Source organism: Pogona vitticeps, chromosome 6 (genome assembly GCF_051106095.1).
Source record: "Pogona vitticeps strain Pit_001003342236 chromosome 6, PviZW2.1, whole genome shotgun sequence".
In the NCBI taxonomy this organism is placed as follows: Eukaryota; Metazoa; Chordata; class Lepidosauria; order Squamata; family Agamidae; genus Pogona; species Pogona vitticeps.
Window position 1 is genome coordinate 87599195 of NC_135788.1, and position 288358 is coordinate 87887552.

Below are 288358 nucleotides of genomic sequence, written 5' to 3' on the forward strand. Positions count from 1 at the left end.
GCATGTGCCCAGCAGATCTGGAGACTCACAGTCAGCTGGTCACACTTTGACCTCCTACAATGATTTGCATTGTATTTCTATTTAAATTAGAACCATTGTTTCTAAATCAGCATCTAAACATATACATAAACATATTCACATTTAATGTAAAATCTCTCTCTCTCTCTTTTTGAGACAATATATTTCCTTTTCTTAGAGATTCATAACTGACCACCCTCAGCAAAACTTCAGAAATTTCTATTTGGGGGCTATAACTCCTGTGTAGTCCTGTTTGGACTATGGACCCCCATCATGACCATGCCACCTGGAGGACTTTACACTGTAAGCCGAAAAAAATAACTTTTCCAGACTCTGCCCTACAATCTTGTCCATAGAAGGTTCAGCCCTTCTAGAAAGATAAAAGCTCTTTCCAATGCTCTGTACAGCACTCAATACCCAATTCACACACATGCAATCGCAGCTTCCACCCACCCCATCCATGCTGGAATACATCAAAACCAGAACGGCATGAGTGATTTTACTGCTTGTCCCATTCGGTTATATGGGATTTGGCAATACAAACTTTTCCCGCCTCCTGTTTATAACGTTTCTAGGAAACAGCCAGAGTAGCTTTGCTTTCTTCCAAACCCTCCCGAAAGACTTCAGAAAACAGCCGGAGGCCCAATCAGCTTGCAGACAGTGGTTTGGTGAGTGCGAGGCCCAGGTTCTGCTTTCCCAAAATGCCCTTTTTTTCTCCCTTGGGCTCTCACCTTAAGCAAAACAATGCCCTAATGGAAAGCGAAGCTCTCCAGGCTTTCAGACTTGGTGGAGGAAAGTTCCGGAGCAACTGTCAGTGAATTTGGGGGAGGGAGGAATTTGCCTTGGTTTGAGACCTGCGGAGGGAGGCGGCTGCCGGAGAGAGGGCCGGCTGTGCATTCTGGGAATGTTTATGCAGCTGCAGTCTATTAAGGAGGAGGGAACTTTTCCTTTTATTAATCCCAGCCTCACTGCTCAAAAGGAGCCGGAGTCTTCCATAGCAAGTGTGTGCGTACATATATGGACGTATGTACTTGCTCAACCATGTATGTAAATAAGGGTATCACAGCTTTAAGGGTATCTCTGGGGCACACATTTTATTTATATATATATAGTCATCTTGATCTGCAGCCTGGCCAATGCAAAATGAGAGAGATAACAGAGCTAGAGGCTTTAGTGTCTTAATATGTATGCTGAATGAGGCAATTGCAATGATTTGGTTGGAAAAGAAGGCACCTTGCACGTGCTCAGAGGCATTATGGTTATGAATCCGCATATCAAAATTAATATCTTGCGCACTGAGAAAGAATAACAGATCCTGGAGTAAAAATCAAAGCCGGTCCAAAGTGGCTTTCCCACAGCACTGGGCAGTTACAGCATCCTCTTCTGGGCCTGTCGTGAAGAGCAAAATGCCAGATAAATTTCATAGGCTGAAAAAGAGACATCTGTCATTCCCGATATGCTCACAAATGTATTTTCAGCTCCAAGTACAACACGCTCGGATTTTACACAGCCCAGGCTACTCACAAGCAGCGTGCAGCATTAGCTGAGAAGTGCTCCAATCGTGACTAAGTCAAAGTCCAAACAGCAGGTTTCTGGGACCTTCCCAGCCTCGCCTGCTGCTGAAGCATGCCCTTCCCAGACGCCTCAGCGGGGACTAAATCTCACACATTGCTGTCCTGACATTTCTCTTAACTTTCCATGTGGAGCTCAGCTGCTACACAAACACAACTCCTTCCCTGATCTTAACCCTTGTTGAGTACAGAAAAAGATCTCTTAATGGCCGGGCTACTCCACATCTAGAGCTGTTGGTGCCGTATACTTTACTTATAAAATGTTGGTGCAGAACGCAAAATTCTTCAGCCCCAAAATCACGGGGCTAGTGTAGTAGAGGCGGTCTGGAATTAGGATCTCCCATATTTTCTAAAAGTAAAAAACTGAGAAGAGAACCAATTTGGCATGGTGAATAGAAAACTGGTTCCCAACCTTGGGTCCCCAGATGTTCTTGGACTAAAAACCCTAGAAACCTTCACCGCTAGCTGTGCTGGCCAGGACTTCTGGGATTTATAATCCAAAAACATCTGGGGACCACTGGAATAGAGTAGTAGGCCAAGATTCAGAAAAGCTGGGTTGAAATCCATCTGGCCATGGAGACTCATTGGGGAATGATGGTGGCAAAGCTACTACTAAAACATTTCAGAAAATCCAGTTAAGGTTGCCATAAACTGGATGTGTTGACAGCACATAACAATAGCACAAAATGAGCATCATCCATGTATGGACACACACCTGTGTTATTAAGACAGGACTGAAGCCCTGGATTTTACCCTTTCCCTGCATGCCATTTCTCAGATGAAAACTGCATAGCACCAGCATGCTCTACCATCTTATGAGGCTAACAGCAGATGATGGTTTTCCTTGAGAGAGTGGTGCAGGAGAAAATAGTTGCCACAATGCTGGAGTTTTGACCCCAACTTTCCTCCTCTTTGGCCGCTGTTCTGTTAAAAATAGTGAGAGATCTTTAAGATAATGTAGCTTATAGATGCAGTGCAGAAAAGTTGAGCTTTTGCTCTCCATGTTACTGGCAGCTTCTGCTGGAGCTTAATCTGAGCCAGGTTAGTTTTGGTGGACTGTACCCACCCCTGAAAGAGTTGAGGGCACTGACAAAAATGTCTTGAGAATGGCAGATTGCCTTTCATTGCCACTGGATTACTTACTGCTGGCATTAGGGAACGCATAGCTGGACCTGATGTATCTTCCCAACAGTTCACTCTTAGTACAAAGCCTCTTTTTTTTTTAACCCAACCCATTAACTTGTAGAAGAGATTGCCTCCTGCATTCAGCTGCCTGCAGCTGTTCTACATACACACCCAATGTACCTGGTTTATTTGTGGAGCGGAAGGCAACTTTATCAAAGCCTAAAGGCAGAGTTAGCTGACTGGATATCTCAGTGGTATCTGGTATCTGGCTGGGGAGCCAGAGGTTGGGAGTTCAATTCCCCGCTGGACCTCCTGTGAGTAGGGCCAGCCTGTGTGACTTTGGTCAAGCTGCACAGTCCCAGGGCATACCCGGAAGAATGGAATGATATTCCACTTCTGAGTATTCTCCATCTGGAAAGGGTCATTATAAGTTAGATTTGACTTGAAAGCACATGATTATTATTATTAAGGGCAGAGTTGAGAACAACTGGACCTGACATGTCTAGGCAGCTGAATGCCACATATCACAATTGAAAGAATCGGACACCATAGACAAGAGGATTAATGTGAGGGCGCATCAGGAAATGAAGGCTTAGAAGAATGCCTTGAAGGAGACCTCAGGCTTGTCCAGGTGACTGAAGTGAAGGTGTCTGCAGGCATGTGTTTTGTGGGCTGGAAATTCCCAAATTCTGCCTTGGGAGTTCTTGGAGAATTCTGGGATTTGGAGTCTAAAGAAACCAAATGGCACACTCAAAGGCGCCATTGCTGTCAATCTTCCATGCTCCGTTAGATGGGACCATTATCAAGCCTCTTCAGACATCGGAACTCATTAAAATATATAAAAAGGGGGGCTGGATGTTTTGCCCAGATTGCGGGTGCTGCAGTCAGTCACCAAGTAAACATAAGTGATTTCAAAGAGCTTGTATATGGCACATGTCTACTATTGTTTTCTCAGAGTTAGGTAGCTAGCAATAGGGATGTTGAGATTAGAAAACAGTGTGTAACATGTCTCACACAGGAGTAGTTCACTGTTTTATGAATGGAACCTAACAAAAGATGAAAGATTTGAAGAGAGGAACTGATAATGGATAATGGCCTAATTTAAGTTGGCCCTAAAGGTAAAAGTGGAGATCATAGGTAGTTCTGTGGAGACTGGGCATATATGTGTGTCTTACTAGGAATGTTATTTTGTTGTTTTACAAAAAGTTGCTTGGGCTTTACTATGAAAGAAGAGAGGGGCACTAGCCCATTTCCTAACAGAAATTCTCCTCTCTAAAGCTTCTTTTATCTCCACATGGGAGATATCTGATTTCATGTACCAGTTTTATTCTGAACATTTAATACTATGGATCATTATAGTAGAAGTGATGAAATAAATGCTATTTTTTTCTGTCTCTTATTCCCAAGGCCTTTTCCATGAAAACTGACCATTCAGAAATGGGATCTGGAATATCTTCAAGAAAAATGACCCAGTGGGAGCCCCCTGCAGCTACAGCAATAGAACCAACTCCGCTGTACAGCCTTCTGATGAAAGTTGTTTGAAAGAGTGTCTCAGAGTGGTGCTGTAAATAGGATGGCCCGTTTACACATATCAGTTCCATGTCAATTATCACTTTATATTGCTGTCATCCAGCAGTAGTCACATACTCAGATTTCTTTCAGTCCTAATCCCTGTTTGAAAGAAGCCTAAATGGGCACAATCATATTGGCTCACATTTGTCCCTCATTACTATTGCTTTTCCATTTCTTTCTTCCCCTCCTTTTCCTGTCTCCTTCACAGCCAACACTGAGATTACAGTTTCTTTTGAAGTAGGAGTCTTTCCTGGTTCCTTATATCGGTTTGGAGCATCTAGTGCAATAATCCTAAGCAACTTTCTCCACATGTTACCTTCCACATGTGCCAGTCTGTCACTTGCAGAACCCCTCGATCAAGGCACAGTGTTGGGGAAAAGTTTCTCTACAGACTTAATGTGGATGTTTGAAATACCTAATGGTTTGGTTATGAAGTCGCAAAGGCGTCTAAAGTGGCCATGCTAGGTGAAGGATTTCGGAAATTGTAATCAGTATTGTGGACCAGTGGCAATGCAGGCTGTAGTTCAAAAAGGTAAACTTTATAAACTCTGAGTGTGTTGTTCTTTTCATAATTAATTTTACTTCATACCAGTCTGCAACTGTTTTTCATGTCTCTTATGTCTTCCTAAAGATGCTATCCCAGTGGTTTCCAACCTTGGGTTACCCAGATGTTCTTAGATTACAATTCCCAAAAGCCTTTGCCATGAACTGTGCTGGCCTGGGTTTCTGGGAGCTGCAGCCCAAGAACACCTGGTTTACTAAGGTTAGGAATCATGGTGCTATCTTGTTCACACCTATCAATAAGCCTCACGAAATATTGTGAGCTTCAGACCATTTTTTGCACTCTCCCCTTTCACCCTCATTAAGAGGTTCTTTAATTCCTCCTCACTTTCTGCCATCAGAGTGGTATCACCTGCATATCGGAGGTTGTTGATATTTCTTCCAGCAATCTTAATTCTGGTTTGGGATTCCTCCGCTCCAGTCTTTTGCATGGTGTATTCTGCATATAAGTTAAATAGGTCGGGGGACAATATATAGCCTTGTCGTACTCCTTTCCCAATTTTGAACCAGTCAGTTGTTCCATATCCAGTTCTGACTGTCCCACGTATAGATTTCTCAGGAGATAGATAAGGTGGTCAGGCACTCCCATTTCTTTAAGGACTTGTCATAGTTTGCTGTGGTCCACACAGTCAAAGGCTTTTGCATAATCAATGAAACAGAAGTAGTTGTTTATCTGGAACTCTCTGGCTTTCTTCATAATTCAGCTCATGTTAGCAATTTGGTCTCTAGTTCCTCTGCCCCTTAGAAATCCAGCTTGTACTTCTGGGAGTTCTCAGTCCACATATTGCTGAAGCCTACCTTGTAGGATTTTGAGCATAACTTTGCTAGCGTGTGAAATGAGTGCAATTGTACGGTAGTTGGACCATTCTTTGGCACTGCCCTTCTTTGGGATTGGGATGTAGACTGATCTTTTCCAATCCTTTGGCCACTGCTGAGTTTTCCAAACTTGCTGGCATATTGAGTGTAACACCTTAACAGTGTCATATTTTAAGATTTTAAATTGTTCAACTAGTACGCCATCACCTCCACTGGTCTTGTTCTTAGCCATGCTTTCTAAGGTGCACTTGACTTTACCCTTCAGGATGTCTGCCTCAAGGTGAGCAACCACACTATCTGGGTTGTCCAGGACATCCAGATCTTTCCGGTATAATTCCTCTCTGTATTCTTGCCACCTCTACTTGATGTCTTCTGCTTCTGTTAGGTCGCTACCATTTTTGTCCTTTATCTTTGCACTGTTCATTTAAGAAGGCCCTCTTGTCTCTCCTTGCTATTCTTTGGAAGTCAGCATTCAATTTTCTGTACCTTTCCCTATCTCCCTTGCATTTTGTTTCCCTTCTCTTCTCTAGTATTTGTAAGGCTTCATTGGAAAGCCACTTTGCTTTCTTGCATTTCCTTTTCTTTGGGATGTTTTTGTTGCTGCCTCCTGTACAATATTTTGAGCCTCCATCCATAGCTCTTCAGGTACTCTGTCCACCAAATCTAGTTCTGACTAGCAGAGTGGATTTTCCTATTTTCTTCACTTTAAGCTTGAATTTTGCTATACGAAGCTGATGATCAGAGCCACAATCATCTCCAAATCTTTTTTTTTTCTGACTGCATAGAGCTTCTCCATCTTTGACTGCAGAGAATATAATCAATCTTTCGGCATCGCCCATCTGGTGTAGAGTTGCCTCTTGTGTTGTTGGAAAAGAGTGTTTGTGATGACCAGCTTGTTCTCTTGGAGTTCAAAAAAAAGCCTTTGCCCTGCTTTGTTTTGACCTCCAAGGCCAAACTTACCTGTTGTTCCTTTTATCTCTTGACTCCATACTTTAGCATTCCAATCCCCTAAAATGAGAAGAACATCTTTTTTTGGTGTCAATTCTAGAAAGTGTTGCAAGTCTTCATAGAATTGGTCAATTGCAGCCTCTTCAGCATCAGTGGTTGGTGCATAAACCTTGATTACTGTGATGTTGAAAGGTCTGCCTTGGATTCGTATTGAAATCATTCTATCATTTTTGAGATTGTATCCCAGTACAGCTTTTCCCACTCTTTTGTTGACTATGAGAGCTACTCCATTTCTTCTACAGGATTCTTGCCCACAATAGTAGATATGGTAATCGTCTGAATTGAATTCACCCATTCTCATCCATTTTAGTTCACTGACGCCCAGGATGTCAATGTTGATTCTTGCCATCTCCTGTTTGACAACATCCAGCTTACTAAGGTTCATAGATCTTACATTCCAGGTTCCTATGCAGTATTTTTCTTTGCAGCATTGGACTTTCCTTTTACTTCCAGCCGCGTCCACAGCTGAGTGTCCTTTCGTCTTTGGCCCAACCACTTCTTTAGCTCTGGAGCTACTTGTCCTTGTCCTCCACTCTTCCTCGGTAGCATGTTGGACGCCTTCCAACCTGAGGGGCTCATCTTCCAGCATCATATCTTTTAGCCTTTTGTTTCTGTCCATGGGGTATTCTTGGCAAAGATACTGGAGTGGCTTGCCAGTTCCTGCTCTAGGTGAATCGCGTTTAGTCAGAACTCTCCACTATGACCTGTCCGTCTTGGGTGTCCCTGCATGGCATAGCCCATAGCTTCTCTGGATTACTCAAGCCCCTTTGCCACGACAAGGCAGAAATCAGTGAAGGGGAGGAATAGAAGTAGTGTTTTACAAATCTTGACTTTTCCCATACAATCAAACTTATAACTGTGCAATCAAAATGGTAAAATTGGTAAAAATTGGTATCTGAACTCAAAATGGGCAGTAAAGTTGGCTGGAGACATTTAACTGCCTGAGGAAAAAGACAAGAGGGCATCTCCCTCTGTTCTATGTACAGAAATTGTCTGGACTTGGCAAATGAATATTTTTTCAACAGTGGCAATGGGTTTAGTGTTTTCTGTAATATCAGATAGTATCAGATTAGCTTTAGCATATACTGGAATATTTATTTATTTATTTATTTATTTATTTATTTATTTATTTATTTATTTATTTATTTATTTATTTATTTATTTATTTATTTAACTTATATGCCACCCACACTACCCAAAGGTCTCTGGGTGGCTTACAACATTTAAATACAATAAAAAGACAAAACAATTACAATGCAGTTAAAATATATACTCTAAAAATTGCCATCAGGACCCACAGCTGTTATTATTTCAATTAAAAGCCTTCTGGAACAGGAAGGTTTTGACCTGGCACCGAAATGTCCTCAGTAGTCTGGGGGCAGCTGGCGAAAAGGCCATTTGTCTACAAGCCATCCCTTTTACCTCCTTGAGGGAGGGCTCTTTCAAAAGGGCCCCTTGGCTAAATCTTAACTGCCAGGTATGTTCATATGGAAAGAGGCGGTCCTTCAGGTATCCAGGGCCCAAGCCGTTTAGGGCTTTATATGTCAAAACAAGCACTTTGAATTGGGCCCAGGCAGCAACTGGCAACCAATGTAATTTAATCAGAATCGGCTTGTTATGTCCCCTAGTGGCAGCTCGATTCTGGACCCACTATCCCAGTCACAAGCTGCCTTTGAACAAGAGCCAAACAAATGACTCCCATGGACATATTTAAAAGTGTTCTGCCCATTTATTACTTAGTTTGTACATAAGTGGAACAATTATATACAACTGGAGCTTGAAAATGTTACTATTATAAACTACAACTCTCATAAAACATCTGAGCCAGCATAGTTAGTGGCTGGAATATTCCCAAAGTTAAGACTCCATAAAAGGAACTTTTCCAAGCTGTGCTACTGAGACAAACTCAATGGAAACTGTATGTATCCAGTTTTAATAATTCAACTATAGCACCAAAGTCCGGGTGCCTGCAGCTAAGAGTTGAGGAAATCTCCCAGTGCTGATGGTTACTTTGACTACATAGCCCTTTTGCAGCCGTCCCCAACCGTTTTTGGGACCGTGGACCAGCTGAACCTCTGAGGAAGGTGAAGCACCCCTTCCACGCATGGGTGCATGTGCAAAGTGGTGGGGGAACATGCGCGCAGCCGCCACTGCCAGCATGAGCGCCCCCCATCCCTTCGCGCAGGCACTCCGGCACATGCATGAAGGGGTGGGGGAGCGCTCTCTCCAGCGCTGGCACACACTTGTGCAAAGCAGCTGTGGGGAGGGGAGTGTGTGAGAGGGGGAGGTCTGTCTCCGCAGCCCGATCTGGCTGAGGCCACAGATTGGCACCAGGCTGCGGACCGGGGGTTGATGCCCTCTGCCTTAGTGCATTTTGAACTGGTGTGGTGGCAGCTATTTACCAACTAATGAGCTTCACTTGAGCTGTGGTTTTATCTCAGAACTCTATCAACATTGCTTTGCTATCTTTAGGTTAATAAAGGGCTACTGCAAATGCAACGTGCAATTATTCTATCAGTGTAATGGCCTAGAATGGGGAGACCATTTCATCATTAAACACCAGCTTAATACACCTTGTTAGAATTCTGACTTTCCCACTTTAATAAGTGCCCTGTGGGTAGAGGCCGTCCTATAAAATGCGAAGAAGCATACCCCACCATGCTCTGCTTGGTTGTATAAATTCCTTCTTCACCGTAAACATTATCAAATAAAGTGCATTGAAAAAGTGTGCTTGGCTAGAAAAGTCTCCTGGTGCTTTACACATCAGACAACAAGGAGGGAAAAGGGAAGGCAACTGAGGAAAACAGTGGAAGAGCAGAAACTTCAGTAGTCCAGCATAGTCAAGGAATTAATATTGCAGCCAAGAAGAGAAATCATGGTATGTATCACTTTTCAGCAAGAAGATTTGCTAAGAAATAGTTAAAGCAGAAACTGAATGGAGGACAGGTTTGGCCCTGCCATTAAACCAGAGTGAGGCAGGCACCTTTGGCAGCAGATTTTGAAGACTTTGAAAGAGCAAGACATTGTCAGTTATTTAATTTGTTATGATTCTAGGGTGTTTTTATTTCTTTTATTTCTTTTTTCTTTTGCAAGGTTGAATAGAAGTACTTGTAGATCTTCTATTCATGTGCTAAAAATAAGATGGCTGTCTTTTGGTACCTGTGCATTGAACTGGGTGGGGGATACACTCACCTGCTCTGCCTCAGGCAGCAAAATGCCTTGTACTAGTCTTGATGTACAGGATTGGAGATACTGTATTATAAAATACATCTCTGTTCTAAATCAAAAGTTCTTTGAAAAGTACACGAAGCAATTTTTGTCATGACCCATCCATTCGCTGCTTGATTCCTCTCTCACACCAAAAAACTTTCGACAAAGGGCTTTCTGTGTTCTGTTTACAATGTTTCTAATTATTCCTGATTATAGGCATCAGAATGTTTGTATATCACAATAAACTATGGTTTGTATTAACTGTGGTTTACTGCTTAAGATACAAATTGTGTAGTGGATGACTGAACGAATGACAACATCTCCTCATTTCTATCTTGTTAATCTCTTTTCTTTCCATCAATCCTTGTTTCAGGGTGGGCAAAAGAAAACCAAGGAGAATTAATGAGTGAGTTGGGATACCACAGAAAGCTGCAGTTGAAACAAGCCAGAGTTAGTAAATCAGCTCCAAACAGTGGGTTCAGACCACAGTTCAAGCCTGGTTAGCAAATCATAGCTTGTTAGCAGAGGTACATGTTGTACCTCACAACAAACTTTGTGTCAACAAACCTCACTATAACATGTTATGATGTAATGCAGACTCTTCATCATATTCTTCTAAGGTTGTAATCCTGCATACTCACATATGGGAATAAACCCCTCTGAATTTAGTGAGATTGACTCCAGAGTAAATTTGTATTGCACTGGCCACAAAATAGATCAATCATTTATTTAGCAAAATATATTTACTTAGTTGAAATGGAAAGTTTATAATTCTAATAACGACCTAAATTGTTTTACAGAGACCTGTTACTCTTCCAAAATGCCTGTTTATATTCTTTTAAAGTTTAAACTTTTACTCTGACTTGCAAGACCCATCAGATAAAGGTGAAGAAATAATACTCGGTAAATATATGAAAACGTGCCCTGAACGACCCCCTACGCCCATTTCTCCTTTCTCTTTAGTAAAGTGCACTTCCAGTTCTAAGGTGCCAGTTGCTAGCCAGAACCATGATAAAATGATGCACATGCCACATTGAAAATAAAAGCTCACATGTCCATCTAGAGCTGGTAAGTAATAGATAGAAGCAACACAGTAATACACACAGTTAACTACATCTGTTTTTTTTTTTAAACACCAAGTTGTGTTTCAAAAATACTGCAGTCAGCGGGACCAGCATTGCTTTACCGGTGACATCTTTTAGTGACTTTCAAAAGTCACTTTTAAATGATACTTCTGGAAGCATTTTGACAGGATTTTTCATGTTTTCAGCCATGATGGTACTGATCCTAAATCCAAAGCAATAAGTAGCAGAACAAGTAATGCAATGACCTGTCAGCTTTGTAGTAACCACAGTGGCACATTTTTCAAATACTGTACTGGCCAGAATCCTATTGGTGCTTGCTTAACCTATGTGTAACTTGCCGTGGTTAATCAACAAGATACCACAGTGGTTCCTGGTTCTGCAATCAGGTGCACAACCAGGCATTTTGTAAACGAGCTGCAGCAAGTGATACAAACAGCAATAGGATTCTGGCCACTTTAACAAGTAACATAAATGAACTATTTTTAAACAGTAACTTTCCACACACTGCACAAACCAAATTCAGCTCAATAAGCCCCCACTTACCTTTATTTTCAACCTGGAAGGAAAAGGATACATGCTAGAATTAGCTGGGGACAATTGCCACAATATCCATGGCAAATGTATACACTGTACTTGGATTTTTCTGTTGCCCAGCTGTAAGTAGCAAGTGGCTGTAATTTTTTCCAAAAGAGAAACAGCACACTAATTTACTTTGAGGAGCCAGTATGATTGGTGAAGATGTATAATCCTTTTCTGTTTGTGCCATTTTCCTGATCCAAATAGTTTCACACTGTTCATGTTTTGCTTTGGGGGATAAAACATGCAGGTAACTATTCTATGTCTGCGTTGCCAACTCCATTACTCTGCCACAGAGCAAACAGCAGCTTTCGGAATTAATTTAGGCTTTAGATATGATACAGTGGAAAGTTTAAACATTGCACATTGCCATTCTGCGATCAAACAGGCACATCGAGGAGCAAGTTTTAAATTTAGGTACAGTACCTGTGTATTATGGCAACCAATGTTCTCTCTAAGCCACGTGGGCACACAGCGCTGCATTTGGACTACACAATTGAGTTAGTGTTGCTGCCAATTTGCTTCACGTGGAGGGTGGAGCTCCTGGCCAGAGCTCCGAAAAATTAGAAGGAACACTGGCAACTGTTGTAATTATGGAATATCCAGTGTGTTGTGGTGGATAGAGTAGTGGATTAAGACTCAGGAGGCTTGGGTTCAAATCTCTACTTAGCCTTGGAAACTCACTGGAGGAGTGGAACTAGTAAAACAACTCATTAAATGTATCTCTTACCTTGAAACCTCTATTAGCTTTGCTGCAAGTTGGTTCCAACTTGACGGCACATAACAATAACAATAGCCATTAAGGAATCTGCCTCTAACCAAGGACAACCATAAATAAGAAGTGACTTCAAATGAAAAACGAGGAAGGAAGGAAGACTGAGAGTACCAATCAGCATGCAGATTTAGAAAATACAAGGGAGAGGAATACATTTGGGCTTATCAGACTATCTGTCCATTGCCCGCCTCTCCAATTGTTCAGATTCCTTGCTATTCCTTGCTGTTACAACACTCCTAGGATGGCCATTACATGAGTAGTTGAATGGTGAGAAGCTATGCTATAACACAAAATCATTTCACAGCCACTGTAGGTAGGTGCATGACATCCATTCCAGAGATACTTGATTTTTCTATTGTTAGATTCCTTTGGTGAATTGTATGGACATGCCACACTAGAAGTTTTGCTAAGTAAGTTGTTTGCAATTGAATTGATTTCTTTTTTAAAAAATTGTTTAAATTTGGCTATCACCCATTGATTCTTCTCATTCCACTAGGTTTCCATTATGCCCACTCATATGCCTCTAAATTTCAGCCACCTCTAGGCTGTCTCTATGCAGAAGTTTATATGCCAGTATGGTACATAAAAGTGTGCTATAAGGTTGGACAGTCCACTGAAACTCCAAGAGCGATTTAGGAGAAACAATTATAATTATTTGCCTGGCATTGGTCCAAGATATCTTCAAAGGTAACAAAAATGCCAGGGGTTATTTAATGAATGCAAGTGATTAGGACCTTGGCTCTGTGCCTTACCCTAATGATGTTCAGCCTAACAATAATTAGACACAGTGTTTGGTGCCATCAATAATAAATCTAGAGGTTGTTTTTTTCATTCCACTCTCTATTCTCCATATCTAGTTTTGAGCATCTTTCCATCTCTCTTAGTCTCTCCACAGGGTCATTCACTCCACAGAATCATAAAGTAAGGTAAGGGGAAATTCCACAAGTTTTTTTCCTTTACTGTACACATGATAGATTGTTAATAAATTCATGATAGAAATTAGTAGCTTGTTGAGCAATTAATGTTGTATAATTCTAAAATAATTTCTATGGAAGAATTATAGGAACAAAACAACTCATTGTGTACACAACAGTTTTAAAAATAAAGGAAGGCATATCCTATTATTTTTGTTCTTTATGAGGCCCCAGCAGCAGGTATAATGTACAATAAAACAGATGTAATTCAATGTTAAATGTTTCCTATCTGTTAACGTTTTTGGGTTACAGGACTAGTTTTGCAGGAATCGTTTGGATGCTATGGAATCTTTTCCTGGAGGCTTTATTAGAACAAACCAGCATTGATCAAAATGACTCCAAAATTGTATTCGCGAAGGCTTTCACGGCCGGGATCTAATGGTTGTGGGTTTTTCGGGTTCTTTGGCCATGTTCTGAAGGTTGTTCTTCCTAACGTTTCGCCAGTCTCTGTGGCTGGCATCTTCAGAGGACAGCATTCTGTGCTCTCGTGCAGTTTGTTAGGGAGTTGAGTATTTATGGCTGTGAGATCAGCTTTTGTCCTTTTCAGGAGATGGGTGATTATGGTGATTATGGACAATACACCCACAACAAAAACACAATGGAGGGGGTAAAGCAAATTCACTATGAGGAAAGACCTATTTGAGGCTGTTCAGCTTTTAAAAGGGGGCAGGAAAAGAAGAAATATTGTAAAGGTGTGTAAATAATGCATGGCATAAAAAAGTGAAGAGCAAGAATACTACTAGAGTCATTCAAGGAAAATGAATTGAGGAGCATTTAAGACAATTAATACAGAGTTACACAATGCATAGTTAAACTACAGAATCTGTTTCTATATTTACTTTTGTTTGTCACCTCAGTACCATTGTAGGAGAACACCTAATGCAAAGGGTTATTGCTCCCATATCCTGCTTGTGGGTCAATGCTAATGAAAGCTCTCTCATCACCCAAGGTGAGAAGAGAATCACTCACTCTGCTGCCCACCCCTCCATCATGTATGGAGGTTGCATGGGGTCGGAGGAGGAAAACAGTTGGAAGGCTACAGGATCAGCTCCACCTTTCCTTAAAGGAGGATGAAATGATCACCCCAGGCAAAGTGAGCAAAGAAGGTGCAGGTAGGATGACGATTGGTCATGCAGAAGTTTGTGGGAGGCAGCAGCAGCTCCACTGTCACTCTCAGCACTCCTCTGACTCAAGTAACTGTCTTATTCTTGTTAATGATGCCTGCTAAATTCCTTTTAAAAGCTGGCTAAACAGCTTAATGAGTGAGGTATCTGGCTGCAGAGCCAGAGATTTGGAGTTTGATTCTCCACTGTGTGTCTCAGGAGAACCAGCCTGTGTAGCCTTGGACAAGCAGGTGCTCTCAGAAGAAGGTAGTGGTTAACCACTTTTGACTATGCTCTACTTGGAAAACCCTGGAAAGGGTTGCCGTCAGTCAGAATTGATCTGATGGCACATAATTAATGAGTATGTGCCATCAAGTAAATTCTGCTTAACAGTGGCTTACTATTCCCTTCTTCTGGGGGTATCCTGGGGGAGTCAGCCACACAGGATGGCTCTTCTAGGGTGCACAGAGGGGAATTTAACTCCCAACCTCTGGCTCTGCAGTCAGAGACCTAACTCTCCGGGCTCCTATTAAAGCAAGTTGGGTAGCTCAATGGAATAAGCATCTGGTTGGGAGTTTGATTCTCCACTGTGCCTCCTGCAAGAAAAGCCAGCCTGTGTGGCCTTGGGCAAGCTGCAAAGTCACAGTGCCCCTGGAAGAAGGGAATGGCAAACCACTTCTATGTATTCTCTACCTTAAAAACTCTGGACAGGGTTGTCATAAGTCAGAATTGACTCGCTGGCATGCATGCATGCATGCATGCATGCATGCATACATACATACATACATACATACATACATACATACATACATACATACATACATACATACATACATACATACATACATACATACATACATATGTAAACCGCCCAGAGTAGCCTTGGCTGCCAGATGGGTGGTATAGAAATCAAATGGACGGACGTACGGACGGACAGACGGACGTACAGACGGATGGACGTACATACATACATACATACAAATTATTAAAGGCTTTCTAGTAGACTTTCCGTGGGCATTTGTTTGGCTTCTGTGGAAGAAGAAGCCGTCGGTTTGATAACATGACTTGTCTGATGTTCTTCAGTTGTATCCACATTCCTCCCCAACCCTTTTGTATTTTATATCATGTCTTTTTAGATTGTAAAACTGAGAGGAAGTTGTTGAACGGTTAGCTTCTCTAGAGACTTTTCTTTTCTGATGAAGAGCAGGGTAAATAAATAAACTGTTTTGAAAGAGTTTTCACCAGATTTGCCAGTTGTCATTCCCAACCGGGCTTGCTGTACACATTAATCAAGCCAGCTCTGTTTTCTTTCTTGATAAAGGACTTCAGAAGAACCCCTTTCAAAGGAACACCAGAAGGTTTCTCTTTCATCTGCCTGTCTCTTGGGCCCTGCCCTTATTCTCCAACCCACACCATGAACCAAAAGCCATTCTATGTTCCCCAGACAGCACTTCATAGCTTCCTCTTCCCCCCCTCTCTTTTTCTGTTCATTGTACTTTTCTCCGAACACACACTGGGGGGATGTTAAAGTTACAGCAGTTTTGCTCCACACAAGGCTAAGCTGTCCAGGTGTTGCAAAGGTTTGGCGGGCTCATCCAGAGATAAATAACTATGCAGGATTGAAAATAAGCCCCAAAGAATTCATAGCTCATTAAAAAATTGCTTGGCCCATGGCTCCTACATGCTATTTCTGACCTCAAAGATCTTTTGTAAAAAGTTAGCTCTTACAGGAGACCAAGTAAGCAGCTGTTTGCTAGGCTCAGCATCAGTGACTCTGTTCATATTTTATCTAAGGTTTGATGTTTGTAAAATGCTATATAGTAACTGTGTGGAGAAAATTAGAACAAGCAAGGGCATAAAAGTAACTTATGCAGTACTAGGGATCTCCAGAGCATAGCATCAGAACCAATCTAGAAGTTGGAAAAATTATTTCTTATTCCAAAATATGCAGCCAATCAATGCAGATTACTTTCCTAAGCTCATGGAAATAATAAAATTTGAGAGCGCCCTTAAACGCCCTTAAAGGCCATTGCCTTGTAACAGTCTGTGCATTCACACACACATACACTCACAAAACCACAAAAATTCCTGCATCTATTGAACAAAACTGGCAGAGAAGCTAAGCTTTTATTCTTTAAAAAGTGGGAAACCTTTGTCTGCAGCAAAGTTTTCTGACCAAATTTGCACTTCCAGTATGCAGAGTGGAAATTAATTATCTTTTGGACTGTGTATTTCTCAAAATTTTATAATTAATCAATTATCAGCTTGGCAAGTAGGCATTCTTCAGTCTCCAGAGACTATGGTAACATGCTCTGAATAGAGGTCTTGGAACAGCGTCTAGTGTGGCTGAGAAGGCCAATTCAAGAGTGACAATCCCTTCTACACTGAAGGCAAATACAATCTGTCCCTTGTCCAGCTCCCTAATTTTGCTGGTTTGGGGACTGCCTCTTTGCCTCGGCCTGCTGAACAAGTGTCTCTTTAGATTGGGAGAGGCCATGATACACTGCCTGCCTCCAGACTGAACACTCAGATGTCAAGGTTTCCCATCTGTTGAGGTCCATTCCCAAGGCCTTCAGATCCCGCTTGCAGATATCCTTGTATCGCAGCTGTGGTCTCCCTCTGGGGTGCTTTTCCTGCACTAATTCTCCATACAGGAGATATATTGGAATCCGACCTTCAGCCATTCTCACGACATGCCCAAGCCAATGTAGACGTCGCTGTTTCAGTTATCAGCTTAAAATAGTTACAAAAATGAACTTGTTGGGGGAAATGTGTAAATTCATAATTGTAATGTAAGAATTGCATGCAAACATACATTTATGAGGAAAATTGATATAATTAACATTGATTTCTCTTTCTCTTTGTTTTCAAAAAAATGTGAAAATAAAACAGAAGAGGCTCATGATTTATATGAATTACAAAGAGATTGGCTCTCCTCAGCCCTGTTCTGTTCCAGCATGTGGGGTGGAGGCTTCAAATAGTGATTTCCTCTCTATTCTACTTTCATTACACAGTGGTTGTCACACCTATACCCACCATGTGAGGCAAGCCACCTCCTAGTTGCTGATATTCATCATAGCCAGGGACCTGAGCTTGCTGCTTTAATGTTTTATTTCAAATTCAGGGTACAGTGGTGAAATTCCTGCTCTCCTGTTTGGGAAGAGAGGGGATCAACATGTCCCTACAGCTGGCACCCCAAGCACAGGTTAGAAACAAGTAATGTAATGACACTTCCTTTTTTTAAGCGAGAAGGAGGCAAGAAATTATAGATCAGTTAAATAAACGTTTGCTCCAGGCTAATCTGTGGAAAATATTATCAAAGGTAATCAAGTATTTGGATGAACAAGCTGTGCTCAGGAAAAATAGGAATGGCTTCTGCAGAGACAAACTTTGCCACATGGAAGTTTTTGAAAATGGTAAAAAAATATGGGTGGTTATGATGTGGGGAATTTAAAAAGGTTTTGACTAGATTGCTCAGTAATGACTCCTGAGCAGACCTTAAAAACACAGAATAAGAGGTCATTTAAAGTCCTGGTTGTAGTGGTCTGGGGGGGGTTGTATGTCATCTCACAGGAAGAAAAATCTGTGTACTGCCTGGCTTTTCTTTAGGATCTAATGAGATTCAAGGAAAAGATTCAGCCTTTCTGTGCTTATCCCAACCCCTACACCTTCCTGGCAATGAGATCCAGGCCAGTGTGCTGTGCTCAGGCCTTGCAAGCACAGCCTGGCCTTAAAAACCTCATCACCTCTCAGCACACTGAGTGTGTTGTGTGAGTTCCTAGAGTCAGAGAATTATAGAGTGAGAAGGATTCCCACTGGTGATTGTGTCCTAACCCCACTGAGGTAGGAAAACTGCGGCTAATGTATCACTGACACATAGCCAGCTAACCTGTTTAAAACCTCCAGCGATGGGGAGTCCACCTCCTTCATTTCTACACTGTTATGAAAGCTTGATCCAAAGCGTTACACTGTATGCATCGCTCTCTCTTTCTTTCTCTCTCTCTCTTTCTCTCCATCATAAAGATTTACGTACTTCATGCTTAACATATTATTTATTGTGTCTGTTAGTTATTAGGTAACTGATTCTTTACCACACAATAAAACCTGCTAATTTCCAATTCAATTTCTGTGCATAATTTGATTTTTGTGTAATCAATACCAAATAATAAAATAAAACAAAGTAAAATGGAACAAAACAGAAAAACCACTCTATGTGACTATAGGGCACTGGGCCAGTGTTCAAAGATCCCTTTTATGTGTATATTTTCATTATAGGTGTGGATATTCCGGAAAGCACATTCATAAATATGTATGATGGGATTAAATGTACAACTTTCCTCCCATTTCTTCTTGCTCCTCTTGCTCCTTTTCAGGTCTTCCTGCTTACGTTTTTTTATCTGTCTACAGTTTTTCCAGCCTCTTCCTTCTGTCATTTATAAAACTATTGGAGGAATTTCGATTATTCCTTTTAGTTAGCAGAATGTGAGGCAAGCAACAACAACAACAACACAGAAATATGGAGAGAGCAGCTCAGCCTCATGAGTCCCTCCCCCCACTCCCCAGTTTCACTTGCACAGAGACTAGTACTTTGTATGATAAAATTTCTCTAGAAACATTTAAGGTAGAAAAAGGTATATTTGCTTATAGTTACCATCTGTATTTATAGTCAGAAGTGGGAAGGGAAAAAAAGGACAAAATGGAGTCTCCAGCATCTGGAAGGCCCTGCATGCTTGTTGGTTGGAGGATGTTCAGAGGAAGAAGAGAGCTATCAAGAAAAATGTAGAAGCAAGTAAATAAACAAGAAGAGAGGGCATGGACTTGCCTCAAATGCCAGAGCCAAGAAAAGAACTTTACCAATCAAGTTAGTGGCGAAGGTCAATCACATTAGGCTGTAAAGACCACTTCTGCAGAGACCCAGAATTAGTGCATGCAAGATTGCTGTTATTCCAACAAAAACAAGCAAGTTCACTTCTCCAAGCATTGTCCCACAATAATGCCACCTGTTCTGAGTTGTATTAAATGTTTTCATGAAGAAGCCTCTTTGTTAATCCAGTATCTTTTGTTCCCAATCCAAACTCTGGGCACAGTAACACTAATGAAATGAATTGGATTTTTAAACTGTGTTGTATATTGATTGAGGGGGCTTCATGGGCTTTTACAACTGTTGCTTTTGAGACTTTGTCCTGCTCCTACCCACCCTTGCACTGGCTCCCTCTCACAGCCACCAACTGCTGCCACGGCCACTGTGATATTATTTTTACTAAATTTTTAAAAATTATATCTTGCAATCTGGTATAGCAGAATGACAGACAGAATGAGAGACAGAAACAAAAATTAAAACAGAGGTTTCCCATGTGCATGGAGACAGATAAACAGGCAAACAAACACACACACACACAGGGGGTGGAAATTATTGACTGGGCTTGGGAAGGGATAGGACTGAAACTGACCAGAGATATTTTGACTAGATTGGTCCTTCTAGGCTTGCAAAGGAAGGAACCAGACAACCAGGTCTGAAACTGACCAGAGATATGACTAACATTACAAAGGAGGAAGATGCACACATGCACACACAGGGGTTGGAGAAGGACAGGAATCAGGGAAAGGCATACTAGTGAAGGGCAAACCCTATAGACATAATTTACACTGACAGTTTGCCAAAATTATTCAAAATAAATCATTTCGACATCTGAGTTTAAATAAATGACCCTCTGGCGGAACAGTAAAATACCTCACATCCAATCAAAATAACATGACTCCCTGTCAAAACAATCCAGGTTTCTATGTGCGTAGTATGATCACATTTGTAAAAATTGATTTAAAACATGCTTAAAGATAAAGGTAAATGTTCCCCTTGACATTTTTAGTCCAGTCGTGTTCAACTCTAGGGGGCGGTGCTCATCCCGTTTTTCAAGCCATAGAGCCAGCGCTTGTCTGAAGACAGTTTCCGTTGCCATGTGGCCAGCGCGACTAGGGAACACCTTTTTTACCTTCCCACCGAGGTGGTGCCTATTTATCTACTTGTATTTACATGCTTTTGAACTGCTAGGTTGGCGAGGAGCTGGGACAAAGCAACAGGAGCTCACTCTGTCGCGTGGATCCGATCTTACAACTGCTGGTCTTCTGACCCTGCAGCACAGGCTTCTGCGGTTTAGCCCGCAGCGCCACCACAGCTTAACCTGATCTAAACATGGGCCTTTTTCCTGGTGTGACAGCACACTTTGTCTGATTTAGGCAGTCCAAAAGCAAAAAACCCTCCAAGGTAGCAGGCATTGTAAGCCGCCTAGAGTGGTCGCAATAACCAGATAGGCGGGGTATAAATGGAATAAAATAAATAAATAAATAAATAGATAGATAGATAGAGAGATAGAGAGATAGAGAGATAGATAGAGAGATAAACAAACAAACAAACAAACAAACAAATAAATAAATAAATGAGAGCTCACATTACAACAAGAAGACACTACTGTACAACCACTACAGCAGATAGTCTTTAAGGTGCCACAGTGTTTTCATTTCTTGGGTTTATTGTTTTTTGTTTGTTTGTTTTATTGCCTGATATGTGAAGATGCAGTGATGGGAGGAGTACCAAAGTGAAAACAGGCGTGAAGTGCTGGGTGTAGTGTGCTGCCAATCCTTTATTTAATTATTTTATTAGATTTATACCCCGCCCATGTAGACAAATAGTCTACTCTGGGCGGCATTATCCTGATGCTGCATGCACCATCCTCCAGATGCCATGTTCACTCCTTTGGCTGTATGTGCTGTCCTGTCATCAGACTGGAGCCACCAGCCTTCCTGCTGCTACCTATCGTCTCTTTCTATTGCTGTGGGTTTAAAATGCAAGATGGACATACAGTACGTTTCCAGCTATAGTTGCTGTCGTTCTTATGGCAGGTGTGTGGCATCCTCTGTCAATTACTATCATTCCTCTTGTGTGTGGTAGTGTCTTGTTGTTGCTTCACCTGGTGTCCTGCAGCACCTGCTTTGCTACTATTGCTGTGTGAGATGTGTTACAATTTCTGTCAGTACGTGCAGCATCTTGCTGCATCCCCTTACTGTTGCTGGCGCAGTGTTTGATGTCCTGTGGTTTCCACTACCCTGGGAGCAATCCTGCTGCCCCATCTGTCATTCTACAATTCGTTGCTATGTGCAGCATCTCATCGTTTTTTCTGTTCTTACGTTGGGCATCCTGTTGGCCACCTGTTGCATTTCTGTCTGTGGCTGGTTCGAGAGATTTTGCTACCTGAGATGTTGGATAAAGAAGTGCCCTGTCCATTCCTTATATCAACCCTGACTGGATTGGGAGGGAAATCTCACTTTCAGCATTGGCAATGAGACAGCATCCCCCATGGCATCAGAAGCAGAAAGCCAGTTTACGAGGTGTAGGGCAGACCCCACAGCATGTACTAGCACCTTGTCACCATCTGACATTCTGAATCATCTGCTTCCTGGGAGCAGCTCTCTCACTTTCCCTAATAACAGAGCTTGCCCTGCTCCTGTTATTTCGTGTGGCATCCTGCCAGACTTCTTGTCATTCCTGTCGCTCTGCCACTGCTCTTTTAGTTTTTGTATAGACTAAAATGCTTGCAACAAAATAAGGGGTACAACCAGAAATAGATGGACAAATTCAGTAAGAATTAAGTCATAGTATGTAGATTTGGCAAGACTGACTCTCTTCTCGCTGCATCCTTCTCAAACCTTTGCTGAAGGAATGCTCTACCACTTGGCCTGGTATTGCAGACAGAGATAGTTGCCTGAAATGGAAATGAGAAGGAATTTTCCCTTTCTAATCTGAGTTGGCTAAAGGCAAAAGAGCTAGTTGCCTTTTCTTCACTGCACCGCTTTGGCTTATAATTCAAGTTGAATCCAGCTGCAATGTATTAAATGCTACCCTTCAGAAGGGTCTAGCCCAGGGATGGCGAACCTATGGCACGCGTGCCACAGCTGGCACACAGAGCCCTCTCTGTGGGCACACGAGCCATAAGTCGCCATACAGAAATATCCATCCTCTGATCCCGGATTTCGGCATTCCCGTCTGCTGGTGCAGTGGTCCAGCGGAAGAGTGCAATGGCGACCATTACCGGTCTAGCCCAATGGGGGATTGGAGGACCAGTAAGTATTTATTTGTTAATACCGCCCATGGGGGGGGGGGACAAGCATTTAACCCTTGCAGTGCAGGAGTTGTTTTTTCTAAACTAAAACCCCAGCATTTGGGTTTTAATTGCAGTATTGGCACTTTGAAATAAATAAGTTGATTTTGTGTTGCAGTTTGGAAACTTGGGCTCAAAAAGGTTCACCATCACTGCACTTGGCGCTCAGAAGAAGCCATTGCCCTCAAGCAGCAGATTTTGCAGTACCAGTGTATTTTTGCTATCTATCCATGGGATGGATCCACATGAATTTTAATGTACGCTCATCTCCAAATCATTGCCCATCTCCATTTCCTCGGTTGTGGCACTGGCGTGAGAGGTTGGACTGGAAGCTTCTTTGAAGTGGCATACTGTATTTTCTCCCCACTTGTACTCTGCAAGGAGCTGTCCATGGAGTGCTCATGGTGTTGATGATGAAGTTGAGGCTTGCCAGGTCTCAGAGAATGAGCTGTACCAGGAAATGGCTGGGCTCCCCTGAATCTCCAGGCCAGGCAAATAAATGTGAGGAGCAGTGGTGGAAGGGAAAGAGCAAGTCATGTTTATTGTTATGGGGTGGCCATAGTGTTTGGATACCCAACTCCAACCCTCTCCGAATGGCACCAGGGCTCACTGGCTTCCTGTGTCTGTCCAATACGATGCATAATATACTTGCTTAGGAGCTCAGACAGGGAACCCACAATGTCTAGCTCCCTCCCTCACACATGCATGGAGAAATATTATGTTCCTAATTCCTGTGACATCACAAGGCCCCACACCATGACTTGACAAAGATACACCCCAGGCATTGGGCTCCAGGTATAATGAGGGGATGGGGAAGATAATCCTGTGACAGCCCCGACAAACAAGACAACACTTCAAAACCATTCCAGAAAAATTATTTTATTGGTTTTGGAAAAGAGGCTAAATGGGTATCCTCAGCGGAGAAACAGACTGGTTCAGCTCCAGCAGGACACCTGCCTTCTGGTCCCTCACTTCCCCCTGGGGAAGAGGAAGCTTTGGGCCCTGCAAGGGAAAGAGAGAGGGAAAAAAACAAGTAAGGGGGTAAGCTCGTCCACTGCCGTCAAACGGCTTCAACCCAGGTGTATCCACTGACCAATGTTATGGCAACTTCATCCCGAAGTTCCACCTGCCAACATCCACTGGCTTGCACCAGGAATACCCACCCTGTTCATCTCTTCCACTCTGCTTCTGAAGCGAGCCTCCATCAGCCCCCAAATGCTTGGGTCACACTCATGCCCCGGCAACATATACGGAACGCCAGCCAGCCCATTTACACACACATTCTCTCTCTCTCTCTCTCTCTCTCACACACACACACACACACACACACACACCAGCCACCCCCTCAACACACACACACACACACACACACCCCTACCTTAACTCCACCAGCCATTCACAGACATGCCCGGGCTTCCATCCACCGATATCCACCAAGCTTCTGCCAGTTGGTTTCAGGAGGCTCCCAGCTTCATCCGTCAACCTCTGCCGGCCTCCGCTTTGCGGCCTCAGCTTTCACAGGCAGATTCCACCAGCTTCTGTCTGCCAACGTCCACCAACTCCCCCCGCCCGGTCCATCACTGACATCAGCCAGCTTCAAGCCATGGATCTCCGCCAGCCTCGAGCTGTTAACTCACCAGCCCACTTAGCAAGTTCATCTGCTTTCGCTAGAGAACTTGCCTTGGGCAGAAGGGTTGGGTCCCTTCCAGCCACTGCCACTTCCTCTACCGGACTGGCCACTGGCCTCCCTTCTGGTCTCCTGCCCTGCCCAGCAAGCCCCTTTTATCTGCCAGCAGAGAGGTGGGGCCCTGTGAGGTCACAAAGACCCAGGTGAGTGGGGTTGGATTCCCAGCAGTAGCACCCTTGCGATTGGCTGAGTCCTGAAGATGATGTCAACAGTCCCTCTGATCATGTGATTCACCCACAAAAGCTTGCATTTTGCATGAGTTTTTTAATTTTTTTTTTAAATTAGTGGCCTAGAAATGCATCCCCTGTCACCAATCCTTCTGATTGTTAAATCTCCTGGCCTTCAGATAGGATTCTAGGTTGGTGCTCCAAAAAGTTATCTTCCAGCATGCAAATCTTAGCACAGGTCAGGTTTTTGCCCATCAAAGCAAGATTACAGGAACTTCTCTGCTTGTCCTGTAGGTCGCCAGCACATTCAGTGCCTTAGGCCCCAATGAAAACGAAAGAACACAACTATGGCTCTCTCTTAAACTGAGAGAAATCAAGGCTTGCATTCATAGACACCTGAACCACTAGACTAGTGATGGCGAACCTATGGCACGCGTGCCACAGCTGGCACACAGCCCTCTCTGTGGGCACATGAGCCATAAGTCACCATAGAGAAATACTTACCCGTCCTCTGATCCCGGATTTCAGCACTCCCGTCTGCTGGTGCAGTGGTCCAGTGGAGGGGTGCAATGGTGACCATTACCAGTCTAGCCCACTGGGGGATTGGAGGACCAGTAAGTATTTATTTGTCAATAAAGCCCATGGGGGGGGGGAAACATGCATTTAACCCTTGCAGTGCAGGAGCAGTTGTTTTTTCTAAACTAAAATATCAGCATTTGGGTTTTAATTACAGTGTTGGCACTTTGATTTTGTGTTGCAATTTGGGCACTTGGGCTCAAAAAGGTTCACCATCACTGGTCTAGCCGAAGATGAATCAGGAGCTTGACCTTTAATAACATTTTTTAAAAACTAGTTAAATAAACATCTTAGTTTAATAAAGTTTATTGAAACTGTCAGAATTTCAATTTGCATATTGTTTTGTCTTTCTTTTATGCCTGTCTGTATGTAGGAAAATGTGTTTTCCTAGTCTGTGCTTATGATTTCATAACTAGTTGGCAAAAAAAAATATCCCCACACTGAAGTGAATGGAAATCATCTGATTCCCAAGCATATGTATTTGGAAGTTAGAAAAGATAGAAAGTTAAGTTGGCTAGAACAGGACATTAATTGGAAAAAAGTATGGAATAGATGCACAAGTTCTATATAGTCAGACCTTGTGCTGGGTGACCTTGGAATAAATTCCACTGAATGTATGCTAATTATACAAGAAGTTTATATAGAAGTTTATATTTTATATAAAGGGTTTATGTAGAATTCGATGATGACTATCCCCAGGTAAGCTTTTGAAATATTGCAGTCTAAGTTACAGCTCTCAATGGGATAAAATATTTACCGTTTACAAATTAGATTTATGATCAGATGGGCATTTAGCCTCCTATTTGAATTGCCATGGGAGCAAGATGATTCACTTTTTTCAGTGATCACATTATGTAATCACTAGAATGAACCAAATCATCTCCAGAGCATTTCTACCTGCACCTTTCTGAGCTCCTATTAGGGGTTCTGCTTTTTGGTGCAGTTACAATTAGTTTGATCCATTTCCAGCATGTGTGATCACTGGAAATGGACTAAAAACATGCCTTCTGGCTGTCAAGGCTTCTTTTAGTTGGAATTTCCAACACTGTGGATTAATAAGCAAGCCACTTCAGGATATTGAGCACTTCCTCTGCTCTTTAGTGCAGGGGCAGGGGAAGTTAAAAAAATTAGACTGTAGTAGACCATCGCTGATGCACTGCATAACTTAAATTCTTTGTCTTTGCTGAAGGGCCAGTCAAGAAACTATCTGGTCCTTTACGACAAGGCAAAGAATTTTTTTAAATTATACGCAATGCATCTAGGTCAGGAGGCAACAAGTGGGTAATAACAAAAGCAAAATCAGAGTTTTAAAAAGTATTATTTGCTGAATAGGAATGTTGTATTTCTGAAGAAGTAACTTTCCAGGCTCTAGTTGAAACACTACAGAAATGTGAATTAACAAAGGCTGTGATCAGATGGTGAGAGAGGTGTGCCTGATTCCACTGGAAAAGGTTTCTTTGGCAAGAAGGAACTCCCTTAAAGTGAACTCTTTTGTCTGCCAGGGAATCACTCCAGCCCGGCCCCCAAAAGTACCAACCCTATTGTTGGATGAAAAAGGTCCAGCTTGGGTGCAGTTCAGGGTCAGGCAGGGGCACCATTCCCTGTATGTTGTGTTTTTGCCAGGAAATAGCTTGCAGCAGACCAAGCCACAAGCAGTCCAAAATGTGAGTTGCATGCTGTGTGAGTGTACCCGAAGAAAGCAAAGACAGATGCAAAGAGAAAAAGAGTTTTTAAATTAAATTATTCTGTGATTGCTCAATAACATGACCAGTTTATATTTGCTGTCCGCTATGATCAGCATGACTCTTCAATCTTTGGCTACCAGGTTTTAATTTGAATTTCAGAAGAGCCAGAACTCATGCCCAAGAGGTCGCAGTTCTGACTGAGCTTCATTGGTACTCGAAGTGTCTCACCACCACCACCAAACTGGATTTGTCTATACAAATGTGGGGATGAAGTAATTCTCCTAATTCATGTAAAGGTCATGCTACCCACATGGTATTCCTCTGAAAAGAAGAAAATTCTGCCTTTTCTCAGAGGCAAATTAGATATTGAGGGTAATGTGTATTCCTCTCACCAGCCTATTTTCCAACAACACAATTTCCTCAGACTTACATGACTGCGGAACCGTGCAAATTATAGCTTGGAAGTACGTCTATCATTTGCTGGTATAAAGGTAAACATTTTCCCAATGACTAATCTCAAAACAAAAAGTTCAAAATGCAAGACAGAAATGAAAGTAAAAGTATGTACTGTGACAAAAGATTCTTTACCATTTCTAATTATTTGCCAAATGCATTGTCTAGTTCTAGCTTTATGCCTAAACTGAGGATGAATCTTCTGGCTAGGATGCTGAGAAGTGGTACAATACTTGTTCACATGGGACAGCAGCGTAATTTATTTAACTACACAAATAGTATTATTCGTGGGGTTGGGACACGGGGATCCACTGGCAGCCATAGAAAAAGATGACAAAGGGTATTTGTGATGGATGGAAGGGACAGAAGCCATAGGTTGCAGACAGCCTCCTGAGCAAGAAAGACAGATTTGTAAGAGTCCACTTCAGATCACTGGAATTGTTACAGAGATTAGTGAGATTCATTTCTAATACCGATCAGAGAGCAATATTATGATGGAAGGGTAATGGAGAACCTCACAAGTAGTGCTTACATTTAACCACAAGCCAGCCTGGGCTCTCTTGTCAGTATGATTGGTCCTGAAACATGACGTAGAAAAGAGATTCTAGGTAGGTTTGACTTTAATTTCTTGACTGGACAAGCAGGTTTCATCAGGTAGCAAGTGCTGGAAGGTAGCAAAAATGTGTTGGAAAAGTTCTGTGCTATACAATCTCCTCTGCCTTACCTTAAACTAATGCTTCCAGATATAGTAGAGGACACGGCAACTATATTTATTTATTTAAAATATTTTTATTTTGCCTTTCTCCCTACAGAGAACCCAAGGCAACTTACATCATTAAAGTATCAAGAGTCTTGAAGAAAGATCTCATTGCCAAACCAATCAGCTTTTGTGTATATGGCACAGAACAGTTAGCTCCATTTATTGCTCTGTCTCAGGCAGCAGAAATGTCTAGGATTGTTGTTGTTGTTTAGTTAAGAGTGTCCAACTCTGCATGACCCCATGGACCAGAGCACGCCAGGTCCTCCTGTCTTCCACTGCCTCCCAGAGTTGGGTCAAATTCATGTTGGTAGTTTCAATGACACTGTCCAACCATCTCATCCTCCGTCATCCCCTTCTCCTCTTGCCTTCACACTTTCCCAACATCAGGGTCTTTTCCAGGGAGTCTTCTCTTCTCATGAGATAGCCAAAGTACTGGAGCCTCGACTTCAGGATCTGTCTTTACAGTGAGCACCCATGGTTGATGTCTTTCAAAATGGATTGGTTTGTTCTCCTTGCAGTCCAGGGGACTGTCAAGAGTCTCCTCCAGCACCACAATTTAAAAGCATCAATTCTTTGGTGGTCTACTTTATTTATGGTCCAGCTCTCACTTCCATACATCACTACTGGAAAAACCATAGCTTTGACTATGCAATCCTATGTCGGCAAGGTGATGTCTCTGCTTTTTAAAATGCTGTCTAGGTTTCTCATTGCTTTCCACCCAAGAAGCAGGCGTCTTTTAATTTCCTGGCTGCTGTCACCATCTGCAGTGATCATGGAGCCCAAGAAAGTAAAATCTGTCATTGCCTCCATATCTTCCCCTTCTATTTGCCAGGAGGCGATGGGACCAGTGGCCATGATCTTAGTTGTTTTTTTATGTTGAGCTTCAGACCATTTTTGGCGCTCTCCTCTTTCACCCTCATTAAGGGGTTCGTTAATTCCTCCTCACTTTCTGCCATCAGAGTAGTATCATCTGCATATCTGAGGTTGTTGATATTTCTTCCAGCAATCTTAATTCCGGTTTGGGATTCATCCAGTCTGGCCTTTTGCATAGTGTATTCTGCATATAAGTTAAATAAGCAGGGACACAATATACAGCCTTGTCATACTCCTTTCCCAATTTTGAACCAATCATTTGTTCCATATCCAGTTCTGACTGTTGCTTCCTGTCCCACGTATAGGTTTCTCAGGAGATAGATAAGGTGGTCAGGCACTCCCATTTCTTTAAGGACTTGCCATAGTTTGCTGTGGTCCACACAGTCAAAGGCTTTTGCATAGTCAATGAAGCAGAAGTAGATGTTTTTCTGGAACTCTCTGGCTTTCTCCATAATCCAACGCATGTTAGCAATTTGGTCTCTAGTTCCTCTGCCTCTTTGAAATCCAGCTTGTACTTCTGGGAGTTCTCGGTCCACATACTGCTGAAGCCTACCTTGTAGGATTTTGAGCATAAGCTTGCTAGCATGTGAAATGAGTGCAATTGTACGGTAGTTGGAGCATTCTTTGGCACTGCCTTTCTTTGGGATTGGGATGTAGACTGATCTTTTCCAATCCTCTGGCCACTGCTGAGTTTTTGAAACTTGCTGGCATATTGAGTGTTGCCCCTTAACAGCATCATCTTTTAAGATTTTAAATAGTTCCACTGGAATGCCGTCACCTCCACTGGCCTTGTTGTTAACCATGCTTTCTAAGGATGTCCAGGATTACTCCTGCTTATTGACATCTAAATAAACACAATTTATTTGCATGCATGTATGAGGAGGAGTAAAGGTTTCCAGAGTAGGAAGTGCAACTCCGAGGAAGGCTTCAGTCCAGGACATTACAGCTAGATTTAGAAGTGGAGTAGTGGGCACTTAGAAACATGTGTTCACTGTGGTGGGTCTCCATGGCTGATCAACAAGTTCTATCCAGGAAGTCAAGAATTCCAGTCTTGGAGTAGACTTCTTGGAACAAGCGCCCAACCCTTAAGCAATGAGGCCCTGTGTGTTTGAGGAGCTGTGGGATCAGCGGTCTAAGAAAATCTAAGTTTGAACTTTTGTCCGAGTCTTGCTCCTTATTATTCCTGGGCGTTCTTCCCATTCCCCTTTCATATTGTGAGTCAGAGAGGATGGAATAGCTTGCCTTCCCTTGGGACACAGGAAGCTTGCCAAAGACAGAGAGAATAAGGCATTTTTACAAGCTGTTTGCTCCAAGAGAACAAAGAAGACACATTCCTGCATATGCATCACTTGAGACATAAGTATTAAGGAGAAGGACTATGCAAAGCCAAAGGAAACTGCTCAGAGAAATATATGGACCCAAGAGTGTAGATAGCCAACATATCAAATTAAAGGCTAGTTTACATTATTAGAGACCCTGGGATAATTATTTCTGAATTCTTAACATATTTACATGACCAAATGGTGAATAAGGGTACAAACAGAAGGTGGAAGTTGGAGCGATCTACAGTAGTTTGCACTTAAAAGGTTCTTATCTTTGGTGCAATCGATTTTATCTCACACTTGAGTGATCCTTCATTCACATGGGAGACTTTCTTCTCCTATTAGAAGGATTTAGACAGCTCTTTGGATTGCTCCACTTTCCCCTCCCCTTTCAATTATTGATACCCTCAGCCCTATCCCTGCTCCAGCCTTTTGCTGGGAGCATCATTCTACAGGCCACAAAAACTCCCCTCATTTTTGTTAAGTAAAGTGACATAGCACTACAGCAATGCATCAACCTAGCATAGTACATCCTTATAATAAATATGCAGTAGTATTAAAAGACACCTCCAATGTACTGTATTAGAATTGTGCTGTGTCAATTAGGGATTTTTTTTTAAAAAAGACAAAACTAGAGGAGGTTTCTCTGCCCCCCCTTTAATGTCACAATCCACTGAATATGTCACAGGATTGTCACCTCAGATAAACTGCCCTTGGCTCTATTTTAATGCAAATTACTAACCACGCAGACTGCAGAATGGGATAATCAGGAACACTCAGTTTCACACCAAATAAACAGCAGCCCTAGCACTGTGCCAGAAAGGAGTGGGACAGCTTGTAAAAGTGACAGGATGGATCTCTCTTATTGAAAACACATGTGGTTGGTGGAAAGCCGGGTGAACCAAATTGCAGCAAAGGCAGCCCAAATAGCAAGCTATATATCCATCTGATTGCCCTCTAAGAGATTGAAATAACAGCAAGAGAGAACAACGCCTGGCAGGAGTAAGGGCTTCTCCACCATTGTATACTCTTTAAAAAAAAAATTAAATATTGTCTTTCACTGTTGTAAGCCCCCTTGAGTCCTTTTCAAGGAGAAAAGCAGGGTAACATAAATAAATAAGTAAATGAATAAGTACATAAGTAAATAAGCAAATAGACAGACACAGACAGACAGACAGACAGACAGACAGACAGACAGACAGACAGACAGATAGATAGATAGATAGATAGATAGATAGATAGATAGATAGATAGATAGATAGATAGATAGATAGATAGATAGATAGATAGATAATCTTTTAATCCTAAACAACCATGAGAATGGGATTGGGGGGAAGCTATCCCTACTGATCACACCCTTCCCCTCTCCTTCAAGAAAGGGGTGACTGGAGCTTTCAATTCCTGAAAAACAGCGGCATAAATTGGATTTCATCCATTAAATGGTGGAGGAGGACTATAACATGGCTGAAGTGTCCCCTCATCCTCCTGTCTCCTTCCTCATGTTCTGTTGTGAGTGTTGAGCCAGTGACTAAGTAGACATGAAATAGTATATTTTGTAGTATAAGTCAACATGTGGAACACCCATAAAAATCAATCAATGAGACAGTGCCTCAAAAGACTGGTCTGGAAATACCCTTATGGGGAAGGAGGGCATCAACTATGGCAGCTATGACCTATATCCAGTATAGGTCATAGACACTTCTGAATACTAGTTGTGCTTAGGAAGCAAGATGCAGAAATAAATGGGCCTTTAGTCTGACTCAGCCAGTTTCTAGTCATGTGCATCTCCTGCGGATAGCTACTTCTAACTTTCTAGCCCACTAAACCCATACATAAGAAGGACTGACAGGGCCAGGGTTGCCATGTTGCAAAATGGGCACATAATGTATTTTTGAGCCCTCAAAGGCTAACTATGAATTATGACAATATATTGTAAGAAGTCTAAGTCTGTGATCCTGTGATGTAAACTTCCCAGATATAAAGTCTACTGAAGTCCACCAAACCTCTAAGGCAGTGGTCCCGAACCTTGGGCCTCCAGATGTTACTGAACTACAACTCCCAGAAGCCTTCATCATCACGTCTGCTGGCCAGGATTTCTGGGAGTTGAAGTCCAAGAACATCTGGAGGCCCAAGGTTGGGGACCGCCGCTCTAAGGCCTGGACTACACATTTGCTATATATCACAACAAACATTTTTTACTGCAGATTACGAGCAAACAGGCGCGAACCTGCTTAAAACGTGTTTTAATGTGATTCCTTGCATTTCAACAGAGGACACGTAACTGTGATGCACCCCCTCCCCACTGCCACTTGGGTAAAAGACTGGATCAAGAGAGCTTGGGTCCTCTAATTTTGGGTGGGAATAATAGGACTTCCTCTGCAGTTGGCTTGGCCCAGAGAGCCCTTCCTTCCTCACAGGGCTTGCTTTGCCATTGGTCAACTGGATAGCAGCAGCGCATTGGCGGCTGGTAGGTGTCTGCAGGGGTTGAAGACATTGTTGCCACCACTATGACTGCTGCTACCACAGCAATCCTTGGCCACTGCCATCCAACTGCCTGCCGGACACGCAAACCTTGCAGAGGAGGAAGGGTTCTTTTACCCCAGCTGACCATGGAGAAAGCCCTACTTTGGTTTAAAATCAGGGTGCATACAGGGCACCTTTTAAAATTGCGGTAGGCCTTGCATCATCTAACACAGCAAAGATGCTTCGCACTCCATCCAGTTTTATTGGGTGTCTAGTTGTGACCCTAAGTAAACATGTGCAAGTCTGCACTGTTAGTCTAATTGTGTAACCCTTAATTAACTTGCAAAGGCTATTCTATTCTGTTCCTGTTCTTCTTTTGTACAGAATATATTGCTCTCCAATATAAGTCCAAGAATCTCTTTTGACCATGCCAGGAGGGGATTCTGGAAATTACAGCCCAAAGGACTAACTTTTTGAAGATTTTTCACAATAGATCCTTTAGGAATGAAGACTTCTCATTTGTATTTGGTAAGGAAAGTGATATCTCTTTATACCTGGGCAGCTTTCTTCATGAAGTTGATGGATTCCAAGGTTTGCAGGAGATTGTATGTGCACACATGCATGTACTGTATATGAAAGTTATGTGCCATCAAGTTGCCTCTGACTTCTAGCAGCCCTATGAATAAGTGACCTTCAAAATATTCTGTCCTCATCAGCTCTGATCAGCTCTTATGAACTCAAGATTTCCTTTATGGATTTCATCCATTTAATATTTGGTCTTCTTCTTTTCCTGATGCCTTCAACATTTCCTTGCATTATCCTTGTTTCTAGCAAGTCTTGCATTTTCATGCTATGCTAAAAGCCTCAGTTTTGTCATTTTGTGGTTCCAGATACATTTCAGCCTTGATTTGATCTATGAATGACTTTTTGTCGTTTTGGTAGTCTAGGATATCCACAAAGCTCTCCTCCAGCACCATATTTCAAACAATTTCCCCCCTCTTTTAGCCTTTCTCACTGTCTAGCTTTCACACCTTTACATAGTGATTAGGAGTACAATAGTGTGGGTGATCTTGACCTTGCTCTTCATTGATACATTCTTACACTTGATTATCTTTTCTAATTCTTTAACTGTTCCCTTTCTGAGTTTCAGCAGCTTTCTTTTTTTCTTGGCCGCAGTCTCCATTTGCATTGATGATTGAACTAAGGTGTGAAAAATCATGAACAATTTCTATTTTTTCATTGTCGACATTAAAGTCGTGTAGTTGTTTTATAATCATGTTTTTGTTTTAATGCTCAGCTGCAATTCTGCTTTTGCCCTTTCTTCTTTCACTTTAATCAGGAGTCAAGTCACTGCTGCTTTCTACCAGTTAACATGGTGTCATCTGCATATCTTAAATTATTGTTTCTTTCTTTAAGATATGCAGATGGGGCTTAGCATGAAGGAAGAAAGCAAGGATCAGAGTGATCCTGCAGCGCTTTGATCCCTTTCCCCCTACACTTGCTAAGCCCCACTTAATTTTGGGTTAGAAAAGTGGAGTTGTCTTATACATGGGGGCGTCTTATACAGAGAAAAAATATGGTAATTGGATGTGGTAGATTTATTGCTAATGTGTCTATCTTTCAACTCCCCTTCATTCCTTAGTCTTTAGTACACCTACTCCAAACACATTTACAAACACCACACTGTGCTAATGAGTCCTGCTACCAATTGGGGATGAGCAGAGATGGGTGACCAGGCTTTAAAATTACATACAAAAATCAAACTTTCTCCTTTTCCAGCAGCATTCAGCCTGAGATTTGTCTACTGCTCACCTGAAGACTGGGAAAAGCTGCAAAGGTATCTGTATGTGAATAAAATACTTTTTTAAAAAAGAAAAGGGAAAATAGTGTGTGATCTGTTAGAAACAGCTTTGCAGTCCCCAACTCTCCCCCCGCCCCCCAAAACCCTTACATTTTCCCCTGAAAAATAGATTTAGTCAGAAAATCCCCTTGTGACCACTATGGGGCATGTGGTATGTTGCATGAGTTGAGGTATCCCCAGCATATAGGTGCCCCCCATCTTCAATTTTACATTAAAAACTTCTGGCTACAAGAAGGTGGAAAGGGGCTTCTTTAGTTAAATAGAACCACTTCGAAACAACAAACATCCACTGTAGCAACGTTTTCAAAAATGTTGAACAATATACAGTCATGTTTCTTTGGCTGCATCTTCCCCATAGCCCCTACATCTTATTAGTGAATCCCTTGGGCTGCTAGCAAATCTGAAAAATGGGCTTCAGCTCTAGTGAGATTAGCCACCCTGGTTTTATAAGGCAATGCAAGAAAATCCAGTTTGGCCATGATCAGGTGGGCATTTAGGCTGCTGTTTATTCCACTGCAGACTGGAGGATCAATCTAGACATTAAAATTAATATGTATTTCCTGCAATTAACACATTTTTCTTCAGTAACAGGATTGTCTTATAACTGTATGCCTCAGCAATCAGCCTTGCAAAATAAGATGTTTCCCTTCTAATGATCAGTCAGAAAATACACTTAAATACAAGACACAGCTGAGGACCAGTATGTGTTGTGACAGAAGTGTTTCACTATTTGAATAAGCACCATTTATAAATACATGTTAAGTGTATCTGTTGTTTGTTGTTGTTTAGCCATTTAGTCGTATCCAACTCTTCGTGACTATGTGGACCTTTGTCGGCAAGGTGATAGCTCTGCTTTTAAAGATGCCATCTAGGTTTGTCATCACTTTCCTCCCTGGCATCTTTTAATTTCGTGGCTGCTGTCACCATCTGCAGTGATCATGGACCCCAAGAAAGTAAAATCTGTCACCACCTCCTTATCTTCCCCTTCTATTTGCCAGGATCTTCTACATGATTCTTGCCCACAATAGTAGATAGTAGAATTGAATCAGCCCATTCCTCTCCATTTTAGTTCACTGACTCCCAGGATGTCAATGTTTATTCTTTCCATCTCCTGTTTGACCACATCCAGCTTACCAAGGTTCATACATCTTACATTCCAGGTTCCTATGTAGTATTTTTCTTTGCAGCATCGGACTTTCCTTTCACTTCCAGGCGCATCCGCAGCTGAGCGTCCTTTTGGCTTTGGCCCAACCACTTCATTAGCTCTGGAGATACTTGTCCTCCGCTCTTCCTCAGTAGCATATTGGATGCTTTCTGACCTGATGGGCTCATCTTCCAGCATCATATCTTTTAGCCTTTTGTTTCTGTCCATGGAGTTTTCTTGGCAAAGATACTGGAGTGGTTTGTCAGTTCCTGCTCCAGATGGATTGCATTTAGTCAGAACTCTCCACTATGACCTTGGGTGTCCCTGCACGGCATAGCCCATAGCTTCTTTGAATTACTCAAGCCCCTTTGCCAGGACAAGGCAGCAATCCATGAAGGGTTAGCAATCCGTGAAGTGTATCTAGTTTGACCTATTTAGCATATTCACTTAAAAAAATGTTGAAGTCTCGGTGAGACTTTTGAACTGAATATGCAAAGTTCTGAACAAGAGTGCATACACACATAGACTTGGAGACAGGAAGTGTGCGCACGCACCTTCTCCTCATCATTTTAAAGACCTCCTGTGTACAGGAAAATGCCTGAATGGGGCTCTTGGCAGTGAAAACAAGCCACCTAGCTAAACTCTAGCCTGACGTAAGCAAGGAATCTTCACATCTTTAGAGATATTTGCATAAATATTGTGACCATTATTAGTAATGTGGATCACTAATACTGTTGCTACTGTGAGCACATCCAGTCGTGATGAGTATGGGTCATGCTAACACTGGGCCACAGTTTTTTTTAAAAAAAATTGTGACAAGAGAGAACTACATCTTCCAGTGGCCATGCGGGCAGATGTGGTTCAAAAAGTAACATTTCCAAGCTCCACACTTGGTTTGGATCATCAGATCTCCTAGAGTCTACAGAAAACTGGTTTCTCGAGCAATTTCATCCATCACATGATCTAAGTGGTGGCCGATCTGTAAGTGGCCGTATATGTTCCTATCCCCAGTCATACATTTGGAGAGCCCCTCTCTGCAGCTGGATATCTTTTCTTTTTCTTCCTCTCCTTGTCCCTCCCACACTAGGCAGGCTTCTGAGGTTCAGCCAAAAGAGAAAAAAAAAGAAAAAAGAAAAATGAGAAGCAGGGAAAGAGCAAGCCAATGTAAAGCTCAGAGGGGTGTGAGTCAAAAGGGGGGAGGAGGAGGCGAGAGGAGGCATAACATGGCTTGGACACAGAACTCTTTGTGGGGATTTCCAAGCATTCCGTTCAAAAACACTTCATATATCAAGTGCAAGTCTCTTCTCCTCGTATGGGCACAACGGATCAGAGAAGCCATGGGCTAACTGAATGGGGGGTGCTGGGGGAGGAGCAAGAATTATTGCCCCTTCCCTGTCCACCTCCAACTGCCCACCTCCTCCTGCATGCCCACAGAACACCCTTTGTTGTGACTTGCTACACTTTTGCCATCAAAAAAGTAGTTAAGGCAAATCGCAATGCAATTCGACTGAAGTTTACAGGCTTAAGCCTGGGAGGATTATTATGGCTTCATTGTAAAGAAGCAAGTTAGAGGGGTTCCTTTACCACAAAGCCTTCAAAGGGGTCATAGATCTCAAACACATAATCTAGCGCATGAGGTTAGCACTTGTTAGGAGAGTGTTACCGGAATTTCATCAGCTGTTTGCTGAGCTTTGGTGCTAGGCACTGAGAGGGAGTTAAAGATGTACTATAGACTGGGCCCAAGACATTTTGTTGCCTGAGGCAAGGCAGCAAAAGCCCTACCTCTGCCCTGTAAAGGTGCAGAATATGCAAAGTAAGCCAAGTTATCTTGGCACATAAGGTGGAAAATCCCACAGCCAATGCTTTCCATCCCTGGAAGTCAAAATAACAGGTATTAACAATCTGTTCACCTTTCAGAACTTTATTGTGTAATCATGACCATAACGAAAAAGGCTATCTCCTGTACTGTACCTAGATTTAGGAATGCACTGCTTTCAGAGCTGTGATCAGTTCACATTCCTATTTGCTTTTAAGAAAGGTACAGACATACATCTCTTCAATGTGGCCTTTTAATTGGCTTTGTTTATTGATTACTGTGATTATTTTAATGTTTTCATTGTTCAGTTTGCTTTAAGTGAAGTCTGCCTTGAGCACTCTTTTAAAGGGGATGCAAAGGGTAAAAACTAACTAACTAACTAACTAAAATGGATTAATTGAGTCAGCAGCCACCTTACTCCGTCCAAAGTTAGAGTTAGCTCTTATTCTTTTATAAAGGACCAATAGCTTCTTTACTGTTCATAGGCACAGAATTACAATGACAGACGTGAACACAGTGAAATGATGAGGAGATGGCTTTCTGTCTTGTCTTGCACAACTGGCACCTCACCAGATCACCATGGCAGCTTTCACCGTTAGGGTTCCATCCGTGCATAAATATTGAATCAGATACATATTGGCCACAGAACTGTATATACAAAAAGTTCGGATTCCCAATTGAACTGGTAAAGTCATACATGACTACTAAATTTTTGTGTGTACGTAGAGAGAGGGAAGCAGGAAGGAAAAAGAGAAATGGGGTTATTTGTTGTTTTGTGGAAAACTATTAAGACATTTATCAGCTACTCATCCATACTATAAGACAGTTGAGCCAGGTTGTTTTTTGTAAAAGCACCTTGCAAAAGCATATGCAAAATGCAAGAAAATGTTACATACATAACCATTGTCCAGATGGAGCTGCCTTTTTTTTAGCAACTTGACAAATTGTCCAATTTTTTCCATCTCTAGGGCGCGGTGCTCATGCCCGTTTCCAAGCCATAGGGCCAGCATTTGTCCATAGACAGTTTCTGTGGTCACTTGGCCAGCGGGACTAGACACGGAACACCGTTACCTTTGCACTGTGGTGGTACCTATTTATCTACTCGCATTTTTACATGGTTTTGAACTGCTAGATTGGCAAGAGCTGGGACAAGTGACGGAAGCTCACTCCGCTGCGTGGATTTGAACTGCTGATCTTCCAACCTTGCAGCCCAGAGGCTTTGTGGTTTAACCCAGAGTGCCACCATGTCCCTGGAGCTACCTTTTAGAGTCAGGCAGTTTGGAAAGCTCAACAGTGGCCAAAGGACTACAAAAAGATCAGTCTTCATCCCAGTCCCAACGAAGGGCAGTGCCAAAGAACGTTCCAACTACCATACAATTGCACTCATTTCACATGCTAGCAAGGTTATGCCCCAAATCCTACAAGGTAGGCTTCAGCAGTATGTGGACTGAGAACTCCCAGAAGTACAAGATGGATTTCAAAGGGGCAGAGGAACTAGAGACCAAATTGATAACATGCGCTGGATTATGGAGAAAGCCAGAGAGTTCCAGAAAAACATCTACTTCTGGTTCATTGACTATGCAAAAGCCTTTGACTGTGTGGACCACAGCAAACTATGGCAAGTCTATCTCCTGAGAAACCTATACATGGGACAGAAAGCAACAGTTAGAATTGAATATGGAACAACTGATTGGTTCAAAATTGGGAAAGGAGTATGACAAGGCTGTATATTGTCCCCCGGCTTATTTAACTTATATGCAGAATACATCGTGCGAAAGGCCAGACTGGAGGAATCCCAAACAGGAATTAAGATTGCCAGAAGAAATATCAACAGCCTTAGATATGCAGATGATACCACTCTGATGGCAGAAGGTGAGGAGGAATTAAAGAACCTCTTAATGAGGGTGAAAGAGGAGAGTGCAAAAAATGGTCTGAAGCTCAACATCAAAAAAACTAAGATCATGGCCACTGGTCACCTCCTGGCAAATAGAAGGGGAAGATATGGAAACAGTGACAGATTTTACTTTCTTGGGCTCCATGATCACTGCAGATGGTGACAGCAGCCAGGAAATTAAAAGACGCCTGCTTCTTGGGAGGAAAGTTATGACAAACCTAGATAGCATCTTAAAAAGCAGAGACTTCACCTTGCCAACCAAAGTCTGCATAATCAAAGCTTTGGTTTTTCCTGTAGTGATGTATGGAAGTGAGAGCTGGACCATAAAGAAAGCTGACCGCCGAAGAATTGATGCTTTTAAATTGTGGTGCTGGAGGAAATTCTTGATAATCCCCTGGACTGCAAGGAGATCAAACCTATCCATCCTGAAGGAAATCAACCCTGAGTGCTCACTGGAAGGACAGATCTTGAAGCTGAGGCTCCAATACTTTGGCCATCTCATGAGAAGAGAAGACTCCCTCGAAAAGACCCTGATGTTGGGAAAGTGTGAAGGCAAGAGGAGAAGGGGATGAGAGAGGATGAGATGGCTGGACAGTGTCATCGAAGCTACCAACATGAATTTGACCCAACTCCGGGAGACAGTGGAAGACAGGGGTGCTCTGGTCCATGGGGTCACGAAGAGTCGGACATGACTAAATGACTAAACAACAACAACAACAATTGGTTCAACTCAGATACTATTGTCTACTTAAAGATGCAGTTAGGACACATGACTTCATACCGAGCTCTTGGGGGTACCAAACCACGTGGCCAAAAAGAAAATGTTACAAAATAATATTTACTAGAATTGGAGCAGCGTGGGTAAAACTTTGATAGAACTGACATCAGTTGTTGGTATTAGACCAGATTTTCTTCAGGATGCTGGTCAAGAGAGTCTCTTCTAGAACCTGAACTACCTCATATACAGCAAACTAAGATCTTACAGCAATTCATGAGATTTCCCACTAGGAGAGTCGGGAGAGACAAAAGTGCTTGGATTTGTTAAAATTATCCAGCATGCCTTTGAGATAGGTTAGCACCTGACTCTCTTCTTAAAGTTGTTTCCTGTGCAAAAAAAAAAAAAAAAGGATACCCTTCTTCAGCAATACAAAACAGGCAATCATAGAATCACAAAAGCAAAGGTTGCAAATTGGGGATGCTTTCAGAGGGAGGGATGCTAGTGCTACCTACCATTTGCTGCTGTTTTGTTGTAAACTAAGAGCAAAACTGACTATCCACATTTAATGGGTTCAGAGGTGTTTTTCCCCCCTCCTGTATGCATTGCTGTGTATTTTGCCTATAGATTGGGTACAACATTGTCATATGGTCAATGCTGGTCCATCTTTTATTGGTTGCCACACACACTCTTTTCTTAACATTGTGAAGTGTTTTGTTTTGTTTCTTTCGATTTTGCCTGATACGCTTGTACAGACTAACACGGCTACCTCTTCGAAAACTATGATCTAGTCAGGTTTCAGACTCAGCTAGAAAACATGTTCCCTTGATTCTTTAATTGATTCAGACATCAGAAATGCACAGGAAGTAGAACAGCGGAATCCTCTACGTGATTATTCATCTCTTTCAGAGACAGCAATTTTCACTGTGCCTCAATCACACATTTTCCTGTCTCTATCCACCAAAAGAATTGGTCTGTTGTTTTGCTCTTTTCTTTCTTAACAGGCTTTTTTTTTAGTAAGAAAAATCACATGAGTAGGACTGGAAAAACATGGAAGGATTACAACTGGACGATGAATATGATGTCTAGAACATCCATTAAGCTGCACAAATTAAGCATGGCAATGGGACATGAAAAACACCGCCTCGAAACATCATGACAGTGGAATCTTCTTTTGTGCATCAATGTTGTCTTATGCCTGGAATTAAAGGGGTGCAAACCTCGTCAGGTTCCATTTGTTTTGCCACTGCTTCTTTCATCTTTTTTCTAACCAAAAAAAGTCAATTCAAAAGAGACCCACAGAATAGCTGCACAATACTTTTTGATCTGTAATGCCGAGAGTTATCCATCTGGAAGCATTCTGTGGGACAATAGAGGTGTCTTCTAAACAGCTGAAATAAAAGCTGCTCGGAGGGGACAGGTTGTCATGAGAATCCATTCTCACTGTGAAAGAGAGGGAAAGTTTAGATAATGAAAGAAGAAGAGCAAGACAAATAGTCTTGGGCAGTTTGGTGATGTTCTTTTTGTAGATACTGTTTCTAGAATCCCCTGGCCAGTATAGCCCCTGACCCATGTTCTCTGGGGGATTCTGGGAAATGTGGTCCAAGAAAGTAAAGTTTCTAAGCTCTGGTCTGGGAAAGGGACAATGAGAGAGTGAAATGGTGCAGTTTGTAGATTTTAACAAGACATGCAATTTTAACTTCAGAAACGTTCAAACTGAGCAATAGGTTTGAAAGATCAAGGGATAAAGGAGGCATATACTGTCTTCTTTTACTATCCTCCCTAAAAGGGAGATTAAGACATGTGTTAAGTTTTGTCAGATTTAAAGTGCTCCATAGTGTCTGCAACAGAATGTACATGATTCGAAAAGGGTCCAGTTTTGCTGTTTGGTGTTATTGTTCTGTACAGTATTTAGAAGCCCCTTGTCATCTGCAGTACGTCAACTGCAGGATATATGGCATGTACATAAATCCAGCACTGCCCCTGCAGCAGCAAAAAGCACTAACACCTCTGTCATCATCAGTAGGGGATCAGATGGTAATACTGGAAAAAGTCAGCTCAAGTTCCTGCAGCCAGTCCCCAAATTCTGCAAAGCATTTAGGAAAAGGATATAAAAATAACACTATAGTACACAGCCCCCTTGTAAAACAATTATGAAGCTACGTATCTTCCCTTTTGTCCCCAGCAAAGTGTGTGGGGGGAAGGTGGGAATCTTGTAAACACAAGTGTCCACTGCACATACACATAGTGTGTGTGCACACACTCACAAATGTGCATGCATACACATGCACACATGCACACACACAGAGAGAGACAGACAGAGAGAGAGAGAGAGCACAGCAAATGGTATTCTTCCCACAGACACACTTCCTCCCTCCTAGTCCCTGCTCAGCTTAGGTAATTGGAGACAGAGCACTGGCCTCTGGGCTGAGTTGAAGATCCTTTGTTCCCCTTTCTGGGGCCTTCTTGTTTTTCTGCTTCTCTTGAAGCTAATCCAGTGTGAGACAGATGCTCAGAGACATAGGAACTTGCTCCAGAGTTCACTGACTAAACAGATCATCAGCACTGAGAAATTACCTACAGAAATGAGCCGGAGGATGGGCAGAACATTAACGCCTTGCCTTAAAGGATGCTTTGTTTATGCTCTGGCTACTGGGAGCCTTGTAGATTTCGTCTGAAATTTGTAGTTTGGAGTCAAATGGACTCTGCAGGGTGAAAGCAGGTGTGCAGAATGCATTTTGCCATGCCTCTTTTATGGTTTCCTACTTTTTTCCTCCACATAGTGAGACCTGATGCAGGTTTTTCAAGGCTAGAAAGCAGAACAACGCCTTCTCAAATGACACATGACCTGTAAGTTTCATTGTCCATAGGCACGGATCGGGAACTTTACTTTGTTAGGCAACAGCTCCCAGAATCCCCTAGCTACCATAACCACTAGTCACGCTGGCCGGGGTGTACTAGAAATTATCATCTAAAACAACATTTCCAATTTGTGTAGAAACAGATTCTGTAGAAACTTGGTTCACTCAGAGAGATTACACGTGTCTTTCCTCATGTGTAGCTTTCATTAAAAGTGGAGTTTTAAAAAGCATAAAGCCCCAGCACGTTTACTTGGAAGAAGTAAGCAGAAATGTCCAGACAGTATTCTACCTAAATGTTCAGTCAGAAATAAAGCTGAACCTATCTTCCAATTTTATGCAAAATTAGTGCAAATGTAAATATTTTAAGAGCTGGCTGGATCACTAAGTTAAGTATCTGGCTGCGGAGCCAGACGTTGGGAGTTCAATTCCCCTCTGTACATCCTGGAAGTGTCAACCTGTAGAAGTCTTGAGCAAGCTACACAGACCTAGGATGCTCCCAGAAGAAGGGTACTCTCTACATTTCTGAGTACTCTCTACCTAGAAAACCTCCAAAAAGTTTGCCATTAATCAGAATTGACTTCGCAGTGCATGCATATTATTGTTGTAAGAGACAACCACCAAACACTTATTTTTTTTAATTTTATAAAATACAATTTAAGACACTCATATACAGTTTAATATACATTTAAATATATTACATTAGTATTTCACACATATAGGTAAAGGATCCCCTTGACATTTAATCCAGTCGTGTCCGACTCTAGGGTGTAGTGCTTATCCCCATCTCCAAGCCATAGAGCCAGAGTTTGTCTGAAGACAGTTTCCGTGATCATGTGGCCAGTGTGACTAGACACAGAACGCCGTTACCTTCCCACCAAGGTGGTACCTATTTATCTACTTGCATTTTACATGCTTTCGAACTGCTAGGTTGGCAGGAGCTGGGACAAGCGACAGGAGCTCACTCCGTCGCGTGGATTCGATCTTACAACTGCTGGTCTTCTGACCTTGCAGCCCAGAGGCTTCTGTGATTGATTGATTGATTGATTGATTGATTCAATTTCTACTCGCAGTGCCACCACTTCCCCATTCCTCACATATAATAACTTTAAAAATATTTGCCAATGATATATTTTAGGTTCTTCTGCATTGATTTCTTACCCTACCATTCTAGTATAGTACTTTTCTTCATAAGGTTTCTAGCTTTGGGCCTGCAGCTACTCTGTGCACATAGGACCTCTACGGCATGCAAGAGAGCACTGCTGGATTTCATACACCTTGGACCAAGAACTGGACTTCTTATATGCTGGAAATTGTTGCCATACTGAAGAGAAACATGCAAATACTTCCAAATGTCGGGGTGGGGGTTATAGTTACATGTATCACATACCAGGTCTGTATTCTGAATGATGCTTTCCAAGTTTCAAGAACACTTTGTAATAAGGAACAATGAGGTCTGATATTCTAAATAAAAAAGTGATTATAAAGATGGAAAATGTTCCACTCAGTATTCAAAAGCATATAAAGACTGTAGCCAACACAAGCGGATGTACATCCCATTCCGGCAGATATTGTTACATCAATGTACATTCCCACAAAAGGGATTCTCAGTATGTTGCAAAAGTAGGAAACAGCAACAGTTTACAAAACGTGAAGGATCAGCTAAAGAATCGTTTGGAATGCTAAAAGCCAAAGCAGCTGGCTGGAAATTGTGCAGATGGGGGAGTGGGGATTTCTGTGCAGTTTTCCGTCCTCCATCTCTCAATACGAATCAAAGTGAAGGGTGAGAAGAGATTCAACACATGACCAATGCTTTCTCCAGCTAGAGAAAACTTTGCTTGAAAGTCACAGTAGAGTGACGAGGGAGGCTGAGGATTAGAGATCTGGCCCCATCTAATCTCACTATAGTTTCTACCAGAATGGCCAAAAATGCAAACAGAATTGCCTGTTGTCATTGTTATCGTCGTCATCGCAGGCGACAAAGCGAAAGGAAGCACTTGGAATGCATTAAGGGGAGCTTGTACTGATCATTCCAAGTACAAGGAGATGGAATAGGAGGGGCAAGCAGACTACAGGCACAGGCCAAGCCCAGTTGGTGTGTTGTGGTTAAAAACATAAAAAACAGAAACTCGAAGAAATGTAGCTGTTGTGTTCTTCAAGCTTTATTATAAAAACAATACCATATATCACTGCTGTATCATCCAAACAAGCTGTTTTGTTTCAGCTTCACAATAAGACTCATCCACACTCAGCATTGGTTTAACATTATTTGTACTACCCATAATACCAATACTTTCCTCAGTGCCCACTCAATGCAAGGCTAAGACTAGTATAAGCAGTTGTAAAGTTGGACAAATTGCTTAACTCTCTGTTTTTTAAAAAACCATTCTACTACTCAGGTGGTGGTGTGTTGCAAAAGTACATTACATGATTGCCTGCACCCTAGTAGTACATTCTTCCATGCTGATCTGTGCCGTTCGTGGGTATGTGTCATGATACAACATTTCCTTGTTTAAGTGTTTCCACAGTTCACTTCTTAGTCCCTCCCCAGCTCATTACCATTTTCACCTGTTCCTCATATTAATTTTGAATAAAGAAGAAGCAAACCTCCCCATTTGTAATAGCACCAATATATCAGCTATTGTTTCATCTTGCCTTTTTTTTCTTAAAATAATTTAGCACTGAAGTGCGTATGTGCCTTATAATGCCAGGGATAATTTTTTAGAATATTGAAATCTTGCATGATCCTTTCTCACTTTCAGACAATGAATAAATGATGTATTATAGTCTCTCTCCCCACTCCCTTTTTTAGTGAGAAGATAGGGTTGGTAGATCAAGAAAAGATCATCCATCCTTGTGGCAGGAGAGATCATACAAATTATTCCATGGAAGTAACAGGAATGAATATGGATTAACAAATATACATTTGATACAGATCAAAGTACTTCATGTATCATAGCAACAGAGTAGCAATAGAGAATTATTGGGAGGAAATATGTGGCAATAGCAATTTCACACACTGATCGACCACTATATTGTAAAAGTGCAAAATTAAAAAGAAAGAAATAAAAGGGAAATATTGTGATGCAATGAAATTGGGAGGCTATTGGATAGTGTGATAGAACTATGTTATAAATGAGTGATGAATGAGGGGGAAAGGGAGGAAGGTCAGCTGAGTAGAGAAGATGGGCAATAGGGGAGGGCAGTAAGTGCTGGGAGGAAATATTGGAGTACAGTTAGCAGTGTGTGTGAACAGGATGTATTGACACATCCCAGTATATCCTGCCACAACTGCCTGAAGCTAATATGATCAATTCAAAACCATTAAAATCAGTGACAAAATAACCCTGGAACAGCGGGGAACACCACCATAGTATAGATAAGCTCATGAAGATTTGGGGAGGAAGGGTAAAATACATTCAGAGGGCAAACGCAATGCAGTGAAGTCAACCTAAATACAGGTAGTCCTAATCTGCATAAATTGATATAATGATATTAAACAACAACATTCATTTTTATTAAATATGTGCTTAATATTTGTTGGTTATTGCAGTATCATTGCACTCAATACACAGAACAACGACTCATAGTAGAAGGTTACTTTTAGGAAGAATTAATATAATGACATACTGAAACTGCACATAAGTAAGCAGTGGTAGGATGACATTCTGGAAGACCTTGCTGGGTAGGGGAAGTCTCAGAGTTGCAGTCCAAAAAGGAATTTTATCATGTTCTGCTTTTAATAGTGAACTTAGATACATAATGTATTCTGACAGAAATGGAAATGTAATGGCAATACTGAGAGTGGTCGTATAGACCAGATGGGCGGGAAATAAATAAATAAATAAATAAATAAATAAATAAATAAATAAATAAATAAATAAATAAATAAAGAGAGAGAGAGAGAGAGAGAGAGAGAGAGAGAGAGAGAGGTATTAGCATGCACGGGGGGATTTTTATTAACAGAAACACCATTAAAAAGCAAACTGACAAACCTAAGTGGAGGGAGAGTCCAGTGATGACTAAACACACTCAGTAGCTATGCAATGTTGAGTGTAATTTGTGAAAGTAAAACTCAATGAGATGGTGGTATGCCTTGGTTAAGCCACTTTATACTGTATTGACCTAGAGCAGGCAGTCAGGAATCCTGTACAGGAGCCTTGCTTGTTGGAGACTATAATACAAAATGACATTTTGTTGCCAATCCCATTTGTTTCACCTCATGAACCCATACATTCTGTGAGAAATTCCATGGTCCAGCACCCTAATAATGGAGATTATACAAAGAAGGGAATATCATGACATGACCTCTCCTAGATAGAACTGCAACACACAAGTTTTCCCTCCCTCCATTCATACCAGCATGTACCCTCTTGTAATGCTGAACATTTTGCTAAAGGAATAATAGTAGATAATCTAAAGTTTCCTTTTACCCCATGACAACTTATTGACATAAATCATATGATTATATCCAGCTGATAGTAATTATTCCTAATTTATTTTTGTATGACTTGGATATCAGTAAATCTATCATCCTTTGTCCTCATATTTAAGGCCATTGCCTATTCCATCCTTAGCAGACAGAGTGAGAGCCTATTCTGACTAAACATGTTTATAAAATATAATATACTCAGTTATTTAAATTGGGAAATAATTAGTATCTGTGATTAATAAATAAATACTTGTGTTTCTGGCTCTTACTATTTCAGTAAGCAGACTACAATTTGCAGAATCACTCTGATAACTTATCTTAACTACAGCCTACAGAATCTCCCCAGCTAGCACAGTTTGGCCCATGGAGGTATAATCTCTCCAGTTATTTAAGTTGATGTAGCAGTAGCTTTTGTAAAAATGTCATGTTTCTCACTCCGGCAGTTTTGGATAGAGAACCACAACTCTCAGAATCCTTCAGCTTTCATGGTCAGTTGAGTTCTTCTTTAAATTGGGGCCTCAGCACTAGTCATGCAACACTGTATGTTTCCAGGTTTTATCATTTCAAGGCCTGAACAGAATTATGTTTGGAAACTTCTAAAGTTTAGGTAGAAAGCCTGCTGCCACCCTCCACCAGGCATGTCAAAGAGTACCTCAGCAATCATCTCTCAGTTTTGTTCCACTGAAATATGAAGAACCAAGACATGATTGGACATCAAAATGGCAGGAGGGTAGCTTCTGTGAGTTCACAGATGACCACTTGAAGAACCACCATTACGAAAGCAACCCATTGTTCTTTGGGGTTTCTGTGACTCACACTAACAGAAGATTGACAAGCTTTAAAGAACCAATTTCATATGCCAAGGAAATGTAGCACACCACCCGTGGGGCAAAATGCTGCAATGAAACTGGAAGGTCTTACACATTCCACCATAGCAGAGAAATAAACAATTGGAAAATCTCAAAGGAGCAGTTATATGAACGTAGAAATTCAAAGCCCTCCTTATCCTCTCTAGACATTTTTCCTTGGAGTGTGCCATGAGCTAGTCATTTATTTATGGAAAGCTACTAATTTCCCTCAGTCCCAAAAAGGCCACTAGGGGCTCCATGCACTTCATAAATACACTTAGGGATGGCAAGTCCAAATGACAGGATCTTGAAGTGGAAGATATGGAGACCCAAAGCAAAACAATGGTATTGTCTATCACAAGTTTCAATATTTATGTGAGAATAGGCATTTCAAATTGATGCTTTTGAATTGTGGTGTTGGAGGAGACTCTTGAGAGTCCCCTGGACTTCAAGGAGAGCAAACCTATCCATTTTGAAGGAAATCAACCCTGAGTGCTCACTGGAAGGACAGATCCTGAAGCTGAGGCTCCATTACTTTGGCCATCTCATGAGAAGAGAAGACTCCCAAGAAAAGACCCTGATGTTCGGAAAGTGTGGAGGCAAGAGGAGAAGGTGACAACAGAGGACGAGATGGCTGGACAGTGTCATCGAAGCTACCAACATGAATTTGACCAAACTCCAGGAGGCATTGAAAGACAGGAGGGCCTGGTGTGCTCTGGTCCATGGGCTCATGAAGAGTTGGACATGACTTAATGACTAAACAACAACAACAAATAGAGATGAGCCAATCTCCCTTTCTTAATAAAAGAATAAAATAAGGATCACAATTAGAGTAATCAATCAGAATTTTCTGGGATGACACCATGGAGAACTAAAATCAGGCAAAGCCCTTGGTCTCATTTCTGGAAAATACCTCGAAACACCTCTGCGAGGTGTTGCTGGAGAGTGATTCTATGGCACCTTTGCAAGCAATAGTGGCAATTTCCTCCTTGTGGACAAGAGATGGCTTGTAGATTGAAAAACTCTTGGGAAAGAAAGTGAAACTGTATCTCTCTCTCTCTCTCTCTCTCTCTCTCTCTCTCTCTCTCTCTCTCACACACACACACACACACACACACACACACACACACACCCCCGCAATGGTCAAAACATCTAGCTCTGCTGCATGGGTTATGCCTATGTACTATCTAATTAGAGAGCCATTCAATGCCTTATATAATTAATTGCGTATGTCAAATCAATTCCAACTTGCATTGACCCACCTAAGATTTTTCCTCCTGGTACAAACTATTCAGATGTGTTCTACCATTCTCTTTTTCTGGGGAAACTATGGGGGACCATATTGCTTGCCCAAGGCCACATAAGGAGTAAAATAAAAGAATGCAGCAAAAAACCAATGAAAGCTACATCCTCTTTTGAGAAAATAGCGTAGTCACACATCTAGACTATGGTCTAGAATTTGCTTTTGCTTCCAGCACCATCTGCTGTCCATTTGGATTCACAACTTGCCTAATTTTGTTTCCCCTAGGACTTGATAGTAAATAAACAGAATACTTATACATAAAAATTGCCCTTGAAATTGATTTAACACAGATGAAATAGACAAGCCATCACCCCAATCTGCTCCAATACTTGTTTAATTTCTACTACTTTCAATGTCTGTGCACAGTAAGAAGGATGCTATTATCAATCAGTTAGCACTTTGTGAGACCCGAGGCGAGGCTATAAAAGCACTTGCCGGAGTGTCATCCTCCTTTAAGAGAGAGAAGGAGATTCAAACGGAATCTACAGCTACTCACATCGCGGTCAGACACCAGGGTATAGACACCTGTGATTTGGAACAGGGTGTGAGGAGACTGTCAGTGGCTACCCAGAGAGGGATAGAAAAAGCGGGAACACGGATGGGGGAGAGACCATTGGTAGAGGCGGGACATGGAGATATAAAAGTGGGGCGAGACAACATACCAGGAGGTTGGGAATTGATATGGGTGGAGGATCCCTGGACAGGGAGATGTGAGAAAGTGAGGGTGCCTCGAGAGGAGGCAGATTACAGACGACGAAGAGGTTTACCCCCCAAACCGTCCTATTGGGGTGAATCAGAAGCTAGAGAGTGGCAGAGAAGGTTGAGAGAGGAAAAGGAGGCGGTAGAGAAGGAAGAGAGGGAAAGGAAAGCATGGTGTCTGGAGGAGGCTTGCCGGAGAAGGTATTTACCAGACCCTGGGACCCCTATGCAGAGGGAGCCGATCCCTATGACCTGGAGAGGGGAGATGAGACCTTACCCCTGATAGATGTGGACAGTGAAGCTAAGGAACCGGGTTAGACTAACCCATTTTCCAAAGGACCCTGGTATGATCCAAGTTACAATCCCTTTTTACAAGATGTATGGCCACCCTTGTTTGACCCGTTGGCGACGAGAGAAAAGAACAATGACAAGTTTAATGTTGACATGTCTTTATTTGATGTTCCAATAAATCCTAGGTCTGTTTTTCAAAAACCCGAGCATCCCGTGTTTCTGTCCGAAGAGCCTGAGGTAACTATTGAACCCTCACACACTTGCAGAAGGCATAAAAAATGAATGGAGACGTCAGGATAGGGAAGTGACTAGTGGTGACTGGAAGGAATTGATGGTATGAATGTCTGAAAGTATAAGACTTATATCTGCCAGTGGGTCCTGGGTCATTTCAAGTCTCCTTGAAACAGCAAATACAAACAATGATTATAGAACAGATTACCACAGTGAGGCTGCCTTTCAGATATTTTTTTGAAACCTGAGATCTGTACAAAGCAGAATGTCCTAGATTCAAACATGCTGGATGTAACTTGTCTATTCTTTAAAAGTTACACAAACACATACAATGAGTAAATAAATAAAGTATTACAAGTGCAGAATTTTAATATTAACTAATTATATTCCTTCAGATCAACAATAGGGTGGCTTAAATGCTTTTCCTTAGCGTAGTAAGTTGAACTAGGGTACGGCCATTTAATCAATGAGGATTTGGTTGATAAATACCTCTGTAAATGCCATTGATTCAAATCTCTACTCTAAATATGACACTACAATAAAGTAAGTCACAATGAGAATTCTGTTAGTAGGCATCCTTCAGTCTCAAGAGACTATGGTAACGTGCTCTGAACAGAGGTCTTGGAACAGCGTCTAGTGTGGCTGAGAAGGCCAATTTAAGAGTGACAATCCCTTCCACACTGAAGACAAATACAGTCTGTCCCCTGTCCACCTCCCTAATTTTGCTCATTTTGGGGCTGCCTCTTTGCCTCGGCCTGCTGAACAAGTGTCTCTTCAAATTCGGAGAGGTCATGCTGCACTGCCTGCCTCCAGACTGAACGCTCAGATGTCAAGGTTTCCCATCTTTCGAGGTCCATTCCTAAGGCCTTCAGATCCCGCTTACAGATATCCTTTTATCGCAGCTATCGTCTCCCTCTGGGGCGCTTTCCCTGCACTAATGGGAGCATTTGAATCAATGGAACCTATGAAGGAGCTGACTTGCCAAATCCCTTCTGATTCAATTGGCATGCTCTGCTATAACCTGACAGTTGACACACTAAGCAACAGACTTTGGTTGTTCTAAGCTCAGTCCTATACATAGATATACTTACCTATTGAACCCTGCAGGATACATCCACATTCCGCAGGAACTGACATGATCATTAGTGAGAGTTTTGTTGATTTGCACTTCAATCTACCTAAATAAAAACAGAGTAAGTTTAAAATACAATAGGAAAATTCATTAAGAAATAGAAAACTTTGGCACAAGCAAGATAGATCTAAGATAGGGTTAACACAGTAAAAATGAAGCTGGTGGCTTTTAATAATTAAAAAAACATGTAGAGCAGTGTTATACACTACATCAACATATTCTGATATATTCTGTACAGGAAAATTGCTTGTATATAAATGGAAGCAGATGCAAAATAAATGTTCTGTTATTGCCATTAAGAGATACAAAAATTAACTGTATGGGGCCAACAATGAATGAAAAGCTTTTACGCTGTACCAAGCTTTACACTCTTAACAAAGATCAGATATACTTTTCAAAGGCTTAAATTTACGTCATCTATTATAAGAATACAGTTTGTAATTTGGAAATTGTCAAACTGTAAAAAGAACAAGAACAGGCCTCTGGACATGATAGATTAATTGCAGAACTTGGCAGAACCTTTGATGGAAAATTTTTAAGAAATATACAAAACAGAAGGAAATCATCTATTTCTTGAGCAGCGAACAGGATGGCCAAAATCCAACAGTCATTGTATTTCTGCTAGATCAATCTGATTCTACCACAGTTGGCAATCCTCTCCCTTCCCTTCTGCACCCATTTGGCACCATAAAAACCCATTCTAGCTAGGAAATTCTCTAAGGGAATTGATAATTTAAACCCTGTTGCAACAGTTCCATTGGCTGCTGACCCATTTTCGGGCACCATTCAAATCCAGGTTTCAACCTACATAAAGCCCTAAACAGCTTGGATCCAAGCTATCTCCAGGACCTTGTCTACCTTTATGAGCATGCCCAGGTATTGAAATAATCAGGGAGACCTTTCTCTCAGTCTCACCACCTCCACAGGTACATTTGTTTGGGGACATGGGAGAGGGCCTTCTCTGTTGCCACACTCCAGACTCTGGAAAACTCTCTCACAGGAGGCCAGGTCTTTGCTGTCCTTCCATAAGCAGACAAAGACCCTTCTCTTCAGACAGGTTTTCCTTTAGGGACTGGCAGTCCGAGAGGGGTTTTTTTAAATGGAGTGTTGTGCCTTGTTGCTTTGAATGTGTTTCTGGTGTCGATTTTGTTTATCATTTTTACGTATGGTGTTAGATTCTTTTAAAATATTTGTATCTTTACTGTTTTTAGCTTTAAAACATTGACTTTTACTTATGTAAGCCACCTTGGGTCCTTTTTAAGGAGAAAGGGGGTTGTAAAAATATTTTAAACAAACAAACAATCCTGGTGATTACACACAGCAAAGCTCAATGTGGGGAAGCCCATTGGGGAACTGAGCAGAAAATTGTCTTTTGTTGTTCTGCTGGCAGGGGCAGTTTAAATGTTTTCCAAAAGGGTTGACATTGCTTTTGCCTGTTTTCTGCCCAGTGTGATTGCTCAATCTGATATAAAGGGGCACTTGTGGGGGTCTGTGAATTCCCTCAACTGTGCACCTCCTGTTTCCAAACAGCTTTTTTTAAAAAAGGTTTCAACTCAGGATGGAACACAGTACTGTATCACTAGGGCACTTTGGAAAACTAAATAAACAGATAAAGAGAAATTGCCAATTAGCATCTTGTTAACACCTCAAGGCAACTTCTGCTGTTGTAGCTCTCTGCAAACTGAGCTCTCTGCCTTTGCTCCTGCTGACCTGTGCAAACTGTCATCTGGTTGGATACAACAATTTTACCCATTAAAATTCAATGTGATCAAGGAACAGGGACTCCTGGTGTGGTGTCCCCTACCTTATGGAATTCTACCTTGTAGTTGTCTTCTTTCCAATGGTTGTGAAAACCTAACATGGATTTTTATTTATGACTTATATTGCCATTCTGAAAATAGTTTTATACATTACTGCATTATATCATTACACTTTTCTGGGATTTTGCATTAAACTTTCAATATACATTCCAATCCTCAAGAAAGGAGATGCCAAGGAATGCAGCAAGTATAGGATCATTGCTCTGATTTCTCAAGCAAGCAAAGTGATGCTTGAGGTGCTGCAACAAAAGATTTTACCTTATGAGAAACAAGAAATGCCTGATGTTCAAGCTGGATTCTGAAAAGGAAGAGGTTCTTGAGATCATATTGCAAATATCCACTGACTACTGGAGCATACCAAAGAATTTCAGAATATCAGTCTGTGCTTTGTTGACTACAGCAAAGTCTTTGTGTGGATCATAAGAAAGCATGGGTTGTTCTGAAATAAGTTGATTTGTCTTAGCACTTTATTATCCTGATACATAATCTGTATTGTGGACAAGAAGCTACTATTAAGACAGAAAGTGGAGAGAGAATAGTTTCCTATAGGCAAAGGTGTCACACAAGGATGCATTTTATCCCATTGTTTATTATATCTGTATGCAGAACATATCATATGGAAAACCAGACTAGATTCAGATGAAGGAGGAGTGAAAATTGGTGGAATGAAAATTGGTGGAAAAAACATCAGTAATTTAAGATATGCATATGATAGCATACTGCTGGCAGAAAGCAGCAATAAGTTGAAACTACTGTTAGGGAAAGTGAAAGAAGAAAGTGCCAAAGCAGGACTGCAGTTGAACCTTAAGAAGACAAGTATGAGGATGTGTCATTGGAGACAAAGGCCAAGATCACCTATACTTTTGTATCTGTGGTCACCATGTACAGTTGTGAAAACTGGATAGTAAAGAAGATTGATAGGAGGAAAAAATGATTTATTTTAAATATGGCGCTGGAGGAGAAAGTGTGGACTGCCAGAAAGACAAACAATTGGGCACATCATGAGAAGGCAAGTTTCTCTGGGAAATACAATAATGCTGGGAAAGATTGGAAGGCAGCAGGAAAAGAGGAAGACCAAATATGAGATGGATCCATTCCCTAAAGGAAGTCACAGGCTTGAGTTTACAAGAGCTGAGCAGGGCTGTTGGAAGATGAGACATTTTGGAGATTGCTAATTCCTAGAGTTGCCATAAATTGGAGGCAATTTGACAGCATTTAACAACATAGTGCCTTGTATTTTTATATTTGTTTTGTTTACTGCCTTAAGGGGAAATAGTTCAGAAATATTTAAATACATTAATGAACCGCTTCTTAAGTTACACTGGACCAAAGCTTAAACAAACATCTTGAACAGCTCTTACTGACCAACAGTAAGAATTCACTTGTCACTCTCCTGTCGATGACCATTAACGACTAAATTGATATCACCATACCAGCCGTTTTGCATTTCCATTACACTTCGTATTCATACCCTCCCTATCAATGTATAAAAATCGGTCTACTGATCCTAAATTCTGAAAATCTAAAGAGGTAAGACTCAAGTCTTATCAAATCTTATCTCAAATAATTTGTTGCTTTTAAGATCCCACAAGACTCCTTGATGCTGTACTAATGTCAGTGCAACCTACAAGTTCAATAGCTTCTCTCTTTGTTACCGCAACGCACTGTGGTCTCATGTTAAGCATTGCTTTTACTTCATCTATTTGTTATTCTAAATTAAGTAAAACCATACATGTTGTGGAAATGTGTTCCAAATAAGACATCTACTTCTAGGCAACATTGGAAGATAGCAACCCGTGCCTGGTGTTGGTGCAACAGCAGCCCAGTCAACTGCTCTGTGGGAGGAAATCAAAAGCGGAGTGAGGGGAACTAGAGATATAAGAATACTGTACAACCCTTTTCGGTTTACCTCAGAGCAACTCTAAGTACTTCTCCCCTCCTCCGCGGTTTTAAAAGCTAGTAATTACCCGTGTGAGGAAGGTACTCCTTTATTATTGGGTTTGCTTGGTTTTTTTAAAAAAAGTCCTGTGTTTTAACTGCCTTTCAACACGCCCCTTTTCTATCTATCTTTCTCTCCACTTGTTGGTTTATTTTATTTATTTTTATTTTTGAGCGGGAAATGGGTTGACACCATCCAACCGTCTTTTGCCTATCACCGGGTGAACAACCTCATTTCCCCATTTCTCATTGGGTACGAGACCGCGCGTCCAATCACGTGCCGGGAGCCTGTCTGTGAATTAGGAAGCCGGCAAGGCGAAAGAGTGGAGAAGATACGATTGGACGTCGGAGCCAACTCGCGTATTAGGTGGAGAATCGGGCGAAGGAGATGCGACAGATTGAGTTTGCGATTGGCTCTTGTGTATCAGGAGTGACCATCATAATCACCAATTAACGTGCACAGTTTAGGGGGTGGGAAGAAGTAAGTTTCTGGCGCGGTGGCTATTGGTTGTCCTAAATTCCAATACCCTCGTGGTTACCCTCCTGGACACTTGGGAAAGATAAGGCTAGGTGGGAGGAATTGCTTATTCTCATTGGTTGCGTTGCGATTAATGTTGTCCAATTGCGTGAAGGCATGGGCTGGGGGGCGGGAAGGAGAACCCCTACGAGGCCCTTCCTTACCTATCCCCCCTCCCCCTCGCTGTCAGGCTTGGTAACGGCCGCTGTGGGTTTATTCCCTCCCCCTCCCCTCAGATTAAGCGTCGACTCCCCCGGTCATGGCGGGGGACCTACGACGCCCCTCCATGGCCCTTGGTTTCTCTTGAAGAGAGGGAGTGAGAGGCACATTTAGACCTGTGTAGGGAAGGGGATGGAGGTGAGAGGGTGAAGATGAGGGGAATCTAGCGGCGGAGTAAAAGGAAGAACGGCCGGGGTAGTAAACTTGATAGGAAAAACGTTGGGTGGAAAGGCGTCAGCACAACCTTTAGAAGTACCTGAGGGGGAAACCCACTGGGCAGAGACACAAAAGTCGAGTAGGAAGAGGGGTATGAATTAGAAAGGTGCTGGAAATAAGGAGAGGTCGAAAGGAAAAGGAACAAGGCTGTTTTTGAGGGTGGTTACTTAAGAGTAGCAAGTGGAGTAAAACAGCTGTTCCGAAGTGTGTGGGAGCTTTAAAGACCATAAGAGAAGGAAAAGAAACAGTACATGAGAGATAGGGAAGAGGGGTGGGCCAAGAGCTGTGAAGTCTAAACGGGTATGCAGGGTGAGGTGAAGATGTGAAATTAGGAAAAGTAATAACTAAGCAAATTATTATGTAGTTCAAATTGTCCTTAGTTGTGTCGAACCAGCTATTCATCTTGCCATGCTTTTCCATACCCATCTAGCACTTCTGAGTGGATCTTACCCTTTGAGAGAAACATTTGGTTTACAAGGCATTGGATTATAATACAGAATTGGTATATTTAGAGATATAAATTTTTGAAAAAAGGCTGAATTTTTAAACAAATCTGCTAACTGTTGCTTCAGCAGCTGCAAGTCCATACTCTCAGAATCCATACAAAACTGAGCTCCATTTGTCCACAGTTTAAAAAAATACAAAGGTCATCTGTACAATTTCTTATCCTTTATCTATATTAGTGTGGAATAGATTGAAATGGGTTTTCTTTAAGAGACTGGCTCCTAAACTTTGAATACTGTATTAACATGTTAACACTTGGCATACTGAAATGTATAGACTTTGCCTGCTGGGCAACTCTTAAAAGGATACCATTGTTGAAGCAAATAATGTCCACATAAGTTAATTGTTTGTCTTTCTACTTTCACTGTTTTGTCTCAGCCTAAAGTAACTTTCAGAGGCACCAACCGCCTTCTGAATAGTGCAGAGCCCAATGGAAGATTGACGGACGTGTTCAATAACGTTATGACAGGTTGCAGCTCCTTCTATGATTGCTACAAATTGCAGGTTCAGTGTTTTTTTTTTAATTAGAAATAATTTTCCATCAAAATGCACTAGAGAGTAAGAGCAAGTAAAGAGTGTATGACAGCAACATGGTATACTGACTTTGTAATAAACACTGTACTTGAAATGCATTAGCAGTTGTCCTCATATGATTCCTATATTTGATAATGGGTTATCTTCAGGTTTAATAATATGTGAAGTGCACATATTGAAACCAAAGAAGTTTAAGTTAATTACTGATTTTGGTATGTGTGCGCTATATAGTAGTACCTCGGTTTATGTGCGCCTTGGTTTACAAGCCAAAATCCATAAGAAATAATACCTCGGTTTACGTTTTTTACGGATTTTTTTTCGCTGTACAAAAAGGATGCATTGTACCTGGAGGTTTTTAGTGCCGCCCCCCGTTACTACGGCAATCCACATTCCAGTTTATGTAATTTCCGCATGCATTACATAATGTCCCAGATGACAGATTAATTTCATAAACCGAGGTACTACTGTACATGGTTAAGTATTCTGCAACCCAAGATAGTATCTAGAGCAACCTTTCCTTAGTTTGTGCTCTCTAGAATCATTATGGCATGCCAGGTTCGGAAAACCAGGTCTAAAGTAAGTATTGCACTTCAGGTGTGTTAATGCAATTATTGCACTGAGTCTATTTTTGCTGTCCTTTCCTGCCATTTCTTATTTGATAATATCATAGAAATCAATAGTCTGTATACAGTCTATTGACACATCCAGAAGACCTAGGAAGGAACAAATCCAGATGAAATACCTTTCCTCTGTGTTGCAACTTTTCTTTTGTTCTGATGTGCATTCCTCAGAGCTTTCATACTTGATAGGTACGAACCAAATTAGATGTAAAGGTTCAGTAGGTTTTTAACAGCAAAGGTGAATAAGCATGTTTGCATGCTTCTTTTTGTGTCAGGGTGGTGTAGATGGCTTTTCAGGATGATCTCCTGTTCGGATAATGCTGAGGCCCATGCCTTCTTTTCAGACATCAAAAATAGTTTGGTTAATAGCCCTTTTATTCCTTGATTTTTATATTTGTAAAATGTATTTTTACTATATGTAGCCTATTGCTGATGTACTACATCAGTTATTTAATTTTTTTTCCTTTGCCTTGCCTTAAAGGGCTAATCAAGAAACCACCCACAATTGATTCCGTGATGGTGGCTTCAGCTGCAGACAGTTTCTGGACTGTCTCTTTTGGAGAAGGCAAATAATTTTTTTGACCAATTTAAAAAAAATATCTTGGTTAGATAATTCTAATCAAGCCTGACTGTTCCCAAGTGGCTCACCCTAGCTTGTTCTTTGCTGCTAGTTTAGCTTTACCCTCAAATTGCAAAGGCACCTAAAAATTGGTATTGTACTTACATATCAACTTGGAAAAAGTGTCATGTCCATGTTTTAAATAACAGTTTAAATGGCTTAAAACACCTTGTTCATTAGAAACATTGCATAAGTGCTTAGATATATAGCTGCCTTGGGTTCTTTTTAATGAGAAGAATGGGATAAAAATATTTTAGATAAATATATGAATGGAAACCCAAGAAAATGGAAAAGTTACTTCAACAATTTCAAATATTATTTGAAGCATTTCGGTCTTCACCTTTAGCACATACATTGCAATACACTGGGGTCTTGACTTAAGAATGGCTTGAGTTAAGAACATTTTGACTTAAGAACCGCTCTCATAGGAAAATATTGACTTGACTTAAGTACTTAGATTTGAGTTAAGAACTGAAAAAAACCCACGTGGGAGGCAGGGAAAGTGCAAAAAGTGAACTTTCAGTTAACTGTTGGCCAGTGAAAAGGGTACCTGTCTGCTTCCTCACTCCTCCCAGCGTTTAGAGAGTGGATTGGGAGACAGTCTTCAGACTGCCTGGTACTGTAATGCCTGGACTGTATTTTCCCTGCCTTCCCTGAATCTTTCTTGACCTAAGAAAAAAAGAAACAAAATATCTCCCTCTAGTGGTCGAAGGCGGAATAGCAGCTTCCCATTAGTTTCTATGGACGGAAAAGAGCAGATATGGATTAAATGGTTTTCAATGCATTCCTATGGGAAATGCAGATTTGACTTGAGAACTTTTTGACTTGAGAACCACCTTCCAATACGGATTAAGTTCTCAAGTCAAGACCCCACTGTACTTGAATGCAACTCTCATCAACTTTGCCTGGTATAGTCTCTGATGAGGTGTTGTGGAAGTGCAACAGCTCCATGGAGACCCACATATTCCCCATCCTTCTTTGAGCCAAAAAGCTTCTGAAACAGTTTACAAAGCTGAGTGATAAGACAGTGCCTGTCCATGGGCTTACGATCTAGAAAACATGACAGATGAAGAAAAGAGAATTGACTACCAGTTGGGAAAAGCTCGCAGGTACTAGTTCGTAGTTACAGTTCTGAGCATTTCCAAATGGGATGAAATTATAGTGATGAAATGGTTGTTGCTACATCACACTTTTGGAGGACAAGTATCTTGGTTCTAATGGTTGTGGGGTTTTTGTGTTCTTTGGCCGTGTTCAGAACACGGCTAAAGAACCTGAAAAACCCACAACAACCATTAGATCCCGGCCGTGAAAGCCATCTCGAATACATATCTTGGTTCTAATTTTTCAGCAATCTTTCTCCAGTATCAAAGTGTACTTATATGCTTATTTTTGGAAAAATGCGACACTTCATATATGATAAGCACAAGAGCAGTAGAAGTCTGTGCAAAGTTTATTGTACTCATGGAGAAAGAAAGAATTGTGTATAAACATACATTCAAGGTTATATTTGTAATACGGCATGCAGTGTTGGACACATTCCATTGTTAAATGTGTTTTGTTGTACCATGGACTGCAGATGTGTGGTAAACAACATGCTCACAGAATTAAAATCATATAATGTGCATATAACTTTTAGTTTTAGAAAATTAATATGATGCCTGAATAATGTATGAAATCCAAATAGAACCATCTGTAGACCAAAGTACTTTAGCTCCACAAATTCAAATCTTCATTAATATGCTAAATTCTGCTGTGTTGTAATCAGGATCACCAATAGACAGTCTTTAACTTTCAGAATTAATTCCCTACAGTTAATTTGAAAACAAATTAGATTTTTACCACTATGTCCTTATTTTAATAGCAACTGGAAATTAGAAGATGCTGGATTATTACACTTGGAATTGGTGAGGGAATAAATACTCTCGTTTTAAAGCAAGAGTTCAGTATACAGTACTTGAAACGGATACCAGATGTCTTTTGTGTAACATGTTAGCTTAATTCTCAAAAGTAATACGGCATGCAGTGTTGGACACATTCCATTGTTGAATGTGTTTTGTTGTACCATGGACTGCAGATATGTGGTAAACAACATGCTCACAGAATTAAAATCATATAATGTACATTTAACTTTTAGTTTTAAAGAGTTAATATGATGCCTGAATAATGTATGAAATCCAGATAGAACCATCTGTAGACCAAAGTACTGTATAGTAGGCTTTAGCTCCACAAATTCAAATCTTCATTAATATGCTAAATTCTGCTATGTTGTAATCAGGATAACCAATAGACAGTCTTTAACTTTCAGAATTAATTCCCTACAGTTAATTTGAAAACAAATTAGATTTTACCACTATATCATTATTTTAATAGCAACTGGAAATTAGAAGATGCTGGATTATTACACTTGGAATTGGTGAGGGAATAAATAATCTCAAGGTTTTAAAGCAAGAGTTCAGTGTACTTGAAACGGATACCAGATGTCTTTCTTGTAACACGTTAGCTTAATTCTCAAAAGTAAAAAACGATCTGATTATCTGAGTCAAATTGTTTGCCTTCCCATAGTGTGTGCAATGACTTATTTTTAGCAGACATGGAGAACTATCCAGTTATATGTCACATCAGACAGCTGAACTTGGTGACCTATTTACCCTTTACAGCCCATGTACTGTATTTCAGTTTAACAAACTTGATATGGCATTTCTGCAAGGAAATAGCATACTTTTTAAAATGTTTCTTTTTGCATTTAAAATACAGAATGAAGAGAATGTAGACTTACGGAAAACATACAATACTTCACTGTCTCCAGCTTCTGAATGTTCAAATAGTGTTGACTCTTCTCTTTTCTATGTCCCATGGTCTACATATGCAGATGATGTTAAACAACCCCCTACTTCTCAGATTAGCATAAAGAACAGGTACATGATTTAACTATTAAATGAACAGAAAGAAAAAACTATATGGTAAATTGTTTGATTTCACCTTGTAGTTAATAATCTCTATACCGCTCTGTCTGCAGAATCGAAAGCTACAGTTTTCTTTAACGAAAACTGTCCAAAGATAAGGGTTCAAGAAATTTGGAGGTTTAGATTGTTTTTCTGTATCTGGAAAAAAAACTGAGCTTAACTGATGCTCAGAAAACTCGTGTGTGGCTCTCCTTCATAAGGATCCTCTCCCATTTTTTCCCTTTTCGTTGACAACAGAGAAATAAGACAAGAAATTTTTTTTCCATAACATTTCCCAGTCCTTCCTACTTCCATCACTTGCTCTGATGTATAGCATCTGCAGTACTTTCAAGAACTCTTGCAATTACAAGAAGTATTGAGAACTATAATTGCTGTCCAGAATCCTATAGGTGTTTATGTAAGGATTGCATAATGTGGTATGGTTAACTGATGAGGTTCTAGGGGGCAACTGAGTTGCACAATTGGTTGCATGAATAGGTGCATGACCAAGATGCAACCTGACACCTTGCCAGTTAGTGACAATTAGCTCTGGCAACTTACACAAACAATAATAGGATTCTGGTCACTGACTGCTATAGTCTATTATGCATCCTTGTTCCATTAATCTAAGGGTGCAACTACACAGATGGGAATATACGTGTTGATCTGCTACAATGTGCACATGTTGAAATAGGGTTTTCCTGAGTGAAATTGCTATAACTGTCCAGATGATACAGTGTGAAGTCAGCAGGAGCAGAGGCAGGCAGTTTGATTTGCATTGACTTTCAACAGCAGAAGCTGCCTTAAAGTGGGAACTAGTGGTACTGTACTTGGCAATTTCCACTTCTTTCTTATTGTTCTCCTGAGTACCCTAATGAAAACCCTTTTTTTTTTAATTTTAAAAAATGGTTTGGAGATGTGGGTCATTTGGTTGAGGGAAACTGTCATCCTCCCAAGCATCTCTTTTCATTGGATCAGGTGATCACACTAGCAGAAAGGGAACAAAAGCCATGCCAAATGAATTGCAACAATGAAACTACTCCAGCCAGCTTAATTAAAAACAAAAAAAATATGTTTCCCTGATCAAAACAGACAATTCCACAGCAGGTTTGCCTGCATTGAACTTTACTCCATGTAGTCACCAGGCTTTTATTTGAATTCATCTATGCCAATCTGACATAAATTGCATGGTAAATAACTGATGTAGTTACACCCTAAGACCAGAGGAGTTGGGGTAGAATGAAATGAAAAAACATTTCTCATTGCTTTATATTTCTGGTTCCATACTGATAAAGGAAGTGGGCAAGATTGTTTTAAGGATTATAGAGGAAAGACTTTATGGGGGTTAGGTGGCAGATGTTTATGCAGCTAGTTGAGGTGGAGCTTTGTGAAGCTCATACATCTCTTTAGGGTGCAATTTCCACAATCCTGCATTTCATTTTCAGGGAAATTTAAGTGGCATTGCTGCTTATAACTAGAAGGAGGTTAATGTGTATAGATCATGTGGCTTAATGCCAAATGTTTAATTTAGATTTTTTTCAAGCTTCTGAATCTAAATTTTTTTGTGTACTTGTTACTGATTTTTGAAGTCCTAATGTCTGGAGGACATCATATTGAGGAAGGCTGGTTTAAATTTTATTTAACTATTTGCAGTCAAATGTGAGATGCAGTAGGCCATGATTGCCTTCAGAAGAAGCTTGTGGGAAATAATGTTTTAGTCTATGGGATTTATTCATAATGTTTGCACGTAATAGATGGGCTTATGTTCCAGAGGTCCATATCCACTGTTTTTAACTTTCAGGATCTCATGTTTTCAAACACCCAGTAAACAAGTGAAATATTTGTGGAACAAATTGTGGTTCCAGGATCTGTTGTTATATCTTGTGTGAAAATGATATAGTCAGAAAGACTAGAAAGTAAACTTCAGTATATTCTTAGTAAGAATTTACTCCATTTTGTTTGTCCTTAGAATTCAAACAGAAAGAAATGACTATGGCAGTGAAACAGACTTATATGGACTTGTGTCTAACATTTTGGAAGAACAAGAAAAATCACAGACATATTTTGCTGAAGGGTTAGTATGTTACTGAACATAGGATAGTGATTTCCTGCAAACATGCACATGGACAGCGCATATACTATATATAACCTTTTTTCTATTGCTCTTGTTCTATTAAGGTAGAGGTGAGGAATCTTTGGACTTTTGGATGTTTATCAGTTCTGTCAAACGCAGCCCACTGATACTACATTCTGGGAGTGGTAATACAAAACATCTAGAGCAGTGGTTCACAAACTTTTTGAACTTGCAGCTCCCTTGACTCACTGGCCAGTGGCCATGGCTCCCCAGTATGGTAGAACTGCCATATGTACGGGATCAGTGCCTGTGATTTCACTTATCCACTGCTTGAAAAAAATAAAAGAAAAATAATAATTAAAAAACCCCAAGGTGTATTACTAGAACTGGCCACTAGCTGGAACCAGAGACAGCTATATTCATTACGGCAGAGGTCCCCAACTCCCGGTCCACAGTCGCAGGACCGGGCCGCATGCACTCCTCCCACGCACACCCACATGTACACATGGCCTGCACACACGGGTGCCCCGCCCCATCCACAAGTGTGCACGGGCATGCCTCGCTCACCTGTGCATACACGCGAGCGCATGTGTGCCACAGACCCCATCCCTCCAACTGGTCTGTGGTTCGGAAAAGATTGGGGACCACTGCATTATGGGAAACATCCTCATGGCCAGCTTTGGGAAAAAAGAAGGTGCATTTTTTTTGTGGGGAGCAGGAGCACGGAAAGTTCCCTTTCGAACAGGAGGGCAGGAAACCCAATCCTTCAGCAAGATTGGGCCAGGGTTCCTTCTCTGCACCACACTGGAACATCAGAAAAAGTGATGTAGTATACTGCAGATGAGTGGGGAAGGAGGAAAGGATTCCCTGACGTCCCCAGGTTGGTTTCACAGTGCCCCATGGAGCCACAGCACACAGTTTGGGAACCACTGATCTAGAAGATCAAACATTCCCCACTACACAATGCCCCACTACACATCTGCAGTGGTTGACCTATTCACTTTTTGCTTCTCTTACCACAAAGAAAGTGTTTTACAGCATATTAATCTGCAAATTAATTTTTCATACTTTTGGCATGGACTTTAAACATTGTATTACACATCATTCAGAAGTTTATATACATTATCACCATCTATATTATTATCAGAAATGTGCCAACTATATATGGCCCTTCCCTTGTGTGGTTGGAACTACAGTAGTTTAAGAAATTTCTAATCTAAATGACAGCAATAGCTCTGATAGCTTATTAGCAGTAGAAGATAAAAAATGTAAAATAAGATCAAAGCCAATTAAGGAAATGTACAAATGTTTGTGTTTTATTGTAGGTCATGCTCCTCCAATTTAAAATCTGTGTGGCCTGTCAATACAGCCAGATTTATAGAACAGCCTGATTTGATGTCAGAAGCTAAGAGGCCAATAGATGGAGCCATCCCTCAGCAAGCTTTTTATGGCGGAGAAACAATGCCAGTGCCTGAAAAGCAATATTTGCCCACAAGTGCTGTAACTTTGCAACATAAAGTGGATGACCTTTACAGTGGGCTCACTAACATAGACCTTGATGAACAATGGTTCTACCCCTGCAGGAATGATCATGTCAGCTGTTACAATATTCAGACTAATGAGAATGCCAAAACACCACAATTTCAAGACTATTCGTATGTGAAAACATGCTTTTCCCCACAAACAAGTTTTCTGGAAGCAGTAAAAGAATCGGGAGGAGATATTTATGCTACTTATGGAAAAGATAAAGTGAGTCCTAAGGGACATGATGCACAAATCCACCAAAAGAAAGCTGAGATGTTTCTTTCACAATTTAATAGATATGGTGAAAATACTGATTATTGTAGATACCTTGATTATTGTTATCCCAATAAAGTGAAGCATAATAAAAATACAAATTACATTGCCCAGGAGAGTAAAAAATTACCAACTGGAACACCTGAATTACCAGCCTTAGATACAGATAATTATAGCAAACTTTATCAAAATAAACCACCTATCCAAAAGAAAATGGAAGATATCACTTCAGAACAGCAGAATTTTATATTTCAAAAAACTACAGGACTCATGCCAGAAAAACCATTTGTGAGTGAAAATTCATTTACCCCTGACTTGACTTCAAAATCCGATTTTGTCCTCAAATCTCACAGTGCAGTAGCAGGGAGCGGTGATTTTGCAGGTGCGACAGAAAATTCAGAGTATTTCAAATCACTGAATATTTTATCAACAAACCTAGTAACTACTTCATCGTGCACAAATATAAGGCCAACATGGATCAACATACAAACTAAAAACAGTTCATCCACTCCTATTCGCAATCAAGGCACCTTGGTAAAGTTGAATAATAATTTATCTACTGGATCAAAAAGTTCCACTCAGTCTTATGACTTTCCTCAGTTGTCATCCACAAATGTAACTTTGAACAATAATTTGTTACTCCAGAAATACTGCCAAGACCCCCCAACAGTGTTTTCCAGTTTTGATTTCAATGACAGCAGTGCTGCAGACAGAGTTCAGTCTACCAGTCATACAGAAGGACTGAACAAGATAGGGGAGGAAGGCCTCTTTGAATCCATGATTGACAAAAAAATTAAGCCATCAAATGGTTTTTGTGATAACTATCCACAGCAATATGGGATCACTGAAAATGTGAGCAAGCACGGTTTTCAGGTTAAGCCACAGAATGGGCATTATGAAGCAGAGGAAGGGCAAAAACCAGATGGATTGTCACAGAATACCTATCAAGATTTACTAGAGTCTCAAGGTCATTTCAGTAGCCACAGGCAGGGGAGTGGAGACAATAATATTGTCAGTAATCGTGTGAATCGCACTCAGGCTTCTTGTTTTTCAAACAATTTCATGATGGGTGATTTGAGGCATAGTCCAAGTGTCCCCCAGTTTAGTTCAAACAGACTGCCTTTGAAATCTACCCATGCTTTTGGACATTCTGTAATTCCCCTGATGGAATCCTATGATTTGTTCTCCTTTGATGATTTAAGCCACTTGTATCCTTATTTTAATGATATGATGTATGGAGACAATTGTTTCACAGGCTTCATGCCAACATTTGGATTTCAAAGACCAGTGAAAACTCGGAGTGGATCAGCTAGTGAGCTTCATATTAGATTAGAGGAATGTTATGAACAATGGAGAGCTTTGGAAAAAGAACGGAAAAAGGTAAGAAAGAATTCTGTACTGTATATTGAAAGCAAGTACTGTACATTAGAAAGATTATTGTTAACATTATGTTATACTGTCAGCTCTAAAATTTCTGCCATACTCAATTGGGGCCACAAAACAGAAACCAGGATGAGACTTGTTAAATATGAGCAAGGTAGGGTCACCATAATCTTGTATGCATTTTACTGGAAGTAAGCACCATTGAACTCAGTAAGGCTTAGCTCTGGAAAGGCATGTGTAAGATTATACTGTTTATCTCCAACATAAATTACAAATAATAATTCTTCTTTGCTGTCAAATAGTTTTCTTCTTTGCTTTTCGTTATGCAAGTGAGTGACAGCTATTCCTTTCTATGGGAAGGAATAAAGCATTGCTCCTGGGAACAGTTGCCATGTCATTTGCTTTTCTCTCAGTTGTTGGGTTGTCTTAGCACCACTAAAATGAACACCACAGGAGGTTACAAACATACAGTGGTCTTCCAGTACAATCATGGTGGAAAATATTGGCATCCTTGCAGTTCTGTTAGAAAATGCAACTCTCCTCTCAGAAAATTGTTGCAGTTGCAAATGTCTTGGTACCCACATTTATTTATTTATTTATTTGATTTATATCTCACTCATCTGGTCGGATTGACCACTCTGAGCGGCTTCCATAACAATATACAATAAAGCATTAAAAATTATTACAAATAAACAACACCACATATAATAAAACAAAAAATAAATAGAAAGAAAAAGAAAATTAAGTATTGACAGGAGGGAAGGCCTGAACATATAACCATGTTTTTAGCTGATTCTTGAATGTGCCCAGCGTAGGGGCCACACGAATCGCTGGAGGAAGGTTGTTCCAGAGGCGAGGAGCCACCGCCGAGAAGGCCCGATTTCGTGTTCTTTCCTTCCGGGCCTCCCTCGGTGTTAGGCTCCTCAGCCTCACCTCCTGGCTCGTGCGGGTGATCCGGGTAGATCTAGGTGTTCATTTCTTTGGTTCGCATTGGAACAACACAAAAAAACTAGAGAAGAAAAGTAAAATCTGATACAATCCCACACAGAAACCCAAAAACGCACTGGCCAAAAATATTTACACCCTTAATACAGTGGTGCCTCACATAGCGACGATAATCCATTCCAAAACAATCGTCACTATACGAACAAAAAAGCCCATAGGAACACATTAAAACACATGTGAAAATCCTCCATATAGCCACCATTTTCACTGCCCGGTAAGCAAGGAAAGGGCGCGAAAACACAGCAGGCGGCCATTTTCTTTACCCGGAAGCCATTTTGGAGCCGCTGATCAGCTGTTGGAAAAACATCGTTATGCGATAATCGGTAAGCGAAACACTTACCGATCATTGCAGAGCGATGTTTTACCATTTAAAACATCGTTATGTGATCACAAAAACGATCGCAAAAACTCAATCGCTATGCGGATTTGTCGTTAAACGGGGCGCTCGTTAAGCGAGGCACCACTGTATTTGGTAGTACTCCCTTTGGAAAAAATAACTGAAATCAGTCGCTTTCTGTAACCATGAATGAGTTTCTTACATCTCTCTACTGGAATTTTGGATCACTCTTCTTTTGCAAACTGCTCCAGGGCCTTCAGATTTGAAGGATGCCTTCTCCCAACTGCTGTTTGGAGATCTCTCCATAGGTGTTCTATGGGATTCAGATCTGGACTCATTGCTGGTCATTTCAGAACTCTCCAGGGCTTTGTATGTAACTATTTCTTAGTGCTTTTTGAAGTGTGTTTCGGGTCATTGTCCTGCTGGAAGACTCATAACCTTTGGTGGAGACAAAGCTTTCTGACATTGGCCATTACGTTGTGTCCCAAAATTCTCTGGTAATCATCAGATTTCATGATACTGTTCACATAAGGCATCCAGTGCCACAAGCAGCAGAGCAACCCCAAAACATCTTTGAACCATGTTTGACTGTAGGGACTATGTTCTTTTCTTTGAATGCCTCATTTCTTTTTCTGTAAACAGTGCCATGTTATCCTTGACTAAAAAGCTCTACTTTTGTCTCATCTGTCCACAGTACGTTCTCCCAGAAGGAATGTGGTTTTCTCGCATAAGTTTTGGCATACTCTAGTCTTGCTTTTTCATTCCTTTGTGTCAGTAGTGGTGTCCTCCTGAGTCTCCTACAATAATGTCCCTTTTCATTCAGATGGTGACGAATAGTGCGAGCTGACACTGTTGTACCCCCTGTGTTCCCAGCTTGAGGTTGGGAAGTTAATCTGGGTTCTGTATCCACTATTCAAACAACCCTTTGTTGTAATTTTTCAGTAATTTTACTCTTCTGTCCATGTCCAGGGAGGTTAGCTACAGTGCCACGGGCTGTAAATCTCTTGATGATATTGTGCACAGTGGACACAGGAACATTAAGATCACTGAAGATGGACTTGTAGCCTTGAGATTGTCAATGTTTTTCCACAATTTTTTCCTCAGATCCACAGACAACTCTTTACACTTCATTCTTTTCTCCATGCTTAGTATCACACACAACACAAAGGTTGAGTCAACTTTTCTCCATCCTAACTGGTTACAAGTGTGATTACTATATTGCCCACACCTCTTACTTGCGACAGGTGTATCTACAAATTAAAGGAACATCACATTCTTGAAAAGCAGTTATTTCTTACAATTTAGACAGGGTGCCAGTAATTTTGGCCAGTGTATTTTTAGGTTTCTGTGTGAGATTGTATCAGATTTGACTGTTCTCTTTTGTGTGTGTGTGTGTTCCAACGCAAACCAAAGAAATGAACAGGTGAGTACTAAAACATGTGCAACTGCAACAATTTTCTGAGAGAAGGGTTGCATTTTCTGACAGAATTGCAAGGGTGCCAATATTTTTGGCCATGACTGTAGTCCTCCTTCTGCACTATGCCCTTCATGACAGGCATTTTGATACCATTATTTAGATCCAATTTGTGTCTCACGGATATAGAAGAACACTAGGAAACAGTATGTGAAAAATTAGGAACATGGGAATATGCCTTCTACAGAATTAGACTATCCATATGGCTCAGTATTCTTTGCTTTGAGTGGTTGTGTATTGGGGGATTGAGACAGGAGTCTTTCCTGAGTCGAACCCTGAGTGGAGGTACCAAAATACTAGACATTTGCATACAATTCATTTGCTATGCCTCTTTTTATGGCCTTGCTGAAATAACGTATCTCAGAGAAAATAATGGCAATGTCTCATATGAAGTGAATACACAGGATCATTTAGATGTTTCTATCTTTTACTATATGTAGTGTATCATAGCTCAATCACACAGTTATGCTTAAGAAGTGTTTTTTGTTGTTGCCTGTCTGATAATTCTTACATTTGGATAGCACTTCTGTCAGTTCAGCTAGACAGTTTACAGACAATACAATAAAAACATGTGCACAGCAATATACACACTATTACAAAATAAAATATAATAGTTCTCTTTGTCTCTGAATGAGAGTCACTGAAAAGTTGCATTTAAGATACTGACCCTATTTATTTTACCTTTTACTTTTGCTTCTTGCCTCTCATTAGCAGTTTTAAGTGTTTCTTCCCAAATCCATCTTTTAACTTCAGTAATTGTCTTTTTGCATTCTCCCTGATATCTAATAGAAATGGACAAGAATAGCCAGTTTGGTGGTTTATGACAGTTTATTGGACGAACAGGTGAGTAGCACTTCCCAGTCTTGCCTCCTCTGGCAGGTGCCCACTCAAGAAGCAGTACCCAGAGGAGGCAGGGCAAAGAAGCCAGACCGTTGCCTTTGAGTGGGTGCCTGCTGGAGGAGGCGGGGCTTTGAACACCTGTTTGGCTGATAAACTGCTGAATCGATGTTTTGTGCCCATCTCTAATATCTGCAGTTTCAACCTACAGTTCCTCTGGTTCAGTTGAGTTTAGTAATGCAAATCTGTTTAAATTCATCAGAAATGTTGTCTAAATTATATTTTGGCACTAGGATTCTTTTAGTTCTCTTCTTGAGCTTTACTCTAATGTTTGATATTAACAGTTCATGATCAGTACCACAGTCTACTTCTAGTCGTGTTACAGCAGAGAGGATATACCTTCTCTATCTCCTGTAGTGTATTAGATTTCTGTATTGGCCATCTGGTGAATTCCATGTTTACTGTTAGGTTGCTTGAAGCATGTATTTGTGATAAACAGATGGTTGGCTTCACAGACCTCTATGAGTCATTCTTCTGCTTTGCTTCTGACCTCTAGGTCAAATTTTGCAACAGTGTTTGGTTCTGCTTTGTTTCCTACTTTTGTGTTCCTGTCACCTATAATTATAAGCATATTTTATTTTCAAGTGTTATCAAATTTTTCCTGGATGCTTGCACAAAAGCTTTCAGTTTCATCTTCTTCAGTATCTGTATTTGGAGTATAGACATGAATGACGGTTATATTCATATGTTTTTCTGGAATTCTGATGGATATTATTCAGCCAGACATTATATTATTGCCCCTAATTGCCTGTGCTACGTCTTGCTTCAGTATTAGAGTCACTCCATTGCCTTTGAGTTTGTCATTTCCATTTGTGGTTTTCTATGGGAAAATGTCAGGTTCTAGATCTATGGGAAGGAGACATTGGAGAATGGTTTAATTCCTTTCTCAGTCCAGTCCAGGCAGGAGTGAATCTAGAAGAGCATAACAGTCATGCTCCACAAGCTCCTCCCAGTTTTCCTCTGCCTTTGCCCAGAATAGGCCTTACTTCTTGCTTTTTTCTTTTTTCTCACTTCTCTGAGTAAAAAGATCTCCCCTTCCATTTTTGCCAAGTAGATGGATCTTAGTCTGATGTTTCAACAGTGAACATTCTGCCTGTAGTGGAGTCTAGCCTTCTGACTCTCTGACATACACAAGTCCACTCACCATATTAAGGTGTGTGTCCAAGAAAAGGAGGGAAAGTATTCTTATAGTAATAATGTTTATGTTTACCATGCTGTGAGGTATAAACATATTTTATAAAATTAAGTAATAATATCTGATAATCAAACTTCAAAGCTACTTAGATTTACAACCCTTCATATTGTTTAAGTTATTGGAAGACAGTTGTATACAGTGGTGCCTCGCTTAACGAGTGAATTCGCATAACGATGTGTTATTTTAGAAAATAATATGCACCGTATAACGATGTTTCCTATGGGCGATTTTCACTTAGCGAAGTTTGGGACCATGCTTCGCATAACGAATGCGATTTAGGTCCCCTGCTTCACTTAACGATGTTTATTTTTTCAATTTAAAAAGTGTCTTAGAAAGGTCAAAAACGGTTCTAATTGCTTGGATTCGTTAGAGGACCCCCTAAGTCATGTGCAAACCTGATTTGGCTTTGATCTGACTTTTCGTTAATTTATGGTGAATTTTTTTTTCGGCCCATAGGAACCAATGGACCTGTCAAAATCTGACAGCTCCATGCTTTCCTGTGGGGGAGAAAACAATTCACCATAAATTAACGAAAGGTCAGATCAAAGGTCAGATCAGACTTAGCGGGTCCTCTAACGAACCCAAGCATTTAGAACAGTTGCTGAGTCTTCGTTAATTTTTTGTGAATTTTTTCTTCCCCCATAGAAAACAATGGAGCTGTCAGATTTTGACAGCTGTCAAAAGTTGGGGGAAAAAATTCACCATAAATTAACGAAAAGTCAGATCAAAGCCAAATTAACTTTTGCATCCGTTTTAGAGGGTGCAGAAGCTAATCCAAGCATTTAAAACCATTTTTGATCCTTTTAGGTAAAGGTAAAGGTTCCCCTTGACAATTTTTGTCCAGTCGTGTTCAACTCTAGGGGGGGTGCTCATCCCCGTTTCCAAGCCATAGAGCCAGCGTTTTGTCCAAAGACAATCTTCCGTGGTCACATGGCCAGTGCGACTTAGACACGGAACGCTGTTACCTTCCCACCGAGGTGGCCCCTATTTATCTACTTTGCATTTGCATGCTTTTGAACCGCTAGGTTGGCGGGAGCTGGGACAAGCGACGGGAGCTCACTCCATCGCATGGATTCGATCTTACGACTGCTTGGTCTTCTGACCCTGCAGCACAGGCTTCTGCGGTTTAGTCCGCAGCGCCACCACGTCCCTTTTGACCCTTTTATGACACACTTAAATTTGCAAAAATTGACTTCGCAAAGCCATTGAAATGCATTGAGTCAGCTTCAATACATTCCAATGGAGGAAACATTGTATCATTTAACGATGTTTCCTATGGGTTTTTTTCACTTAAGGACGGCAATCCGTGCCTATTGGAACGGATTAACCGGTTTCCAATGCATTCCTATGGGAAATGGTGTTTCACATAACGATGTTTCACATAACGTTTTTTTTTTTGAACCAATTAAAATCGTTATGCGAGGCACCACTGTAGTTGGATAGAACGTACTACTTCTGCTGAAACAAATAAAACAGCCAGTTTTCTAGCTCTGTGGGTTGAAGTGCCTGGCTGCAGAACTAGAGGCCAGAAATCCAAATCTACACTGTGCTTCCCAGGAGAAGAGCCAATATCAGGTAGAACTTGTGTGGCTTATGGGGTTAAATGCTTTTCTACCTGTGTGGCCTTGGTCAAGGTGCATGGTCCCAGTGCACCATCAGGACAGATTTATAAATTACTACTAAATCCTGAGTGCTTTATAACTAGAACACCCTGATACAATTGCTATAGATTGAAATTTAACAGGATGGCATAATAATTATTCGTCCAAATTGTATAATTTTGTTTCATTTCTTTCAACTTAAAGACAAAAATGATGGATACCTTCAGTCCAATATAATGGCTGAAATTACAGTTACACAAAAGCTGAAACTTAGTGATGAATTGCATAAAATAAGAAATCATTGTAGACATTACCTGTTGCTTGCTGATTTACACGACTTAGTATGTAACAGATAAAATCTATAGAAATTTATTAATTTATAACAATTCAGTGCTAAAAATTACACCTTCTGTGTAACTGCACAGCAGGATTTTGGCTAATTATCTTGGTTTTTTTCACTATATCAAAATCCCATGCCCTATATAGCCATCTGTTTATGATAGGTACTGGTGTAGTCTCAGATTTTTAGTTTAAATTGTTCTAGTTATAGAACTCCATAAGCATATACTTTTGTTTTGCTAGTAAACAAGTTCATAAATACAATGAAACAGGAAAATCGGGAAGTCATGTTGAATTTCATAATCTAACGTTGTTAGCTGTTATTAGTTTCACCAAAAAGCATTCCCAATTAAATGTGACCATCTCTGCATTATTTTTGATGCTTTCAAAAATTTAATGAATTATTCTTATATCTTAATTATTCTGACTGGGGTTATCAACCTTAAGGAGTTATCCCTGTTTGATATATTTAAGGGAAATGTGTGCTCCATATTGGTTGAATCAACAGTATTTGTCATCACAGCCCTTTATAGACTTCATCGTTTAAACGTTAATACTACTCTGCATACATAGCTACAGGACTGGAGACTCCTGGCTGTCAATTGGTACTTTTTCCATTAAACCCAAGGTTCTAGCCCCTAGCTGTTGCTCTCCCAGTCTCTCTAGTTTTAGCAAGAAGTTGGTGCTCGCTCTTCTATAAGAAGCCATAAATTTAGTTCCAGAATCTCAGTATAATTTAAGCTTCTGCTCATACTATTTTACAATATTGAAGAAAGTTGTCTTCTTAGCTAATTTGCCTTAAAATGTCAATGACCTTGAGAAACCTGGGGGAAAATCACTGAGCAACAGAATGTTTCAGACATTTTGCAGGATAACATCACCTTTGAGACCACTGACCTCCTGGAAAGTATTTGGTCCTAGAATTGCAAGCTGCACTGCAGGAGCTTTGGGTTACTGCAGCTATGTCCATATTCACTGGTTATAGCAATATCATTTGCATCCTAGAAGAGAGAACACAGCTTTGTATCATGATAAAAATAATTTATCATCTTAACATGTCAGATTTCTGTGTTTTTTCAGACTGAATCAGCTCTTGCAAAGAATTACCCTGGGAAGAAGGTGTCCAGTACTAACAATACTCCAATTCCAAGGCTGACATCAAATCCATCCCGAGTTGATCGTTTAATTGTGGATCAGTTGCGAGAACAAGCCAGAGTAAGTTATTTAAATGTCACCTTGTTTTGACTGTTTTTTTTTTTAATTCTTTCCCAGTCCAAATATTTATTAAATGTTCCTCAGATTAGCACAAGCTTGTTTCTGTAATCTGTCTCTCCTGGTTATCTGGACTCTGACTGTAGAATAAGCTTTTCTCATTTCCCACATTTAGCAAGTTAGTTTGCTTTACTATGTGATTGGTCATTCAGAAATGAATTTTTTAATCTGATTGCTTAGGCACACAGCTCTTGGAATTATATTGGTAGAGAATCAGCATGCTTTTTGCTTTAAATGCAAAGTTGGCCTCTCAGGTAGTTTGACGCATAGACTAGTTTTTTTAATTCCCTAATATATAATCTTAGTATTTCGATGTTATTTTAATAATATTATAACATTACCCTATTGTTAGAACAAGGATGGTCTTCTTGACCATCTCAGCTAACGTGCCATGATCAATCGGATTTTCCATCCTGGGGACCCCAACGGTACCTTCCATAACGATAGCAGAAGTGTTGAGTAGCATGTCCAAAGCTGGCCATTTCACATCTGTTCTTGACTAGTTCCACACATTTCTTCTTGTCTCAAATATGAAATTTTTTTTAAGATAGAACAGTTAAATGAGATAAAAGAAGAACATGGGGAAAATACACACAAGAAAAAGGAAATGAGAGCAAAGAGCCAAAACTGTACATTATACGTACATGGACTGCTTGGCATACTGGGTATTGGGGAGCACTGTATTGCAGTGGTTTCCTTTCTCTGTTACATTCTGCCCAGAAAGGGATGCTCAGAGATCACTCTTTGTCCCAAAGGTATCTGGTGTTTTGTTTTCCACAGAAATCTATCCTGTTTCCCATGTTGCTCAATATCTATGAAGCTGCTGGCAAAGATCATTTGAAGTTTTGGAGTGATATGTCACCAATATGTAAATTATACCTAACTCTTTCTCCTTGTCACCTGATAGCAAGGAAACAGTGAGAGGGTTCAGAAGTTGTTTGGGGGATGTGATAAGGATTGGCAACAGAGTGGACAAGCAGAAATTAAACCCTGACAGGCTGGAGGGATACTAGTCAAGAGAAAGTCTAGCTTGGGAATTGAAATTCAATTTGTTCTGGAAGGGATTGCACTCTTAAAATAGGAGTCTGGAAATACTCATTGCCTGTCTACGCTTCCTGTACTTTCATGTGGTAGTAATGGTGAAGAGTGCTTTTGCACTAGCCCAGTTGTGATCTTTTCTCTATACTGTATACCTAAAATGGCAACAGTTGCCTGTCCCTTAGGATCAAGCTAGATAAGCTGATCAACTCCACATTTAGGAGTGGTGCACCTGGAGTGATAAAATATATCTGATTGTCCTAGCATCAACTTTTCTCATTCTGAATTTAACAAATTACCGTATTTTCCAGCATATAAGATGACTTTTTTGCCCTGAAAAATATGCCTCCAAGTGGGAGGGGTAGTCTTATACGTCGAGTGCACTTCAGTTGGGATAGACATAGCTGCCCATAGTGGCCTTCCGATGCTTGCCCAGTACCCATAGTAGCCTCCTGATGCCCGCCCACCTAATTCTACATACCGTCCAGTATCATGCGGTGTCCAGCGCGGCCGCGGCGAGCATCAGCAGCGAGACAGGGGTACCAGCCTTTTTGGCGTGACTGGCCCGTTCTGCTTGGTGGGAAGCAGAGGCGCTCCGGCCCACCCCTTGTCTATGCAGAGCTCACACATGCGCACTTGCGCACTAGTGCTGGTCACAGGGAGATGCAGGGGCAGGCCGGAGGCGCTGCGGTCGTGCTGCGGCCGTACAATGGTGACAATGAATAGCACCTTTTATTTGGTGTGTGGAAGGTGTGCGGAAGAGGGGGTAGTCTTATACGGTGAGTATATAACAAACTCTATATTTTGAGTGGAAATGTTGGGGGGGGTCGTCTTATATGCTCAGTCGTTTTATACACCGGCAAATACTGTAGTTTATTTTTTGTTAGTGATTGTTAAGTTTGATTGCTGAAGCACAAAGTTCTGAAAAAACTGAATTGTCAAAGGGAAAACATGCTATCACTTCTTAATTGTTAGTTCATCATTTTTATAATTTAGCCTTAGTTTCATTGCACGTTGATTACTTACACTCTACGTGAGGAAAGGACGACAGACCTTTTGGTACACATGATATCAAGATCGTGTTAATCTAATACTAAGAAATATCAGTGCTTGCCAGTTGTGTTCCATGCCAGGCTCAAGGTGTTGGTTTTAACTTCTGAAGTGCCAAATGACAGAAACCTGCCCATATAAGGGATTGCTTGTCCTGTTACAAATCTTAAGATCTCAAGAATACCATTGCCTATGGAGTGCTGTGTGGCACACAAATGAGAAAAAGCTTTCTTGGACTTCCAGATTATGGAATGCATTCCCTAGCTGCAAACAGTTCACACACTCACTGCTTTTAGGAAGAGTGAAGAAGACTCATCTTTTAAAACTGGCTTTTTAAAATTATGCAACAATTACCGTTTTTGTGATAATTTTAATAGCTTAATTAATGTGGTATTTTAATGGCTTTATAGTATAATCTGTTTTTGATTGCTTTCATTTTGATTAGTGACCTTGAGTGCTATTCTAGTGGAAAGGTGGAAAGGAAATTTCACAAACAACATGATTCATCTACTATAATAAAGTCTTTTTGTTGTACTCCAGCCACATTCATATGTTGTTCCAGTGTAAACTAGAGATGCTTCCTTGGTTTAGAAATGTATAGCTTTGCTGGGATTATCATGCAGTGATTTTCTCATATGAGAGGGAGAAACTAATTAATGAGTACATTGGAAGTTATTGCGTTGGCAATTACAGGCCCAAATCCTCTTACCTAATTACACTAGTTTAGGAAGAACAGCATAACTTTTGGAGGTAAATTACCCCATGTTAAGAAATCTACCATATACATCAGTTGCATACTGAGTTGCATGTCTCAGTGTGCAACTAATAACGTCTACTGTGATTTCTTAAGTTGGGTCAAGTTATTTCCAGCAAAGTCTATCTGCAAAGTCATGCAAAAGGATTTCAGCCATAGCTTGCCTACCCTTCTTACATTGCCACTAATTATATGATTTAAAAAATACTGTTTTGAGTTTCTGTGTGTTGTAAAGAAGTAACTGATAATATGAATAGTGAAATTAACTAAAGTTAATGGTGGCTGCTGTTAAAAAATATACATTAGGCCTGTTCAGTATAGCTTTTCTCCTTGGTTACTGAGAAACTAATCCCATCTATGCCATTTTTATGAACTGTTTTGAATCTGGCCTTAAAGGGATAGCATAGGCTGTTTGAAAAACATAAATCTAGTATCTGTGTTAGGCCCACAGAAAATTTTATATGTTACTGTACATACCATCTTTATGGTAACAGATTGATACTGGACCTTCTCAGGGATGACAGTATTTCACAGAAGCCTTTGGTAGAACCAACTATTTTTGGCAGAAAGAGAGTAACTGAAAGAGTTTGAAAACTGCTGCTGCCCTTTAATATTCCTAGGTTGTGACTCTGCTGGGGAAGATGGAAAGACTTCGGAGTTCTCCTCTTCATGCTAATATTTCTACAGCCCTTGATAAGCACTTGGAAGCAATTCACATTGTGCAGTCCCGTAGGAAGGATGAAATTGTCAATGCTTCACATCGGCAAAGACAAGGAGCTCCTCGGTGTCAAGATGATAGAGGTGCATTTTCCTTTTTATATTTGCTCTTCTAAAAGTTGCCCATTAGCAGTAACAAATCAATTTCCTTTTATTTATTTTGAGTTACTTTGTTCAAAGAAAACCATTATGTATTGAATTAGTTTGCAGTAGAGATGGGCATGAACCAAACTACAGACCAGAAAAACTGATGAATCAGGCTAGTTCATGGTTCGGTTCATGAACTGGTTCACGGATCTTGTTTTACCAACACAAAAGAAAGCACCAAACATTTTCCCCTTCAACGCCTGCCTGCCCACCCCTTTTGCCTCCCTACCTAGTCATGCTGCTGCCACCATCCTCAGAGACAACAGGCCATTATTCTTCCCAGAGCAGGGACTGCTGCCTCTGCACATCTGCCTGGTAGCCAGCTGATAGGTGGGTGCATGCTTAGAAGCATCTGCTCAGCTCCTGTAAGCTGGGTCTGCTGCCTCTTATGAGCTGGACAGCGGGCGCATGCACCAGAGGACTGGCTTCCCTTACCTGTCTGTTGCCATTGATGTTGCATTTAACATTAGAGATAAAACAATTGCAGCAGGACAAGGCAGGGAGGCGACAAGGGCAGTGGGAAAGGGGTGGGCAGGTGGGTGGCAGAAGAGGAGGAGACAGAAGAAGGTAGGCGGGCCCCAGGCACAAACTGGAAAAATGAGCCACAAACTGGTTAATTTTTCTTGGGGCTCGTGGTTTGTTGGCCACAAACTGCAAGCCATCATGAACCATTGGTTTTCCAGTTTGTGCCCATCTCTAATAAATTTCTAAATTAGTGTAGGATTCAGGACTTTTCTAAGACCTCTCTTGGCACAGATGATTTGAAAACTGTAACTCAAACAAAAGCCTTGCTGTACCAATAAATAAAATATTGTAGGTAGTATGTACCACCTCTGACTGTGAAATGACTATATCGTCACAAACCTTTGCTGGCATTTCAGGGGTTTTATGACAGTGCTAATGCTGGTGCAAGATTTAGAATTGGGAATGCTAAATCACTTACCATAATAATTTCAGTCAGAATGATTTTCATCTGGAATTAAAGACCTAACACATAGTGGATATTACATAATGTAGTCACAAATATAATTCCTCTTTCTAATCTATATTTTGAAACTGTTGTTGCTGACAGACTGGTTAGTTAAACACATTCATATTATGTGAAATGACAGCTCAAACTCCTTTAAAGGACAAGAAAACCCATTCTAAAACCACAAATCTCTTCAGCACTCATAGTAATAAAGAAGCCCTTGGGAATACTTGCGTCTTGGATCCAGTAGAATTTTTTTGAATTTCATCATCCATAATAGATGCTTATCCTGTATTAAATAAGTATCATTGATTGCTTAGTCTGTTAATTTGATGGGTTACAGAAACATTTGACTGACATGTTTAATACAGTTGACTAGCTCAAAGAATATTAGAAGATAATTATAAAATTCCTCTTTGAAGAAGTTTAGTGTGGATTCTGCTTTTTTGAGGTCATTCTTACCAGCGTAATTTAGAGCTCTGCAGGACTTGGAAAGTAGCACTTGTTTGTGAGGATGTAGTGGGTTGAGGTGGGGTATTAGTAATGTCATGCGTTGATGATGATATAGATGAGAGTTCAGAAAGATTATAGAGAGGCTAGAAGATGGAGAATAGATTCCAATATTTTTCAGTATATAGATGTAATGGATAGGGCTAAAAAAGAATTTATAGAAATATGGTCAATAAATGAAGCAGGTGGAAGTAAAATAGGAGTGTTATGGGATACTATGAAAGTAGTTATGAGAGGAATTACCATAAGGGAATCATGCAGAATAAAAAAATTGAGAGAAGAAAATATATAAAAAAGAGAAGAAGCATTAAAATATTTAGAAAGCAAATCTTTTATAGATAGAGACAATAAGAAACGACTAGAGATTTAAGCTAAAAGGAAAGAGTTAGAAAGCATAGAGTTAGAAAAGGTTCAGAGGGATTTGATATACTCGAAGTGAATTTTTTTTAGTATAGTAATAAAAATTCAAAGCTTTTAGACAGAGTATCTCAAACTAAAAGATAAAAAATACAGTTGGAGTGATTAGAGATACAACAATTGCAGCCTGATGAAAGAAAAATTAGTAATATTACAAGAATTTTATCAAAATTTATATAAAGGAAATATATCGAAAGAAGATATAAGTTAGATTAAAGAAAATGTAAAGAGTAAACTATTAATAGTGTTATTTTTAATTGTTACTCACAGCTCAGATATTTTGCTGTTCGACACTGCATCCATTCTGGTAGGGATTGCTCTTGCATAAGTGTCAGTGACATTAGGATAAAACATAAATGTAATGTGTCAAATAGTAGTGATTGAGCACATAAAAGTTGGGAATCTTTTTCTCCATTTCAGATGTTTTTGCTCTTGCATTGGCGATTAAAGAAATGTGCATAGCAACACGGAAAGCTCGTACTATACTGTGGTGTGCTCTGCAGATGACGTTGCCAAAAACAACCACAACATCTGGATCAGCTGAGGTGGAGAAAGCTTTACAAGAGCTAGTCCAATCTGAAGATAAGACTTATGATCACATAAACAGCAGTAACCCTGTGCTCCAGAGAGGAGAAATAAAAAAACACTGAGAAAAATAAATGAAAACAAGATATCAGTATACTATCACATTATAGAAAATATTGTGAATGAACTTTTAAAATTTATTTTGGAAATGAAATATACAGAAACACAGTTCAACAACTGATGAATAACTGTTAGCACAAGTTGCGAAGTCTTGTCTGTTAACAGCTGCCAGAATCAATACATTGATGAGGCTGATCAAATGTGTTAGGTAAAATAAATCAGAATATTTTAAAATGCTAAAGTAGAACATAAATCCATTCTGCAATGCAGGCATATGCAATGAGAATTTTGCCTGTATGGTAAATTCTTTTAGATTACATTGGGAAATGTTTTCAAATAATGAATTTGAATTACAGTCATGCACTATTGTGTGCAGTCTATTAAGACAAGTTTTGATGGGGGGGAGTTATTGACAATGAATACATAGAAACAGGAAGAAGACAGCTGAATATACCCAGTATGAAAGTTTAGAAAATGAAAATATTTAAAAATACTTATTTATGGATTTGAAATCTTAATTTAAATGCAAGTAAAGAAATTGACCAGATTTTCTCAAATTAGTGATATTATTTTAAAGCCATTATCCAACCATGCATATTTGGGAATATTTTAAAAAAAGCTTCCAAAATCATTTGTACTTAGTATTTTAAATAATATCAATAAAATATTGCCTGTTTCAAAGAATTTAAATGTAAGTAAATTTACATTTATCTGAGTCTTTAGCAGTTGCATTGCAACTGAAATAATGAATATTATTTTAATACCCTTGGCTTATTACTTTTAAAGGAGGGTATCAAAAAGTTATGAAGTGCACTTCCTTTCAGGTTACTCTTTAGCCAGTTTGGTTTGAGATTGTTTGGTGTATATTTTGTTTTTTTCACTTTGCTTCGGCATACTTTAGCACTGTTGGATGCTTGGTTTTTTTCTTAATATCTATTAATATATTTTTATTGGACATGGGTAATTTATTAAATTAGCATGTTATTATGTGGCTTAGGAGATCTGGGGTTTTAACAATCTAGCATAAAGATAAACTATAATGTCTGGATAAAATTTACTGAACTGCCTTTGGCTAGGTGCACAGATATTTTAAGTATCTGTATTCGTCCAGCTTTTAGAAATGCTGGTATGCTAAGAAGTGTAATCAAACCACATAAATTGCCTTTAGATGATGTAAGAAACTGATTGAGATTGCAGGAAATGTAGGGGACCATTTTGATCATTGAAATGACTTTCTTTGCTGCCAAAATAAACTACATATGACAGCACAGTCATACCACCACCATAGTAGCCACTGCACAAAGATGGGTTGAGTTTTGACATTGATATGTTACATGTTGTAAAAATAAACATTGTACTAACTTTACTCTCTTAATAAACTGACTTTTGTTGCAAAAAAGAGGGTCTGGTATCATTTCTAGATGTATATATTGCTTTTTGGAGATAAAGCTCTTGGCATCTACAGCATTGTTGAGCATGCTAGAAAGCAGAGAAAAGTTGTTTCTTCTGGTAATCTCTCCTAGTTGTGATTCCAAGTGAGAAACAGATATCCCAATAATCATTTTATCCCTATACCATGTTAAAGTGAGGATGTAGTGGACAAAATCTCAATGTGAACAGTCCTAGTGAGGTGAACTAATAATAATAAAGGCATGTTGATCCTTTTACATAGTCCAAAAACAAGTGCTGGTGATACCTTTTCCTGATCACTAAAATCTCTCACACAGATAGATGCCAGCTTTCAAGTCTTGCAGTACTAAATAGTCCCAAAAATCACAGCTAGCTGTAGCCACTCTTTTTTTTGGAACCAGTTCTAAAATGGAAGCTGAAGCACTGTAGTTCAGTGTGTCAGGTTTCACCCCAAACAATATGAATTAAGTCCTAAGTAGAGAAGCAGCTGCTTGTCACGCAGCACCTCTGCCTTATAGTAAAGCACAGAGGTACACAAAAACATGGTAAACAAGCTTGGGCTAAAATTTAGGATGTGATCTGACAGGCATTTGTTCCATTGCTGCTGGGACAATCTGGTTGACTCTTTTTTTCTGTCAATTAGATGACATAATTGCTGGAGTGAACCAGCTCACCCTTGGAGCATTCCTACCTGCAACTTTCTGGATTCCTGTCAGGGACTACTTGTTCTTCTTCGTGGCCTCTGAAATCACACTAATGGGTTAATCTGCGCGTGCGCAGATGGTCTCGGAATATTCTAGAGCTTAAAGTAACACTTTTGGCTCCGCCCCCCCAGGACCTCATGGTCCGCCCGCCCTAACAGTTACCTCAGTTCCATTTTTTCCGCTGCTGCAGTTAGGTCTCCTAGCTAGAGCTCCGTGAATTTGTGGAATTTATTTGAAGATTTTTCTTCGTTTGGCTCCGTCTTCACACCAGTACTTCAGGGAAGTACAATACTTGTTTTTGGAGGGGAGGTGTTTTTCTTTGGACTCTGTTTGCCTTTTTTCCCTTCCCTCCATTCCCCCCAGATCCTTTTCCCGCCTTTTTTTTGTATGGCCTCCAAGGCCCCTCGATCCCCCAAGGTCACTTTTAAAAGCTGTGCGGCCTGTGGGAAGAAAATCCCTTCCACGGACGGTCACCGTTTGTGTTTATTTTGCCTTGGAGAGTCGCACGTTCCTCAATCCTGTCGACATTGCGAAAGTTTTACCAAGCAGGGGTTGAGACTTAGAGAATAGCGCCTACGCGCAGCTCTTTGGGAGAAATCGTTGCGACCTCCAGATATGGCGGCAACTGCTTTAGCCATGGACCCCGACCCTTTACCGGACTTAAAATCCAAGGGGAAGGCTAAAGCTTCTAAAGGCAAAGCCAAGGCTAAACCGCCGCCCAAACCATCGAAAGCCGAGGTTCTGGCCTCGCCACCCCCTCCGCCTCCGCCCTCGCCTCCACGGGCCACTCCTATTCTACTGCCACCAACGTCTCCATCGTTGCCGGTGCTGACCCCACAGTCTCCTATTGAAATCCCTTCCCAGGGTTCCTCGCCGCCATCTTCTCCTTCTCCGCAGGTTCCATTTCCACCTACACCGATGCTACCTTCGTCTCCTAGAAAGAAGAAAGCGAAGACCAAGCATTTGGTACCATCTGCTGGCGATTCCCGGTCTCCGAGACAATCGGGACCAAAGGTCTCCCCCCATGGGGCTCGACATTCTCGCCCCAAAACCACTAAGAGGCATGCGTTACCAGAGGAAACACCGCCTCTAAAGCTCTCCAAGAGCTACCTTAAAAAATGGAGAAAGCAGATGCAAAAGCTATACGATCCGCGCCTCCTGTATAGCCTCGCTACTTGCGACTTGTCTTCCGACTCCTCTCCGTCCTCGTCGGACTCTTCAGACGAATTCTCCTCGCCCCCGGTATCGCCCTCTCCAAATACTGGCAAGAAGAGACACCGCTCGGTACCGGGCGATCCTCCGGTACCGAAGAAAACAAAACACGGCGATCCACCCAGCTTTCCGATGCCGCCTCGCACGTCGATACCGATGAATGGCGACTCATCTCACCCGATCCCCCGGGACAGTATCGTACCTTCTGGTACCGAACCCACCGGTACTGCGCCGCCTCGCAAACAGAAGCTGTCTAGCCCGTCTATACCGCAACCGAAGAAGAAACATCGTCACCTTTCGTCTGATTCTGACTCATTTCATTTGGATCTAATTGGTACCGACCGAGACTCCGATACCGATGAGGCTCCCGATACCGGGAACATCAATCCTCAGGATATCAATGCTCCGCAGGGTCATGGTACCGACCCCCTCGGGAATGTGACCATAAGAAGCGCCCTCCCGGCCCTCCGATACCGAGACATCCGGTACCGCAGATGGCACAACCTGTCTATCCCGAAGGCTCAGATGATTCCGATACCGATTTCAGCTTCTCCGACGCTTCAGCACAATGATAATACCCCTGACTCGGGGATCATTGACAAACATCCCGTCTCACCGGCGGCGGATTTTCCTTCCTATTCCCAGATGGTCCATCGGATCGCCACCACTCTCGAACTCCCTGTAGAAAGGCCTCCTGAGATGTCTTCGGACAAGGTTTACGGGGATATCGATGAGGACCAGAACTTGCCAATGCGGCTGTCCTTTATTCCATCCCTACTGAGAACTCTCAAGCAGCATTGGGACAAACCATGTTCCGACCCCCAAATGTCTCAGAGGGTGGAAAACCTGTACCGCATTCAAGGCTCTGAGCTGGACTTCCTGATCAAACACCCCCCTCCCAATTCCCTTATAGTGGATGTGGCTCAGTCTAACTTGTGGCCTTCCTCGGCTGCTACGCCTAATAATAAGGACGGCAGAAAGATGGACATCTTCGGACGTCGGTCCTACGCCTTTGCTTCTTTGGTAATCAGGGCCGCCAACTACGTGGCAGCCATGGCGGCATGCCACCAACACTTGTGGAACAGGGCATTGCCTTCTTTGCAAGCTGCACCTGATGAACTTCAGCCTAGGGGTCTCTCTTTACATCAGGAAGCCATGCAGCTTATACGTCAGGAGCGGATTTCCTTAAGACATATCCTGGATGCGGTGTCACGTAACTTGCTGACCAGTATCGCCATGCGGCGTCAAGCCTGGCTGAAGTCTGCGGCCATTTCTGACGATGCTAAGGCTCGCATCTTAGATCTTCCCTTTGATGGATCGGGACTATTTGACCCTAAGACTGACGAGATTCTCAAGGGTCTCCATGAAGCGAAGAAAGCAGCCAGGGCTTACGTCCCACAACCGTACTATAGACCGCGTTACCCCTGGAAACGCCAGGTCCCTGTAACCTCTTCCCAGTCCAGGAAGGTCTGTCCTGCCAAGCAGAAGTACTACGCTGCTCAGACTAGCTACACCACTAGACATGACCAACGACAAAGGACACGCTCCGCCTATAAAAAGCCTGACCGTAAATCCAATCAGGGACTTTGACTCCTTTTGCACCACTTTCGTCTCTTCTTGCACCACCCGCTTGTCACCCTTCCTAGCAAATTGGTTGCTCATTACTTCCGACAAATGGGTACTTTCCATCATAGCCAATGGCTATGCCACAGAGTTTTTAGAGAAGCCTCCTCCTCGGCTCGTCTTCACCCAACCCTTCCCTCCTTTAAGGGAGGAAATCAACACTCTCCTCAAAAAGTCAGCCATAACCCAGGTATTTCCAAATCCTTCAGATCCCAGTTTCTTCTCCAGGTATTTCTTAGTTCCAAAAAAGGACGACTCTTTTCGTCCTATTCTGGACCTCAGACGCCTCAACAAGTTCATAGCCTATCGTCGTTTCAAGATGGTGACTTTGGAGAGAATTCTTCCGCTTCTTCAACAAGGCGACTGGTTCGTGGTGATAGACCTCAGCGATGCCTATTTTCATATAAACATCAGGCAGGACCATCGCCGTTTCTTGCGTTTTTCGCTGGGACCAAAATGCTACGAATTCTCCGCTCTGCCTTTTGGACTTTCCACCGCGTCACGAGTCTTTACGAAATGTATGGTGCCAGTGGCAGCGTTCCTTCGGGCAAAGGGAATCGCCGTTTTTCCATACATAGACGACTGGCTTTTGGTGGCGCACTCCAAACATCAAGCCGAGCAGCACACCATCACCATTCTCCGTCTCCTCAGAACTCTAGGTCTCAATGTAAATTACAGGAAGTCGGTCCTCATTCCCTCGCCAGCTGCATTGTACATCGGCGCTATACTGGATGCTCGGGTCGCAAGAGCCTTCATGCCCCTAGAAAGGGCCGAGAAAATTGCTGCTCTTGTCAAGCGGTTTCGACCACAGGGTCGGGTAACGGCGCATCTCGCTCAGAAACTACTGGGCCTTATGGCTTCTACAACATCGGTTATACCTCACGCGAGGCTGAAGCTTCGATCTCTACAAGTGTGGCTTCACTTGCTTTTCAGCCCACTGACAGACTCTCCCAAGAAACATTTGCTGGTAACACAGGAACTTTACTGGCAGCTGAAGTGGTGGACCAATCCACCCAATCTCTTTATGGGTCGCCTGTTCGCTCCCTTGACTTTGACGACCAGAATCACAACGGATGCGAGCAACACTGGCTGGGGTGCGTACTGCAACCGTCTGCAGATCCACGATCTGTGGTCCCGTGAGGAGCAGGACCTTCACATCAACAATCTGGAGCTACTGGCCGTATTCAAGGCCTGTCGAGCATTTCTACCTCTCATCCAGGGCACAGCCCTTCAGATTGTCACGAACAACACAACAGCTGCTGCATATATCAACAAGCAGGGTGGCACCCATTCACGCTCACTTCTATATCTCACTGTCCAGTTTTGGGAGTGGTGCCTCGACCATCATATTTTTCCGTCTGCGGTGTACATTTCCACTCACGAGAACACACTTGCAGATCGACTCAGCAGGACTGCTGCATTAATGCACGAGTGGACGCTCGACCAGCAGGTCTTTCTAGCTCTCTGCGCGAGATGGGGTGTCCCGGTAATAGATGCCTTCGCCACTCACCTCAACGCGAAGTGCCCAGCCTACTTGTTGAGAGGCGGTCGAGGTCTACACTCTCGAGGCGATGCGCTAATGAGCTCCTGGAGGGACCATCTGATCTACGTTCCCACCGTTCCCACTGTTGATGAGGGTGATAGTGAAGATCTGCATAGACAACGCCAACGCCATACTGATAGCGCCCTTCTGGCCACGCCAGCCGTGGTTTGCGAGGCTCATGATCAGAGCAAAGGAATTCATGAGACTGCCTTACCTGCCGCATCTTCTGACACAGAACAAAGGGACAACCTTTCATCCGGACGTACAGTCCCTCCATCTCACAGCCTGGAGGATACTCCCGAGGTAACCTACATTCTTTCACATTGTCGCAAGGCATCTACAGATACCCTTTATAGTAACAAATGGGTGTCTTTCCAAAAGTTTGCCTTACCTCGTGGACTCCCAGTATCACCAACCTCTCTTCAAGCTGTTCTACAATTCTTGGCGTATTTATTTGAGATGAACCTGTTGCATTCTACTCTCAAGGTTTATCTCTCTGCTATTGTGGCGCATTAGCCTCCTGACTCTGACAGTGCTCTTTAGGCACACAAAGGTGAAGCGTTTTCTGAAGGGGGCCCTCAACCTTCATCCCCCTCAGACTAATCCTGTTCCTCAATGGTCCCTGCATACGGTGCTGAACTGCCTCACCCACTCACCGTTTGAACCATTGGTGACCGTCTCCGACCGCTTACTCACATTAAAGGTCGTCTTTTTGGTGGCCATAACTTCGGCTCGGAGAGCCTCGGAACTGGCCGCTCTAAGAGTTGATCCCCCTTTCCTGCAATTTTTCCAAGACAAGGTGGTGTTATACCCAGACGTGTCCTTTCTACCAAAGGTCACCACTGACTTTCATGTTCGGCAACCTATTGTGCTACCTACCTTTTTTCCTCACCCTTCTTCTCCTGTTGAGAAGTCTCTGCATTCGCTCGATGTTCGCCGAGCGTTGGCCTTCTATGTACAAAGGACTTCAACTTTTCGTCTATCCAAGCGTCTGTTTGTTTCCCATCAACAGCCGCATAAAGGACAGCAAGTGTCCCCACAGACTATCTCACGAAGGTTGGTTCAAACTATCCGCCTTGCCTATGACCTGGCGAAGAAGCCACTGCCGTCGTCAATCAAGGCCCATTCTGCTAGGGCTGTTGCAGCCTCCACTGCCTTTCTACGTGGTGTTCCACTACAGGACGTTTGTAAAGCCGCTACGTGGTCCACATTTCCACGTTTGCATCCCACTACAGGCTCGATCTGCGAGCAAAGGAGGATGCGCGGTTTGGTCGAGCTGTCCTGTCTTCTGTGCTGCCGTGACGGAGCGTCCCTCCACCTGTCACAGGTAAGCTTGCTAATCACCCATTAGTGTGATTTCACAGAGGCCACGAAGAAGAAAGAGAGGTTACTTACCTGTAACTTTGGTTCTTCGAGTGGTCCTCTGTGAATTCACACGGCCCGCCCATCCTCCCCACTTTCCGTCACGGCTGTCTCGCCTTCAGAGCAGCAGCAGAATTTGGGGAACTGAGGTAACTGTTAGGGCGGGCGGACCATGAGGTCCTGGGGGGCGGAGCCAAAAGTGTTACTTTAAGCTCTAGAATATTCCGAGACCATGTGCGCACGCGCAGATTGGGAAATTAAAAATTTCCTTCATCTGCTCCTTTAAGGATCAGAGTGGGGAAAGCCAACATTTTTTTAACCAATTAGGCATCACTTAGGAATTCTTTTTTAAAAAATTGAAATCTTTCTACCAAAAGTGGGAGGACAACGAGGCAAGGACAGAGATGATGATGATGATGGTGATGATGGTGATGATGATGATGATTGGTTTGCTTTCTTATATGAGCTGGACTGAAAAGGATTGCTTCAGGTGCATTTGCCATTTAGATGCAAGAATTATACCAAATGGCATATTGGATCTCTACCCAACTTTAAGCAACCCTATTTACCGATCCAATTGAGGCTGTGTAGACAAACCCTTAGTTAACATACTAGATAAAATGCAGTCAATTGCAGCCAAATTAAGAGTAATAAGCAGTGGGTAGTGGAACATGTAGTATTCAGTTCAATGTAGTCAATTTCTGTGATGACAGATGTCCTTATTTGGTTGTAAATACCTCCCTAGGTAGCTGGTCAGAGTATATTCCATACTCCAACAAAACAAAGAAGAGCATGTTCCTCTATTCAATCCAAGAATAAGGGTGGACAATGCCTTTACTAGCCCACTACATCCTCACAAACAAGTGCTACTTTCTTTGTCCTGCAGGGCTCTAAATTAGGCTGGTAAGAATGACACCTGCAATCTCTCCTTTGAGAGGAAAACATGGCAAGGGCAAGTGGGAACCTGAAGCAATGCTGCAGGCAGGTAATGCAAGTATAACCTTTGGAACTGTTCTCCAATTCCACTGTTGACTTCAACAGTCACAAAAGCCATTCAGTTGAAAATAAGATTCCACAATGGAGGTCAGGGATGACATCATGATTGACAGCTCACACAGGCCTCCCCCTCCAACATAAAATTCTTCTGCATCTGCTGTATTGCGTCTGTTCAGTGAATTTTGAGTCCAGTCTGAAAGGACAGTGCTCCTGATAATGGGGAGGGAAGCATTTATTCTCACAGAAACAGCAATTTTCCCTCCTCTCCAAAGGCACACTGAAAACACAGGAAACTCCCTTGTATATCAGAGTGTTGGTCTGTGTAGCTCAGTATTGTCTGCATTTTTATGGCTCTCTAGATTACAAAAAAAATCAGTCATGCCAATTACCCACCAAAAGCACAAAGTATAAAGAACAGTATACACCAAAGATTCAAACACGACACATATTAAATTAGAAGCCACAGAACTTTACTTAAACAGCAAAAATACACCCTTGATAAAATCACGTAGCGATTGACTAGCCCAGCCCCAACATGTAGTAGTAATCCTGTTATTTTTGGCTGCAGAAGATTTAATTGTCGCTCACCAGGCTCTTAAATCAGCTTCATAAATTTGTAAACCTTTCCTTGGGTTACATATATAGGAAACTATTTTGTTCATAGTTGCATCAATCTAAGCAACCTCTGGCTAGAGTGATTTTCGCCAAGGCAGTTCAAACTCTTCCCCGGAGGTTGGAAACATTACTTTCTGGGAAGATAATTCCCAGAATCCCTCAGCCATCTGATTCTGGGAACTGTAGCTCCAAACATGACACATTTTTAATCTTTGCTCTTCCCCATAACTTTTGTTTCTCCTGAAGTGGTTAATAAAAGTACAAAATGACAAGGGGGGGGGGGGGGAAGAGTAGCTACCACACAATTCTTTGGTTACAGATGTTGGCCATCATCACTTAGCTCAACCCTTGGACAGTAAAATGTGTACAATTATCATTTTCTTTCAGTGCATCAAAGAAGAGGACAAGAACTCCTGCCAGTCCATCCTCACCAAAATACAGAAGACATGCTGCTGTTCAGAAAGCACACGCTGCAGTATTTAAAGTGTGTGTGTTTGTGTGTGTGTGTGTACGTACACGCATACATGCATGCATGCTGAGTAATATATTAGATAATGGGGGCCAGAGGGAAGAGAGGAGAATAGTCCAATTACTGTCCTGGCTACCGCTTCCTCTCACCCTTCTGTGTCCTCTTCTTCTCTTTCTCCTTGCGTTCTTGTTTACTCAACTTGTCCTTCTCCCGCTGGAGTCTGTCTTGCTCTTTCTTCCGCTGTGACTCATCACGCATATGCTCCCTCTCCAGCTTCCGGGCATTCACCACATCTTCCAGGTTGGTATTTTTGAACAAAGCTGAAAGGAAGATATTGAGGAAAACAAGGAACGCACAAATGCACCTGCATTCTGAGGTCACCTCAGCAGCACAATGCCCTTACAAGAGAAGGCCTCAAACAATCTGAGCAGCTGGAGAGCGGTAAGGACTCAGGCCCAGCTGGGTTTACTTGCTACAGGAAAGGGGAAACTCCGGCCTACAAGCCTAATCTGGACAGTCAAGAGTCAAAAACCAACCTGTAAGAAGTTTCTCAAGACAAGGAATGTCCCTGTTATCTCCAAGAATCCCCCTGAACACAGTGGAATCCCCACTTTAAGCTGCAATCTGATCCTAGAAAAGAGCTACTTAAATCTACAGCTTTCAGATGGTGCTTGCAGAAGCGAGCTAAGAATTATTCACTCCCTCTCCTCTCTCTCCATGTGGGAAGGAGGAGAAAATCATCTCCCTCATCAAACCTCTGGCTGTAGCTGCATTTAGGTTGCAGGGATGTAGTTTCACAGTCCTTCACCCATCCTGATTTGTCCCCAGTCAGGAAAGCACACAGTGAATGAAGTCTCTGGAACACCAATCATAGGTGTACATGGTCATTAGGAGCCACTGCTGTATGACCTGCAACTCTCCATCCAATTTCTCATGGCTGAGAAACATGTTTCCTACAACAGACATACACAGACCTCTACAATTCGAACCCCAATTAAATGCTCTGCTGGCACTTTTTCTCAGCCCTCTAAGATTATCTTCAAGATACACCATAGCCTACTGAAGCTTTTATCCCATGGACACATTTGTCCTCCCCATTCTTATACCATTATGGTTCTCAGAGAAGCTCCTGTTCCACACTTGACTGACCAAATGTACTCTCAAAATACTTCAAAGGATACATTTTTCAGGGTTGATAGTTACTGCTGCTGCTCCTGGATCATCCTGAACATCTGTTTCAGTGTGCTGAGTTAAGGGTAACACTTAGATATTTGGGACAGGGGGTAATAGAACACAAGAGGAAGTATAGTACTTTTAGTATGATACGTTACACTCAGATGTCATTTCCTCAGCTGATAATGCAATCATATGCCTCAAGATACCAGAATCTGTTATTTAGTGATACAGAATCATGACTGTAAACTTTTCTAACTCAAGAGTCAGTTACCTCTCATAGTCTCATTATACTCATATTTACTCTGACTCTACAGTGACAGCTCTTGTGTTCAGAAACGAAAAATTGTTCAAGAATGGCAGTCTGTCTATAAATCCATGTGGCCACGGTCACTTACCCCAAGGCCATGGGGCAGAGTGACCCACATTGCTTAACTCTAGCACTTGCACCACCCAATTTGGCATGCATCCAGCTAAATTTCAGAAGTTGCAATATTGAAAGGATATTCTTCTTCATCTGTTACCTCAGCATACTGGGCCAGGAGGGCAGCTTTCTGTAGTGTCTCCTCCTTAGAAATCTCTTTTGGCTTCACCACAATCTGTGCCTGCTTTTCAATGATGCTGGCAATGGCTTCGATCTCATCTGGAGATGGATAGGGACAAAGGACAAATAAGGGGATGTCAATGAGCAAGACAACAGGAGAAGTCCAGGATTGTCCTTTCAGGAGAGATGATCTATGGTCAGATATCATCTACTGGGAGTTTTATGTTCTCCAGCATCCTGGCTTTAATGAAGCAACAGAGGAGTGGTTTAGGCTGGTTTGCACATGCTTATGAATTAGACTTGGTACTATTTTGAGCTCAAGATGAGTCACACCTTATCTATTACCTCTTTCTCCTCTGTCAGATTTGAGATTATAAAGCATTTACAGAAAAGAAAAAGTGCCATACCTATTGATGACACCAAACAATTATAAGTAATAAAAATGATTGTTTTTAAAAAATATTATGTTATTTCAAGGAAGCAGAATGCTGAGATATCAGAGATAAAAGTTTAAGTAGAACAAAAATAAAGATGGGCAAGATAATATTGTAAGAGGAGAAAAGCTCTTAAAACTTCAAATTACCCAAGGTTAGAAGTCATACAGAAAGTACCCTGTAGCCATTCCAGTGATTCCAAAAAGAGGGGTGTGAAATACCTTCTTTTTTCTCATTAGTTCCAGCATTTTGTGCCTCTGACCACTTTTCAACTATTTCCCTGCAAACATCTTGGAGTACATCTTCATCCTGATTAAAAGGAAAAAGATTTTTAATTGAAAAAAGCAGGCTCATCACAAAATGACACCATTCTAAGTTATTATGTGGGGATACTCTACAATCCAGGAAGCTAGAAGGCCAAATCTAGCCCCCACCTCATACCAACATCTCTATTTGATCTGGTCTCTTCTGTACCCCTAACCAGTGCTTGCCAGTAACATGTTAAAATATGCATGTTGTGGCAATGACTACCAAAATCATGCTCCTTTTCTAAATAACAGAACAAGGTCCCAGACTTTTGTCTTCTCTGATAAAGAGTGAAGGGAACAAACATTACAGTATTTACTGCAAGAATATATCTGCCATCACCTGCTGAAAACTGACCTCTGCTTTCTGGTTGAGTCTTTCTTTCAACTTTCTTTCTCCCCAATGCTATTTAACATCTATATGAGGCCGCTGGGTGGGGTCATCAGGGGATGTGGAGCTCGGTGTCATCAGTATGCTGATGATACTCAGCTGTACATCTCCTTTCCACCTACCACAGGAGATGCCGTTCTGTCCCTTCAGCGCTGCCTGGGGACCGTACTGCAATGGATGCAGGAGAACGGGTTGAGGCTGAACCCGGACAAGACGGAGGTACTGAGGGTGGGCGCTCCCACAGTCGGGTGTTTGGGAAACTTCCTCACTTTTGGGGGGGTGACCCTCCCCGCCAAGGATGGGGTCCGCAGCTTGGGGATCCATCTGGACCCGGCACTCACCATGGAATCCCAGGTGGCGTCGGTTGTCCGAACCGCCTTTTACCACCTTAGGCGGATAGCCCAGCTGCGGCCCTATCTCGAGGTGGGGGCGCTCACTACGTTGGTGCATGCGCTCGTAATCTCAAGATTAGACCACTGTAATGCGCTCTACGTGGGGCTGCCTTTGAGGCTGCTGCGGAAATTACAGGTGGTGCAGAATGCGGCGGCCAGACTACTCAGTGGTGTGAAAAGGTACCAACACATTTCGCCCACTCTGGCCGCATTGCATTGGCTGCCCATCCGTTTCCGCATCGACTTCAAAGTGTTGACGCTTACTTATAAAGCCCTAAACGGCTTGGGGCCTCGATACTTGGCGGAACGCCTATTTCCACCAAGTTCTACCCATGTCACTCGCGCGAGTCAGGAGGTGAGGCTGAGGAGCCTAACGCCGAGGGAAGCCCGGAAAGAAAATACAAGAAATCGGGCCTTCTCGGCAGTGGCTCCTCGCCTCTGGAATAACCTTCCCCCTGACATTCGCGCGGCTCCCTCACTGGGTACTTTTAAAAAACAACTAAAAACTTTGATGTACCGGCAGGCTTTCCCGTTTATTAACTCCTGATCACCCTTCCCTTCCCTTCCTTTTTCTTCCTTAGTTTTGTCCCATCTTGTCGTAACTTTTCCTTTGTATAATTTATTTTAACCGTATTGTTGTTGTTTATTGTTGTAAGCCGCCTAGAGTAATCTTAATTGATTAGATAGGCGGGATATAAATAAAATAAATAATAATAATAATAATAATAATAATAACTAAAATAACTGCTATGCACAGCATTTTCTTTAAAGTCCTAATAGTGCTATGGGGAGCCTTGCAAAAGCATCAACAGCAAGATTTCAGCAACCATTCTATAAAATGATAGCCAGTACACTAGAACTACCCTGTGCTCAGCTGGGAATATGAAACACAGGAAAGTAAACATATAATGAGATTTAGAAATCATACAAGCTTAGTAGCACAGAAATCACACCATTAGTGTAATGGAGGGTCTCCTGGAGCACTGGTTCTTAACCTTGGGTTACTCAGGAGTTTTGGACTGCAACTCCCAGAAGCCTTCACCACCAACTGTGCTGGCTGGGGTTTCTGGGAGTTGCAGTTCAAAAACATCCAAGTAACAAAGGTTAAGAACTACTGTCCTGGAGCACTATTGGCTTTTCAGAGAAGCTATCTGTATCCCACAGAACTTCAATTTTTGTTGGAACAATCAATCAAAAACAAGAGATGAGTTTTGAGGTGAGTTCAGATCTGACCTTCCTGTTAAGTTTCCAAGAGGAATCTTTGTATGGGATTTCCTATGAAAAACATTTGACATTAACGTGCAGTGTACGTAGATCTGTGTAGGCATTCTTCAGTCTCGAGAGACGATGGTAACGTGCTCTGAACAGAGGTCTTGGAACAGCGTCTAATGTGGCTGAGAAGGCCAATATGAGTGACAATCCTTTCCACACTGAAGACAAATACAATCTGTTCCCTGTCTAGCTCCCTGATTTTGGGACTGCCTCTTTGCCCCGGTCTGCTGGACAAGTGCCTCTTCAAATTGGGATGCACCGCCTGCCTCCAGGCCGATCACTCAGATGTCAAGGTTTCCCATCTGTTGAAGTCCATTCCTAAGGCCTTCAGATCCCACTTGCAGATATCCTTGTATTGCAACTGTGGTCTCCCTCTGGGGCAATTTCCCTGCACTAATTCTCCATACAGGAGATCCTTTGGAATCCGACCATCAGCCATTCTCATGACATGCCCAAGCAAACATAGACATCACTGTTTCAGTAATGTGCACATAAAAATTCCAGCTCATTCTAGGACTACTCTATTTGGAACTTTGTCCTGCCAGGTGATACCAAAAATGCGTCGGAGACAACGCATATGGAACGTGTTCAGCTTCCTCTCCTGCCATCCACAAAGGGTCCAGGACTCACTGCAGTACAGGGTGTGCTCAGGACACAGACTCTATAGACCTGTATCTTGGTGTACGCCATCAGCTTCTTATTAAGCCATATTCTCTTTGTGAGTGTAGAGAACATGGTAGCTGCTTTGCCAATGGATTTATCCAGCTCAACATCTAGGGAGAAAGTGTGAGAGATCGTTGAGCCAAGGTACGCGATATCATGAACAACCTCAAATTCTTGTGTAGAGATGGTAATAGAGGGAGGTGACTCCACGCCCTGGCCCACGACTCGTGTTTTCTTCAGGCTGATTGTTAATACAAATTCTTGGCGGGCCTTACTAAAACAATTCATAAGTTGTTGGAGCTCTTCAGTAGAATGGGCAACAACCGCTGCATCATCAGCAAAGAGGAAGTCCTGCATGCCTTTCAGCTGGACTTTGGTCTTCTCTCAATCTAGACAGATTAGAGAGCTTTCCATCTGATCTAGTCCAAAGATAGACACCTTCTGCTGTGGTTCCAAAAGCATGCTTCAGCATGACAGAAAAAAAATCCCAAACAGAGTTGGTGCGAGGACACAGCCCTGTTTCACTCCGCTTCGGATGTCAAAGAGATCTGATGTTGAGCCATCAAAAACTAGAGTGCCCTTCATTTCCTCATGAAAGGACCTGATGATGTTAAGGAGTCGAGGTGGACATCCAGTCTTGGGAAGGATTTTAAAAAGGCTGTCCCTGCTAACCAAGTCAAAGACCTTTGTAAGATCTATGAAGGCCACAAAGAGTGGCTGTTGTTGTTCCCTACATTTCTCCTGCAACTGTCTGAGGGAAAATACCATGTCAATGGTGGATCTATTAGCTCATAATCCACACTGTGATTCTCAATGTCTGCAAACATCTGGAGCCTCTTCAGCACAACACAGGCAAGCAGCTTCCCTACAACGTTGCTGTTCTACTTTACAAGGCTCTCACAACAGTATTGTACGGTAGAATAACATGATCATTCACCTGCTGCGGATGCACAAAGGTGGGTGGACTGGCAAACAAAGTATTTACGAGTTTCTGGCATAAACAAGATTTGAACCAAATATATCTCATTCCTAACGCAGTACCGGGGTCCTTTAGCGATCAGACTCGTTGGCTATAACCCCTATATGAATCGGAGACGAACGGTTATCCAGGCAGTGCCTGAAAAAAACACTAATTACGCACAGACAAAATCACTCCAAAAATCAGGAGAGGCAGGACGTTCCAGCCTTAGCCCCCCCCCACCCCTTTTGAGCCCCAATGCCGGCGAAGGGGAGCTTCAAGAAGAGATAGAAATACGGACGGCTTCTGATCAGGGCCAATGCCGACAAGACTGCCAAGCTCACCGGTTCCCCCGCAGCCAACGCCCCCGCCAGCCCTTCCAGACGCTCTGCGTCGCACTCCGCCTCTCGTAATACCCCTCGTATATAACCCCCGTAGACATCGCCGTCGAGCCCCAGCGCCTCCAGCCGCCCTTCCAACCACGGCTCAAAAGCGCAGGGCGCCGCCATCTTAGACCAACCGTGCCCCTGCCTAGCAGGCGTCGTTGCGTGCGCATGCGCGGTGGCGGCGGCAAGCCCGCCCGTATGCCTTACAGGTAGAAGAAGCCTGTAGGAAAATCGAGAGCCTTACGTGATAATAAAATCGCCCCTTCTTAGTCGTTATCTCGTTTCCTCGTACACCTTGAGACGCTATTTTAAAGTCCCACGAGGAGCTGGCGGAGAGTTGTAGGTGCGATTTTAGCGCCTTCAGCTCTGTTTTTTTATTACACGCCAGAAGCAAGAGAAGTCTGTTGAGAAATCCAAAATTGTAGTGTTTTTCTAAATCGATATCAGCACTGCTGAAAAGGCAGTTTACCCGCAGTTTTTTTTCCTGCTGTATGCAGGGCTTTTGGAAAGTTACTTTGAGTACAATTAATAGTTAGATAATCGAGGTCCCTGGTGGAATTGTGGGTATTATAATGCAAAAGGTAGTTTTCCCGAGCTCTGGCTGTAAGATATTTGTATTGACAGCAAGGGTGGTGAACTCTTTGGCTGGTAATCCAAACCATTGAAGAGGAGTCTGGCCTGCAGAATTATCAAGCATCCTTCAGGCCATTGAACCCTTGATGCCAGATTTGATGGAGATGCCCAATACACCATCTATCTACTCAGGATGAATTGGATCAGTTTCAGCTATCCTTAGGATAGGATAAGGCACTTGGACACTGCAAAGCCACTGCTTCCTCTCAAGATCCTTGTTCATAGTGACTCTTAAAATTAGGAAAGGAATGGTCATTGGAGGCTCCAATTTTTGATGGTCCCAGCCCTTCCTCAAGGGCTTATCCTAGGGCGGGCAAACCTATGACATGTGTGTTGCAGCTGGCACACAGAGCCCTCTCTGTGGACAGGTGAGCCATAAATCACAGGTTCACTACTCCCCCCCCCACCAAACCTCAGGAGGCAGCTGTAGCCACGGTGCTGACGCCATGACAGGTGGTGCATCAGGATCTGGAGCAGCTGGCGCTGCTGGCAGATCTGGAGTGGGGTCTCAAGGCAACTCCATGCCTGGGATTCCCCTTTCCACTGCACATTCTGGAAATGTGTGACAAGGACTTTTTAAGTGCACTTTGGGAAACCCTTTCCTAGCTGTGAAACCCCACATTTTTTTCACCAATTGTAGTGACTGCACCCAGAAACTTCCATGGACATTGCCTATAGTGTATTCTACATTTCCCTTTTGTCACATAAGTCTCTGATCTTTTACTTCTGGGTAACTGTCAATCCACCACTGATACATTAAGTGCCCCCAGCATATAGAGGATTTTCTTTCAGATATCCCAGTTTCTGAGTAGAAGGAACACGTGAAGTTATCATAAAGGGCAGGAAATGAAAGAGGCATGGAGACGAAAAGCCTTCACCTACTGAATTTCTGCCTGCCTTTTCAGTTGCTATGAAAAAATACAGGAAATCTGCCCCCACCCCAATGACTATGCTGCATCGGAGATTCTAAATATTAATTTAGTGTACGGCCAGCCAAGTTTGAGGGTTTTAATTTGGCGACTGGACACTGGCCTATTCATCCAGCAAACCACAACTACAGAAAGCCTTCATACACAGAACAGTTTCCTCTGTATGTTTTCACACCGCTCGGAATTTCCCTTCCGCCACGTCCCCTAGTTTGGTCCTTTCTGCTTACCGTACCTCCCAAACTCTTACGTTGCAATCATAGGCAGAAAATTTAAACTTGATTCAGTGACAGCTTTAGGAAAACAAGATTACGGCCAGCTTCTTCTGAGGAAACAGATTTTATAAGTACGGTAAGTAAGGCTTTTGAATCTTTGCTTTTAGTACGGGGGGGGTGAGTTGTTTACAGACTCAGACTGGATTTGATTAATGCCAGTTATTTAATTCAATATAGTTCTTTTCCCATCGTGAAGTTTGCCTGGCTTCTTGAAAGCCTCATGTTTCTGAACGGTTTCTTCACATTTCCCTGTATCCTTGGACTGTATTGATTTTGTTGTTGTTATTAATGGACCTAATTATGGTTTTACTTGAAGTGCTTCCTGGGGTGAGGAATTGAGTAAAACGTTTAATCTTTCCCCAAGTTCTTCAAGGAGGAATTGTTCTGCAGTGTTGGGGATTTAAGATTGGTGCTGTGTTCAGTTTTTAATCATCTGCTTTTAAAATACTGTAATGGGACTATAGGTTAACTAAAGGAAGTGGACGTGCAGCTGGATGAGTTTACCCCAGATTTGCTCTCTTTGTGGAACCTTATTTATTTATTTATTTATTTATTTATTTATTTATTTATTTGTTTGTTTGTTTGTTTATTTATTTATTTATTTATTTATTTACAATATTTTTTAGCCGCACCATTGCCAGTGGCTTCTTCTGTTTAATCACTTGTTTGTATATATAAAGTAAATATTACATGAATAGTGTATATGCCCAGTGCATCCAACAAAAATAAAGCCTTTTGTTACCTCTGAAAGTTTTGCCAGTTGGGTAAGTGGGGAGTGTTGAACAACCAATATTCATAATTTTAAAAATTGATTGTACGTATCTGTCAAAATACTGGTGGAAGGATCCTTAAAAGTCAGCGTCAAGACATGCTTCAAGGTGCCATAAGAGTCCTTGAGTAGTGTTAAATTTCTGTATATAATTGGATGGTGGCAGTGTGTGCTCTCCTTATCCAAAATAAGAGTCTGGCTGGATCAGACCAAAGTCCTATTTAATTCAGCAAATGTGCCACTGGGCAGCCCACAAGTGGGACATAAGGGCAATAACCATATTGGCTCAGGAACTTTAGATACATTTGTTGACTGATGTACCTTTTAAATGTATTCAGTATATATGTTTATCCTGCGGTCTCTTTGGCTAATTTTGCTGACCATCATGTTATGCTGTACGTTCACTGCCTATATGAATGTATGATCATTATTTGGGCAACAATAAACATTTACATCCCCCCTAGGGATGATTAGTACAGAATCAGATGGCTTCCAGCTCCTGTTAGTTTTCCCTAATACTGTAGGTCAGGTTAAAAGCTTCTTTGCCACCTTCCTTATACAGCACTAGCAAATGCATTCCACAAAGGTTCAGTGGAGCCTGTCTCTTTTCTACTGAAGTGCTGAATAAATTCAGACAGTTTATTCTGACACCACAAACTCCATACACTGAAATCTCTGTTCCACCCTAGCCAGCTTTGCATGCATTGTATTGTTTCAGAGAAAGCCTTGGAATTCCTGGATTTCAACTTCCTACCTTTTGTTAAAGTAGCACTATCTGTGTACATTGCATATAACAAAGTGCAGTTATGACAAGTAGTATTCTAAAGGGTTTACAATATGAATTGTAAGTTAGCAACTAAACTTTGCTTCTTGATCCAAATAACTACATCTCCTCACATTACTGCCTCTTAGGTGCAATACAAGGGCCCCTGACTTCTTCCTAGCACTGTCTGTGAACCTTTCCCAGTAAATAATGATATCTACAACTTTCACAGTGGGCAGGTAAGTCACTTGGTGGTCTGCAGACTCATACCTGTACTTTTAAATCATATTGGTTGCTATTGTTCTCCGTTTCTTAAATGTATATTCTTTGAACAATAGGATATCAAGCTTTTGTACAAGGTATGGATCCCTTCTGAGGAATTATTTCCTTCAACCTTAGAGTGACATGCTGCAGAGGAAATGTCACCTTAAAAGTAGGGCACCAACAACATGAGTGCATCTCTCCAAGTCGGCTACCTGAACCTCCTCAGAACAAACCTTTTTTTCAAGAAAAAAGAGCACATTATATTGAGCATACCTGTCAAGCCTATGCAGCAGACATGCTAACTATTCATGTAATGCTCTATGCAATACACTAAATAGACCCCACATTCTTGCTAACTTTCTTACTTCAAAACATTTTCAGTTCATCTGAATTTCCAGCTAGAAAATTTGGGGTTTAAAGATTAAAATGGGAGGGTTTGACTGTCCTAGTCTCCTCTAGTTTAATGCTGAGCATACACAATGCTTACCTATTAGGCTCATAGCTTGCTTCCTGTAGCACATTCTGTATTTATTGGTGAGGGTTTGAGGCCCTTTTTTATCTTGTGCCATTTCTACCATAGAGCACCATCTGCTGAAGATGATGCTCTGGGCTGATTTAGAATGATTCATTTGTGTTATTTGTAACTGCAGATTTTAAATATTCCTGGGATTTCGGCATCTGCAAATATTCTGAATATCAGAGCTTGGATCTGGAATCAATAATTAAAACAGGACAATATTATCCTCTATAATAAGAAAGTAAAAGGTAGAGAGCTATGTCCAATTGCTGACACTTAAGTTACTTACAATATATTTTCTGCTTGTATTTTATCTTTCTGAAATGATTATCCTAGCCAAGCAGGAATTGATGGTCTGTTCCACAAATGGAAGCTTGTTCATTGGGCTTTTCTGTTGCTCTATTAGTTCTTAAAAATAATTCCCACAATGTGTTCCAGGGCATAACTACTGTGCTGTGACAGAACTGATCATATGATACTAGAAATAAGTGGAATTCAAGCTCTTGTGAGGTCAACTTCTTTTTAATTATCTTTATCTCATGCTCTTACTCTGCTGTGAAATATTCATTATAAAATATATTATAATCTATAACATATAGGCTGAAGTCCTATCGCTTAGCATAGTAATTTGCAACTGGAATAGATTCATGGGGATTTACAGCTCTTCTTTAAATTCCATTGATTCAGCAGACCTACTCTAGTTGTGTCTTACTATATCAAGCAACAGAATTTTGGCCATTGTCTGATTCCCTATGTAATTAATTATATATTTAATAGTGCATTTATAATGTGATATAGAAATAGTCCTCATTTAAAAAATGCCCATGTTTTAGTTTAACACATGGTATTATGTATCTTTGGAAAAACTGTATGACAAGGAGAAAAGACTCCTGTAGGTTAAATCTTATTTAAGGATTGTTTAAAAGATGACTGTAGCTTGAGAACTTTATTGATTTCTTTATCTTCAATCATTCTCGAATAACATGTATATTTAGGCATTAGGGCTGCTTCTGAGATCACTTTTACCACTCGTCAACTCTTGGAATATTTTCTTATATCAATTTTTTGTGCATGTTATCTATACCACTAAAGTCTATGAACAGAAAGTTTATTGGCTGACAGAGAAGGCTAACTGATGCATGATTGACTGATTTGACCTTGTTTCTTTTAACCCATCTCTACTGAGGTAGCCAAGTCTCCTTTTATCTCTGTTGGATGTGTTTGCATCATTTACTTCAGATGCCGAGAGAAAACAGAATTAGATGTCACCTGAGGGGGACTGACTTCCTGTTGCAGCTGTACTTGAATTGCTTCTGTTGGCTGGGCTTCCTTCTTCATGAGCTATACCAGACAAGCATGAAAGAGAGAGGGCCTTCTCAAATCTTGTGCTCAAATCAGTAATTATTTGTAACGTGCGTGTTTGAGCTGTAACCTGGGCAGTTCATATAGAAAGTGAAAAATAAACAGTTGCACCCCCACCAAAAAAGATGCCAAGCATTTGTACCAATTATGAGCTATTACGCTCCCACATCAACTGTGAAACAGATAAAATGATAATGGGGGGCTGGTGCAAGGCAAAACCCAAACACGGTTATCTTCCTTGCCCACCAAATACCCAACACAAATATTTGTAATTTGGCATTGGGCTAATTCAGTCTAGTCTTTGTGTTTTTCTTTTCTGATACCCACTTTCATATGGTAGGTAGCATGGAGATTGGGGTGTGTAAACACCATGTAATTAGCATGGCTGTTTGGCATTGATAAGGGTGGGATATGGTACTGGAGAGGTTTGTAGTTAATGCAGATAGATTAATGGTTCATGCTGATTTTGAGGTGGAAAGGTTAAGAAATGGCTTCTTTTGACAGGCATGACCCTTTCATGAGTGACTCCAATAGATGGAAAACAAGTGTTTCCAGCTTATTCTTTCTTTCCCCATAGGTTTTGTAGGTGTGGACTCTTATGAGTCAATTTCTCTTTAATATGTGTTTAGGAAACTGGTTTTATATTATGTCAAGGAAGAATTTAGCAGTAACTAGTTACAAACATTACAGTACTTGCAATTAACTCCTGCAAAGATATAATGAATTAGTTATAAAATTTGTAGTACAGTAGTATTATAATCTAGTATTAGTAGTAATATTATAATTAGTATTATAATTAGTTTTATAATCTAGTGAAGGCTAACTTTACTCTTCCTGTGGTATAATAATAACTTTTACTTACTTTTATAGTTATGCATATGTAGCCTCCCTAAGTGGTGGAAGAGGGATATGAAGGCTTGTACTCTGTTCCGCCTGATAAGTTGGGCAATATTTGGTACTGTACTTCAGTGCAGCAGTTTGTTGCATTCAGGTGGTTCTCCTTTTTGAAAAGTAATTTAAAATTAATGGTTTCACTTACTTTTTAGAAATGGGAAAGTAATGAATAGGGGCTTTTTAAAAGAAGCAGCTATAACTGTAAGGAACAACATGGTTTAGCAGGCTTTGAAGCCATGGCCAGTGACTTATTGACTGGTACAAATGCCATGGCATAAACTGAAGGAAGGAATAGCTACTGATTATTAAGTCTCTGTTGAATTGCTAGTAGCATGCCTAATTATGCAATTGGTGTATGACTAGGATTGTCTACTTCATATTTTTGTCTTAGTATTTTGTCTTAGTATAAGTCGGACGTGATTGCAGTGTTTTATTTCAAATGTCATTTTTTTTGGCCAATTGTAGCCTGTCATTGCGTGTAAAAGTTTGTCACAGCACACGCAAGTAAGCCCACTCAACACTGCCCTGTTTATCACTGTTTCTTTATAACAAGCTTTCCGCTGCCCTCTCAAGAGTTAGTTGGTTATACTGTACTCTGGTTGCAGCAAACGGCCCTCTTCTTTTTATCCGTTTCTCGGCCCTCTTCTTTTTATCCGTTTCTTTTCCCTCTTTCTCTCTGCTTCTCCTCTCCTCCCTCAGCCCTCTTCCACACACATTGTCCCAGAGAGAAACACATATGCTATCCACACATACGTCCATGTATGTGCAAGCAACCAAGCAGGCGAGTCATCAAAGGATTGGTAGGGAGCTCTCCTGCAGCCTCTCCCCATTTGCTGGCCCCTCCCCATGCGGTAAAGGCAGAGGAGGCACCACGTGCGTGGGGGCAGCTGAGGTGGCTCCTCCTCTCTCCTTTCATTTTATGCCCCTTCTTCCCCTCCAATACAACACACGCTCCCTGTTTTGCACTTCTCTTTCTGCTATTTTTCGTCTCCTTGTCCTCCTCCTCCTCTAGTGCCACACACTCGGAATTGGCTCAAACTTTCATTTGTATTTTCACCTGTTCAGTAACATATAATGTTACAGTGACCCATTTAACCTTGTTCCAGTTAGCACTCCATGTTCTAGGAACATATCCTGAATGGTAACCAGAATATTACTGTATTCACTTTGTTGCCTAGCAGCAACTTCGGTTAGAGAATCTGCCTGTTTTTAGGGATTTACTAGGGGCCCCTAGGAGGGAAATGAGATGTCAATTACAATAGGGGTGGGCAGCTTCCAGGGTGATTTATTTTCCTCCTAAACTTTGTTGAGAGTCTCCCACCTTTTTCAACACCCCGTCTTCCCAACAGCTAGCTCCTCAAATATTTTCCCCTCTAAAATAAAAATACAAAATGAAAACTATGTTCTCCCGGGGGTGGGGGGAGCAAAATTTGCCACTTAAACATAGTCTCGCATCCCTGTCAGTTTTACACATTTTTAAAGAAGCAGGTAGTGATCACCCAGAATTTAATACCTGTACAGATCATTAATTTCTACCAGAGATGGAATATCCATATTCATATATGAATATCCTGGACTCAGGTGGCTGGGGATCCCCAGTTCTGCCTCCCCGAGCCAACCCATCCACTTACGACTCACCACACAATGCATACAGCCGGTGTCGTGTTTGTCACACTAATCTCGAACAAAACCCAGCTGGTGCTTCTCCGCCTTCCAGCTCTTCTGGCCACTCAGCAGCTGAGCGGGGAGACCTTTTATCCCACCCCCTGGCTGAAGTGACCAGAAGAGCAGGAAGGTGGAGAAGCACCAGCTGGGTTTTCTCCGAGATAAGTGTGACAAACACGACAGTGGCTGTACGCACTGTGCAGCAGCCCGTTAAATGGACCGGGTTGGTTCCGGGAGGTGGGATTGGGGATCCCGGCCACCTGAGTCTGGGATATTTGTATTCATATACAAATATCCCATTTCTAATTTCTACCTTTCATTTCCACCCTACTTAAAAGAGAAGCATCAGGACAGAAAATGGAAATTAAATATTTTGCTCTATCAGCTTTTTCATTTCAGCTGTGGAAAGGATTCTGTGTGCTAGCAGAGTCGTTTTCCTCCTGTTGCCAAATGGCAGCTGGGCGATTAATACAAGGTTTCCTGCTGTTTAATCCTTTTGTGCCTCCCCACAAAGAGACCAAGTTAGAAATACAAAGAGACCAAGTTAGAAATACAAATACTAGAAATAGAAGTTGCAGTGTTGGTCCATAAGAACAAAACAAAATCCATAGGTGGGCGATATTTTTTTTTATTAAGACGAACCACAATTCTCTGATAGTAGAAGAACTTTCCAGTTCACCAGAAGTCTCCCTCAGGCTTAATGGTTAAAAATAAAGGTGAGCATGGAAGAAGAAGCAGCAGTCAGTCAATCTTTATTATTTATTTTATTTATTTATTTATTTAATTTATATGCCGCCCACACTACCCGAAGGTCTCTGGGCGGCTTACAGCATTTAAAATACAATAAAATTATGTAGCAATTAAAATACAATTAAAATATATATAAAATTGCCATCGGACCCACAGCTAATATTATTTCAGTTAAAAGCCTTCTGGAACAGGAAGGTTTTGACCTGGCGCCGAAATGTCATCAGTGTCGGCGCCAGACGAATCTCAGTCGGGAGGGCATTCCATAGTCTGGGGGCAGCTGCCGAAAAGGCCCTTTGTCTACAAGCCGTCCCTCTTACCTCCTTGAGGGACCGCTCTTTCAAAAGGGCCCCCTGGCTAGATCTTAACTGCCGGGTAGGCTCATATGGAAGGAGGCGGTCCTTCAGGTATCCAGGGCCCAAGCCGTTTAGGGCTTTATATGTCAAAACAAGCACTTTGAATTGGGCCCGGGCAGCAACTGGTAGCCAATGTAACTTATACAGAATCGGCTTGATATGTTCCCTGGCGGCCACACCACTCACCAGCCGCGCCGCTCGATTCTGGACCAGCTGCAGTCGCCGGACCGTCTTCAAAGGCAGCCCCACGTAAAGCGCATTGCAGTAATCTATACGGGATGTTACCAGTGCATGTGTAACTGTCATGAGACTCCGCTCGTCCAGGTAGGGCCGTAGCTGGTATAGTTTCCGCAGCTGGAGGAAGGCGCCCCTGGCCACCGAGTCCACCTGGGCTTCCAGTGTTAGACTGGGGTCCAGGAGCACCCCCAAGCTGCGGACCCTGTCCCTTAGGGGGAGTGTAACCCCATTCAGGGCAGGGAGATGGCCCTCCAGCCTGTCTGGCGAAGCACCCACTAACAGCACTTCCGTCTTGTCTGGATTGAGTTTCAATTTATTGACCCTCATCCAGTCCATTATCAGGTCCAGACACGAGTTCAGCACAGAAACCGCCTCACCTGGATTGGTGGAAAACGAGAGGTAGAGCTGAGTGTCGTCAGCATATTGCTGACTCCTCAGCCCAAACCTCCTGATGACCTCTCCCAGCGGTTTCATGTAGATGTTAAACAGCATGGGGGACAGTATCGAGCCCTGAGGAACCCCATGACATGAATGCCATGGGGCAGAGCAACTGTCCCCCAGCACCACCCTCTGGACACGGTCAGCCAGGAAGGAGCGGAACCACCGTAAAACAGTGCCCCCAACTCCCAACCCAGCCAGCCTATCCAGAAGGACACCATGGTCGATGGTGTCGAAAGCCGCTGAGAGGTCCAGGAGTATCAGCAGGGTCACACTCCCCCTGTCTCTCTCCCGGCAAAGGTCATCATACAGGGCGACCAAGGCAGTCTCTGTACCAAAACCCGGCCTGAAACCCGATTGAAATGGATCTAGAAAATCAGTTTCATCCAGCAGCGCCTGGAGTTGCCCAGCCACAACCCGCTCCAACACTTTGCCCAAATAAGGGAGGTTCGCTACTGGTCGGTAGTTAGCCACCAGCCTTGGGTCCAGGTTTGGCTTTTTAAGGAGTGGTCGAATTACCGCCTCTTTCAAGGTGGTAGGGACCACTCCCTCTCTCAAAGAGGCGTTCACAGCCTCCTGGACCCAGGTGCGAACCCCCCTGGCTGATCTTCTAATTAGCCAGGATGGGCAAGGGTCGAGCGGAGTTGTGGTAGAACGGACAGATCCAAGCACCCTGTCCACATCCTCAGGTCTCAACAATTGAAACTCATCCATTAATACCTGACCAAAGCACGGTGCGCTGGATACATCCTCTGACTCTGCAGTAACTGTGGAGTCCAACCCACTGCGAATCTGAGCGATTTTTTCCTCAAAATGGATGGCAAACTCATCACAACGAGCTGATGAGCAGTCCAGGACCTCCACCGGATTTCCCGGTTGAAGAAGATCCTGGACCACCCGAAACAGCTCGGCTGGACGACATTCTGAGGAAGCAATACGGCTGGAGAAATATTGCCGTTTCGCCAGCCGTATTGCCACGAAATAGGCCCGATAATGGGCTCTAAGTCGTGTTCGGTCGGACTCCCAGCGGGATTTCCTCCACCTGCGCTCCAGCCGTCTCCCCTCTCGCTTCATCGCCCGCAGTTCAGAAGTATACCAAGGGGCTGTCTGGGCTCGGCGAGCAGGGAGAGGGCGCTTAGGCGCAATCGTGTCAACAGCCCGGGTCATCTCCTTATTCCATAGGGTGACCTGAGCTTCGACAGGAGCGCCGACCATATCAGACGGATAATCCCCCAGAGCATTCAGGAATCCATCTGGATCCATTAGTCTCCGAGGGCGGATCATCTTAATAGATCCCCCACCCTTGCAGAGGGAAGAAGAAGCTAATAGACTAAACTTGACCAGGAAGTGGTCTGACCATGACAATGGGGTCACGACCAGCCCCTCCACATCCAAACCACCATCTTCCAGTCCCGTTGAGAAAACCAGGTCCAAGGTATGGCCCTTCTCATGCGTTGGGCCGATGACACATTGAGACAGCCCCATGGTTGTCATGGCGGCCATGAAGTCCTGAGCTGCCCCAGTCAAGGGAGCCTCGGCATGAATGTTGAGGTCCCCCAGCACCAACAGCCTGGGAGTCCTCAACACCAGGTCCGAGACTACCTCCGTCAGCTCAGGCAGGGAGACTGTTGGTACGCAGCAGGGTGGGCGGTACACCAACAGAATCCCTAACCTGTCTCGCGAGCCCAACACACAATACAGGCCCTCGAGACCTCCTCTCAAAGAGATAGGAAGCCTGGTCAAGGAGATAGAACTCCTATAGACTATAGCAACTCCCCCTCCCCGACCCTCCGAGCGACCTTGGTGCTGGACTGAGTACCCAGGCGGACACAGCTGGGAGAGGGGAACACCACCCTCCTCTCCCACCCAGGTCTCAGTAATGCACGCCAGGTCAGCCCCCTCATCCAGAATTACATCATGGATGAGGGCAGTTTTATTTTGTACTGACCTGGCGTTCATCAACAGCACCGTGTGGCCCAAGGGTTTGCTGATATGGTCGCCTGATACCTATCAGCTACATCCAATGATTAAAACATTAAGAATGCTAGCAAAGAAAAAAAAATTCTGTACGTACTATCACAGCTTCGTAAAACACTGTCCACTGTCTCAGCCATTAAGTTCCAAGATGGAGGAAGCAGGTATAGTGATTCACTGATTGGTGTGGTGCTATCCTGTTATACCTGATAGTGCCTACTGAGATGGGGTGAAAATGACAGATCTCCATCTCTGAAAACCAAACCTGGTGGCAGACCAGCCATCTGTTTTGTGCCTCAGGTGACTCACATGGGTTTCTTAGGTGACATCTGGCAGACATACAAAGACACAACACAGTCCTGCGAGAGCAAAGACAGAGGTTACATCTGAGGTGAGATGACAGAATGTGATCACTGTAGAATAGTGCTAAAAGGAGAATAAGAGTTCCTTACTCTTTTATTTGATTATTTTTAATATATACTGCCTCTCTACATTTTTTTTGTCAATGCAGTTTACAACCCACAATATAAAATACAGCAAACTTTACATTCTTTAACAAGTAAGTAGAAAATATGTCAGATTGGTTACAGACAGTATCAGAAAAAGTCCAATAAATCAATATAAAGTTTACTAAACTTTTTGTATATAATATAATGAGATATCAATTAATGTTAGCAGAAACGGATTGTATGCAGAAGCTGGAATCAGTGGGATAAGTAAGTTAAATATTGATCAAGTCTCAATGACTTTAATATAGCTAAGGCTTTATAAAATCATGAAGTCGGAAGGGGGCCTATAAGGCCATCTGCTCAATGCAAGAATACAAATCAAAGAGTATCTGCTAGGTAGTTGTTTAAATTTCTCTTGAATGCCTGCACTGTTGGAGCACTCACCACCCCCCAAGGTAGTTGGTTCCATTGCCAGCTACCAATCTATGCACATTTACACAAGAGTAAGTCCTGTTTAATTCATTGGGACTGTTACATAACAGCACTGATGTTACCTGTCTATCATGGGTTTGGAGGGAAAGTTCCATCCTATGGGGAGTGGAAGGCGGGACATCAGGAGGAGGGGCTGTACTGTATAAATATGTGATGCCTGTGTGGAGAGTTTAGGAGATGCTGAGACAGACTGTGAGACACTGGGAGGGACGAAGCAGCAGCTGGGGACGAAGAAGCTGTTGTGGGAGTCTGTGTGTCTGACAGGGTACTACTGTGTGTCAGAGTACCAACCTGAAAGGTTCAGGGGTCTGTTGGTTAGCCAGAACTGATGGGTTCAGGGTCTGTGCTTTAAGTTAAAGGTTCTAGGTGAACCAAACTGTATGCTTGTGTGTGTGAGAATAAGCCACGTTACTTTATTTTATTCACCTGATTGCTTATTTTTCCCTGTGTGTATTTAAAATAAACCTTATTCTTTTTGTTGTTTAAAAATCCATCCCTGGTCTGTGTGACTTATTATAGGGAATGGTTGGTGGCAGCTTAATAACTGTGTGATAGATCCCAGTAGGTCTGGGTTTGTCACATTGATTGGTGGCCAGCGTGTGGGATACGACTGGTCCAGTTGTCCAGTGGTCTAGCAAAGCCTTGGCAGGTGTGCCCAGAGCAAGGGGGGTCCAGTCAGGGACAGTCTGAGGCGCGTAGGTAATCTTCTAGGTGTACCTCACGGGGAGGTGCACTAGTAGAAGAACGTGCCAACTGGGGAGACTTAGATTAAGGTGCTCTGAGGCAGCCTGATTTTGGCGGGAAAACGCTGAGGCAAAACTGCGTAGCAACAGCGAGCTAGCTTGCCAGCTGAGAGGCCCAGCAGAGGGGGGTAGGCTCTGACTCGATACTGTTGCAAGTAGTGCTGAAGAACAGCAGCAATCTCTAGGGAGAGCTGGTTCTGAGGCAAGAAGGAAAAAAGTGGTCGTTTTATTTTGAGGCTTGACTTTTTAAAGCCGCCTGTTCTGAGGGGGGATTATGCCCTTGACTCGAAGCAAGATAGCAGACATGAGTGAAGTGAAAGACCCCCAGATTGACCAAGGTTCTGAGGATGAATTTGGCTCAGTGCAAGGTGACAGCACAGGAGAGCAAGACCCAGAACTCAGAAAAATACTCATAGCCCAACAGCATGAACTGAGGGTGAGGGAAATGGAGGAAAGGGAAAGAGAGAAACAGCGGCAATTTGAATTAGAGAAAGAGAGAATGGCGTTTGAATTAAAGAGATTGGAACTGATGAACCAGAACAATAATAATAATAGGGATTCTGAGGGGGGCCAACTGTCTAAGGCTGACCTGAAGAAATTCCCTGTGTACCACAAGGGAGATTGTCCCGAGGTGTTCTTTTCCTTAGTGGAAAGAGCGTTTGTGGACTTCTCAGTGAGGGAAACTGAGAAGATGACCATCATGCGGTCTTTAATCAGTGGTAGCCTGGCTGAGGTTTATGCCGAGATGCCTGAGGAACGGATGAAAGATTTCGCAGAGTTTAAAAAACTGGTGTTTGCAAGACATGGGATAAATGCAGAGCAGCTGAGACAAAGGTTCAGGTCCCTCACCAAGAAGCCAGAACAGACTTTTACCCAAGTGGGGGCCCAATTGGTGAGGCTGCTTGAGAAATGGCTGTCGCAGGAGGGAACAGAGACCTATGAACAGCTTAAAGACTTGATAGCCCTGGAACAGTTCTATTCAGTTCTGCATGGGGAATTGAAATTCCAGGTGAGGGAAAGGAAACCGAAATCTGTGGCAGCAGCCGCAGAAATCGCGGATTTTATCTCCCAAATAAGAAAGCCCTTGGGTGAGGGGAAATCTGTAGGTAAACCCAAAGAAACCTACAGCAAGTACTCTCAGGGACCAGGGAAAAGCCAGCAAGGGGGAGGGGCCCATGGTGAAGGGAAGCCCTCAGGCATGAAACCAAGCCCTCAGAATTTGGAGGGAAAACCCAAACAAGAGGAGAGAGAATCAAAATACACCAGAAAATGCTATTTCTGTCAGGGAAAGGGTCATCTGATCTCAGAGTGTGAGAAATTGAAGCAGCTAAAAGGGATGGTGCCTCAGAATTCTAGTGGGACCAAGCCAAAAGCTGTGTTCTGTGTCCAGAAAGAGCAAGGCTCAGTGTCACAGAGGGAGCCTGTTGCCATGGCTACTCAGTCTGGAACAGCTACCTATGCTGATCAGGCTGAGGAAAATGGTCCTCTTGTGGAGGTAAAGCGCTGCTTGCTGATAAAAACAGATTCTCAGTTGTTTGAGACAGCAGGGGTGGACGTAGGAATACTTGACCGGCAGTATAGGGGGCTGCGGGACACTTGTTCCCAGGTAACCCTGTGCCATCCAGATATTATTCCTCGGGAGTTTATAATCCCAAATGAGAGCATAAAGGTGGCAGGGATTGAGGGGCAGGTAATCTCTCTGCCAGTAGCAGAGGTACCTGTCAACTTTCAAGGCTGGAGGGGAGATTGGCGGCTAGCGATTTCATCGACTCTGCCAGCAGCCGTGCTCGTGGGAAATGACCTGGCTGAACATGTGAAAAGGGTGCTAGTGATTACACGCTCACAAGCCACCACGGGGACAGTTCAGGGGGGTAATGATGAGCCAGAGGCGGAAGCAGAGGGGAGTTCAGAAGCTGTGGTGGAAACCTTAACCACAGACAGCAGATTTGGACAGGAGCAAAAGGCAGACGCCACTCTCCAAAAGTGTTTTGAACAGGTGACTGACGCCCAGCTAACACCTGAAACCCCAGTGAGATTTCTGGAGAAAAAGGGGATTTTATATAGAGAGACCTTGAGGAACATCTCAAAAGGGGGAGATGGGATCAGAAGTCAACTGGTGGTACCTGAAAGGTATCGCCCCATGATTTTAAAAAGGGGTCACTCTGACATGTTTGCTGCACACTTAGGGGTGAAAGGGCCCCTTGATTTGATCAAACAAATTTGGGAGCAGGTCACCCAGGATGACCCACAAGATGTTGTGACATACATAGACACCTTGATGAATGACCTAAAGCGAAATCTAGAGCTGGCAGCAGAAAACCTGCAAGCGCAGAAGGTCAAACAGAAAACATGGTATGACCGCAAAGCTAGAGAGAGGCACTTTGACCCAGGGGAGGAAGTGCTCTGGCTTAGGCCCTGCAGAGAGAATAAACTGCAGCTCAAATGGGCAGGACCATATAGGGTCATTTCCAAGATGTCAGACCTGAACTACCTAATAGAGCAGGAGGAGAACCAAGCAAGGAGGGTGGTTCATGTGAATGCCCTAAAACCCTACTACAGAGGGGAACAGAGGGTTTTATTCGCGATAAAAGCAGCTGAGAGTGAGGAAGCTGAATTACCCTTCTGGGAGGGTAGAGGGGAAGTAAAATACAACCCAGAGGAGGTAAAGATCAGTCCTGCACTCACCCAAGACCAGCAGCAAGAACTAAAAATGCTGCTTAGTAAATATCAGCAGGTGTTTTCCAACAAGCCGGGGATAGTGAAGGGAGTGATGCATCGGATCCACACAGGGGATGCACCCCCGCAGGCAGTATCCCCATACCGAGTAACGGGACCCTATAGGGACAAGGTGCGGAAGGAGCTGGACGAGATGCTGAGGGAGAACATAATCGTCCCCTCTTCTAGTCCTTGGTCCTCTCCGATAGTCCTTGTAGACAAGCCTGATGGGAGCATTAGGTTTTGTGTCGATTACAGGAAATTAAACCGTGTAACCACTCCTGATGCCTACCCAATGCCCAGGCTAGACAACCTGATTGAAACCATAGGGGGTTGTCGGTTCATCTCATCATTGGACCTGGTAAAGGGATATTGGCAATTAAGAATTGATCCCAGGGATCAAGAAAAGACTGCCTTTTGCAGCCCTTTTGGTCTCTATGAGTTTCGAGTCCTGAGCTTTGGTCTCAGAAATGCACCAGCCACATTCCAAAGGCTGATGGACCAGACCTTGGCAGGGCTCAGTGACTTTACAGTGGCCTACATTGACGACATAGGGATCTTCAGTAATACCTGGGAAGATCACCTGATACACCTGGAGTTAGTGCTGCAGAGGTTAAGTGCAGCAGGGCTAACAGTAAAGGCCAGCAAGTGTCAGCTGGGTAGCCCAGAAATAAAATACTTGGGTCACATGGTAGGGGGAGGAATGATAAAACCCCTGGAGGCCAAAATAGAAGCTGTTCGTGATTGGCCTAGACCCAACACCAAGAAAAAAGTCAAATCATTTCTTGGGTTGGTGGGCTACTACAGAAAGTTCATCCCGAGGTTTAGCGAGATTGCGGCTCCGCTGACCGATCTGACGAGGAAGAAGGCTGATGACCGCATCCCGTGGACCAGCGACTGTGAGGCGGCGTTCCAGAGGTTGAAGGAGGCGTTAATCAACTATCCTGTCCTGCGTGCTCCAGACTTCAACCGGGAGTTCGTCATCTACACCGATGCGTCTAACAGCGGGGTAGGAGCAGTTCTGTGCCAAGAGGATGAGAATGGTGACCAGCATCCAGTGTCCTACCTGAGTAGGAAACTTCAAAAAGGTGAGAGACATTTGGCAACCGTGGAGAAGGAGTGTTTGGCCATAGTCTACGCGATCCAGAAGGCCAAGCCTTACATCTGGGGAAGACATTTTGTTCTGTGTACTGACCATTCACCATTGCAATGGTTAAAGACAATGAAAACCCACAATAGCAAACTTATGAGGTGGGCTTTAAACCTACAGGACTATGACTTTGAAGTGAAGGTGGTCAGAGGGTCAGTGAACTGGGTTGCTGACGCCTTATCAAGAAGACCTGAAGATTGAAGACGGCGAAAGAAACATGGACTATGTGTATATGATGATGACAAAAAGTAAAATGTACCTGGTTTTGAATTGGTTTGTATGAATAAAGGTAAATGGATGTATTGTATATGGTAAATGTTTAAATGCATAATTGCTATGGTTTAACTTAGAGTGTAAGGATAAGTAAGTATTATATGGTATGTATAACTGTTTTTGTGTATTTTATACAGGTTGTTTTTTGGTGAAAAGCACCTTAGCTTTCCCCCTACAAAACAACTTATAAAGAGGGGAGGTGTTACATAACAGCACTGATGTTACCTGTCTATCATGGGTTTGGAGGGAAAGTTCCATCCTATGGGGAGTGGAAGGCGGGACATCAGGAGGAGGGGCTGTACTGTATAAATATGTGATGCCTGTGTGGAGAGTTTAGGAGATGCTGAGACAGACTGTGAGACACTGGGAGGGACGAAGCAGCAGCTGGGGACGAAGAAGCTGTTGTGGGAGTCTGTGTGTCTGACAGGGTACTACTGTGTGTCAGAGTACCAACCTGAAAGGTTCAGGGGTCTGTTGGTTAGCCAGAACTGATGGGTTCAGGGTCTGTGCTTTAAGTTAAAGGTTCTAGGTGAACCAAACTGTATGCTTGTGTGTGTGAGAATAAGCCACGTTACTTTATTTTATTCACCTGATTGCTTATTTTTCCCTGTGTGTATTTAAAATAAACCTTATTCTTTTTGTTGTTTAAAAATCCATCCCTGGTCTGTGTGACTTATTATAGGGAATGGTTGGTGGCAGCTTAATAACTGTGTGATAGATCCCAGTAGGTCTGGGTTTGTCACAGGGACTTATCTCTAAGTAGCCACAGATAGGGTTGCAATGTAATTTGATGTGGATCCAACACACTAATAAAACATATTCAATCCAAATAATTATACAGTAGTGAGTTATTAAATACGTTTCCAAGGGACAGCCATATTTGTTTGTTGCAGCAAAAGCAACAAAGACTCTCATGGAACCTTGAAAACTGTTGAATTTGGCAACCTCACATGCTTCCTTTAGTAGGTTTGGCTGGGAGGGACCTTACTGGGCTGAGGTTACTATTAATTACTAAGAGCAGTAACAAATGGTTCTGTCTCCATTTCTGAGTTCAAAGAGAGCCACCCATCTCTGCTCTGTATTTCCTCCCCCCCCTCTTTTTTTGTCTGTTGAAGTCAGTGAGTCTATTGAGGCCTGTTGTTGAAATCAGGGAGAAATGTTTTGTTAGTTTGCTGTTTGATCTGTAAGTAAAGAAACTGTACGTAAAGAAAAGGGGTTTTATTCTTTTCCCTGATAATGTCTCAGAGTGAGTTATTGAGAGTACCGTAAATACTGTACCAGTAGTTAAGGAAAAACGGGGGTGGTCAACTCTCGGGGACTTGAAGCTAATTCTGCTCTGTAAATCCCTGCACTTCTGCTGCGCGGCTAGAGGAATTTTATCCAGACATTCAACACTCTGCAACAAAGACTAGCAAGTTTATTGAGTGTAAGGTTTTATGAACTGTAGTCCACCACACCTCCCTCTGTGAGCCTGCCCGGGCTTTAAGATAATCAGGGGAGGCATTTCTCTCAGCCCTGCTACCCTCACAAGGTGTGCTTGGTGGGGACACGAGAGAGGGACTTCTCTGTTGATGCTCCCAGATTTTGGAACTCCCTCACATGGGAAGCCAGCCTGACCCCATCATTGCTATCCTTCCACAAGCAGGCCAAGACCTTTCTGTTCAGGCAGGCTTTCCCTGAATACCAGGTGGGCTGAGAAGGGTTTTTAAATGAATGGTTGTGCTCTGTTGTTTTAAATGTGTTTTAGTATTGATTTTATTACTGTTTTAATGTAATACTTTTAAAAAAATCTTTTTGTATATGTACTGCTTTCAGCTTCTACTTATTATTATTTTAATTAGGTAAGCCACCTTGAGTTCCTTTTTGAGGATAAATAAATAAATAAATACTTTAGATGCAGTTACCAACAGTAAACAACACAATACATAAAATGACACAGACTGCATCCCATTAGCAGCAGATTCAGACAATTTTAATTTAAAATATATTACTATTATTACTGAATATTACAAAATAAAGGCAACACGATTAATAAAGCAACTAAAATGTTTTAAGATATAAAATAAAGTGTAAACGTTTGGCAATATCCCTGTTAACTTGCAGCTAGAGTGAATGCTGGAGCCCAGAAGATTCGGATCAAACCTGTGAGGTGATGAGTTCAGCCAGGGACTGTCCCTTGGCTGGGAAATCTTTTTACTTGGACATCCCCAGGGGCAAGAATTTGGAATTTCTGACAGAGAATGTGAAACAACTTGGTGGAGTAAGTACAGTGGAGTTATTTCTCTTGAGGCTTTACCAGGAGGGAAAGGAAGACCCACTTCCATCCATATTAAAGCATTTTCAATATCAAATTGTTTTCAAGAATTTGAGAAGAAATTTGCAAATCTTAGTAAGTTCTTAGAAAGAGAGAAAAGCCAAACCAAATTATTTCCTCACTGTCCCAAATTGAAATGAGGTGTAATGCTTCTGTGGCCGAAGATGTAGCCTTCATGCAGACTTGAATCCAATTGTATTGTCTTTATAAATTAAATTGTTATGATGTGACATCAACCACATTTAGCTAGTGTAAGGTCAGTCCCTGTTTGAAATATGCTCGCATGCTGTCAGTTCAGACAAGGGATACCTCAAAGGTAGACAGAACTATTGTTTGGACAACATTTTCCAGGATCCACCAGTTAAAATGGCCAGTATCCTAGCTGTGATGCATGGTGGAATTCTGGGACTTGCAGACTTGGGTCTGGAATACACATTGTCATTTGACTGTTCAATAATACTGCTCACCTTACTGCCATTTAAATAGAAGAAAAGTTGGACTATGCAGAGTTTTCTCTAAGGTTTGTACTTAAACCATGTAGTTTTGGAATTCCATCAACTGTCCGAGGTAACCCACATATTTATTTAAAATATTACTTGTATTAACTACTGCTTGTAGACCTACAAATGAGAGAATTCTCTTGATCTTATGAACTTCATAGAGCAGTGGTCCCCAACCTTGGACCTCCAGATGTTCTTGGACTACAACTCCCAAAAGTCTTCACTACCACCTCTGCTGGCCAGGATTTCTGGGAGCTGAAGTTTCAGAACATCTGGAGGCCCAAGGTTGGGAACCACTGGTATAGATTATGACTATATCTCTACACTTGGGCATGCTCAAACAATTTAATCATCCTTGTATTTCCATATCCCTCTCCCACTCAGATGATTTGCTAGAAGAATTGTGCCTCTTTTATAGGATCATAACTACTATAAATCATAACTCTGTCTACCACTTGAGAGCCCACACATAGAGGTCAGCGAGAAATATGTTCAGTGCATATTTAAGAAAACCTACCTATATATTCGCGAAGGCTTTCACGGCCGGGATCTAATGGTTCTGGGTTTTTTGGGCTCTTTGGCCGTGTTCTGAAGGTTGTTCTTCCTGACGTTTCGCCAGTCTCTGTGGCCGGCATCTTCAGAGGACAGCAACCAGAGTACAGGTCGCTGTTCTCTGAAGATGCCGGCCACAGAGACTGGCGAAATGTCAGGAAGAACAACCTTCAGAACACGGCCAAAGAGCCCGAAAAACCCAGAACAACCAAAACCTACCTACTTTGTATTTCCAACGTTACTAAACCAAAATGTAACTTATGACATATTAATACTTGCTACTTTGATGTGCCTCCTAAATTTCTAGTGGGCTTTTCTTGTTATATTTGAATTTACTTTATTGTCATTGTACTTCCGTACAACGAAATTAAATGCCATCTCCAGTACACATAATAATAAAACACACAAGAACATAGAATCCATAACATGAAAACATAGCACATTACACATATCTGTGTATCTAGGGAGATAACATATGAAATACATTATATTAAGGGAAATTGCTTGCAAAAATGTGCATAGTAAGAAAAAAGTCTGCAAAATATTTATTTTTGTATATTAAGAGAAGCATCTAAGTGTCAAGTCTTGGGTTTCATAAATCACTTAGTGGTTTACTCATTTTTATGTGAGTCTTTTTAAAAGGCTAACGAAACCAGAAGTGGAACAAAAATGACTGAAAGAAATTAAAAACTGAGAGAAAGTGACTTACTCACTCGTTTCTACACTCTTCTCCACTTTATCACTGAAATGAATTCTGTTATTTCTTCCTCCCCAGGTTGTAGAGAGTTTTCTAAGTAAAGAAGTGACCTGTGTTGTCTCCAGCAGCCAAGAGGCCAAACAGGAGAAGCGGGCAGAAAAGCCAACTCGTGCTGCGCGGAGGGAAACCCAAACTGAAACTCAGCCTTCAGCAGATCTTCAAAAAGATTGTGGAGATCCTTTGCGCAAGACTTTAGACCCAGTAAGCCAGGAGTCCTGGGCATGGCAAAGCATGTGCCTCACTTCAGCGCAGGTTGAATAAAATAAAAGTTGTTGGGGAGTGTGGAAAATATGCAACTTTGGTACTGTTTATCTTGGTACTCCTTTAATGTGTTTTTAAAATTCACCTACTGATCTGGGTTCTACAGTATGGTTATTGTCTGCTAATTTGAGAGGGACTGTGCTCTGCCCTTAATAATTACTTTTTAATTTTATTTCTTGTGACACACCTGTACTCTTCATACTTGGTATGAAAAGTAACTGGGTATGCAACTCCTTGTTTGCTGGTTTGTTTTGAGTGTTTGAAAAGACTCCTGGATAACTGGTAGATTAGATTCCAAGACCTGAAATGATGAATTGGTCTATCCATATTCTCTTTCCCAATACCTAAGTTACAGGAACAATTGGGAGGGAAGGGATCTCTGATTCTGTTGGAGGTGGAATGCTGGTGGATGTCTTTGAACATGAAGCCAATTGTCTGCGTGTAACTAACATGTATGTTTGTTTGTGCATTATGTAAATGGTACCTGTAGGGAAACCAGAGCAGTGTCAGACGTGCAAGGGATTAGAGAGAAAGAGTTTAAAGGCTCCCCATTTTCGTGAGGTTATTGAAGAAATCTGAGCATTGTTTGCACTAGACAGAAAGCCCTTATTGTTCATGGAAAGAGGGGACTGTGACAGCAGGAAGAACTCTCTCTTAACACCAGCAGGCATGATACTATTCAGGCTGCCCCTTCTTTTTTCACTGTGCCTAGTTTGGCCCACTATTCCACTCCAGCCATCCACTTGTAGTATATCGGTCGAAGCTAATCTTTCCTGAGCTCTAGATTTGTTGACAGTCCTCCATCACCCCTAGCCAGCCTGGCAACTGTGCATAGAATGCATAGACAATTCAGCCATATTGGTGCAGACCACCTGTGGAGATTTAATTGCTAGGTGAGCACTTTTTCCAGTGTTCGATTGGCTGAGAGAAGTCGCTGCAACTGCTGAACAAGGTAGCAAGCGGTTTTATATTCTGTTGCCTTGGAGTGCCGAAGTGCTCACTGCAAAGCAGCTTTTTGATGGGTTCAGGGTTTCAGATTATAATGCTGAATCCCCCCCCTCCATTTGACTAACCTGCATTCACATTGTGATAAGTACCAAATCTTTCTTTTAAACCCCAAAATGTTACCGTGCTTACTAAGAGAAAGATAACTGGGTGAGGATTTCGGCTGCTAGAGTGCCAGCTTGTCTTCTGCACCTCCCCATGCCTGTGTTCTCTGTCTCACACCTCTAAGCTTCTAACCTAAAAGGCCAAAACTGAATCCAAAGAAATCCCACATGCCAGACTAAGCACACATGCATTTGACTTAATTATCACCATTCTTTTTTTGCCAGATTATAGTCCCATGGATGTTGTATATCAGGAATTGGGGTATCTTTCAGTTGGCTGTTCAGAGAGATGTCCCCATTTCTATGTTCAGCTTCCATAAAACCCTTTAACTTTGCCTTCCTTTCCACTGTCAGTCTTGAGGCAGGTCTAGGGAACCTTTGGTCTTCAAGATATTTTCGCCTGCAACTCCCACCAACCCCCACCAACCTCATGGGATTGTGAGAGTTAGTCTAAAACAGGCATTGTCAACCCTTTTTTTAAACCATTACCATAAACACAATTTGCAAGAAATATAGGCCGAATTAGGATTGTATAAGTCACATAACAAATCTTATACGGTGGTGTGTGAAAAATTGTTTCCAGCTGACAGCCCTCTTCAAATGTGCCAGGCCCCCGTTGAGAATGGCTGGTCTAAAATATCTGCAGAGCTCTGCTTTAGCATGATATACTTTATATGTTGAGTTTCTAAGCCGTATGGAAAGTGACCAGCTCAAGAGGAATTCCTAGAAAAAGGTACCTGCTGGGCTGTTGTGCTATTGTCTGTTCTCTCTTATTTTCTGAAGTGGGGTCTACTGCCAAGATGGGGGAAAACCCTGATTCTCCATCTCTATCTGTTTTGACATCACTCTGCTTGTCCTGATCTCACCCTATTGACCTTATTTTTCAGGCCCTGATTAGTCGTGGAAAGAAGCTCTTGCATAAAGCCATTGGCAATCAGGTGAGCAAGGAGACAACTCTTCACTTGCCTATACTTGCAAGGTGGCGCTTTTGTGTGTGAGCACTTGCTGCCGCTCACATATGACAAAAGTGGAAATATGGTTCTCCAAGAGACATGTAAAAGGCAGTGTCCCACATTCAGAGTGGATACCCACTGAGCATAAAAGCTCAATGGACATAGCCAAGCTGTATTCTGCAAAGGGAGGTAAGAAACTGTCCTGTGTCCACAAATAATATGGCTGAGACAGATATATAAAGCTGCTGAATATTGACCACCTGATACTTCAGAGAAATCTGGGGTGGGGCTGAAAGCTCTGAGTTAGCAGAACTAAACTCAGATGATAAGTCATATACAATATGTTGGTAGTTCTGTCTCAAAGCTGGTGGGTTACCATGGTCCCATAATTGTTTTAGGAAAAGCATTCTGTCTGCATATGAGCTGTTCATGAGCTGCAATGGGTAGCCATTCTGAACGCTTGCTCTTTTCTTTTCAGGACAATATCGGTGGCAATAGCATTCTTGTCAGTGCACGATCCTGGGGAGTACAGATTATACACATAGATGGTAAATTTTTATCTTGTTGCAGCTGCTTTGAACAAATGATTGCCTTGAAAAGCTACATACATATGCTTCAATAAAATACATACATTTAAATTGGTCTTTTTTCAAGGTGATTTAACTTGTCTTGATTTCAACTGGTGTATAGCATAGCATTATACAAAATCTTTTTTGTGTCAGAGCTGTGCAGTGCATCTATCTTGCCACAAGATGACAGTCAAGCAAGGAATCAAGAGGTTTTATAATACAGTATACGGGTGTTACTAGGGATTTATACAGATGTAAGAGTGAGTGATGCCTTTTCTTGGGCTACTAAAAATTAAACAGATTGCAAGCTTTCATGGAGAAAATTCAACTTCTTCAGGCTTAGCACAACCCTTCATAGATAGTGCAAAAAATGGTAGAGTCCAAAAATTGGTGGCAAGTGTCTGTGAGCGTTGATATAAGTCCTCTGAGGCTGCGATCTCAAGCCGCTCTGCAGTACGGTTTGGAATTTTTACACCCCTCTCTTAGGACCAATTACTCTCTGATTGCCCCCACACCCACCCACATTGCCAGCTTTGAAACTACAACATTTTTTTGGCTGTGGGGGTGGGGAGCACAGCATAAAGACAGAGAAGCCTCTAGTGAACGTTAGGGATTATAATTTGGTTTATTCACCAGGTAGAAAGAGCCAATGGTGCCGAATCAAAGTCAAAACAATCTTTTTTACCTGGTGAGCATAAAGAGATATTTCTTCACATTGTAGTAACCTCTGGCTGATGTGAAGAATTCATGTGGTTGGTCTTAAGAGTCCACATTGTCTTGTAGGTGGTGCTGTGTGCAGCCATTAATGGTATTCTATAGGCTCCAAAGATTTATATAATCCAAGGGATTGAAAGAAGCTGACCTTTTAGACTTTGATTAGTGTTGCCAACTTACTTAGTGGTTCCGGCTCTTGTGCCTTTAGCAAGAGGTTGAAATGCTGACATTACTTGTAATAGTGCTAGTATGAATGGAATGGATAGATTCACTTTATTTTTTACCTTCCCTTGAGCCACACTGTTCTTAAAGACACAGCCATGTGGCCTCTCAGTTGCCAACCTGAGCTTTAATTGGATGGCAAGGTAAGCATATTCAGATATTAGTGTCACCAGATCAAACTGCTTCTGAAGGCACAAACTGCAGTGTCTACTTGAAAACCCGGCAATAATAGAACACCCAGTTACTTGAACTGAGGTAACGGCGAACCTGGCTTCTCTTCTCCCACAATGTAGGTGTGCTTCTTTGGCCCTCTCATTTACCTTTTTCTAAAGACTGGAATATAATACTGGCTCCTTAACTTTCCTCCTTCCTCAGAAATGGTGGCCTACATACAGCGGTTATCTAAGAAGCGTCCTTCCAAGGTTGGTACCAATAGAAGTAGCTTCCTAGTGAGGCTGTTATGATTTTGCAGAGCTTGTTTGTTGATGGTAATGCTGGGAAAAGGTGAAGGCAACAGGAAAAGAGGAAAACCAAACAAGAGGTGGGTTGTCTTAATAAAAAAAACCCACTAATACATAGGGTCGCCATAAACCAGAGGGAACGTGACAGCACATAAGGGCTCAACCCAGGGCTTAAATGGCAGATTGGGGAATATCTTGCTTAAGATAGATCTTGTTTGGAAGGCTTGTGTGATTGAAATGTTCTGTTTACCCCCCCACAAAGAGATTTAATGATGCTCATCCCAGATATCTGGAGGCAGTTTGTCCTGCTTCAGAGCAGGGAGCCTAGTTAAGACTCTTTGGAGGATCCCTTTCTGCTGTTTACACCATATTAAAGTATCTTGCCCACAGTTGGCAAGCCGTTTCTTAGAAGTGTGGTGTAACTAGGAGACAGCTAGCAGGAAGATTCGATGTGGATTTGGGGAAAGTGTGGAAGCCTCTTTCTTCCTCGGCCCCTAAGTGAAAAGGGCCAGTGCTAATGCATGGCCAGGGACATTCTGGGATGTCGCTCCAAAATGTAATGTTTCCAATCTCTGTCTCTTGGACACACTGACATAAAACACTTCTTTTCCACCAGCGAAGAGGTTCGCAAGCCCATCTCTTGACTGGTGGCACTGGCGAGGGGGCCGGGTTGCCATTGGCTGCTTCTGTTAACTGCCTCCCACCATGCTTTTGCCAAGTTCTTTAAGAATAAAAGGGTCTGTCTCCACATGTCAGTGTTGACATTATATTGATTCCAATCCCAGCCATATCGAGTGCTGTTTCAAAACCTATACTGTATTATAGCACCAGTTTTATTTTTAGGGGTCCTGAGGATATCCAGAGGGGATTTTCTTTTCTACACTTGGCCACGTTCTCTATCCCAAACCTTCCTCTTTTTTTCGCTGATTAAAGCTACGTATAGGAGATGGACCAAGCAAGCCCTGGTTGGGGAGAATGCATCCTTGGAAAGGGGCTGTCGGGATCCATCTTGAAAGGGGTGACGGTGCAGCTGCTCTTTGAGAAGCCCCTCTGTGGAGCTTGACTTCTCTACCCCAGGCACAGAGACTCGGATTCCTAAGGAGGCTTCTCAAGAGAATCGTGGCAGAGCAGCTCCGAAACGTTGTTGGAGGATACAGGTTATCCACCTGCATCCTAATCTGGGGTGTTTATTTTGCCAAACTAGGAAAATGGACAAATTCAATAGGCGCTCAAGTCCTCTTCACTTTCCGGTAGCTGTTGAAAGAACGTCCTGGTGGCTAGAGCTGTTGATAGTGGAACTGGCGGCCTTAGATGGTTGTGGTCTCCCTTTTGTCAGAAGTTTTTAGATATAGGGTGAATTGCTCTCTGCTAGGGATGCTCTATCCTTGAGGGTTTTTCAACTCTGCAATTTTATACCGGTAAGTTTACCAGGAAAGATAACTTTGTTTTTCTCCCTGGTTGTGCTAATGTCACTTTTAAATACTTGTCTTGTATTTTGTTGTGATTTTATCATACTTTGTTAAAAACGTTGAAATTGTAATCAATACTTAAGTGTCAATAAGTAAATGATAAATCCTTTACTCCTTTAACGTTTGCAGAAGGTTCACTGTCTTACTCTTTCTTACCGAGTGTTTTCCTTCATCTAGGTGAAGTTAGGTGTTTTTGGGTTCCAACCTCCAAAAGGTGAGTATGGAAGCTTTCTTGGAGGAGTTCTTAGACCTGGGTCATCTGTTGCCACCTCCCATTTCCTTCCACATCTTCCAGCCTTGTGTTGTGACTTGGATGCATACTCAGGTGTGCGTTATACACCCTAGTCTTAAAATGTGAAGCCAGAGAGGAATGCCTCGACATACATTCTCATATAACTTTATTTATTTATTTATTTATTTATTTATTTATTTATTTATTTATTTATTTATTTATTTATTTATTTATTTATTTATACCCCGCCTATCTGGTCCAAACGGACCACTCTAGGCGGCTAACAACCATAAAAATAATATAAAACAACAAAAACAGACAATTCTAAAAGAAGAAGGCACTACATTAAATCATATAATACACAAAACAAAAAACAAAAACAAAAAAGAGGGGGGTCAAGAGGAGTATGATGGAAAGGCCTGCCGGAACAACCATGTCTTCAATTGCTTCTTGAAGACACCCAGCGAGGGAGACCTGCGGATCACAGGAGGTAAGTTGTTCCAGAGGCGAGGAGCCACCGCCGAGAAGGCCCGATTCAACACCAGGAGTAAACTTTTTTTCTAAAAAAAAAGTGGAATGTTGTGGGAGAAAGTTTGAGTGCAGACAGCAAACCAGAAGAGAAGTGTAGGGTCCTGTGTGTAGATAAATATTGAACAGATGAACCAGACCCTGGAGAAGTTAATGTTTTGGACCACAGCTTGCCCAGTCCCCATGGCAGCCAAGGTGGGGACATTGTGAACCAGAAAAAGGAACTGTTTCAGGCACTGATAGTAAAATAGCCGCCTAGAGTGGTCCTGAGTTGACTAGATAGGCGGGATATAAATTAAATAAATAAATAAATAAAATTTCCTTCTTGTCCCTTTATCTTACTGTACTACAAAGGCACTGTAAATTTTCAAAGCCTTTTGTTATTCTAGTAATGAAGATAATTTTACCATTTATTGTCTTAACTCTGTTTTATCTGTCAGACATTTTTCGGCTTCATACGTCTACGCAACATTTTGCCTTCTGCCCTTTTCCCCTGTGCCCTTCAAGGGAAATCTTAACCGTTCCCTGGCATTTGCAACAGCTGATGGGCTTCCTTTGTGTGGGCAACAAGGTCCGACACCATTTCCTCTTCCCTGGAGATGTGCTATTGTGGCTGTCAGCCCTGGACGGCGTCCCATTCGCTAACAATGGAGCGTTGGCACAGCACTGGCACCGTGCCTGCCCACAAGGCGGACTGTTGTTTTAATATAATAATCGCCTTGTTGCACAGTGTTTAAGTAACAGTCACCTGCAACAGCTTGCTCAGCTATTTTTTTTCCCAGAGCTTGCAGCTTAACAGCAATTTTACCCTCATCAGTCGTATCCCAGTGTTTAATTTTTAAAATGAGGTGCTGAGGTCCAGGCGTACTTGGCTTCCTTTGACCTTTCTGCTAATCCACAATTAGCCTAGTAGTTGCTGTATCGTTACTTCCTCTGATGTTTTAATAAGAAGAGATGCTGAAAGTTGCTCGTTTTTTTTCCCTGTTTCCTTCCTAGTGTTGAGGCTGAAAGCACACTTCCTAAAAATCGAAGATGTGAGCAGGTAAAGGCTATACTGTTTTTTCCTCTCTCTCTCTCTTGACTTGAGAACAAAGGTGCCAGGAGCTTAGATCAGCCCAAGGCCCTGGCCTCCAATGGAGAGGCAGCTCTGTAGCAGAAAGCAGAATATTCCACCTCCAAGCAGAACTTGGAGAAATTACTCTTTGGAATTCAGCTCCCACAGTCCTCCACCCACCCCAATTATATTCCTCCCATGGATATAATTTTAAAAAGAACTTATAGGAACTCTGCTACAGTCAGACAATGGTAGCAGGACTTCTAATCAATGTATGACTCTGGATCCTTGTATTTGTTTTTTGTTTTTTTAAATCACCAAGCTGAGATACAGTGCTTGCGAGCTGGCAGTGCAAGCAGCTGTTCTTTTTCTCTCGTTGTTTTCATTCTTGAAAACACTCCTTTTCTTTGTGTAGCAACTAAAGAGTTTTGGACACTGGCCATGACAGCTGTGGGATTCTGGGAGTTGTGGACCAAACAGGAATTTTTTTTTTCTGTGCACTGGGTTTGAGGCTGTTGAGTTGTTTTCAACATCTTTCCCCTGTTTTCCCCTGGGGTCTTATATTTTGTCCTTCCAATAAATTCTTAGGGGAGCTTATACATGCTAGTCAGAAATATTAACAGTAAGAAATTTATTAGCATAAAGATACTAAAGATTAAATGCTTGGGCATCCAAAAACTGAAAAGAGCAGCATAAGAATTTAATGGCTATAAAACATGGTAAATTAATTAACTGACTAGATTTTGAGGAATTCTGATACAGTGTTTTGTGTGAATATGGCCAGTGCCTTCTTAAGGGCTGCTCCCTTTAATCTCAGGACTGATCCAGACTTTTCACTCCTCAATCTAGGCAACTTTGTCCATTCTTTAAACAATTCAGGAATTTTCCTCAGCTGTATTTCCTGGCTCGGAAAAGACATAGCCCATTTGTACCTCCACAATCATCTTCTGTCTCAAAGTAAGTTTGTGTGTGTGTGTGTGTGTGTGTGAGAGAGAGAGAGAGAGAGAGTCAAGGTAGTAAATAACTCAATAGGATGGTGAATAATACGCAGGACTGAAAAACTGTCAATGTAGTAAGGGAACAAGATGGACAGCTAGAAGCCTGTCCGTCACTACAGTTGTTCTTACCCTAAGCTTATAGAAAAAGTCACAGGTCTGGACTGATGATGTGTTCTGAAACTCAGGCCAAAATAGGTGAGGCTCTCAAATGTTGGGAGAAGATAAGGTGAACAGATAAAAAAAGTACAGAGCTCCTGTACCTTTAATAAGTATGTGCAGGAGTAAAATTCAGGGGGAGTAGCTTGCATTAAAAGCTTCACCTGATGAAATTTCCTTTTCTAAGCAACTGCTGAAGATGCAAAACCCCTGTACCCTATTTCACTTGGTCATGCGAAGAGGGGAGAATTAAAAAATTCAAAACATCTTGAGTAAATTTCAAGGTGGAGAAAACAAAGTCTAGGACCTGGTTAGGAGAAATGAAAGATTCTGACTGGATTGGTGCTTCTCCTCTTCTGCAGAGAACCCAACAGCCGCGGCTCGCTGAGTGGGTCAAGCCCTCCTGCTGCCGGCTGCCTCGTGCCCAAAACACGGAAAGGCTATTGTGAGTGTTGTAAAGGAACCTTCGCAGAGTTGCATGCGGTAAGCAAGTCTTCCACTCCAGCTCTGGCTGGTGGACTTCCCCAGAGAAAACATTTTTTTGCCTTTTTCTGGACCAGGTGCCTTAAGCTTGTATGTGCTGAAGCAAAACCGGTTCCTTGATCTTCAGAGATGTAGTATTTGCTCTATGATGCGACTAGGGCCAGGCTGGCAGGATGCTTGCCCATACCTTACCACTTAAAATGTTGTCCAACCGTATGCCTGACTTCTGAGATATCAGCACTAAAATACAATAAAATGGATATTTGCACTTTAATGGATTTAATATTTTTGAACCTGAGATTCTCAGAAGGATGACATCTGCCTCCCATACCATCTCTTGTGTTTCTCCCCCTGTGCTTCCAGAGAATCTCAGCATATATGCAGCTTTAGGTACAAATGTGTCATGAGACCTACAGTGCACGTACCACTGAGCTATAATGGTATTCAGTGCTGCGTTACTGGAGATGGCTCACATGCCTACGTTGTCCCTTCCATTTGTAAAACTGAGAAGCTTCATTTAGAATTCTGTCATTTTCTGTTAAGGCTGAGCAAGTTGCTGAACCACGTGATAAGGAAACCTAGAAAAACACCCGTTTCTGTACTGCCACTGCAAACGCTTGTTGGATGGCTGTCTTAGGATTTCCTCCTAAGCAGAGCTTGCAGATACCCTTATTTTGGGCTACAATTATCAGAAGCTCTTCCCCAGCATGGTCACTAGCCATGTTGGTCAGGGGACGTTGAGAGCTATAGTCCAATAATTTAACATTTCAAAACTCTGCTTTAAGATGGCCTTGGTCTCCTTTTCCACCCTCTCTCTAAATCAGTTTAATAATAATAATAATAATAATAATAATAATAATAATAATAATAATAATAATAATAATAATAATAATAATAATAATAATAATAATAATAATAATAATAATAATAACAACAACAACAACAACAATCACAACAACAACAACAACAACAACAACAACAACAACAACAACAACAACAACAACAACAACAACAACAACAACAACAACAACAACAACAGTGTGCTGTTGAGGTGATTCCAACTGATGGCAACCCTTTCCAAGTTTTATAGAGTATTCAAAAGTGATTTTCCATTCTCTTCTGGAACTTTATGGCTTGCCAAAAACAACACAAGCCACCTCTTCTCCTGTGAAACACAGAGGGGGAACTGAGCTCTCAGTCTGTGGCTCCATAGCCAGCTACTCCAATGGACTGAGCTATCTAGCCAGATCTAAACCAGAGTCCAGCTCATATACAACAGGGCTTACTATCCTTTGGATGCTTGATCAAGTAGGAGGAGGACAAGAGACACTTACTGGCTCATCGTCCTTTCTTTTTTCGCATCTTCACACATCTTTCTCATTGCTTAGTACTCTCTAACACTGCTGTCTTGCCTTCCAGCACCTTCAAAGCCCACACCATATGGCACATGTGATGGAGCCTTCCCACTATGCTCCCATTGATAGACTCATCTCTCAACTGACTAATGACTTTGTTGCTTTCTCCTCTACTCCACCATCAAGGTAACACCCCAACGCCCAAATGTCACTCAGGGACTTTGGAGGGGCCAGAAGGAATTTAAAAAGTATCCAAGGAGTGAGGTTCAAGGAGTTCTAAACCCATGGGATGGAGATCTGATCCATACTGTTTTACAGATTCAGGGAGGATGATTTGTTGCATGGCTATGGCTGTAGAGCCTTATTTGGACAGAGTAGGGGGTGGTGGAAGCACTTCTTCACAAAGCATGCTAACCATTTTATTTTTGCAGTATATGTTGGGATGGCTGTAAGTTGAGAGAAGGCTCCACCAGTCAGAATTTGGAAAAGTTACTTTTTGGATTACGACTCCCATAATTTCCCAGGCAACATGGCTACAGCCAATCTCCTGGGGGCAGGGGGTTTATTTAGGTTAAAAAAAACCTATTCCAAGCTCTCCTACATGTAAAGGTTTGAACAATTTAAACTAGATTACCAAAGGTCTTCAACACTAGCCGCAATAAAAATTCGTATTTGTTTTTGAGGGAGAGAGAAACAGAAGCATATTTGTATATGAAAACATGGACAAAAGCTTCAAATTCCTGAGCAAAGGTTGTGTTTAGGGCCACCTTGTTCTGCCATTCTGTCTGTCTTCCTAAGCCATTCTCTTGTACCTGGTGCTGGCATTTGATTTCCAGAGTTTTATACTGTGTAGCCTGACCTGGCTTCTGCTTACCTAGCTTGGTGGAGGAGGGGGAAGGAGTAATGCGTGTCTATGCCTACACATTGAGAGACAGCATACGTGTCTGTTGGAGCCAAAACTGGAAATTGGTATTTTCCCCCATCTGCCCTGACCATCCTGCATCTTGCTACATGTTATTTGTGACAGACCCCAGTACCAGGCAAAGTGAAGCAACTCAGTCAATAGATGCTGGGGGTCAGGGGAGGCAGCACAGCATTCTCCCTCTCCTGGATGACAAAGCTGTTTGTTGGCCTGCTCTTTTCATTTGTTGGAGGATGCTCTTACAGTGCCAGTCTTCAAGTGCCAATCTGGTCAGCTTCTCTGTGTGAATAGATGCAGAGGTGCCATCTTGGTTTTGATTTCAGGCAACAAAACCTCTTGGTCTAGGCCTGAGATGACCAGAGCCATTAATATTGGGTGCCAGGTGTTAACACAATGAAATTGCAATCATGAGCATTTTGACTTACCCAGTACAGTGAAAAATACTTCTGAGTAAACATGTCTAGAGTGGGTGCCTCGACTTACAACCATAATCCGTTCCAAAAGATGGACATAACTTGAAATGGTCGTAAGTCGAAGCACCATTTCTCAGAGAATGCATTGAAATACAATTAATCCGTCTGGCCAAAGAAAAAAATCACCAGAAAATATCACTGCAAGACTCATTGGAAACATGATTAATCCCTTCCAGCCAAAGACGAGGGAAAAAAGAAAAGCAGTCAAGCATGCAAGACCCATTGGAAATGCACAGAAAACAAATGGAGCAGATTGGAAATGCACAGAGAATAAACGGGGCAGGTCAGAAATGCAAAAACAAAAAAAACAAAAGGAAAAAGCAAGGGAAGCATGCCGGACCTATCGGAAATGGGGAAAACCTCCAAAAAAAGCTTCCAACCCTCCAAGACCCATCGGAAATGGGGGAGGAAAAAGCCAAAAAACAAACAACCCACCAAGACCCATCGGAAATGGGGAACCCCCCCGAAAGCAACTAACCCCCCAAGACCCATCACAAATGGGGGGAAAACAAAAAACAAACCCCCAAGACCCATCAGAAATGGGGGGAAACACTCCAAAAAGCAATAAAACCCCCCAAGACCCATCAGAAATGGGGGGAACAAGCAAACAACCCCCCAAGACCCGTCACAGCGCAGAAACATAACCCCCCGGCTCAAAACCACGCTGCAAAACCACCCAGAACAGTTTTTAAAAAGCAGAAAGCAGCACCTTACCTTACAAGGCAGCCTGAAGCCTCGCTGCAAACAGACACACATTCTCAGAAGCAGAAGGAGGCAGTCCCAAGCCTCCTCTGAGGCACACTCTCTAACTGCTGGGGTGAAAGCGCTACAAAGAAACAGCCCTGTTGCCACCTACCGTTAGAAATTTGAATTTCCCACCTTTTTCCCCTGCCTTTTTCTGTTCGCAAGTACAGTGGTGCCTTGCTTGCCGAGGATCATTCGTTCCGTTCAAATCGCTGTTAAGCAAAATCCTCGTCAAGCGAAATGAAAAAGCCCATTGAAATGCATTGAAAACCGGTTCAATGCGTTCCAATGGGCAAAATACCTCAGCGTCCAGGTAAGATCCTCCATAGGGCAGCCATTTTCCGGTGCCTGTAATATGAGGAATCCGTCCTAAAGCACAGCGGGGAGCCATTTTGCACAGCGGGCAGCCATTTTGAAACCCGATCAGCTGTTTTTGATCATCGTAAAGCGAAAAATCGGTTCCCAAAGCAGGGAACCGATCATCATCAAATGGAAAAACCCCATTGAAACATCGTTTTGCAATCGCAGTCCCAAAAAAACCATCATAAAGCGGATTCGTCATTAAACAGGCTAATCGTCAAGCGAGGCACCACTGTAGAAGCAAAATTTTATTGCCAGAGCTGGTTGCAACTCAAAATGGTTATAAGTAGGGACATTCATAAGTCGAGTCACCACTGTATAGTAAGAGCTGTAAATAGAGTAATATAGTAAGAGCTGTAAATAGAGTAATATAGTAAGAGCTGTATTTGTAGCAAAGAGCTGTATATGTAGCAAACAGTACTACCAGCTTTTACTAGTGATAACGTATGGCCAAATCCTGAGAAGGCACCTTTGCTGGTGTGGTATAGTGTGCTGGCTGAATGACTACGTTATTAAATTCACCACTGGCATAAACTAATCACATACAAGGCATGAAGATGGCTGTCTGCAGTATGGGGTTAATAGTGGCCCAGATTCCAAAGGTATGCTACAAGAAAACAGTGTTTGTGAAATAAATAATGTTTGGGACTTTTGAAAATGCCATATTTTAATATGTCCTTCTCTTCCTGTCAGGATGTCTCCAGGTATTTCTAATGGTGTCCCTTCTGGATTTCAAACCGAGGCTGTTGAGAGCATGTCAGCCCGACCTCCAACTTTAAATGAAGGACTGCAGTGTTGTAGATCTGCTGAGGGCCCAGTGGGACATCATGACAGCCGAGGGGGTTCACCTCACTTGCTTGAGGACCAAGGCATTGCCCAGCTAGCAGAGCAACAGTTAGAGATGCTTAGCATCCCTGTGTCTCCTGTCTTACTGCCTCCTGGGCTAGCTTGTGAAGCCCATGAAAGGGACCGAATGTTTGCAGAAACTGCCCCAGAGGCCACAGCTCTAGCTGAGGTCAAACACGATGCCCTCCCTCAGGAGACAGGGCTCCAGACAGAGCCAGCTGTGCTCTCTCGCAAGCGCAGGCTCTCCTGCAGCCCGTACAGACAGGCAAAAAAGAGGCAAGCACCTGCGTCCGATGAGAGGCAGAGAGGTGCAGTTTTGCTTCCCGAGGAACAGCAGGTTGATGCAACAGAATATGTTTTTGGTGAGCCAAGTCAAAGCCAGACAGCTCCTAGACACCTCGACCCGTCTGCAGGTCTGCCATACACCTCCAGCCTTTTTGCGGTTCCCTCACAATTATCTCAGGAAGGCCTTCCCAGTCTCTTGTGCAAGCCTGTTGCTATAGACACTGAATATCTCAAAAGCCCAGTGCAGCAGCTAGACCAGGAGGAGGTGTCTGCTCTCCATCCAAATAAGGAATGGGACGTGTGCCAACACTGCAACTTTTCCAGGCCTCATGTTGGATTGGGAAGCTCGTCTGGCTTTCCGATGGACAAGCGCATGGCTCCCAAGCTCCTGGGCTCTGTAGTCCATAGTTCTTCACTTCGCGTGCCTGAGGTAACTCCAGCGGTGTTGTCAGAGCCACAGAACCGAGGGCCTGGCTCTTGTCTACTTCTGCCTTCCAACTCACAGACTCATCTCTGTACTGAAGAGAAGAGTTCTTCCTCCATTTTGGAATGGGATGGCCCACTCCTTTGCGTGCTGGCAGGTGCTTCCCATCTCCCTTCTGAGGGAGTGGTCGATGCAGCACTGCTGGGGACCTGCATCAGCCTGCAAGACAGCAACTACGAATCCCATCTCTGCTCTGTGCTTCAGCAGACACCAGATCAAAGCTGGGCTTGCAAGGATGACCTTTCACGTGACCAGAAGAGCCACATGGAGATGGAAAGAGCTCCCTTTACTCCTGTGCAGGCATGCCTGGAAAACTGAACAAGGGAAGCTAATTTTGAAATGTTGAGCTGCCTGCCTTCTTGCCACTACCTTTCCCACGCATGTGACATTATAAGACTCCTTAATTTTTATTGTGTTGAGTATGGAAATAGGTTATTTTCTCCCAGTTTTCCTCCCATCCCTCTTCAGGTCTCTTCCTGAGCACTTATTGGTTGCAGAATATGACTCTGCAGGTTTTTATTTTTAATGCCACATTTTCTCCCTCTTCCTTTCAAATAAATAAATACATCTAGTGTCTCTAAGCATTTACTTTTCTCATAGGCTTTTTTCTTTCCTTTTTGTGACTAGAGCTTGGGCTGGGGCGGGGGGGGGGGAGATCCTGGCATTTTTCTTTCCTATGATGCGTACTGTACATATCTGCTATACGTGCTTAGCTGCAACCAGCCAAAAGTCACATGGAGAGCAAGATCTCCCTGTGTGCAGGGCAATGATGACAATGAGCCGAAACTTTTGCAGCTGCTCTGCAAAGATTAAAAAACAATACAGACACTCTCTGTAAGTCAACCATTTAATCCAGGCTTGAGTCTTCCCCAACTCACTGCCCCCCCCATGTTTTGGCCATGCTGTTTGGAGATGATGGGTGCAACGGTCCAGCTCCATAGGTGGGAGAAAACCGTAGGTGGGATAGTCTGGTTAGGTAGACAAAGAAAAAAAGGGGGGTGAGGAAGCAGTGAAACAAACAGGCATGCACAATTTAAGATCTGTGAGCTGCTTGGTACCATCTCCTTGTCTATCTGTATCCTACTGGGGAAATACTCAGTATCTGTTATGTGACCATTAGCTGCTCCCGCAGCAACAATAAAAAGTGGGTGTCGGGATATGTGCACACCTACATTCCTATTTCTTACGGCTATTTTTAACAGCCTGTTGCAGCTAACCCGGCTGTTCCTCAAAACCCACCACTGCTGGGAGAGGGTGTTTTTTTTTTTTTCCTCCTGATCCCTGTTCTTCAGAAGAAGCAGGTACAGGAGGGAAGAGAACCAGTAGATATGGAAACTGAGGTAAGTCAAAGAGGAAGCTTGGAAGTGGAGTAAGCTGTAATGCTAGAAACGGGAACTAGTAAAAAGGTGTAGGAAGATATTAGGTAATATGGAAGTTTAGGGAAACTGAAGAATGGAGGGAAAGGATAGTTGAGAGAGGGAGGTGCCAAGTAGCCTATAGGTGGGAAGACAAGAGTGGGGAACAGATAAGGTGATAAAAAGCAGGAGGGTTTTACAGGATACAGAGACAAAAAAGAGACAGAGAAGTGGGTCAGCAGAGAAGGCTGTGGGGAAGGAAATAAGAGAACTGATTCACACCTGTGGTAGAATACATGTGGAGCATACATGTGGGGGAGGGTTGACAGCATTATACGGGGAAGAGAGAACAGTCATGGAGGCTTAAAGAGAGGAAAGCCACAGGAAGGTTGAGAAGCCTTACAACATTTTCCTAGCCCAGTCTGGGTAGGCCGATACTGTAACAGTGTCTGAAGTGACAAATAATCCCAACATGGGTCTGAGAAAAGGTGAGATGATAGAACTGTTGGATAGCTCAGCGGTTTAGGTATCTGACTGCATAGCCAGAGGACAGATTTTTGATTCTCCACAATGCCTCCTTGACATAGGCTGGCCTTGATGATCCATAGGATCCCTTCCAGCAATGCAGTTCCAAATTATTATCACATTATACCACAGGAAATGATGAGATGCAACAGATTTGCAATCTTGTCTTAATTCTCTGCAAACAATGAATTTATGGAACCTAGCACTTCAGAAGCTGGATGGATAGCTCAGTGACTTGGGTATCTGGCTGCAGACCCAGAGGGTGGGAGTTCAATTCACCCCAGTATGTAATGGGAGAAAGGCCAGTCTGTGTAGCCTTCAGCAAAGCTGCCTAGTCCCAGGATGCCCCCAGAAGAGAATGGTGAACCACTTCTCAGTACAGTATGTGCTTCTAGGTAAGTCAGCAAATGGCAATCCAGCAGTCACACTTTATGGCCTGCCAGGTAACTGAGGCCAGAAACGGAGAAAGCCCATAATTAGAGCTGAAAGCTTGTGGATATTGCAGAGAAGAAACTGAGATAGTCTATTATTATTATTATTATTATTATTATTATTATTATTATTATTATTATTATTATTATTATTATTATTATTATTATTATTATTATTATTATTATTATTATTATTATTATTATTATTATTATTATTATTATTATTATTATTAAATTTCTATGTCACATTTCTCCCAACAAGGGACCCAAAGCAGCTCACAATATTAAAATTCACACAATTTAAAAACACAATACTCTAAGTTAAATATTAAAAGACAAATTAAACAATATATGATTTAAAATACAATTAAAAGATTAAAACATGAAAACATTTAAAAAGATTAAAATTTTCTACTAAAATGGGGTTCAGGGATTCAGTTGTAATTGTTAAAAGCCTGCCTGAAGAAATGGGTCTTTAGCTTTTTTCGGAAGGATAGCAGGGCAGGGGCCATCCTGATCTCCCGAGGGAGAGCATTCCATAGCCTGGGAGCTGCCACAGAGAAGGTTCTCTCCCGTGTCCCATCAGCTGTGCTTGTGCTGGCAATAGGACGGAGAGGAGGGCCTCCTCTGCTGATCTTAAATACTGTATAGAGAGATACGGTGCTTCAGGTAGCCTGGACCCAAGCTGTATCCTGAAAATCAATTACCAAGCAAAGCAAATTAATTTGCATCATCCCTGACAAAAGAGAAGGTCCTACTACAAAACCCAGATGCTTGTACTGTATTAGGGTGCAGTTACATTATGAAAATGAATTGGGAGATGGATCAGGGGTTTTGAAATTGGTTTAAAGTCACATGGTAGACATGTGGCTTTTGGTCAGTGTATGCATCCTCCTGGGGCAATTTTTAATTTTAATCTGTGTTATAAAGCAGTTAAGGGGGCAACACTTTTTTTAAAAAAATGGTTGCATCTGAGGCTTTGTCCTGTGCCCACCTGCTCTCATACCGGCTGCTTCTCACAGCCACTAGCCACTGCTGTTGTAGTGTTATTTTTTAATTTTTTTAAAAAAATCTCACAATCCGGCATAGTGCTAGTTCAGTATGACAGATAGAAAAAGGTCAAAACAGATCAGACTGCAAGGTTTCCCTGCAGCCTGACACATGTACACAAAGATACACACAGAGAGTGGGGTGGAGAAGGAGAGACTGAGGGACCAGGCAGAGGGAAGACACATCTGTGCCTGGCTAAAAGAAAAGGGCCAGTGAAATTTACAAGATCAGCAGTTTCTAGGCTTGTGAATGAGGGAGCCCTTTCCTCTACCCTTTCTCTGATTGGACTGCAAGGTTTCTCTGCAGCCCAGTCCTGGCATCCATTACTTGACAAACCCCACAGATACAATTTACTCTGACAGAAGCATTCACATATGTCAAATTGATTCAAAATAATCAATTTCACCAGTGATCTAAACAAATGACCTTGCAGCTGTGTAAAATATCTCAATTTCCAACCAGAAAATAAGACTTCTTGGGCAAAAAAAAAAAAAATAAAAAATAAAAAAAAATCAATTCTTGCCTGTGCATCATGTAGTCCTAATTTTTAAATTTGATTTCAAACAAATTAAACACAATTCAAAAGTAGTTTTTTCCCCCATGTGTAACCATGCCCTTAGTTAAGAATTTCCCACTTCCAGTCATGGGCTATCACCCACATTTATTTCTTGTCTTACATACGCTGTTTTCCCAACCTGAAGATGTCAGTATATGTCCGGTGGGCCGTGTTTGGCATGGTGAGTCCCAAGTTATTGGAGGGCAGGTCTAAATGGTAGTTTTGAGGGAAAATACCAGCTCACTCACAAGAAACATGGTACAGTAGTTGCTAATAAAATCCCTGTTTTTCTTAGGAGATAAATAATCCAGAGTTTCCAAGATATTTGGGCAATCAGTCAGAAACTCTGTTTTCTACTGGCACAATCCAGTGAGACTGTCGGTTGGGAGTCAAAGGTGGAACACCCAACCAATGAAGGAACATAAGCTCCTTCAAGTCTAGAATACAATTACTTAAAATTATTCCAACCTGCAGTTATAAATTAGTGAGGGTCTCCACAAGGTATGTTTTCCTTCTACTGATGAGTGCTCGCAGATAGAGCCTGCTTGTCTTGCACTGTGGCAACACTGTGGGTATCTAGCCAGGTGTCCCTAGTGACGGGCACCCATTTTGGCTGATTCGGCAGAAGGCACAGCAGTCAATGGCACATGTGCAAATTTTCAATATATTCAAAATATAAAGCAAAACAAAAACCTCTTTATTGGGCTTTTTTTTAAAAAAAAAAAATCTCAGATTTGCAGAAAATTGTATGCTTTTAAATGATCTAACAACAGTAGCACCGTACCACGGGTTTCATAAGAAAGTTTGGTTCCACGACACTGATCATTTTAGAAATTATTCACTACTTCCAACTTCTACTACTTTGCTACCTTTTATCAGTTTAAGTGGTATTTGCATGTTTTGATTCACTGGCAGACTTCCTGAAAGGATTTAAGTAGAGGTTAGATTTAATCATGCAACCATATCAGAAGGTATCTAATTCCATTTAATCCATCTCCATGTGGCAAGGCAGGGTGATCTACCTGCCAACGTATACATGTCAACACACACGTTCCTTACTATGGTAAATCATGACCAGGTGCCCTTCAGAAATATATCCTGCAGGGCAACGAGATTCTGATGGCAGTAGTATGGGAACAGAGCAATTTGCTATAAATGATCACAGAGTCAGAGAAAAAGAGGCGTTACTGGACTTGCTAACTTATTTCGCTGTGTACAAAAATCATGGGCACAAGATCACATCTAATGGATTGGCCCCCAGTACATTAACATTGCTGGATAGTTCAGTCATTTGGGCATCTGGATGTAGAGCCAGAGGCTGAGAGTTCAGTTCCCCCACTAACGGGCTGGACTTGATGATCCATAGGGTCCCTTTCAGATCTGCAGTTGTAAGATGACGATGATAATGATGACATTTCGTCTAAATGAACTAGACTGACTCCTTAAAGTTGAGCGAAGGGTGGGGGGATTGAAGCACAAGTTGCAGCTTTCTCAGTAATGATGGCGGTGCACTCTCTACATCCTCAGAGGCATCCTTATTCTCTCCCATCTTCTATGCCTGAACTCAAGGCCTGGATGACATCCAGGATCGGGCCCAATTCTCCCCTTGTAGCCGTGAACTTAGAGCACCGATGAGATCTTTCTCCCGTGTTATAAAGGCACGTTTTATTCTGCCTTGCTTCGCTCGGAGTCCAAGAGGCTGGTCTGTCGGCGTGCATCCATGCAGAGAGAGCTGCTCGCTCGCTTCCCTCTCGAGCGCCTGCCGCTACAGAAAGCCTCCGTGTGTGCGTGCGCGTGTGGACGGGCGAAGAAGAGCCGGGCGGATGGCGAGGACGAGAGAGCCAGCTCCCCCCTTGCTCAAAAGGCAGCAGGGGGAGGGCTCTCGGCGGCTCACGTGTCCTCCTTCCTCCTAGGCCTCCCCCCCCTCCCCAACTCGCCCCATCTCCCCCGTGCGCTCGCATTCTGCCAGGCTCTCCCATCCATCACTGCAGAACCAGGGTGGAGGAGAAATGACCCGCTCCCTCTTCCTCCTGCCCATGCCCGGCTCTACCCGGGTGCGGAACTGATTGGCTTTGGGAATCCAAACCGCCCTTCGCATCGCTGCCTCGTCTTCCCTCGCCTCTTGCCGCTCAGCAGCAATTCGAGAGGGAAACAAGGGAGAGAAGGGAGAAAGAGGACCGGATCCGAGAGAATCCCAGATTTTCAATGCAAAGCAAAAGAAAACGGAGAAAGGGGATCGCCGCCGCCGCCGCCGCCGCCAGCGCCACGATCTCTCTTGTTGCTCGCGTGCTGTACCAACTGGTGCCAGCCCTGGTTCCGATTATGAAGGCATTATGAGCTGCCCGCTACAGAACTGGGTGTTGACTGCTTTCCTCTATCTGCTGCTTTGTCATTCAGGTGAGGAGAGTCTCTCTCTCTCTCTCTCTCTCTCTCTCTCTCTCTCCTTTCTTTCTTTCTTTCTTTCTTTTTTCTTTCTTTTTTTTTTGGCTTTAAAACCTTCCACCGCACTTTTCTTCTCCCCAGCCTCTCCTCTTGCATGGCATGGCATGGCATTGGGGAGGCTGGGGTGGGAAGAAGCCGGGCTACCCCGGCAGGGTGGAGGTGACAAAGGGAGTGGGAGTTAGCGGTGCCCGCATCTCGCCCCGGTTCCACCACCAGCTGGTCCAAAGGCGGCCGGGCTGGTTAGTGACTCCGCCTCGCCTTGTTTGAATGGGGCACTTGGGAGGGGCAGGAGGTGAGCGGGTCGCAAGGTGCCGCTGGTAAACATCTCCCTCACTTGGGTCAGGTTTTTCTGACATCCATCCCCTCTCCCTGCACACGCGTCTACACCCACATCCCTCCCCACCCGCCCACCCCGCAAACAAAGCGGGGACTGCAGCCTTTTCTGCTGCATAGACACATTTTTCTGCAGTTCCTTCCTGCTCTAAGGTGGAGATGGGTGAGCAACAGCTGGAGGGGGGGAGCTCAAAATTACTGGTCGGATTCTGCTGTGGGATTTAGAGGATAAGGCAAGGGAGCCCCCCCCCCCCCGCCATACACTTTTGAGGGGCATGGACCAGGATTATGAATACACTGCACAGTGTTGGGTGGGAAGTTTGAGAATTGGGGCTCCTGGGAAAATGACACAAGCAGGAAAGGAAAACAAAAAAGTCATTGAGCGCACACAGAGTGCATTCTCATTACCATTGAAACCAGAACAGCCTTTCCACATATCCAAGAGTGTTGGGCAGAAGAGGCAGCCCAGGGCATGGGGATTCTAGAAAGGCTTTAGTTAGTTTGCTTGTCTGCTTATTTTAGCAGAGAAGCAGGCTCAGAGGGAGCATGCCCAGTACAAAGCTAAGCAGGACCTGTAAAAGGGTCATGCCCTTGGCAGTGGGGAGAAGGGGAACTGGCTTAGGCCAATACGGAGGGGGCTGGCAGGGCTTTGGCTAAGTACGGGGAGCGTGTGAATGGGCAGCTGCTGTTGGGTTATCATTCCCGTCAGCCCTAGCTAAAATAGCCAGCGGTGAAGAAGGATGGAAGTGGTAGTCTAACCACATCTGCCCCCATCTGAAGCCTGTATATTGGTCTGCATCACAGCCTGGAAAAGTTATTTTAAGACTACAACTCCCAGCATCCCCCAGCCAACATGATGTAATCCAGAAAAGTAATGGTAGATTTTACAACCCTGGGTCACTTTTTTCTGCCTGCCTGTTTTATGCTCCATGTTTTGATTTCACTATGGACATGCCAGAAATTTGCCCAAAACCTGTGCTGAAGAATAGCCTTGGAATGCTAGAATTCTCTCTCTCTGTGTGTGTGTGTGTGTGCGCGTGCGCGCGTTTCCTGAGTTCAACTAGTCCAGTAGTTCTTAACCTTGGGTTATTCAGGTGTTTTTGGACTGCAACTCCCAGAAGCCTTCACCACCAGCTGTGCTGGCTGGGGTTTCTGGGCGTTGCCGTTCAAAAACACCTGAGTAACCAAGGTTAAGAACCACTGAACTAGCCTGTGCTCTCCCTGAAGGGCTGCACTTTATCTGTCGGTCTGCAGATCAGAATGGGGCATAATGTGGTGATTTGACAGCATTCATGTGGAAGATCTGGGCTCAGATCCCCATTGAGCTGTGAAGCTCCCTGAGTGACCTTGAGCCAGTCACTTTTGCTTAGCTTAGCCTGCCTTGCAGGAGTGTTGTTGTGAGGATAAAGTGGGGAGGAGAGGAGCTGTGCAGCGGAAGCACCAACGAAAGATTTTTTTTCAGCCTAAGACAAAACAGCAAATGGTGCCCATCACTCATCCAAGTCAAGGAACCTAGTACTCAAAGCAGACCAAGTCCTTTGGTCCATGAGGCAGAAAATCTCACAGACATCTCTCTCCATCCCGAACACTAAAAATGCAGTCCTAAAAAAGTAGATAACTAACAGCTGCACTTGTCTGATACCCCAAATCTGTTGCCTCAGACAGGTGTCTCACTGCCTAACAGCCACCTTAAACTTCTTGGAAGAAAGCTGGGGTGCAAATGCAGCCATCATGAGTAAAATTAAAAAGCAAAACAGTGTGTCTTCCAGACAGGCTAGTTAAAAAAAACCCTCATCAGCAACAGCCTTACTGAGAGTCCTTCCCTCCTTCCCCTCTTTTTTTATAGCACCAACATGACATTTCTTCCTTCCTTCCTTCTTTTTTTCTCTCTTGGAGCAGGTTTTGTGAAGGCGGATACACAACCTGGTGATTCGCGGAGGCGGGTCCAAAACACCAGCTGGCGCAAGAGATGGGGGGCCTCAGAAATAATCTACCCCACCCGGCTCATGGAGCAGAGTTCTGGGGGAGAAATCCAGAAGCCTCAGCTGGACACCAGGGTGAGAAAAGAACTTGGTGCCAGCAAAGGAGGAGGCGGAGGAGGAGGAAAAGGAGACAATCCTGTAAGTGAAACCTGCAGGACTTGTTTCCTCAGCATTTCAAATATTGCTTCCCTCCCCCCTCATTTCCCCCCTCTTTGTTTTGTTGGGCATTGTGCTCAGGCTCTCAGCATTCATGCGGGGGTTGCGGGTGGGTGAGAAGAGCAGACTCCAAGCTGTTCTGGGAAGACAGATGGCATGCGCGTCGAATGGTTGGGTGGCAAGGACGACTTCCAGCTTTTTAATAGGATCCTGTTGTTCCATGTCATGGCAGAGCCGGACAGCCGGTTAGACAGCTTGAGCATTTGTCCAGGCTGTATTGACAACTAGTTCCATGTGCTAAGACCTGTGAGCAGTCTGTGGGCAACACCGCCAGCTGTGATGCCCAGTGATGGATCCTTGGTGGATCTTGGAACATCTTAGCATCTTTACTGTATGCGACGACTTGACTGGTGGAGTGGCAGGAATGTGGCATTTTTCCCCTTGAACAGCAACCAAGAGAATACATTCACCCCAACCAGTAAACCGTGCTTGGGACACAACTCCTGCAATTATATACAGTCATGGCCAAAAATATTGGTACCCTCGCAATTCTGTCAGAAAATGCAACCTTTCTCTCAGAAAATTGGTGCAGTTGCAAATGTCTTGGTACTCACATGTTCATTTCTTTAGTTTGCGTTGGAACAACACAAAAAAAGAGAGAAAAGTCAAATCTGATACAATCCCACACAGGAACTCAAAAATGCACTGGTCAAAATTATTTACACCCTTAATATTTGGTAGTACTCCCTTTGGAAAAAAATAACAGAAATCAATTGCTTCCTGTAACCATAAATGAGTTTCTTACATCTCTCTAATGGAATTTTGGACCACTCTTCTTTTGCAAACTGCTCCAGGGCTTTCTCCCAACTGCTCTTTGGAGATCTCTCCACATATGTTCTATAGGATTCAGATCGGGACTCATTGCTGGCCATTTCAGAACTCTCCAGCACTTTGTTTGTAACGGTTTCTGAGTACTTTTTGAAGTGTGTTTTGGGTCATTGTTTTGCTGGAAGACCCATGAGCTTTGGTGGAGACCCAGCTTTCTGACAACTGGCCACTACATTGTGCCCCAAAATTCTTTGGTAATCCTCAGATTTCATGATACCGTTCACACAGTCAAGGCAACCAGTGCCAGAAGCAGCAAAGCAACCCCAAAACATCTTTGAACCTCCACCAAGTTTGACTGTAGGGACTGTGTTCTTTTCTTTGAATGTCTCATTTCTTTTTCTGTAAACAGTGCCATGATGTCCTTGACTAAAAAGCTCTGCTTTTGTCTCATCTATCCACTGTACGTTCTCCCAGAAGGAATGTGGTTTTGTCACATAAGTTTTGGCATACTGCAGTCTTGCTTTTTCATTCCTTTGTGTCAGTAGTGGTGTCCTCCTGGGTCTCCTACCATAACGTCCCTTTTCATTCAGATGATGACGGATAGTGCAAGCTGACACTGTTGTACCCTGTGTCTGCATATCAGCTTGAATTTGTTGGGAAGATAATCTGGGTTCTGTATCCACCACTCGAACAACACTTCGTTGTAATTTTTCAGTAATTTTGCTCTTTCAGAGAGGTTAGCTACAGTGCCATGGGCTGTAAACCCCTTGATGATATTGTGCACGGTGGACACAGGAACATTAAGATCTCTGGAGATGGACTTGTAGCCTTGAGATTGTCAATGTTTTTCCACATTTTTCTCTCTCAGATCCACAGACAACCCTTTACACTTTATTCTTTTCTCCATGCTCAGTGTCACACACAACACAAAGGTTGAGTCAACATTTCTCCAGTCAACTGGTTACAAGTGTGATTACTATATTGCCCACACCTCTTACTTGTGACAGGTGTGACTAAATACAAATGAAATGAGCATCACATGTTTGACAAGCAGTTATTTCTTACAATTTAATTTTGGCCAGTGCATTGTTGGGTTTCTGTGGGGGATTGTATCAAATTTGACTTTCCTTCTGTTGTGTGTGTGTGCGTGTGTGTGCGTGTGTGTGTGTGTGTGTGTGTTGTTCCAATACAAACCAAAGAAATGAACATGTGAGTACCAAAACATTTGCAACTGCAACAATTTTCTGAGAGAAGGGTTGCATTTTCTGACAGAATTGCAAGGGTGCCAATACTTTTGGTCATGAGTCTATATGGCAACACACATTTGGCATTTCACAGCTACATACAGTGGACAAGATATAAAGCAGTTCCTCCTGGGAATGAGATGGTGATGCAATACAGCTACTCACATGTGGAAGTTGTCAGCTGGGGGAGGCTTTAGATTAGAGTGTAGCATGGCTAATGGTTTGTTATTATTTATATATTACATGTGTATCCCACCTTTTCCTTCATTGAACTCAAGGTATGCAACTCTCCTCCCCCATCTCCCCTCAACCCATGTAATTTTCACAGTAAATCTGTGAGGTAGGTCAGGATAAAAGATAGAATGACTGGCCCGAGGTGGGGACTAGAATTGGCATCGCCCAGTCCCAGTCCAACACTGTAACCTCGTACACCACATTGACTCTTTGAGACTCTCTGCCATCATTCGTCTCTTAAAAATAAACTAAAAGTAATGCTAAACTTCGGCTGCTGGGTAATATAAATCTAAGCTTTTGTCAGAGGCCTTGGAAAACCATCCTCCATTCAAGAGCACCATAGAAGTTGGACGGGGAAAAAAAGACCAGAATTTATAATCAGGCTAAATAATAAATGGCTCCAATCTGCCATTCAGTCTTAAAGCAGGGGGGGGGGGAAGAAATCCCACTGCATTATCATGCTTTCTCTGATTTAGCATACGTACATTTAGAAGTAGCATCTGCTATATTAAGGATAAATGTCAAAAGTCCTATCCTGGTTTTTGTGTCACAGAATAAAGGAAGATTAAAGAGTTGGGGAATGATGGTAAGGGGGCAAAAGGTTGATGGAGTAGAAATCTCCGGTCCAGACCCAGAAGTTACTTTTTTTAGGACTCCACAGAATTGTTCTGAGGTATTCTTGAAGCTGAGGGATTCTTGAAGTTTGATTCTGAGGCTATGTTGCTGAGGGATTCTTGAAGTCCCAAATCCTGGTTCATGTCCCACTGTTAACCCCAGTCCCCAAAATGGGAACAACTTTGACAGAGGAACAAATTGTATCAGAAGGTGGTAGACTTCCCTTCTTTCCTCAGAGATTTTCAGATTAAAGAATGGACGGGCATCTGGTAGGGAGTCTTTAGCTGTGGATTTTCTACACTTGGAGGAAGTTGGAAAATATGGTCTTTGGGATCTTTTCCAACCCTACAATTTCCATGATTCTAGGTTTCTACTTTTAATTTACAAAATCTTCAGTTTCCCCATGACTCTGTCAGTTCATATCAGTCTTTTCCCAGGAGTGCAGTGGAACCAGGCTCAAGAGGGTCAAAGCCCTAGCCCGTTCTGCTTAGTAGGGGTTGACGTCATTGCCACCTGCCCTCCACCTTTCCTGTTCTTCCTAAACTTAGCTGCAATCCTCATAGTAAATAAGAGAAAAAGATTATTTTTCTAGGATTCATGTATTGTTGCAAGCTTTCTCTGTTCTAATGTTAATATTTGAAGCTGGTATAGTCTTGAAGCAATTGAGAGCCATTAGCTGTACAAATGACCTGCTCTTTATTAGTTGATATGGTATGCTCTTTATTAGTTGATATGATGCCAGTGTATCTGGATTGTCTTGGAGTGGGAGGTAGCTACCAGGCTGTCAAGAGGAGTATCTGCAATTTCAGCTTTACAACCATACCACTACCTCACTCTCATCATCTCTGTTAACCATTTTTGTGTCTATTTTCTCCTTCCCTTGCTGGTTTTTAATTGGTGGGGTTAATGGAGGAGCATGGATTAAATGGTCTCACACACACCGCACCATACCATGGTGTAGGTTGCAATGTACTAGTTAAATGTCTGTGGTGTACAGAGAATAAAAAAGACCAGAATTGTTTTCAAAGAAATTTGGACCTCTTAAGAAGAACAGTTATAATGATATGCTGAAGTTACTCATAACTGAGCAGTGGCAAGGGATGATGATCTGGGCCACAGGTCATCAGATCATTATATTTTCAGTGGGAGGACATTCTCAAGTTCTCAGCTGCTCCTCAGTGTCAGGAAATCCAATTTTGATTCCCTCATTTTGTAAATTTGATACAGGAAGTTACAGGAAATGAGTGTTAGCTCACAGATAACAGGTATTCTGTTATACTGGAGACTTCTGTATCAACCCATATTGCTGAGCTCCACCGGTTAAACTTTTTGTTGGTAGGGAGTGTAGCTTCCTTACACACCTCTGCCACAGAATGCACTGCCTGCTCCTGTTTTCATAGTAGTGGCAATAAAGGAATGGATTGCTCCGTATGAAGCTGCATCTGTGAAGGTGTTGGCATGAATATGCTTTAACAATGTGGAAGTGGATGAATAGGAATCAGGCTTCAAAATGAGAATCATTGTGTAATGCTCTGAAAGACACCTGTTTGGGGAACACTGGATGTATCTTCCAGAGGCATGGAACGGCAGTTCACAACATGGGCACTTGAATGGCTTGCTGGAGAGGATGAGAGCTGTAGTCCAACATGTCTGGAAGATAAGTTGTTGGGAAAGGTCGACACAACCTGTTCCATATCTCAGTGTTATTTAATTATCTTTTGGGCATGCAGATATCCCCCTTCTTGCTTTCTTCCCTCCATTCAGCATCTTACGCTGCCTCTTGTTGCTTCCTTTCCTTTGAAATTTATTTCCAGACCTGAACATGGGGGAACAAGTCTGTCCGTGGGTATTGGCATCAGTGATAAAAGGAAAATGGAATCTGCTGAACTGGTTTGGAATTACTAGTGAAGGGGGACACACTGCCAGTTTGATTCTTAAAGGGCAGTTTGAGGAAAGCAATTGTTGCCTCCATGACCCACTTGTGAATCTCCGTGTTGCATCTGATTGCTTAATGTTCGTTTAAAAAGGGTTTTTGACTAGAGGGACTATTGGTCTGATTCTGAACTCATAACAGTTATTTTTGGATTACGACTCCCAGAATTCCTGAGCCAGCATGGGGGGGGGGATAGTGGGAGTTTTAGTCCACAAAAGTTATATTTCTGAGCTGTGGTTGATTCAGCAGGATTCCTCCTGTGTTGGTCTACAGCACTATCCCATTCTTTCTCCAAAAGATAATTAATTTTGGAATGGGAGTTAGGCAAGTTGGTGGCTTCCATGTGTCTTGGACTACAGGTCCCATCAGGCCATAGCCAGCATGACCCACGTCACGAATGAGGGAAGCTATAGTGCAAAACATTCAGACTGTCCTGGGTTGTCTACTCTTGATACTGTATAGAAAATACAATGCCACAAGATACAGAGCTAGGCTGCTTGCCTACAGAGTGATGCCATGTTGGTCCAGAAGGTAAGATGTGCCCATGGAACAGCTGAAGTATCCAGAGCTTTGCCACACACAAGGTGGATGATGGGGGTGGGTGGGGAAGAGTTAGGTTTCTTGTTGCTCCCTCCTCCCACCCCACCCTCATTTTCTTTCTGTAGTAAAAAAAAACAATCCAGAAAATAAGGATTGCAGTCACCGCATGTAAATGAGGGATTTGAATGCAGTGATTGAAGGCTGACCCCTGGAATGCCCACTTTTGGAGGGGAGGGGCTGACCGCTCCCTTTCCTCAGTGTAACTGGGGCCTCTGGGGGCAAGCTCAGAAGTAATGCGTTAGATTTAATACATCATTTGTATGAAATGGGAGAAATGCACCCAATTTTCAGGAAACAGCATTGTGAAAGCAACATTAAAACATCAATCAGCTTATTTAGTTAACGTGTTCTTTCCCAGCTTTCCTCTGAGGAAGAAGCGTCCTCAGCCCCATGTGAGAAATCCTTTTCTGCTGGAAAAGGGGCACCATCCTCACCTAATCTCAGTCACTCTCTGGCGGCTCTCCAAGAGGGTTCATGTTGCTTTACGCACTCAGTTTTGAAAGAACAGATTGGCACGGGTGGTCCTACTGTTTGCCCATCTGACCTCTGATACTTCTCTTGAACAGTGGGGAACTGCACAAGACAGCTGCTGCAAAGGAAGAGACTGTTTGGCAAACCAGATGTAGCTGCATTTGCCTCTAAGGATCCTGGTAGCCACCCCCACCCCCACCACCAATGCAAATGTATAGGGGGCAGATCTATATCACCAGCCATGAGCCATGTTGTTTGAATGGAACCTGCATATTGGAGGAAGTCTATCTCCCATGGTCAAATGCAAGAGGAGAGTGGTAGAGAATGGCTGTTGCGGTTACACCTGCCTGAGAACTGGCCTGCTGAAATCTTGTCGAATAGATTGACCTTTCAATCTGATTAATCAGTGGGATTTCTTCATGCTGGCGATCTGCTGGTTTGAAGCCAGGAGACCTTTTTGTACTCATCCTATCTCATGACTGGAACCCTTGAAATAGTTATGTTTTTGGGCAACAGCTCCAAGAATTTTCCTGCTAGCATGGCCAGTGGATTCCAGCTGACAGTTTTTGAGTATTTTGGTCATAAAAACTAACTTTTCCAAATTCTAGTCATGAGAAGAAGACGGGGGGGGGGGGAGAGAAGAGGGGGTTAGGTTGGGGAGGGAATGTTATACAAGCAGAACATTGCTCTGCACACAAAAAAAACTTCCTTGGGAGTACATTTGAGAAATACAAGCTCTTCTTTCTTGCAAAGAATAGAGATATATTAATGGCTTTATTTTTAGTGTTGCAATGCTCTCTTGATATATCAGCATTCCAATTATAACTGACAGTTACATGGAGGGATAAATTCTCACTCAGATTGTTAGATTTGAAATGCATGCACATGGCATCGTATTTTCATTGTATCCCAGATTTGGAAAGCCCGCAAAACCTTTATTCTGCCTTTGAACCTCTTGATCTTCTTCCTGTGTCCTGACAGGGAATTTGGTGAGAAGTTGTTGTTTTTTTGGTTGTATGGTTGCCTCCCCCAATCTAGTGTCCTATTATCCCCAACTAGCATGCCCATGGTGGCTGAAGATAATAAGATCCATAGTGTAATCTAGGTAGTGCTTGGCTGGGGAAAGCTGTTTTATGGGGCTGCCCATTTTTTCCCCTCTCTCTCTCAGCTGCACAATGATTAAGGAGTGCTTTTATGCTCTGAAATCTTTGGCTTGGCCTTTCTTGAGCACTGAGACGTTGCACAAGAGTCTGGAGGAACGTGTGTTGGAGAGACTTACAGGAAGCCAAACCCTACCTGAAGGGTCTCTTGATTGGTTTAATGCTGATTTCTGCTTTGTAACAAATGGGAAGTAGTTGCACTAGGAACTGACATCTGGCCGCTGAGGAGATCCAGCCCCATCCTCTGAGGGAAACTAGGAATATGGAAAGGAGAACAGCTAAGGAACTTTCTTGGAAGACTCAGAGCCTTGGTGCCTTCCCAATGCAAAATGGCCTTCTTACAAAATATACAGGGTGCTGCTTGCAGATGGGCAGCTCCGAGTCATATCAGTCAAAACAGTTGTTGCAACTCTTCCAGTTCTCCTTCAGATGTGGTTGAGGCCATTACATTTTCCAGATGTGTGATCAGAGCAAAACGTTATTTTTAAGAAGTATGTATATGATATACTGACGCTATCTATATCTCAGTAATGTAGGTCCTGAAGACTCATCCTATCACTGTTCTCTTCTTCTTCTTCTTCTTCTTCTTCTTCTTCTTCTTCTTCTTCTTCTTCTTCTTCTTCTTCTTCTTCTTCTTCTTCGCAAAAGCCAAACCCCGCTTTTAAAGCTGCAGTTGCTTTTCACTGCTCCACTCTGAAAGGTGCTATGACTCTGGGAATGGTAGGCAACATGTGGCCTCCCAGATGTTGTTGTACAACTCTTGGCATTCCTCCTCATTTGCTCTGCTCTCTAGGCTTGATGAGAGCTGCAGGCCTATAACATCTGGAGGGCCACATGTTCCCCAGACAGACTTGAACATTAGTTCTAGCTGAATTCAGTACAAGCCGCTCATGCCATTAGTATTTCTCATTGATTTCTGTGGGAAATAAGGTCAATTAACTCAGTCCAGATCCAACCCAATAAGAATAAGGAGGAAGCATTCCCAGCCTTGAGACATTCTCTTTATATCTGATCCTGTTTGGGGAACATTTCCTGATGGGTGGGAGACAGTCTCAGTGCAGTGTATTTGGGAAAGCAGCAGAAAGCATCCCAAAAAGGTAGTAATTATTCTATGTCAGGCATGATCATTCAATCACATCTGACACAGATATTTGCAAAGTCAGTCATCCCAAAGGAAGCAAACTGCAGGAGACGTTGAGAAGCAGGAGCAGTAAATCATAGAGAGATGCAATAGGCAACCTCCTTTGAGGTCACTGGAGCTTTTAGTGATTTGATTGACATCTGATTGTGTGCATGCAGTTTTCTGTCATGACACACATTGGGAATTACTTCTTGATTGGCTTAGGGCCAAGCTATATGTAGAGCAGTAAATGCAGAACTGGCTCACCCAATGTCTCTATTGATGGTTTTCTTAATAGGAACTTAAAGTATTCTCAAAGGCTTTCATGGCTGGGATCCGATGGTTGCTGAAGGTTTTTCGGGCTGTTTGGCTGTGTTCCGAAGGTTTTTCTTCCTAATGTTTCACCAGTCTCTGTGGCTGGCATCTTTGGTGGACAGGGGTTAGAACACAGACAGAGTTCTGACTCCTGTCCTCTGAAGTTGCCAGCCACAAAGACTGGCAAAACGTTGGGAAGAAAAACCTTTGGAATATGGCCAAACAGCCTGAAAAGCCTACAACAACCGTAGGAACTTAAAGGTTTAAGGCCCCTGAATTATTGGATGAGGAAATAGAACTGGAGCGGGGAACAAATCTTGCTGTAAAAGGTATAATGACCCTCTTACTGTGCTGCTCAGAAAATGTGAAATTCATTAAAAACACACACACATGCTTAAGGTATTATCTTGTGTAAGTGTCTTTGGGTGCAAAAAATGACATAGGACATGGGCATAGAAGGTGGCCTTTGCTTATGGGGAAAAGTTACTGAGGCATGCTTGAGCAGAGGTTACAAAAATTAATTTTTTGAACTGTAATTCCAAGAATGCTACAGGCAGCGTGACTACTACAATGCTAGCTAGACGTTTCTGAAAGTTATACCATATTTTTCGCTCCATAAGACACACCTTTCCATAAGACGCACCAATTTTTTTAGGAGAAGAAAACAGGAAAATATAATCTGTTTTCTTCGCTCCATAAGACGCACAGGCTTTCCACCCCGCCTGTTTTGTGGGGAAAAAATGCGTCTTATGGTGCGAAAAATACGGTACTTTTAAAATGTAACTTTTCCAAGGCCTGTACATGAAGGGGTTCTGTCCTCCACTGTTCTCATTAAGAAAGTTTCCTTTCTCAAGGTTTTCAATCCAACCATCCCTCCCCCCCAGCTTCCCCTCCTCTTCAAACCTCTGTCACAGATACCCTTAAACGCTCTCTCCTGTAGGTGTATGAAAGTGTTAAGGTAGATTAAATGGGTGGTGTGCAGAAGATCTCATCCATAATGAATAAGATAATCACTCAGCCACAGTGGGAGCAAAGCTAGAGTTGCTGGGGCTGGCTGGTGTGGTGGAATTGGGGGTGGGTGGGGGAGGTATCTGAGTGCCCATAAGCACTGCCAACAACTGTGAGTGAATGGTTTAAACCCCAGGTCACCCAGACCCAGGAGGCTGGCAGGAGTCTCGGGGAATTACTGTGCTTCTCCGGTTCTTCAGATGGGGAGACAAATCTTGGAGCAAGTTGTGTACAGCCTAGAAAAACTCCATGCTGGCTGGTGGATTGTGGGTAAGGTAAAGGTTCCCCTTGACATTTAGTCCAGTCGTGTCCGACTCTAGGGTGCGCAGTGCTCATCCCCGTCTCCAAGCCATAGAGCCAGCGTTTGTCTGAAGACAGTTTCTGTGGTCACTTGACCAGCACGAGTAGACACGGAATGCCATTACCTTCCCACCAAGGTGGTATCTATTTATCTACTCGCATTTTTACATGCTTTTGAACTGCTAGGTTGGCAGGAGCTGGGACAGGCAACGGGAGCTCACTCCATCTCATGGATTCGATCTTACGACTGCTGGTCTTCTGACCTTGCAGCACAGAGGCTTCTGCGATTTAACCTGTAGCGCCACCATGTCTGTCTAATTTTGGGAGTTGTAGCCAAAAAAAAAGAGCAACCCTTTTAAGTTCTGAAGCGTGCCACACTTCTGTTAAATGTTGTACCTGTACATAATAGCAATATGTGTTCAAAACACTTGATGGTTTTCTGTCTGTCTGCCTGCCTACCTGCCTGCCTATCTATCTGTGTCTTTTAAAGCCTTAAAAAAACTGCTTGGAGTTGTTGGAGACTGCATTTACCACTGTGACAGGGATGGGATAAAAGTGAATTAATAAAAATAAAATGAGAAACAGTGGGAAAGACTGAAATGCTTCTGTGTGTGTTAAAAGACTAGTTTCATACAGGCGGCTTCATCTGGAACTGCTTTTCTCTATTCAGTCCTTTTCATAAAGAGCCTATACCCCAGCATTGCAGGAATATTGCGACCTAATGCTTTCCATGTAGTCTTCCGATAACTTTTCCCCTCAAAGCTGATTTGCAGGAACTTTTCTTTTTTCTCAACAAAAGGTCAAGTCTGTTAAGCACCAGAAACAAAGAACTGAAGTTAAAAAAACAAAAACTATTGTGCCATCAATTAAAAGCTTCTTCCTTTCATATGCCTTCCAGTTTAAAATGACTAGGGGATAAAATATGAATTCTTCTGTAATTAGCTAAATGTTCTTTTTTGCCTGAAAGGCTAGGGGTGATTACTATATTACTTTCAATTTTTTAAACTATAAATGGAACCAAATGCTAAAAGGCAACTTATAATTAAAGTTCCCTCCCTGTGGGATAGGAAGCTGATTAATTAAGTAGCAATTCTTAAACAAGTTGCATCAAACATGAAGGAATAAAATAGTCAGAGGTTGCCAGGAAGCTACTAATTAATGTTGCAGAGGACTTTTCTTGAACAGGATTTACTTTTTGGTAATTGTTGGAGAATGATCTTGGCCATGGGGAAAGTGAATTGCTGAATAGTATAATGCTGTATTAAATGTCACATGGCATCACCATTTTAATTCTGCTTCCAGTTAATTGGGGAAAGGCAATGATTTGGCTGTGATAAAAGGCACAAGCATGATGAAACTGAAATATCTGCTAACCAGCCTCTGTGCATCTGAGATTCATGACAGTGATTCTGTATCCAGAAGGCAGTGATTTTCATGTAATCATGCTATAGTTTTGTGGAAGTAAAAAGGCATGTAGGTTTACTGCATTTTGCACACTCTATATTCTCCAGGTTACTAGGGTAAAGAAGAACCTGGGTGAACAAGTATATGAAAATTTAGATGCTATACATGTGCCAAATGAAAACCTGTGGTTGACACACTGCCTGTGCATTTTGCCATAGCGCATGCCTTTTACTGTATTGCTTCATAGGTAAATCACTCTTAATATTAGTTGACTTCTAATATACATATAAACAATCAGAAAATCCTAAAAGAATAAAATAAGCATTCTCAAGCAAGTATCAAGTTGTAACATTCACTTGTAGAGACTGTGCAGCAGGCAATGAATCCCATCCTTCTATGTATGCCAAAGGGCATGACATAATGAGGGGCAGCAATTTATTTTTTGCTCTAAAGGAGTTATCTGGTTCTGTAAGACAAACATGCCAGGTGATTATCCCAATTTTAAAGAACTACCAGTATGATTTTTAAGATTCATTTGGAAATGATGACATTTAGATTCTTGCAATGCATGTGTGTGTGTGTGTGTGTGTGTGTGTGTGTGTGAGAGAGAGAGAGAGAGAGAGAGAGAGAGACCCAAGAACAGATTTTGTAAGTAGCATATTTGTTTGTACAGCAACTTGCAAAATTCACAGAACGCTGGTTAACCCACACAACAGACCTCTGTGCACAATCAGTTCCTTCCAAATTAAAAACCTGAAGCAACCAGATTTTTATTTTTATTTTTTGCAGAGGATGAAGTCAATTGAGAATCAGATTTCTAAAAGCATAACAGAATTTGTAGCTGTTCTTCCTGGTTAGTCAGAACCAGTTCAGTGTACGTGTAATGTGAGCATTTTTGCTGGAGCGTGTTACTTACATTGAATCCCCTTTGCCATTTGGGTTGGGTTTTGGCCGCTCTACAAACTCAACTTTCTATCTTTTAATTCTTCCTCTTCTTGTTCCCTACTGGAGTTTAGATGTCATCATGGCCCCTGACTTTTGTTGTGGTAGCTGCAAATCCTGGTGTTGTGCTGTATTCATACCTGGTTCCAACATTTTCCAACTAATAACTTCTCTCTGTTGCACTTTTTCTCCATTTATTATACGTGGACAAAGGCTTACCTTCTTGCTGCTCATATCTAATTTCAGCTCATATATAATCAAATTTAAACAATATTATACTGAGTGAGTACTGTACATCATATAGCCTTCCGGCCTTCATCCTATCAGATCTTTGCAACACCATACATTTTTTCAGATATGTCCATTTGTCTGTCCTTTCCATGTCCTGTTCAGTAACGTCCTCTTATCCCATATCTCTGAAATTTATTCGGGAGTTTTAGAAGGGTGACTTCTTGAAAAAAAGCATTTCAAAAATCCAGGTATACATACATACATACATACATACATACATACATACATACATACATACATACATACATACATACATACATACATACATACATACATACATACATACATACATACATACATACATACATACTTACTTACTTACTTACTTACTTACTTACTATCTATCTATCTATCTATCTATCTATCTATCTATCTATCTATCTATCTATCTATCTATCTATCTATCTATCTATCTATCTATCTATCTATCTATCTATCTATCTATCTATCTATCTATCTATCTATCTAAAACATTTTTACCCTACCTTTCTCCTTAAGAGGGACCCAAGGCTGCTTACCTCAGTATAAAACCATATTAAAACACTAAAAACAGTAGGTATATAAATATTTTTTAAAGAATCTAAAAAATACCACATTAAAATTGTAAACAAATTGAACACCAAAAAGCAGCAAGGCATAGCACTCCATTTAAAACCCCTCTCGGATAGCCTGTGACTAAGGGAAAGCCTCTCTGAAGAGAAAGGTGTTTTGTCTGCTTGTGGAAGGACAACGTAGATGGGGCCAACATGTCCTCTGGTGGAAGGGAGTTCCAAAGTCTGGGTGCAGTAACACAGAGGCTCTCTCCCATGTCCCCACCATACACACCTGTGAGGGTGACGGGACCAATAGAAAGGCCTCCCCTGATAATCTTAACATGTGGTCCTTGAGATAGTTTGGACCCAAACTATTTTGGCCTTTAAAGGTAAAATCAGCATTTTGAATTGTGTCTGGAACTAGACCGGTAGCTAGGAGAGCTGCTGTAACAGGGGGTGAGCCTTGTAACCACCTCCAGTTAAAAATTAATAGCTGACAATATTGGTGTGTTATGTGCCATTCCATCACATATGACTTATACTGATCCTAATATGGTTTCCAATGTAATGTATTTAAGGAATAGTTTTATCAGTGCCAACCCCCCCCAATGAATTTCCATGGCCAAGGGGTGTTTGAATCCAGGTTCCCTGAGTTCCAGTCCATCATCCTATCCCTTACACCACACTGGGTATCATATGATACCTACTAGAGATTATTTCAGGGTCTGGATTCTTTCAGGATTGTCATTCTGAATTACAATAGCTCTTACTTGATTCAGTCCCAGGGCATTTAAGTTACAGATCCCAATTCCTATTGATTTTCCAGCCAAGGCATGCCTATGGGGATCTCTGTGTGACATCAGTGCGCATCAGATATTTGAATCCTGCTGTGTATTCAAATGATTATTAGATTTTGGGATTAAAAAAAAAGACAGATGAGTTATTCTGACTCGGTGTATGATCAAATGGGGATTTGTCCTGTGGTTTGGTTCCAGTCTGGGGATGGGTTGACTCACCTTTTTTTTCTGATGACCATATGATGTATGGGCAATTGTGAACCAACCTATCCCTTATCCTTGCATCTGCTCCTTTTTGGTTCTGGTGTGAGTGATCACTGGGATTGAACCAAAACAAATGGCTTAAGATGTCACTTTGCATAAGCTCCTTCAGTTATTAGGAAATTGAAAGCTTCCTCCCATTCTCCTGTGGAGGAAGAGACAGAAGAGGATGCCAATATTTTTTCCCCCAAAGCACTTGTAAGCCAGTGCTGAATTGGTTGAACAGCCAGCCAGTTCAACATTATGCTACTTATACACATTTATTTTTAAATTGAAAGCCTCCTCCCATTCTCCCATAGTGGAGGGGACAGAGTGGGAATCTGGTTTTGTTATATATTTTCTCTTTTTTCCCTATTTCCGTTTAAATGGAGGATGGGCTAAATAGTGTTGCCTGAGGTATGGTGTTGTTTCCTGCTCAGAAACCACCCTGTCCTTGGATAAGGATGCAAAGAGTGCCCCAAATGACATTGGCACCTCAAAATGATCCTGTTTAGGACAATCCAGCCTATTCATCTATTCATCCCTCACTAAACTAGTATCCCTTCAACCTTCATTTCAGCCTCTCGTCTCCAATGGATAAAGCAATTTTTTTCTAAAATCAGGAACTACATTGCCTACAAAATATCAGTGCAAAGAAAGAGTTAAATATGTTCTTTCGGTTTGCTATGTACAGTGAAAGTGTTTCACCTTTTCGTCATCTTTTTGATTGCAGCTAAATATGTTGCACTCCTTCTGTCTCTCCCCAAAGATCTTGTTTTTCAGCCCTTGAAATGTTCTCAGAACTTCACCCTGAATTTCACACGCACACACACACACACACTGCTCCCCCTCAACTCCACCTCAGAGAAAGAAGAGAGAGCACACAACAGAGAAAATGGACTGGCTCTCACATTTTGAGTATTCTTCTTGTTCGATCTCAACCATTCCCTCCTTTTGCTCTCCACTTCCATTATGCAGCCAAAAATTGCATTAGCCCAATTTGCTGCAGTAGCATTTGAGCAGGGCTTAATGAGAGCCAGAACTCAGTCCCTAGAAGCTTTTAGCCTGCTGCCTACCTACCTTCCCCTCCTTCCCACCAGTCATTCTGACTACCCTTTCCACTCAACCCCAACTTTTCTGCCAACAGCACACAGTTCCTGCCTCTCCCCGGGATCTCTGTAAGGTTGTTTCCCTGGCAGAATTGATCCTACATGTCTCTCTCAGAAGGTACACTTAAATAAATAAATATATAAATAAATAATGTTGGGATTTCTTCCCAGAACACTGGCAGTGCGTTCTGGACTGGGAAAAGGAAGCACTTTGCAAAAGGTATCATTCACTTGCAGAATTTACTGCTGCAAGATGTGAGGACAAGCTCTAGTTTAGAAAGACTTTAAAAGATATTAGACAAACAAATAGAGCAGGTTTTGATGTTTTTATTTAAACTTCAAACCCATCATCCACAGGCAGCATAGCTAATGGCAAGGAATTGTGGGACTGCTGGTCCAAACTGGAGATGGGCACGAACCTGAAAAATTGTGTTTTTTGATGGTGTGTGGTCGGCACGAACCACGAACCAACCAGAAAATTGAAATGTGAACTGATTCAGTTCATGGGGAAGGGGGGAGCACTAACCTTCTCCAGTTGCCCCACTGCCATGGTCCTCAAGGAGCTTGGGAGTTGCCTTCTGCACATGCACCTGTGCCCCAGCTGATCAGGGCAATCAGCTGGGGGTCAGATGCCTGTGCAGAAAGCAGCGCACAGGCTCCTTGAAGGCTGTGTTGCCGCCACGGCTGTGACAACGATGACCTCTTTCAGTGGCAGCGATAATTGGAAAGGCCACAACGAGGGCAAGGTGCAGGATTCTGGCTGGGTTGTCGGGGAAGGCAGCTGCTGTTAGAGGCACTGCTGGCAAGATTTCTGCCTCTTCCTTCTCCAGCATTGATGCTGCACTGGCATGGGCCCCCCTGGCCCAGCTCCAGCTGGCAGTGGTAGTCCCAACATCATAGCACATGGAGCTCACTCTGGCAAGATGCTTCCAAGGCACAGGCTTGACCTTTGGAGTTGCGGGGCAGGACCAAGACCTCTTTCCAATCACCCTCTGGCTCTGAGACTTCCTCCTTGCTATAAGTATCAGCCACCTTTTCCTGAGTGTTGACCCAGTCCCCCTATTCTTTTTGGGGGGTCCGACAGGTCTCCCAAGCTCCATGACTCACTTTGCCCACTTTCCCTCTCACCAGCCATCCCCTTCTCCTGCTCCTGTGCCTCCTTGACAACCCTCAGCTACAGAGGGACCTCAGACCCCTTGTCCCCAGAAGGTGTTTCTTGCCCACGATATTCTGCCCTCTCTCCCAAGACAGGTGCTCCCATCCCTCACCTGTCTCAGAACCAGCAGTCACTGGCTCTAAGGGTGTCACCTGAGTGTCTCGGGTGGGGACAGAAGGCCTGCCATGTGTGCTAGCACTGATCCCCTCACAGTACACCAATATAAAACATTTAAACGTTGGAACAAGCAGCCATAAAACCAATTAGTCAATTCAAGTTCAGACACACTGATTGCTAGCATCTCCATCTACCTGATACCTGTGACTCCAAATTGAACAGATTGGTTTTCAAACCTGTTTTAAATTTGTCCAAACCTGGTTCTATATGGTGGTGGAGTGGGAGAAAGTTCCACAGCTTTAGACACTCACAGGAGAATGCCGGAAGCCTGCAATTTGCCGCCTAAGTCCAAGGGACCACCAGAAATCCTGACTCTTCAAACCAAGCCCTCTTAAAGGAACATGCCATGCCACCAGCTCTGCCAAATAGTTAGGACAGGAAAATGCATGGCTTTAAATATCAAGACAAGGATCTCAAAATATGTCCTTGACCTGGCAGCCTGCCAATACAATGCCCTATGGTGATAGGAAATATCGGAGTAATGCAATAAATCTAGAAGCACCCACCGTTCCATTATTCTGTACAAGGATAATGGCGTGGAGTAAAGAAGGAAGACCTGCCAAGAGATTACTGCAATAATTCAGGTGTGAAACCATGAGGCCAGGAACAAGGAGCTCTCTAGTCATAGAGCAGTGGATTGGGTGAATGTTAGCAAGATGGAAATTACATATGTTGCCTGTTCGCAATTGTTCACTAAAATGCCAAGATTTATGGCCTCCAAAATGGGAGTTACCGAACAGCTCTGGAGGAGAAGAGATGGTCAGAGGGTGGATGAAAATCTAAGTCTTCGGTCTTATCCACGTTCAGCTTCAAATGATGAGAGGTCATCTGCTTTTTACATGCTTTGAGGCAAATGTACTCTTCAAAAATTGAGGCGCATTCGCAGGATTATTATTTCGTATGCAGTATTCCATGCCTGAGCCTTGGCATTGTGAAAACAGTTTCTGAAGATAAATCCTGCCTTGTTAAAGGGGGTGGGGGAATTCTTGTAAGGATGCTCAGTTGTTAGGAAATATTTGCATAGTTTGTCATAGGCAAAACACTAGGTGTCTCTTGTCTGTTTCCTCCCTGTCTGGAAACCATGTCAGCTGCTGGCTGAGGTGCTTTGATGCCACAGAACGTTCACCAGCATTCTAACTGCTGAATGTGAAACTGTTAAAATTGAATATTGGCAAGCAGTTTTTGTCTTGGTTTGTCTGAGGCAGAAATCTTGTATAGGAACAAAGAAAAAGGAAAGCTAACATTCCACTTTCCTCACTATGTTTTGCTTCTGAGTATGCATCTATGGAGTGTGATTTCTTAACCATTTAGAGTGTAGTCTTTCCTTGAAGTAAACTCCACCTGCCTCAATATACCTCATTTCCAAGAAACAGGTATAAAGCTGTACCTTAAATTGCAGATGCAACATGTCTGATAAATTCCAGTATGCACATTTCCAGCTGATCTTTGAGCCACTTATCAACATGATTGATAACCAGTGGAATGCTAGAGTCTAAAATGGTACTAATGTCCAGTACCAATAACTGGTACTTGGGTTGCATATCTGTTTCGGACAGCTGCCTAGAGTGGTCTTATAGGCCAGATGGGCGGGGTATAAATCAAATGAATGAATGAATGAATGAATGAATTGAACGAACGAACGAACGAACGAACGAACGAACGAACGAACGAACGAACAAACAAACAAACAAACAAACAAACAAACAAACAAACAAATAAAGCGGCTTTCTCCACTTATTTGGCTTGGAGATACATTGCTTACTGGCTTACTGGCTCCTGCATCTTCCAAATGATGTTGTATTCATGGAATACAATAGTATTATAATCTCTTATTTAGTCTCCTCATTCAGCCAGCATGGGCAAGGGATTCTGGAGTCATTGCCCAAAATTTAATTTTTCTGAGCTCTGCCTGCTTTTTTAGGGAAGAATTAGTAGCTTTAAACTGCACATGTTAATGGGCCAAATGCTGCCCAACTAAAATTTGTACTGCTGTTGCCTCCTTTCAAGCTGTCCTGCTTAATTCATTAATGAGACCACTATGGGAAGTGTACTCGCGTGGGCCCTGACATCTCATATTGTTTAAGGAGTGCAGTTTAGTTGATTTCTAAAAATTAAATGTATTGGGTTTTCAAGTGATCTGGAAGTTAGGTTCTATGAACTGCACACCCCTCTCTTTAAGACTGTGCTGAATGCAAACTCATTGGCGAGGAACAAAGGTACTTTGCACATGTGTACAGCTACACTCTTTTATGACTGTCTTCTGTAAGAACAGTATGATGGATAAGCATCAGCCTTGAAATATTTCTAAATACATCTTGAATTTTATTTTAAGTACATTTTAAATATTTTTTAAAAAAACTGGAATGTGGAAGAAATAGTTGACATGGGTGGGTGGGATTGGGGAGGAATGATTTTATTTTTACACCACATGGCTGTAAAGAGTACTCTGAAGAGTTACAAATGGAAAAATAAACCCACCCCACCAATATATGTCTCAAGGAATTTACAGTCTAGATTTTGACAGTGGGGGAGAGGGATAACTGGGGAGAAGGAAGAAGGGGAGTTGCAAAAGTACTAAGAACCTCATGCAGTCAAGCACACTTGGATCTGAAAGCAAATGCTGTTGAGAACTACTATTGAATACCCCGTAAGAATTAATATAATAGGTATAAAGATTATTTGACTATGACTGTTAAAATAAAGGCAAATGCTAGAGAAGGCTAATCCCTGCCTCCCTTTCTCTTTCTGATTTCTTTCCCCTTCCTGCCCTCCCTTCCTCCCTGTTTCCCACAGGTTGTGCATCTGGCCCAGGTGAGTTTCCTCGTCCATGCATTTGGCTCAGCCTTCATCCTGGACCTTGAATTAAATCAGTAAGTATCCCTTGTACAGGTGACTTCCTTCTGATTTAGAGGGGAGGGGAAGAGAAGGATGTGAGGAAGGGGAATGGGGCACTGGTCAATGTCTGGATCATGTATATCCGTCCTCAGGCATTGCGAGGTGCAGGCTTAGCAAAACTCTGCAGTGCTGCTCTTGGTGGATTGTACTACAGTAATTCAGAATCTAGGAAAAGGAGAGGTAACATTTCTCCAGATTAAAAGATACATGCCTTGTATGCAGAGGTTCCCGGTTCGATCCCTAAGATTTCCAGGTTGGTCCATGGGGTCGCGAAGAGTTGGATACAACTGAACAACAACTGGAATAATTTGTGCCTGAAACTCTGAAGATCAATCAGTGTCATCAGTACTAGGCTAGATGGTCTGATGGTCAGACTCTGTATAAGGCAGCTAAGGTATAAGGTTCCAAAGGTCCCACATGTGCTCAATCAGAAAACGCAGGGCTAAAAGGTTCTTCTGTGACATGTTGGCTTTCCGTGAAGTGTGACATTTCAAAGCACTGTTGACATTTGATGCCCTCCTTTGTAATAGGACACGGAATAGCCAGCTCTGCCATTAGATAGAGTGGGGCGGCTACCTATGGCAGTTAATTGCCAGTAACATGACAGACCACCCATTCAATAAATTATTATCTGTTTAATTTGTTTTAGTTGTACTTTTGTTATTGGGAGAAAAAAATGGCCCCGTAATGAATGAGATCCTGGCATGCTGACTAAATATGCAACCCCAGTGTTTGAACTAGCTTTTAAAAATATTTTTGTTTATTTCACTATCCTTCACTTTGGGATGACGGGTGGGCAGAAAGACGATAAATAAATACAGCAGATAAAGAGGTGTATTTATTTATCACCCAATAAAGCAAAGCTTTATTGGGTGATAAAGGCACAGTTGTATTTATTTTTTTACAATTATTTTAAATATTAGTTAACATTATTTAATAAATAAACAATAGAATAAATAAGAAGCACATTTTGATCTTCTGCCTCCGGTGCCTGAAGAACTTGCCTGGCCTTGTGTATCATGTACGTGAGGTACATCCCAGTACCTCACATACATGGTACAGCCCACTCCAACACAGCTGAATGTGTTGGAGTGGGTTTACCATCTAAGCTGCATTATATAACAATATAATAATAACAGCACTGTTAAGACTACAGAGCTGGAAGGGATCCTATGGATCATTGAGTCCAGCCCGTCAAGGAGGCACAGTGGGGAATTGGGTTCCCAGTTTCTACCTAAACCATTGAGCTACCCAGCAGTTCTGTGTCAGCTTTTTGATCCTGTAGCTTTCCTGTTAATGGAGGAAAAATACCCCATTCCAATGCCATGAGGCCCCTTTCCCAAGCTGTCTCTGACCCGAGGGAAGCTGAACTTGAAACCAAATAGTGGAGAACTCTCTGTGGGCATCAGCTTAGTTTGGCAGAGAGGCAAAAGGCAAATTGAGTGTCAAGAGTTATTAGGAAAGGGATTGAAATATAAACCATGAATATCATTATACTAATCTATGGTTCTGTGTAGAATGCTGACTATGGTTTGCATTGTCCTATATCAAAAATTATTATCATATAGATAGAAAAAGGTTCAGTAGCGAGAAAGAGAAATGACAGGGTTGTTAGTAGAAAGAGTAGAGATTTTTTTCCTCACAAGGACAATTTCAGATCTAGAGTTCATGTAATGCAAATGATGGTTAATAAGATTCACAAAAAACAAAAAAGCACATCATCACACAATGCATAATTAACTTGTGGAATTAACCGCTACAATGGTGATTAGCTCAGATGCCTTTTCAAAAGGGTTAGATAAATTAGCAGTGGATTATTAGTCATGATCTCAAAATGTAACATCTGTGTTCATCAAAAATATACCTCTTAGTAGTAAACACTGTACATAGCAGACCTGGGGAAAATGCAAGAAAATTTTATATTCATGATGTCCTATAAGGAGATTATCTACCCTCCAATTGCAGAAACGGTGCTTGATTTTTTGAACATGAAGGGCCATGGAAAATAATTGAGTTATATCTAAGTCAGAGCCTTTGAGCATCTGAAGTATGCATTCCTCTACTAGGCCACATGATTGAAGCAAAAGCCCTTAAAATGCCCCTTCTGCTCAGTCCAGGAGCCACCGTGCATTGAGCGTATACAAAATGTCTGCTCCTACCCACATCTGAGCCATCTGAACCAAACACTATGGGGCACAGGTGAGAAAATGGCACTCCCTAACCCAGCTTGCCCCTCTATTTGGAAACGAACCTCCTTAAATACAGTACCAAGAAACATCAGACAAAGCTCTTAACAACTCCAAAGAAAAAGGAGGAGCCTTTAGTTTTACTCCCACCCCCAACTCTAGTGAAGGACAAAAATGATAGTACTTTAAAAAAGGGAAAGTAAATATGACTCGGGGGGTGTTACTATTTATTTTCCTAACACTCACAGATAGATTTGCTTCTAGATTTCAGTGCGCTCTAAATTTGTGTACACTGAAGCAAAAAATCCCATTTGCCCCAATATAGTAAACAACCCTAGGTGTGACAACTATAAAAATATATTAGCTGCATTTGAAGTTATAATAGGGAGAGAAACAGGGGTTTGAAAAGGATTCAGTATGGATATATGCCTGTTGATACAGGAAAACTTGAGGCAGGGGGAGTCGATGTATACATACTCAGGCCTTGGATCTCCAGTTTTTAAAAAAGAATGGAGTCTTAGAAAGGTGAAAAAAATTATTGTCTAATAAACTTCCATGGAGCAGAGTCTAGTTTATGAGATACATGGAAGGTTAACCTCAGTCAAATGTGTGTACAAATGAGGGGAGAGAAAGAGCTGTAAATCATGATGTCAAATGGCCATGGACAACAAGAGATACAGATCTGGCAATTCAGCATAAAACAAAAATCTACCATGTAAAATAAATATTACAACAATTCCCAATGGCAGTAATTGGTGATAAAGCATTTTCTGTAGATTGTATTATGTAATGCAGTTTCCATAGATAGGAAATTATACAAGTATTTTAGACAACTAGAATCTGCATTGTCTGACAGGTATCATCTCCTCTAGTTACTTATAGAAAAACAAAAGTAGTGGTCTGATCGATCCATGGGCAGAAACAAAATTGTGTGTTGTGTCTTATCTTTATTATGTCACTTCAGAGTTATAAACCTAAACATTTTCCCTTTGAATGGTTAAATAAGGACATTATGCAATTCAGTGTTTTGAGTTGTTTCCTAGCTTTGTTTTGATAGTTAACATCTGCAGAGGAACAGAAAACTGTTTGCTCTGTTCAAGATTTTGTTTTAGAACATGAAATGAAGTGTCTTGTCTCAAATCATGCTGCTTTCTTGACCGTGGAAGTTTCATGGTGGGGCTTTCACATATGGACTTGTGAGGCAGGGCATGGGTGTGTATGTCTTTAAGCAGGAGTCTTCAAGATCCAAAGTGAATATGTGTGTGCCTACGCTTGATTGTGACAGTGTGACAGAATGAGAAGCACAGTTAACATTCGTCTGCATGCTGATTTTATATTCCTGATGCCACGCCAAGGCAGGTGCTGCACGATGTATGTGTGGGCTGTAATTGCCCAACGGCTTATGTATACACGAGGGAATGCATATATTGGCATTATGGGAAGTGGCTCCTTATTGTGGGGAGTTGCTGAACATGTGCACAAACTCTGCCTCATTTGCTTTTAGGGAACTGCTTTGGAGTAAACTGGGTAATTGATTGTAGTTTCTATACGGCTGGTGAGTGGTGTGGCCGCCAGGGACCATATCAAGCCGATTCTGTACAAGTTACATTGGCTACCAGTTGCTGCCCGGGCCCAATTCAAAGTGCTTGTTTTGACATATAAAGTCCTAAACGGCTTGGGCCCTGGATACCTGAAGGACCGCCTCCTTCCATATGAGCCTACCCGGCAGTTAAGATCTAGCCAGGGGGCCCTTTTGAAAGAGCCATCCCTCAAGGAGGTAAGAGGGATGGCTTGTAGACAAAGGGCCTTCTCGGCAGCTGCCCCCAGACTATGGAATGCCCTCCCGACTGAGATTCGTCTGGCGCCAACACTGATGACATTTCGGCGCCAGGTCAAAACCTTCCTGTTCCAGAAGGCTTTTAACTGAAATAATATTAACTCTGGGTCTGATGGCAATTTTATATATATTTTAATTGTATTTTAATTGTACATATTTTTATTGTATTTTAAATGCTGTAAGCCGCCCAGAGACCTTTGGGTAGTGTGGGCGGCATATAAATTAAATAAATAAATAAATAAATAAATAAATAAATAAATAAATAAATAAATAAATAAATAAATAATAATAATAATAATAATAATAATAATAATAATAATAATAATAATAATAATAATAATAATAATAATAATAATAATATGACCATCAAAAGTATTAGAAACATGTTTTTTAAACTACACGTCCCATAATACCTCAGCCAACATGGATACCTCTGCATTGTCTCCCATATCTGGCTCTGACATAATTGGTGGATCCTGATATCAGATGAAGCACCAAGGAGATATGTAGAAAAAACCTACAGTACTTTAATTTCTAAAATGAAGGCCGATATCCTGTTGCAGTGATATCACTGGCAGCAGCAGATTGCCAATAAATAAATAGTTCCCTTTTCAGTTTCTGGGTATGTGTGACTTAGTCTTAACTACAATTGATCCTTGGTGGTAGATTACATTGCACATACCGAGTGGCACCTCATTCATGTGGATTTCAGTACAGTGGTGCCTCGCTTGACAATGTTAATTCGTTCCAGGGAAATCGCTGTAGAGCATAAACATTGTCAAACGAAATTTTAAAAAAACATTGAAATGCATTAAAACCCAGTTAATGCGTTCCAATGGGCTGAATACCTGCTCGTCCAGTGAAGATCCTCCATCCTGCAGCCATTTTTGGTGCCTGTATAGCGAGGAATCCATCCTAGAAAACAGCGGGGGGGGCATTTTGAAATTCCCCCATTTAAAACATCGCAAAAACATCGACGTAATGCGGATTCGTCGTAGAGCGAGGTAATCATCTAGCGGGGCACGACTGTATTCTAGTGCTGAATGCTAGCAGTGAAAACAGGGTCTGGGTAGTATGCTCTGATGGTCTCTAGTTCACATCATGACCTGAACCTTAGAAACTATCTGGTGTATTACCAAATGTCCAATATGTGAGTGTGTAATTGTGTCATTTTGTACCCTGGGTGTGTAAAATAATGCATGAAGTTAGCGGCTTTGACTGTAACATTGCACATGACTACTGTATATTTTTTGTGGTGTCCATATAACACTGCCTGTCTGATGGTGGTTGTCACTGACTATTTGTGTGGTGAATAAAAGTTATGTTAACGTATGCATGTGTGTGTGACTGAGCCGATTAGGGTAATATTGTGGGGCTTCTCATAACCATGTGGCATTGTATGAACATCTACTGCATATATACATTGAAAGCTTGCATTAATGGATAAAGGAGTAAATACATGAATAAGCATATGAGAATATGACAGCAGAAATCCCAGGATTGTATGCACTGATTTATTGTTGCATGATTCATGCAGTATTGTGAACACATTTGGCTTTTTTAAAATCTAGTAATTACCAGTAACATGCAAATATATCTCTTTGTGTGGTGGCTTCTTCTTTTGCTGCTCTGGCATGCAGTAGGCTCTCAGAAAACTGCGATTAGGTGAGTGCCCCTGAATATTTAATGGGGCATCTGGAACCATTTCTGCCCTTCTGTGCTCCATCCTGAAAGTAAATTAAGCTCAAGGCACCAGGTTACCCGTAAGAGGAGGTAGCTGATGATGAGTCTTGGGCTGTAACCAGAGATGGTGCGATTACGAGAGTGTCAGGTAATTGAGTTTCGGCCCTTGCCAGTAGTGCCGGCTTTCAACCAGATGTCCTGAGAATTAATTGGAGATACAGTTTTATTTCCAGTGTTGGGGCTATAAAATGGATGGAAAGAAAAACACTTTGCCAGCGGTTAGACGACCAAGAGTTGCCAGGCTTTTGGTGTGTGTGTGTGTGTGTGTGTGTGTGTGTGTGTGTGTGTGTGTGTGTGTGTGTGTGTGTGTGTGTGTGTGTGTGTGTGTGTGTGTGTGTGTGTGTGTGTGTGTGTGTGTGTGTGTGTGTGTGTGTGTGTGTGTGTGAGAGAGAGAGAGAGAGAGAGAGAGAGAGAGAGAGAGAGAGAGAGTGAGTGTGAAAGATGTTGCTGTTTCAAACAAACGAAAAGAATAAGACTGACAGATGTATTGTAGTGTGAGATTCTGTGGGCGTCAGCTCATGCTTAAAATGCATCTGTTCACCTTAAAGGTGCCACAAAATTCTTCTTGTGGCTTCGTTTTCCATTCTTGAAGGCTACTTTGAAGAACATCTGATTGAAAAGTGGGGTAAACTAAAGGTGGAATAAAAACCCTGGAATGAGGAGGAGGAGGAGGAGGAGGAGGAGAAGTGTGCTGGTGATGATGAAAAATGAAGAGCACTTTTAAGAATTGCCTTTCCATTGCAGTTGGTCTCCACGCTATTGGAATATGGAAGGAAGAGCCTTATTATTTCCCAATCATACTTGCCAAGGAACTAATCCTAATTCCCAGTATCTGAATTAAAACACTTTCTTTTTCTTCCCAGGAATATCTTCACCTGAACTTTTAAGAGAGGGGTTCATGCGTTCAGCAGGCTGGGCTGAGGAAAGCCTAGAGGAACTAGCCAATAAATCGAAGTGATAGTGGTGGGCGAGTGTGGCAAAGCTGGCATCAGACATCTGTTGCCCAAAAAAATGGGGGAGTAGAACCTCACAGATGTTTGTTTGGGAAGCAGCAGTGGCTGACGTTAGACTGCGGGTGCCAATGAGCTTCCTTATGGGGATACACATACATCCAACAATATTAGTAGTTAGGGACTGGATGCTAACTGGCATCCCAAGCAGAGACAGATGGACAAAATAATGATAGGAAGATGGACACAAGGCAAGGCTCACAGCTTTGGTGGACCATCTGTGCTCCAGCACCTGCGTTTCCTGAAATCATTTAGCTGGGCAAGAATGGACTTGAAAAAATAGGAGGGCAGAAGGGGAGCAGGATCTCACACAATAACAATGGCCTTCACATATCTTTCTCCTTCTCTTATCAGTCACCTGTTGTCTTCACAATATGTGGAACGTCATTTTGGACAAGATGGAAACATTAGTCACACCACGGTAAGGAGAAATGGGCTTTGGGGTTTGGCTCTCAGCTTCTTCTCTGAGCATGCAGTGTCTTTTTCTTCACCACGAACCACATCTAAATATATGGGGCTGGGGTTCAGAAGGGGAGTTCAGCATTTCTGGGCAGGTTGAGCCCCGAGACATATCTTTCCTTTTCAGAATATGGGTCTGGCCTGTTTTCTCATAAAAACTCTGGCCTTGATGACTTACTTTCACTCTAGGCAAGATCTCTGCCTTCAAACATCCCCTGGAGCACGAAAGGAGCTCTCTGGGTGGGGCGGTGAGAAGATTATGGAGGGGAGGAGGGCCTATGCGTCTCTGCAGTTGCTTAAGCAAAGAGGTGCTTTGCAGACGCTGAGTCTGAAAAAGAATGAATGGGTTTCTCCCAAAATAGCCCTGCTCGCAAGCCAGGAATTGGTGCAAACCGAAGCCTCACAAGTAGAGCATCAATAATGCTAAGTGGTTGCTAAGTGGTTGGTCACACACACTCACAAGCAGCAGCAGCAGCCAGATCCTCTGAGTCCTCTCCTCCCTTCCTTTGCGCCACCCCCCCTACCCGCTTACTCCTCTGCTTTGCAATGAGCTCAGGCGTCCCCCATCTCTGGCTGAGCTATACCTGAACCACACTCTCTTCTATAAATAGCCATGCGAGGAGGTGGGAGGGGGCTTGCTGCCCTGCTTGCCTATCACACTGCAGCAACCCTGAGCACCAGCCTGTGCAGGGACACACATGAACTGGTGCGTGGAAAGGCACCGATGGGGAGCGGAGGAGACAGGGATCAGAGAACAGGCTGGGATGGCTGCTCGCAAAACCAAGTGCACAAATTGCAGGTTTCCGTGCCATTTCCTAGATGAGGTACCTCCTCATCCCAGTGGATGGATGGATGCTGGCTAGAAGACAGACATTAGGATACCTTTTGTCTGCCAAACAACAGGATCTATTCGTCCACTGACAGCATGATTCCCCCCCCCCCTTTAAATCACTCTCTATATCCACTGACTACATCATTCTCCAGCTTTATTTTTGATAACACTACCTTCTTTGATCCCTCCCAGTTGTCTTGTAGCCTTTCCCAACTTTTTCTAACTCCCATCATCCACAGCACATATGGCTATTCTGGATGGGGATGATGGGGGTTGTAGTCTAATGCCCGAAGAGCCATGGGTTGAGGAAGGCTATATGGAAATCTCTGTAAAATTTGCCCCATCATCTAGAACTCAGATTCATGCTCTGTCTTCTGCTCCAACCTTCCACTTTCTAGTTTTGTCACGGTCTTCAGGCATAATTATTCAGACCTCAGATGCCAAATTTGTTCATTTCTCTTGTTGTTCTGCCTATGCAATGCTCGTCATTAAATCCCTTCTCCAGCTTCCTATCCCATTCCATATTTAACACAAACCCCGTGTTATCCTTTTGCTTTAGAGCTGTCTGTGTCCTTGCTCGACCGTGGCTTCCAGCCCTTATCTCTTCACATGCCGCTGTTCTTCCAACTCTCATTATTCCTGCTCTCTCTCTGAAGATGTCTGGGTCTCTTAAACAGCTCTGCCATTCTTGCTTGCTGCCTTTCATGTCTGAAAGTTCTTTCTCAGAGCACTCATGTGGTCCTGCTTCTTTCCCCCCAATGTCAAATGCAACCTCAGTCCTCTGAAGACTTTTGTCATCCTCCTAGTAGGGCCCTCTGCCTCAGCTCAAGCTTCAGTATGTGTACAAATGGCAAAGAGATTTATGGGGGACCTAAAAGACTGACAAATTTTATTTGGCATCCCGCTTTGTGGACTCCGATTCACTTCTCCCAGATACATCTCAAGATGCAATCCATGGAAAGCGATGCCTAGTAAATATTGTTAGTTTCTAAGTCGTCACAAAACTGCTGTTTTTGCTTCCATGGACTAGCACAGCTATACCCATGGAAATACTAATTGCATGTAAACTGCATTTCTGAATTGCTATCCCATAGCTTGTCTATCTCCTTTGCTCAGTTGAAATCTAAGGCTAAATTATCCAGGATGGAAAGGGTCCTGTATAGCCTGAACTGTTAGGGTAGCCTAACATGTGTCCTTTTTGGTTTTGAGAGCTGTTAAATGCTCAGTCTTCTGTGTCAAGGCATTCTGTATTTGAAGGACTCTTTAGTCTGATTTACCATGCTATATTCCATCACTTTTGACCATTTTCTTGCTGCTTGGCTTACATTTGATATTGGAGCAGGCTAGAAAGCAAAAAAACAGAACTAAGTCAGCTGAGGTGAGGCAGGGGAGAAGAAGAGAGGCATTGAATAAGAAGGGTTAAAATTATTTGTAGTCAGCGAATGGGTTTCTGAAATGGAAATTTTGAAGAAATTAATATAAACCCTTTCTTGTGTTCTTAACGACCTTGGCTCGAAGAACCTTATTTTCATATAACCAGAGAGATCCACATGGTTGGTGTTCAGTTCCTGAGAATTCAGTTTGTGAATATGTAGTACAACTCTGAAATGCACCCATTGTCTGTAAATAATTGCTACATTCTTCTTATTCAGCATCAGACTTCCTGTCCTTTTCATGCCAAGCCACGATCAGATTTAATTCAATCCCCAAAAGCTAGCCAAAAGGGAGGGCGAGGGAGCCATAAAGAAAGGAGGACATCTCTGTGTGTCTTCACTATAACTATATGATATTGATTAAGGAAAGTCTTCTCTGTAAGCTTGCAGGACAGAATAGTGAGATGGTACATTGCGCTGGATGTGTTGAACATCCAACGTTCAGTTGTGGTATCGCCAAGACACAAGGTGCTATGAAATAGGTCTGCCCAAGTCCTTGCAATGCTACTGCCAGTTGAAGTCAATCAACCTTTCCAAATCTAAAGCACTTGTGCAGTGGTGCTGTTCTGCTAGCGCACTGTGTTCCCCAACCTCTCTCTAGACACGATCCCCTTTTATAATAGCAAGTAACTTGTGAGCCCCCCTGCCACATTTGTATGAAAAGACATTTTAATGGAGTAAAGAAGGCACATTAAAAATATATTTCTAAGAATATAATTCTAATACATTGATATTAATGTAATAATACATAATCATGGGGGAATCCATAAATCTGCCTCTACCAAAGAAAATCTGATAAGGGCGGGGCAGAGAGGTCCACGCAAACCACTTAGCCACACTACCTGTCCAACCTCTTCCGAACACTCTTGAGCCACCCTGACTCCTGAGTGCTCCAAGGAAAACCAAAACTCACAAGGTTGTACACTTTAACTCCACACCAACCTTGCCAGGTAGGAAAGTCAAAAATACTCACAGATGTAAAGGGAACTAGTAGATACCCGAGGTAAGATCCAGATTTTGTACCAACAGAACCTCCTTTTCACAGACTGCTGTGAAATTTTTATAGTTTTATTGAAGATGTTGCTAAAAGTCAAAAAAGAAAGTAAAGTTCAAAACAGCTTCAAAACTTAATTTAAAAAGTTCCAAAGCAATCAAAAGCTGTGCAGCTAATCCACATACAAAAGATTTGAGACTAGGGCAATTCTAGATCAGTTCCCAAAGAAAATAATAAAATTAGCTATCCTATACTAATACTAATAACTATGCAAAAATGTAGCATAGTTCCAGATCATATGCAGAATACAGACTAAGCAACAATACAGCAAATGAGCATAACTGTCTCCTTTGAGAAGCTAAGCCAAAGTACCTAAATTTTCTATACTATTTTTATTTCCATCATCCCCCTTTCCAGACTTTTTGAGGAATTTTACCAGTCAATTACCCTGAACCTTCCAGAAGAGTACTTTTTCTCAAAGAACCTTTACTCGCTTTGCTGTTTTTCTCTCCTTTCAGTTCATCCAAAGCCAATTTTTCACTTAATTGACATATTCATTCATTCATTCATTCATTCATTCATTGGGTTTATACCCTGTACCATCTCAGGAGAAGAAGCGTCTTATGACCTTAAAACACATTTCTTCCCACCAGATAGCACCCATTTGCAAATTGTCTCCTAATTAAGGGCCGGTCTTTCCATTCTTCTCTGACATAAGTTAACAGGCCTAGGTTTTACAGAGGAATTTAAACTTGTTAACCCCTTTTTCACCAGTCTCTTGGCAACAACCTACCAAGTTTATGAAGAGCGTACTTGTGCACTTAAGGTTGTGAGACAAGGTTTTATTTTTCCGGGCTAATTTAAGCCCCTGCTCAGGAAACAGCCCACTGCATACATTCCTATTGGGACAGAATCTCTTTGAGGAGGGCTGGGCCATGGTAAGCAAGAATGCCACTCTGCCCACCAAAGTGGGCTGATAACATAACCTGGTGGCACTTCAACCACTTCTTCTCTACCCTATTCCTCTTGTCAGCCGTCGAGGAGTACGTTTTTCCCTGAGTCATCTAGTTAATGATTCCTGTTCCTTGTAAAAGTAAGCCAATCTGTATTACATTCAACTTGCGAAAGAGTCGCTGCCTTAAAGAATTTGGAAATGTTACGGTCTCCATTCCCTGTTTCTTCTCTGCTTCAGGGAGCTGGAGAGCACTGTTACTATCAAGGCCGACTCCGTGGAGAAGCGAACTCTTTTGCAGCTCTCTCTAGCTGTCACGGCCTGCAGTGAGTAGAGCAAACTGAAGGTGGGTGGGAGGGCAATCCTTCAAGTAGGGGAACAATATTTCCAACAAACCTGAGTAAGTAGTTGTGATTACATGGCACAGTACTATTTTTTTGTAATTTAATTGTTGCAATTTTTATTTTATTGTATCTGTTTTTATAATTTTTATGACTACCGTCTGAGGATGATGTAATAAGTTAATTTTTTTTAAAGTATAAATAAAATATTAAACAAGACCAGGAATTCTAAATTGAGTGTTGCTACTTGAACAAGTGACTGTTGGCATATCACCATCATTGCTGGGTGGTTGTTGCCCTTCCATATCTTTGTACTAACAATTTTAATATACACATGATAAAATCCTTACAAACCATTCCCTGGCTTAATAGAAATTTGAAAATTTTACTATTTTGGACTAGAGTTCCCCAAATTCTACTGTGGGAGTCTAGGGAAAGTTACTTTCTTCAATCTCTGCTATTGTGTGTTAATGTCACAGACCTCCTCATGGTTGATCCTTAGACGTCTGAAAGCTATGGTGGACTAATTCTGTGTTTCTCTGCCCCCTGCCCCCAGCGGTGTTTTCTCCGATGGAAAGGGCACGTACCTCCTGGAGCCTCATGATTCACCTGAGCACCAAGAGGTAAGGAAGGCCTGGCCCAGGCTGTAATTCTATCACTGCCACAGAGATACCTTGCTTGGATTTCATGCTGAAAGGTGAAAGGAAGGCTGAAGGTAAACAGTACATGGATTAGCTTGCCTTTTGTTGATTCTCCCACCCTCATATCTCTAAACCTCTCGGGTCATGGAATTCATTCTAAGACAGAGCTCTTATAACCAACATAAGGGTCAGTGTCAGGTAGACCCTCTGTACGAGACAGAATGTTAGCTTTGGAGTACAAAGAGAGACCCAAGTTCAAATCATTGCTCAAGCACAAAACTCACTGGGTGACTTTGGGGCAATCATTATCTCACAGCCATTCCTACTTTACAAGACTGTTGTCAACAAGCTGCAATCAAGGCTGATTTCCTCCCCTCTCCCTGCTGACTCCTGTGTAGTGAGCTGAAGCAAATTAACCCAGGGAAACCCAACTTTCCAGATTCAACTTCACAACAGATCTATTCACATTTCTCTTGTTGTGTCGTTTTATTCCCTGAGAGTTGAACACAAGTACAATAAAATTTTTGAATTATGCTTTCTTGTCATGGCAAAGCTGAGATGTTTTAAGTTTAGCAAACATGGCGACAAAATCTTCACATGGCCAGTTTGCTTCAAAATTTTTAAAAAGCACTCCTTTCTCTTTCCTTTGATATAAATACATATTGTTCAGTTTGACACTTAACCTGAATCTAAGTTGATCTGTTCATTTCAAAACATACATTTTCTCTTCCCTCAGAGGAAGCTTCATATTGATAGCATTCTGTTACTGCAAACATTATAATATTTGCCAGAGGAAAATGGATGCCTGAATGATAAAGATCTCTAATATTGGGATACAATGTGTGATACTAGTCCATAAAGAAATCAGGCTATCTGAGGACCTGTGTGTGTTATGTGCCAACAAAGTCACATAAAAATTATGGCAACGTTAATAGGGTTTTCAAGATATGTGAGATATTTAAAGAATAATATTATCATAATACCCCCACAGAATTTCCATGGCAGAGTGGTGATTTACATACTTTTATTGTTACAGCACCAAGCCATATACATAAAACTGAATTAAAAGCAGAGCTTCAAGTATAGTACTGACATATACTGCAAAAAGCCAAATCAAATATGCAAAAAGCAATAAAACTAGAAATATAACAATGAAAGACCAATGTCTAAGTTTGGCTGTCTATTCTGGCTACTATGGCATGCCGCCCAAAATTTCGCTACCAGTTCTGGAATAATCCGATTTTGATCAATTAACAATTGGTTACAGTAGTCCGAGTCTGATTAGCTTGTCATATCTTTTAAGAGAGGTGTAATATATTTTCCTTGAATCATGTTATGCCTGTTACATCTGAACATCATATGCTCAATGGATTCTATCTCATCAGATCCACAAGGGCAGAGTCTCTGATCCCTCAGGATCTTCTTAAAGAGTGGTGATTTGAACCCAGATCTCCTGAATTCTAGTCAGTCACTTTATCGATGACACCACACTGACTCTTACTTCTAAACTATGAGCTGTTAAATAGAAACCAGAGTAACATATGCTTGGGGATGCTGCCAGGCATCCTTGAAGCATGTTTTCTTTCCTTGCATGCCCCCCTCCTTGCATGAGCAATGCTAAGGAATTTCCCAGGGTGCCTCCTTTCATTCCTGTTGCCATGGCAGCAAATGGAAGGAGATTCCAATTGCGTATTTTCTGTGCCCTCCTTGGAGAGCCCTCAGCCTCTACACTCCCACCCCTCATCCCTTCCAATCTGTATGTATTAAATGCACACATTCCCCCCTGCCTCAGTTTATCACATTTGAAGGCCTGTTTGGGTAAATGAGAAAAGTTGTGCGATGGTGGTGGTGGTGGGTGGTATTTAGCACAATAAAATGCAGACTATATTTTAGCAAAGGTTTTGAAGAGGGGGGAAGTGGGGGAAGCCCAACCACAAATGACACAAATTTGAGCTGGGGCTCACTGCCAGAGTCTAGAACTGATTTTCAACATCAGTATGTTCAGTGTTGTAATGTGTGAATCATCTAACAGAGGAGAGAGTGTCTGTGAATATGAGCAGGGTCTTCTTTGCTGCCTGAATAGTCACGAAAGCTCTGTGCAAACTGTCATGCTGAATATGAGAGGATCTTAACATAGATTTTGTTATTGCTATGTGTTGTCATGTTATGGTGACTCTAATTGAGAGGTCTCCAAACTTTTCAGTGTGAGGGACACATCATACATTTTCCACATTTCCGAGGGCTGAAGGAAGACACATACACACACACAAACACACACACACATACCCGCACACCCGCATGCCCATGGGCTGAAGGGAACGGACGTGAGCCTGCAACGTTCCCTGGGCCGGATAAAAAGATACAGTGGGCCAGATGTGGCCCACAGGCCATAGTTTGGAGATCCCTCCTCTACTTGATAAGTTGGTGTACTTGGGTATTGAGCCATGGGTTAGGGAGTTTGATTCCCCACTATGCCTCTAATGGAAAGAGCCAGCCTTGAACACTTTGGGCAAGATGCACACTCCTAGGGTGTCCCTAGAAGAAGGGAAGAGTAAACCAGTTTATATCTAGGAAAGCCTGCCAAGGATCACCATAAGTCAGATTTCAACTGTGCCCTCCCCCTGCCTGTGTATTTCCAACCTGCTAGCTAGGGCACTCTGAAAATGTTGATTTTTTTGTGATTCTTTATCACATCTTTGTCTGACCTTCTGACCTCCATCTTTTAATGATGGGCACTTTATAACAGAGCAGTTTGTCCTTTCTCCCATCATGTCTGAAAGCAAGGAAAGGATAATGCTGTGTGATAATCTATGTTGTTCCTTCTCTCTCTTTACTCAGAGATAGCTGGTGCCAAGTTTTCCAGTCTTTTGTTACCAGCTGTCCATATACTATGGCCGCTCTGTACTTGATGCCCACAAGCACTGCCAGTCAGAGCAGACAATACTGGACTAAATTCTTAGTCTCTTCTAGGGTATAACTCTATCTTCCTTTGGGGGTGCAGGGAGACCTGTGGTGGTTGTGAGAAGTAAAAGAAGGCTTTGTGTTGCTGTGGAGAAGGAGGCAACCTGTGGAATGAAGAAGTTGACATATAGCTGAGAGATGGGAGCGTAAGATGGAGGGTAGAACTTAAATAAATACCCTCCTATATGAGGGTAGCAAAATGGAAAAAGGGAAATGGGGGTGCAGACTGGGCAATGGTACAGAGAGAGGAAGAGGGAGTGACAATTCTATAGAATGGAGACAGAAGAGGACAGAGGCTTGACAGAAACACGATGGTGCAAAAACAAGAGAAATGCACAGAGAAAGAGAGCATTAATGGGCCATGTGTTAAAAGGAAAACACTGAATAAAATGCTTTCCTGCTGTTTTTGTAGCCCTACGATCCATTTGAGTTAGTTAAAATAAAGGGCTTCTCTGTCATCAAATTAGAGTATAATCAACATGTTTGTAGGGAGTAAAATCATTATGGCAAATTCAGCCACCCCTCCAACCTACACACGTCCATGTGAAGGACTGAGGATCATCCCCACATGTAGGATGTTTCTGTGTAACTGTACATTCATTCCTATTTGTTCAGGCTTCCAGTGATCTTTGAGTGCAATAACACGTACACACTGGCTCCCAGACATGCTTCACATGCTCCGTATGGACTTATTCTGTCCTGAATGAGCACCTGGCAAGACTTTATAAAAGCTGCTCTCAAAGTGAATTGAAGCTGTGCTTTCTTGAAGCAGGGAAACATGGTCTGTGCTTCTGGTTCCCGTTCCTTAATACCTTGTTTAACACAGTATTAAACTGAAGTAGCAATTTATGTGTATGTGTTTAAGGGAAGGGAATTAAGAGGTACAGTATTTACAGTACATACACTTTTAAAAAGATAGCTGCCTGGGGTATTTACAAGTTCCTTCTCTTTTTATTCCCTTCAGCAGAAACCACTTGCTCACAGAATCTACCGAACACCTGCACCTCATACTGCCCAGGGCTGCACAGAATCAGGTAAATGTGACTCCCTCCTTGCTAAAGGACTCTCTTTATTTTCTGCTTTGGAAGTTAGGGCACATTCTGAGCTTTCAAACTTTAAATCTCCATGTAGATGAATTTCAGTTCTGTTTTCTAATCTGCTGGAGTTTCTGAAAATGAAATACACTTGCAGAACAATATTTCTTTTCCTAATACATCAATCTAACACAAATGCCTGAAACCACGGATACTAGTGAACCTTATATACAACATGCAAGTAGGCAGGAAAAAGACCACAAGGCTTGCCCCCTTGTATGTGGTATATGGGGTTGTGGTTAAACCGCAGACACCAATCCTGCAGATATAGGAGTCCTACTGTACTACATAGTCTTTAAAGTTACCCCCATATTTAAGACAGAATACAAATATTTTTTTGTGGGAAGTGTAAAAGTTTTAACATTTATCCCATTTCAGTTCTGAATGTGAAAGTTTTAATTACTGGATCCAAATGTTGGCCTTAATATACATCTAGCTTGACTCTGTCATGACCAATTTTTATTTTAATAGTGTTGCTACTTTTTTTCTATTTGTTCAGATAGCAATAATAATCTTAGTAATAATACCCACGTTGTTAATTTGCTAGAAGTGGCTTCTATGTGTAGGACATAGCATCTAAGAACATGTAAAGAATGCTTCTCATCACTTCTGAGCAGGATTTCAGATTCCAGTGCTGATCAGGAGGTGTGGTGGGGGTTACAGGAGAGCTGACAAGTTTTTGTGGCTTTGCTCTGGTCTGCCTTCAATGTCAAATCATAAAAAAAATCAATTTCATGGCTATCAGTTATTATCATTTACCACAAATAAGAGAAACAGCATGGCAGCACATATAGAAATATCCGTTTTTCTGTACTTTTCTATGTGCTGATTTAAACCTGGAACTATGTATGTGTGGTTTCTAACAGGCTAGTACAATAGTTCCGTTTCCTTTAACCCCCATTTTGTTTATGTTTTTGCTAATACAGTGGTGCCTTGCTTGACGACGTTAATCCGTTCCAATGAAATCGCTGTAGAGCGAAATCGTCGTCAAGTGGGGAAAAAACTCCATTGAAACGCATTGAAAACCACTCAATGCATTCCAATGGGCTAAATACGTAATCGTCCAGCAAAGATCCTCCATAGGGCGGCCATTTTCTGCTCCCTGTATAGCGAGGATTCCATCCCTAACACACCAGGGAGCCATTTTAAACAGCGGGCGGCCATTTTAAAACCCGACAATTGGCTGCTTTCTGATCATTGTAAAGCGAAGAATCGGTTCCCGAAGCAGGGAACCAATCGTCGAGAAGCGAAAAAAGCCCTTTGAAACATTGGCTTGCGATCGCAAAAGCGATCACAAAAATCTCATCGTCAAGCGGATTTGTTATTTAACAAAGTAATCGTTAAGCAAGGCACCACTGTATCACTAAAAAGCATAAACTGTCTGTTTCTTGTCACAAAGTACTTTATGCTGGTGGCTGAGCCCAAAACGACAGCAAACAGGAATTGTTTATTCTTTGTTGATTATTAGTACATGTTGTAGAGAAGTACTTTCCTGCTAGAATAAAGCACAACCTCTGTTAAAACTTCATTCCCATACTTTCCTCGTGGCTGGGAGGTATTCTTAAGATGTAATTGTGGGATCTTAAATTCATCCTTCGCCTCTTGAACACCCATCTATGAACCAGAAATGACCTAAGTGCCATTGAGGTTCAGAACTGTAGTTCTAGGAGGTGGCAGGGAAGTCTGTGACTCTGCATGAGAGAATTCTACCATGAAAATGTTGTTTCATTAAAATGCACATTAAACCTCATGAAATGGTTGCGACTGTGAAACATTTTTAATTATGGTGCCATTCCATGCGAGTTCACATTTTCCAAGGGCAAAAGCTCTTGCTCGTCACCCCTTCCTTAATTAAAATTCATAGGAAAGATACTATTTCTCAGGGAGCAGCTGCAGTGATCCAGATGGCACTTCAACAGCCAAGATGCTCTTTCCCTCCGAGCAGTAACTCGGCCAATCTGGAGTGTGCTTCGGAGTGCAGGTGCACCCTGGGACTGCAATCTGGAGTTTAAAAATTGCTCCAGGGCTGGACTTTCAGCCTGCTTTTGAGTAGTTATCAGAGACAGTTCTAGTTGTTGTGCTGATAAGTAGCTTCTACTGCTTGCTTCAGACAAACTAATTGTCTTCAAGATGGAGCCATTTCTCAGCCTTATACGTACTTCTGTTAGTCGCTCTAGTGGCCACAACTAAACAGAAAACAAAGTATCTTAATATTCTTGCTAGCATGCTCAGCAGTGTTCCACACTTGCTTCACCAGCAGAGGTTAGGAAAAAAAAATCATTTATTGAATTGCAATACCCAGAACCCCCAAGCCAGCACAGCCATTACTGGTTGGGAATTCTGGGCAGTGCCAAAACATAATTTGTCCTAGCTGTGTTCAGCCCATTTGAGTTGGGTCATGTAGGCCTTTTTCAGGTAAATACAGTGGTGCCTCACAAGACGATGTTAATTCGTTCCGCGAAAATCACTGTCTTGCGAAAACATCGTCTTGCGAAATCAGTTCCCCATTGGAATGCATTGAAATCTCTTTAATGCGTTCCAATGGGGAAAAAATCATTGTCTTGCAAAAATCGTCAATAGAAAACATAGTCTTGCAAAATGCGGTTCCTCATTGGAATGTATTGAATTCTATTTAATGCATTCCAATGGGGGGGGGGGAAACAGTCTTGCGAAGCATCGGTCTAAAAAAACAAAAAAGTCTTGTGAAGCACAGACCCAAACATCGTCTAGCGAAAATCGCCCATAAGAAAAACTTTTGCGAAGCGCAACAGTGATTGCAAAACCCTTTGTCTTGTGGATTAATCGTCCCGCGAGGCAATCGTCTTGCGAGGCACCACTGTAATTCTTGACAGGAATGAGTAGGGTTGACTCTGCTATTTGGCAGGAGGGGGCAGCTGCCTCAGGCTGCTGATTCTAGACACAGTGAAAGGGTAGTCAACTGTTGATTGCTTCATTTGTGGTTATTCTTTGTGCTATCACTCCCAGAGAATGAGGGAGGCTCAGGATGAGCAGTACTGGGTGAAGAGAAAATTTATTTTTGTATGTGTGGTAGCTTAATATAATAGGGATATAATTCTCCACCCATTCCCAGGTAGCAGCAAAACTCACAGGCTCTGAACAAAGTTGTTTTTAAGTTCTTACGTTTCTTTCTTTATGAACCCTTCCCATCCCATCTCACAAGAATTAACCTTGTGAGATCATTAGGGCCTGATGGCATCGCAAGGACGTGTCCAAATCATCTCAGTTTGTAGTCCCAAAATATCAGGAAGTTGCTGACCGGGAAAAACGGAAGCCCAGAGTTAAATTAGATACAGAATAGGGCATGGCTTTCAAAGTGTCTTATGCCCTCAAATTATATGATTTATTTATTTATTTAAAATATTTTTACTCCACCTTTCTCCTTGAAAAGGACCCAAGGTGGCTTACAAACAATGAAAAACAATATTTAAAGTAAAAAGCAATGCGTATACAATGTTGGTTAAGATAATTAAAAGGCAATATTTAAAACTGCAACAATGAATAAGGAGGCATCTTACAACATTAACTGGCAATATTAAGCCAAAGATCAATAATTATACAAAAAAATGTTACTCTGAGAGATGGAAAACACAAAAATGGAAAACAAAAGTAGTACTAAAAATCCATTCAAAGCAATTGTGTATAACAATCTATCTAAAAATCACACACAGGTAGCTAGATTATTGAGGAAAAGTTTGCCTGAAGAGAAAGGTCTTTGTCTGTTTGGAAATTGATAGCAAAGATGGGGCCAGTCTGGCCCCCTGTGGGAGGGAGTTCCAAAGTCTGGGAGCAGCAACAGAGAAGGCCCTCTCCTGTGTCCCAATCAGACATACCTGTGAAGGTGGTGGGACTGAGAGAAAGGCCTCTCCTGATGATCTTAACACCCAAGCCGGCTCATAATGGAAAATACCGTCTTTGAGATAGTTTAGACCCAGGCGATTTAGGGCTTTATAGGTTAAAACCAGCACTTTAGATTGTACCCAGCAACTGATCGGCAGCCAATGGAGCTGCTGTAACGGGGAGTGGGGGTTCTGTGATCACTATAATCAGCCCAAATCAGCAATCTGGCTGCTGCATTTTGGACCCGTTGAAGTTTCCTGACACTTTCCATCAGTAGCCCCATATAGAGCGCATTACAGTAATCCAGTTGGGAAGTAATTAGGGCATGTATCTCACTAGCCAGACCCGAACTCTCAAGGAATGAATGTAGATGGCGCACTAGTCTTAATAGTACAAATGCATTCCTAGGCACCTGAATTACCTGCTTCCCTTTTTTTGCCAGTCGTCTCCCCCCCCCCTTATTTGACACGTGTCCCTTCCTACCCCCTATTTAGGGTGCTTATTTGCTGCACTGAACAACTACATTCCTTCCGGGCTCCCCAAACTGCGGCGTCGAAGGCAGGTAAGTTTACTCTCAACCAGCTAACTCCATGAGAACTGAGCAGGCTGATGATGGACAGGGAGTCTGAGAGCTTAGTGAGAGGGTTCAGTGGTAAAACACCTCTGTGTACAAAAGATACCAGCTTCTATTCCTGGAATTTCCAGGTATGCTTGGAAAGATCCTTGTCTGCAGCAGTCAGAGTAGCAAATACTAAGTCAAATGGTACCAATAACTACATTACATTTTAGGGCTGCAACTACACAGGTAAATAGTTCAAGATTTGCTGCCGAAGTAAAACAGATGCATTCAGTTTTTAAACTGATCACGTGCAAATCAGCCTGGTCCTTTTTGCTTGCAAAGTGGAGCTTTCCCCCTTGCTGATGGGGGGCGGGCTGCTACCTTTTTCAAACCAGAGGGATTTGAATGGTGTTTCCCCCATATGTTCAGCAATTTCATTCCCCAAAAGGATGGGGAGGGGAGAGTGATGTTACTCTAGTGATTTATGAAACTGGGCATGATGTTCTTGACTGCGAGAACACCCATATGGGCAATCTTTCACTATTTGTTCCCAAGTTTTGTTTTGTTTTTTGATATATTGATATATTAGTTTTGTGCTAGAACACCTCTGTGTGCAGCCAAAAAGAATTAATATGAAATAGAAACTACTCTGATGAATTGAAGCAGACTGTTATGTTTCTGCAGCCTGTGTTTATGTGTTTGTATGTTATGGAGAACTTTGGAAAACTGTCCCTTTCCCCTAATGCTGTGCAACACTTTCAATAGCCCACTGGCTTTATAATGAACTGTAAAAGGCTCAAAAGGGGCGGGGGGGGGGAGACTGTGGGCAGTGGTACAGATTGAACCACATTGGATTGAGGGGGCACTGTGGACACTGGCATCAAAACAATCTGAGGTCTCAGTGTGATTACCCAATCCAAACATAAGCATGGAATGCCCTCCCGACTGAGATTCGTCTGGCGCCGACGCTGATGACATTTCAGCACCAGGTCAAAACCTTCCTGTTCCAGAAGGCTTTTAATTGAAATAATATTAGCTGTGGGTCCGATGGCAATCTTAATTGTATTTTAATTGTATTTTAATTATTTTATCTTTTACTGTATTGAATTTTAATTGTTGTAAGCCGCCCAGAGACCTCTGGGTAGTGTGGGCGGCATATAAATTAAATTAATTAAATAAATAAATAAATAATAAAATAGGCTGTGACTCAAGCCTTCCAATGCTGAATCACTTCAGCTTGGCTGACCAGCGCAGTTGCAGCCGAAGTATAACAACCAACATCTAAGGACTGAGTTGAAACCTGGTTACTTTCAAAAGTTACTTTCTAGAAGTATTTGAAGACATATTTAGAGACTTTTTGATAGGAATTTTTCAGAATATATCTTACTCCTTCCTAAGTGTATTTTTGGTGTTGTGTACATATTTTTATAAGTACTGTACTTCCAAGGAGCCTATCAGAATTGACCACTAGAGGGAGCCAATAAGTATTTCCCTGTATTTGTCTTCTTGCTGGTAAAGTAGAAGTTAGCAATGTGTGATTTAAATATACAGTCACTATATAGTGTATATATGTGTAAATTTAAAAAAAAATTATCAAGATTTAAATAGAAATACAGTACCTCTCACCATACTGGGGGAGATGGCAATTAAACTGACCCATCTTCCTGCTCTACCTGCTATCCAAATTCTGTGAATCCCTTACTTTTGGTTTCCACAGTGCAGACTTTTTTTGGGGGGGGGGTTATGAAGAAGGAAAGTTCAGGGGCTTGTACCACCGATGTGTGTGTTGGGTAACTCTAAGAGCCTCAATTAATGCTCGTGAGCCTGCCTTCCTTTTCCCACCACAGGTTCACCGAGGTCACCGGACTGTCCACAGCGAGACCAAATTCATTGAACTTATTGTTGTTAACGACCACCAGCTGGTGAGTGTCAACAGTGGATGGTTGAGGCCTGGGAAGACAAGTAGAGGTGGTAGTGTTATTGGAAATCCCTCAGAATCGTGAGTGTCCAGGGGACAGGCAGAATCCTAAATGTATTTATTATTTTAATGTACACAGACAGACACACTATGCTGTAGCAGTATGTGCTGTGTGCGTAAATTACACTGTCGGTCTACTATGCACCCTGCCCTGCCCTGGAGAAATTCATACAACCACAGTTGCATAGAATAGTCTGCAGGAAACCTATCAAATGAGCTGCCAGTAATATACCTGTCAGGTCTCTTTCTTTGAGCAGTCTGGCAGGATTCAATGCGCTTTTCCTTGCAGGGGGATTTTTGTAAAATCTAGTTCCCCATTTTTTAAAAAAATGGTCATCTTCCACAGAAGTCCCCTCTACAGTGCTATCAACAGCTCAGCAAGGTGACTGTCCATCTGGTGAATTTGATGGGTCAGCCCAGAGCACCGTAGAGCTCAGGAATTTTGCAGACTAATAAAGACTCTTACAAATCCATGTGGCCAGGCCAAGAGTGCACAATCTGTGGCCCTCTGTTGCTCCCTGTGCAGCCCCTGAAGCTGATGAAACCCTCCCCCCCAATTTCCCTTGTAGCCCAGGGTGCTGTGATCTGTGTATGTGCATTTGTGTGGAGTCTCCTCCCTAATGCCAGATGTGGCCTTCAGGGCTAGAAGGGTGGACCACTGGGCTCGTTCAAATCAGAGCTTCATTTGTGGTCTTAAGAATGAATTAAAACAAATCTCGGAATGTCCAGTAAACTGGATTAAATGGGAGCTCTATGCAAGATATCAACTCCAATTAAAGAGAACAAGCTGCAGCTGTTTTTGCACTGACATGGGAGCCACATATATTAAAACACATAAATGAGGGCAAGTCAAATGATACACTAGTTGAAATGCTGATCTTTTTGCCGGTGTACAAGAATGGAAAATCTCACACCAGTTGACCATTTCTCATCAAGAACAAGAAATTTTACAAATATTCCTCACATTCTTACAAGAAAAGCACGAAAAATGAGGGAGGGAGAATATGTCAGTAAGCAGTTAGGAATATAGGCAGAATAAATTGAAGTCTTAAAATATCCAAGGTTATATTACTGATCACATTTTTTGGGGAATTTGCAATCCATTTTTGTTCTAATTACAGATATTTGATTGAGCTGAAATATTTTGATTCTCAGAAAAAGTCTTAGAATGCTTGCAGGTTTGTCAGTTCACAAGAGTAAATAAGTTATGGGTTCCAGAAGATGTTTAGGCTCTCTAATATTGCTTTCTTGTAATTCAACCTGGAATTGTCATCCTTTATTTACTTGGTTTTTGTGGAGGATCCAGATGGCATCATTGTCAACATTCTGCATCCTATGGCAATTTAAACAATAAAATCAGATACAGGGCTGCGAGGACCTGGAGAGTAGGGAATACTGTGCCTTGAATTAGTAGCTTCTCACTTGCAGTTTCTATACTTGCTTCTTGTTAAGTGCAGCAGTAGCATTGTTGATGAATAATCCTTTCATTGCCCTTAAAATAATTTGCTCTTCAAATGAGGGGATTGTTGGTTACCAGGTTCCTTTTCTTGTTCTCTTTTCTTTTCTTTTTTAATGGCTGAAAAGCACTTTGGTCAACAAAAATGAAATGAGAAAGTAATGAGAATAAAAATGGTGGAGAGAACCTGACTAATTAAGGCCTATTAAGAGGCTATTCATCTGTAATGGTACTATTGTGTAGAAAAGGAATCAAGAGCTGGAGCTAAAGCAGGAGTGTCAATGGAGAATCTAATAATTTGAGATGGAAATAATGGAAATCCTCACTTGAATACCTGCTCAGCTATAAAACATGTTTTAAGGAAGGCCACAGTTTGCAGGCATAAAGTTCCGGTTTCAAAAACCTCCTTTCTCAAGTCAGATCTGGGAAGAATTTCTGTCTGAACAGTATAGACCAGAGGTCAGTATTGTGGAGGGGCTGGGGGCTGCCTCCATCTCTTCTTCCATCCACTGGACCTCTAACCATCGCACACTAGAAGTGATCAGAAGGTAACTTCCAATTTTGAAAAAGGGGATAATTTGGACCAGTTGCCCTCCTCAGTGGTTTGAGGGGGTGCAATTGTCTACTTTTCTCCCTCAGCATTTGGGGGGGGCACGATCCCAAATGTGCATGGGGAGGATATCTTTTACCTCTTCCACCTGGATTACTGTCAAAAGTGGGCAAGAGCGAGGAGGAAAAGCACACACCTTCAGGCAACTCTGGAATCTGGTAGATAAGTCAAATGAGTGTACTTGCAAAAAACATATTTCTGTGTCTCTTCTTTTCCAGTTTGAGCAGCTGCGCCGGTCCATCGTCCTTACCAGCAACTTTGCAAAGTCAGTCGTGAACCTTGCTGATGTGGTGAGTGTGGGAGATAATGCAGCCTTCTTTCCAAAATTGACATGCATTGACATTGCCCCTCACCCAAAGGTGAGAACTGCTCCATCTACTGGGAGGAGATTTCAGGGAACGTGCTGTTCCATGGGCTCCTTCCAACTAGGTATGAACTAAGTACTGTAACCTGTTTCTAGACTGTGAGAGTTTTACAGGTATTTCATTCTACAGTACAGCTATTTTGTCCAGTTTTCTGTAGTTCTGTAGTATTATTTTTAACTTGAAAACAAACATCATCCTTTGCTCTCGTGTCAGATTTATAAGGAGCAGTTGAACACACGTATTGTGTTGGTCGCCATGGAGACATGGGCATCAGGGGACAAGATCCAAGTAGATGAGGATTCCCTGGAGACTCTCGGCGAGTTCATGAAGTACCGGCAAGATGCTCTTCCTGAGCAAAGCGATGCTGTACATCTCTTCTCGTGAGTTTTGAAGGAGAGTGTGAACACATTTACACTAGGAGCAGAGTTGCTAACTTCTAACCTTAAACACTCAGGCTTCACACATTTAGCAATGCACTTTAGGTAGCCACAAATGCACAAGCCCCAGCCAGAGTGCTCTGTTGGTAACCATGCCAGTAAACCTCCTGAGTCTGTGGCAAATGGCCTTCTTGAGTAACGTACCACATCCGGTATTGTGACTGCTTTTATCCACAAAGAGATGCTGAGGAATATATTTATTTTCAGCAATGTCTCAAATTTTGTTACTGAACAATTAGAGAAAAATAGAACTACTTTTTTGGAAGTCAAGCAAAACACTTGGGATTCTTCAAAATGGAGCATCCATTGTCTGTAATGTTCCTGATTTGTTACTGATTATATTGTTTTTCCCCTCTCCTACCATCCATACAGTGCACTCTTTTCTCATACTTCGGTGACAAATCTGTCCCTTTTTTATTTTTCTATTCATTCCAGAAGGCAGTGCTTATTTTTGTGTTTAGTACAAGATAAGCAGTGCAAGATGTTTTTGATAAGATCTGCTAAATCAAATTATGACAACCAAACTGATATTTCCCTGACAAGTATGATGTAAAGATAGCAGCTGCAAACCAATGAGAATGAAGACTTGCCGACAGATTAACCAAACAATGATCAGTTTTTATTGCAGTCATTTTAAAAAATCTAAACCCAGTCAATAAACCTCCTCTCTTTTTCAAATACATCTGCATATAAAGCATATACTGGGGTGCAGATTATGATTCTGGTTGCTAAATGGGCCAGGGTGGGAGCTATTAAATCTGTGCTCCTATACTCTGTCCTGCTTCTCATTTCTTTTTATTGCAGACTATAAGAACTGAATGAAGAAAGCACACAGAGCACTATATTCCTAGCTGGTCCATGGCAAATCTTGGGAACATTCATTCTTTGGGCCTACAACTCCCAGAATCTCTATCAGCCCCCATGCCTGGGGAATTCTGGGAACTGTAGTTCAAAAGAGGAATATTCCAAAACCATAGTCAAGGGCTTCTACCTTTTCCCTCCCTCATGTTGTATATCTTTCTCCAGGGGGCACACATTCAGAAGCAGCCGCAGTGGTACAGCTTATATTGGAGGAATCTGCTCAGTCAGCAGAGGAGGTGGCGTTAATGAGGTGAGTAGGGCATTGGTGTAACTAGGCCTGAAGTTCCTGGTGGGACGTAAAAGTTTGGGGAACTGAAAACTGAAACTGCATGGTTCCCTAACTCTACCACCCTTGGCTCCCCAAAGACCTCCTGTTCTGTAAGGCATCCCTGCCCATTCTTTTTTTGCCAACCCAGGTTCCTGGATGTTATCTTTGAGTAACTATGTGATGCTACCCGTTTTTCTTCCTTTCTGTGAAGTCCTCATTCCCGCTGTGAAATAATGCCCAAGGTTTTTTGTTGCATTGATTCACATCTATCCCTTGTTACTGTATCTTTTGCTCTTTTTCTTTCCTCTTTCTTGCTCCCATCTAAATTTATATTGTAAGATCCTTGGGGCAGAGACTAATTTTGTTTGCTTCTGTTCATCCATAAAAGTACCATATGTGCTGATGGAACCGTATAAATAATAATTACAGTCAGGGTGTTCTCACCTTTCCTGGCTTGTGGGTTTGTGCCCAGCAGGTTCCAAGTTTGAAACAGATAATGACACCACCAGTGATAAGCCGGCTGCAGCAGCAGATGACAAGATGAGTCCTGCCTGTGAGAATGTAGCATGCTAGACTATGCCTCTTCACTCCCTCCCCCCTCCCCAATAACATGATGTCCTCCTCCTCCTTCCCAAAGTATGGCAACGTGGGAGCGATGGCAGTAACATTAGCACAGACCCTGGGTCAAAACATTGGTATGATGTGGAACAAGCATCGTGCATCTGCCGGTAAGTCTGCGGGGTGGGCGTGGGGAGCTGTTGGGGCCACATGGAGATGTCCTGCCCTTCTGATACCAGGAGGACAGGACAAGTCCCAGGGCACAGTGGATTCTGGGGCTAGCTGAGTGAGGCTCTGAAGTGGGAAAAGTTACTTTTTTGGACTTAAAATCCCCAGCATACCTCAAGGATCATGGCCCCTGGCAGTACGGGCTGGGGTATTCTGAGGCTTTCAGGCCAATCAAGTAAATTTCCCCATCCCTAGCCAGACAACAACTTGATCCAACAAGGTCTACATACAGTTGAAAGGATTTTTTAATTCCAGTTGAGCCAGAGACTCCCCTTCCTCTGCTCCACCCACTTTCTCAGTATAGAGAGTCTTAGAGGGTCAAGACTTCTGGCCCTAGAACATAATACAATGTCACCTTTGAGATATTGTACATTGACTGTGCTGCTGAGCAGGCGTCGGGGAATGTGGTCTCCCTTTGGACCCTATTTATAGATGGGAGAGGGTTGTGATTCAAGGGCTGGCAGACAGAAGCACTGTGTTGGAGCCAGGATCTGGATTCAAGTATGCGTGTTGCTTTCTGTGCTGGTGTTCCTGAGCTTGCTCATTTTTTCTTCACATTTTCCTTTCCTCTGGACAAAGTTCTGGTTGCTGTACAAGGCTGAGATCCTAACAACAAGGTTCTAGGTTGAGATCCTAACAAGAAGCAGAGAGCGTAATCTCTGAAGGATATAGGGGGAGCAGGGAATTGGGTTGGATCCCTCCACACACTGCTGCACAGCCACTCAAATTTGGCATCAGATTGTAGTGCTGAATTTCAGAAGCAAAACAGGAGACACTTGTTTTAGAAGGTGGTGTTTCTGGTTTATTTTTGAATTCTGCTTGTAAACTGCAAAGGGCCCTTTAAAGGGACATTTCCTCCTTGTTTCAAAAGGCTTACCTCCATATGCCACTTGGGCTCTAGAATGGGAACTAGAACAGGTGATACCTGGAACAGATAGCAGCTCTGGAGTTCTCTGGCTCAGGGATTCAATTTGAGTGAGTGTCTAAGGCATTTTTAGGTACAAAAGGTAAGCAGGGGCATAGGAGACCCAGAACCCATCTCCCACTGCCATACTAAGACTTTTCCCATCTTCTCTTTATTGCCCTTTTTCTCTGCAGGGGATTGTCGCTGTCCTGACTCATGGCTGGGCTGTATTATGGAGGATACTGGGTGAGTGTGGGAAAGAGGTGGGACTCTCAAAAGGACAGGATTACTGAAGTCGTGCAGCCTCCCCCTAACCTGGTGCCCTCCATGTCTGACTGGGGGATCCTGGGAGTAGCAGTTCAATGCATCGGGGGATGGGGGATGCTGGTCGAGGCTGTATCCTTTGGGGCTATAGGCAGGTCACTTTTCTGTTAAAAGTGTGGAAGGTCATCTGACCTCTAATGTTTCTGGTCATCATCTCTCCATTGTAATTCTCTTCCCCAGCCATTCTTCTCCACTCTGTTCTCCTTTTCTTAAAAGAAAGAAAGGGAGAAAGAAAATAATAATGGGCCTTTAGCACAATCCATAATGTAAATCTGGGCTCTGACCCTAGTTGATAACATTTCAAAATGTACAGGTATTATGCTATTTACGATGGGGTGTGCATCCAATGCAAGGCTTCTGAAACTCTTTCAAGTCTTCTCCTGAGACTCTTTCCCCCTGACTGCAGGTACTACCTGCCACGGAAGTTCTCACGCTGCAGCATTGATGAATATAATCAGTTCCTTGCTGAAGGTGGAGGGAGCTGTCTCTTTAACAAGCCTTTGAAGGTAAGCTACATTTGCCATCTATATGAGTAAGCAAGAATCACCTAAAAGCAAACCTGCCAAGGAAAGGTTCACAAAGTTGATGTCTCCCGTATTAACTATTATGTACTGGAACATTATGCATAAAAGCACAATGTTGGGCTGGTATGATAGTTAGGCTTTTCACATCCTGGTGGTATGCATGTATGTTTGGGGATGTTCTAATTTTTATTTTGGGAGTACATGAGTTACTCTCACTGGCCTGTATACTGGTAAATATTAGCAAGTGGACATGCTTGAAATTGACAAGGCATCATTTGAGAGACAATGCTAGAGTATCTCCAAGGCTGACTCTTTCCCTCTTATGCCAGTGTATGCTTTATAGTAGCCCAAAGTTTATTCTGGGATGCACACCTCCCCCAGTTCCTTTTTCATTTGTATATTATTTATACCGTATTTGCCAGCGTATAAGACGACTGGGCGTATAAGACGACCCCCCAACATTTCCACTCAAAATATAGAGTTTGTTATATACTCGCCATATAAGACTACCCCCTCTTCCGCACACCTTCCACACACCCAATAAAAGGTGCTATTCATTGTCACCACTGTACGGCCGCAGCACGACCGCAGCGCCTCCGGCCCACCCCTGCATCTCCCTGTGACCAGCACTAGTGCGCAAATGCGCATGTGTGAGCTCTGCGTAGACAAGGGGCGGGCCAGAGCGCCACTGCTTCCCGGCAAGCATAACGGGCCGGCCACGTCGAAAAGGCTGGCACCCCTGTCTCACTGCTGATGCTCGCCACGGCCGCGCTGGATACTGCGCAATACTGGATAGTATGTAGAATGAGGTGGGCAGGCATCGGGAGGCTACTATGGGCAGCTATGTCTATTCCAACTGAGGTGCACCCGGCGAATAAGATGACCCCCCCACTTGGAGGCATGTTTTTCAGGGCAAAAAAAGAGTCTTATATGCCAGCAAATACAGTACATTGTTGCATAGAGCTGGCCCACATTCTTTTGTGGGCCAAACTCTATAAACAAAACATCCCCCCCCCAAAAAATCCAACCCCCCCCATAAAAGCCCATACATTAAGCTGAATATGGAGGAAGGACATCTATCTCAGCAACAGCATTATTCTTGTGTTGTCAGTATATATATATGACCAGTGGTGGGTCAGAGTGTTGCTAGATAAACACATCACAGGTTTTTACCGATTCTGTTTTCTCTCAAAGCTTTGAAGCATTATTTTTTTGAATCACGGTATTTTGAGTCACAACATCTAGTTTGAGGATTTTTGGAGCTCTAAGAAACTAACTTTTCCAGCGAGTGTATCAGCAATTATTGGCCTAAGGGCATAGTTGACATATACTGCATCTTGAATGAATGAAAATGAAGCAATGGGCAGATACAGTACTGTTTGGGTGGCCTAATGTTTATGCTTATTTGGGGATATAAAATCTACAGATCCTGATTCATCATCTTTGTGGTCTGAAAGCATATGTTAAAAGTGTGTTGCATAAAAGCAATGCTTTTGGCCAGAGATAAAAACAGCAAATCATAAAGAGTGCATAAAGGCCACAGTCTCCTGGTCATGACAGTATCGTTTATTCTGGCATTCAGGAACATATGAACTTAATCAGGCTGTTTACCCAGTTTTCAGATGAACAAGAAGCTGGCAGCTAGGAATCAACTTCACCTTCATTTATTTTTAAGAGAAGGACTTGTTCACCCCGATACCCATCCTGGTCCTGTTTCAGCTGTAGGAAGCAGGATCTCACACAGAGAACCCAACCTCTGTGGCCCAGCTGCAAAAAAACAAACAAACAAAAAGCAGATTCTCTCCATCCCAGGCAGACAAAGAAAGGATTGTGCTTCTGCTCAGTTGACGACACCCAGCATGTATTGCAGTATGTTCCCAGAGAAGAACAGCAGCCTTTTGGGAATGTGCTCCAGTGGAAATCTACAAAGCAGCTGTGTGGGTGTCACGTCATACTTTCTTGAGGCAACATAAGAGAGGCACTCCAGGCCATCTCTAGCTGCTGCTTTGCAGTGGTTTATTTGTTTGGTTTTCCAGTTAAACTGTGATCCCAAATTGGACAAGTGGTGATTCTAATCTGTTCTACATCATGTAGTGTCATTCCAGGTAGGATGCTGTCCAGGAATATAGGCATGAAAATTTGTCAGTTTTGATTTCTTTTGCATTCAGATTTTTTAAAACTTTGGTTTGCTTTTATCACAAATATGTTGTCTTCAAATGTTGATATATTCTTCAAACATAATCTGAAAAAAAAATCTCCTTTCCTCTCTGGCATCTGGCAAATTCAATTGGTAGAGTGATTCCCAGCAAGCACAGACAGGACCATTTTCTGCCTGCCTGCCAGAGAAGCATCAAAGATGAGGAGCTTCTCTCACACACAAAAAAATGATAGTAACCTTCACCTATCACTAATGAAGTTTGGATACACAAGGCTTCAAACCCAGACTTTAATGAGTTAACAATGCAAAGCTCTTGAGTCCAGGTTGATGAATTTATTGGTTTGGTTCCTGCCACATTTGCATTTTTTAAAAAAAATATCTTCCTATTCTGGGTATGGAAGAATTTGATAATTTTAATTTAAAAAAAAAAGTTATCAAAAATGAAACAAACATCTCACCCATTGCTGCATATTCACCTACCAGCGTTTCTTGGCTTAGCAAAAATGGAGATGGAAAAGTATAAAACCAAACATGCAAATATCTGCACATCAGAATGTATTTTGGAGACTTCTAACTCTAATTGACTCTTTCTCTCCTGTCCTCACAGCTACTTGATCCTCCTGAATGTGGCAATGGATTTGTAGAAGCAGGAGAAGAATGTGATTGTGGGTCCTTAGCGGTAAGGAGCAAGTGGAGCTGAAATAGCCATGCAAGTTGAGGCACGGTTGACAGTGAATGGGCATTAATTGTGAGCCTTTGGCCATGTGGTGGGTTCTACTGTAAGGATGTCTTGTATGGGTTGGGAAGCTAGGGCACTTCAGGATCAGGATCCATACTGTAAGCCCACCCATGGCTTCAGGCACTCCTGCCAGGACCATTGAAATAAAGATAGGATAGCCAATAGCAGAAGAACTGTCCACAACAAGTGAGATGCAGAAAGCAGCACTCACTGAATAGGATTTACAGGCAGAAATAGGAAGACAAATTCAATAAAGGTAGATATGCATGAAAACAAGAAACTGCTAATTTTGCCTCTCTCAGAACCTTGAGCTTCTGCCCCTTTAAGGGAAATATCTTCCTGGTACACCTGCTCCTCCCATTGAAGTGTTGGGGGCTGAAGATTGTGTACCTCTGGAAATTCTCCCAGATAAGCTATGAAAGAATCTGATGCACTTCATTGGGGGGGGGGGGTCAGTCTCAGTCTCAACACACAGATCCTAGTTCAGAATCCAAAGGGCCCGATGTAAGTCATGACTTATTCCCCTCTCAGATCGAGAATCCCCAACAATATGACTTCTGTCTGTTCTTCTTCTTTCTTGTTCCTGAAGGAGTGCTCCAAGGGTGGAGGAAACTGCTGCAAGAAATGCACGCTTACGCATGATGCTATGTGCAGCGATGGCTTGTGCTGCCGAGGATGCAAGGTAAACAGGGTAGACCAGACAGAGGTTGGCATCAGTTCCCCTTTCAGTCCCAGTTTTTAGCAAAGCATCTTCCTTGAGAGCCAGACAGCAGAGGCCAATTGGCTGCAAGTGCGTACTACTGCCTACAGGAACTAAATTGCAATTAGGCCAAAGCACAGTGGGCCAGGACTTTTTATCAGGTGGGAAGAATTCTTCTGCCAAATTAGTTGCAGGCAATTAAAGCCTGGTGCTTTATCTACAGTATGTGCACATTGGTGTTCCAACAACACGCTCTCCCAGAGGAACTAAATGAGTATGCCATGGCTTAGCTTCTGCAGCTTTGCACTGTCAGATGTTCCTGGACCATTGGCAGAGGCTTATATGATCTTTTTTTCTGTCTGCAATTGAGGCAGGTTACTGAACTGTTGGAAGAATGAGCCTAGATGTGTGGCAGGATATGAAACAAACCCAGTTCCAGATAGTTCAGTTTAGTTATTTTTGAGAGTTTGAGGTGAGAGGTAAGCCGTGGTCTTCTGTCTGAAACTGCCAACCCTTCTGTTGAGTCCTAAAGAGCAGTCAGTGACCACTCTCTCTGTCAAAAAGAAGGATGCAGGCAAGCTAGGAATGTAGCTTGGATAGGCTGTTGAAACTTGGTTGCTGTCCACCTCCCACCCAGCACAGACAGGGTAGAAGGAGCAGGAGGAGGTTTCATTCTCCTTTTCTCATTTTTCTAACATGGCTGCCTTTCTGAAAGCTGGATTTACTGCATTTTTTTTCCTCAACTGCTCTGGGATTCTTTAAAAATAAATCACTGTATGAAAATCTTTTGGAATCAATAAATAAAATTACTCCTTTGCTCATCTCACATCTCCTCCGTCCTCTTGTAGTATGAACCCCGGGGCGTCATCTGCCGAGAAGCTGTGAATGAGTGTGACATCCCAGAGACTTGCACTGGTGACTCCAGTCAGGTGAGGTGGAAAAGCTCTGAGACAGAGATCTGAGTAAAAGGGAAAACATTCTAAGACTTAGTCAAGCCACCACCCATGTTGTGGTGGCTCTTGTGTATGTAGTACAGTGGTGCCTCACTTGACGATGTTAATTCGTTCCAGTGAAATCACTGTAGAGCGAAAACATTGTAAAGCGAAATAAAAAAGCCTATTGAAATGCACTGAAACCCATTCAATGCGTTCCAATGGGCTGAAAACTCACCGTCCAGCGAAGATTCTCCATAGGGGCGGCCGTTTTCGGGTGCCTGTATAGCGAAAAATGGCTCCTAAAAACAGCAGGGAGCCATTTTGTACACCCAGCGGGCATTTTGAAACCTGACAATAAGCTGTTTTTAGATTGTCGTAATGCGAAAATTGGTTCCCGAGGCAGGGAAACGATCATTGTGAAGCAGATTTTTCCCATTTAGACCATAGTTTGTGATCGCTTTTGCGATCGCAAAAACCTAATCGTTAAGCAATTTCCTCATTAAGCAAGGCAATTGTTAAGCGAGGCACCACTGTAGATGGGATACCCTTCCCATCTCTGAAGATGGTTATTGAAGGCTTTAATCTCTGTTATGAAAACTGGCTGGACCCAAATTTGCCTGGAATAGGGATGAATTAAAATCTATGAGTACAGTTTTCTTCTACATCCATATTCTTACAATCTCAAATTCTTCCCATCCCATTTATGACGAAAATTGCTAGTATTCACAAGTTCTTTTAAAAAACGAACCAAGTGAAACTCTTTGCCATCTTCGCTAGTCAGCAGATATAGTTATTTTAAGAAGTCCACTGAATTGTGTTTCTGGAATTCTGGGAGCGGTAATTGAAAACCACAAATCTGTGCATTTGTAATTATTTTCAGCCGGGAGAGGACCATGTTTTTTAAAAAAACAGAATAGCAACAGTGAATTTTGCATAATTCATGATTCATAAACTTGGTCATTTTTAAACGTGACTTTTAAGCATTAGTTCCTCAAAGAGTTCAGTCTGGATGGGTTAATGTGTCAGTTTTAGTTTCTCTTATATTAAATGTGTTTTAATCTCAAATTTCTGTCAAATCATCTTTATAAAAAAGAAAAGGAAAATTTCACCCACCCCCCTATTGTGGAAGTTTCTTCATGCAATCTGGATATGCTGTCCCTTAACATGAGATAAGTGGGAGGATGGCTGTGGTTAATTCATTATTCTTCAACAAAACTGTGATAATCTTGTCCTGTCCATCCCAACATTCTCTTTCCATGTCCTCTCTCTCTCTCTCTCTCTCTCTCTCTCTTCCCTCCTTAGTGTCCACCAAATTTGCACAAGCAAGATGGCTACTTTTGTGATAATGAGCAGGTAAGGTTGACATCTCAGCTTCATATTCATAACATAGCTGGTATCCTTGGCACTGCAACCTACATTGGGCATGAGTGCACTGGTATGGAGGGATATGAAGGATTCTCAAAGAATCACTTCTTCTCTGCACGCTGAGACAGCCTCTCAAGAGTTCATCAGAACCTCACAAGATTTCTTCCCATCAGTGTGGAAATAAGAGGAGAGCTCTTGTTTTCATTGATATTTCCATCATTTTCACAAAATATGTTTGCACAAAAATAGTGTCTTTTCCTTCATACACACACATTCTAACAACCCCCCCCCCAAAAAAAAGGATTGGCTGACTGATCAGAATAACAAAAACAACTATCTGAGGTTTCTAGTTTTTATAAGTCCATGCAACAGAAGGCAGGTGTCTTATATGACGTAGCTATATGATTTGCACAAAATATGACATTTATACAATTTGGGCAAAAAAAAAATCTTTTCTTGCAAATTTGTAAACTCTTGCTGAGACTGATAGAAAAGATCTCACGGGTGAAGAGGCATTTTCTTGTTCTTGCATTCAAGAATGAGACAAGCAAATATTTATATATTTCCCCATGTGTCTTTAGCATTCACAGCCTGCACAGTTTCAGGTACATTCCTGCATCATGGAAAGCAAGCAGTGAGGGGAAGGGCATAAATATAGTTAGGGCTATCAAGTCTATACCTAGACAGGAATCTTGTGCCCTTAGGAGCTGGATAGGTGAAAAATTATCCAGATACGGTTTCTCCCGTCACAGGAGGAGTATGATGTGGGGGGGGGGACTACTCTGGTTAAATCTTTCTTCTCTCAATATATTAACATTTCTGGGGCTGGAGAATACACCTGTCACCTGCCCAGCAGTTTATGACATTGATGGGTTCACACTTCCCTTTTCTCCGAACATGCTAGTTTAATCGAACTGAACTTCGGACCCTAGTTGAGCCCAGCTTCTGTGTTCTACAGAATATTCATCCAAATAGTAAATGCAACTCTTGTATTGCCATGGGAGCCAAATCAACACTTCCAGGCCCCTTCCAGCTGTTCTCAGATGTGTGCAACCATTAGCATTTTATATGGACTTCAAACAGGTCCTACTTTCTCCTTTGCAGGGCCGGTGTTATGGAGGCCGCTGCAAAACCAGGGACCGCCAATGCAATGCCTTGTGGGGGCGTGGTAAGTACTGTCCTTGGGCCCAAAGCAGATGTACAGCTCCCCATCAGATGAGGAAAAAAAAATCCTTAGGGGATAATTATGTGTGATGATTCTCACACCTCCCAGAGTTTGCAAAAAAGCTTGCTTTATTTGATGGCTGGTCTTTAGAATCTGCACATGGGGTTCCTTGGAAACCTGTTCACTTAAGACATGAAAATAGTGCCTTGGTCACAGTTCTCCAACAATAGCAGGCATTCAATTCCCCTTTCGGATTGTCTGTAATGTCTCATTTGACCCTTGGCCATTGTCCCTTTTGAGCCTGGCAACCTAAGCTAGAGGTGGTTGATTGCTTGTGTGAGTGAGTGAGGACAAGGTAGGACAATCCTCAGAAACTACAGCTATAGGCTGGAAGGTTGGGGAGGACTCAGTACCAGTGAATCGGTGATCAGCAGATAGCACTATCTTAATCAGCCTGCGCTCTCACTGCCCTCCCAAAAAGATACGCAAACAGTAGAATCTATTTAACCCAGACCACAGAGACAGAGAGAATGAAGGGGCAGAGAGGTGGGCAAAAGAGAAAGAGAGATCTAGTTTTCGCCCTGCATCCATCTTTAGGCTTCCTTCTTGACGTTCTTCAACAAAGAACTCTCTGAACGTCTGTGCTTGATCCTGATTTCATTCTTGGGGAAGGGAGGCAGGGGCTTTGCAGCATTTCTGAGGACTGGAGGAATAATGCGAGGAAATCATCCATTCCTCCCTACAAGCCTGTTTCCATTTGGCATGAAGCTATCAGGGCATAATTTGGAGTTAATTGTGTGGATTCATCAGTCGGTTAGTTGCTTGCTGGAACAGACACTGATCTGCAACACAGCATTGTGCCCAGATGGCTTGAGAAGGTTGACAATGGAGTGGAAACCTTGGAAGACCTGCTCCTTGACTAATATAATGACACAGTCGTTCATGACTGACCGCTTTGTATCTTTCCCTGCACCCATTTTTAGTTCTATATATACAGTTGTGCCCCGCTTAACAATTACCCTGCATTACGACAAATCCGCTTTCCGACGATGTTTTTGCGATCACAATTGTGATCGCAAAATGATGGTCTAAATGGGGGAATTTCGCTTAGCGATGATCGGTTCCCTACTTCGGGAACCAATTTTTGCTTTACGACGATAAAAAACAGCTGATCGTCGGGTTTTCAAAATGGCCGCCAGGTGCTTAAAATGGCTCCCCGCTATACAGGCACCAAAAATGACCGCCGTATGGAGGATCTTCGCTGGACGGTGAGTTTTTACCCCATTGGAACGCATTGAACAGTTTTCAATGTGTTTCGATGGTTTTTAAAATTTCGCTTTACGACGTTTTTGCTTAACAGCGATTTTCCTGGAATGATTATCATCGTTAAGTGAGGCACCACTGTATATGTAACCCAGATCTATCATAAGCTCAGAGTCACAGCATCTCCCAAAAACACTTGAGGAAACAAATGCCTCTGAATTACTCTTCTTAGCTATAAGGTACATGTGTATAACAGAAAGGAGGCACATACATTCCAAGGCCCAAGACAATTTGCTGCCTGAAACAGAGGACAAGATGGCAACCCCATCCCACTCACCCCAATTCTGTAGGTAGAATCCAGTAGGCATGGCACTTCCACACCCTCCACCATACCTGAGACTAGCAAGCTAAGTCAGGAGGAATAGGGGCAAAGGCAAGGGAGGAGCTACCGCTATGTTCTGAACATCCAATACCTCAGGTAGTTGATTCACTCTGCCTAATAGTAGAGCCAGCTACCCAAATGACAATGAGGGGAAAGAGAACATGAACCACAATATTTGATGGTCATTAGATAATCTGATTTGGAGAGCTTGCATTCTTGCCTATCAAACAAAGTGATCAGGTATCCTAGTAGGATATTTTAATTATGCCATCCAGCCTCTTCTCTGTAGTAGGCCCCAGTGTCCTTCCCATCATAAAAGTGGGGAAGGCAGGGGACAGAATGAGAAAAGTATCTTGTTAACCTCATTTGTCCACCATGGAAGTCTCATTAATTAATCATTTATTTAGGGCCATTTTTATCCTATCCTTCAGCTGGGAAGACCTTTCCAGAGTGAGTTACAGATCAATAAGAAGTAAGACAAGTCTCTGCTCTTAAATTAGGTACTAAAACATAGCTTTGTAAATGTCTCCACTTCTAGAGCATTCAGTGAAAGTTTGTCTACTCCAGTGTAAATTTAAAATCCGAAGGCCTGCTCTGCACAGGCTCTGATGTTGCACTGTGATCTTTTGAGAGCAACATTTTAGATTTTTTTCCCCTTTCAGTCTTCTAGTGTGGATTTTATTTTCTCACAATAGGAAAAGCAGTCCCTTTCCAGTTGTGATTATGGCAAAAAGTCATAGTACAAAAAGCTGGGTCAGTGGAGGACTTCCCAATGTCATATCAAACAAGCAAGCAAACTCTATCAGATTTCCTTCCCACATATCTTGACTTAGGGCATCACCTCCACCTGCTGACCAATGGCAGAATTACATCTTATTCAAGATGGCGTCTGCTGTTACATACAGTATTTTCAAGCCACTTGGGACTTATAGCAAACCTGAATAGTTGTTTTGTTTTTTTGTTTTTTTGAAATATGAGAAATGTTCAAGGAGGGCCTTGCCATTCATACCCCTAAGTTAAGTTTTCATGGCTGAGTCAGGATCTGAATCCAGGTCACCTGAGTCATAGTCTGACATCCTGTCCACCACACTACACTCGTTCTCCATATATTTGGTCCTCAGGAAGCACCTGCACCCCTGTGTTTGTTTTGTGACCACCAACGCTGCTTTGAAGCAGCTGGTGTGACAAATCACTCAGTCTAGCTTTTCCTCAGGTGTCTGCCTTCGAGATGTGCTGTTGGGCTGCAACTCCCATCAACATCAGCCAACATAGTAGGTTTCAAAAAAAAACACACACACACATTTGGGGAAGATGTTATTAGGGAAAGTTTGCACAGGTAGCCCAGATGTGAAATGCAACTCTTGTTGCTGGAATCAGGGTATGACGGTTGTGCGTATATGTATTCTTTGGCCTGCCCTTACTCTCTTTCATACTCTCTTTCGTGGGACTTCAGCTTCAGCTGAAAGGTTTTGTTACGAGAAGTTGAATGTTGAAGGCACTGAGCGTGGGAACTGTGGGCGAGAGGCCAACCGCTGGGTGCCATGTGTCAAGCAGTGAGTATATGTTCCCCCCCCCTTCCCCTGCATGCCCTGTGTCAAGGCAAAAGACCACAGTGCTGTTAACTAGGAAGCAGCTGTGAATTCTACCCTTCTTATACTAAAAGGCTGCTGCTGGTGATGATGATAATGATAAGACCGGTAAACCTGTAGCCATTCAGATGTTGTTGGATTCCCTGGGTGTAATCATTCATCAACATTAGTTCCCCATTCCTATTACAAAGTGTATGTCTCTCTCTCTCTACGCTCTCTGTTCAGGGATGTATTGTGTGGATACCTCCTCTGCGCTAACGTGACAGGGTCTCCACGTGTGGGTGAACTTCTTGGTGAAATCACCACAATGACTTTTTACCACCAAAAACGTTATGTTGACTGCAGGTAAGTACAACCCTTACACCTCCTATTCTTTCAGGCTAATGTATGTGCTGAAAGTTGTGGGAAATAGAAAGCACATATAGGCTGACCTACAGATTTCCCACGTCAAGTGGGAAACAGATTTTGTTCCCACAGTGTACTTGTCATCCTGTTTTTCTGCATTATTAAGATTTATTTTCATTTCTAAATCCATTTAAAAGTCAGTATAAAACCACTCCTGTTTTCCCCAAGGTCATTTTCCTTGTGCAACGGCTTTAATAGAAATGGGTGGCCTCTCTGTAATGTCTGTTTTCCAAAGGCATCCTCTCACCAGTCCGGCTTCCTCCATGCATTTTGAGCTGTAACTTCCATCAGTCCCAATCAGCCAGGCCAATGCTTAAGGGTGATAAGATTTGTAATCTAACAATATCTCAAAAACACCAGATGAGGAAAGGTTATGGCCCAGGGCATCCAGACAGATAGTTCTAGCTTGCAAGCCCATCTCACGACAAGTATCTGGAGCCCTTCATTGCAGCAGTTCAGCTTTTCTTTTGCTGGCTGTGTTGGAGGTGTCAGGCCCTTTCTTTGGTCTTCTGCATGCTTGACTGCCAAGGGCAGGCCTCGCGCTTTGCTCCTGGACTACAGCTCACTGCTGCTACTGCCCTGTCTTAGTTTGGGGGCCCTCTGGGCTGCCCCTGGGTTGTAGGGTCCCAGAGCGCCATCTGGAGATTCCTCTGCCTCATGACAGTACAGTGGAGCCTCGCTTGACGACGTTAATTCGTTCCAGCGAAATCGCTGTAGAGCGAAAATGTCGTCAAACAAAATTAAAAAACCCATTGAAACGCATTGAAAACCGTTAAATGTGTTCCAATGGGCTGAATACCTGCTCGTCCAGTGAAGATCCTCCATACGGCAGCCATTTTCTGGTGCCTGTTAAGTGAAAAATCAGTCCTAAAAACAGTTGGGGGCAATTTTCTTCAGCCGGTGGCCATTTTGAAACCCGGCAATCAGCTGTTTGCTGATTGTCGTAAAGCGAAAATCAGTTTCTGGAGCAGGGAACCGATCATCGTGAAACAAAAAAAGCCCTTTTAAACCATCGTTTTGCGATCGCAACAGCGATCACAAAAACTTCAACGTTAAGCGGATTCGTCGTTATATGGGGTAATCGTCCAGTGGGGCACGACTGTACTGTCCATCTTATAAACTGAGTAAGGGCTGCATGGCCAGATGGCAAGACAGCAAACATCCCCTCCCCTGCCAGTTCAGGTGTGAATTGTTCTTCCTCTTCCCTCCCTGCTAGTCCGAACAGCACCAGAAGCCTTGGAGAGCCATCCTGTTAATATGCAGTTTAGCTGCTCCTTCATAATACGTATAATAATCTTAGAACTGTAGAGCTGGAAGGGGACTGTATGGATCACTGAGTCCAGCTCCTGCCAAACAGGCACGCTGGGGATTGGAACTCCCAACCTTTGGCTTTGCAGGCAGATCTCTAAACCACTGAGCTTTTTTTCCCCTTGCAGGGCCTAGACTGAGGATTCAACAAACAGCAGTCTCTACTTGGGAAGGGTGGTTGGGGAAAGGGCATGAAGGGAGAGAGTTAAATGCTCCTCGCCCAGGGCTATTTTGTGAGCAAACTGGCAACATTTGGCTGCTGCAGAGAGACAGCCACAGCTCCTGTGTCAATTGCTGGTATATTGTGAGGCATGGCTAATGGAATCGTCGGGCGCTTAGGGCGTTCCGCTCTTCTTCACTCCTATTCATCCAGAAGAATAAGGGAGCTGTGCTGTTTCATTTCTCGGGGCATTGCAGTATCCCAGCTACACACAATGGAGCTCCTTCTTCCTCCCTTTAGGGGCGGCCATGTGCAGCTTGTGGATGGCTCGGATATAAGCTACGTGGAAGATGGGACGCCTTGTGGACCCAACATGCTGTGTCTCGATCACAAATGCCTTCCTGTGTCTGCCTTCAACTTCAGCACCTGCCCAGGCAGCTGGGGTGGCCAGATCTGCTTTGACCATGGGGTAAACCTTCTGCACCAGTGGGGCAGTTTGTAAATGTCTTGCTTTTAGCATTCGTTTAGGGCCATGATCTCCACAGATTCAAATGTTGAGCCATTTACTGTGATTTTCTTGGATTTTAAGCAAGCCCGAGGGCATCTTTGGCAAGGCAGTTCTTTGCCCGGAGCAGACTTTCCAGAGCTCCACGCGAATTAAGCAAAAGAAGCCAGAATTGGCTAGAAGTCCACTTCCAGTTATTTGTGGGTGTTAAAAAGATCCCAGGGGACCTTTGATGTATAGTAATAGGGAATCCTCATTCCTGTGGACTTCCAGGTGCTGCAGTTCGCTTCTAATTTTTAACCAAAAAAATGGAGGAGGCGGTGCTGGGGGCTGCTCGGAAAGCACCCTTAGAGAGGCAAGACTTCGTTCACTCTTGCCTTAGAGTCAAGGGGGGAGATTTTTGAAGTTATATTGTTAAATTCAATATATAATATTGATATTAAGGTGCCAGGTCAAAACTAATGGACAAATTGAATTTGTTTTACAATGGGCTCATTCAGAAATAGTCAGGCCACAGCAGAAAAAGCACTAGAAAACTATGTTTTGGCATCAACTTTTTCTGTTTGATCTTATTGTATTATTTTTGCTGTCCTACTCTATAATGACTCTCTGTACCACTGCAGAGAAAAGCAACTCTTTTTTTAAAAAAAGCAAACTAGGTAGACATCTTTTAGGGTCCTGAGAGATCTCTTTCTTGGTTTTAGGTCTGCAGCAACGAAGGCCAGTGCATCTGTTATCCTGACTGGACAGGCAAAGACTGCAGTGTCTTTGACCCCATCCCAGAGCCCAAGCCTACAGGGGAGACAGAGAAGTACAAGGGTAAGTTGAGGATAAGGCTTTCTAAAAGTTGGCTGCAGTCTCTTCATCTCACTTAATCATATTTCAGAAGTATAGATGGGGAGTGGGTGGGTGGAACATAGAATGTTCTTCCCTGAACATGTTCTTTTCTGGGATTACAGCTCCGAGAGTTCCCTTAGGACTCTAGGAGGTTCTATTTGCAAAAAGGAGTAATTTTTACAAGCTCTGGATTCCTTGTATTCTCAAAAGCTTTCATGGCCAGGATCTGATGGTTGTTGTGGGTGAACTCACAGAGCATGGACAGAGTTCCTACTCCAGTCCTCTGAAGATGCCGGCTACAGAGACTGGCGAAACATCAGGAAGAACAACCTTCAGAAAACGTCCAAAGAGGCTGAAAAACCCACAACAACCATCTGGATTCCTTCGTTGTTGCAAGGAAGGCATTTAACAACAACATGAAGTCCTGGAAAGAGACCTTCCTGACTTGTCTTAGTGATGATCCTTCTGTCTGTCTTTGGCTCCTATGCACTGTCAGATCAAACTGTACTTTGCAGATAGCACATCGTTAAACGAAGGACTTCTTTAAGTGCTGAAAGACATCTATTGTCACAGAGAGAGCTTTTTTTACTTCTCTTTGCAAATTAGATTGCTTAGTTTCATGACCAGTCAGTCAGCAGGAGAAAAGCAATGACTTCTTTTACAAGTATGATTATTCAGACATGAAGGTTGGCAAGATTTATGTCTCTTAAAGGCTAATGTTATTTGAAACTCCGCTTCTGATAATCTTAGAATCCTAGCACGGTAGAGTTGGAGGGGAGCCTATGGATCATTGAGTCCAGCCCCTTGTCAGACTGGCACTGTGAGGAACCAAACTCCCAGCCCTCTGGCTCTGCAGACAGATACCTAAACCACTGAGTTATCCAGCAGTTCAAACTATACAGTACAACAAGTCATGGCATTCTGGTTGTACTGTATAGTTTGACTCTGTCAGTAATGGTGCTGCTGAGGAAAGGGGAAGTAGCAGATCTGGCAGGCTTAAGATAATCCTAGTAGGTACTGTATTTTAAAAACCATATTCATATCTTCTTCCCCCTATTCTGTTTAGAACAGCACAAGATTTTCTTTCTCTAACCACTATATTTAGATAGAGTGTTTGTAAAATTATAGAGGTCCAGCTGTTTAGAAACAACTACTTTCTCTGGCTGCCAATCTCAATGAACCATGAGCGATGAGTTCTTGTGAAGTATTTATAAGACAGACCCTCGGTCATTCTTAAGTCAGGATCTCTCTCCAGGCTGAGTTGCTCCCCATTTCTCACATAGGCTTTACTCCTTGCCCTGTAAATTCAGTCCCTGACTTATTGGGTCTTCCCTTTTCACATGTTTCTGTCCACTCTTCCTCCACAGGTCCCAGTGGCACCAACATCATTATTGGCTCCATCGCTGGAGCCATCCTGGTGGCTGCTATCGTCCTCGGTGGCACCGGATGGGGATTTAAGTAAGCAGTGTGGACACGCGCATGCTGTGCTTCCCAGACTGCTGTGCCTTTGCACTGCACTGCCTGGGGGGATGCGCTCTCTTGATCTCGCATGCTCTGCTCCAGGCACCCTTTGCAGCGGGCCTTTTTGCACCAGCGCTCATCTGTGAAGGATGGGGCATGGACCACTTCTCTCAAACATCAGCTTTGGCTGTTTTCTCTCAGGGTGGATTCATACAACAAGTTCCAAGTGGCTGTTAACCTGGTCAGGCCACAAGCAGGCCACTTGCTACCTTTTTTCTATGATCTGTAGACTCTTCCTGGGGTAGCCTAGGGACGGCATAGGTGGATTCTTCAGTCGTCAATGTTTGTGATGACCCAGTCCCATGCCTGGGTAGGGAACAGGCAGCTGCCTGGCCTGATGGAAAGAGGGCCCTCTTCTCTACAGAAGCTGTAGCATGTGGGGATTGACTGAGATCCGGGCTAAGCTCTTTTTGCCCCTGAAGGACCCTGATCCTTCTCAGGAATCACAGGAAACCACCACCTCCAGGTAGGGAAAGGTGGCAAATGAAGGTATGCTGGGCTTAGGGTCATGCTGGCCAAGCCACCAATTGAAAATTTGTTTCCACCCTCAGACAATTAAGGGTTGGTTGCCGCGGGCGTGACAAGCCTGGGGTGCATTTTTTTTTCAGGGAGAGAACACAGAACTTGGAAATGCTGCCTTTTTTGACTAGAGGTCCCTGAATCCCCAGAAAGCAAGGCTGTTTTGGGGAGATGTGTTCAAAAAAAAAAAAAAAAAACAGATTTGACAGAAGCACCAAGCCTTTGCATATGTTAATTTTATGGAGGCTGTTCTGGGTTCACTGTCTGCCCCAGTGTGCCTAGCATTGTCTGTGCTTTTGGGCCCACTACAGATGTGCTTGAAAGACACTTGTCAGGCTGACTCTTTACCCTGACCTGTTTTGCACGGTGCATGTTATTATATATAGCTTGAAGGTACTCTCTTGTGGCAGGAGCCGCGAATTTGCCTCGTCTAGTGAGTGGGAAGGGGAGAATGTGGAATGCTTAAGGTTTGCTTGAATCTGGTAAATCCCAGCTCTTGCCATAGGAAGACACACTGGAAAGAAAGGTTTACTCTGTGTGATGTGTTTAAATTGCCCTGTGGTGTGTTTGCCACCTGCAGTGTGTGATTGGCATGTAAAGAAGCTTCTTAATGGAGTCTGTGACAGTAGCCAGAAGTTAAGAAAATCACCAAGATGTGCTTCCTTGAAAGTTAATTCCAGTGTGGCAAGGTTCACTGGCACCATGGCATTTTGGATGTTTTCTTAGCTGACCCCATCACTTCTCTTGCTCTAAGAGTAATGACTGTTCATGCCCTCCTGCCCTGCCCTCCAACATGTGGTATCTGGTGGTCAAGAGATAATGGTTGGGAGGGCAGTTTAAAATGCAGTTGTTTCCCATAGCCCTCCTTCTTGAAAACCTGTTCTGCTGGTAGATGTCAAGACTTTCTCCTTGTAATAATGCTTCAGACTGCAGTCCACATTGAATAAGGGCACATGTCCTGACACCCCCTTTTCCTGCTCACAGTGTCACTCTAAGTGTCTTTTAAGGAACTGGGCTTCAGTTTCACTCAGGTGACATGGCTACACATTAGGGTTCCTCTGATACTGTTTGGTTTTCTCTTAGGTGCTTTTGGATCATGTACCTTCAGTGGGCTCAGGGTCGGGGATGTTCTTGTGTTTGGGAGAGAATCAGAGGCAGCACTCTGGAAGTGATGGGGGGGCCAAGCGTAGACTGGCTGGAGAAGTCACACACTTCTTCTCTGCCCCACTGGTCTTTTGCATGGACTGACACTTGCATGGATGAAGGAGGTGCGACTGAAATGACAGCTGCATGACTCAAATGCTAGGAGTGTGGTGTGGGGGGAGGGAGGGAGAGACGTGGGGTGGAGGTGGGGCGGGGGAATGTGCAACAGGTGTTCTCCTCCAGGGCGATCAGCAAATAGTGAAGGCGTAAGCTGCCGAAACCTCAGAGTGGACTCCTCCAAAGTAGATGGTGCCCTCACTTGATTTCCCCACATGACCTCCTCCTCTCACAGAACTCATTGCTGGTATGGTATGTTGTATGTGTCTGTCCCTCAGTGCGGCTACATTGGAAAGCAAGGCATTTCAGATGCGGCTGTCAGTGGTGTTCTGGATGCTGGAAGGGAGGGAGAAGTCTGGGGAAGGGGCAAGAGGCCCTTCAGTTTCTAACAATACGAGCTGACCACCTTCTTTTTAGGTCTGCAGCTTTTTCTTTTGATTATTGAACTTCCTCACAACTCCTTCTCAGTTCCCCAGTTGAGCCCCAGACACTTGGAATCCTGTTGTCTTAGGGGGCTTCTAAAACATTTTCTAAAAATGGCCAAGTGCACTCTGGAAGGAAGAGTTGGCTATAAAATTCAGGATTCATTCTTTGCCAGTCAAATGTTTGCTTTCTGTTGGGGAAGGCCAGCCAGGAGTTGCTGAAAGTACAGTAGTGGTGAAAATTACAAATCTGTTCAAAGAAACAAGAGTCCAGAAACAGGAAGGGAGGCATAAAGAAAACAGAGAACCTTTGCTAGGTGAGAGAGAGAAGCTTCACTCCTGAATGCATTGACAGCTTCCAACAAGGTCCATGTAATTTCTAGATGTGTAGAATACTCTCACCATTGCTTCTGTACTAATCAGGGTTAGATAGTTGCTTCAAATCAAAGAGGTTCGTATTCAGTATTTCCAGGAGAACATAGATTAAGAACTCGAGGCCCTGCAGTCCCTGAACTTACGCAGCGGGGGAGGTCGAAGTGAAGCTGCTCCTACTTTCTGGACATGGCCAGCAAACCTCCTCCTGCCACATCCCTTGACTTTAAAGTTCAGACAGGAGCAGTCTAACCTAGCGGCACTCTGCGAGAATGATGGCGGTAGGACCTCTCTGCGCAAAAGCTGCCCTGGATGGTAAGAAGACATTGCATGCATGGCTGAATTTTTGCATTACTGACCATGGCATGTGGCACAGAGACCGGAGGCGGTTAGGCCAAGGTGTTCCCAGCTGAAGTGACCTCCTAACCCCCCCTCCCCCCCTCTCTTTTCCTTCTCTCTCCTCGGCTTGCAAAGGAACATTCGCAGAGGAAGGTATGACCCAGCTCAGCACAGCGTGTAGCATCTCCCCTTGCTGCTGCCGCCACCACCACCACCACCGCTGCTTCTCTCCATCATCTGCCAATTCCATCCCACCACCACCACCACCCTTCTCATCGCCTTCACCCTGCGCCCCCCCCCCTTGCTTGCAATGATCACGGAAGGGGTGGCCGCACCGGAGCTCCTGCAGGGGGTCCCTCTCGGCAAGGAGGATCTCATCTGTGCCGTCGCTTTCCTTCACTCATCGATCCATGCTAACATCAGCTGCTGCAGCCCTGTCTGTTTCCTCAGTTGCTTTGTGTCCTGATTGGGAATATTTTGGAAATGAAAGAATGACAGGAGGGGATTTTTTTTTTGTTTAATACTAATGGTTTAAATATCTGGCTGTAGGGCCAGAGCGCCTCCAGAAGAAGGGAGTGTTAAACACACTTCTGCATGTTCTCTACCTAAAACCCTGGAAAGGGTCACCATAAGTCAGAATTGAATGAATGGCGCACAAATACATTAATTAATGATTCAGCTACATAATGTGGCATTGGGTCTGGCCCTCCTCACCAAATGTGTATGGCAGCCTCAGAGCTTCGAAGAGTTACTTTTATGGACTATAATTCCAATAAAGCCCCAGCTGAGGGCTTCTGAGAGCTATACTCCATAAAAGTAACTTTTAAAACTGATGGTGCGCTTTATCTCACTGTTTAGCTCCAATTACTGGTTTGCTGCTCCGCTGATATGAAATAACTCAAGAGAAGGCTCCCTGTATTTTACAGGAGGGCTGAAGGAGGATTGTAATACACACATATGCACACTGATGTCTTAGACGATAGTCCCCACAATCTCTGATCATTGGTCATGCTAGGTGGGGCTGATAGGATGTGTAAGTGTGCTTTTGTACATGCAGCATTTTGTTTGAATGGAGGCCCAGAGTAGGCATGCTGCTCAGTTATAAGCATTTTTCTGCTTTTTCTCGCCTTTTAAAATGTAGCCAGGACTGTGGTGATGATCATAGATGGGGTTGCTTATCCCTGTCTAGAACATTGCTACCTTTCTCAAATTCATAGTCCCCCCCCCAAATTTATTCTCCCCAGTTCTGCTTTTCATCAGGCTTGCTTCTGCTCCTCTCCCTTCTTCACTTTCGTCTGCAGACGAAAAGCTGCGGAGATCATATCCTGTTCCTCTGTGGTACAAAACAGCTTTGGGGAGGCCATTTTGCAGGGGATTGTCTGCAGTGTTCAGTGTGCAGTGGTGGTGGGTGACAGATGTCTGTCTCACTGTGCACAAAACAACTGTGATGGGACATCATATAAACAGGCCCTCTAATAGAATTTTACAAGCATGGGGTATTAGTCATGATGATCCACATGCTTAGAAAAATGCTAGCATAAAAATAGGTCATCACACTTGCCCAGCCTTCTCTAGCCCATTGTCCCTTGGATGTGATGCACTGCAACCCCCAACATTGACTTGGCTCTTGTAGGCAGGCGGCAATGGGAAGTGTAGTCCAGTCCAATGTATCTGCATTACAGTTTCTGCCATTGGTTCTGTACCATATCACACAGCCTTCCTTGAGGCAAGTGTGCTGGACTGCAGTTCCCTTCAACCTCAGGCAATGTGGCAAGTTATCAAGAATGATGGGGTTTGAAGTCCAGCATCTGAGGAATGAGAGAATTTTACCTGGATCTGAATTATCATTGTGGTGTACTTCTCAAACATGAGAAATAAGGTATAAAACATCATTATTGTCCTTCATCGCATTGGACAAAGTGGAATTAATAGTATTCCATGTCATCCATGCCCTCCCATGAAATATTAGATAATAATAATATAGCAATAATTATTTATTTATATTGCACCACACGTCAGAGGACATTCTACTAAAACCAATAAACATGCAAACACAAACTCTTTGGAATGGGCAGCAATTCAAAAAGAATTTTACTACCAACAAGCCAATTAAAAAAAATACTGGACACTGGTCACCCACCTCTCCCTAGACCTGACATCTAAGACCCCAGATTGAACAGACAGGTTTTCAGACCTCATCTAAATTTGGCTGGCTTCCATTCGGAGGTGCAGAGGAGAGAAAATTCTGCAATCTGTGTACTGACTCCTTATAAAAGGAATATATTGTGGAACCAGCCCCACTGAATAATTAGGAAAAGAAAAACAGTTAAATGTTAAGGGTATTAAAATATGTCCTTGACCTAATAGGCAGACAATGCAATGTCCTATGATGATAGGGAATAGAATAACATGATAAAACTAAAACCACTTGTACCGTACTATTCTGTATAAGAGTAAGAGGATGGAGTGAAGAAGAAGGAAGACTATTACAATAATCTAATTATGAAACCATCAGGGCATGAACAAGGAGCTCCCAGGCACCAGGGGTCAGGAAGTGAGATGGAAGTTACAGTATATACCCTGGCTGCTTCATTCACAAATGAATGAAGTGACAGCCCATCATCTACTAAAATTCTGAGATCCATGGCTCTGAGATGGATCACCCAACAACCCAGAGAAAGGAAGGAAGAACAGTTCAAGGGATAGGCAAGATGATCAGAATGACAGATCAAGACTTCAGTCTTATTCAAGTTCAGCTTCAAATGATGGCAGGACATCCATGATGAGGCAGCTTGTCAAGGATGGCCAGACCTCATCACTATGTTCAGGATAAGATTGGTACACCTGAGTATCATCAGCATAAATATGATAATGAAAACCCAAACTGGAAATTAAAGCACCCAAGGGCAGTTTATGTAGAGAGGACAGAACAGGGTCAAATATTGAGCCCTGTGGAACACCAGCAGCCAGAGAGGAAAGATTGAGAGGTTTTAATACCCGTAGAAACTGGAATGGAATGATTTAACAAATAAGAAAACTGAGCTGGCATTTCCAAATACCCAAAAAGGCCAGTCTTGCCAAAATAATCTGGTGGTGAAGTGTATCAAATGCCATTGACAAATCAAGCAAATAAATACTGATGAATAATGTTGAGCCTTGGCCTCCAGGATATTACTCAGAACTTGAGAAAGTGCTGCCTCAGATAAATGTGTAGCTTGAAATCCATATTGTAATGGATTGAAAAAAAAACATGGACAGGCTTAATCAGAGGCCAGTTAAGAAAGGATTACTCTTTTCAAAATGTTAGACAAAAAAAGGAAGAAGAGAAATAAACATAATTAACACAAACAGAAGGATCAAAGGAAAGTGTGTGTTTTTTTCAACAAAGAATGGACAAAAGCATGCTCATCTGAACCTGGAAATTTGTCAGTAGTAAGTGAACAGTTTCACCAAAGTGGTCAAACAAGGCAAGAGAGAAGAAACTGTACAGTGAAATAAAGAAAAGAAAATTTATAGCAGTTGTAGTTAGGGAGAAAACAGAATTGTAGAAACTGCTCCTCTGACACCCATGGAAATTCAGATTAATTCTCTGTAGGCTGAGATGGAAAGGAATGAGAGAGAATAAAAAACCTGCTAAAGCAGTCAAAGTTTCTGAGCCTTCTGAAAAAAGTAATCAGCCAGGGCATCAACTAAGGGAGATAAAAATGCATCTAACTATGGGGCCCATAAGCTCAAAAATATTAAATACTGTAACTGCCTTGCATTGTGTGCCGGCACCAAAATAGTAGACTAATAAAAAGCCTGCTTAGCCTTATCTAAATTAAAAAAAAAATCTTCCCAATGCAGATTTTAAAAGGAGTGCTCTGATCGTTGTTCTAAACAACAAAGAGAAGACAGCTCATTTTTAAGCTCCTGAGTCAGCCAAGGATGAGCAGGGTGAACAACTCTCACCTAACAAACTAAAGGGCTAATTGCTCCGAAGCAGAACTAGTTGCTGTTTGGAAAGCAGCAGCCAATCCATCTCCTGAGCTGACCTGTAAACGATCATTAACCTGCAAACACTGTGGCCTTGACCAATTCAAAAATGGCTGTAAGGTCTTATTCAGGGCTGCTAGAAGAAATTTTAGCGAAGTTCATAGTAACCATCTGTAGACAGAGCAGGGGGAAGAGGAAGTTACAAAAACTATGCAAGAAAAAATGATTAAAAAGACCACTATCGAAAATAATGGCTGGAGAAAATGCTAACCCTTTTATAAGTAAGCAAATACAAGGGTCTTCCCCCGCTCAACAGAAGTTGCTAGTGTCCTGAAATAACTACCTGCCACGGTCAAATAACTGCCTGCCTCCTCCTAGGCCTAAAAGGTAGCACTGAAATAGTTGAAACTGTAGACATGTCCTAATGATATAATATATGAGAACTTCAAAACACTTCCTGACTGCATGATCAAATGCTGGGTGATTCGCTGCAGTTACAGTACAGGTCAACTCAGATTTGAAATTAGCACTAGATCACCTTACCACCAGTATTGATATAGTAGTTTAGCACTAGATCGCCTGTGGATGAGGAAAAACATTGTGAAGAAACCCCAAACAATCCACCTGAAATGAAAGACATTCCTATGGTATATATATTTCTATACACTTTAAGAAGAACTGTGGAACTCTGCCACTTTTTTTGGGGGGGGACACTGGACAACCCTCTCAATGGTTGACAATGAAACATGAAGGCAAAGGTCGGACCAGAGGAAATAAGTAAAGAAGGGGAGCTGTGGGATGAATTGAGTGGGGACATTGAGTATGAACACTGCACTCAGTCCTCAGCCCTGTGCGATCACTGACTGCAAATTCAAACATAATACAGGCTGTGAGGGATTTGGCTTGCCAGTGTAGTGGAAGTCTTATTTCAAATCTCTCACATGGCCTCTCAGCATAAACTCATAGACCTTCTTGGATACCTTTCCTCCCGTTCACTAAGTTGTTTAAATAGTTAATTATTTCAGCTACACAACGCATCTTATCATAGAATTGTAGAAAAGTAAAGTTGAAAGGGGCCTACAAGGCGATCAAGTCCATCCCGCTGCTCAATGCAGGAGTACAATCAAAGCATATCTGCCAGGTGATTATTTAAGTTTTTCTTGAGTGCCTCCAGTGTTGGAGCACTCACCAACTCCCGAGGTAACTGGTTCCACTGTCAAACTGCTCTAACAGTAAGAATTTTTTTCCTGATAGTCAGCTGAAATATAGGTTCTTTAACTTGAGCCTATTGTTGCATGTCCTACACTCTGGGATGATTGAGAACAGATCTTGTCCCTCCTCTGTATGACAGTATTATCAGTAGTGGAAGAAATAGCTAAAGAAGTATCAATGTCATCCAATGAGTAGAGAATATATTAGAAATAATTCAACCTTTCTGGGTTTCAGGCAGGTATTATAGTCCTAAATCTTGATGAGAATCTCCATACAGTCACAAGACTTGCAGAGATTAAAAACAAAATAAAAAAGCAGGAACCAATTAACTTTAAAATGTTAAACTACTAAAATGATGAGGCTCTTAATGACATTGTAAAACTATCTTCCAATAAATTATTCTCCTTCCTTCATCTGTTTTCCTAATAGGCAACATAAAAACTCCCCTTGGTGCAGCAATTTCCCAAGTTTAATTGATTAACTTTAAGCAAATTGATAAACTCTTCTGACCACCTTGGGCTTCTATCTTTTCCCCTTCCACAAAGGAGTACTTTTACTCCTTTTCAATGTTAGGGGGGAAATTGGACTAGCACTATTAATCTTGACACACTCTTTTCTACATACATGCAAACAGATTTTGTTTTTCTGTTGACTGGAGAAATATTTGATTGTGAACAAATGACCCCATAGCAAGCAGTTTCGGAGAAGCAAGGGTAGTAAATAGTAGTAGTGTAATATTATAAGATATATTGCTGTACCACAAAACATACTATATGGAAGGCTACAGAAGAACCTTAAAAGGGTTCCTCTGGGATCAACAAGCCACTCACTATCATTCACTAGGAGGGATGTACAAGTCTCAGCCATTCTTAAGGAGAACTCTCCTTCTTGAAGACTGGGATTATTTAGGAACCTGTTCCTATCCAAAAGTGAGGGAAAGTGCTCTGCCCCGTCTGTATGGGATGAAATGCAAATTCATGCTCATCAGCTGCTATTCCCTACATGGTATATGTTTGTCTGTGAATGTGAACTGGCTGCTCCCTTGGTGCTCCTCTCATTTCATGGCTTCACTGTTCCCTGGAAGCTTAAAAGAGCCAGACTTGTTGGGGAGGGGAGATAATGTTTTCTGCAGGTGGGGAGACAAATTAATTTTATTCACATAAACGTGATAATTGTGTATCATATAGATGGAACAGAGTCGTTACACAATTCAGTATTGTTTTTATTTTTTCCTGTTAGCAGCAAGTTCTTTAAAAATACTAAAAACGCACATTCGTTTCTAGGTTGTGATAACCTTGTTCCTACTTTTACTGCTACTCATCAGGCTGAAACTGTGTTGTACAGTTAAAAAGAATAATAGTCCTTTGGTCATACACTAAGTTATTATTATTTTATTCTGCAGCAAAATGAATAGGGTGTTTTCCAAGGCAGAGGACATATTTTTCAGGAAACCTTAAACAAACAGAACCTCTGTTTAAAGAATTAGTATGGTGGAAGCCAGTGGTACTAAAACATTTTGATCGTGTTTTTAAAAAAATTTAAACAACAAAGTACCGATAGAGATGCTGTAACCTACTATGAGTTAGGATTGCTACCTTATTTTCTTGGCAGGGCACGTATGACAGGCAGAAATTCAGTAGGTAAAATGGAAAAGAGAAGCTGCACTTGCTGAATACCTGCCTGCCAAGCAGCTGCTGCTTATTGAACAGGCGGGCCAGCTCAGGTTATTTTGCTGCCTGAGGCAAAGAAGCATGTAGTGTCCCTGCCTCAGCAAGTCAAGGTGAACTGGGCCCAAGACTGGCCTAGCTACTTTGGTGTCTGAAGCACAACAGTTCCTAAATTTTTCTCTCTGGGATTTAAAATACAATAACCACTAACAACATCCTGCCTTGTCATCATATCCAAAGCCTGACGTGTTCACCTTAAGTTTGTTTAATGAAAAGATCTTGCACAAGAGCATTGTTGGAGGGAGAAATGACAGCCCTACCCATGATTACTGTTCATCAAGATAGGTATGGATGAATTTATGTTAAAGAGGCTGCCCTGTGAGGTGCACAAGATTCGAGTCATTTACGGCTTTACAGAGACTAAGCAGCATTTGCTTATCCGGGAGGGACAAGATACAGGATTGTGCCTGCCACTTCTTTCTGATTATGGTTAACAAGGAGTTTTTAATATACAGGACAGAAACCTATTGGCACTTTACATTTGTTTAAGGGAAATCATGCAAGTCACAATGACAAATTGTTGCATATTAGCAAAGTGGTAGATGTGTTTCAGGGCTCACACACCCAAGAATGCAACAAACACCTTTTTAATGTGTGGTAATTTGCCTTCATAACTTAATATAATTTCTCTTAAAGGTAAAAGGTAAAGGTTCCCCTTGACAATTTTTGTCCAGTCGTGTTCGATTCTGGGGGGCGGTGCTCATCCCCGTTTCCAAGCCATAGAGCCAGCGTTTTGTCCGAAGACAATCTTCCGTGGTCACATGGCCAGTGCGTCTTAGACACGGAACGCTGTTACCTTCCCACCAAGGTGATCCCTATGTATCTACTTGCATTTGCATGCTTTCGAACTGCTAGCTTGGCAGGAGCTGGGACAAGCGACGGGAGCTCACTCCGTTGCGTGGATTCGATCTTACGACTGCTGGTCTTCTGACCTTGCACCACAGAGGCTTCTGCGGTTTAGCCCACAGTGCCACCACGTCCCTGGTAATTTCTCTTACTCCAGTGTAAATTGCCAATAGGATTCTGACCATAATTCTCTCCCTCCCATAACTCCAAAAGTGCATATCTTTCAAAAGTGCTTTTATTCTATGATTAGAACTTTTATTTTGTTGCACAGTATCGTGCTGCAGACCTAAAGTAATTGTTTCGAAAATCTCAGCATTCAGCCTGCTTCAAAAAGGAGCAAGTTTCAGTTCCCAAGTAAGAAAGTGTAGTCCTGGCCATACAATATGAGTGATGAACACAAAAGTAATAAATGGTCTGAAAGAAAGATCGGACTAAATGATTTCATATTATACCTGGAATTATATTTTAGCAGCATTCTCATAAAAGTGAATCAAATGGTTCTAAGCTAAATTTTACAACAATAGCAGCCCAAGCGGCAGAATTTTAGCAGGTTAATATTTACTTAGCTTGGTGATGAATGATAGTATAAGTGTTACCTACTGAGACAGCAGCCCTAATCCTGTTTATCAGAGGTTAAATCCCATTGAACAAAGTGGGAATATCTGATTAGACTTGTACATTGATTGCACTGCTAGTTTCTGTGGAGTGAAATAATAATAAAAAAAGTGGCAGTCTTGAAACCAGTACTTTCCATGTTATATTACTCAACACTCTAATAGTCACAACTAGGAATATTGTGAAGGCAATAAGAAGAATACAACACTTGCATATTTGCAAACAACTGTACATCATGAAGAATTTCCTTTACTTTTGCTGGCTGGATAGTTCAGTGAATTAGGTATCTGGTTGTGGACCCAGAGGTTGGGAGTTCAATTCCTCACTGTGCTTCCCAGAGGAGGCAAACTGTACGGCCTTGGGCAAGTTGCACAGTCCCAGGAGAAAAGACTGATGCTGTAAACCCTTACTCCCATGCCTTTAGATATTTTAATTTAAAAAAAAAACATTGGCCACTAGAGGGTACAAAGAGGCTTTTCCCATTCACCTGCCTCTCCATTATTGTGCAATCAGGCAGGCATTTAGCCTGCTGTTTTGTTTTTTCCCCAGTGTAGAGTTGGACTGACTTGCTCCTTTTTCCTGTGATCAGACAGTGTAATAGCTGGCATGAACCAGCCTGTTCCCAGAGCACTATCTGCACCTCGTGTGTGTAGGATCACTTAATTTCCAGCGCATGCAATGCTTGGAAATGAAGCAAAGCGAGGCATTTTCTCTGAATTTCCCATCTCGTGGAATGGCTTAAGAAGACAGCCACTTCACACTACTAGCAAATTAAACACTTCCTCTGCTCCTTCACTGGCAGTGAATTTAGCTGCAGGTAGCCTTTAAAACAAATAATGAAAAGAATTTTTAAAAAGCAACAGCTTGTTGCCTCCTGCTTCCAGGAGCAAGATTTCAATTTTTATTTTTTTAAATCAGCGATGCAATGCATTTGCATTGCCCTAACACAGTGTAAAAAAAAAAAATTAACTTCCTCTGGCTGTCCATGGAGGAACAGAGAAAATGTTTACTTTGCCAATAGTGCGAAGTGGCTGTCTTCTGAACTCACGTCACAATATGGGACATTGACAGTGAAAGGAGCCAGATCCAATAGGATCCCTTGAAGTTGTATGCCATTTGGATGTGAGGATTGCACCAGATGGCATACTGGGCCATGACTTGGCATCTAGCAACCCTATTTAGCTCAATCCAGCCTGCTCCAATGAGCCCATGTAGACATGCCCACTGGTAAACTTTTTTTTTCAGTTAACAAAAACCCATTCTAGCAATCATTGCAGTTCATAGCCATGTCATTAAAAATTTAAATAATACCAATATCATTTAAAAATTGCAAATCCCCCCCCCCCGATCTGCTGATATGGCCTACTCCTGTGAATATGTGTCCCGCAAAATAGTTCCTGCCAAATGAAAATAACTGTGCTGCCCATATTCTACAGCATGGGGAGTGCACTATAGACGGACAGCTTTACAGCAAACCTTGGGAAAAACTTGTAGATTCCTCAATAGCGTTGAAGCAGGTAAGGCAAGGGATGCATCTGGCTCTTTTAATCAAACCAGGGTAGCATCACAATCACTTCCATCCTGTGCTCCTTGATTACTAATGGACTGCCTCTAAACTACCCCTTGCTTCTGTGTTACAGGTCGGGCGGGGCTTAGCCCCATATCTTAACCCTGATCTTTGTGCTGCTGGGTCTGTATTCTTATCCTGGGGTGGTGAGGAAGGTAAAGGGGCCTTCCTTTCCTCTTGCTGGGCAGCAGATAACCTACGTCCCAAGCCACGAAGTCTTCCTTTGCCTCTTGGATGAACATGAGCAGGAAAAAACACACTCTCTTTAAAGGGAGGGAGCCTGCACTGCACTCCTGTGCCTCACACTGTGGGAACCGATCTTCCTCGGACCACCACAAGCCTCTCTCTTACCATCATGTCATCTCACAACTATCCTCAAGGGATGAAAGGACAGGAGAAGCTACTTACACCTTCCCAGGTCTACATTTGTGCCTCACTTTTGGTATGCCCACCAAGGAATGTAAAACGCTGGATCCACGCCACGCTGCACAGGACTAAAGCTGAACACCTTTTCTCCGCTTTCGGGCCTGGAAGACACAACACCCTGCCCCTTTCCTTGGAGAGAATTGAGCCTCAGGAGGTTTTTTTTTAAATAGGGGAAAGGTTATTTGTGGTGTCAACTAGGTCATACTTTCTTCAGTGGTTGTTTTCCCCACCTGTAATTCTCGTATCATTTTGTTCCTAGAGAGGTATATTTTGCAACAGCACAAATCTGCTTTTGGGCACATGGTACATAGCATTTTTAACCAACCAACCAACAAGACCCACGAATGAGAACAGGCTTTTGTACATTCACTGCCAGGGCTTGTAAAGGTGCTGGGAGTGAGGAAATGGCATGTGTTTAACTTGGCTGATCTCCCCCTCATTTCACTCTGTCCCTAAAACCTTGAAGGATGAATGTATTTATCTGGTGCTCTTCATAAATCCATATAGGGTTCACCATCTTTAGAGAGCAAAACAGGGCAGGGGACATTGTCTCTAAGGGCCTACTGACGGCAGCTATAAACACTTAAGGCAGTGTTCGGCACAGGTCCATTTTTGAGCTGGGTGAAACTGAACATTAGCAAGTGGGGCAATGCTATCCATCCCTATTCCACCCCCCACTCCCACCCCCCGTTCTCAACAAAACTAGAGTTTGGGAATATTATTTATGTTAGCTACAGTTCACCGTGGCCTTGGTGACTGGTGAATTCTGGGAGTGACCATCCAAAAGAGTAACTTTTCACAGCTCTGCAAAAGGTATTCTATATGCTTTCTTCTTGTACATCATCATTACTAATATTTCACAATGAAGATTTAGAGGGTGATATGTGAAAAGGTCCACTTTGACATATTAATGGGTATTAGGATGTGACCAGGTAACTTTGATCCTTGAAGGCGCCTTATACAGTAGTTTTAGTGCCTCAACCATTTCTCTTTGCACATTGGTTTCCATCCAACAGTGAAAGACTAAAATTCATGGAATTATGGTGAATTATGTCCCAGAATTCAAGTTCAGATGCTTAAAAAAATCCTTGATAGACACCTAAGCCATTCATAAATTCAGGACTCCCTTTCAAAGGGAATCTATGAATTGTTTGGCTTTGCAATTCTACCAGCAGCTACTGTGTTTCCCTGAAAATAAGACAGGGTCTTATATTAATTTTTGCTCCAAAACAACGCATTAGGGCTTATTTTCAGAGGATGTTTTATTTTTACAGTCATGTCATCTTTTTCTGGTTGCTGCACAATGCTGCAGAATGATGGAGGGTGGAGTTTCACTTAACTAGGGCTTATTTTGGGGGTAGGGCTTATATTACAAGCATCCTGAAAGATCATACTAGGGCTTTTTTCAGGTTAGGTCTTATTTTCGGGGAAACAAGGTAATGCACATAGTAGAAACAAAGGATATTCTGCTATAGGAGCATAGAAAAAATACTTTTTGAATTACAGCTTCCAGAATTGCCCCAACCTGCAAGGCTATTAGTGAATTAGCTAGTCTACCTTACTGCTTTGTATACATTTTTCTGTCCAAATCTGCACCATGAATGGCCAAGTACATTCCCCACAAAGTAATACAAGCTCCCCACCACAAGGCCAGCCAGTTGCATTTTTTAAAAAAACATAAAATTGTTATTTTTGTGAGTGGAGGCCTCTGGGAGGGCTTAGAATATTCTTGAAGTCACCTTCATCAGAAATAGAAGTAATCATTCTAGTTTTGTTTTTAAAATGTGCTCACTTTCAGGCTTGGCACACCATGGGGTGGTGCTGGTGAAAAATTGGACCCCAGGCCTCTCAGAGTTGGCTACCCTGACCTAAAGGGTTGTATTGCAGCAGAACAGCATCACCTGTCTTTAGCACCCCGCACCCCGCCATTTAGAAAAAAATGTTAGGCTCAAAAATTAAGGACGAAAATTACGGCCATATGAAGAAGAAATTAGTAACTAATAATTGGTGTGGCAAATAACTTTTTTATTTATTAATTAATTATTTATTTATTGTATTTATATCCCGCCTATCTAGTCATTTCAACCACTCCAGATGATTGCAAACATCCTTCCCACTACATCTGCAACTAGTAAGCCAGCTTCAACATTTAGCATCACTAGTGGATAGGGATGGGGGATATTCACCCTGACTGAGGGTTGAACCTCCCTTTTCCAACACTGGGATAGAGGTGACATTCCTCCCATCTTTGATTACTTAAATAACAAATAATGGAATTTCTGCACATTTTACATCAGGTTTGTCTTGCTTACCTGAAAGTTGGCTCCAGTTTATTTCATTGGAGCCAAATGGAAGTAACATCAGGAAATATAATTCGAAAATGGGTAGAGCCTAGCCTTTGCAGATGTGGTATGAGGGGCAGCTGCATCAGTTGCTAGATAGATTCTCATGTGAACACACCTCCACTTTATCCCTTTACAATCTCTTTACATGTTGTAAACTAGCATGCCAAAGACCAGGGTATCTTTTTCTTCTGAAGTGATCTTTCTTTCATAGGTGATGAGGATGAGGATATGATTATGATTTTTGATAATGTGAACCCCAACTTACAGTTTAATAAGGTAAAGCCAAATTCTGCAAGATCAACCAGTTATACATTTCCTGCAGATTTTGGAAGGGGATTAAGTCAGTTGGGGAATGTCACAGAAGCAGGATCTTCTCCAAGCATTATTCCCCAGTCTAAATTGTTCCTCAAAGTTCTGTTTGCTCCATTATAACATAAAGGATATTCCTATAGGTTTTTTTACAGAGTAACTAGCTTTAGAAAATTTAGATTAGAAGAAAGAATTTAAAAACTCAACTTGTTACACTTTCCTAATACACACACACACACACACACACACACACACACACACACACACACACACACTCTCTCTCTCTCTCTCTCTCTCTCTCTCTCTCTCTCTCTCTCTCTCTCTCTCTCTCTTAAATCAAACACACATGGATTGGGGTTAGTTTATGCTTAAGGTTTCCCTTCAAATAGTATTTGTTTCAAAAAACTATCTCCCCATCCCCACACATGAGTTTCAAAAAGTTTTTAGAAGTGAAAAAGAAAAGGGGTGTGATATAAAAGAAAATAGAACAAAAAAGGGTCTTGAATGGCATTGACCACAGCATTTAGTTTAGCCTTCAGCATCTTTTCTGAAAGCCAATGGCCAGAAGAATCGATTTCTAGATGAAACTACTTCCTCATTTGACAAAGCAAACAAACAAACAAGCAAAACTATAAATATAGAATTATATTAAAAGATCTTTATATGTCTCCTTAGGATTATCTCTGGAATGTAAACAATAGCATCTGTTGCACGTCTAATTCCAGAGTTACCTATAAGAAAGCATTTGAGATTGCAAATGAAATATTACAAAAGCAGGAAATACACTTTTCTCTGAAGGCTGCTTTGACCTTCAGCCTGCCCCATCCCTTCCTCATTGACTTCCCTTAGGGTTGCTAGTTCAGTCTTGGAGGGATGGGAAATTTTTTAAAAAGGGAATTGAGATTTAGGAAAGTTCAGATTCCTGCTCTTAAACATATCATAATAACAATAGCCATTGTTCAGCTAAGGTACAGGACAGATAGTGTGTAAGCCTTACCTAGCCATATGATAAATGGAATGTTTGTCTTCTTTGGGCAGCTATTACAGTTCAGACTAAGTCTCACTCATCCGGTTTACCCATTGAAGGAAGAACCTGCAAATCCAGCTTTAAGGGAATTAAATGCATTGATCAACTACCTCCTGAGCTGGTAGCAAGGCTTTCCAGTCCAGTTTTGCACATGGAGGCAGATTTGTTTTATTTATTTATTCTTTTGAAAAATCAGGTTTTATTCCACCCCTCTCCTGCTGTTCCAGAAGCCAGCAATAAGGATGGCATTCTGCCACACCCCGTGGCACCTGCTGCCTGTTCTGAATGGGTGACAGAAGGCACATATACATGGAACAGCCATATAGGCACTCATATACATGAACACAGGCAACCCAGAAGCAGAAATTGGGTGGAGCAGGTAGAAGTAGGCTGGCCAGGGTCAGCATGAGATCAGGTACTGTGCCATTGGTCCTAATGGGCCAGCCAACAGTTACCATGCTCTAGACGTAATTTCAAGCAAAATATGTGATGCTCTTCTAGCTTACTCCATCTTCCTGTAACTCCCAATAAATTTCCCCTTCCTTTCCCTTTGGAGCTTCATGAAAGAGAAAGCATTGCACAGTTAAAGCATGTGTGCTGTGACTGCTTCCATCTTGCAGTTGAGGTTAGTTAGAGTTAGATATGTTATGCTGGGCTTTTTTATTCCACTGAGAACTGATGGTTGGCAAACTGACATTCAAACCAGGTAAGGTTGTTTTCTTCTGGGACCAACATTTGTTTATATAAGCATCAGGGAAATGTTTTGTCAGGCTGGGTGATTTTTGAAACTACTTGCATATACGTTCTGCAGTTACTTTGTGAATGGCCTTGAGTAATCCACTTTTGGAAGGTCTACAAGTGTATACTGTTGGGGGTGTGTATGTATGTATCAAGCAGAACTTGGAAAAGTTACATTGTGGACTACAATTCCCATACTGCTCCTGACAGCATAGTCCTTGACTATGGTGGTTGGGGTGTTCTGAGTGTTATAGTCCTTTTAAAAAATATAACTCTTCCAAACTCTGGTTTAAAGTTAGCAGCTGTGTGTGGGTATGTGGGTATGTGCGTGCATGCATGCATGCATACATAGGTACGTGGTGGAGGTTGCGCATGTGCAAAGATGTATAGTTCCTAGTGCAACAGACAACCTGAACCCTTTTTTAACATTCGCACAGTAGCAAGGATCAAGGCTCTTAACAGCTTCAAGGTGGGGCAGTAAGGAAGAAGAAGACAACGAAAGGGGCGTCACAAGACACAGAGCACAACAGTGGGGAGAGCTGATTTTGAGCTGCACTCACCTGGGATCCCGGCCATCTCCCACACTCTCCAGCCCATAGGCACACAGGAGGACGCTGATGTTTTGGCCTGTCTTCAGCTAAGAAGCCTTGTCTGCATACTGTGATTTGCTCAAAGACTCACTCTTGGGCCATCGCTGGGCATTCTTGTAGATACACATTGTACTTTCATTACACATGTTGAATGTTGAAGGCTGGGCAAGGGGAAGGGTCCACACTCCTTTGAAAGAACACTTTGGAGTCTTCCACTCCGGCAAATGCCAACCACTGGATGCCAGGCCTTCTCCTTTTGTGTCTCCTGCTACACTGCGCACATAACCTGCCAATGTTTAAAAGAGAACCATTAGTGTTCTTCTCCTGATACCTCCTGTCCCTACCACCAAGTCCTGGCCACAAATAAAAACAAGGCCAATATTTTAAAGTTTGAATTCATACAGAATCCTAATATATATTACAAAGGAAAAAAAATACTAAAATGCATCCAACTGCCATATCTTAAAGACTCAAAAGGGAAAGCCCCTTTTCCCTTTTATTTTCCTGTTTCAACTCTTACTGTGTTTGACCTCTACCAAGCAGTTTGCAAAGTTCAATTAGTTAATTTGTGAGATTTGTATTCTTCTAAGGATACCTGGTTTGAGCTGGCAACTTAGGTCCTGCTTTGCTTCATCTTCTCAACGTGCCAAGGAGAAAGAGTTATTTCAAAGGACTTTGCTTTGATATAACAACTTCGGTCTTGCAAATTGTATTGTGTTTATCCCAACTTTTCAGAGGGCCTATTAGCTGTTTCATGGACCTCGGGGCTCATATTGCAATTGACCTCTGGCAAAGCTTATTTTAATTTTTTTGCACTGCCCAATCCTGTGCCTGTTTTTAGGAAGTAAGTCTCATTGTGCTCAAAGGGAGGTGCTTCAAAATAAGTGTGCATGCATAGGATTGGTGTTCTCTTCTTCCAGTAGCTGGTTTCTACAACAGATAGACTAGGGCTCAACCTAGGAATCACATTGTTTGACTTGGTAACTTTTCTCCTTACGTGGGAAAAATGATTGAGGGTGCTTTGTGATTCGATAAATCCTGGGGTTCTGTAGCTGGCTAAGCACTGTGCTCTGCTCATGTTCAGTGGCATGGTCTTCTTTATTACTGCATGAGATAACCCAGAGATAAGCCCTGACATTTTCTGGGGGAAAAGGTTAAATGAAAAGCCTTCACTCTTCATCTGCTTAGAGAAATGCTCTTCTCTTTTTTTAACATCACTTAAAGTGAATCCTGGCACTAAAAAACAAAGTTTCCAGTTTCCCCCTGCCCCCACAATCTCTAGCTTGAAAATACACAAGATGAATATCACCTTTGTGAATGCCAAAGAGGTATTGGATACCTCATGAAGTCTCTGCAGATCCTTGGTTCAAGTCAAATTCGGAAACTGGTTAGTCATTCCAGGGATCTATGGCTTATATTCCATCTTTGCCAGGTTGACCTCAGCTATGCAGATGTCCATGCAAGATTTTGAATTTTAGTGGGGATTATGGGGAATTGTCCTTGCACATCTGGAGAACACTAAAGTGGGGAAGACTGGCCTTAAATACAGCGCCCAAAATCCTGATGTATAAATTACATCTATGTAAGAGTGGTTATGTCAACAGCAGGGAAAGATTTTCAGTAACTAAAGAGTTCCTCCTTGCATCCGAGAGTTCCCACAGCTCGCACACAATGAGATTGATTACATGTGAGTTGGACAAGCCACAGGAGAGAAGTGGGAGCTCTTTAATTACTAAAACTTTCCTCCTGCTATTGATGCCATCACTCTTAAGGCAGATGAAAGTTATATAGCAGGATATTAGCCAATGTGTGATTGCACATTAATGATTTGATGTTGACTCCTGAGCAATGTAATGGAGTTCCATTCAGTTGTTCTTCAATAAAAGGATATAATAGATCTTTTTTTAAAAAAAGGAACTGGCCTGCCTCCCATGCCAGGTTCTTGATCTTTGCCCTGACACACCTTGTAAGTTATAGAAACACATCTGGCAGAGGCAAAAAGGGAAAGTAGCTGTTTAAACAGTTAGGTCTCTTGACTCCTTATTTTGAACAGGAGGAAACCGACTTCAGCATGCACTTTCACTTTGCTTTGAGACTGGATCTCTTGATTTCGCTACATACAGATCACTAGAGGTTTGTAAGCATTGCTGTTAACATTAAGGTAAATTTTGCAAAACCTGAACTCAGATGTTGGGGAAATTTTGGACTGACAACAAATGCTGAAAAAAAAAGAAATTTAAAATGTTTTATAAATTAATGGAATTTATTCATTTATTTGTTACACTTTTACCTGTCAAACAACCAAAGTTCTCTAGATGATTCATAAAATAAGGTTAGAAAACAACACCAAGGACTCTTTTAAATGGATTGCTTGTTCTACTGTTCCACACTGGTGTTTTCAGCATTTTCCCCCACCACCCAGATGATTTGTCCAGGGATATTCCTGAGATTTCCCAAGTTATTTTCTCCCCTCCAGAATTAGTTGTGCATAGTTCATGAAGTGATGTTTAACACTCAGCACTTTTAATTGAACTTCATATCCATTGTGAGAGCTTCGGGTTGGAAGATTTCAATTCATACTCAAAATTAGTTTTAAAAAACCAATAAGAAGTAGAGAAGCCCAAACAAGGACGAGGATTTCTTCTCTCCCCAAGTTTGTTTTTAGAGAGACTCTATTCTTTTCAGAAAGAGAGAACAAATGTTCTATTTGAAAGAGCCCTAAAAATATACAAATGTACTAAAACATAATGTAAAATCTAAAACAGAACAGAATAAATTGTGAATAAACAAACATAATTGTTTACAATGTAAGTGGTTGTTAGTATCTTTTTTTCCCCCCTATGTATTATTTTGGAGCTATATTTTAATTTGCTACAGTTTTTAACAAGGTTTGATTAGGCTAACCTCTAACTGTAAGGGGAGAATAAATCCCTGTATATTAAAAACAAATTAAAGAAGGATTTCCCTTTTGACTACTGCAAGGAATGCTCCTCTCAGTCCCACAGAACATCTTCAGAGAAATGTGTCTTTCGGATTCTCGTGGTGTATTCTCTCCAGTAATGTCATCTGCTTTGTTATGTGTGATTTGGAAAGTGGACATGCAAAGGAAGTCATAGTTTTACATTAGAGCAATAATTCAAACTGCAGAAGTGCTTCGCTTTTTGGAAGATTTCAATTCATATTCAAAACTAGTTTTAAAAAACCAATAAGAAATAGAGAATCCCAAACAAGGATGAGGATTTCTTATTCCACAACATTACATTTCATATACTTATTTCACCAATTCAGGGAGTATTTCTTTTAGAAAGGGATTTCTCTGAACGTGTGCTTTTGCTCTCAGGTTAAGGGCTAAAGGTGACTCTAGACTGACAGTGACCACGGCTGAGTTGCATATTGGTCTTCTGCTGTAAGCATTCTTTAAAAAGGACCATGCTTTGCTATTTTACAGCAGTCAGGATGTTGCTCCTGTCATAGCTCATCTCTTTGTGGATGTAATCTGTTGTATTGGGCTCCATTAATGCCTTATGACCCCATTATCAAGACACTGAAGGGTGGGGGAAACTGGGAAATTCTTTGATCTGTTCTCCTGCAGTGGTCAATTCTAATACTGCTCCTTAAAAATACTTAACAACAACAAGAAAATAAAAAATGCAAAAGATGAAAGAAAGCAATGGACAAAATCCTACAGTGCAGTTAAGGCTGTGAAAAGCAAACAACATAACTCACAACAGCTTTCTTCTGGCAATTAATAAGAGCCAGCTGGATTTTTGGGCATGCACCAAACCACTGGTCTGAAACATAGTGTAGCTGGACTGACATGCACTAGAAAATCTAATTGGTGACTTGTTAATTATCAGCAAGAAGCCACTGCAAGTTATGCTGCTTGCCTTCCACAGGCATAATGCTGCAATAGTCATTTGGCCAATACTTGTACTTCCATTGTCAGGATATCCTGGGGCATCAATATGACTGGAATAAGTGGATCTCTAAGCTATATGTACTCCTAAAAGGGCATTCCCATCAGGACTGGGTTTTGGTGGTGCACAGCAATTTATGTGCATCAATTTGTACCCCACCTTTCTCCCCAAGAGAACCCAAGGTGGTTTATTATACTGTATTAGGAATACCATATTAAAAGCAAAATTTGAAAAACTACGGTATTTAAAAAACAGTACATTAAAACAGTTTACCAAAAAACCTAAAACACATTAAAAATAGAGAGACATAATAGTCCTTTTTTTCTTTTTCTTTTTAAAGCCCCCTCATAGACTGCTCTAAGAGAAGGCTATGGAAGGACAACAAAGGAGGTGCAGGCCTGGGGTGGGGCAGATTTCCACAGCCTTGGAGCAGCAACAGATAAAGCCCTCTCTCATGTCCTCACCAAACATGCCTGTGAAGGGAGTAGGACTTAGAGAAAGCTTCCCCCGACAATCTCAAAACCCATGCAGGCTCATATATAATACATGGAGATGTGGTCTTTCAGATAGCTTGGACCCAAGTCATTTTAGACTTTATAGGTCAAAACCAGCAATTTGAATTGAGCCCAAAAATGGACCTGCAGGTAGTGCCGCTATTGCATTGAGTTGAGTGCCATCCACATACTGGTGACACTGAAGCCCAAACTCCCAAAAATCTCTCCCAGTGGTTTCACGTGAATGTGGAACACCATGCAGAACAAAACAGAATCCTGAGGGATGCCACAGGCCAATGGCTAGGGCATCAAACAGAAGTCCCTCAGGCCTACTTTCTGAGTTCTCCCCTCCAGGAAAGCCAGAGCCATTGTAAAACAGTGCCTCCATGTCCTCTCCCAGAGAGAGAGCGCCCACAAGCATACCAAGGTCAATGGTGTGAAAAAACACTCAGGGGCCCAGCAGAACCAACAGCCACACTTCCCCATTCAGTTCCTGATGTAGGTCATCTGCCAAGGCAACCAAAACTGTATCTATCTCACAACTAGGCCTGAAGCCAGACTGAAATGGATCTAGGTAATCCATCTCATCCAGGAACCCTTGGAGCTGAGAAGCCACCACATGCTCCACTACCTTGCCCAGGAATGGAACATTAGATCCTGTCTGATAATTATCCAATACCATGTGATTCAAGGAGGGCCTTATCAGCAGCATCTTAGTATTGCCTCCTTCAAACATGCTGGGATCCTGTCTTGCTGCAAGAAGGTATTTACCATGTCAGTCCTTCTCTGGCCACTTTCATAACCCAGGAAAGACAAGGACCCAACACACATCTGGTGACTCCCATCTCTCCATTTCTTAGGTGACAAAATCTGAAATGTGTGCATTAACAAAGAATAAGCCGGGACCAAAGCTATATTTACAGGACCTTTATCAGCTTACAGTATCAGAGTCAGAGTGAATTCAAGTGATTTTTCCCTGCAAAGTGTTCTGTAATTTCTACACAGTCATGGATGTGACTGAAAATTTTATTTAAGTGACTAATTGCTCCAGTTCGACCTTGATGTTATGAAAGTGTGAAGGCAAGAGGAGAAGGGGACGACAGAGGATGAGATGGTTGGACAGTGTCATTGAAGCAATCAACATGAATTTGACACAACTCTGGGAGGCAGTGGATGATAGGAGGGCCTGGCGTGCTCTGGTCCATGGGGTCACGAAGAGTTGGACACGACTAAACGACCAAACAATTGCTCCAGTTAAATTAGCCAATCTTGAAACCGTAGGGAAAACATATTTTGAGGCACAGAATTGTCTGACATTGAAAGAATGCAAGAAAGCAAAGGACAAACCTAAACTACAAATGAATGTAGTGGTCTTCTTCTCACACACTCACTCACATAATAGCCAGCCCCTCTATTAGATACAGTGAGGCAACTGCCTCAGGCAGATGTTTAAGACATAATGGAAAGGGAGCAAAAAAGGTTCATTATTCAGTTTATTATTGTCCATTTTTAATTGTCTAGGAGGAGTAAAAGGACCTCAGCTTGAGGGGCATACTTTTACTGCTCTTTCTCAGGCAGCAAAATGTCTACCATATGTTACAAATCGTAGAAGTTATAGTTTGATGCGGATGCTGAAATGAGTATTAGATCTCTCAAAGAAAGAATATCAAAATGTTTGTTTGTTTTTAGTGTAAACATGGATAGGGAGGCAGAAATGTAGCAGTACTGGGAGAAGGGAAAACAATAACAGCAACAACAATAGCAGCAACAACAAATCAGATAGAACAAGAAAAAGAAGAGATGAAAACATGTGGTAAACCTTAGAAGTACTTGGGATGGCAAAATGATCCTATGTCCTTCTGTTAGCCAGTAATATTGAAATAGGCCTATCCTATGACTTTACTACACTAAAGTAAGTCATGGTTAAAGTAGATGTATTTGAATCAATGGAACTTGAAGTCAATGGTGGAGTTGACTCACCACATTCTTACTGACTCCACGGGCCTACTCTAGTGCAACTTAGTACATTAAGCAATAGGATTTGAGTCAATGAAATGTAGTTATGAATAAATTGTGAATTTGACAGGACCACTGCTGAGGGAAGGAAAGGTGTTTGTTCCCTGCCCCGCTGCTATTTTCTTCCTCAAAAACCATTTTCCCTCCTCAGTTGATTTTCTCTCTTTGCGGGAAAGGCATTTGGGGAACAGTGATATTATAATTCCAGTTAATTGCCTGTAATCAAACCAGAAGCAAGCTTCTTGATTATGCCACTTTAAACATCAACTGATAGGACTCAGGTGCCTTTGATAAATGAGCTATTTACCAAATTCCAATAAATGTTGCCATTTACCAGCATAAAATGAAAATGCCCAGAACTGTGAAGAATTTATTCAGTTCTCAGACATTTTAATATGTATTTAAACTAATTACAGGTACAATAATAATAAATGTGTTTGAGCAAGTAAATTTATTTGGAAAATATGAATTCTGACTTATGGGTATCTTATATTTACTTATGAGTAGATATGTTCACAGATAGGTGTATCTTGTCTGTCAGAAACGATAAATAGCCCAGTGTCATATCCTCAGCCCTATGGGCTGAATTAAACTATGGGCTTGTCCAAACTGGCTATTTTGAGTGTGGGGTAGATCAGGATACAAAGAGTCTTTTGAAGTGTGTGGGTGGGGGAGGATCAATGTGCTATTTGGCATGCTCCTCTTGTCTGAACAGCAAATTACCCCTTGTAGCCTGATCAGCTGTCAGTTAAGTGCTTCCCTGATCATCTGTGGAAGGTAAGGGGAAGTGAATTTTTTTAAAGTTGTTCATCTCTCTTTTTGTCAGTGCCATTCCATTTTCTCCCTTCACCCCTTCTTGCTTCCATTCCTCCCCCCCCCCTCCAACACACACACACACACTTTCTCTCTTGGAATCTGCAGCCATGGTGGCTGCTATATCCTGGCTAAACAATGAGCATGCCAAAAAGAATGAATGCCCTACCACTGGGCCAGAAAAGTGCGACAACTCTTAAAGGGGAAGGATGGATCATTCTAAGTAGAAACACATGCAGATGAGATCTCTCTTTTTTTGGATCCAAACCATGCACTCAGCAATCCATATATCATCATATCTATATGCCAACGTGGACAGTCCTTGTACTAAAGACTTTAACTTTCTGTCTGGAAAATGACATTACCAGCTGAAATTACATATGGTGAGGAAGAGTGTTGCTGTTCCTGGCTTAGAAGAAGGATGAAATTGCATGAAGTATTTGGGGAAAAACACACACAACAAATTGACATTTTGAGTTATGATGTAACATTTAGCAATTATGGGAAATTGAACTTTTTTTAGCTGGGAGTTTGAGGCCCAGGCAGCATCTACTTTCTAACAGAATAACAATAATATGGAAAGAGTTTATTAAATTTCTACGTCTAGGACTGAGGATGTTACTACACTGCAAAATACAACAAATTTAGTGTCAGAAGTTTTTAAATTGGTAGTCGGAGACTTTTCTATTGTTGAAATTGTTGAAGTCACCCACACACATAATTCATTATTAAGGTTGAAAAGTCCACAGCGTACATCCCAATTGGTACAATTTTAAACAATCACACCCCCATCCTATTAACACTGCCTGTTTCCCTACCTCTTCCCCACCTCCCTTCCCTTCTTCACTGTCCCTTTATCTGTCTTCTTGGATCAGCTGCTGCAGCCATCAGTCGTCAGGGCTGTAAGCATGCATGTCAGGGAAAATTAATCCTCACTTTGCATATGACAACAACTTTTTGTGTTTTCATATAGCAGAGAGATATACTAACTTTCATGTGCCTGCTATGTATTATGTGGACACCCTACTTTTTTTATGAAGTGACATAGCTTTGGATAGATTTAACAACTTATCAGCCTACTGCAAAGTCCTTCTCAAATTGACTAGGCTTGACAATTTCATCAGTGTCCCAGCCAGGCTTTCAGATCACAGGCAAGAAGGCAGGAGGGGGTTCCCTCACTTATTTCCGGAGGGAAGAGAGCAAAATAACCAGCAAACAAGGCAGCCTTTGCAATGCAGAATTTACCCCGTATTTTTCGCTCCATAAGACGCACCTTTCCATAAGACACATCAATTTTTTAGGAGAAGAAAGCAGGAAAATATAATCTGTTTTCTTCGCTCCATAAGACGCACAGACTTTCCACCCCCCTGTTCTGTGGGAAAAAAGTGCGTCTTATGGTGCGAAAAATACAGTACCTGACACGGTGCTAAATTGGACAGGCATATGTAAAAATTGTTTGAAGGAGAGACAACAGACACTTATTTGAAGGGGATTACCCCGCTGTAATGGCACATTGTTCTCCACTGGATATGTCACCAAGAGGCATGCACACAACTGCCCCTTTGCATTGGCTTAAGCACACACACCAGAAAATGGAGACAAGGATGCCAGCTGAACTGGTACAAAATAAGCCGCACTCTACCAGCTGAACAAAAAGAATGGAATGTCCATTGAAAAGACTAGGCTCCTGCACACTTCATGTTGTGTAGTCACACTTCAATTTTAATCATACCAACTCTAACACAAACCACAGGGTAAATTGCAAATGTAGTAGTACATTTAAAATAGCTTTTAAAAATAACTTTTCAGATGACAGTTCTGAATACCAGTCGCCAATCTGACTGGAAAGTACTGGGCATTCCATGTTTAAAACCTAATGTTGCCAAGTACAGGCATTCACAGAAATAGTTTGGGACAGAGGAGTTGTTTACATGACTATAGTTTTTACACTATTATATTATAATTGCACATACAATATATACTATAAAACCAGTACCATTAGATAAGAAGTAATCTGCTTGCAGTCCAGTCAACTCTCCTCAAGAATAGGGCAGGGATATGACTAATTAAAGAACCAGCACCTAAACCAAGAGAGAATTTTGTTGAGTAAAATTTGCAGCTGAATAAACCTTAGTATTAGAATCTTGACAACTTGGTGGAATTTGCCGGGTTATTGTGAGGAATACAAAATATAGAGTCATGTGGGCTGAAACTCTTAGGATTCCATTTCCATATAACGGGCAGATACCAGTGACTTAGCAGTGTTAAAGAATTTCGTTTGGAAGCACCTCTGGAGAACAGAGTGCCCCGTGACAGATGCCCAGAGACGTTGCTATCCCATGTTGCAGATAATTTAGCCCAGTTGCCTCATAAGTGATAGACATGTGGGTGGGTGGAGGTAGATATTCTATGACATGTATCACTCTGGGGAAGGAGACGCTCCACCACTCCTGTGTGTTTGCTCCTTGTTAGAGGACCCTTTTGCTATACTGGACCAAACAGAGAAAAACATAAATGTTCCTTTGCACGTTTTCTTGGATGGCTGTACCATCCACCCGCACGACAAGATGGAGCTGCAGGGTTGCAGGAACTATCTGATACTTGACCAGCTGCCCAGAAGGGTGAGTGCCAAAGCCAAGAGAGGACGATGCTACCTGAAGAACCCTTCGGTCCTCAGGTTTCAGCATGACCATTTGAAGGCAGCAGCAGCTGTTCTGCCAACAGGCAGCAGCTCGGCCTGAGGCTCCCACTCTCGACAAGTCTGAGGGGAGTGAAAAATTGGACCCTAAAAGGTCTTTTTCTTTGGGATATTACTCACTCCATCAAACAGTAAGTAGGCAATGAAATCTCCAGCTGCTGCCTGACGGTTTCTGTGCCTCAGAATTTGTCTCTTTGCCCCTTTTCTTCATTAGAGTAGAACGAATTTATTAACCTCCGCATTCCCTTGCGTTGCTGGTTATTATTCATGTTTGGCTTTTACAGACCTATGTGAAAGTTATGTGCTGCTGTTGGTGCTGCTGTGACTCCTTTGCCTAAAAGAGTGTTTGGCTGTGTCAGACTCCACATGACTGCTGGTTTCTCTCAGGTCCCTGCCCCTCATGTAAGAAAAACATGTAAGAGAAGAGGAGAGTGGGTGAGGGGGGGGGGAATTGTTCAAGGAAGTTTGTGGTGTGTATTGAGGGGGTGGTGTACATGGGCTATAAACAAAGTTGACAGGAGGGACGGTGTGGCCCAGATTTAACAGCCAGGACTAGGATGGGAATGGCAAAGAACCTGCGACAGGCTTGTAAGAGTAGCAGGGCTGTAAGGCGAGAAGAGCCAAGAGTCCATCTTCTCCTTGCTTCGGAGGATGACTAGAATCTTGGCTTTAAAACCAGAAATGCCCTCAGCTCCTGCCGTCTTCATCTATCACTCTAAATATAAACCCAGGCCACACGGGTTGTGAGGGGGGATATGAAAGGGCTCTTAAGTTGCAGTCTGCTAGGATAACATTTAGAAACAGAGAAACATGCTCTGAACCCTAAAAGCTGGATTCTATCAATTTCAGCAGGTTAAAGAGCTAGTTTTCTGTATCTATGACCCAAAATGCCATTCCCCACACTGAAACACTGAGTAGTTAGAAGTCTATTTTCAGTTTTCAAAACTGGTATTTTACAGTGTGAAACACCAGACGGTGGTCTTGTTATCTGTTTAAAAGGCAAATCACACCCTTGGAGAGTTCTAGAAGTTGCCCTTACCCTTTCTTTCCTTGGAGGGCAATCTATGACTGCACGGCTCTGGGGCTGCTTTTTAGCTTTCATCTATGATGAAACATTGACAGAATTCAAACTTTCTAAAGTGTTTAGTCTGGAAATTATCTAATCTTAAAGAACAGGTGGGCCAGTCAGGAATGGTTGTGAGAATATGGAAGGCACCCTGTCCTCAGAGGCACTCTTTTTCCCCTCTGTTGTTTACTACTCATGTCCCACCCTTGCTTACCTTTCAGAACAAATTTTTGGACTGATATTTATATATATGTATACAGATATATCTGTGAACATGTGTGTTTGTTTGTGTGCAAATGAGCATTCTTAAAATATAATTTTTATTTTTTGTTTGGTCTTGTGAGCAAATTTTTGTTTCTCCGTGAATATTTCCCAGATTCTTTGGCACACCAATTTTCACTAAATTCGTTTGCTTATTTGTTCAGTAGAGTGTTTTCATGAGTGTTTTTACTGTTTAAAGTAGAACTGGGGGACCCTATTTTTTACCACCTGGTTGTTGAGGATATTATATGTTTGGATCTTCCTCCTTGGCTCACTGACGGAGAAGGGATACAGTTTCTGTGTATTGCCCAAGGGCTTAGAGTCCATAATGCACCAGGCAAGGACACACTACATTTCAAGCTGAGATACTGATGCAAACTCCCCTTGGGCTGGGCAAAGGGTTGGGAGTGGAGGGGGATGGGGAGAGGATGGAGAAAACATGTCATAGGGAAGATCGCGCGGGAAAGGGAGGAACTAGCTATCTGCAGCAGCTGGTGTTGAGTCTGTGATGAGCTAAGATGTTTCTTACATTTTTTTATTACTGTGACCCACACAGCTGTTTGCATGATCTAAAGTATGAGACTGCTATATTGTTCATTTTTATTTCTCAAACTACCATCCTGAACAAACAACAACATCAACCAGCACTCAAGGAGGCTAGCAATAATAAAAACTGAGGGGGGGGGAATGCAACTAAACCATAAAAACAGGATTTAATAAACATAAGCAGAAGCACTTCAGTAAAAATAAACAACAGGTTCTGTCAACTATAGTTCAGTTTAGATTTCAAAGCCCTGTTCAAATAAAGAGGTATTTGTCTGCTGATGGAAGGGCAGCAAAAAGAAGTCAATGTCATCTCTCTTGGCAAGCCCCTGGCATAACAAGGCTTGGAGTGGCCACCGAAAACATAAGAATCTCTCTCATGATCCTATCAACAATGCCTCTCGTGGTGATAGATGACCAGACTCTTCAAGCAGGCTGATAACAGAAAGTGTGGTATTTCAAATATGCCCACCCTAACCCATATACAACTTCATAGTTCATAGCTTGCATTTTAAATTATACCCCAAAATTGACCTTTGTCTAGCTGTGATATACTGATAAATTTGATATTGTAGATACTTATAGTAATAGCTCCTGATAGCCAGACCTCTCCATAAATCTAAAAAATGCAGGCAACTGGATTCCATGTCAACAAAAGAGAGACAGATCTTTTGTGAAGTTAATAGTTCTTGGTGATCATTGAAGAACAAACCACTTTTAAACATTGTATGTTGTGGCAGCACTAGCTTGCAATAATACATTGTTCCTGTGAAAATAAATGTATTTCCAAACCACTGCAAGTACTGCAATTAAGCACAATGAAAACAGGGAAATGTGAGGGGCTACTGGTAGATGATGTCATAATTCCTACTATTCAGACAATCCTCAGGCTCCGACTCCCAAACTCCTTAAATGGGCTGATAACAGTAAACACACTATTTCAGATATCCCTCTCCTAATTCAGATACGGCTGCATAGTTCATAGCTGGCATTCTGAGCTGTTCCCCAAAAAACAGACCTGTGGTTAGCAGTGGTGTGCTAGACTGAGCTCTGACATTTAAACTGGCTCTGCCTGACCACCAGTAGGTATTGTAACAAAGACGTCACATGCTGAACATCTGGCTGCAGCATTTCAGATTAGGTGAAATAGCATACTATGTAGCAGGTAACAGGGAGCAGGCCGGGTAGGTGGGACTCATCAGCCCTGGAAGGCAGCCCATCGAGGAGAAGGAAAACTCTGATTTCAAACCCCCAGTGAGGCACCGCCATCGTCGTCCATGCCATGAGGGAACAGGCTGGGTAGGTGGGACTCATCAGCCTTGGAAGGCAGCCTATCTAGGAGAAGGAAAACTCTGATTCCAAACCTCCACTGCCTTGTGGCTATATCCACCGATGGAAAAGGCTTCAGGAGTTAACCTCGAGGCAAAATCCAGAACCGGAGTCCCAGAGGCAGTTCGTGTCATTCTGTCAACACCAGTTGTATTGGCTCTTGCCTTTCCATTGGAGTATTTCAGTGACGTTGGAGAGGGGGGATTTGCTGGTTGGGTAACAGCCTATCCTCCATATTATTTTACCCAGGCTTCGTGCCCTGGAGAGGATACTCCAGCTTTGCGTACAGCGTCAAAACACTAGACGCTGTTCCAAGTCCTCCGTACAAAGCACATTACCATAGTCTCTTGAGACTGAAGGATGCCTATGAGAAGGTAACAGGTTTGACCAGTTAGAAGGGGGAAAATACTGCCTCACTTAACTGGAGTTATCATGACCCATTTCTTGTACAATTTTTTTCCCTGTGGTGTTTTGTGGGGTTAGGTATGCCTTCCTTTCCACAATAGTAGGGATCCCTTTGAAATCATTCAGCTGTCTTGGTGAATAAAAGTATCTTGATCAGTTTCAAGGAACTTCCATCCAAATCCTTAAATAAAATGAACTTCTGTTCAGATCTTTAAATAAATTAAATTTGATTATTTTGGTCTATGTACTATCTTTCCTCCATGGGGATAAGCAACATCAGGAGCAATGCTCACTGCTTGAAATAAGACGTACTGGGCTAATGCCTGTACGGAAGTCATACATTCCAGTCATTCTAATACCAGTTATGGGGACATTCATCACAGTTCTCAGTGGATAGAAAGAGCATCCTCCATATGGTCAGAGGCACTTTCGGATGACTTAGCACATTCAAAGATTTAATTCTGGCACTGAAAATGGAATTTACAGCCAGGAAGTCAGGGTTCATGTTCTGTTTTATTCCGCTGGTTCCCAAATGAAGAAATTCGAGGCAGAATATAGGACGATGTGATATTCACAATGGAAAGTGTTTTCTTCAGCTTGAACAAATGACTTTATTTTTAAAATTCATACAATAAAAATTATTTTTTGACGTAAAGGAGATTGTGCATTAAACAGTGAGGATATGGAAAGGAACAGAAAATTTATAAACTTTTAAAAAAAATTGCATTAAGCTGGATGAGGACAATATAGAGGGGCAGGGGGAAGGCATGAGATTTTCTGAAAAATCAAAGGGGAGATGTGATGCCAAAATAGCTGGGAACCAGTACTGTAAAGTGGCTCTGAAAAGGTGATTCTCTGGTCCTACCTGTTCTTTTATCAATTTTAATTTACACAGCCCTCTGGAAAGTGTACTTTTTTGAAGTGCTAAGAATTCCCTGTAAGAATTCTAAGAACCAGGGTGGCCCCATGGAGTCCACAACAGGGCTCTTTCGCATTTAGTAGTTCTGTAGAAGAGGACATTTCATCAGATATAGCTGAAACCCTTTACAGCAGTGGCTCTCAACCTTGGGTACCCTGATGTTCTTGGGCTGCAACTTCCAGAAGCCTTCACCACTAGCTGTGCTGGCCAGGATTTCTCTGAGTTGTAATCTAAGAACATCCAGGGACACTCCTCGATTCAGAGCATGTTACCATAGTCTCTCAAGACTGAAGGATGCCTATGATGCCAGGGACCCAAGGTTAGGTTCCCCTGTTTTACAGTATATCCAAGCCATAAGTAACTTGGAGTGGGAGTTCCTTGCCATCTGTTTTAGGAACAGAGGCTTGGAACATTTTCAGTTTGTCCACTGTATGTTACAAGTAGTGTTCAGCTTCCAAAACTCACCAGCTGCATTCTTTTTGGAAAGCAAGCAAGATAGAAAGGAAATAATAGGCTTCCTGCTTGTTTGCCTCCAGCTTCTGACTGTGGCTGCATGGGACAAGCAATGGGAACCTTGGTATATTGGTGATGACTAGTTTGCTGGCACACACTGCCCAATCACTCTTGGTGTGGTTTGTGTATCACACTGCTAGGCACCAGAGGCCCAGGACCTTGAAAAAAACTGCTTTTCAACACCCCAGTTTAAAATTATAATCTTTTTCTGGCTATCCCAGTTTATCATACTGCCTGAATGACATTTTCTTCTCTGGTTTGTTTCTCTTTCTACAAACCAGAAAAATAACTCAGGGTATGAGTCATATTTCTGAGAAGGCAATCTCTGTTTGGTTAGACTTTTAGCTATTCAAGCTGGCTCAGTGAGAGTTCAGTTCCTGTATCTCCTGGGACAATAACCAGCATATGTAGCCTTGGGCAAGCTGTACAGAAGAAGGGAATGGAAGATCACTGCTGAGTATTCTGTACCTAGAAAATCCTGGAAAGGGTTGCCATAAGTTGGAATTGACTTGATGATATGTAATTATTATTTAGCTACTGACTGCTTGCTAAATAAGGAATTTTAATGGATAAGTGCTCTACTTTTTATTGATGTATTTAAAAATACATTTTAATTAATGTGTGTTTTAGTAATATAATTTGCTTAATTGTGTTTTGACATTTTAACTTTTAATGGTTTTATCTGTACCTTTTTAGTTATTTTTTTTGTTCAGCCACCTTAATTCCTAGTTTAGAGAGAAAAGTGGGATAGATAAATAAATAAATTGACATAAGTTATTTATCTCCTGCCCTTTAAATAAACCTTTATTTAACCTGTATTTATTACAATGAAATTAGAAAAACCTTTATTTATTACAATGAAATTAGAAAAAACCAAGAAGCACAGATGTGAAGAGGGTGAGGTCCAGAATAATACAGTACTTTGACCCTTTTGTTGATGCCATTTTCTTGAACCCCACTCGCCCACCCCTATTTCTCATTAAACCACAACTTTCATGTGCAGAGTAGAAATGCAACAATACAATAATAAACTATATACAATGAAATGACAGCAGGTGGCAGAGCAGCATTAAAAATGGTTACAATTTATTTATTTTTTAAAAAAGAGTAGGTTACATGGACAGGAGTGGGCTAAAAGAACAGTAATACAACTTAGCATAAGGAAGCTTCAAATGTAATTTTCAGCCCCTGCTTATTTATTTTGGCAGGAGAGTAGGACCTACTTTATAGATGTGTTTGTTTAAAACATTTCTGCAGCATTTCCCCCTAGAACAGGGAGACAACTTTGTTGTGGTGGGGGATGGATTGGCACCATGCTGCAACCCTTTGGGAGTGGCCACAGCTGAATCCTGGAGTGAATTGCTTTCTCCACTCTTCCTGGAGTGAAGCTGATTGAACCATAGTTCTGAGGTCAAAGCACATCAGCTCTCCTACCTTCTCTCACTTCTGGGTCATGGGTGGATGGGCAGGGCTGGCCGGCCAGATTTGGCCTGTAGGTTCGAGATTTCCCATCCCTGCTTTAAAAGCCTCTTGCTTTGGTAGGTAAAAGATAATGATTATCACTTGCTAATATCTGTACCTTAAGCTGTTGTTAAATATGCTCCAAAGAAATGAGTGAACAATCTGGCAACCCTACCAACAAATTCTGTAATCTATGGTCAGGCAAGAAATGGTCAAACTAGGAAGCTTTTGAGATCAAGCAGTTTTGTAATTAGGCAAGATGGTACAGAAAGAAATAGCAGCGCAGATGTAAAGAAAAAAGACTGGTAAGACTGGAGTTATGGGCAGAAACATCTGTCATTAGTTTACTTTCTGAAGGGGTCAATTGGGTGCATTTATTTTTATATTCAACTAAGTTACAATGGTGTATGGCAGAAACTGAACATGGGCCATTGCTGGAAATCATATTGTTTTAACTGTGTTTAAGCTACATTTTTATTTCTAGCCCCTGTTGGTTCTGCTGGTTCAAACATTTTATTCTAATCCCATCCACTGCCACTTTGTGAAATCAACAGCTGAAGTTTTTTTTATGCCAGATAATAAACATTTATAACCTGCTAACTTTTGCAGATCAAGATCCTATTAAAGGCACCGGTAACAAAGTAAATTGTGACTGTAGTTGTATCCTATAGTTGAAAAAAATTCTCTGTCTTGAAACACAACTCCCAGAATGCCCCAGTCAGCTAGGATCAATAAGAAGAATTCCCAGATGCAAAAGATAAAAGTGTTGTTGCACCTGTAACAGCTGTATAGAAGAAGGGCAACACTTAAACCGCTGATAACAAAGCCTATGTGCCCTTGCATTTTGGTATACAGGCTACCTTGCAAACAGCAGCTCTTGATTGGTCCTCAGTGGCTACAACTGAACTGCAGAATCTGGAACATAACTTACAATGGAAAACTAAGAGTGCCAGCTGGGAATGTAGAGACAGATGAGCAGAATTCAAAGCTCCTGCAAACAAAAAAAGCCTGCATTCTTCTCCTGGAGCACTGCTTGTCTAAAGATTAATGCCCCTGTCAGAGATGGTTACGAACCTCCAGCATTTATTTCATCAGAGCTTGTGAACAGATGCCAGTACCTGTATAAACAAAAAGTATTTGTGTACTGCTCAAATCGTAAAGCATTCTATCTCAAGATTACTTGCCGTTTCTGGAAACTAGAAGTTTAATTTAGCTGTGGTAATTGTTTTGCTGAAAGTTGGTAGGCCGCTATGGGATAGTGAGGTGGTTAAAGACTGAGGAGTAGAACAGATCTTACCCACTCAACACTCTTCCTAAGCACACACACTTGGGAGTAAGGCTCATGGATTTCAAAAGCTTTTCTCAAATTAAGTATTTTGGGGTATCTAGCTTTAACTTCTTCCTTGCATTTAAATCTGAGTACAATTTATTCTGTAGCTAGGAGTCCTTAAGTCCTGGGTTATGCCCTGCTGTTGCTTTTTAAACCTGTGCTCCGGATGGGCATTTTAATATTGGCTCCTGTTTCGCCTCCACAGATAAAATTCTCAGCAGCAAGCAGCTAAGTCAGCTTCCTTCAGGGCATCAGATAATCCCGGAAAGTGGAGGGGGGTTCTTTGTGCAGGTTTGAGAGCAGGAAGTTTGATGGAATAATGCCTGCCATCAAAACCACAGACGGAAATGGACTTGGCCAAGTGGCATTAGGTTGCAGGCACATTTTTAGGTGTGGGACTCACTGTTTTCAAATTGCCTTTTAACGCACTCGGATAAAATGAACAGGGCTTAGATACAAGTTGCCTTGAAGTTCTGTCCTCTGTCCTCACAACCCTAACCATTTACTCCAGCACATGTCACCTGCTTACATGCAGTTACACAGCAGTGGGGAAAATGCACCCTATTCATAGTGAGAAGTGTTGTGGATATTCGACCATAGCTGCTTCCACACTGAGTATTGCTGAGGCAATAAGGAGTGCCTTTGCACAATTGAAACTAGTGTGCTAGCTGTGCCTGTTCCTTGAGAGGTCATATCTGACAATAGTGACACGTGCTTTAGTTATTTCTTGACTAGATTACTGTAACACACTGTATGTGGGGCTGCCTTTGGAAAGTGTTTGGAAACCCCAGTGTGTCCAAAATGCCACAGCCAGACTATTAACTGGGGCAGATTACAAGGAACACTGGCTGCTGATCTGTTTCCAGGCACAATTCAAAGTGCTGGGTTTAACCTACAAAGCCCTAAATGGCTTAGGTCCAAATTGTATATCCCTTTCTCTTCAGGCAGGCCTTCTTCTAAATGACTGGTTGACCAAGGGGAGTTTTCTGAGGGATCATTTTATTCTGTATTTTATTTGTGTTTTAATGTTGTTTGTCTTACGAGTTTTAATATATATGTTTAATTCTTTTTAAATATCATAGGAATTTATTATTTGACTTTTTAACTTTGTTTCTTTTAATACTGTAAGCTGCCTTTGATCCTTAGGAGAAAGGCTGCATATAAATAAATAAATAAATAAATAAATAAATAAATAAATAAATAAATAAATAAATAAATAAATTTTCCACAGTCAATGGATGCAGAATTCAAATTGTGATTTAAACAATAGATATAAATACAATATATTGAAAGCAACATTTTTATTGACATGAGGATTTTTGGCTCTTCTCCCTCCTATAGTTCAGTCTAGTGATGGAAATTTGGCTCAAAGGTTTTTTTACTCTGGAGAGCCTGAATTCTTAAAAAACCCAATAACAATGGGGAAGATTGAAAAAAGGCGTAGGAACTGTCCCAGCTAACATGCACTCACAGAAGCACTTTCATAAGAACTGCATTTTATTTCTCCCTATTCTGTACATAATTGTTGATTAACAATCCTTAATTAATAATAATAGTAATTATGTGCCATCAAATCAATTCCAACTTATAACCACCCTCTCAGACTTCCCAGGTGTGACTTCACAGCAGTCTCATTTGCATTTTCCCCAATTTGCATTTCCCCCAATGTGTGGTTGTACCCTTGATTTCACAGAAGAAGCTGCTTCCAGGACCCATCTGTAAATAGCAAAAGCAGGAGAAAGAGGCCTATGACTCAAGTTCCAGCAACTGACAAGATTGAAAGCCAATCGTTTAGATCTTTCTTAAGAAGGAATACTAGCATGGCTGTGTCATCAGAAAATAATAGTGCTGGAAGATTAGACAGAACTTTTATTTATTTGTTTATTTATTGTAAACCTATTTTATCCACACTCACTCACTCAAGTTTCAATATATATACTGAATAATATACTATATATTACTGTATTAACAAATGCACTTTAAAGCTCACAACAACCATAAGTTATCCACTCTTTTTTTAAAAAAGGTTAGCTTCTTGCCTAAAACAGTGCTATTCTTGATAAGAAGCCATTTGCCTTCAAACATGCTCGGTTTTCTGAGCCTGGAGTAGCGGGTGTTACATTTTTAAAATGATACAGGGAGGAAAGAAGGAAATTCTTGCTCCCCAGTCACAATGTGGGGTAGAATGTCTGTACCATCAGTACAGATTCTGATTTGGATTAGGTACCCTACAACCACTCCCCCCCCCCCCAAAGAAAGCTAGGAATGGTTTAATGCCCTTCATGTAGGATGCAGTTTGACCACTGGAGTGTATAGTAACAAGCTTTACAAGAACTTACAGCAAAAACAAGGCACTTCTGCAAGTCCAAGGGCCAAACACCCTGAAGCTGGGGGGGGGGAAGATGCTTTGCTATTCGAATGCTGAAGCATTTAATAAAGAAAACAGATCAGTTGTGCATTTTTACCTTTAAAGCACCCTTTTGCCTTTAGAACAAACATGTCATGCACATTCTCTGTCTTCATTGTTTATATGTAGATTTTCATTTCATGGGGGCTACCAGGAGTGAAATCCCTGTTTAAGATGCGTGAGAAGCATATGTTTTGTTTTAAAAGCAAAAAGCACTTTTAACAGGAAAATGTAATATTGCTGTGCCATTTCTTTAAACCTTTCATTTAGCCATCTTTGTCCCCTTGAGGTTTGTTTTGTTTAATTGTTTCGATATGCCTTTTACCAATGAGTTGGATCAACAAAACCAGGTCTGATGTTAATTGCACCTTGAAATACAGTATGGTGGCAAATTTAGCAAGAGCAGTGAAGCAATTAAAGAAAGATATTGCCTCTTGCTGTGTTATAGTTCTGTTTTGTAAAAAGGAGGCAATTTTCCAGAGTCATAAGAATGGTACTCTATGTGGGATTCTCTCCTAATATTAATAGCAGGCTAGTGTTTTTTAAAGGCTCTGCTTTATCTTTGTAATTATCACTTCTTGCTCAATGCACTGGGGCTGCTACTTGCATCTTTAAAAAATTGATTGAGCATTCAGTTTATTGCATAAAATTTTATTGAGTGCTGTTTTTACTTTTTGTTTGTTCCTGTGAGTCTTGGTTTTATGCTGTTTCAACTTTATTATTTTACATTGTCCTGGGTCCCTTTGGAAATGTAACAAATATCCATATAATACAGAGGTGGGAGAACCCAGCAAAAGCTGCAGGGAAACCTATGGAATTCCAAGGCACAAAGTTATAGTAGAACCCATCTTTCCTCCATTCATGGCACATCTTACTTCAGAATATGGTGCAATCTGGAGCAGAGCTTCAGAGACCTATCATAATGCTCCAGTGGGTGTTTGTGAAGGAAAAGGCAGCACTTTGGCTAATATACACTTCAGGTGTTTCAATGTTTATAGGCCAAATCATACAGCTTGAATTATGCTCGGTCAGGGACTGCAAGTTAATGCAGTTGTAGAAATAAAAATTATTGTTCAAAAAACCTCTTTATGACCTCTAGAAGGTGTGAGAAACAAGTTCCCCATTTTGGAGGGAGCCCAGCCCCTCCTCTTCCCACACTCACACTCTAATTCTTGTAGGCTTTCTTTCAAAATATGCATTTTGGCAACTAGAAGATGTGAAGTGACTCCTTCAGTTTAAAAAAAAAATTCAGGAGAAAGGTGGGATTAATTAATTAATTTTGGGTGGGTGGAGCATAAGAGTGGGTGTGTTCCTCCAAGTTCCAGCGTTGTGTGAATTCAGCCTTCAGACCTCTGGAGGTTGCCCACCCTGACTTAAAGGCTAATGCGTATATGAATTCAGATAACAGTAGCTCTACTCTAGAGCACACAGCATAATGAAATAGACAAGGGTGATTCTGTGTAAGTGATGTTTTTTGAAGCCGTGAGAATTAATTCTAAAATCTGAATTGCTAGGTTAGCAATATTGCATTCCATGAGATTTCAGGTCCATAATCTGAGATCCAAGAAATCTGAAATCTCAATCTCAGGACTGAAACCTGAAAACACTAAGCACTCCACAGAGGAAAACTGTGATAAGTTTAAACCCCGTTTCCCATTACCAAAAATTACTGCCCAGGCCCTCCAGTGTTCATTACTGTCTGGAATGTCCTAAACGTTTATCCTGCTTGCAGTCCTGTCTAAAGAGCTTTCCAGTCCCACTTTGTTTTCAGGATACAAAGCCATAGGGAAGAAGGGTACAGGCCTTAATGTTCCCCACAGCACTTAGTATCAGCACAGCTGACTGAGGAGGCTCGCAGGTCACATGGTCCCAGTCTTCCCTGTTATGAGGAGAGTTTTCTGTTCCAGTTATAATAATTCTTTTTAAATGTACATACATTATCATATAGGCCTTTAATGCAAAGGCTCGTGTGTTCCCTCCCACTCTTTTTTTTTCTGAGGGTCTGTGTCAAAATGGCCACCCGGCATGGCGTGAGGCCATTAGCTTTGCAATATTTCATTATCTGAAAAACAAGACAGTGTTCCTTCTTTTGGAAAAGAAAGACTATTTTCATTCAAAATAGGCCTCAGCCTCTGCGCTGGAATGGCAGACTGCAGACTGTTGGGATGTCCACAAGCAGCTGTGTGAGAAAAGAGTTCTGGACTTAGGCCTACATGTGAGGTAGGCTGATAGCCACAAGTGTGGCTGGCAAGTGGCACAGTGGGCAGCCGGAGCCTTGCTTCCATCCTGTGTGCTCCTCCTTCCCTCTGTCCCTTCCACCCATTCCTTGGGAGGAATAACCTGAGTCATTTTGCTGCTGAAACCTGACTCTCTGATGGCCCACAGCAGCTGGAAAAACAGCCAAATACAAAATTCATCCTCAGCCTGGCTGCTTGGCTGACTGCAAACAGTGCCCAGCGTTGGCAAGTTTCAAGGAAGGCACTGAATCCTTTCTTGCTGCTGTAACATATGTCAGAGGGTTTCTCCCTATAAAACTGTGTGTTTTGAAAAGCCAAAATGGAACTAGTAAAAATTTAAAGTCAACAAATATATATATATATATCTGCTTAGATCTTCAATGGAGACATGGCACAACAGCGTGAACCTCTCAATTCCCTGCATCACAACATAATTGAAATAAGGCAGCCAGAATTGTGTGTAGATATTTAAAAAAGATCAATCAATACATTGTTTATTTATGGTCAAAGACCAGCAATATATTACAATTAAAATATTTATTTGTATTCTCAAAGGCTTTTATGGCCGGGATCTGCTGGTTGCTGTGGGTTTTTCGGGCTGTTTGGCCGTGTTCTGAAGGCTCTTCAGAACATGGCTAAAGAGCCTGAAAAACCCACAGCAGCCAAAATATTTACTTATTTACTTATTTACTTATTTACTTATTTACTTATTTACTTATTTATTTACTTATTTACTTATTTATTTATTTATTTATTTATTTATTTATTTATTTATTTATTTAACATATTCTGCCCACACCCAAAGGTCTCTGGGCGGCTTACAACAATTTAAATGGATAAAAAGATAAAACAATTAAAATACAATTAAAAATTCAGTACTCTAAAAATTGCCATCAGGACTAGGGTTGCCAGATACACGGGTACTAAAAGGAGGACATAGAAAGACAAAATGGAGGACAAAGGGGGACATAGTGAATGTTTCATTTGAATCATTCCAGATTAAACCCACAATCAATACAATTTTATTACAATAGCTGCCAATAAATGTCTCTTAGTGAACCAACCAAGAAACAGTCATGTTAAAAATTAAAAAAAAATCAATGGGGGCTTTTTTTCAAAATACCGGGGATGGGCGGGCAGGTGGGGGCGGGGAAAGCCAGGGGGAAGGGGGTCCTTCCACCTCTCCTCCTCCCATCCAAAATTATAAAATAAAATATACAAAAGCCTGACATTTTAAAGGTTTTTATCTTTGCCTGCCTGATGGAGGACATTAGGCTAAAAAGGAGGACATGTCCTCCTTTTGCCTGACATCTGGCAATCCTAATCAGGACCCACAGTTGATATTATTTCAATTAAAAATCATCTGGAACAGGAAGGTTTTGACCTGGCACCAAAACGAACAGGTGATCCATTTTAAAACATTAACTTCCATGTTAACATCTTCCTTTAAGACATCTAAAAACACAATGAACAAACACAGATTAAACATAGGCCAGAAGCCATTATTGCATCATTGAAGCTTCATTGTCATGATGTTAGACCAGGGCAACCAATAGCCTCACAAGGATAGGAGGTTACGATATTATATTACAGCAGCACAATATTTAGCCACTTGGAGAATAATGTCTGGGACTTTGTCTGAAAGCAGCAGTTATATAGCAATTTGTATTTCTCCCAGGAAATTTTTGTAGAATGGAGTAGAAAAGACCTTCACGGGTCTTGATACAATGAGCAGTGTAACAAAACATGTCCCGCAGATTCAATCTCTTCCCCGTTACAGGGACATAAACGTTCAATGTAGGGGATACCTTGAAATCTTCCTTCTAAACGTTTAGAGGGCAAGAGAGTGAAACTCGCTAGAGCAAAGGCTCTTCTAAACTTAGGAAGTGTTAAATTGAACAGACAGAAGGTTTAAAGTTTCCATTTCGTACTGCACTGAATTTGTTTGGCAAGCCTAAGTGTTTTTGTAGCTCTATATCCTGGATCCTTTGTTTTACGACTGCTTTAGCATTTGCATAACCCATTGTTACAAGAACACTGGGAGAAAAACCTATCTGAGTCAATTCCATACTCAGGAATTCAGAGTAGAAAGTGTCTAATCATATCAATGGTGCCAAACCTACCAGGCAAAAAATTAACTTTAACCAATAATTGCGCATCTGAATCTTTGCCTGTGCTCTAATGGAAACTAACCCTGCCTCCAACCTCAGTATTCTATTGGCAGTGCATGAGGGGAACTGCAAAAACAGCCCTCAAGAATGTTGTCTGTACCAGCTCGAGGTGATGCATGTTGGAGTGTGCAAATATTTGGGAGCCATAGAGCATTTGGGCTATAATTTTTGTCTTAAATACCTGTATCATAGATGGCACATGTCTCCTTTTGGTGTAAAAGAACCTAATTAATGTTGTGGCACTTTTCTGTTCATTAGTTGCTGCATAATTAGTATGGGGGGCACAAGACCTGGTAGAATGAAAAATTATTCCCAGATACCTATAGCACCCTACCTGCTCAATGATGTTTCCATTGATCGACCACTTATGTTTTAGTCTCTTCCTACTGAAAATCATCACCTTGGTCTTAGAGTAAATTAATGGTTAGTTGTTCTTGCTTACAATAAAACAATAGAGCTCTTAGCAGTTTTCTAAGCCCAATACAAGTTATAGACAACAGACAGCATCATCAGCATACTGGAGGATGGGAACAGGGTGGGAAGATAGTTTAGGGGGATGAAAAGCAGATCTCCACAACCTTTCTACTATATCATTAATATAAACATTAAATAACGTGGGGGCTAATATGCAGCCCTGTCTAACATCAGTGAAAGTTGGAATTACTTTGGACAATACCCCTATTCTATTACATAGGACCTGAAGACGGGATTCTCATGTAAATGCTGAATTAACAGAAGAAGTCACCTATCAATATTAGTAGCCTCAAATTTGGCCCAGAGCTTGTCTCTTGGGATCAGGTCAAATGCTGATTTAAAGTCAATAAATGCAGACTACAGGGCACCACCTTTGTGTGAGGAGTAGTTATGTGCTAAATGTTGCAGTATTAAACCCTGATCCACTGTGGACCTCCCAGATCTGCAACCTGCCTCTTCGTCTGCAAGGATATTTTCAGTGTGAAGGCAATCCTATAATTTTCCTAACAGATGGGGTGCATACAGCTTACTGATGATACTCAGAAGACTTACTGAGCAGTAGCTAGCTGGATCTGATTTGTTCCCTTTCTTATATATTGGGACAATAAAAGCCAAACCCCAGTCTTCCAGGATGGATGCTATTCGGTCTATCCATGTGAATAAGGATGCTAGAACAGGGGCCCACCAATTCAAATTTGCCTGCAATAACTGCACTGGTATATTATCTGCCCCAGGGACTTTGCCTGATTTTTTTGGCTAATTAGTGATATAATTTCCTGAGTAGAAACAGGGGCTCTGGTATGCATTCGAGTTTCTCCATGGAACCATGCATACATCCAGAATAAACTGCATAAAGGCTCTGGAAGTGTAGCTCCCATACATTTGCAGGTAAACAATATGTATTTTCCCATGATTGAACATACAAACTCCCGGTCACTATTGTCCAGAAGGAAGCAGAGTCCTTTAAGTTAGCTGCAGTTATTAAACGTTGCCATGCCTCTTTTTGTGCCTGGAGTTTTTTGTTCTTCATAAATGCTTTTGCAATTCCATTTTAGCAAGAGCCAGTCTGGTGGAACCTTCACCAGGTTCAATCAATGAATCAACGTTTATTTGCATTAGCATATGCCATAGCAAAGTAAGTATAAAATCTACAAAGATACAGAGTCAACGCATCTGAGTCAAAATAACAGATGAGCACATTATATGAGACCCAGGGCGACAGTGTGGAAGCTCTCGCTGGAGTGCTGTCCCCCTCCAAGGTTGACAGGGAAGTACAAACAGCTGCTCTCACACCACCAAAAGAGACCGCCCTGCAGGGAATGGGTACCCGGGACTTGGAGACAAAATTATACAGGGTAACGGTAGCAATTCAAACCCCAGAAGAAATGGCGAGAAAGGAGAGGAAGGAAAGAGTGCCAATGGAGGCGGGAATGGCAGATATAAAAGTGAGGGAGGATCTGATACCAGGGGGTTGGGAGATAGTCTGGCTACAGGACCCATGGATGGAGAAATAGGAAAGGGTGAGGGTCCCTAGGGAAGAAGCCGACTATAGAAGGCGTAGGGGACTTCCCCAAAGACCATCATATTGGGGGGAGACTGAGGCTCGCGAGTGGCGTCGCAAGTTGAGAAAGAAGGAAATAGTGACCGGGGAAGAGCAAGAACATCGGGCAGACCGAGTGGAAGAAGCCAAGAGGAGGGGGTACATGATGGACCCTGGACCCCGTTTGAGGAACGGGGAGACCCAGAGTGGTTCTACCCTCAGGACGAGGAGATCACTCTGTTATTAGACACCACTGTAAGTCTTTCCACCTCTTTTACTGAGACTGGTAGCCAATAGGGGAGATTTTCCATAACTGCTGTTATTTGGATGTCCTGGGGATTAGAATCAGAGAATAAGGCCTTGTAATGCTGGGTCCATTCGTTAGGGCCTATAATGCACGTTGGTGCCTGTGACGATCGCCCCATGTCATTCATGCCATTCATAGTCATGAGCTGATTTGCATGAGCCTATGAGAGGACTGCAGAGGCGGAGTCAGCAGCTACATGCGGTTTGGCGGGAGAAGGAGGAGTCAGAGATAGAGGGAACAGATACTGGGAGATAAGGGCTGGTTAGTCAGAGGGAGAGGGAACGGACACTGAGAGATACAAAGCTGGTTAAGAAAATAGGTAGAGAAGGTGGTAATATAGCAAGAGAAAAGAAGTATGTACTGAGAGAACTGTTAATGATTTGCTTGTGTATAATGTGTATATGAAGGACTTCTGTTATTATTCAATCTGCTTCACTTCAATAAATAAGTTCTGTTTGTGTTCACAAGACAAGTGTTTTGACAAACATCATTTATATTGTGGATTGAGGTAATTCACTGGTGGCAGCGAGAGGAAAACACGACATGAGCCTTTGTGACAGAAGGATAAGCAAGGGCCACAAGGACGAACACCACAGTGCCAAGTATCCGTTATTCATTAGGCTTGTTACTGTGTGCCAGAAAATACCAGTGTCTCTATCACTAAAGGCCTTTATCAAGATTTGCTAAGCTTTTACAATTGCTAGTTGTTGTTTTTTTCTTCTTAATTAATAATTTATATATTTGTCAACTGGCAGCATACTCATTTAACAAGGATTGCGAATGAGTTTTTCTGTACCTATGATAAGTTTTCCTCATTTGAGTCTTAGTCTATTTACATTCGTTATCGAACGAGCCAGGTGTTTTAGAAGCTCTTTCAGAGCCAACTTTGCTTGCCTTTATTTTTAGATGTGTTCTTAGTTTTTCAGTCAGGGTTTGGAATAGTTTTATTGCCTCATTGTCACTGCTGGCAGTTAAAATAGCATTTCGGACATTCATGTATTCTGAAGCCTTCAATAGTTGAGTCAATGTATTCTCAAAAACGTTCACGGCTGGGATCTGATGGTTGCTGTGGGTTTTTCGGGCTCTTTGGCCATGTTCTGAAGGTTGTTCTTCCTGATGTTTTGCCAGTCTCTGTGGCCGGCATCTTCAGAGGACAGGAGTCAGAACGCTGTCTGTGCTGTGTTGCAGTTTGTTGGATAGTTAAGTATTTATAGCTTTGGAAACAGCTTCTGTCCTTTTCAGGAGATTGGGTGATTATGGTGATCAGCGTGTTTTTGTTGTGGATGTATTGTTGTGATAAGGGGGAGAGATTATCTGTCACTGTGATTGATGGGTGTTGTTAACTGGTCTTTTGTGCACAGTAATCACTGGTCTTTGTGGCTGGGTAGAGTTCGTTGACCTTTTGCAGGTTGTGTTTTTCAGTGCTGGGAGCCAGGCCTTGTTGAATTTTAAACTTTCTTCTTTTTTGTTGAAGCTCTGCTGGTGTTTGTGGATTTCAATGGCTTCTCTGTGCAGTCTAACATAATGATTGCTGGTGTTGTCCAGTACTTCAGTATTTTGAAATAGGATTTCATGTCCATCTTGTTTTATGGCATGTTCAGCTGCTGCCAATTTTTCCGGTTGTTTTATTCTGCAGTGTCTCTCATGTTACAATTGAGTCAATGATTGGTCTACCACTGTGTTTAGTCGTTTAGTCGTGTCCGACTCTTCGTGACCCCATGGACCAGAGCACGCCAGGCCCTCCTGTCTTCTACTGCCTCCCGGAGTTGTGTCAAATTCATGTTGGTTGCTTCGCAGACACTGTCCAGCCATCTCATCCTCGGTCGTCCCCTTCTCCTCTTGCCATCACACCTTCCTAACATCAGGGTCTTTTCCAGGGAGTCTTTTCTTCTCATTAGATGGCCAAAGTACTGGAGCCTCAGCTTCAGGATCTGTCCTTCCAGTGAGCACTCAGGGTTGATTTCCTTTAGAACTGATAGGTTTGTTCTCCTTGCAGTCCAGGGGATTCTCAAGAGCCTCCTCCAGCACCACAATTCAAAGGCATCAATTCTTCGGCGGTCTGCTTTCTTTATGGTCCAGCTCTCACTTCCATACATCACGACAGGAAAAACCATAGCTTTGACTATTCGGACTTTTGTTGGCAAGGTGATGTCTCTGCTTTTCAAGATGCTGTCAAGATTTGTCATCGCTTTCCTCCCAAGAAGAAGGCGCCTTTTAATTTCAGGGCTGCTGTCTCCATCTGCAGTGATCATGGAGCCCAGGAAGATAAAATCTGACACTGCCTCCATATCTTCCCCTTCTATTTCCCAGGAGGTGATGGGACCAGTGGCCGTGATCTTAGTTTTTTTGATGTTGAGTTTCAGACCGTTTTTTGCACTCTCCTCTTTCACTCTCATTACAAGGCTCTTTAATTCCTCCTCACTTTCTGCCATCAGAGTAGTATCATCTGCATATCGGAGGTTGTTGATATTTCTTCCGGCAATCTTAATTCCGGCTTGGGTTTCTTCCAGTCCAGCCTTCCGCATGATGTATTCTGCATATAAGTTAAATAAGCTGGGGGACAATATACAGCCTTGCCGTACTCCTTTCCCAATTTTGAACCACTCAGTTGTTCCATGACCAGTTCTAACTGTTGCTTCCTGTCCCACATATAGGTTTCTCAGGAGACAGATAAAGTGGTCAGGCACTCCCATTTCTTTAAGAACTTGCCATAGTTTGCTGTGGTCCACACAGTCAAAGGCTTTCGCATAGTCAATGAAGCAGAAGTAGATATTTTTCTGGAACTCTCTGGCTTTCTCCATAATCCAGCGCAAGTTAGCAATTTGGTCTCGAGTTCCTCTGCCTCTTCGGAATCCAGCTTGTACTTCTGGGAGTTCTCGGTCCACATACTGCTGAAGCCTACCTTGTAGGATTTTGAGCATAACCTTGCTAGCGTGCGAAATGAGTGCAATTGTACGGTAGTTGGAGCATTCTTTGGCACTGCCTTTCTTTGGGATTGGGATGTAGACTGATCTTTTCCAATCCTCTGGCCACTGTTGAGTTTTCCAAACTTGCTGGCATATTGAATGTAGCACCTTAACAGCATCATCTTTCAAGATTTTAAATAGTTCAACGGGAATGCCATCACCTCCACTGGCCTTGTTGTTAGCCAGGCTTTCTAAGGCCCACTTGACTTCGCTTTCCAGGATGTCTGGCTCAAGGTCAGCAACTACATTGTCTGGGTTGTCCGGGATATCCACATCTTTCTGATATAATTCCTCTGTGTATTCTTGCCACCTCTTCTTGACGTCTTCTGCTTCTGTTAGGTCCCTCCCATTTTTGTCTTTTATCATGTTCATCTTTGCGCAAAATGTTCCTCTAATATGTCCAATTTTCCTGAACAGATCTCTGGTCTTTCCTTTTCTGTTATCTTCCTCTATTTCTTTGCATTGTTCATTTAAGAAGGCCCTCTTGTCTCTCCTTGCTATTCTTTGGAAGTCTGAATTCAAGTTTCTGTAACTTTCCCTGTCTCCCTTGCATTTTGCTTCCCTTCTCCTCTCTGCTATTTCTAAGGCCTCGTTGGACAGCCACTTTGCTTTCTTGCATTTCCTTTTCTTTGGGATGGTTTTCGTTGCTGCCTCCTGGACAATGTTACGAGCCTCTATCCAAAGTTCTTCAGGCACTCTGTCCACCAAATCTAGTTCCTTAAATCTGTTATTTACTTCCACTGTGTATTCATAAGGGATTTGGTTTAGATTATACCTGAGTGGCCCCGTGGTTTTTCCTAATCTCTTCAGTCTAAGCTTGAATTTTGCTATGAGAAGCTGATGATCAGAACCGCAGTCAGCTCCAGGTCTTGTTTTTGCTGACTGTATAGAGCTTCTCCATCTTTGGCTGCAGAGAATATAATCAATCTGATTTCGATATTGCCCATCTGGTGATTTCCATGTATAGAGTCGCCTCTTGTGTTGTTGGAAAAGAGTGTTTGTGATGACCAGCTTATTCTCTTGACAAAACTCTATTAGCCTTTGTCCTGCTTCGTTCTGAACTCCAAGGCCAAACTTCCCTGTTGTTCCTTTTATCTCTTGGCTCCCTACTTTAGCATTCCAGTCCCCTAGAATGAGAAGAACATCTTTCTTTGGTGTCAGTTCTAGAAGGTGTTGTAAATCTTCATAGAATTGTTCAATTTCAGTCTCCTCAGCAATGCTGGTTGGTGCATAAACTTGGATTATTGTGATGTTGAATGGTCTGCCTTGGATTCGTATTGACATCATTCTATCATTTTTGAGATTGTATCCCATTACAGCTTTTCCCACTCTTTTGTTGACTATGAGGGCTACTCCATTCCTTCTACGGGATTCTTGTCCACAATAGTAGATATGATAATCATCTGAGCTGAATTCGCCCATTCCTGTCCATTTTAGTTCACTGATGCCCAGGATGTCGATGTTTATTCTTGTCATCTCCTGTTTGACCACCTCCAGCTTCCCAATGTTCATAGATCTTACATTCCAGGTTCCTATGCAGTATTTTTCTTTGCAGCATTGGATTTTCCTTTCACTTCCAGGCACATCCACAGCTGAGCGTCCTTTCGGCTTTGGCCCAACCACTTCATTAGCTCTGGAGCTACTTGTACTTGTCCTCCGCTCTTCCTCAGTAGCATGTTGGACGCCTTCCGACCTGAGGGGCCCATCTTCCAGCGTCATATCTTTTAGCCTTTTGTTTCTGATCATGGGGCGTTCTTGGCAAAGATACTGGAGTGGCTTGCCATTTCCTACTCCAGGTGGATTGCGTTTAGTCGGAACTCTCCACTATGTCCTGTCCGTCTTGGGTGTCCCTGCACGGCATAGCCCATAGTTTCTCTGAGTTACTCAAGCCCCTTCGCCACGACAAGGCAGCAATCCATGAAGAAGTCTACCACTGGTGACCATTTAATTCTCTTGCTGCTGGTCATTTCTAAAACTTTGCTGGGATAAGATTGTGATTGTAAATGAGGATTACTATATGCAAGTCTTGAAAAATTTAGAATGTCTCACCAATCAGTCAAAAATTTTACCAGTCAGCATGACTGGACTATAGCCTTACAATTTATGTTAACAAATTTAAACTAGGCACTTGTTCACTTTTATTTTTACGTAACAATTCATATAAACACAAAATAAATTATATTACGTACACGGTATTTGCCTATGTCTTCTTCGTAGAAAATGCACTGCTGTCAGAGGTGTTGCACTTGTATCCTTGAACATGCCTGGTAGTTTTAGCACTGAAGTACCATTTATTAATGACTTTAGTAGGGTTAAACTGTGGTAATGGAGGTCCATTTAGATTCACCATCACCAACAGTTGTGATATGATTTGCACAATTGGTAATTTTAGTTGCCAAACCATGAACACCCCCTATCATCGAAGGTGCTCCATCAGTTGCCAGGCCAACTAAACATTTTCCATATCTCCAATCCAAGTTAACTCTTTGGAGTTCCTTGTCTATGGTGTCTAGGTAGCCTGAAGCAGTGATATTTGCTAAGGGAGCAATAGCTAAATATGATTCCTTGACACCACTAGCATTTATATACTTAACATAAATGATACATTCCACATCAGATCTATCAGTGGAACCATCTAGTAACACAGAAACAAATTCTGAGGCTTTTCTATCAGCCACAACATCTTCTTTCACATTTTGTGCAATGTAAACTCATTACACTGTTTATTATTGGTATATTCTTCTAGCACTTCCACATTAAGTTTACCAACAAGCTCGGCAAGACCTCTAATGTCAGTAAAGGGCTTATTGTTTTTGGCAATATAAAAACATATATTAAATAATACCTCTAAATGAAATAACATTTTTGTCCATCCTTTTTAGACAATTTTGTGGGAGTTTTTGAACTCAAGATTGGGAATCACTGATTTATACCCTCAGACCTGGGTTACTTTATTACCTGCATGCCTGTGGGTCATGAAGCTTGTATTTTTAATGCCTTTCTTTTGAATGTCTCCAGCAAAAATAAAACTGAAAGCAAAAGTGCCGGGTCTCTTAAGGAGCCACAGTTCCCTCCCACCTCAGGTTGTGTCCTTGTTATAAGCTTCTCTCGCCAGCCAGGGATGTTCCAGGAGAGCAATGTCAGCAAGAGGTCTTCTTGATTATTTGAAATTCAGTCAGAATTGAGTTTATCAGAGGAATGCATATTCTTTCCAGTTGTGGAACAGAAGGGTATATCTTGTTCTTGTATGATTGTTTGGTTTGTCCACATTGTGTGTATATGCTGGTGAACTGGAGAGTTGTTCCCTTGAGTCAATGTATCAATGTAGTCAGCTACTATCCTCTTGCTGGGTGGAATTCTACTTCTTTCTAGAGCCAAGTTTTCCTTCCTGGATAGCTCATGATATCTCCCTCTGCATGTTCAATCCTCTCCATTAATGGACTCCACCTGCTTAATCGAAATGACATAGTTGGACGTACCGATTGCATTCTTGATGACTATCTCAGGGGAGCCGATTTCCTCCTCATCCAATTGTCTCATTTGGGTCCAGGTAGGTGGAGTCATGATTTTTGGTTTTGAAATGGGGTTCAAATCACTGGAAACCCCTTTTAGAGTAGGCTTCTTAAACAAGGGGTATAGTTTGAATATGAACCAATGTTGTTTGGTACATATCTCTTCCCTCTGAAACTCTTGATTCCTTTTTAAAAAGTCTCTTTCTCCTTTTTCTTGTCCTTTTATTTGGGTCCCAATGTTAGGGACATTGCATACTGGTTTTAGAATAGAGGGTTTGTCACTAAGGATGTCCTCTGAGATGGTTTTACTGGGAGTATATTCATTTGATCTTTCTTTCATTGCCCTTACAGTATTTTATTGTTCCTTTAAAAGTTCAAATCTGTTGATTATATTGTTCTGTACATCACAATGTGGAGCTTGGAAGGAGTCTAAGAGATTTTCATCTGGTTCCAAGGATTCTGTGAGTTCCATTATCTTTTCCCTTGGCTGCTGTAGGTCATTTTCAGCCAATTCTGCAAAATTTGGGGGTTTTCCCTGGTGGAGATATCCCCTCAAAAGTGCCATTGCAGTCCAAATGAATGAGGTTAGGCTACCCCTTTCTGACACTTGAGGGCTTTCAACATGACCTGATGTACAGAACCCCAAAGGTGGAGCATGATTCTCAAAGACTCTTACCAGATACACGCATTTCAGTCAATATGTCCTTGTATTCATACATCCGTTCGACTGAGCTTCTTTTTATGAATGTAACAATTGCATAAGCATAAATACTCTACCAATATCGTCGTTGTCATCGTTTAGTCATTTAGTCATGTCCGACTCTTCATGACCCCATGGACCAGAGCACGCCAGGCCCTTCTATCTTCTACTGCCTCCCGGAGTTGTGTCAAATTCATTCTGGTAGCTTCGATGACACTGTCCAACCATCTCATCCTCGGTCGTCCCCTTCTCCTCTTGCCTTCACACTTTCCTAACATCAAGGTCTTTTCCAAGGAGTCTTCTCTTCTCATGAGATGGCCAAAGTATTGGAACCTTAGCTTCAGGATCTGTCCTTCCAGTGAGCACTCAGGCTTGATTTCCTTTAGAACTCAAAATCCAATATAAAATCGGCTAAAGTAAAAGTTCCAAAAGAGACTGTTTCTAGCAAATTTAGCAGATGTAATTTATACTTATATTGTGATATGAACCCCATTGGCTTTGGGAAATTTAACAGCGCTAACTTTTGTCTGTTCAAGACTAATTTCCATCCCAGATCTGTTTTGATCCCAACTTTTGATGGTCTAGAATTCTGTGGAGCCAGACACTGCGGGTTCTTGGTAGCTTGTTTCTGTGCTTGAGCTAGTGTTGGTTCTAGAGAGACTTCTCTGCATTAGTAGAGAGATGAACAAGTTCCTCTGGATTTTCTTTATTATTTATACTGTAATTAGATTTTATTTTTGCATTGTACTTTTCTGTGCTGAGTTGCTATCCAGTAATTTAAAAAGTTTCTTTAACTGCATCTTTTTGTATGGAATTGGTTTGGGATTTTTTTTACATTTTTACTTTTCTTCTTTTTATTGTTTGTTATTTTGCTTTTGGCAGCCCTTTTCTCATATGCCTTTTTGCATATCAGGCTGGTGTAGAAGCAGCTTTTGCACATGATCTGTTTTTAGTTTCCTCTGAGCCAGATTTTAGCCATAGCTTTTTGCAACTATACACCAAGGTGGTTAAAAGTTTGTTGGATTCTTTTAGGAAGTTTTCATGTGCTGTAAGTCCTCTATTATGTAGAGAAGCTGGCCTTCAACTAACAGGCTGTCCTCGCCCTGAGTTAGAGTTAGAGTTAGAGTTGAAGATTCTTCTTCAGCTGCACTCCCTTTATCTAAGTTCAACACTAAGGACTGTGTCTTCAATTCATTTAAGAGACTGGACTTATCTGAAAATTGTTTTAGCATTTCAGGTATCCAGTTCTCGACAAGAGACAGTTCAGTGGCCAAATTAATAGAGCCATATTCCTCTTTGTACCAGTTCAGATTACCTTTGAGGTCCATGTGTTACTGGCCACTGGTCCTTGGCAGGAGCTGGTGAGGTATGACTCTCTGTTTTCCTTCACCATTACATTCTTCCTCTCAGAGAAGAATTGAGTGATTTTTGTTTGCCTCCGCTGTTTTAAAGGGGAACTGGCAGGTGTCGGAAACAGACCAAGAGATTTATATCCCTTTCTGGTTAAAACTATTCTCACTGCCTATATAGGGCTTTCTCTTCTCTCCACACTCTCACTTTCCTCCCTCCAAATTTAAGTAATAATACAGCACAGAATGTTTCAGGCAAACCTGGATGTTTCTTGGTAATCTTGGCAATCTCACAGCCGTTCTATTTCCTCTCCTTTCTTTGGCCTTGAGCTCTCCTGGGGACTTTTCAAGTTGAGGAGGGTGGGTGAAGAGTATAACTCGATCCCCTACAGATAGCTGGAAACAATTCAATTGGTGCGTCTTTCCTTCTTTGTTTGTTTGTTAGCATCAAAGCACCCATGGAGGCAAGGCAGTCCAGAAAAGCAGGATTCAGTTGCACAGCCAATTAAGCAGCAATATTTCAAGCCACACACGTCTGGAGAAGCAGTAAAAGCAGTAAAAGAATAAATAAAAGCTTCTTTGTAGCAATTAAAAATTAAAAAATAAAAAGAGTAAAAAGAGTAAAATGGGATTAAAGAGGGAGTAGAGCAGAGCACAGCAAACTGCCTCCTTCCTTCAGTCCTTTATCTTGTCTCACCAGGTTCTGCTTTCTATACTCTGTATTAAACCATCAGCTGCCTGTTTCTGTGATATTAGGTAAAGGTTCCCCTTGACATTTTTAGTCCAGTCGTGTCCGACTCTAGGGGGCGGTGCTCATCCCGTTTTCAAGCTGTAGAGCCAGCGCTTGTCCGAAGACAGTTTCCATTGCCACGTGGCCAGTGTGACTAGGGAACACTGTTTTACTTTCCCACTGAGGTGGTACCTATTTATCTACTCGCATTTGCATGCTTTCGAACTGCTAGGTTGGCAGGAGCTGGGACAAAGCGACGGGTGCTCACTCCGTCGCGTGGATTCGATCTTACGACTGCTGGTCTTCTGACGCTGCAGCACAGGCTTCTGTGGTTTAGCCCACACCATCAGCTGCCTGTTTCTGTGATATTAGAGGTAGGAGTAATAATTAAGGGTGTAGTCCTATGCAGGTGAAGCAAAACCAGGTTCATCAAAGTAAAATCTAAGACCTCGTTTTCGCTGGGGAGTGAGGACACCATCTTCACCGCCAATCTGAAGTTTGCCTTTCGGTTATGAAACAAAATGAAACTGTTTAGGTTTTACCAGTATTCCTTGGACCTTAGGGCTCTCCGGGAATTCCCACTTCACTTACATAGCCATTTGTTGTATCAAACTCCCCACTGAGCTTCAGCAAACAGTGATTTCTAGCTTGTTTGTTTGTTTTATTATTATATGGTCATAGGCCCGAAAAGACAAAGATAAAAACATTATATAAGTTATACAGAATAAGTAAGTTGTTAGAACATATCAGCAGTATAAAACTTGAGTCATGTGGTTGTCTTAATATAACATTTTACAAATTCTTAAAACTGAGAATAAAAACTTATCCACCGACTGTGTTATAAATTGGTTCTCTCCGGACAGCAGAAACTTCAGGTAGTCTGTGGGAGGTATACTAGTACATTTACACATTATTGGGTAGAGGTAACTGATATATTCAGACCTATATAAGCTACATTCTAGAATGGTGTGTGCCAAGGACTCAACTGTTTGTTCCCCACTGGGGCATATTCTTTCTCCATAAGGAATGTTATTAAAGCGCCCTTTTAACAAGGCTGAGGGAAAGCAATTAAACCTAGCCCATGAGAAGACAAAACGATACCTTGGTCCTGAGATTTTATATAGATAATTTGCTAACTTGGGAAAGTTAAAATTTAAACCAAACTACATTGGTGAGCAGGTCCTGTCTATACATGCTAGTGAATGCTGGAGATCTATGTCTTTAATGTGTTGTACAAGCATTGACTTAGATTCCAGGTTCAAGGGTTTCTCCAGAATAGTTCCATTCAGACTGCTGATTTCCACATAACAGACCTCACAAATACACCAGACTATTGTCTTCCAGTAAATAACAGTAAGTAGAGTAATAATGAAAATAGTAATAAATTTTCCAGTTTCTTTGACAAGCCAAGACTGTTAACCGCACCCAAATGGAACTGGAAGCTTGGTTTCATATTCAAAAAGTATTTTCATATGGACATGTTTGTGATGTGTTTCTTTACAGGGAAATTTAGCATTTTTTTAAAAATTGCAAACAGCCGTAACTACAAACATCTGTAATTTTAAAAAAATTAAAATGAGTTTGTCCTCCCAATATTTTTCTGACATCAAAAGCTGTTATAATTTCATAACTGGGAGACTGAGAACCATCTCAATATAGTATTTATTTTGTTTTGGGTTTTAAAAGCATTTAAAAGCATTTTCAACCCCAGTATTCTGAACAGAGGGTGCAATCAGACGGGCATTTGTTCCACTGTTCAGTCTGCTCTGAGGAAGGACTGTTACAGTAGTTCCTTTTGCTTGTGATCAGATGACATCATTGCTAGAGAGAACCATCCACAGAAGGTTCCTACTCACTTCTTTCTAGGTCTCTGTTAGAGGCTTTTTGGTGCAAGTAGGATCACTCCATTTTGATTCATTTCCAGTAAGTGTGATTCCTCGAAACAAACCAAAGTGGAGCTTGCGGCTTTGAATTTCCGTTCTGCTTTGAATTTCCCAATATTCTTAAATGGGTTAAGACAACAGCTTAGCCACTTCACAGTATTGGGAAATTAAACACTTCCTCTCCTCCTCCCCGGAATAAGAAGAGGAATTAAGTTAATAAAAAAAAGTGATTAGTATAAGGCTGATGCACTATACCTCTTAGGGGAAAAAATTAAAAATAAAAAACTTTGTCACAGAAGTGGAGGGGGCAGAACTAATAGGGTTGCTTGAGGTGGGTATGTCATTTGAATGCAACAATTGCAACAAATGGCATACCGGATGTGTACCTGACTTTAACCAACCGTATTTGTCTGGACTAACCTGCTCCAATTGCGCCATGCAGACAAGACCAGAGATTTTTTTCAGGAATACTATTGGAATACCCCTTGCTATTTGTATATGTAACTGGCTGGATGACTCAATAGTTTAGGTATCTGGCTGGGGATCCAGAATTTGGGAGTTTGATTGTGCCTCCTGTGAGCACAGCCAGCCTGTGTGGTCTTGGGCAAGCTGCACAGTCCCAGGGTGCCCCCCAAAAAGAAGGGACTGGTAAACCACTTCTGAGCATCCTCTACCTAGAAAATTCTGAAAAGAGTCACCATAAGTCAGAATTAACTTGATGGCACATGATCACAGAATCTTAGAATCATAGAATAATGAACTAAGAAGGGACATATAAGGCCATAGAGTCCAAACCCCCACCCAATGCAAGAATCTGAATCAAATGATATCTGACAGGTGGTTGTCTAAGTTTCTCTTGAATGCCTCCGGTGTTGGAGTACTCACCACCTCTCGAGGTCATTGGTAATTGCCATACTGTCTAACAGTTAGGAAGTTTTTTTCTGATATTTAATGAAATCTGGCTTCCTGTAACTTGAGCCCATTGCTGCATGTCCTGCACTCTGGGATGATTGAGAACAGATCCTGCCCCTCCTTTGTATGACAGCCTTTCAAGTATTTGAAAAATGTTATCATATTTTCCCACAGTTATTTTCTCAAGGCTAAACATGCCCAGTTCTTCCAGTCTTTCCTCATAGGGCTTGATTTCCAGCCTCCTGATCATCCCTGTTGCCTACCTCTGAACTTGTTCCATTTTGTCCGCATCCTTCCTGAAGTGTAGTATCCAGAACTGGAGACAATATTCAAGATGAGGCCTAACCAGTGCCAAATAAAGGGGAAATAGTACCTTGCATGATTTGGAGACTGTACTGTACTTCTGTTAATGCAGCCTAAGTTAGCATTGCTTTTTTTTGTAGCCATTTCACACTGTTGGCTCATATTCAGCTGGTGATCTATGACAATTCCAAGATCATTCTAGCTTGTAGTATTGCTGAGCCAGGTATCTTTCTTCTTGTAACTGTGTTTGGTTTCTTCGCGCGCGCCCCCCAGGTTCAGTATTATGTACAGTACTTGTCCCTGTTTTATTCTATTGTTTTCAACCCAGTGCTTATACCTATCTAGATCATTTTGAATTTTCTTTCTGTCTTCCAGGATATTGGCTATTCTACCCAATTTTGTGTCATCCATAAATTCAATTAGTGTTCTCTGCATCCCCTGATCCAGGTAACTAATAAGAAGAGCCATTAATCATCACCCTCTTGGTGTGGTTCTGTATCCAACTGTGTACCCACCTGACAGGTATTCTGTCCATCCCACACCTAGTTAGTTTGCTAATCAGAATATTATGGGACACTTTTTTCAAAAGTGTTGCTGAATTCAAGATATATTATGTCTACAGCATTCTCTCTGTGTATCAGAGAGATTACCTGATCAAAAAATGAGATTAGTCTAGCAGGATTTGTTCTTGACAAATTCTTGTTTGGTGCTCGTTATTAATACATTGTTTTCCAGGTCCTTGCATAGTGACTGCTTTATAATCTGTTCCAGAATTTTTCCTGGGATTAATGGCAGGCTGACTGGTCTGTAGTTCCTAGGTTCCTCCTTTTTAGGGACAGCATTAACCCTCCTCCAATCATCTGGCACTTCACCCATTTCCCATGATTTCAAGAAAATAATGGATAGTAATTCTGAGAGTTTTCAGCCAGTTCTTTCAATACTCTTGGATGCAGTTTATCTGGTCCTGGAAATTTGAACTCGTTTAAGGTAATAAGGTGTTTCTTGACTATTTGTTTATCAATTTCCAGCTGCAATCCAGTCCCTTCCACTTGCACTTCACATTTGTCTGGAAGGTCATAGTCTGTTCTTTGGGGAAAGACTGAGCTAACATAGGAATTGAGCACTTCTGCCTTTTCTTCATTGTCTGTTATTATTTTTCTACCTTAATTGAGTAGCTAAGCCACTATTTCTTTTCTTTGTCTATTGCTACATACATACATGAAGAATGCTTTTTTGTTGATTTTAGTGTCTCTAGCTAGCCTCAGTTCATTTTTAGCGTTTGCCCTCCTAATGCCATCCCTGCAATTCCTTGCTACTTGTCTCTACTCTTCCTTTGTGGCCTGACCTTCCTCTTTGTGTTCTTTTTTGTTTTCGGTCCTCTCTGAGCTTTTGTGAAGCCACACTGGCCTTTTTACTGTCTCCCACTTTTTTGTTGTTGTTGGAATTGTTTGTAGTTGTGCCTTTATAATTTCCTTTTTAAAAAAACTCCCACCCTTCTTGGACTCTTTTTCTTGTTAGGATCTCCTGCCATGGGACTTACTCATCCTTGTTCTGAATTTATTAAAATTGGCTTTTTAAAACATGCAGCATATATGTGTGGCTACTTTGGTTTCTTTTGAAATCAAGAATCCTAGTAGAATATAATCAGTCTTGTCTGGAGTTCTCCTTACTGCCACTTCCTCCACCTGGCGATGGGAGGACGTATTCAGCAGAGTCTTGGCTGGGTCCACTATACGATTCATGAACCAGAGCCATATATCCCTCTTTTTAGAAGACCACTTTCAAAAGGGCCAGCAGAAATGAATAACTTCTCTAAATTCCTCCACCAAGTTGTCTCTATCAGTTAGAATCAAGTCAAGGATAGCTAGCCCTTTAGTTTCTTTCTCTTCTTTTTTATAGGAGACAATTATCAGCCACACAAGCCAGGAATTTCTTGAAAGGGCCATCTTTGTCCAAATTTGCCTCCCAACAGATATCAAGATAATTGAATGCTAATAGGAGGTGAAGTGTGATATCACTCATTATGCAATTCTTTTGGATACACAAATGTGCTCTAGTCTGGAAAGTGGTAAGCTAGAGCTGTTCTCCAAGGTACGCTAATTATTTGCTGGCCAGCAGGTTTTATGTGGTGGAAAATTCAAAGTGGGTTATCTCCCCCACCATAATTGTGATGTGCTGCTCTCCACTTTACTTGTCCATTCTGTTGCATGTATAGAGCACATGCCTGGAGGCACTAAGCAGTCAGCTTTTTAATGGTTGATGTGAATATGCTTACAGATCCTACACAAGTAAGCCTGCAGTTGAGAATAGTCACTGTATTGCAAAATGTAACTTCTCCTCTCTTTGTCATTACAGCCATTATCCTGTGACACCAGGCACAATAGGTCCAGGAGCGGAATGCCAAGATGGCAGTCCCACCACACATTCCTGGTCCAGACTGCCTGCGCCCATTCACCCGTGAATCCCTGGAAGCAATAGAGAAGCGAATTGCTGAACGGGAAGCCAAGAAGTTGAAGAAACACCATGAGGAGGTTCTTGAGGAGGAACCGGAACGCAAGCCTCGGAGTGACCTGGAGCAAGGGAGAAACCTCCCACTTATTTATGGAGACCCTCCACCTGAACTCATTGGGGTTCCCTTGGAAGACTTGGATCCATTCTATAGTGATCAGAAAGTAAATGGGAAAAGTTGGGTTGGAAGAGGAAAGGAAAAAATTTAAACTACAGTGAGAAGTGGTATAGAACGTTCTAATATCCACTCATAGGAACCAAGAAAACAAGCCACACGTTAGAATGCAAGATATATTTATTAAAATAAGGAAGAGAAAACACTTTAAAATAATATGCAAATATCAAATGCTATGTCAAATATTTTAAAAATAAGTAAATTAAGTACCAGCAGTAGCTCATGGTCCCAGCAGGGAGGAGAGTCTCATATTGCCATTTTGAACTGAGCTATCTCCCTGCTCAGACCATGGGTTGGCCTTGCTCATTGGTAAAAAAACAAAACAAAGACAAGTGGTATGTAAAAACAATTAGGACTGATACCCCATGCATTTTGACTAAACACTGGTTTTCAGTGATTAGGTGGTATTGTAGCCTGGGAGCCATTTATCACATTGCTAAACATGTTATGAGGCCATGCTGATTGTACAGGAGTTTATTTCTTCATCTGTGAAACTGAATCAGTGACACAGTTACATTGGTGTGGCAGCATGCTGGCATTATCATCACTTGTAGAAACACATTCAGAGTTGGTGTAGAAAACCTCTGCTCTGTACTAAAGTCCTTTGGCTGATTTGTGTCAAGGACATGTGCGACCCAGAGTACAAGTTAGCCAGTCATCTCTCAGACATATTGTGATTTGGATTTCTGCATTGAGCAGGGGTTGGACCTGATGACCTTATAGACCCTTTCTAACTCCATTGTTTTCTGATTCTATGATTTTATCCCATGTATTGCTTGGCTGGCTCTCTAATGGTGCCATCCTCTTTTATTCAATACTGTTGACCAAGGCAGTCTATGAACTGGCAGTTTAGACCATAGTGTTTCACTGGGATCTATTTCTACCCAAAGAGCGATTCCAACAGTTTTGCTGGACAATTATACCATGCCCTTGGCCATGGTATTCTGCAGGATTACTTTTTATTCCCTATGCTTTTTAACATCTGTACCCATTTGGCAGCTACCCTTTTCTTTTTCTCCAGGGCAGCATATAACAGCTTAAGGGACGAGATTGTCCCCTTACAAATCAGCCTCCACCTCTGGTTGCATTTAAGTTAATGTTTACCTAGTGAGAAATCCAATAACAATTATCAAAAACACATGAGCTCAAAAATTGCATACAACTTAATGGAGCGAATGCCAGGACTCTAGTCACTGTAGCTGGTGCCCACATTGCACCAGCATCTCTCTTAAAATAAAAATAATAAAAAAGCACAGAGTGATAAGAGGCCAGGCAGCTGTAGCCCAATCACACGTTGTGCCTCAGTTCTCCTGGGTAACACTCCCAAAGAGTAATCTCTCTCTGATGCTGTATCAAGACCCAGGTACCAGGGGGATTCTGGGAACTGATGATACTGGCAGTTGCTGTAACCACCTGACCTGATGTTTCTGTTCTTACCTCAGGCTTAAGAAATTTCCAGGTGACTGGAGTCACTCCTGCTTTCAGTGCTGTTTGTCCTTGATAAGTGGTCTGCCCACCTCCACTCCAGCCACCTGGCAAGCTTATTTAAGAGTTTCACTGGTGTGACATGGTGGATAGAGTGATTCCACAAAACTGACCTCCACCTGTAGCTTCTGGTTTGACTAAATGTATTTTAGTCAAACCAGACATAAAATATGTCAGTGCCCGAGGCAAAGGAACAAATAGCACTCATGGCACCTGAAACTAAGATGTATGGTACTCAAAGCTAGGTTAATCGCTTTAGTACATGATACTGAGAACTCACAAGTACAATGTAAAAATAAAGCCAACACAAAATGAAGTAGCTAACCATTTGCAGCTTTTCTGGAACATCCAAATTCTGCTGCCTCAAATTATCACCTCACTTATATGAGTAGCAGAGCTAGTTCGTTTCTCTCAATTCGAATCAATTAAGCCTCTGTATGGTGACAACATAATACAGGGTGATGATCACTGTTGCAAAATAACTATATTCAGAAGAAGCCATGAATACATGAATTTTGTAGTGTAGATTGAAGATCAATGTTTCAAAGGAAATTTAGGAGTTACTAGCAATTTCTTTCTTTGTTTGTTTCTGTAGACATATATCCTTCTCAACAAAGGAAAGTCAATTTTCCGGTTCAGTGCTACCCCCGCGCTTTATATGTTGGGCCCCTTCCACATTGTCCGAAGGGGTGCCATCCAAGTCCTTATACATTCATATCCTTCACAGTGGTTGACTTGAATATGGTATGCTTCCATGTGGCAAGGAAGTTGTTGGTTTTTGGGTTGCCATTGTTGTTGCCGTAGGACAAGACAAAGAAAATTGTAGAGTCTGGTCAGTTCAATGTTTTGCATAGATGCCACTTGGGTTTGTTCATATGTGACCCAGAGAAAATTACTTTTTCTTTAAATACTTGTGGTGGAAAATTGTACTGTACTTCCACATTCCATTGTTTAAATGTTGTGAGAAAGCAGGATTCCAGCAGTTTTTACATAAACAAATGCTTTTTTCATTATGTCCAGTTGAATGAAATCCAAATAAGAATTATTTAACTGCCAATATTTGCCAGTGTCTACAAATTGGAAATAATTTGATGAGGCTGACCCTTTTCCACTAAAATCTCCACCCTGCTATTCAGTTAATATTCTTAAATATATACCAATAAGTATGTTGGGCTGGGGTAGAAATAAGATGTTTAATTCTGGATGTTTAATGTTTTAAGTCTGAATGATAGAGTAAGACTCATTGAAAATGCTAGTATAGATTGAGCTGCATGGAGAAGGAACAGAGGCCTGAGTTCTTTAGCAGCTCACAAGAGTTAGCTAAGTTAGTTAGGTAAGAGTTGATTAAGAGTTAGTTATCTTTGTTAATTGGCAAAGAAACTAAATTCTGCTTTTAAGCAAAAACAATGAAAAGTTCTGTGGCACCTTAAAAACTAAAGACCAAACTCGTCAGTATATTTTTTTCTGAAAGATTGGGTAAAATCATGGTACTTTATGTAGTAAGGCTCTACTAGAGTAAACCCATTAAATCAGTGAGGATTTGGTGAATCAACTTCCATTGATTCAGTGAGCTTATTGTGGTTGTGCTAAGCAACAAATTTTCAGCCGTTGTGGGCTGCAGTTCCAAAAAGCTTATACCAAATAAAATTTGTTAGGAGGCAGTGGAAGACAGGAGAGCCTGGCGTGCTCTGGTCCATGGGGTCACGAAGAGTCGGACACAACTAAATGACGAAGATGCCACAAGTGCTTTGTTGTGTTTGCTGTAATAGATTATCGTGGTTATCCTTCCTTCCCCTTTGAAATGACTACATTCTAGGTCTTCTGCTTTGAGGTTGCTGCTTAGATTTGTCAAAGTATCTGGAGGACTGCCGGTGCCAGCAATCTGAGAATTTGTACCTCAGTGTCCTCCATAATGTTGCAAGGGATATTGCCGAAGGGTTGCTAGGTCAGCAGTGTCTCTTTTCATGAGATTTTGGAGCCAGAACCTGAAACTTTGATTAGATATTTGAATTGTCACTAAGGTGGCCAGGCAGAGTTCAGGAATGAAGCAAGCACAACACACATACAACCAGCTTCAGGCCAAGTTGTTTGAACCTTTACCTGGTAATCAGCTCTGAAAAGTGCACACAGATTGAAAGGATGGATGGGCAAAATGTGACTCTTCAGTTGTTATTGGGCTGCAGATCCCAGCATTCCTCGTAATTGGCTGTGCTGGCTAGAGCTGGTGTGAATTGTGTTCCAACAACATCTGGAGAGCCACACTTCACTCAGCTCTGCTTTAAAGACACTGCACACAAAAAAGTCAAAGTAGAGATGGGCACAAACCACCTGTCTGGAGGTTTGTGCTGGTTCATTTATTGGCTGAACGGGTGTACAGGACTTCAAAGCCCCGCCTCCTCCAGCAGGCATCCACTCAGAGGCAGCACTTGGATGAGGTGGGGCAGGTAAGACAGGCTGCTGCCTCCGAGTGGGTGTCCACCAGAGGAGGTGGGACTCTGAAGTGCTAAACACCTGATAAACAAACGGGTAGGAATTGCTGAACCAGCAGTTCATTAAATTGCTATATCTGACAATTTGCAGAAGTCAACAGGGTCTGAAGCAAAGAGCTAGATCTGCACTGAGATCCAACAGTAGAAACTGACTTAGGATGCTAACAAGTGCTAACTGGCAATTTCCTCTTTCTTTCTTTCTTTCTTTCTTTCTTTCTTTCTTTCTTTCTTTCTTTCTTTCTTTCTTTCTTTCTTTCTTTCTTTCTTTCTTTCTTTCTTCCTTCCTTCCTTCCTTCCTTCCTTCCTACCTTCCATCCTTCCTTCCTTCCTTCCTTCCTTTGTATCCAAGCGAAAATCTATTATTATTATTATTATTATTATTATTATTATTATTATTATTATTATTATTATTATTATTATTATTATTATTATTATTATTATTATTATTATTATTATTATTATTATTATTATTATTATTATTATATCCCCCATGAGTGCCCCTTTGCATCATCAGATCAGGCAATCACATGGGCAGAAAACAAATAAAAGGGTTGTCAAACCAATCAGAACAGATTTAAACCACTTTGCCAACTGAACAAAAAAGGATGATTCCCTGCTCAAAAAAAGACGATTTCACAATTGGCTTTCCTGCATTGAGCTTTATATTGTCTAGGCACTAGGATTTAATTCAAATTCCACCATGCCCCATCCAATTTAAAATGTGGAGTAAACATAGTTGCCCCCAAACTTTCTCCCTCCTATGCCACTTATCCTGAGATTGGCATGCCTTCTGGAGATCCAGGGAACCACAATTTCCTCAGTCTTCAGTTGGCAAACCTAATACCCTTTGCTGGTAGTCTTTTGTGCTGCATAACTGGTTGGGAAAGCAAGAAAATGAAGCCCAATAGCCTGTGGATGTCTAGCAAAATGGTTTATTGCTCTTCCTTGCACAGTAGACTAACATATCACATTGCTGTTTAAAGTCCCTTCAGTTTTGGAAGCTGACTGCCATGTGGACTGGAGGAAGGTGGGTCACATAAAATGGAGTGCAGGGCTCCTTTACCTTTAATAACTGAATAAAATAGAAATTTAATCAGATGTAACTAGATACACAAGCTACATCTGCTGAAATTGCTTCTTCTATGCCACTATGAGGGGTACAGGAGCCTTGTCCCTAATTTCATGTGGCACCCTAAAAGGGGAATGTTTTTAACAAACACAAACCCAGTCACCTTGGACCTGACCAAGCTCACTGAGCTGCTTGATCCTTTAGATTCCTGCCAAGGTGTCATCATCCAACAGACCTGTTGTTCCCATGGGTTTACCAAATAAATGTGTCTTGGGAATTTTGAGAGAGGCCTATTTCATTTCCTTGACCTTGTTTTCAAATTATTCAGCATGTTTATAATGATAACCATCTTAACCAACTGTGTCTTCATGGCCATGAGTGACCCACCACCATGGGCTAAGAATGTGGAGTAAGTATTCTTCTTCTTCTTCTTCTTCTTCTTCTTCTTCTTCTTCTTCTTCTTCTTCTTCTTCTTCTTCTTCTTCTTCTTCTTCTTCTTCTTCTTCTTCTTCTTCTTCTTCTTCTTCTTCTTCTTCTTCTTCTTCTTTTTCACTACCAATGCTCTGTTTAATCTTTAATGCGGAAGGGGAAGTAATTGGAGTATCAAAGATAAGCAGAGTATTCCAAAAGGAAAGATGGGTGGTCAGATGAGCATTTCTGTGTGATCTCAAAGCTTGTGGCAATTACTATGTCAAAACATAAGACTTTTGTAGGGATACAGTTTTGTATGCATGCTTTCTCCATTTTAAAATTGAAAAGGCTTATTGCTATTCAGGAATCTTTTCCTTTTAATGCAAGGCATTTGTAGATAAGTTATGTTTGCTTCCATCTCAAATTCTTGTTTAGATGAAGAGAGAATGTAAAACAAAAAACCACCAATGTCATTGTATATCCTATGATCAAGAGCTGGTGAAAGAAGCTTGTAGTTTAATTTGTTAAAGAATTTCCTCTTCCCAACAGGGAAGTATATGTAATATCTGTTTCAAACCTTAGGAATCAATCTTGCTCCTTTTTCTGTGCATCAGAAGGACTCTCCACTATTAATTACCTCAAAGGCAAGACTAACAGATTTTATTCAGCACAAACTTTTGTTGAGTGACATCTTCAGATGAATGGACTGTAGTTTCCATAGACAAATATTTAAACATGTCTATAAATATTATCTACAATGTTTATCTGAAAAAGTCACCACCAATGCTGAAGAGGCTGATATTGACCAATTCTATGAAGACTTATAACCCCTTCTAGAACTGATACCAAAGAAAAATGTTCTTATCATTATAGGGGACTGGAATGCTAAAGTAGGGAGTCAAGAGATAAAAGGAACAACAGGTAAGTTTGGCCTTGGAGTTCAAAACGAAGCAGGGCAAAATCTAATAGAGTTTTGTCAAGAGACCAAGCTGGTCATCACAAACACTCTTTTCCAATAACACAAGAGGCAACTCTACACATGGAAATCACCATGTGCTTAATACCAAAATCAGATTGATTATATTCTCTGCAGCCAAAGATGGAGAAGCTCTATACAGTTCATCAAAAACAAGATCTGGAGCTGATTGTGGCTCCGATCATCAGCTTCTTATAGCAAAACTCAAGCTTAAAGTGAAGAAAGTAGGAAAAACCATTAGGCTTGTCAGGTATAATCTAAACCAAATCCTTTATGAATGCACAGTGGAAGTGAAGAACAGATTTAAGGAACTCAATTTGGTGGACAGAGTGCCTGAAGAACTATGGCTGGAGGCTCGTAACATTGTACAGGAGGCAGCAACAAAAGCCATCCCAAAGAAAAGGAAATGCAAGAAGGCAAAGTGGCTATCCAGTGAGGCCTTACTAATAGCAGATAAGGGAAACAAATGCAAGGGAGATAGGGAATGTTACAGAAAATGGAATGAATGCTGACTTCCAAGGAATAGCAAGGAGAGACAAGAGGGCCTTCTTAAAGGAACAGTGCAAAGATACAGAGGAAAATAATAGAAAGGGAAAAACCAGAGATCTGTTCAAGAAAACTGGAGATATTAAAGGAACATTTTGTGGAAAGATGGACATGATAAAGGACAAAAATGGTAGGGACCTTACAGAAGCAGAAGACATCAAGAATACACAGAGGAATTATACCAGAAAGATCTGGATATCCCAGACAACCCAGATAGTGTGGTTGCTGATTTTGAGCCAGACATCCTGGAGAGCAAAGTGAAGTGGGCCTTAGAAAGCATGGCTAATAACAAGGCCAGTGGAGGTGATGGCATTCCTATTTAAAATAATGAATGAATGAATGAATGAATGAATGAATGAATGAATGAATGAATGAATGAATGAATGAATGAATGAATGAATAAATAAATAAATAAATAAATAAATAAATAAATAAATAAATAAATAAATAAGAGAATGCTATTTAGGTGCTAGACTCAATATATCAGACAGTTTGGAAAACTCAGCAGTGGCCAGAGGATTGAAAAATATCAGTCTACATCCCAATCCAAAGAACAGCAGTGCCAAAGAATGCTCCAACTACCCTAAAATTGCACTCATTTCACACGCTAGCAAGATTATGCTCAAAATCCTACAAGGTAGGCTTCAGCAGTATGTGGACCGAGAACTCCCAGAAGTACAAGCTGGATTTTGAGGGGGCAGAGGAACTAGAGACCAAATTGCTAACAAGTGTTGGATTATGGAGAAAGCCAGTGAGTTCCAGAAAAACATCTACTTCTGCTTCATTGACTTTGACGATGGGAAGTTCTTAAAGAAATGGGAGTGCCTGACCACCTTATCTACCTCCTGAGAAACCTATACGTGGGACAGGAAGCAACAGTTAGAACTGGACATGGAACAACTACTCTAGTTGGTTCAAAATTGGGAAATGAGTATGACAAAGCTGTATATTGTCTTCCTGCTTATTTAACTTATATGCAGAATGCATCATCCAAAAGACTGAACTGGATGAACCCCAAACCGGAATTAAGATTGCTGGAAGAAATATCAACAACCTCCGATATGCAGATGATACCACTCTGTTGGCAGAAAGTGAGGAGGAACTATGAACCTCTTAATGAGGGTGCAAGAGGAGAGCACAAAAAATGGTCTGAAGCTCACTCTGTTGCGTGGATTCGATCTTATGACTGGTGGTTTTCTGTCCTTGCAGCACAGAGGCTTCTGCCGTTTAACCCATAGTGCTACCACGTCCCTATTTCATTCTCTCAGTACCTCCCTCTTAAAAGCATCTCAGTGAGAACTCTGACTTTTAAATGGAAATTCATTTGGGAAATAAAAGGAAAACTAATTCTCTTGCATACCTATATTTCTTTGTAGAAATAAGAATTTATATGTTTTGCTACAAATCATTGGTATTTTGGGGGTGCTGTTTATTTAAGAAGCTCTTAGAAAAAAGCTATAAAATATGCACTCTTGGTGTATAACTTAAAGAAACAATTTAGAACAAATCTTCAATTATTTTGAAATTAATCCTTTTTTTATCACGTGACCTTTGTTGTTCACAGATACACCTTTACTGGCATTTACACCTTTGAATCTATGATCAAGATACTTGCCCGGGGATTCTGCATTGATGACTTTACATTCCTTCGAGATCCATGGAATTGGTTGGATTTCAGTGTCATCGTTATGGCGTATGTTGCCTTCAGCAGGAATGCTTTAGAAAACACTATTATAAGAATTTAGCTTGAGTCAGCGAAGGGCAGTGGATGAATACCACATACACTGCTTTCTACTTGATGGAGAGAAAAATTGCAATCATACTCCCTATCCAGTATTGTTCCCAAAACTTATTTATTTTATTACAATATTTATATCTTACTTTTCTACAAAAAAATCATACACAAGAGCACTATTTCTTTTTAAATGACAGGATAAAACAACCTTCTTCAGCCAAGCTTTTAATAATGGCATTCTTCAATAGGCTGTGATCCTTGGTTTTAGCATATTAATTGGCTGTTTTGCTTTTTGAGTTTTAAAAATTATTTTTATTTTTTTAATTGTGCCTTTCCTTGAACACTCTAGTTAGAACTAAAGTGTGGTGTTACAGCCATTGGGCACAAAGCAAGCTTCTGGATTACTGTAAGCTACAGATCTTTGGTCATGCAATGATCTGGCAACTCTTTACCTACAGCCTTAGAATATGTCTTGATTCACAGCTACTGACCATAGCACAGCTTTAATCAGGCTTGCCTGGCATAACCTATGTAAAAAGAGCTGTATATATGGTTGGTTTCAGTTTTTGGATTGATGCAGAATTGACGGATGGCCAAATTAGAGCTTATTATCATGCCACTGATATGGTAATAATTAGCATTCTCGGGATTTCCACTTCAGCCATTTCTCGACCCTGGATTCCAACAACTCCAATAGTTCATTAGCTGCTAGGGGTTTTAGGTTCCCCTCTGAGGAGAATTCTCTTTACAAATCCTTTAGTCCACTGTTCCAGCTGAATCAAATGGACCCTTTACCATCAAACCCCATCCACCTCTTTCTGCTTGCTTAGAACAGATCCTGGTTCAAACACACAAATCTGTTGCCACCACCTCTAAATTATATATTTATATTTTAACTTATATAATTTAACTAATAGCTTAATATAACTTATATATTATAAGTTATATTTCCACATCCCTATCTCTCGAGATAATCTATATGTTATATTTTCACATCCCAGGAGTTATATCCTTCTGCTGTATCTTGATAACAGCTGTTTCTACTTTCATAAAGTAACTCTAGCTCTCTGAGTTACAGCACTTTTGCTCTGTTTTCTAGTTATCTTACAGAATTCGTAGATTTGGGTAATGTCTCTGCTCTACGAACCTTTCGTGTCCTCCGAGCACTGAAAACCATTACAGTGATTCCAGGTGGGTAGTGGGGATGGTAGTAATCTTGTGTTGTGTGCGTGTGTGGGTGATGGTGGTACTCTTGGAGGTAGAGAAATCCTTCCAGGGTTGCTTTTTCATACAACTCAGAACAGGTTGCTATGCGAACCTTGAAATAATAAATGAATACATTTCAACCATGCTCCTTTTTCAGGTGCTTTAAAATTTTTGATCTGCAGTACAACCATGAGTTGTAAAAACGGCAGTTGTTTTTTTTTTTCAAATAATGAGTTCTGTAGTACTGAAGGGAAACAACTCCCAACAGTAAGCACAAAACATATGGTAAGATCAGTATTTGAAGTGTTACAGTGCAGCATTAGGGAGAGGGTAAAAAATGTAGTTGGATCATTTTTATAAGAACTTTCCAAATTTCATAAATTTATTTGAATTGAATAGAAATAATATGAGATTTTTGTTGTGTGCTTTTAAAAAAATAATAATTTGCAACACTGAAAGATTCAGTTGTCCAGCCAAAGAACTTTGAATGTTTAATCCTTCATATGTGGTATTGAATACCAGTTGCTGAATTAGAGTTGCTACCTCTTTTTCCCCGAATAGACTCTTCACCTTTAATTGAGATTAATACTACCTACTGTTTGTGCATTGTTGATACTTGAGAATGTAATTTGTTTTGTTTTTGATACAATTTAACATTTTCTCCATACTAGTGGGGTAAGAACATGAGATTTTAATAAAATGTAGAAATGTAGAAAATTGACAGATTCATCTAGCCCTACATTGCATGTAGAGAAAATACATCCAGTCTATAATTTCATGTAAAAGTGGAGAAAATATTGAAAGAGAGTTTTCCCCATGTTTCATACTTATACAATGTCATAATTGTGACATACCACCTTTAGCACTGAAAAAGGCAAGCTAGAATGATTAAAATTAACATTAAATTAAAGCATAGAAGCCAGTCTGCTGTCAGGTCTTATGCACTGGCCTTCCAATTTTTATTCAGTTCAATTAAAACGTATGTGTCAAACTCAGGGCCCGTGGGCCAAATCTGGCACATGGGGCAAATCCAGCCCGCTGCGCCATTTCATGTGGCTCTCACAGTGTTGCCTGCTACTGTGCAGTATCCTATACGCAGGCACTTACTTGGTCACCCACAATGCTCCGCAAGGATGCTGGGAATCCACCCAGCAGGACTTCTAATCCCAGCATTCCAAGCAGTGAAGAATCAGAAAGTGCTGCCGCTTGGGTGGCATATAGCACCTTGGGAAATGTAGTCCTTGCTATTGCCCACTCCTGTTCTTACAGTTCCTGGTGAGGGCTGTTTGATGGTGTCGTCTAGTAGCGGCCATCTCTGCCTTCTTTCCCACATCAGCTACGGAAGTGAGTGAGGAGCCAGGTGATAATGAAGGCCAAGGGCCGTGGCAAGCGCAAGAGAAAGGCGAGAGACTTTTGTGAATAATTAACAAAACAAACAAACATGGCTGGGGCTGTGGAGCGGGTGTCAGCAGGTGTTACTAAATAAACTGTATAACAGTTGTACACTTGAATATCTGATTGCCATTATTTCTAGACTTTGATCATAGACTTTTACTTTCAGAGCTAGTTATTACTTACATTATTATTATTATGACCAGTAAAAATCAAATTAGGAGGATTATATTTACGGTAATATGATAAAGAGTAGATACATTTATATAGTCTTACAGATACACTTTGAGGGGAAGCATAATGCTGATGTAGCCCAATATGAAATTGAGTTTGACACCTCTGGATTAAAAGAATGCCTACAGGCTATAAAAACAAAATAAAAACTTGCCAGAACATTTGTTGCCCATAATAAAGAGTGGTGCTTATTGATTTCTCTGACTTCCAACAGGGCTGAAAACAATTGTGGGTGCCTTGATCCAGTCCGTGAAGAAGCTCTCTGATGTCATGATCCTCACAGTTTTCTGCTTGGCTGTCTTTGCTCTTATCGGACTGCAGCTGTTTATGGGTAACCTGCGCCAAAAGTGTGTCAAGTGGCCACCCTTCAGCAATGACACATTTCAAGAAGATGGTTTTGGGCTGGACAGTGATCCCTTTGGGGATCTGTATGGTAACACCACTGTGTATGGTAACACCACTCTGTATGGTAACGCCACACTGAACACCAGCGAACCCTTTGACTGGGATGAATACATCAACAATGAAGGTAGGGATCTTTTGAATGTTCTTGTGACGTTCCTCCTCCTTCTCCTCTACTTCTGTTTCCCTCTACACCCCTCACTCTTAGTTTGATTCTAACTTACCTATTGCATATATTTATTTCCTTCAAAGAGCTCAGATTGCCATGCAAGGCAGGTATTCTTCTTTATCCATATGACAAAGCCTGAGATGTTAAGCTGAGAGATGTTAATTTACCCAAAGCTTTCCCATGCCATTTGTGGAAAAACATAAGTTTTAATCTCAATCTCTTTACTCTGAAGGAAGGAAAACACCAATACTCGCTACGCCACTTATATTCTCATTAACAGCTCTCTTACAGTCAAACTAGATTATAACGTTACTATTTTAAAAAGGAAAGGTGCTCCTTCAAATGCTAAATGTTATCTGTCTGTCACAGCACATGGTTTTCCTCACCTTTGGATCTTTCATTTATATCTTGTGATTTGTCATTAAAAAGTAAACACGAGCTGTGCTAGGAAGTCTAATTGCTGAAGCTCAGGTCTCTCTGAAGCAATTTCAGTATAAGAAGATACTAACACTTCTTAGGGCTGGGGGAGCTGTGCCTTTGATTCTGCTTCAGAGTTTCTGTCATCCAGACAGAAGGATCCTCAGCCCTCTCTTCTGAGGACTTCAGCTATTTTTCTACCCTGGGTTCCAACAACTCTTGTAGTTCATTAGCTGCTGGGGGTTCTAGGTCCCCATCTAAGGAGCATTCCTATCAGTGGGACATGGCAGAAGTAAGCAATATTGCACCAGTATTTATTTATTTATTTATTTTATTTATATCCCGCCTATCTAGTCAATAGACCACTCTAGGCGGCTGTATATTTTTACCCCATGAATAAACTCTAGCTTAAGGGGGCAAATCAAATCATAAAAATAGTGTGGGGAAAAAAACAATACATTCCTGTCTGCTAATTATAGGTTTGATCCAATTTGGCAGTCTTTTGCTCATGGTGTCTGCTCTTAAATTTAGCTTCGTATAGCTCAGACTATGACCACCGAGCTCCTATTTCACATCCAGGTTGCAGGTTACAATTGTTCTGAAATACCAAATCTGGAAAATCTCAGTCCTTTTCTCTCTCACCCTCCCCACTTCTGTTCTTCTGAAGAGAATTTCTATTTCCTTGACGGTGCACTTGATGCTCTACTCTGTGGGAACAGCTCTGATGCTGGGTGAGTGAGGTCTGTCTTGCCTGCAAAGAGCCTTTTTGAGTGTGTGTGGGATCTTAAGGGAAGGTTTTTTTTTTTGTCTAATCACTCTTCTGCTTTACATCAGCTCAAAAACTACGTACATGTCAAGGAAGAAAGTTGGGGTGAGTCGAGTGGGAATCTTTCTCTTGGCCTCCTTTTGGAGGAAGGGAAACAATAAGGATAGAATCCAAGTCTAATTTACAATAACTGAAACTTGAATTCTGCACAGGGAAAACTGCATCACCAAAACCCTACCGTGGAAAACTGAATACGTAAAGGCAAGCACACAAGCAGTTTTCATGTTTTGACAGCTGTTGGGTGTCTGGTCACATAATCACTTCAAACTAAAAGACGACAGGGCTTGTGACATAAAGCCAGCAAAATGTCTCCCACCACTAGTATAACTGCTCTTATGCAATCAAGTAACCAAGAGGATTGCAGCCAATGTGTTCAATGACTGGCCACAACCCTGTAATGATGATTGACATGTATATCTTGGGGCAGGAGAGGAGTGGAGATTTCTTTGGGGAGGAGTTCGGTTTCTTTGTTGAATTAGGGAAGTATCTGCGTCTCTTACCATCACATGTCCTGTGAAGTCTTGCTAACACCCTTTTTTCCTTCTTGTATTACCCATTGTAGGCAATGCCCAGAAGGGTTTCTCTGCATGAAAGCTGGCCGAAACCCAAACTATGGCTATACAAGTTATGACACCTTCAGCTGGGCCTTCCTTGCACTATTCCGCCTCATGACTCAAGACTACTGGGAGAATCTCTTCCAATTGGTAGGCCACAATTAACTTTGTTGCTCCAGAAAACTAGCATATTTTAGCCATATATTTGAAGAATCTTGGAATTCCATAGGAATGCATGAGGAGTTCCTCAATTAGAAGATGAGTAACAGCAGAACATTTTCTTGAAAGTCACCTTGGCTACAGTCTGCCATACTGATATTTCCTTCCCATCTGAGGTTTTTGGAGAGTTTTAGATGTGTTCAAGGTTGCAAGATTTGAATTTAGGAGGAACCTACAAGGCATGGCCACCTGAACCTTAAAAGCATTAAAATCTTGTGTAGGAATTCCTTAGCTGAGAAGCTGTTGAAATAAAAATATGACAATACAGTGGTGCCTCGCTTAACGAGTGCACCGTATAGCGATGTTTCCGTATAGCGATCCCTTTTTCGGGATCGCTATACGGAAACATACCCGATCGTCGCAATGGGGAAAACCCGCATTGCGAAGATCGGGTATTGCGGCGGCCATTTTGGAGCCGCCGAACAACTGTTCGGCGGCTCCAAAATGGCCGCCGGAAGCCCGGAAATGGCTGCCGGCAGCCGTTTTCACGCCGTGCCCTCGCTTAGCGAAGGCGCGAAAATGGCTGCCGGCAATTGGAATCCTCGCTGAATGGGTAAGTAAGAAAGGTATTGGAACGCATTAAACTGAGTTTAATGCGTTTCAATACATTTTCCCTATCCTGTTTAGCGACGATTTCGCATAGCAAGGGTTAATCCGGAATGGATTAACCTCGCTATGCGGGGCACCACTGTATACTGTCTTTGTTCATGCATCATCCTTTCAAATACAGTGGTGCCTCGCTTGATGAGGATAAACTGTTCCAGCGAAATAGCTGTAGAGCGAAATTCTCATCAAGCAAAATCAAAAAGCCTATTGAAATGTATTGAAAACCGGTTCAATGCGTTCCAATAGGCTAAATACCTCATTGTGCAGCGAAGATCCTCCATAGGGGCAGCCATTTTCAGGTGCCTGTAAAGCGAAAAATCCATCCTAAAAACAGCGGGGAGCCATTTTGCACAGCGGGCTGCCATTTTGAGAGCCGCCGATCAGCTGTTTTAAAAACATCGTTAAGCAAAAAATTGGTTCCTGAAGCAGGGAAACGATCATCGTTAAGCAAATTTTTCCCCTTAAAACATCATTTTGCGATTGCAAAAGCAATCGCAAAAACCTCATCATCAAGTGGATTTGTCATTTAATGAGGTAATCGTTAAGCGAGGAACCACTGTGTTCATATTCTTAGCAAAGATAGTTCCTATAACCTAAATATATGAAATAAATAAGCAGAAATACATGTTGATGAAGTGTGTTGCAATACACAAAAGCTTATGCCAGATATTACTTGTTAATCTTTTACATTTCCTGAGTTCCTACATAACTCTTTGTTATTGTTTTTCCTGTGTCAGTATGTCTGACCACTGACTGCTTTTTACAAAAATGTAAAGAAATGTAAATTATAGCCCTGCTACATCAGACATGTAGCCACTGTTTCCTGCAGTACATAACTATCACCCCATCCTTTCCAGGTTGGTCCTCAATGCCCAAGCTCTATTTTCAGATGCTAAGGGATGTGAACTATAGGTATACAAAAATGCTGATGAACTTTGTCAGAATATTTCCCTCTGAACCCAGCTACAGTTACTTGAGCTGGCAGGTCAACACTGTGACAAGAGACTCTTCTTTTGCCCACAGACCCTGCGAGCAGCTGGGAAAACATACATGATTTTCTTTGTTCTAATCATATTCTTGGGCTCCTTCTACCTCATCAATTTGATCCTTGCTGTGGTAGCAATGGCCTATGCTGAGCAGAATGATGCAACCTTGCTGGAAGAGCAGGAGAAGGAAGCAGAGTTCCAGCAGATGATGGAAAATCTGAAGAAGCATCAAGAAGAGCAAAAGCTGGTTGGTAGCTTTTTGTTTATTTTCATCTTCTGTCTCTCTCAATTTGAAAAATAGCTAGTACATCACTATTATTCTTGTTGTTTTTAAAAGCTAGTTGACTTAGTCTGTGATAACATATTGATGACAATGATGTTGTAGCACCTTAAGGACATAACTACTATATTTTAATGTGGGCTGTTTTGCAACAAGTCCACTTCTTTGGTCATAAGAGAGAGGCTACAGGGACTGTATGGCAAGTCATTCATTTGTGACTCTAAGATAAAGAGACACTGCTGATTGGTAGATTCAAGTTGTGCATTATGTGAGTTATCGTGGCATTTCACACCCAGTACATAATGACTTAAAACTCCTGTTTGGTATACAGTTCTTAATTGTTATTATTCTTATTTCCTCCTTTATGAAGTGATTCATGTTGCAGCTTTTTACTAGGCTATTTTCCATTTATACAATAGGGTGGGAAGAGTCGTGTGGAGACATAATGTAGCTTTGTAATAGCCTCTTTGTTTAAAATGTGCAAGCAGAACATGTAGCAATGAGAATAAGTTAGCGCCAAACTACACATGATGTTCACTATGTCAGCAGTGACTGCACACAACTTTTAGAAAATGTAACTGACTATTCTGCAAGACCTCCCAAGGACAATCAGAAATATAATAAGAGGGAAACTAACCCTCTATCTCACTGTTCAAGCTGTGGTAGACAACCTTCCTTCCAAGCAGTTATGTGCTGTGGAGGAGCTCTTATTGACAGCAATAATTATCTGTTCTGACACAAATTGAAGTTTCAGGAGTTTATGACATTGGGATTACAGGATTAATGGTTAATCTCCCTCATCCCACTGCCACAATTGTGGCCCTTCTTCTTTCTCATCTCCCCGTTCCCCACAGTTATTACCTCTGTTTTTTAAAACGGGCAAATTAACTCTTTCTCCAGACTGCATGTGGTGTCCCAGATTAATTGTGTGCATGCAGTTTATCTGCAGGTTTTTTTTCAGAGTTTGGAAAAGTTAGTTTTCTGGGTGACAACACCCAAAATCCTCCAGCAAACTCTTTTGTTGTTAGTACCAACAGTAGCTGTGTTCAGCAACATCTCATGGGCCATGCATTTCTCACCTCTGATTTATTGAATTGTTAATTTGATGTGACTTATCTCCAGGTTCCCAGGACAGGTTGTGGTTTAAAAATAAAGGGGTGCTAGAATGGGAGAGGATATATTTATAGAGACTTATTTTTAAAAATTGGTTGTAAATTATTTCAGGTTGTCAGCCTAGGGTGGAGTGGAAGTTGGCATTTATCAGGAACTTGCTCTCCCCCCAAAACACACACACACTGGAACTGCCTTGGAGTTCTAAGCATGAGACTGTGTGAGCCAGCAGTTGCTACTCCATTCCTGAGCAGTGATGCAATCCCTCAGCCTCCTAGTGTTGTTTACAGGCAGCAGGAATGTATCTGTCATCACAACTTGATTCCTGGTTCCGAGGGTTACTTAAATTGAATCGATATAGAGAGCATCTCTTATCCTGTTATCTAGTACAGATGCCGGGGAGAGAAAACATGACTCTTAAATATGCAGCATAGCTATAGAACAACACTAACAGCCAGGTCTTGGACATCCATGGCAAAACCACTACCATTCATCAGTTCCAGGCCAACACAAGAGGCTCATGAAAGGTGGCCATGGCAGGAGACAATCCTCTCATGGTAAAGGAGAGATGCCTCCATGGTATCCCCCTGAGTACACAAATAGATATCTGTATTTATTTAAATTATTTTAGTCTGTCTAGTATTAAAGTCTGTTTAGTTAGTTTAAAGAATGTAAGGTTTCAGGCAGGGCAGTACCACAATACCCTCCACAGCAGGGGCTACTATATAACCAATCATAGCCCTCCATTAATCTCTCCACACTGGTGGGATGGGCTGTATCCCATTATGTTACTAATCAGAATATAATTAAACTGTTTATAATCATCCTTCCCAAGCTGGAATTAAGATTGCCAGAAGAAATATCAACAACCTCTGATATGCAGATGATACCACTCTGATGGCAGAAAGTGAGGAGGAATTAAAGAACCTTGTAATGAGGGTGAAAGAGGAGAGTGCAAAAAATGGTCTTAAACTCAACATCAAAAAACTAAGATCATGGCCACTGGTCTCATCACCTCCTGGGAAATAGAAGGGGAAGATATGGAGGCAGTGTCAGATTTTATCTTCCTGGGCTCCATGATCACTGCAGATGGAGACAGCAGCCACGAAATTAAAAGACACCTGCTTCTTGGGAAGGAAGCGATGACAAATCTTGACAGCATCTTAAAAAGCAGAGACATCACCTTGCCAACAAAAGTCCGAATAGTCAAAGCTATGGTTTTTCCTGTCGTGATGTATGGAAGTGAGAGTTGAACCATAAAGAAAGCAGACCGCCGAAGAATTGATGCCTTTGAATTGTGGTGCTGGAGGAGACTCTTGAGAATCCCCTGGACTGCAAGGAGAACAAACCTATCCATTCTAAAGGAAATCAACCCTGAGTGCTCACTGGAAGGACAGATTCTGAAGCTGAGGCTCCAATACTTTGGCCATCTCATGAGAAGAGAAGACTCCTTGGGAAAAACCTTGATGTTGGGAAAGTGTGAAGCCAAGAGGAGAAGGGGACGACCGAGGATGAGATGGTTGGACAGTGTCACCGAAGCAACCAACATGAATTTGACCCAACTCCGGGAGGCAGTGGAAGATAGGAGGGGCTGGCGTGCTCTGGTCCATGGGGTCACAAAGAGTAGGACACGACTAAATGACTAAACGAAATCATCCTTCTGACTGCAGAACAGAACACAGAAGAAAAGGCATGGCAATAGTGTACAGTATTTTGTGTGCATAAAGATTAAAAACCTCATATGGCAGATGTAGAGAGGCGGAGGAAGAAGGACAAGAAACAAGGGAGGTCATATACGTATTTCCATGGGAGCAGAGATTATAAGAACAGTATGGTGACAACCTTCAGGAGGAACCCAGTGTTACACAGCCCTGTCTCTGGACCCTCAAAGATTGCACACCCTCCCATGACCACCATGACCCCCCCCCAAAAAAAACTTACAAAAATGTTTTGTAATTGGAAAATTACCCTCATGCCCTCTAACGGCCAAATGTATATTAATTTTAAATTATTGTGGGGGCTGCCAAGTGTTTTTAAGGGAGCCTCAGATGTGAAATGTTTGCTCCCAAAACTTACCTATACTTGAGTCTGTCCTCCTACTCTTTTTTTTTCCTGTGTGGGAAACACTGCTGTCTACTGTTGGGGGAGCAATATAACTCCGGAGCTCACAATTCCTATACAGTCAAGAGATTACAGTGAAGAAAACATGGGAGATTGTCCCAGGAATTATATTTTGCAGCACAGACTTTCCTTTTTTTTAGTTCTGTGGAGTACTTCATCCTGCCACCACCCATGCTAGTTGAAGTGCAATAGATGAGGCATTTGATGTTCATTTCTTGAATCCTGAGGCAGGGTAGATGTGAAGGTTTTGGGAAGACAAGTACTAGCATTCATCTCTTCCTGTGTATCTGGCTATATATGAAAAATTCCTGTTCTCCATAATTCACATCATTAATATTCCATAAGTGTATGTTAAGTGGACCGTGACTTGAGGCCAGATCTAAACAGATCAATACCATTTGAGTCATGGTACTGTGTCATATATTCATAATTTGTTTTACTGCTTTATCACAGGTTAGATAATACCTGTATTAGCTAAATGCTGGAAAATCCAGATTGTTGGCCTTATGCCCACACTCAGATATATTGCTTATTGTTCTCATAGGTAGATTCAAAATGACTCTGCAGCCTGACTTACATCCATCCGCTCCTTTAAATCCCAACATGCTGTGTTAATCACTTATCTGGCCTTGGCTGTCCTCTTTGGTTCTTTAAAAAAATCTATAAGGGAAGGCATCTCCAGCATGTTGGTGTGTTTGTAACAGCTTTTTGCCTGGCCAGCTGCTTCCGCCTGCTTGACCCTGGGCCACCCTTCCGAATCTAATTTTTGGGTTGTGCTAACAACCTGTGTCCTCATTTATGAAGGCAGATGCAGGATGGCGTCTTAATATTGTGTGGCCTTGTGCGTCTAATGTCCCAGCATTCGGAAGTGGGTTTTCTATTTCCAGACAGTGAATATCTTTTTTGGCTTAGGAGGAAAACTCCTATATATGCATACGCAACATTCATGCAAATTTGCATGATCTTTATTCCTCTTTTTTGACAGTGCTTAAATTTCCATCCTGTCAGGTAATTTTAACTTGCATATTTTCTTTGTAAAAAAAATGTCCTCACTTTTATTATCCTAATATTTCGGGGGGGGGGGGGGGTTTGTAGGGGATGGTGAGATCTGGGAATGATATTAGTCAGCAAAGTTAGAAAATCTGAGATTTGAACTGACAACATCACTTTCCTTCCTTCCTTCCTTCCTTCCTTCCTTCCTTCCTTCCTTCCTTCCTTCCTTCCTTCCTTCCTTCCTTCCTTCCTTCCTTCCTTCCAACTTTTATTTTTACTTCATAGTTTCTGTGTTTCTTCTCCCCCTGCTAAATCCTTATTTTCCAATTTAAAGAAATTAATCAGAAAAAAATAATAGCGTTCTATCTAGCAGGGCTGTTATAAGGATTACTGAGATAATGTATGCAAAGATCTTTAAACCTTCTGGGATATTGTGTAATGCTTCGTGTTATAGTTGCTAGGGCTGATTACCTCTTCCAATATTTCAGTCTAATGGGCAGAATCATAGAGACAGAAGTTTCTATATTAACAACAGACATGCTACAGTATTATGGGTGCCACACTTACAACCATTTAGGTTTCTGGTCCATCTCCTCAATTATACCCTAATGAGATTCTTGGTTCATTATGTGTAAGAGAAACAATGAGTCAAACTTTCAGAACAAAAGTGAAAAAGGATGTGCTTCTTTTAATGTCAATAGTCTTTGGAAGCTTCCTTTTGCAGTGCTTCCTGAGAGGCCACAGCCAACACCTGATACTCCTAACCCTTACTTGAAAAATCAGTTTAGTTCTGCCTAAAGTGGCTTTATGGCAATGGTTCTAGAAAATGTTTGAGAGTTGTTTTGGGATATCTTGTCCCCTGGTGGTAGAGCATGTGAGCAGAGCAGTAGACAAAGAATTTGGACACTGACTTGATGGAGCACCAGCCCCAAAGGCTTGGGAAAATGGAACATTCTGAGTCCTGTCCAAAGCAATACTCCTAACTAATTTCTGGTTTCTCTGCAGCTTCAAGAGCAGGCAGCAAACAGCAGCTCTGCAGAAAGTATTAAAGTGG

The 288358-nt window shown here is 42.0% G+C and overlaps 5 protein-coding genes and 4 long non-coding RNA genes across 19 annotated transcripts in view; 6 read left to right on the top strand and 3 right to left on the bottom strand.

The window, feature by feature from the left end:
* The first annotated feature begins 622 nt into the window (after positions 1-622).
* LOC144583617 (uncharacterized) lies at positions 623-8374 on the top strand. Its single transcript, XR_013537519.1, has 2 exons — positions 623-686; positions 4122-8374. It is a non-coding gene; the product is annotated as an uncharacterized LOC144583617 (long non-coding RNA).
* A 516-nt stretch (positions 8375-8890) lies between these two features.
* On the top strand, positions 8891-41197 carry LOC140708408 (uncharacterized). Its single transcript, XR_012088570.2, has 4 exons — positions 8891-13243; positions 14241-14403; positions 34316-34370; positions 40968-41197. It is a non-coding gene; the product is annotated as an uncharacterized LOC140708408 (long non-coding RNA).
* A 6119-nt stretch (positions 41198-47316) lies between these two features.
* LOC144583618 (uncharacterized) lies at positions 47317-51793 on the bottom strand. Its single transcript, XR_013537520.1, has 2 exons — positions 51717-51793; positions 47317-50791 (listed from the first exon to the last, which is right to left on the bottom strand). It is a non-coding gene; the product is annotated as an uncharacterized LOC144583618 (long non-coding RNA).
* MEIOC (meiosis specific with coiled-coil domain) lies at positions 51316-82707 on the top strand. Of its 2 annotated transcripts, none has more exons than XM_078377798.1 (8): positions 51316-56239; positions 57350-57475; positions 61499-61659; positions 63656-63760; positions 65086-66937; positions 74869-75003; positions 78523-78703; positions 81084-82707. In XM_078377798.1, the coding sequence occupies exons 1-8, from the start codon at positions 56150-56152 to the stop codon at positions 81311-81313; spliced, it is 2880 nt and encodes a 959-aa protein (XP_078233924.1). In that variant the 5' UTR covers positions 51316-56149; the 3' UTR covers positions 81314-82707. The 2 variants fall into 2 exon arrangements, with proteins under 2 accessions (XP_078233924.1, XP_020653670.3); XM_020798011.3 differs by having other exon boundaries at positions 56109-56389.
* Positions 82708-90606: 7899 nt separating this feature from the next.
* Positions 90607-97940, bottom strand: CCDC43 (coiled-coil domain containing 43). The gene is made up of 5 exons (XM_020798012.3): positions 97719-97940; positions 93615-93702; positions 92923-93058; positions 92424-92482; positions 90607-91562 (listed from the first exon to the last, which is right to left on the bottom strand). The coding sequence occupies exons 1-5, from the start codon at positions 97881-97883 to the stop codon at positions 91375-91377; spliced, it is 636 nt and encodes a 211-aa protein (XP_020653671.2). The 5' UTR covers positions 97884-97940; the 3' UTR covers positions 90607-91374.
* A 4087-nt stretch (positions 97941-102027) lies between these two features.
* On the bottom strand, positions 102028-105937 carry LOC144583619 (uncharacterized). Its single transcript, XR_013537521.1, has 2 exons — positions 105802-105937; positions 102028-104269 (listed from the first exon to the last, which is right to left on the bottom strand). It is a non-coding gene; the product is annotated as an uncharacterized LOC144583619 (long non-coding RNA).
* Positions 105938-109840: 3903 nt separating this feature from the next.
* DBF4B (DBF4B-CDC7 kinase regulatory subunit) lies at positions 109841-134787 on the top strand. Its single transcript, XM_078377803.1, has 11 exons — positions 109841-109971; positions 117506-117662; positions 119544-119726; positions 121783-121833; positions 122327-122396; positions 123729-123775; positions 125461-125497; positions 127040-127085; positions 128614-128734; positions 130154-130275; positions 133282-134787. The coding sequence occupies exons 2-11, from the start codon at positions 117555-117557 to the stop codon at positions 134519-134521; spliced, it is 2025 nt and encodes a 674-aa protein (XP_078233929.1). The 5' UTR covers positions 109841-109971; positions 117506-117554; the 3' UTR covers positions 134522-134787.
* Positions 134788-139928: 5141 nt separating this feature from the next.
* ADAM11 (ADAM metallopeptidase domain 11) lies at positions 139929-227950 on the top strand. Of its 7 annotated transcripts, XM_078377800.1 has the most exons (27): positions 139929-140517; positions 142795-143015; positions 162304-162380; positions 169536-169602; positions 174092-174177; positions 174749-174815; positions 178759-178828; positions 183241-183308; positions 185153-185227; positions 187568-187639; positions 187928-188094; positions 189178-189262; positions 189918-190008; positions 191165-191216; positions 191701-191800; positions 194584-194655; positions 195305-195397; positions 196264-196344; positions 197653-197703; positions 198820-198883; positions 201979-202078; positions 202340-202459; positions 204288-204456; positions 205197-205311; positions 206697-206787; positions 209898-209915; positions 219778-221972. In XM_078377800.1, the coding sequence occupies exons 1-27, from the start codon at positions 140454-140456 to the stop codon at positions 219791-219793; spliced, it is 2352 nt and encodes a 783-aa protein (XP_078233926.1). In that variant the 5' UTR covers positions 139929-140453; the 3' UTR covers positions 219794-221972. The 7 variants fall into 7 exon arrangements, with proteins under 7 accessions (XP_078233926.1, XP_072860246.2, XP_072860247.2 ...); XM_073004145.2 differs by lacking the exons at positions 209898-209915; positions 219778-221972 and adding an exon at positions 224987-227950; XM_073004146.2 differs by lacking the exons at positions 209898-209915; positions 219778-221972 and adding an exon at positions 224990-227950.
* Positions 227951-235122: 7172 nt separating this feature from the next.
* The window catches only part of SCN4A (sodium voltage-gated channel alpha subunit 4), a 107965-nt gene continuing 54729 nt past the window's right edge, over positions 235123-288358 (top strand). For 2 of the 4 annotated variants that reach the window (XM_073004149.2, XM_073004151.2), the window contains exons 1-8: positions 272447-272530; positions 275619-275747; positions 276889-276980; positions 278836-279150; positions 280277-280340; positions 280998-281139; positions 282838-283047; positions 288310-288358. The exon at positions 288310-288358 is cut by the window's right edge and continues 119 nt beyond it. In XM_073004149.2, coding sequence (XP_072860250.2) covers positions 272451-272530; positions 275619-275747; positions 276889-276980; positions 278836-279150; positions 280277-280340; positions 280998-281139; positions 282838-283047; positions 288310-288358 — 1081 coding nt within the window. In that variant the 5' untranslated portion in view covers positions 272447-272450. Of the gene's footprint in view, positions 235209-266750; positions 267068-269158; positions 269278-272440; positions 272531-275618; positions 275748-276888; positions 276981-278835; positions 279151-280276; positions 280341-280997; positions 281140-282837; positions 283048-288309 lie in introns of those variants that run through there. The other 2 variants (XM_020798034.3, XM_073004150.2) reach the window with 2 other exon arrangements.

What these genes read in the sequence shown, in the direction of transcription:
- DBF4B (XM_078377803.1), top strand. Translation starts at nt 117,555, where the DNA reads ATGAGTTCAGCCAGGGACTGTCCCTTGGCTGGGAAATCTTTTTACTTG. An exon ending in ATGTGAAACAACTTGGTGGA is followed by an intron (nt 117,663 to 119,543) that starts GTAAGTACAGTG and finishes CTTCCTCCCCAG; the next exon opens with GTTGTAGAGAGTTTTCTAAG. An exon ending in CTAAGAAGCGTCCTTCCAAG is followed by an intron (nt 123,776 to 125,460) that starts GTTGGTACCAAT and finishes TCCTTCATCTAG; the next exon opens with GTGAAGTTAGGTGTTTTTGG.
- CCDC43 (XM_020798012.3), bottom strand. Translation starts at nt 97,883, where the DNA reads ATGGCGGCGCCCTGCGCTTTTGAGCCGTGGTTGGAAGGGCGGCTGGAG. An exon ending in AACTAATGAGAAAAAAGAAG is followed by an intron (nt 93,059 to 93,614) that starts GTATTTCACACC and finishes ATCCATCTCCAG; the next exon opens with ATGAGATCGAAGCCATTGCC. An exon ending in AACTATCAACCCTGAAAAAT is followed by an intron (nt 91,563 to 92,423) that starts GTATCCTTTGAA and finishes TCTTCCTTTCAG; the next exon opens with CTTTGTTCAAAAATACCAAC.
- MEIOC (XM_078377798.1), top strand. Translation starts at nt 56,150, where the DNA reads ATGGGCTGGGGGGCGGGAAGGAGAACCCCTACGAGGCCCTTCCTTACC. An exon ending in CAGATTAGCATAAAGAACAG is followed by an intron (nt 61,660 to 63,655) that starts GTACATGATTTA and finishes GTTTGTCCTTAG; the next exon opens with AATTCAAACAGAAAGAAATG. An exon ending in AGTTGCGAGAACAAGCCAGA is followed by an intron (nt 75,004 to 78,522) that starts GTAAGTTATTTA and finishes TAATATTCCTAG; the next exon opens with GTTGTGACTCTGCTGGGGAA.
- ADAM11 (XM_073004141.2), top strand. Translation starts at nt 140,454, where the DNA reads ATGAGCTGCCCGCTACAGAACTGGGTGTTGACTGCTTTCCTCTATCTG. An exon ending in CTGGACCTTGAATTAAATCA is followed by an intron (nt 162,381 to 169,535) that starts GTAAGTATCCCT and finishes TTCTCTTATCAG; the next exon opens with TCACCTGTTGTCTTCACAAT. An exon ending in GAAACATTAGTCACACCACG is followed by an intron (nt 169,603 to 174,091) that starts GTAAGGAGAAAT and finishes TCTCTGCTTCAG; the next exon opens with GGAGCTGGAGAGCACTGTTA.